The following is a 211557-nucleotide window of genomic DNA, read 5'->3' as shown; positions in this document are numbered from 1 at the left end:
AAGCTATCAATCTAAACTTGTTGTGAAAAATTTAAACTGGTTTTTTTGGTTAAGTATTAAGTAAATTTTGAATACCAAATTGACAATCTTTTAAAAAATAATATTCATCACTGAACAATTATGTTGTTAATTTGCAACAAAACAGCAAGTGGTCCAGTTCAATTGCAATTGCCATATGTCATAATATAAGCTCTCATTATACAAATTACAAATGGTAATTTAAGCAGCTAAAAAAGCCAATCGTTGACCTCCGCCAAATGTCCATTCAAAAGCCCGATCCCAAACTAACCCAGATTTCAATTTCGCACAGAGGCCACAAAGCGATATATATAGATATACCCCCGTATATATTAACAATAATCGAGGCAATTATTTAACACATTTTGTAACCAATTGTCGAGTGGAGATGACAGCCCAGACAAAGTCGTCAGATGGTGAATGAAACGACGAGCCTCGGGTTTTGGGGGAAATGATGGAGGTAGGGCAATAAGCGCGGCTAAACAACCAACAAAAACATAAAGAAAAGGTCTATGTAACTGTCATAATTAAAGTAATTTGGTAGAAAATTTTTAGCCAATTAACCAAAAAACCAAGCAGAAAATGCGACAAGAAAAAAAGCTGGGATGGCTGACAGCCAAAAGGGGCAAGAGCCAGAGGGCCAGCGATGCTGCTTAGTTTAATACTATAAAATGCCATCATATTGAGACGATGACGGGGAAAAATTCAAAAATAAACTTCCAGAAAAAAGGTACTCTTTGCAGCCAGGGAGAAAAAAGAGAGATATACGTGAAATAGGTGTTTTAAAAGCCAGCTGTGACCTAAAGTTTACTTACGCCTTTTGGGCGGCACGTTTAACTAGCGCTTATCAATGTCCTAATAAATATATTTATTTATCAAATCCTTATAAAAACTTACGATTTTCCCCATACTCTTACTCTCCATAAGATATCTGTATTGGAATGCCAGCTGTGAAATGCAAACGAGACCCGGCGGCGACAATCCCGAAAACCGCAAAAGTTTTGACGCTTAATCAAATCGGCAAAGCGTTAATAATCCGATGTGCCGAAGGTGCCAGTCAAGTGTCACCAGGAATTCTGTCAGAACCAATCGAATCATCACCGCCAGTGATCCCCGAGGTTGGGTATTCCTCGATATGAGCTTGAAACGAAAGCACGCCGCAAGACCGAAAAGAATTCGCTGGAACTTTTTGGGGCGAGTTCCATAAAAATGATATCATATCGGGGCAGAACTTTAGAAATAAAATTCAAAAACAATTCCTAATTAAAATTATAATGGGAGCCTGGGGCTCTTACTCCATAGAATGATGTTTCACATATATATTTTGAAACAACAACAGTTTCAGATTAATCCTTAGTATTTCTCTTTAGTTATACCCAAAAAAAAACTGGTCCTATTTTTCAGCCCCAACGCGTGGGATTCCCAATACAATTTGTATACGAAATATTTGTAACATTATTGCCTCACCCCCGAAAATTTCTCTTTCCAAAACCGAAGCCATTCAATTCAATTCAAATCCAATTCATTCATACTCGTTGCCCCGAATTTGCTGTCTCATTGTTGTTGTTTGACACAGCTGTGACCCTAGGCTGGAACTGGAACTGGAACCCAAAAAAAAAAGTCAAAATAACAGAAAAAAATAGAAAACTGAGGGAATAAAACTAGAAAAGGCCGAAACCACGTAGTAACAATCAGAGACAAAACTCCGATTTCGATTTCGATTCCGTTCGGTCAGCGCTAATTATGTGTGGGGAGAGCGCGAGGGAGAGAGCGCGAGGCCTTATAGAGGTGCCATAAAAATCCGTGGAAACCCACCACACCCGCTAGACGACTAACTGCGCAGTCGTGGTGAGTGCTGGCCGAGTGGTGGGCTCGCGACCTCCCCTTAAACTCCGCCTTTTATTTTCTAATTGATTTAAAGTGTGTTAACTTCCGCTGTCGATAATTTTGGTCCAGCCAGTCGGTCGGCCCTCTCTTTCGCACCCGAGCAGCCACCATGCCCATACACATATGGCCATCTCTTTCGCTTCTTTCGCACCAATAAACAGCGACATCAGAAGAGTGCCAAAAAAAAAAGGCAAGAAAAGAAGGGGAAAAAATTAAATAAATAAGAGGGGAGAGTGGGGAGTGGGGTGAAAAGAAGCACAGAGAGAACTTGGCAAATTGTTAATTAATCTTCGTGGACCGGGCCGGGACTTGCTGTCTCGCTCTCACTCCGCTGCCGACAGCGCTGCGGGCGTCGACGTCGAGCAGGATGTTAAGTAAAAAGCATTTTAAAAGTTATTTTATGGCATTTAATGCAGTTTTGGATACAGAAAAACTGTGCGTTTAGATACTTTGACTCAAAGTTTGCCACTCCAGCTATCTCCCTCTAACTCTCTTCCCTCTCTTCCTGCCTCCCTCTAGTCCTGCCTCCCTCCTGCTCTAGTCCTGCCCCGCCCCCCGCCGCCCACTGGGCGAAAATGGCGAACGTAACGGAAACGCTTTTATACAATTAGATGGCGAGTACGTGGCATGTGGCAAGTACCGAAAATGAGCAAAAAAGGACCAAAGGATACGGGATGTGGAAAGTCGAGGGTTGAGCTTGGTTGCCCACTCATGCCAAAAGCACATATGACGTCAAATCTTTGGACTGCGAATCGAGCGAAAAGTGTCAAGGTTGGCTAGAGCCCTTGATAAAAGCCTGGCTTCCCGAGGGTATAACTCACAAAGTACGCCACCTCGAGCTCTGTAACTTTACACAATACTTTAGAGAACTGTTATGTTTCAGTTTCTAACGTTTCAGATTAATCCATAGAGATTAAACGGTTTTTAGATCAAAAAAATTAAAATATCCTGAAATATCCAAGTTTAATTCTATTTTATCTGTATAACAGTTCATATATTTATTTTCCACTATAAAAGGTGATAACAAAATGTATTTATAGACCTCAACTCAAGTCGAAAGCGTTTATCTGAAAATCCTTCGAAATAACAGGGCTCTCCATTAACGAACATCGTCCGAACTGCGATTGCCATGTACCAAATACATTGTTAACTGCCAAATGTTTCATGTTAACATGGCCAGTGCAATAATAATGAAAAAATCGATAGCGGCGAATAGTTTTATATAAACACACAATGCTAACACACAACACACAAAATTGCTTACAAAATCAACAAACAAGGCGGCGATGTTGGCGATGGCCATGCAAAATGACCCATTACCATTAATTAGTTGCATTTAAACAGCGCCAGCAACAACAGCAACTAATGAAATGACCGCTGTCGATAAAAAGCGATAAACAAACACGGGACGGCAACAAAGTTGTTGCAATTGCCAGTGACAATTTAAGTGCAATTAATTTTTGCGGCCATGCAACAAGATGGGCGTCAGTGGGGGAGGGGGCGTGGTTGCCGAGGGTCTATCCTTAAATTACTTCTAAATTATTTTCGTAATACCCTTCCCAATGTAATTTCTGAAAATCCAAATGCTAAAGATTTATAAGGGATTTTAAATCTTATATATTTATATTATTTTATTGTAGAATATTTATGGCAACCATGGGTTAAGAGTATTTTGAGCTTCGTATATGCAGTTTACCATCTTGTTTGTATTCTCCTAGCCCACGGTGTTTTTTTTTTTTGTGGGGGGATCTTTGGGGGCAAATAAATATTATGACGGTATTATTAAATATGATTTGCTGTCACGCCATCTCGCACACGTAATGCTGATTATTTTTTAATTAATTTTTCTACTTTAATGCTTTAATAATTTCATTTTCGCTTTGTTTCCCGCCACTATTTTGTTTTCCAGCTTTGTTTCGCTTTGGAGATCAACACAGCTTAGAATGCCCATCGATTTGGTCGAAAGAATAGAAAGTTAAGGCGGCAATTAGATGATTTTATTGCAGAGTTTTAACAAATCCAATGGAAAAATAATTATACTCTGTATACCCATGATAACTTTTTAAAAAGACTGTGAATCAATAATAACATTTAATTTATTTATGAAATAATTGAAAGCGGCAATGTTTAACATGTTCTAAACTAACGCGACCCGCAAATGGAAAATATGTGAATTGGGGGAGGTGGAAATCTGTCCATAAGGATATGCTATCCACCTTTTTCGAAGCGCTGTTACGTGTAACTGTAATTAAACGAGTCAGCGATACATGATTTTAACGCCTGTCGCGCAGCCCCAGAAAAAAGGACACCGAAAAAGGAAAGCCAAACAAATAACACCTGAAAAAAGTGGCAAGTAAGTTGAGAGGGTGTGAGATCTGTTGGCCAGAGCCGTTCCGGATCCCCCGACCCCCTTTTGTGCGCCGCCCCTGCCGCCGAACAAGTTCACATTACCTACGTTCCAGGACCGCTGAGTGCGCTAAGCGGCTTTTAAGGACATGTCGCTGTGTTTATCTAGTCACAAGGACAATGACGCCACAGAAATACTTCGATTGCACTGCCAAAAATGCTTTCGAAATTAAATTTAATAATAATTTCATAACTGGAAATGCTTTCAAATCGATTTAAGTGCATTGTTCGAATTAAACTTCGGTATTTCACCGATGGAACCCTTAAAAAAAATTTTTATATAAAATATTTATTTTCTTTTACTTCTCAAAGTAAATTAACAAAGTAATTTAACTACAGTAATTATACGTTAGAAAAATACTGAACCATTTTTTCATGTAGTACAAATAAAAGAAAATAATGAATAAATAAAAACAGTTGTGAAGGAACCACTGAAAAACCTTCATATATTTTTCCCAGTGCCATTCGCACAACATGTGCAACCTCGTTGGTCCCTTTGTCCATGTCCTTGTGTGTGTGTCCTGCCTGTCATGTCCTGGCCAGTTTTGTTTTCATTTGCGGCCAACATAAGTGACCAATTTTATGTGTCATTAAAATTGGACGCGCTACCTTCGCCTTCGTTTGCTTCTGCTGCACTTTGTTTAATGAACACGCCAACACAACAACACGGCAACACAACACCACAAAAACAACTTTGGAAACAGGACCTGTACCGCTCCTATACCGCTCCCCCTCCCCCATCCCCTCCATGGCCACTTTCTATGCTCGCTGGCTTGCATAATTAAATTACACCTGTCCCAGTTGCCGCTTGTCCTTTGTCCTTTGTCCTGGCTCTATAAGTTATGCTCTGTTTTTGGTATATTGGGCATGCCAGAGTTCTAGGTTCGGCACTGGCAGAAAAATATGTGGAATTTATGCTATAATCTTAATAAATTATTTGTACAATGCAAAGTGCAGCTACAAACCTTTTTGAATATCTTACAACCATTACCAAAATAAATTGATGTAAGCTTATATACTTAAACTTTAGCTAAGTAGCAATTTCTTACCGTGTATAGCCCTGTTCCTTCCACCGCTTAAAAGTTCATTAACGCGCCTGCGCAGCCCCACTACCGGAAATGTCCAAAGCGAGAGCTAAAATAGTCTATTCGAATCCATTCCATTACGATCCGATCCGATCCGATCCGACTAAACTAGTCCAACTTAGGCCCACCAGAGCAGGTCGTTTTTGACGTGGTGTGTTGATAATTAGCCCGGCCAACGGGAACAACGAAGGGCATTTACAGTAGCACAGCCATATCGAGACATCGAGGCCCGAGGCGCCCCACAGTGTCCGTTTCTCGGGTATTTCATTCATGGAAACCCACGTCGCACTCCAGCCGAACTCTTTAGGGTTAGTCAGAAGTTCAAATACGCTGTCGAAAACGAATGGAACCTGGCGAAAGGTATCGGATTTCCAGCTGGCTTTGATCTTGAGAAAGTATTATATAAGAAAAGTATCTGGTTACAAAAATCGAACCCCAATTGCGGTGTCTTTGTGACGAGTTTTAATGGGTTAAATCCATAGGGTTATAATAATATGTTTAAATAAATAGTATAGTATCAAGAATATAAAGAAGAGACAATGTCATATCCACATGAAAGATAAAAACTAGTCACCTGTTCTTATGCCAGTTTTTTAAGATTCAGTTTATACCGATCTATACCAAAACTATTTCCTATTCACCTATGCCGCATCCGTTTTTGGGCCAAGGTATCACTAAATAAAAGTGTTACGCTTCGATTTGATTTCGTTTCGTATATATTACTTGGAGACCGTCTTTCAATTTAAAACCAATTTCGGAGAGAGGGAGACCGATACCTAAACGCCGATCATTAAAGGATCATTAGTGCTCATAATCTGATTATAATGCGCTCAGTTTGACTCTGTTTTAGTTGATCTTTGTTTTGTGATTTTTTTGGTTTAACATTTTATTAAGAAACTTTTACCTGGGAGATTTTTATGATCTTGGCGGGGCCGGGGCTCCAATTAATGGAGCACATCCCGTTCGCCAGTCGCCAGTCGCCAGTCGCCAGTTCCATTTCCATTCCCGTGTATCGTTTGGGATCTCATCTCATCGTATCGTATGGGATTGCGTGTCAGCGACAAATCTTGGGTCTGTCTGGGGTCATGTGAATCCGGGGAGCTAATGGTGCCGGAAATAGAATTATGAATACGTTGGCGTGCGTAATTTATGCCATTGGAAATGCTTTCGAACCTCTGCCAGGGGGCTTTTAGATTTATCTATGGCCTAGCACTAAATAAACCGCAGGATGGATCGCTCCTTATTTTTTGTTTTCCCCCACCTCACCCTTGTTTTCTTGTTTTTGCCCTTTTCTGCAGTCTCAGCGTGTGCGTATAATTTACACTTGAGCTAAAATATTGATACTTGAAAAGCAATTTAGATAAGGCCCGCAGCGAACAGACTGGAAATTCCGCTTCACACCTACCAAAAAAATAAGAGAAAAAAAAGAACGGAGAAGAAGGTGTGAAAGGTATGCAGGACGGACATTAAGTGCCGGGGCCCACAATGCACTGGCAGCTGTCACCAGGCAGGAGGGAAATACATATATGCATGGGATAGGTATGGGTATAGGTACAGCTATAGGGATATCTATAAGCAGGAAGGCTAGAGGGAGGAAAACAGGCGACGACCTTCGCTCGAGGACCTCGTTAGAAGTGCTACCAGCTGTCAGCGGACTTATAGACCAACTCACACCTCAACGCCCCAAACGCTCCGCTTAATGAGTGGCGATAACATCAAAAGGCCAGACATGATTTGTCCCAGACATCGGACATACATATATCGTACATATATAGTGTAGCCATCTTACAAGTGCCGGATGTCCAGTCGTGCAATTAACGTTCATTTATTTTCGAATTAACATTTGATCATGGTAAGTCAAGGCGTTGCCGGGATCATTAGCAGGTTGTTTTGGCCTCCTTCATCCCTATTTAACGCAATTTTTGGCCTGCCAAGCAGGATGCGATCTTATCAGTCGAGTTAAGGTGGTTTTTGGAATCTAAAAAGCGGTCAAGTCGGCTGATTAACGCTTGACTACTATGAAAACGGAATAGTTTAAAAAAGAATGAAATAGGTAAGGAACAACATACAATTATAATTTGTAAGACATAAATCAAATTAGATAAATAAAATGATATAATTTCACATTATATCAATGTGCATATAAAAAATGCGCTGTATATTCCTTCAAATTCAAGTAATTAAAACTCAAAAAAGTTACTTTTCGATGGACTTTCTCGGTGATTGCTTCGATTCCATCCTTGATTACCTTCGCAACACTTTTCGCCGGACTAATGCAAAAGTTCTTGTGTGGCACAACTGAAAAACAAACTTGACCGTGCTTAAAAACAAAGTTGTCGTGATGAAATTTCCAGCTAATTTTCCACAGCGGTCCAAAGAAACGAACTTGGGCACCGGGGGGAAAAAAAAGTAAGAAGAGGAGGCGAGAAAAAATGCAAAATGTTTTTAATGCGAACACTTTTAGCACTAATGGTGCCGGAATATTTAATTTGAGAACGCCAAAAGCGGGGCGACGGTGGAGATGAAGGGCCCGAAAAGCGGATTCGCATTAAGGACCAACCACCCGCCGCAGAGCGTGTCAAATGTGAAGCCACCCCCACGGCAGAACCACCCAAACCACCCAAACCACCCACCACCCACTCCACCTACTCCACCCATTCCAGCACCCCCTCGGCGCTTTTGAGCTGGAGATGTTGGCGTAAATTTTTTAATTTGGCACCGATGACAACCAACCCAAAACAGTCCAAAGCCAACAGCCACCACCACGTACCAGCCGAGATGGGTGGTTCAGTGGGTGGTTCAGTGGGTGGTTCAGTGGGTGGGGAGTGGGTGTAAGGTGGTGACATGGTAACAAGGCAACATGGCAACAGTTATAGCAACAGGCAACCCCCTCGCCCACTGGAACGGGTGGTGTTGAGGTCTCAAGGACCTGATCGAATCTGAGAAGGCTTGTTCCCACATCTGAAGCTTTCTATAAAGTTTACATAATATAAATAGTTATTATTACATCTTAATGATACAAATTTTAACTATTGAATTAATAAGAAAGCTAAAAAATGTTCAAATTATCACTATAAGAAATGTATTATCGTATATCGCTGAAATCACAACCTTTAACTTTTAACTTAAAATAGAGACATATGGTCTAATATTTATTAAGTGCAATATTATCAATATTTAATTAAATTATTATAGAATCGGTTAAAAAATATAAATTTTTCTTTAAAATAATAATTGTTATATCTAATTATGAACTCATCTTAATGAGTATCGACATGTCCTTACCCTTGAAGATTCCTTGTTTTTCGGCTTCTTCTTTTTTGTTCGTCTGTTGGTGTTGCGAGTTAAAATTGTTTTAATGTCGAGCGAAAGAGAGAGGCAAAAATTTATGCAAATTGCGCTCTTTTTGCATATTTAAAAAGCGAATACACGAGCACTTTGCCAAAGTAATTTGTTACATAATGGTGGCCAGAAGAGCCAGGCGCTCCGGCAGGAAACCCGGGAACCACAGAGATGCTGCAGCATCCCAACAGCCAGAGCATCATCACTTTCCACGTTGGGCGCCATTTTTGTTAAAAAGTTTAATTTGGCATAAGTGCGCGCCATTTTGCAGCATTTTCTTCAACTTTTTTTGGGTGGGATTTTTTTTCTCGAGATGGGGCCCCGGCACCTACAACCAACAAAATGGTGAAAACGGGAGGGTTCGAAAAATTATGCAAATGCCGTTTGGCTCTTAAAATATGTTAATGTTAGTCGCACTCTTTGCACTTTTTTGGGCTTTCAGCAAATGAGTGGGAGGATCGAAACAGACATGTTAAAAATCCATGACGACAGCCCGGGTATCAAGTTTAAGTGTTAAAAGCAGCGAGTTATATTTTCGGGGAGAGGGGCAGACAAATACAGCTTATATTAATAAAAGGAATACATGTCATCCAAAAGGAAAAGGTAACTCCTACACTTTAAATTTTTAACTACAGCCTTTTAGAACATGAAATTATAAGAAATACTATTACATTAGCAATTCAACTTTATAATTGTAGGTAATTTATTATAGTCCTTTCTCTGCGCTTCTCAATATGCTTACTTAACTTAAAAAAGTGATTATCGAAAAAAATTATATCTTTGAATATTTTTAGAGCTGCTAGTTTGGTTTTACTATGCAGAATTCTAACATCTAGTGTTCCTGTTTAAAGTAACTGAAATATGCCATTAAATTTGACCTCTGTCCAACCTCCAGTGTGTGTCTCATGAGCATAAATCATTTCCGTTGACTGAATGCAGATTACATAAGTCGTGTCATTGTTGGTCAACCGATTTCAATGAAACTCAAATTTTTTGTTAGCCATAAAAAGCGATTACAGCGAACTTTCGAAACGCAGCAAACACCTAAGCATATCCAGTATGTATCATATATACAGATTTGCGTTATGAAGGGGATACATGAATCTAGGGGTGGGGAAGTGCCATAAATCGCCAGACACGCCCCACACATCCCCCAGATGTCTAGAAAAGAGAAGAAGGAGGGAGACGGCGACAGCACTCAATGTCACCATTAAAAGCGGGCTAACAAAACCGGCGACAAAAAAATACTTGTCAACCTCTAACGATAATTGAGTCATAAACTTTATCTAATGACAATTTATGCCATTCAAAACAAAGCATTGGAATGGAAATAAATTTTATTCGTGCGACGTTAAATCATAATTTTTAAAAACAATGCCATAAAATGGCTCTCTCTCCACGAAAAGAGAGGCCCCGGTCTCATTAGTGCAGGTGAAAAAGTAACAGGTAACCCCTCGAGAACCGAGATCCTTCTTCAAGCGTAAAAGGCCGAGAGACTCGCACTAATTAACTTAAAAATTTCAATTAAAATGTCTTTTGTTCGTGTGATTTTCGCCGTTTGGCCATTAGTTCATAGCCGTGGCCAACCGGAAACTTTTGTCACCCGAAAAATGGAAACCGGCCAGCTAATGAATGCACACACGTCCGCCGGCTTGGACAATCCCCCCATTTTCATTCCATTTCCATTTTTCAATCCCATTTCCACGATCTATGCACACATTTCATTTTGGCTCGGTGTGTCCCCTGTTTATTTGTTCATTTTCGGTTGTTGTTTTTATGAAAATTTCTTCATTAGCACATAAATTAGGTTTAATTACATTTTAGTTGGCTTTATTAAAAAACACATGGCTGTGGAAAATGGCGTCGTATCGCCAGGAAATGCCTTATGAAGTGCCCGAAATTTCTTCAAACGCGATTACTTGTCAGTAATGTATTAAAATTGGCATAATTTTAAAGGTTATTGAAATACGTTTAGTACAGTGTCTGAATTTTTGAGTATTAATAATAAATTGTCTTTATCCCATGTAAATGCGTTGAAAAATATTATTTAATTACATATTTTGATGACCAATTAACGCATATCCATTATGCCTGATTTACCCCCTCCCCTGGATTTTCTAAGCCTTTTCCACTTACCCCGATCTTCATTAATCACATACCATTAACCATCGGGCCGGGCCAATTGATTGTCAAGTGCTCAGCGAAAATAAGAAAGAGAAAACAATTATATTTATTTACTTTTATCGTTGCGTATTTATCTTAATTACTTTTGGTCTATTGAGTGCCCCGCGTCCTGCGTGTTGTACATTTCAATTTGATTCGACGAGCAGCTGAAATAAAGACAACGACAGGGAAATAAGGGGGAAAAAGGGAAAAACACACGACAACAAACCAGAAACAAAAAGAGTCAACGACAACGACAACGGCGACAGAGACAATTCAATCAATTTTAGCCATGTTATCGCCTATCGATATCCTTTTTAATGATACGAGTGGCCGAGTGACCAAACCTTTTTCCATATATACCTTACCTTTTGCTTAGAGAGGCCAAGGTCTGGGGCATATCATCGACCTCATCTCAATTTACCTTCGCTTCGACGTTTCGGAGGGGGGGTACGAGTACGAGTATGTCATCAAATCGGGCGGGGGCTGATGGAAAATGGTGTCGTTTTGATTCACCGCAAAACAAAATAATTCATCAATCATGCACACTTGACCGAACCACCGAGCGGACAGTTCGGCGGACAGAGGAGCCGACAGGCTGCTTGGAGCTGGAACTGGAGTCCAATTTGGCCATGGCACAGTGGGTTTTCAAATCTACTTATCAAAAAATGGTACTCATAAAAAACCACAAATAAATATGGTATGCTTTGTAAAATACCAAATGAGCCTCTCTCTGCGCTTCTCATCGTCTGATATCCTTAAGCGATCCTTCCTGTGCGCTTCCTACCGCTACGACTTAGAGCTTCCTTTTCCAATTCATTCAATTTATTTAAAAATCAAAAACTTTTCAGGTGTCTTAAATTTAATGTATCTAATTATTTATTTCAGTAGACACCCTTGGCCATTGGCAATGACCATTTTGAGTATCTTACTAAACTGCACAATTTCAAGTGATAAGTAATGATTGCACATTTTTCACAACCACTATGTTTAGTTAAGTGCCGTCCCACTGTGCCATACACGCCCATGTCCGTATCCAAACCTAAGCATTCTCATACCTGGCACACTCACTCGAATAAATGTGTGACCCTGCTGTTACCCCTTCCAACTTTTCCGCCCCTACCATGGAATGGACCATGTTAGTGCCTTTTTGAACGGCATTAGATTGCCGTCGCCGCAGTTGACGGCGTCGCATCCTTTTTGACCGAAATTGATAGTCGACCGTGTGACAAATTATCATCAATCAATTTGAGCCTTGCGTTGCGTGGGCCGCCTCCGATTGCCACGCCCACGTAAAGTGACTTGAAGCGAACTATTGGATTACTTATAGTACACATATAGTTTATAGCATCAATCAGGAACCAGGAACCAAGAAGTAGCAAATTCTGTGTGATTTGTGTATACATATTTAATCAATTTGAGCCTGAACCTGAAAAACTTAAGTGGTATTTTATATTATATATTTGTCTTACCTGTATGCCTTGATTTGGCGAAACTACGATCGTAAAGCCCCCGAAAAAATGAGTATTTTTGGGTAACATCTGAGTCCTAATTTTTTGCCATAAATACTCAGTTTTTTGGCTGCCAAAATAAAAATAAAAGTCAGAATGAGGAATGCCATACCTCGTTGAGCTTGTTATTTCAATTCCAACACATTGGCATTCAAACCTGGAAATTTTTTATTTTTTCCATTTTTCGCAAAAATAGATGATGTAACCCCTTACAAAAAATGCGAAAATTTGCCAAAAAATAAATTTTCCTTAAAGTGATAGTGATCGTTAGCATATCTAGCAAGCTGCTCAAAACAGTCGGTCTTTTAGCTGTACGCCTTGATTTGGCTAAACTACGATTGAAAAACCGAGAACAAAATTTGCATTTTTGACAAAAATCTGAATCTCCATTTTTCACAAAAATTTTAACCCTATTTTTTGCCATAAAAACTCAGTTTCTTGGCTGCCATAATAAAAATATAAGTCAGAATGAGGAATGCCATACCTCGTTGAGCTTGTTATTTTAATTCCAACACATTGGCATTCAAACCTGGAAACTTTTAATTTTTGACATTTTTTTCAAAAAAAAGGGATGTAACCCCTTACAAAAAATGCGAAAATTGGTGAAAAAATTAATTTTGCGGAAAGTGATGGAAATCGTTAGCTTTCGTTGATAGCTGCTCAAGACAGTCGGTCTCTTAGCTGTATGCCTTAATTTGGCGAAACTACGATCGAAAAACCGCCGAAGAAATGAGTATTTTTGGCTAAAATCTGAGTCCGGATTTGGGGCCATAATTAGAGACAAAGTAAACATCCCTGAATTATATAGCAACCTAGGGTAACTCCGTTTTGCGACCATATAGCGGTCTCTTGAGGGAAACCCCTGTGGTGTGGCCCTTCTCAACTATTTCAGGGCGACGATGTCTTCAGGTTTATCGATCGCCGATCAACGACTTTCGCACGCTTAACGACTGAATAATTTTAAGCAATTTAGCAGGGGATAAAGTGAAGAGGAGGGTCGGTTGAGGGTGAGGTGCTCGGAGTGAATGGTAAGCAAATTGACAAACGTTCAAAATGTAATCAATGCGAGATGCGTAAACCGAAACCGACACCATACCATCATATTATCATACCATCATGCCATACTTACCATACCGAACCGAACAGAAACCTGCGACTCTGCGATCGGGTGGATATATGTATGTGCAAGTATATTGAATGAATCGAGTATGTGGAGCAGGCCACTTTTGACCAAGTTAAGTGCTCATTAATGCGTAACACGGAGATTGGCTTCAAAAGCCATGCACCGAATGCCTTTTAATTGTTATTAAATTACCTTTTGCCAGAGCCCAGAGCGAGTTCACATGCCTGGACGGGACTGGACTGGAGTGAAGTGAATGTGAGGACCACACGGGAGTCACTCAATCGAATACACCCCACTGTACGCTGAGAAAAATACATTCCAAGAAGCTTGATAAATCTTAAAAGTCAAATATGCAATCAAAAAAGTTTTTTGACTTTGTTAAACATCTAAAACAGCGATTTAAAAATCTCAAACACTTCTTGAAGAAGTAAATTGTAGTATAATGTGGTTAATATTTATAAGAACGTGTAATTCTTAACTTAATACAGTTAAAATATTTGGTCAACATACTTTACTACTAGCTAAGTTACAACTACAAATATTAAGCATTTAAGTTAAGAGCCAAATAATATATAATTTCTCCCAGTACCTCCTATCTGTGTGTGTGTGCACAAATATTATTTAGCGATCTATTGTTGCGTTGCGTTGTTGCTTTCGCCAAAGAAGACGATGATTTTGCATATTGTCGGGGGTTAGTGGCAAGTTCAATCAACTATAATGCGAAACCCAAGCCCGAGGCCCAGAAGCCAAGAAGCCCGCGGCCTTTTCGTCAGCTACTGTTGGAGTAAAAATAAACGAAACAAAAAATAATAACAAACGAATATCGAAGAGTTAGGGTTAGGTCGTCGTGTAATGGGGTAAAAATCGAAATCGAAAACCCAAATTATTGACACTTGAGGAGAGAACGTCGACGCCTGTCTTTCTCAACTCCTCAACTCTTTTTCGTGCCCAAGCTACCGAAAAGTGTTCGTTAATGAAACTTAATTGATTCCATTCATTAATCATTAACCATGGCCCCCACAGCCAGAGGATGTGCCTACCTCTACCTCTCTCTCTTTCTAACGCAGTAGCCCCTTCTCTTTCTCTGATTTCAGCCAGGGAGCAGGGGTTACTTCCGGCTGGCTTTAAGGGTTAAGCCATTTAGATGACGCAGCTTGAAACACTCTCGAGATTATCCGCACTCCTGACAGACTTTCACTAAAAGTTGGGGAAAAACGGGGGAGAATTTGGGAATATACTCGCAGACTCAAATGGAGAATCAATGAAGCGGGCTGTTGGTCTCGGGTTACTAGGTCGTAAACTAAAAACTGTTCATATATCATCTTCCCAAAAGGCCACATATTTAAGTATAAACATTTGGCTTATAGTCACTGAATCTATACACTTTAAGACTAATAATGCATTATAAATACCGTTGCAAACTAATAATAACCTGTTACTGGGTTTTCATATGTTACTTATGATCTTTTCAGTTACATTTAACTTTCCTAGGAAGGCAATCAAAATATTGGGTATAGTTCTTAAGCACAAGAGATGCAAGACCTCCTAAAAAGTTCAAGACCCCAAAACACCATAGAGTATTCGATTTCAATTATGCATTTTTGATTTAAAATGTGCGCAGGCGCAGCGCGAAGAATGAAAAAGTGACAAATTTATGGACCCCTCTAGGCTTTCCACCTCTTTTTCTTTGCTGTTGTGACAATGAAAACTCTTCTCTTCCACTTTGATGTGCCAGCGATTGGATTTCCCACTCGAAAATAGGTGTTGGTGTTAGACTGGGGGTCTTCGGCATGCATATATCGTAGCATCGGGCATTGTTTGTGGTTGTTAAATTTATGTTTGGCTCTTAGCTAAATTCAAATTCTATCGCTCAATTATGTTGAGATAAAAGGAAATTGCTGCGACATTAACACTTTCTTAATCTGATGTTCTGAATTTATGTGCGGCCATGGAATTTTGAGGCGGCGTCTGGTCTCGTACCGCTGAAAAAGGTGAAAAAGAGCCTCAAAGAGATCTCAAGACCCCGGGACTTGTTCGATGTCGCTGCATTAATGCCACGCGCACACTAAGCGGGCCAAAGTCAAAGAAAATCAGGGGGAGGGGGGAAAAGGCCGCACTCTCTGTGTGTTGTGTGTGTGCTTGGGCTGTTTATTTTAAAATTTATTACCAAAATTATCGACTAAACGATGCAAGCAAAAACAATCGATAAAAGTGAATTCTTCGCTTGGGACCCCAAAAGGCGAGGATGGGGGAAAAACCTTTTAATTTGCTTGTAACAAAAATTTGTTATCTCCTAAACTGTGCCATAAAAAACGAGAACGAAAAAAGGCCGCGGCCGCAGAGCCGAACCCAGATCCATTTTAATATATCACACACAGGGACAGGGAGGCTGAAACAAAAAAAAACTAAACCAAACCAAACTGAACTGAACTGAAACTGAACGGAAAACTGGAAGAGGCCATGGGCCACCAGACACTCAGTCTGGAATTGGGTTCGGTTTTCAGTGTTCAGTGTTCAGTGTTCAGTCCTCAGTCCTCAGTCCTCAGTTTTTTCGGTTTTCGGCCTGGTCTCTTAGGTTTTGGGCCTGGCTTTTCGTTTCAGGCTCTTAAAAGGTGTTGATGTTTAAGTTTAACATTGTTTCTCGTTATCGTTATAGTTTAGTGGCAGCGACAACAAAAGCGGTCCAAACAAAACAAAATCGAAGAAAAAAACCAAAACCAAAAACACACATCCAGCTAACTCCAAAAAGTAACCGAACTTGGCTAATTGATGCAACTTTTATGACGGCGATCGGGTCCAGGGTTTCGGATTTGGATTCGGATTCGGGTTGGTATTTTTAGCTCACACGTTTACAACCCGCCGATAAGCATCAGCAATGCTTCAGATAACAGCAACAACGACTGGGACACACTATATATACGTATGTGTATATGTCGATGCACATATAGTATCCCAGTATCCCAGTATCCCTGGTCAGTGTGTTTGTATCTGGAGCAATCGCGTACAACTTTTACATTATGCACTTTTGAATACATCTTGTGCAGATAAGGCTCGAGTTCTGGACCCGGAGCTAAAGTCTTTGGGGAGTATGTATGGGGTATGACTGGGGTATGTCGGTTGGAGGCCTAAATTTATTAAACATTTTAATATTTTAATAATCAAGTTACACTCTTAACTAGATCGGCATTAAATAATTTCGACAGAATAATAAATTTTATATTACATAGAATGACAGATTCCTGTCTTTATGTAGTTTAGGTGACTCTGTGGACTTTATCCTTAGCTTAGTAAATAGCAATATCTATATCAATATTATGATTAGTATACGATTTTGTATCCAATATTTAACAATAGAATACGTTCTACCTACCTTATAGGTTTTCCCTGGGTATCCACCTGACCATCAGGTATTGCTCATCCAGTTTCTGGGGTTCCTCGGGTTCTTGTCTCCGCTAAAATATATTCATCACCGCCGAACTGATAGGAAGGCAGAGCTTTAATGAATGGCCACATGGAGAGTCCAGTTCCGCACCGGAGTCGAGATGAGTCGAAGGTAGGTAGGTGTGCTAATTGATGTGCCATCTCCCCATCGCCATCTGCATCTGGACGGGGAAAGAGTGTTGAGGATGGAGGATGGAGGATGGCGATGGTGGATGGAGGATGGAGGATGGAGGCAGGGGAAGGAGGACAGGGGACTGAGGACGAAGGAGGACTTTGGCGCACGTCATCCTGGTGGACGCGTGGGCTTATCGCGGTCCAAAGTTTTCGGGGCGTCATAAAGTTGCACGTTGTCAAGAGCCCGAGCCCGAGCCCGAGCCCGAGAGTCCAGGGAGCGTTGCCTTTGCTTTTTGGCCCTCTTTGAGCCATGTTAATGCATCAATCTGGCCACGAAGAAAGGCAGAGAGACCAGGAACTATTTGATTTATGTAGATGCCTGTAACCGAGGCTGAATGGAATGGTTGAGGAATGCTGGATGTGTAACAAAGAGAGTGCCAGACACATAAAAGAAGTCTAGTATGGGTGGGGTTTTAGAGCCATTTTCTGGACTATCATAGGAAATGTAGTATTTCATAGGTTAAGTTATAACAAGAAGAAGTTATAGCAAAACTTTATTCATATAAATTAAATAAAACGATTTAAAACTGACAGCTTTTTAAATGTTCACAAGGAACACAAAGTTAATTCTCTTTTGTTCTTCTATGCCAAAACGAAATACTTCAAAAAACTGTCACCTGGCTTAATATAAAGTTAAATCGAACCATTCCCCGCTTTTTGTATCGCTGCGACTATAAATAAGGAACCGTTCACTTTGCTTATTATCCAACCCATAACCGAAAACCGAAGCCATTCAAAAGTCGCTCAGTAGTATACTTAGTATACATATATCGGCGTTACCATGACAAAGAAGAAATCGTAAGAAAAATTGATTCGAACAATGCGCACACGAAATCTATAACCATAACCATATAAAATAACCGACAGACATGAGCACACAAAATATTTATGCCGCCGCGGCGATCACGAATGCCGTACGAATGGCGAATGGCGAATATCGAATAATGAGATTCGAAAATAAATAATTTAGCACTTATCTTTAAGCAAAATGTTAACTTAATTAGATAATTACTTTAATGTCATTTTAAACAAAAACAAATGCGCTGTCGTCGCACTCCGTCTCGATATTCAAAAACCCGAGATTGGATCGGGGGGCATTAACGCACACTCTCAAGATTTTTACTGAATGAAGTGAAGGAGGAGGGAAGGAGATAAAACCAAAATCGAACTGAATCGAATCGAATTCGAATCGCGTTGAAAACAAAACGTGTCGCCATCATCATCGTCGTCGTCGTCGTTGTCGTCTCTCCGAAACTTAATTAATGCACAATCTTTTATATTGTTGGAAATTGACTTAAATTATTTATTAGCGAATAAAATTAAAAACTTAACGCCATAAAAGTGTTAAAACCACTTAGCAAGCCATTTGCCAAAGCCACATCACATCCCCCCGCTGGGCATCCAAGTCCCCACATCCACATCTACATCCAATTCCGAATCCACATCCAAAATGCCCCCGAGTCGAGGGCAAAATCATTTATATGCGTAAAGCCTTTGTCAGAAATCGCTTCATTTGACAAAAATAAAACCCAAATAGAATGGACAGTGCGTCTCGTTTGTATAGGGCCGGAAATGGGAACTCAAAACAATAAATTAAAAATATATGATTATTGTATTTATTGATTTTGCAAATATCACAAAAATGTCATATTCCATATTGAAAATTGAATAAGTGTAAAGGGTTTTCATATACTTTATCTATTAAATCATATCAAATTTTCATCTACTATATAAATAATACAATAAAATTAAACATCTTTATAATTAATTTGAAGTAAATCAGAAGAATATTGCTCTTTAAATGTTTTATCTTCCACACTTAGAAAGAACACATTTTTCCATCACTATAGCAAGTTTCAACCTTACAATCACGGACAGCACTGTCCCACCTATTAGTACGTGCTGCTTTGGAGAAAAGTCTTCGATTTAAAGCGCGACTTGGCTGAGTTTTAATAAATTAACCCCCGAGAGCTGTCTTGGGCTTCGGATCTTTGGATCTTTGGATCTGCGATCTTGGGCCACTTGACAAGTCAGTGCCCGATTGCTTCACCTTTAACGTTTTGCGTTTTGATTTTGTCATTTTTCTTGTTGATATAAATATGCCTGCGATTAGCATAAAAAAGCAGTTAACAATTTGTACAACATTTATCTAGTTTTTCATTTAACTCTCTCGCCCCTCGCCCAATCGCGTATGGATTTTAAGTGGTCTTTTGTATAATGTGTAGGATATGAATGGCAGACCGTATATGTCTCTGTCTCTGTGGCCTGGTCATGGCTTGGGCCAACTTGGCTTTTTGGCCCGGATTAAGCCTGGTTCATTCATGCTTTGCAGGTGGAGAGGTGGAATGTGCCGCTGGCAGCCATAAACTTTCATTATTAAGACCGTTTTTGATCGCAACCGACTACGGGAACTTGACTTTCAGCTGGGTTCCGAGCTTGAAACTTGGTATATGAATAGGGAAATACTTAATAGGGCTTAAGTGGTGCAAATTACAATTTTGGTTATGCAATAATAGATCGAGTTTTATATATTAAGTGCACTATCCATACTAAATACCTCCAAAATGAAATGCTTTCTTAACACAAATTCCGGCACAGGCCAGGCAAACGAAAAATGTTAATTTCCATTATTAATTGTTATCGGCTGCTTGTAATCAAATATATGTAGAAATTGCTCCACAAGGAGTGCTCAGCAATTCATTTGGTAATTCGAAACGCTTACAAAATTACGGGAGGCACAGTGGGAATTCCTTGCGGCAACTGAAAAGTACATCAAAATAGTAATCAAAAGTAATTTGCAACAGCAACAGCAAACAGAAATGGGCGACAGGCGGCCACTTGAGTTCTTTTGGGCAGGGGTCCTGAACATATATACCCCATATACCATGCAAACATAGCATACCGTATGCCACAGGACGACGGGGTGCTCGTCCTTCCACTTCCACTTGGTTTACCGCGCACATCAACACCCTCGGCTAATTGATGACAAATTATTATGAGCTGCCGCCTCGCACCCAGAGCCAATTTTGATGAATGGAAATGGAAATGAAAATGGATATGGAAATGGATGTGGATGTGGATGTGGCTGTGGAAATCGTCGGGCAAATGGAAATGGAAAATGAAAAGTCCGTATGCCAACTGACGCGCCTGACAACTGTCAAATTAGCAAATGAGCAAAGCAAGCTGGCTGACAACAATGGCAAATTAAGGCCAGGAATTACCATTTTGCATACAGGACATACAAGGCCAAGGACGAATGCGAACAAAGGCCTACGCGGGGGTTGATCGAGGGGTTTTCGAGTGCCACAATGGTAATTCCGGGGGACTTAGGCGCTTTGGCCCTCAACTTTTGTTCGATTTAGGCTCGAAATCTATTTAATTCAAGTTGACACCTGGTTTTTATACAATGACAAAACTGAACAGTGAAAAAACACAAATAATATTTAAAGTTGAATTATTTTTTAGGTCATCCTTTCTGTGTTAATCACTTAGAGTTAAAAATATACCACTTTTAACAGGCAAATTAAATAATCAATATAGTTAAACATTTAAGACAAAATATTTATTGAATTCCTTTTTTATTATTTGTAATTATTTAAACATCTGGATGTATATATTTTTCAAAAATATCTTTCGTATTCAATGTTCGTAATTAAATTAAAAAAAAATACTGGTCATTTGTACAGACAATATTGAAAATTAGAATTACATTAAAGGCTCTATTCCGCTTTCAGTTCTCCCCACCCCGCTGATCGACCAACCCTCGACGGTCCTTTTTGCCTTTGGCCCCTTTGCGTGCCGACTTATTGGGCCTGCTGTTGCCTTTTTTCTTGTGTTTTTGTTCCCGGGCCTTGACTTGGCACAATTGTGCCCGTAAATTGGCTCAACTCAACTAAACTCAACTCAACTCGCGTCGAAGTCGATTCCGTAATTGGATACCGATGTGGCAACTGTTTGCTTTCCGCGGCCTTTGTTTTCCGCACAGCTTGAGGTCCATTCAGGACTTTTTGACCGACTGACTGGCTGTCTGAATGAATGACAGGCGGCAGGACTTGCTTTTAGTATTTGTGCACCATTTACGATTTACATGGCCGCGGGCGCAGTTTAGTCACACTTCAGTTGGCCCCCCAAAAACACAGAGTACCTACTCGCATTTTTTTTGGCCACGTGCCGCACTCTCGACCTGGCCAAACAAAAGCTTGACTTTTGGCGCCTTTTGAGCATATACATATATGGGTTTATGGGCTCATATATCCTGGGACCACACACACGCTCGGCTAACGGCACTTGGCCCCAAAAAAAAAATGGAATACGTACAGCAAATAATATCCAAGCCCCGGGAAAGTATCGGCTTACTGCCATATCACATCGCCACGTATGGGATCGCCTTTTCAGCCATCATCATCGCATCATCATCATCATCGCCGTCGCTCGGCTGTGAGAACCTTTTGACATTGGCGTGTGCCCCACGAAGGCGAAGGAATGAAGTTTTGGATACCCTGGAGAAAGGTATACCCAACTGGGTCCAGTAGACAAGAAAATACCGTTGAAAGAGCCGAGTTCTTATAGAAAAACCAAGTAATATAATGTTGAATATTAAAGAAAGAATATTAAGTTAAGCTGACAACCAATGACAATGTAGTAAACTTTCGATCAACTTACATAATTTATAAAGATAAAGTATTGAGTAAAAATATTTTAAAAAATTAATTTTTTGTATCTCATTTTATTGGCTGAAAAGGAATACCAAATATCTCTGTTATCCAAAGTATCTTTGATTTTTCCTCATTTTTCCAGGATATCTCCCCAGTTCAGTGGATCTAGGCCCCGTAAATCCCATGCGCAGACTGATGATTGCCTTTGCAGTTTGCACAGTTAGAATTGATTGAAAAACCGAAAACCGCAAATGCAATTGCAGAGCGAATTGCAAATCGAACGCATGCAAATTGGGCCGGCGGCTTCAGTTGGCTTCGGTTTTTCAGTGGCAGGTTCAAAACCAGTAGCCGCCAGTGGGTCCATGTTCAGTTTGAGGTTGATGATGATGCCCAGATTCCAGGTTCCAGATCTGGTCCATCAAAAAGGAGCTTTGGAACTCCAGAGGGCAGTGCGGCAAATTGGCAGCGTTTAACTGGCGGCGACGACCGACAAATCGATTTTTCTGATCCCTGGCGCCACGGAGCCCATTTACAGTAATTTAAAGGCATCGGGGCAACCGCTGAAGAAGTACATATATCTCGGCATTGACACAACCTTGCAGACCATAAATCTCCATTGACTTCCTGACCTCCGGCATCTAATTCGATAAACACACGCATTTAAGCGCACAAATTTATTGATAACGGAAGCTCCAAAAATCGCACACTCTCAACCCTTGGTGATTCTCTATGGGTACAGTGAGAAAAATAAGTTATGATTAATTTTGAGCACTAAATATTCAAGACAAGAGTAATTTTTGTTTGCTTTTCAATTGAAAAATCTTAAATTTAACATTTATTGGTGATTTTTAAGTGCTAGATTTATATAGTACTAGTTATAAGTAAGTAATGAAGAAATATTTCTTCATAAGACTTTGAATTTGTTAATTATTTAAAATAATTAGTAAATATTTAAATGAAGTTGAGCTGGCTCACAAAATAAAGTTAAATTTGATTTTTTGGCTAAGTGTAGGTAGTACATACTATATTCCCATAGATTCCACGCTCGCTTTGTGCGCAACAAATCGCCTGTGTAATGAAGCAGCATCGCCTGCTCCATCCCTAATCCCAGCATCCTGGCATCCTCACATCCTCACATCCTCACATCCTAATATCCTGACATCATCCTAGCATCCTGTGACAAATTAGCCTCACAAAGAAGTCGCTGGCGGATGGGATGGCTAAAAAACCGGGCGAACTAAAGGCGCACCCTGTCCAAAAAGTTGTCAATTAACTGGGGAAAGTTGGGTGGTGGGGAGTGGGTGGTTGGGCGGTAGTGGTGGGGTGGTTCGGCGGCAAGGACGACGGCAAACGCATTGCAATTGCTTCCGGTGTGAAAGCACTTTGTCAGCTCGGATGCACAAAAGACACAAACTCGCCAAATGCGACAAATGGCGTCGCACAATGGACGCAAATCATGGAAGTGAGTGATAAAATCAAAGTGAGCTATTTAAATTCGTGATATTGTGAATTCTAACAGATCGCGTATCGGGCACATTAACCCTGAATTGAAAAAGAATTACCCAACGAGTTGCATCACCATTTAAATTGATGTTGTTGTGATTGTTGTGGGTAAATGGGGCGAAAATGTAAGCCCTCAAGGGGAAATATTATCATTTCAAGGAAGCACATAAATATTTATTTTATGCTAAACTTATTTTAGTTAGTTTGAATTTTTATTGTTCTTAGCAGCTTTCCAAAAACACTAAAAATAGTTTAAAAAGTCTCAATAACGTCATAATATAACATTATGTTTACAGGAATGCCCCACGATATTCGGCATAAACGTTCTAGAACTGTAACATCCAAGAACATCGGTTAGCTATTTAATAGCAATTTACAAATGTAAGGCTTTATCTTTTGGCTAGCAAATAGCATTTTAATTTCCTTAAACACCCCCAAATAAGAAATGGGGTTTGCATAACTAACAATGTTTTGATAGCCCCAATTTCCGCCCGAGTCAACTCCATTTTGTGGGATTAGCTTGGGGGCGCTTTGGAGCCACTTTGTTTGCCCAATGAACTGTGAGATGACAACAAAAATATGCAAATTTCCATCACCATCATATTCTAGCCTCCCACTGGCCCAAAAGTCCTGGCCGCGTTCTCAGTGAAAACTTTCGCACGGTCTGACGATTTGACGGGCCACTCATAAATTTATAAGTACTCGTCCTCGTCGCTCTCGGGCACTCATAAAATATTTCAAATCGATGCGAAAAAAACCAAATTGTATTCAAACCGCAGCAGCGAATAATCAATTTGTTACAGAGGCGTTATGCAGACGCTTCGATGGGATGGATGGCCGTCTCTACGCACAAATCCCTTCCGAAAGAAAAAAAAAGAACCCATCGACACTTGACTTGGATGACGACGCAGCCACTTCACGCAGAGTCCCAAAGTCGCAAAGTCGACATTGATGCGAGTTTCGTTGGGAATCGGGATCGGGATCAGGGTCAGGAATCAGAATCGGAATCGAAATCGGTATGGGGAAGGAGTAAGGATATTTTGTAAGGGGTTGTGTGCGCCACTCGAAGGCAGCGCAAATTGAATTCGCTTAGCCGCAACCCCATAAATTAAAACATTAACCAAGGCGGCGCTGTGCAGAAATTGAAATTGTCATAAAAGTAGCGAAAATGGCAAGCGGCATGTAAACAGGCAAAACAAACAGCGACGGGGTAGGTCCTTCCACCAGCTAGAGATGGCATTTTGGTTGTAATATTGAGGAGAGAAGAGTTTCGAAAGTTGCCAGGATATGTGTTTAATTTATTTTAAGGATTTTAGGATGGGTAGTTTTTAAATAATATGCTTAGCATATCTTAAAGCGCAATAATGGTGTTTAATACCTAACAAAGTACGTACCTGGATAGGTTATCGATGCACTGCATCCTGGAGTCGACTTTCAGCATGATGACATCCCCAACATTCTCCTGAAATCACTTCACTAGCACCAACCCATTCAACAACACTTCCGGTCTACTGATTCCTCAGCCACCGTAGCTTCATAACCTAGGTCATGAATGTTTGGCTAGAACCAATTGAGAATTATAAGATCCCACTGAGGAGATGATTTCTTCATCAACATTATCGATGACGTGGTCAGTTGTAAATTGCATTAATATTACATTTATATACGACCTAGGTCATGAATGTTTGGCCAGAACCATTTGGGAATTATAAGATCCCACTGGGGAGATGATTTTTTTATCAACATTATCGATGACGTGGTCAGTTGTAAATTGCATTAATGTTACATTTACATAAGTAAAACTTTATTTTACAATTATAAGCCATTTTTTGTTGAGTATAGTATATGTACATATTACTTACTCCTAATATTTTCTGTAAAAACAAGGAAAAACTAAAAATGTTCTACAAAATCATATTTTACCCTCACGCTGCCATCTCTAGAGTGCTGATTTCCATGCAGGGTGGATCCGTTCCCGGCAAGTCAATTAGAAACGTTTCGACACTCGAGCGGCGAGCGGCGTCTTTGCGGAATCGGAAGCGGAATTGCGATTGGCGGTGGTGTGGGGCTCACTTCTTGGCAGGAAGGACGACGACGACGACCGGGAACAGGAGCAGAACCCTTGGCAAATGTTAACAATTTCTAAGTGAGCAGTTTAGTGGCCGCTTCCCAGGCCAAAATGCAACAGTTCCTCGAGTGCCCCTATCGAGTTGCGTTCGACCCCTTGAGATTTCGACTGCGACTTTTCGGCTCGTGTGTCAGCTCGCATTAGGCTCAGGATCGCAGAAAGGTCCTTCAGCCCTCGGCGAGTCCGTCAGCTGCACAAGACAAAGGCCATTTCTGGATTGCTCTTTTTTTCATCGCTTTATTATTACTACACACAATAGACGTCTTAAGACTAGGCACAAAAAAAAAGTTGTAAAAAAAATATTGTTTGGAAAAAAAAAATCGTGTTGCTTATGTTGTTGGTCTGCTGCGTATGTACAAAAATCATTTACAAAAATTTACAAAATTTCATCTAAGCTAGGTTTAATTAAATATAGAAAAAAAAAGGTTTATGTATAGATGTACTTTATGTTTTTCTTCACAATTACTGGGGGCGATTCCAAGAGACAGATGAACATGGGGAGTGTCTAATACTGTTACTTCTTCTTTTTTGGGGGTTTCTTTATACAATTTTGAAATGTATGTTAGGATGAACTATTTTTACCACAAACTAAATACATTTTTAGTGGCAAGGTGCTCTCAAGTAACCTACGACTGCGTTTAAAATAATATAAGCAAGTAGAATTTGAATATTTTAATAAAGTATATTTTTAGAAATATTTGTGACTTTCATCATAGCAAAATAGGTTTTTTGAAAATCATGCAGATGATCATGGCATTTTTAATGCGGGGAATGTTATCTATTTAGGAAAATATCATTTGACTGCTATTATTTTGAACCCAGCTGTACGTGTCTGAAAGTCCCAAGCCCAATGTCTATGCGTTGATTTTATTTTATATTTTACTATTTATACAAAAATTGTAAACTTCATCTTTAGCCAAAAGTAGTCCACCATATTTCATAGTTCTTGAATAAACACCACCCACTAGATTATTATGTTAGACCAGCGGTTCACACCACTGTTGTATACTGTGCGTGTGGCGGCAGATATGCGGGTAGAGTCAGAAAAAATCGTATCTCTGCTGCCCACCGCTGCTTTAGATAAATTTGTGAGATCCAGCTTTTGGGGGAGGGATTTCTCTCGGGGATCCTCAGACCTCCAGGGCCAGTTCCTCGTCGTCCTCCTCGTCTCGTTCCCGCTCCCTCTCGCGCTCCTCATCCCGCTCCCCCTCCTCCTCGTTGAGCCGCTCCCGGTGCGGCGGACTGCCCGGATTCAGGGGCGGACTGGGCGTGATCAATCGCTGGCGACTGCTGCTGCTGGTCCGCTCGCAGTCCGCTTCGCTATTGGCGCTCTGGCTGGTCGCTGGCGAGCGGGACGCCACCGGAGGTTGTTGCTGCTGCTGCTGCTGCTGTTGGGCGCCAGCGGAAGCGGCTGCTGCCGCCGCAGCGGCATAGTAGCCGCTCAGCATGGGCGAGGAGCCGGGGGGCGGGGGAGCGGGCATTCCGGGCAGCGCCATGCCCGGCGGCATACTCGTTGGATACATGCGGTACGAGGCGGGCAGGGCGGGCTTCTGCAGGGCGGCGGCGGCGGCCGCCTGGCGGTAATAGATGTCGATCGCCGAGGGCGGGGCGCCGTGGGGCGATTGGGCGGCAGCGGCGGCCGCGTACGGCCAGGCGCTCAAATAGGGCGTGGCACCGCCGTACAGCCGCTGGAAGGCGGCATAGTTGCCCGCCTCGGCGAGCAATTCCAGTCCCACCGCCGTCTGACGCTTCCATTTGGTTCTGAAATTATAAAAACAGAAATAATATTAAAATTTACTGGGGAATAGATAACATTTTAGGGAATTGTGTAGCCAAAGAGTGGCTTTATAAAATAAAACTTCCCTCTAATTGTGAAGCCTTTCAAAATGTGTCGGGTATTATGAAAGGTATACATATAACTAACTCTTCAAACCTTGTAACACAACATTTAAATTTATACAAGCTTATAAAATCGTGTAGTTTATAGTTTGATTTATCTTTTTTCAAGAGAGTTTTGAGGAAGCCATGAAGTTCGAGTCCTCATCCTCGATGAGTAGTTCGTCCTCTCGATTAATCATGGCACAGTAGTGCCGAGTCACTGGAGGCCTCTCATCCCACAATATCCCGCCGTGCGGCCTCAAGGATTCCGCCCCGACTGTTTATATTTCGCACTTAATTGTTTTGTCATTAATCTTGTGCCAGCCCACCGAAAAAAACAAGAAAGAAAAAAAGAAATTGGAAATACTCTAAGCCGAAAACTGAAAACCGAAAACTCAGGCCTAATTGGCAGCGACCCGCCCTTCTTTTTTGGCAAATCCTTTATTTGTTCGAGGCGCCAGGACCTCGACCGAAACTAAAACTAGAACCAGGTCGGGGTCGTATATTTTTTACAATTTTTGCCCATTCATCGTGCGGATAGAGCAGCAGCTGTGAAGTGTTTTGGCCTAATGGGAGATATCATGAGTTGACTTTGGGCGAGGTTATGACAGCCTAAGGTTTCTGTTTGTTTTTCCAAATATTCATTGAATTTCTGCCTGCCTCTGGGAGGTGAAATTGGATTAGGAATTGAAACAAGGAACTCTTATCTGCAATATTTATCCAGGGATAAATAACAAATGGTTACCAGTCAGAGTTAAAGGATATAACAAAAGTCTTAAAAAACATGTTTCCATTTAACACAAAAATTCAATTTTCATTTAGGTACAAAAATAAAATAAAAATATATCACTAAATTTATATATATTTAAATTATGTCTACAACTTGTGCAACCTCTGACTGATACCGGATGTGCTTTAACATCGTATTTTCACCCGAAGAGATATAAGAATACATGTGTATAGACCCCTGCTACATATATTTCACGTATAAAACTACAATAAAAATGTATAAAAAAATAATTTAAGCCCGCTACCCCCTTGGAGAATTCACACAGCCATCAGTCATATCCGGTAGCGTTTTGCGCCGTCAGCTACGCAAGATGTTGGCCTGCTGCTCCTCATCTCCCAATTCACAATTCCCAATTGTTGTGGTAAGCATTCTGTGCTCGAAATTGTGACAAGTCATTGGGCAATAATTAAAAACGAAAATAAAACGCGATCGAACGTAATAAGGCGGCAATCGAAACGAAAGACTTAGGCAACAAACTTGCACTGACAAAAAAAATGGTGAAAAAGCGGACGGCTCATTTATTGAGCAGAATCTTCGTTTTAACGACTTGCAGCGCAAAATGCAGCAAATTAAGCAATCAGCATAAAAAAACACAAGCAGCGATAAGGTGATGAATGCAGGAGAAAAAGGTAAAAAAAAAAAATAAGAAGAGGAAAAGCAGCCATTAAGAGGATTTTTATTGGAAAACTGCGCGAAGAAATGGGCGCAACGCATTAAAGGCGCTGATTACCGGCCACTCAAGGCACCCCCGCCCCCGATAAATCCCCCGAAAAACCCCACCCAGCAATCCCCATTAAACCACAAAGCGAGCCGCTCACCTGCGATTCTGGTACCAGGTCTTCACCTGGCAGTCGCTCAGCTCCAGCTTGTTGGCCAGCTCCATGCGATCCTGGACACTGAGGTACTTCTGCCGCTCGAAGGACTTCTCCAGCGTCTGCAGCTGATGGTCGGTGAAGGCGGTACGCGCCTTCCGCTGCTTCTTGCTCAGGCTCAGGCTCAAATGCGACGAGGAGTCGCCGTTCGCCGAGCTGCCGTTCTTCAGGCTGTCGTCGCCGTCGTCGTCCTTGCCGCCTGGAAATAAATAGGAGAAGAAAACTATTTAAGAACCAATTTTAATAAAAAATGAATACCTATAAAAATGTATACAAGCATATATGTTGCTATGGCTTTCTCCTTGGAATAAACTCTAAATACCCCTAAAAAGGATTATCAATTTGGTATACTTGATACTCAAACATTTTTAAAAAAGTTTGTTTTGTTTAGCTGGTATACTTTTAATCATATTATACCATCATATTATATCTTTAGACTATTTCGCCCTGTGCATTTAATTTTCAGATACAAGATGTCTATTGTTCTGAGACCCCTTTTTTTGCAATATCCCCCTGACATCTCTCATATATTTGCAATTTTCTGCAACATTTACGCGCTTTTTTGTTCTTTTATGGCCGGCCAACATGCAACAAGATCAACTGCAGCAGCAGCAACTGTTGCAACTCCGCAAGAGCAGCAGCAACATGTGCATGTGGCAACATTGTTGTTGCCGCTGCTGCTGCGGCTACCTTCTGCTAATTTGCAATTAAACAGTTTATGAGCACAAATTACAACAACAACAACAAACAATTATCAGCATTACTTTGATGGATGTGCACAGTGAAGATTGCCGCTAAAGGATGGCAACCGGAATGCAACCCCGGCCAGTTCTTTGTTGGCCTATAGGCATCTGCCTAACTAAGTGTTTATTGAAATGCAATATATCATGGTAAGCCAAAATGAACTATAAAGAAATTTAAACATTTTTCAAAACCAAGCATAATAATTATTAAAGTGTGTTAAGAAAATTTAAACTGTTCTTTAAAAAATAGTATTAACATTACATTCATTACGCTTTTAGCAAGTAGAAATATTTTCTTTCATTTTTTAAGTTATACAAATGTTATACCAAAGCAAAGCGCTATTCTCCCTGTGCATTTCGAACTCACTTGAGCTTGAAAATCTTTCAGAAATCTGTTTTACTTTGTTGAATGCTCCACTAATAACTGAGGCACTTTCTGGAGCCGGCCACGCCCCCGTCTTCCGCCTTCTGGCTTCTGGCTTCCTCTTTCTCCTGGGCAACTCCCACTCCGCAGCCCCGCTTTTTTGAAATGCATTAACAACCGTTCCCCGAAGAAGTTTGGCTTTCGAGGCATTTCCGCAATTTCTGTTCCACACTTGCAGAGCTTGTAGTGCCCCTCTTTCTTCTGCCAGTCGCCCCCTCTCTCTCTGGCTGGCTGTCTTTCTTCCCCCTGGTTTTTAGATAGTATCTCACCCCCTTGGAAAACCCCTATGCAGTTTTTACATTCGCATTTGTAATTAAGTGCTTGTGGCTAAACTGTATTAAACATGCTTAAGTGTGCAGCGCCTATCTCCCCCTCTCTGTCTCTTTGTATGCTGCTGTCTCTTTCATTTTTTCAAGTTGGTATTTCTTGTGTTTGCATTTTAATTGCGCAACGGCAGTAACCATGGGAAGAAGCAGCAGCAGCAGCAGCAGCAGCAGCAACACATTTGCAATTGGCCTTTTTGCATTTTAATTAAAGAATAAAAGCAGCGTTCTTTTAGACCCCCTTTTTAAGCTCCCCCTTCACCGCCCTTCTCCCCCATTTATTCGCTAAACGTTTATCAACATTTTGATAATGTTGGCGTTTAGTGCAGTCTGGTAACAACAGCAACATCAGCAGCAAACGTTGCAAGTGCAGCAGCAACATGAGAAGCGAGTGCGCTTACATAACGGTTGTTGGCTTTTCGTGTTACCTGCATTATAATTTGTAATTATTATTGTGGCTCTTGGGTCTGCGATTTAACATTTCCTTCACGGAAAATGGGTGGAAAATTATGTTGGAAAATAAACAACGAAGCATTAAATGCTCTGCTGGTAGTTTTTGGGAATATTTTGGAACAGAATAATGTTGAAAATATTATAGAAAGACATCGAACTGATTATAGTACATAAATGGTTTGTCATAAACCAACAAGCCATTTATATTGCCTCCTCAAATGCTATAATACCCATTATATAGCACTAAAACACCTCGGCTAGGGAATTCGCCATATCAATCAAAAGTTAAATAATACAAAAATAAGAAGCGAAGCCAAAAGCAGAAGTAGACCGCAAAATAGAAACAAAAGACTTGGGCAACGAACTTGGTTCGCTTTGGCGTTTTTCGTGGCGCACGTGAATTTTTCGTGGATATCCATTAAAAATTATGTGGATTAAGTGGATGAGCTTTGTCTGCCCTGCTTTGGGCCATATAAACCAACATTAGTAGACGTATGTGATCTTGGAAGCCAAAGCAAAAGTCTGGCATTCCTCAAATACCGAAATATGTGAAAGATGATGCCCGAAAATATCAATTTCAATATTGAAACTCTTGTTTTTCGATTTTTTAGCACTCGTTGGAGGCATTGAAGCGGCAGGAGTTTCCCCCCTCTGATCCCGATCCGCTGATTATTTTTCGAACCCCCTCCTTTTTTCGATTAGTGTACGGTTCGATGGGCAGGGAACAAGCTTTTGGGTCAATTTCAAACGCGGTGCCAGCCAGGATCGCCGTTTGAGCCTCGTAAAAAGGCCAAGATGTGTAAGAAAAGGGGCAAAAGGAGTGGAAAGATAAGGAATGGGGTGAAGGAGGGGACGAGATGAAGAAAGAGAAGAAGAAAAAGCAACAACTGTCGCTCGCACGCGTCTCAAGTGACACGCGAGTGTTGAACTTATTCATATATCCTTCTCTTTCGCTGTAGATAAAGCTATTTTCATCTATTTCCCCTCTAAGTTTATATTTTGTTTATTTATTTTATAAATAAATAATTCTAAAAAAATATGTAAGCTTCTAAGTGTTTAAACAATATATCAGTACGACCAATCTATATATACTTTGCTTACATTTTATAAGGATTGTTTCCTCTCAAAGGTATAATGTTACCCTTTGAATTCATTAAAAAATAAATATAAGAAAATATATAAGCTTCTAAACTTGAAAATATATATATCATTAAGATAAATGTATTTATAGTTTTCTTTAATTTGATAAGGATCCGACTGTTTCTATAAATATAATATACACTCGATTTGAAATATGAAAATCTAATCTATACTTGGTGTTAGAAATTTCTCCTTTTTTCACACCTTAATCAGCAATTGATTAGAAATGTATGTAATTTAAAGTCCAGGGTATCAGAACCTTCGGTGTTTCAGAGTAGCCTTCCTTTTCTCGAGGTATCTCTCAGTTTTTTTGGTGTTTTTCTCAGCGTGGGCAAAGGAGAGGGACAGAGAAAGCGAGTATGTCAATGGGTGTTTTTTTTTTGTCGAGACTGTGTGTGGGTTGCTCGACTGCCCAGCCAGCAGATTAAATTTAATTTTGATTTTGATTTTGATTTCTTCAGTTTTATTTTTATTCATTTGCGTGTGTGTGGCACACAGCTTGGCTTGTGGCTCAAATCAAGGCAATTTCGTTTGGAAAAATTGACAGCGGGAAGTCAAAACAGAAGGGGGTCACTTGGAGGGAGAAATCCCCGCTTTTTGGTTATAGTTTAATTTGTTAATTGATTTTGGCACAAGTCAAAAAAACATAAATGTGAAAATTGTCCATGAAATTGGGGAAGCTTTGATTGAAAGAAAATTGGTCAGGGGCTTATAAATAATTATTTAAAAAAAAGGTTTAGTAGAGATCAAGCAATTATTAAAATAACTGAAATTAGTCAGCGTTTTTAAGGCACACTAATTTAATAAATGTAGCATTTTATATATGTAAATATGTAGCCTAGCTTTATTTGATTTTTTTGAACGTAGCCAAACAAATTATTGCTGTAAAAACCAACATTTCAACAGCCTTTTTTCCGATTTCCATGCTCTTCAAAATAAATACATATATTCTTGGCCTTTCTAAATTATATTGCAGCAAATCAATTGCAAACGCACGATTACGGCTATTTAATAGTAATTTGTCATAATTTGCATAACGTTTAAAAGCACTTAACGAGAGAAAAAAGTTAAATTAAAGCTGGCAACGAAATCAATTAAATTGTTGCATGCAAAACGAGGGAGGGACGCGGGGCGTGGCTGTCAAGGGTATTCCGTTGACAGTTTCGACTGGGAAATAAGCTGAACACTTGGCTAATCTATCTGGCCAAGAAACAGGGGGGACTGAGAAAAATAAAACCAGAGACGGAGAGAGAGAGACCCAAAGACACCTGCCTCAGAGACCCAGACTCACCTGTAGTTTTCGAGTCTTCAACCCAGCCTATCAACCCAATGCTGGCATTTTCCCCATTCGAGCCTCACAATTTATGGTGGTTGTTGCTGCGGTTGTTGTTGGCCGTTATCTATTAGCCAACAGCCACAACAAAAACACGGACAAAAACAAAAACAACCACGCTTAGCACTCAATATATGATATATCTCGGTCGCGGGGAAAAATCGTAAATTTAAAGTGGTGCGAAGTCAGGGGTCAGGTGGAAAGGTGTAAATTGGTTTTGGTATTGCCTTAAATGTATTAACACCAGTTTTCCCTCTGGCTCCCAAATTAATAGCAACCGAATCGTATTGGAAACAAAGCCATACTAGATTAAATATATGTTTAATTTTAAGGAACATAATAAATAGTAGTAACTTTAACTATGACAATAGAGCATAATAACAATACTATAATATTATATCTTCTGTACTTTACCAATCCTAACTTAAATACTTTAGAATTATATATGATTTATCAATCTATTTCCAAAGATATTGATCCCTCACTTTTTCTAATCAAGACTATTTACAACCAATAAGTTCTGTAACTGTTCTCAAGTGGTAGTACGCTAAGTATCACCCTCAATCACATATTTTTATATATCCCATATATATTTCCGACTTACCGCAATCATCGCTGTCGCTGTCGTCGATTGTGCTGGCCTGATCGCCGCTGATGCTGCTGCCGGCTCCTCCGAGCAACATGTTGCCGTTGCCACTGCCATTGTTGTTGTTGTTGCTGCTGCTGTTGCCGCTGTTGAGGTTGATATTAGCACTGCCACTGTTGTTGTTGTTGTTGTTGTTGGTAGCACTGCTACTGTTGTTATTGTTGCTGCTGGCACTGCCCAATTGCTGCAACATGAGTGGCGATCGAGACCGCTCATCGTGTATGGGATGATGCAGATGCGAATGATGCTGCTGGTGGTTCAGGTGGGTCAGGTGGCTCAAATGCTGGCCAGGATCACCGGGCAACCCGTGGCCATGTCGATGCAGTGCCTCCAATCGCTCCCTTTCCAGCTGCAAGTGATGTGGGTGGGGATGTTGCTGCTGTTGTTGCTGTTGTTGCTGCTGCTGCTGCTGCTGCAGGACAGCATAGTGGGCGGGCGGAAAGTGGGCGAGCAGGTGGGGCGGCATGGGGTGGTGGGCATAGGGATTGCCACCAGGTGGCGAGTGCCGTTCCCTATAATGTTCCCGCTCCCGCTCTCGCTCCCTTTCTCTTTCACGCTCGAAACGCAGCAATTGCTGCTGTTGCACGATGTATTGCTGCAGAGCAGCCTGCTGATGTTGCTGCTGCTGTTGGTGTTGCTGCTGCTGCTGCTGTTGCTGCTGGTGATGATGTTGCGGATGTTGCGAATGATGGTGATGCTGGGCGACCAGGTCGCGCTCCGCTTCCGACGGGCTGCCACGCCCACCAGAGGAGGCGGCCGCCAGGGCCGCTGCTGCTGCTGCCGCCGCCGATGCGGCCGCCGCTCCGGCCAAGATATCGGTGATCATGAAGCGGGATCGCGTGGCCGTCGTCGCCGTCGCCGTCGTGTTGCTGCCGACGGCCGGAGAGGCTGGACGCGGCATGCCGCCGCCGACGGCAGCGGGATGGTGAGCGGTGGCACTCGGTGCACTGCCAACGGGAGCTGCCGTTGTTGCGGACATTTCCGGTGGCATTGTGGTCATGTGTGGTCTCAGCCGACGACGCTGCTGCTGCTGCACCTGCACTTAGCACCCAAAAAAACAAACACGAGTGTAGGAATCGCGAGTTTGTAGCACTATTTTTTTTTAGTTAAAATGTTGCTGCAGTCACTGGATTGATTACTTGTTTTTCAAGCCGTTCTATCGTTTCTATTAGTTTTTGCTTTCTGTCTGACTTTTCTAAACTCAAGTTGACTTTTAACGCAAATGTTGCTGGTGTGCGCGCACTGTTTGATGTTTCAAAGCGGAGCAACAACCGCTCGCCTTTGGCTTTCGACCGAAACTGAAACTTGCTGGCAGCAACAGCAACTGCCAGCAGCAACAGCAGCAGCAACAACAGCGGCAGCAACGGCAACAGCAACAACAGACAGCAAAAACCAGTTGAGCCACTGCTTTTCATCAGCTGCCACCTGTCGTCGTCTCTTTCTCGCCCACTGACTTGGCCCAGTCAAGGTGTGGTGGGTTTCCCTCTCTTTCGCCCCGCCAACACCTCTCGCTCGCACTCACTGCTGCCCACGTTTATTGCCCGCATTTATTGGTCGTAATTGGCAGCAATTGACATTCATTAGGCTTCAATCAACGGACCTCGAGTGTGCCAGTGTGGTGACTTTCGCCCCGGCAATGGCCGCACGTCTAACGGTTATTTTTATGGCAAGTGGTGGACTTCGTTATTCAAAGTAACATCCATTTCAAAGTAATCATAGCTAACTCACCTTCTAAATTACAATTTAATTACCAAAACAAAGCGTACATTTATAAAGAAGGGCTTAGTACAAAAACTTCGACTCCAATAAAATATTTTTAAAAAACTAAAGGACCGAATATAATTTTTTGAACATTAAATTTCATAACTAAAACGTTTTCGTTATCTCTAAGGGTTAAATTTAGGTTTAGGGGTGAGTTGGTTAAGTGTCATGATTTTCAGGCATTTACAAAATTATTTCAAGTACAATTAGGGGTTAAATTGTAAATTAAGGGTGTGAGGGCTAAAAAATTTAATATTGACCTACATTTCTCTATTAGAAATATTTTAGCTATAATACTATAGAAATAGTTAGGATTATAATGTTAGTAAAACTCTAAATTTCTATTAACTTCAGTAATATTTCTTTACAATCTTAGAACTTTAAATATTATTGAAGTGTTTTTAAACGGATTACCCTAAATCCCTAACTATAATAAAGCGTTTGAGTGATTATGCCTGAGTACCAATTTTCATAGAGGTAGCCCCAGTGGAAGCCTAGTTCCTTAAGGATAGTAAGTGCTCAGCGCCAGAAATGACTTGCCATAAACTTTATAGGGTAGCTGGAAACTCAACACGATTATGGCAGCCAGGCAGCTGCTGCCTTTGCTCTTGTGTCTGATGGACAGATAGCCGGATGGCAAGATGGATGGATGGGATGCTGTCAACCCTGTTCTGTGGCCAGGCCACGCCCCCTTAAACTGGTTCCGTGAGCGAGAGGCCTGCTGCAAGGCATCTGCCTGTCTCGCTCTGGCCCAGGGCCTGGCCGTATATGGATCGCCTGAGGCCCTCTCGCTCAGCGAACTTTGTTGTTGGTGTCTTTTGTTATTTTTGCGCTTGTTAACACTTTTTGTTTGGCATTTAAACAGTAAATTGGCAGCAGTTTAATGCTGCACGCTTCCCTCTCTGTCGCACGCGGTAGTGCTTTCTCTCTCTAGCCTTTTCAGGTTTACTTCTTGGACTTGTATCGATGTCAATTTGCTGCCTAATGTGCAAGTGAATGGGTCTCAGGGGGTGATGGGTGAGGGGGTGAAAGGGGGTCGGTACAGGGGTCTCCTCCCGGTGGGCAGGAGCTTCTCGAGGAGGCCGTCTTTGGCGCCTGGAGGCGGATGCTCCGGCCACCACATGGTTATGTATGGTAGGCTTTTCAAAATGGCTTCACGGCAGCAATTGTCGGGAATTATGTGCCATCGGTATGGTATGGTCCCCAGTTCCTGTCGCCAAACGCTTCCAGGAATATGCTCACCTAATCATAGAAATATCCCAAGCATTTACGACCTGACAAACGATCGTGGTGAGGCAGGAAAATGAGGACGTGACCGGGAATGCATGCCTATGCAATTTGATTTTCCCGTCCAAGCTCTTATTCAAGTCGCTTAACCGCCAGAGCAAGAATTACCTTTAATATAAAATATTTTAGACAAAAAACACTGTTATTTTTTGCAATATTTTAAAAATGCGAAAAGATAATGTTTTTAGTCCAATATAAACTTTGTATACAAGTTATGAATTAGGATTGTAATCTTACAGTTTTGAACGTAAAAAGTAATTATTAAAGTTTAAATATTTCGTGTGATAATTAATAAAATAGGGGTATCATTTAGACCATTTTTTACATACATGCAAAAACCTATATTATTTATATACCTAAATGTGACCATTTGTGTTATTAGGACATGTCCTTGAAATTTACAAGATTTTAATATAATTAGCCATTTAATGCACGTGTACTAATTTTAATTGGAACTCCCCAAGGCCTATCCATCTCAAGTAATTTTCCCATCTGTCACAGCTCTCTTTATGTCAGAATGCCACAACCCCATTAATGAGATTCCCGTAAAAATGTGACAATAATTTATCTTTCGGCATTCCCTTTGCCTGCTAATGAGCCAACTTGACTTTCGCCACTCTCTCGCACACACAATCACCCAAAATCACACGGATATTCGACGTATTTTCATTTTCCAGCTGGGTCCGCCATTTTGTCGGGGTCTAACTAACGGCACTTGCCGCTCGTTCAGCGAGTACAAAGCGAAATATAATACATGGCAGCGAAATAAGTTAATTAAAGATGAGCTCGGTGGAAATTGTAAAACTGGAAGTACGACACATAAATACTCTAACTGACGGAGTTCCTGAAATAATGTTTATTTCTTCAAAAAATCTCAACACAGATTATTTTGATAATGAAATCTTGCAGTAATAATCCACTACTACCCACTTTCAAAACAATATCCATGGTCAACACCCAGTTCCCATAGGAAAATCAATCTTATAAGCCTTATATCTCAACAGTTCCTTCCAGAACTATAACTACACCCATCCATTAGGGGAATTAACACCGAGTACCAACCTTCAGAACGGTATCATCGCTAAAAGCCCAGTTCGGATGGGATAGTTGAAGCCCACAAGACTGCCATTAAGCCCAGTGTGGTGCAAGTGTGGTTCACCTTTCGCGTGGTTTAAAAAGACATTAAAAATGACAAATACGCAGTTGGCGGTGCGAGAAGGTCTCGTTCCCAAGCAAATGACTGGGGACGCTCATTAAGAGTGGCTGAAACTGACCAGCTGACCATTAACGTGACCCCCGACCCCGACTCGCTTGCCCAACACTCCCCCACTCCCCCACTGCCCCACTCCTGCCTCGTAAATTTCCGAGTGTCGCCCTGGAAAGTAATTTTAATTAGCCATTGCCACTCACCGCCCACAGATTGCGATGGGAAGTGGGTGGCAAGCGGGTGGAAAGCAGTGGAAAGTAGCTGAAAAGTGGGTGGACGGGCGGAACAACCCCCTGGGGATGCGCTTAAGTGCCTTGAGGATGAGTATCCTCCGTCTCTCTTTTTCGCATCCTGGGTTGTTGGCTTTTTGAAGGTGTCGTAATTGCACTCAGCTCACTTGATTCCCGATAAAAGCGGAACACAGGGAATTCGGATTTCGAATGCAAACAAATTAAAAAGCACTTAACAGGGGTCCAAAGTAAGGAGGGAGGATGAGTATGGGTCTCGAACGGGGGACTACAGAGAGGTATATACAGAGGTATAATACGCACACATGTACCGACTCCTTCTAGGCGCCATTCGTCGTCGCCTGTGTGAGATCATTTAGCAGTTCGGATTGGGACTCATATTCGGATCCGGGGATCGTAAATCCTCTGAGCTGACCCTGGCGTGTGGCGTCAGTCAAAGCGAATTCAAATTGCCCGAAAGAGTTTAACATCCTGTTGGCGGAGCCAGTCTACCTGGTTGGATTTGGTCCCCTCCAGATCCCCAGATCCCGAGATCCCCAGAACCCAAGCCCCCGCTGCCACTTAATTGAGGTTTAACACAACATTTACCGCTTTTCGCTAATCGCCTTGAAGCTGCCGACGTCGATTCAAGGGGCCTTTCAAAGATGCACAGTGGTTGGAGCCTATTTCAAGTGTATTTTTTACTATCGAAATTATCTATATAATTTAGGAAGATTTTTGAAAATAAAGCTACCATAAACTGTACGTACTCTTAATTAGGTTTTCGAAATTAAAAACCCAAATTTTTTATCTGATCAGCGTGTTTCTTACTAAAAAAGCTCATCTGTTTAATCTTTTCATCATATAGAAATTCTAACAAAAATTCCCTCCACTGAATAAACATAAAATTTAGCTTACAACATTTTATTTAAACATATATAAATGCTTTTTTTAATAGTTAAAGCAGATCATTAACATTTTTAAGAACTAATTCAAAGAGTTTACTAGTTATGTTTTTACCACTGTTCCTTGCGATCGAGGAGTGGTCTTTTGGGTCGAAAATTCCGGGATCGACTCTAGTAGGCCAGCCAGGCCAAAACCTTTGGCTCATTCATAAAAATTCAGGCTTTTGTTTTTGTTTTGATTATGCGGCTTAATAACAACACGTCATGTCATTTCATTTCGGTTTTCGGCTCTCAGCCATCCCCCTATCCCTATAAAACCATTTCGTTGATCCCATTGAGAAATGCTCGACGTTTGTTCATCACGCAATGTCGCGTCCGCATTAAAAAAATATAAATATAAGTAAAAAAAAAACAACAGCCACCGCGGCTCTTTTCATCAGTCATCATCGGGAACTGTGTTGTTATTCTCGTTGCATTTATATTTAATAATATTGACGTTTGACCATAATATCGACCCTCGTTAGTTGCCCCCGATGAAATTTATAAGCATTTTTCGAGAATTCATTCAGAAGATAAATTAGGGAAATATTTCGAGCCCCTCAATTGGGCAGATTGTGGAGTTAATATCTCGGCCAAACTAATTGGTTTAGATTGTACAGTTCTCCAAAGGAAGTTGCGGCCGAAACCTTAGAAATGTCGATTAAATCGTCACTTTCTCAATTGGCCTGAGTATTCCCTTTCTTCTTGATGGCGATATAACCATTTTTAATAATTCTTGGGCATTAAACACAAAGTCTATGATTGGGGTATTTACATAAACAAATATAATTACTTAGTTCTTAATATAAATATATAAATTTTAAAGTCTGTATAACTTAAGTTGAAATCTGATTTTACATTTTCAAATCTCAGAAAACTTCAAAAAGATCCAAGTTCTAAAGTATACAAAATGTTTAGATGGCACCTCCCAAGACTATTTGAAAATAAAAAGCCCCTCCCCAGATGAATGATATATGCTCGCATTGGGGCGATTAGGCCTTATCGGCTGTTATATATCATGATGACCGAAACAAAGGCCCACAGACAAAATCGTACAAAAAGAGCCACAAATAAAGGCGAGAAATGAGATTGGACTGAGACGAAAGAGTTTTCCTCGGGCGGGGTAATTTTAGGTTTTATGTTAATTCCCATAGACCATAGGCCATGGACCAACCGGGCAATATGCATAAAAAAACCCCAATCGAAAGGCGAGACCGGGCATCAAATTAAATCAGTTTAAATATGGCATAAAATAAAAGTACAAAATCATGTTTGTTTAAAAGGCCAACGGCCAACGGCCAAAGCAACGCCAACGGGTTAGAGTTAGTATCTGAAATCGAATTTATCGCCGCACAATTTGTGAAATTAATTTACTCGCCCCGTCGACGCTGAGTTCCTCACTTTTTATTTTTTATTTATTTTTTTCTGAGTCGGACTTTAGTGATTTGAGTGAGGTAATTATGAGTGCCCCTAATGCCGTGGCAGGCGATACGCTGTTTGATTGTCAGTTTCTGCCGATAAGTTAAAAGTCCTGGCTGGCTGCCTCGCATAAATCGGGGCCCCTATCAAAATCTTATCGACGCCACACATCAGCGGTCAGAGAGTTTTCCTTTCCACAACCCACAATCCAAAACAACGGTCGAGAATATCGCCATTTGGCGTTGACAATATTTTTCATGCTAAGAGACTTTTAAGCTGTCAACGCGCGGCGCTCATAAAAATCGACCACCAAGCGGGACAGAACGGACGGAATCGGTTCGAAACGAATCGAATCGGATCGGGCCGACTTGAATCGAATCAAAACTGGGCCTAAATCGACACAAGAAAAAATTTCGACTTGATATAGTAAGGTTTCCTATAGTATATCATATTAATTCATACAATATCATATCATAAATCGCTTTATACCATTACGTTTACATTGTAATGTTATTTTTTAGGAAACACTGTCTAGAGCTCCTTCATTTCAAACCTTATATTATAATATTGTAATGTATTATCTTGCCATTTTCATTTTAAGGACATTTATGATTCGTTTACATTTAACGTAATCCTGAGTTATATTTAAATCTTATAATATTTTACCTAACAAGATTTTTTTTGGTGCATTTCGAGGCAGTGAGCTGGGTTCGAAATTGCATTTCGAGGTTGCCCAACAGCGTCAAACTGTCTGGCAATTGTTTTATGCATTTAATGGGCTCTATTTTATAGGAGGCGGAGATTTCGGTGGGGCTCAACTCGATTGGAATGCGACCTAAGAAAATAATGCAAAGGCTTCACAAACAATATGCCACTATACCAAGGAAAATAAATAAAGAAATTAAGCAAATATCTTATTGCTTAGACTTACGTAATAATAAATGTTGTAACATTCCTAAGCTCCTATTTAGATTATCAGATATCCATTTAGTTCTTAAATGAGTTTTCCCTTATATTTTGCAGACTGCATTTTTAGTTTTGCTATTCGAAAGTGGGTATTTCTGTTTACACCCAGTTTTCTCTTATGGAAAACAGGCCCAGGACTAGTTGGCCCACTTCACCTCAAACCCCAGCGGGAAATACCGGGCTGTTTTCGTCTTTCGTCTTTATTTGCTTTTCCAATTGACACGCCCCCGGTCGCAGTTTTCCTGTGATGGAAATCCAGCGAGGGCAAAAACAAATGAAACGAAACGAAATGAACAAACAAATTGCCGGCGTTGTAACAACTTGACATCAGCACGTGCCCCTGTGTGAGTGCCCATGGGCGAGGGCAGTGGCGTAGGAGGGGGTCTTAAATACGCCGAATGGGGGTTTCACAAGATACATAATGGGTATAGTTGAAACAAGTAATGTACCATTTTATTGTCAAAATCAATCTATACTTAAAATACAACCTTAACTTCTTTTTTGAGGGGTATATTTTTGGATATAGGAACATTCAGAACTCAATATCAAATTGTAGATTATAAAAGTGTCAGAAAATTGAATGGTAATTTATTGGTTTTATAAAAATGTAGTTTTTTTAGCTATACGTCAGAATTTTCTCAATCTTGTGATTAAGGTTTGAACATTTTCAGATGACTTAGTGGTTCCTTTTTAGGCAAATTAGTAAAAGGGGTTACAAGCAAATATTTTGAACATAGTTTTGTAATGCGCAACCCCTCAACTACCATGGCCCACGCCTCTTGCTGAGTGTGTAAGAGATTGTTGACAATTGCCAATGGCTGCTTGTAATTCCCAATCTATGAATATAAAATAGGCCGGGGTCCCGCGTCCAGGACCCAAAATCCCCAACCCTTGTTTGCCAATCAAATCATAATCTGAATTTGCGAACAACAACAAGTAGATAGGGACATGAGGATGCGGCGAGTAGATAGGGACATCAGGGGGCCGAGGCCGAGGACGAGTGATGGAGCAAATGCAATTTTACAATGTTACATGAAACGAGAAAACGCGCAATTTGTGCTAGAGCGGGATGGCAAATCGAATGGTGGATGGTGGATGGGGAATGGGTCTGGGGCTGGGGGATGGAGTGAGCGAGACAGCTGCAGAGGACTTGTGCTTTGACGCCTTTTTGATTTGATTGTCCATGACATGACGGGGTCCCAATCCGCTCATCTTCCCTTTCGTACCGCTCACCCAAGGTCCCCTGCCCTGCGCTACAAATTCACATATTCCTAAATCCCCCTCCACAGCAGTTCTCGTTGCATGTGCGCCATTTGTAATTCACGTCAAAAGTCAGTCGATGTTGTTGTCGTCGTCGTCATACCCTTTGAGAGAGCGTATTCGGGGTCTTTCATCGGTTGAAATTCAATTTGACCTTAAATGTTGCAACAAAGTTACTGCTATACAATTTTAAAGATACAAAAAAACCAAAACTGGACTTCCGGTGCCTATAAATTTCGATTTCATACTGTGTTACAGTTTATTATCTTTGAATTTTTGGTGAATTTTTCATTTTATCATTTTATTTTTAAAAGTTTTATAGTGATTTGTATTCAAATCTATAATAGAATCGTTGAAAATTTTTTTACAATTGAATGCTAGACATTTTTAAAGTTTCTAATGATCTGATTTGTGGTATATAGGTCTAAGTTCGATATTATATTATCTAATTATCAGAACTAGTATGAAAAATAATCATAAAAAATACTAGAAAGCTTTTTTGTAGGGTGCTTAAAGATCCAACTCAAAGAATGGGTTCGGCCAGACGGGTCCTTGCTGTTGTTGCTGCTGTTATTCCACGACGGATTATAATTTTCTTTTCCGTTTCAATGCATTTCATTTCCGTGCCAACGCACGAACGACCCTTGATCCCATCTGTATGCCAATGTGTGTGTGTAATTGTGTACTTTGTATTTTTGCATTTTTGACTCAATTACAATTTTCATGCAAAACCAGCAGCCAGAAGGAGAAAAGTACGGACGTTGATTTAGTCACAGGCATAAGTAATATTCGTGGTAATCGGATTAGATAATGTGATCAAAATTCGAAATCAAATCAACGACAGCGAAAAGTACTTTTTATTCTTTTGAAATTTGCCAGTTTCCCATTTTATTCTAATTTGCTATATGTCTTGTTAGCAGATATCTGTAGAAATTATCCGTCTCAAGCTTGCCACTCGCATTTATCATTTCCGGTCACGAAATAATAATAAAATAAAAAATAATAATTTAAAAACTAAAAACAAAAAAAGATGTACCCCTTGTAAAGAAAGTGAAAATTTTCGAAAATTTTAAGCTATCGAAATCAGTCAGAAAATGGTTGCGATCAATTATGTAGCTTGTTAGCTGTTCAAAACAGATTTATTTTTAGATCTAGCACCATTTTTGACCAAGTTACAGCAAAAACGGTCTAAGAAAAATATCGGTTTTTCGCCAAAAAACTAAGATCCTTTTTTTCGACCCAAAAAAAATCAGTATTTTGGGCGAAACAACAAAAGTAATTGTCCAAAAATGGAATTTCATACCTTGTTGAACTCGTAATTAAATTTCCAATCGATTGGCATTCATACCTAAAAAATTTTATTTTTGACCAATTTTCGCAAAAATAGATGATACTAACCCTAGTAAAAAAAGTGAAAATTTGCGAAAATTTGAAGTTATCGATATCAGTCAGAAAATTATTGCGATCAATTATGTAGCTTGTTAGCTGTTCAAAACAGTGCGTCTTTTAGATTTCGGATCATTTTTGACCAAGTTACAGGAAAAAAGGTCTAAGAAAAATATCGGTTTTTCGCCAAAAAACTAAGATCCTTTTTTTCGACCCAAAAAAAATCAGTATTTTGGGCGAAACAACAAAAGTAATTGTCCAAAAATGGAATGTCATACCTTGTTGAACTCGTAATTAAATTTCCAATCGATTGGCATTCATACCTAAAAAATTTTATTTTTGACCAATTTTCGCAAAAATAGATGATACTAACCCTAGTAAAAAAAGTGAAAATTTGCGAAAATTTGAAGTTATCGATATCAGTCAGAAAATTATTGCGATCAATTATGTAGCTTGTTAGCTGTTCAAAACAGTGCGTCTTTTAGATTTCGGATCATTTTTGACCAAGTTACAGGAAAAAAGGTCTAAGAAAAATATCGGTTTTTCGCCAAAAAACTAAGATCCTTTTTTTCGACCCAAAAAAATCAGTATTTTGGGCGAAACAACAAAAGTAATTGTCCAAAAATGGAATGTCATACCTTGTTGAACTCGTAATTAAATTTCCAATCGATTGGCATTCATACCTAAAAAATTTTATTTTTGACCAATTTTCGCAAAAATAGATGATACTACCCGTTGTAAAAAAAGTGAAAATTTGCGAAAATTTTAAGTTATCGATATCAGTCAGAAAATTATTGCGATCAATTATGTAGCTTGTTAGCTGTTCAAAACAGTGCGTCTTTTAGATTTCGGATCATTTTTGACCAAGTTACAGCAAAAAAGGTCTAAGAAAAATATCGGGTTTTCGCCAAAAAACTAAGATCCTTTTTTTCGACCCAAAAAAATCAGTATTTTGGGCGAAACAACAAAAGTAATTGTCCAAAAATGGAATGTCATACCTTGTTGAACTCGTAATTAAATTTCCAATCGATTGGCATTCATACCTAAAAAATTTTATTTTTGACCAATTTTCGCAAAAATAGATGATACTACCCCTTTTAGATTTCGGATCATTTTTGACCAAGTTACAGCAAAAAAGGTCTAAGAAAAATATCGGGTTTTCGCCAAAAAACTAAGATCCTTTTTTTCGACCCAAAAAAATCAGTATTTTGGGCGAAACAACAAAAGTAATTGTCCAAAAATGGAATGTCATACCTTGTTGAACTCGTAATTAAATTTCCAATCGGGCAGCCGCATTTCGCATTTAATACATTAATACAATTAAATTGCTTACGAGTTACCACACCCAGTTCTTCGCAGTCCAAATCCTCCTAGTTCTGGAAGTCTTTCTGTTCCTTCTTCTTCTGCAAGAGGCGCCTATCTAATTAAACAATCTTTATTTCCAGGGGTGCTGCAAAGTAAAGGCATATGACTACAACGCACTCTTGCGCCACAACAGAGCTCAGCACAAGATTAATAAAAAATAGTATTGTATTCATTATTTTATTCATCATTTTGGTTACTACTATAAAATTTGGCTCTCTCGGTACCCCTGTTTACTGTGAATGTCAAAATAGGCGGGCGTTTTTAAAGAATCATTTTGCGAGAATGGTTAAAGGTGAGTGCTGCCAGATCGATAAAAATACGTAAAGCAGTGCTGCCAATGAAGCAACACATAAAGCGTGATTCCGTTTAAATTTAAAATTTAGTAAATATGATAAACGGAATATATTCCGTTAAAATTTTTAAAATATAAAACTTAAAAAAAAATAGATTTACATAAAATAGATTTCGTCCTCGAGTGTAAGTATAGAATTTATAGAAATTTGCAATCAAATTCATTAAACAGTTTAATATAAATTCTGCTTGGTATCAATTTAACTTTAACTTATCTGCGTAAGCTATTATATTAGTTCCCCTTGTTACTGCTGCTAAGTTTAATGCACCCTTCACCAACCGCAAATAAAACGCAACCAGCTTTCTTATTCCTTCCGCTTCTTTCTTGTTTTGCTCAATAAAACACTTAAGGCTAATTTTGTTACAAGGTTTTTCTGCTTAATCATGCTTCTCCGGTTTACTCAGAAAATAGGACTTTAAATTATAGAAAAAAATGTATAATTATGCATTAAACAATCGCACGCACACACAACTTTACCGCCTAAAAACTAACAGAAGAACATAATGTGGCCACACGATTCTGATTCTCACTTTCTCACTTTCACTTCTTTTCTCTACCGCGCGCACCCCTTCGCTCCCTTCCCAATATCTCGATATATATAAAGCTGATCCGTCTGACACCAAAATGAAGGAGGGAGGAAAAATGGAAGGAGCAACGAGGGTCTCGCAATCGAACTCAAACTCAAACTCTAGTTAAACATGGGGCTGTGTAAGTATAGTAAGGTATATATATATATCAATTATATATTGTATTGTACACGTGAATGGCGTTGGCTACTACATACTCCGGAATATGCACGGCGTCAAGTGTATAAAAATTGTTGTTGTTTATCCTGTCTGTATACAAATCCACTACTGAGAACAACTTTAAGCCTATTGAAATAAGAGGAAAGGGGGAAGAGTCTAGTCATATCGTAAATGTTACATTCGCGCAGGTTCATGAAATGCTATCGATGAGTTTTGGGACCGAAAACCCCGCTCGAAAACGGAGGAGGATGTCGAATGCTGGATGCTGGACGCCGCGTTCATTGGGTGTGCGCGGTTATCACGATGTTTATCTGCGGATAGACATCCGGTTTGGCCTCAGACGTGATCAGCTGCACCATCCGCTGCTGCAGTTCATCCTGGCTGGCCTGCGTGCCCGGCGGTATCATCCAAATTGCATCTGTTTGGATAAGAAGTGGGAATTGGGTCATTAATTATTGGTCCTTAAATTTTAAATTAATCTATATAACTAATAAATTTTATAAATGGCTCATGAAAAATATGTACAAAGGCGGATTAAAAAAATCAAATTATTTGGGGGTACTTGAAATATTGTTAAATGTAGTGTTTATCGTCCCAACAACAGTTTCCATTTTATATTTTACATATAATTTAATTTTTAAATAAACAGTTGGTTAAGTTTAACGTGTTTTTTTTTTTTCAAAAAAGAAAGTCCTAACAAAGTGACTTTTTCGAAAGTAAAAAAAACTTTTAAAATTATATCATTGATTCCTTTATATGGTCCATGCAACTTTACGTAATCGAATTCCATGTTAAATCGCTTGAACTTCTCGGAACTTAGCACTTCATTACTTTAAAAGTTTGTTTACTTTTCTATATATATCGAATTTTGAGCTCATTGGGCGAATCTAGATCTAAGATCGAGGGCTGTCTCTTGCTCACCGCCAAAGTACCAGCCATTTGGAGTGCACAACCGCCACATAATCGGCGGCTGCGTGGGCATCAGATCGGCCAGGATATCACAAGTTTCGCCAGGACGCAGAGCGGGCACATTGATGCGCTGCGTCTGGATGGGCGAGGTCAGATAGCAGTTGTTTGGCCAGCGCTCGGTGCCGTCATTCTGCAGCTGGAAAGCCTGCTGCTGGGCATTTAGGTGCTTTCCCTGGACGATCTTCATCGAGGGCAGTGACTGCAGACTGCAAAAGTCCAAGTAGCAACCCACCGCCGTCTGCAGGCTCCTGAAAGGGAAAAATTCGAGATTAAAAAGATGCAATACCTATATCGTACATCAATACTCTGGTTTTATAAATATTCGTCTTTATGGATTTCACATATTTTGAACAAAAATCTGACTATTGACTTTAAATAAATAGCTTCGATTTGTTTAATTAAGATTATACTGTTCTAGAAACGTATAGTAAAAAAAAACAAAATCACGAACATGACTAACTCGAAAACTTGAGTTTCCAATATCTACAAGTGCATTTATTAAACTGGAAGCAGTAATACTACGAAATGGAGGACATAAACAACATAGAGTTGTCCTCAGTCTCTATTTTTTGTATGGAAAAAAGTTAGACCATGAAATTCAACAAATACGAGCTTATCTTAGTGATGTTTTTACAAGTACAAGAAATATTTTAGAGGCAATATAGGTGTTAACTCAAATTTCAACAAGGAAACACCCCTTAAAATAGATTTTGGACTAACAAATCTTTTAATCCGAATGTAAGGTTTCGGAGAGGGGGTATCTACGACTTACCAGTTGCTCATCTCCAGGTAGAACCTGGCCGATTCCCGGTTCATCTGGTTGTTCATGAGGCTCTGGAACTGGCTGATGAGGTCCTCGTGATCCGTGGTGCCCATGCAGCTGAATTGTTGCAGCAGCAGGGAGTCGATATCGAAGTCATTCGTCGGCAGACCCTTGATGGCGGACGCGGATACGGATGCGTTAGCGGATGTTGCGGATGGACTGGGACTTAGGTTCGAATTCAAATTCGAGTTCGAATTCGGAGTGATGTTCGGAGTGGAATTGGGTATTCCGGGAAGCATTCCAGGGGGCGGGGGCAGGGGTATGGCCATCATGGGATTTGTGGTTGTTGTTGTATTGGTTGTGAGTCCGAATAGCGGTTCACATTGCATCTGTTGTTGTTGCTGCTGCTGCTGCTGCTGATGCTGTTGTTGCTGGCTCTCCGAATTAGGATTCGGGTTCAGACTCAAATTCATATTTATGTTCTGCATCTCGTTTTCGTAGTTCTCCTCCACATCCATGGCGCTCTGTTTCTCGTTCTGTCCGACTAGCCGTCTAACTGCCTGACTGTCCCCTTTGTTTGCCTTCCTTCCCTTTCTTTCTGTAATTAATATATCAAATCAAAATCGCAATCGAATGAAAATGCGTTTTACGCTTTTGTTGTTGTTTGAGCACTTGTACACACGCACGCACACACCCACACACTCGATTGGGAATACTCACACACAGGCGCGCACACAGATGCAGCAGCTGGTTTTTAAGGGCGACGAAAACAACAACAGCGGCGGTCACCTCGGCCAAAGGGGGCGGAGCGTTGGGCGTTCCGGCTTTCGGCGTCTACTGGCTTGACCTGTGACCTCGAATAAAGCCGGAAGGCGATCGCTGGACAGCTGAGAAATGCGGGAATAAAATAAAAAGGCTACAAATTCTTGGACCGCAAAAAAGAGTGTGGGTAAACGCGGAATGGCAGTGTTTAAAAACGACCATTTTGGTATTTATTTGGTGTGTTCGCGCGATTGCGTGAATGTGTCTACGCTATGGTGGGAAGATGCCACCGCTATGCAGAAAACGGTCTCATTAAAAGTTGAGGAGGGTGTCTCCGCTAGCTTAGCCGTGTCCCCCTCCGCACTTATTGGCGAGACCATTTGGAGATTTGTGGTATGATTTTGGTATTTACTGAATTATATCACAAACGGTTTTAACAAAATGTGCGGAGGGGGTTTAATTTAAGACATATTTAAAGCATAGGGACAGGGATTGCAAAACAACAAAAAAAGGATTATAAAACATAAATTTAAATAAGCTCCTTTCAATAAAACAAATTTTAAGAGCATACATTTTATTTTACCAGTTACTGTCTCGCTAAAGGCAGTCTACTGATCTCGGGCTTACTAAAAGCTATCAGCAGTATTGCCCCTTAAAAGGGCTTTTCTAAAACGGCAAAATATATTTTCAACCGCTTCAGGACATTCCAAAGACCTATTCCTCAATTTTAGGAAAAGCCACCAAATCGTGTTTTATTTCTTGTTGATTGCAACCTCCAAAAAGTCCAAGAAGATTGGGACACCGAACCTCAGCCGAAGAGGCCCTTTTGAGAGTCTTAGAGAATTAGAATTATTATTAGTTTTCATTCAAACTGAATTAAATTTTAACAAATTTTTGATGAAACCTTAACCAGCCAACGCTAAAACGGCAAGAAGACTGGAACACCGAGCCTCAGGCCGAGGAAGCCCTTTTGAGAGCCTTAGAGAATTAGAATTATTATTAGTTCTCATTCAAACTGAATTAAATTTTAACAAATTTTTGATGAAACCTTAACCAGCCAACGCCAAAATGGCAAAAAGACTGGAACACCGAGCCTCAGGCTGAAGCCCTTTTGAGAGCCTTAGAGAATTAGAATTATTATTAGTTTTCATTCAAACTGAATTAAATTTTAACAAATTTTTGATGAAACCTTAACCAGCCAACGCCAAAACGGCAAGAAGACTGGAACACCGAGCCTCAGGCTGAAGCCCTTTTGAGAGCCTTAGAGAATTAGAATTATTATTAGTTTTCATTCAAACTGAATTAAATTTTAACAAATTTTTGATGAAACCTTAACCAGCCAACGCCAAAATGGCAAGAAGACTGGAACACCGAGCCTCAGGCTGAAGCCCTTTTGAGAGCCTTAGAGAATTAGAATTATTATTAGTTTTCATTCAAACTGAATTAAATTTTAACAAATTTTTGATGAAACCTTAACCAGCCAACGCCAAAACGGCAAGAAGACTGGAACACCGAGCCTCAGGCCGAGGAAGCCCTTTTGAGAGCCTTAGAGAATTAGAATTATTATTAGTTTTCATTCAAACTGAATTAAATTTTAACAAATTTTTGATGAAACCTTAACCAGCCAACGCCAAAACGGCAAGAAGACTGGAACACCGAGCCTCAGGCCGAGGAAGCCCTTTTGAGAGCCTTAGAGAATTAGAATTATTATTAGTTTTAATTAAAACTGAATTAAATTTTAACAAATTTTTGATGAAACCTTAACCAGCCAACGCCAAAACGGCAAGAAGATTGGAACACCGAGCCTCAGGCCGAGGAAGCCCTTTTGAGAGCCTTAGAGAATTAGAATTATTATTAGTTTTCATTTAAACTGAATTAAATTGTAAAGAATTATTGATGAAAGCTTAACCAGCCAATGCCGAGATGGCAAGATTGGAACACCGAGCCTCAAGCCGAAGAAGCCCCTTTAAGAGCCTTAGAGAATTAGTATTATTATTAGTTTTCATTCCATCAGAATTAAATTTTAAAGAATTTTTGAACAAAGCTCAACCAGCCAACGCCAAAATTGAACCTCCGAGCCTCAACCGAATATGCCCTTCTGGGAGACGGGAGCCCTAAGAGCCTGACTGGTGAGAATCCAGAAGCAGACTGAAATGAAATTGCCGATAGCTGCAGATAGGAAACCGATATAAAGTTGATTAGAACGAACTTGAGTGAAGATATCGATAGAATTTGTGTTAAATCCGATTTATTTAGGGTGGCCGCTTGTAACATATTTAGTATACTTAAATAATTAAATATGATAGTATATTTGAAAATCGAATAAATAGAAGTTGGCCATAAATCTAGCCAACTTTTATGTCCATGTACAAACAGTCTATAAAACTCAATTTAAAATACATACGTATATAAATTAAACATACCATCATTCGCGGGCAACGAATATACATTATGTACATTTTCGAAATCACTTCAATTAACTGTTTGTATACGACATATGGACTTTCAAATAAGATAGATTAATGGCTGTGGGTTTCACAATTTTTTTTAGTATTCGATTTCCAAATATGCTAGATCTTCAATTTTACTTTTTCAAATATACCAAAAATATCGCAAACGGTCATTCTGAATAAATCGGACTTAACACAAACTTTATCGATATTTTTACTCAAGTTCGTTCTTACTGTTATCAATTGTATATCAGTTTCATTGGACTACTTCATTTCAGTCTGCTTCTGGATTCTCACCAGTCAGGCTCTTAGGGCTCCCGGCTTCCAGAACGGCCTATTCGGTTCAGGCTCGGAGGTTCAATCTTGCCATTTTGGAGTTGGCTGGTTAAGCTTTCAATAAATATTTTTTTCAATTTAATTCAGTTTGCATGAAAACTAATAATAATTCTAATTCTCTAAGACTCTCAAAAGGGCTTCTTCGGCATGAGGCTCGGTGTTCCAATCTTCTTGCCATTTTGGAGTTGGCTGGTTAAGCTTATTATTATTATTTTCGGTAAAGAGACCCTGGCGGGACTGAGTATATCCCAGCCTACGAGACTTCTTTACAACTTTCAATGTTGTTTTGCGTCTGTTGTGTTTGCTTGCTGTGGCCGCTCGCTTGTGTTTTCCGTTTGTTGCTGTTTTTTGAATATAAAATAAACGACGCGCCGAAAGTAATTGTTATTTGTTCCCCGTGCCCCGTGTTTTCTTTTCGCGTCTAGTAGTCCTTGTGCCCGTCGAACGGAAGTGTCAAACTTTTTGGACTTTTTAGAGGTTGCTGGTTAAGCTTTCATCAAAAATTCTTTACAATTTAATTCAGTTTCAATGAAAACTAATAATTATTCTAATTCTCTAAGGCTCTCAAAAGGGCTTCTTCGGCATGAGGCTCGGTGTTCCAATCTTCTTGCCATTTTGGAGTTGGCTGGTTAAGCTTATTATTATTATTTTCGGTAAAGAGACCCTGGCGGGACTGAGTATATCCCAGCCTACGAGACTTCTTTACAACTTTCAATGTTGTTTTGCGTCTGTTGTGTTTGCTTGCTGTGGCCGCTCGCTTGTGTTTTCCGTTTGTTGCTGTTTTTTGAATATAAAATAAACGACGCGCCGAAAGTAATTGTTATTTGTTCCCCGTGCCCCGTGTTTTCTTTTCGCGTCTAGTAGTCCTTGTGCCCGTCGAACGGAAGTGTCAAACTTTTTGGACTTTTTAGAGGTTGCTGGTTAAGCTTTCATCAAAAATTCTTTACAATTTAATTCAGTTTCAATGAAAACTAATAATTATTCTAATTCTCTAAGGCTCTCAAAAGGGCTTCTTCGGCATGAGGCTCGGTGTTCCAATCTTCTTGCCATTTTGGAGTTGGCTGGTTAAGCTTATTATTATTATTTTCGGTAAAGAGACCCTGGCGGGACTGAGTATATCCCAGCCTACGAGACTTCTTTACAACTTTCAATGTTGTTTTGCGTCTGTTGTGTTTGCTTGCTGTGGCCGCTCGCTTGTGTTTTCCGTTTGTTGCTGTTTTTTGAATATAAAATAAACGACGCGCCGAAAGTAATTGTTATTTGTTCCCCGTGCCCCGTGTTTTCTTTTCGCGTCTAGTAGTCCTTGTGCCCGTCGAACGGAAGTGTCAAACTTTTTGGACTTTTTAGAGGTTGCTGGTTAAGCTTTCATCAAAAATTCTTTACAATTTAATTCAGTTTCAATGAAAACTAATAATTATTCTAATTCTCTAAGGCTCTCAAAAGGGCTTCTTCGGCATGAGGCTCGGTGTTCCAATCTTCTTGCCATTTTGGAGTTGGCTGGTTAAGCTTATTATTATTATTTTCGGTAAAGAGACCCTGGCGGGACTGAGTATATCCCAGCCTACGAGACTTCTTTACAACTTTCAATGTTGTTTTGCGTCTGTTGTGTTTGCTTGCTGTGGCCGCTCGCTTGTGTTTTCCGTTTGTTGCTGTTTTTTGAATATAAAATAAACGACGCGCCGAAAGTAATTGTTATTTGTTCCCCGTGCCCCGTGTTTTCTTTTCGCGTCTAGTAGTCCTTGTGCCCGTCGAACGGAAGTGTCAAACTTTTTGGACTTTTTAGAGGTTGCTGGTTAAGCTTTCATCAAAAATTCTTTACAATTTAATTCAGTTTCAATGAAAACTAATAATTATTCTAATTCTCTAAGGCTCTCAAAAGGGCTTCTTCGGCATGAGGCTCGGTGTTCCAATCTTCTTGCCATTTTGGAGTTGGCTGGTTAAGCTTATTATTATTATTTTCGGTAAAGAGACCCTGGCGGGACTGAGTATATCCCAGCCTACGAGACTTCTTTACAACTTTCAATGTTGTTTTGCGTCTGTTGTGTTTGCTTGCTGTGGCCGCTCGCTTGTGTTTTCCGTTTGTTGCTGTTTTTTGAATATAAAATAAACGACGCGCCGAAAGTAATTGTTATTTGTTCCCCGTGCCCCGTGTTTTCTTTTCGCGTCTAGTAGTCCTTGTGCCCGTCGAACGGAAGTGTCAAACTCACCAGTGCTAGTCGCCCCAGTTGTGCAGTCAGTAGGACCACATTAACGGGACCACATTTAATTCAGTTAGACTGAAAACTAGGAATAATTCTAATTCCCTAAGGCGCTCAAAAGGGCCTCTTCGGCTTGAGGCTCGGTGTGCCAATGTTCTTGCCATTTTGAAGTTGGCTGGTTAAGCTTTGTTCGAAAATTCTTTAAAATTTAATTTAATTTGAATGAAAACTAATTATAATTCTAATTCTCTGAAGCTCTGAAAAGGGCCTGTTAACTGGCGGTTCGGAATCTCATCTTTTTCTTGGGCATTTTAGCGTTGGCTGGTTAAGCTTTGTTCGAAATTTCTTTAAAATTTAATTTAGTTTGAATAAAAACTAATTATAATTCTAATTCTCTAAGGCTCTCAGAAGGGCCTTTTTGTCTGATTGCTCAGAGTTTCGTATCTTTCTTGGCATTTTGGCGTTGGGTGGTGAAGCTTTGTTTGAAGTCTTAAAAATTTGATTTAGTGAAAACTTATAATAATTCTAATTCTCTAACTTGTCGATTTTTCTCAAATGGGAGATGGCTAGCAGGCGATCGGGAACAAACAATATCTTAGCAGCAGACGGTCAGAGCTGACGGAAAGCCATCAGAATTATAAAGCAGTTTTAACAGAAAATTTTGTCAAATTTTACATGAATTTTGTAAATTCATTACGAATTGAGATAGCAACTGTGGCCATTGCAGAGCGGACATTTTGTATGCACAAGCATTTTTTCCAAGTTATTTCTAAGCGAATGGTTTTGATGATAGCATGAAATTGCCGCGTACATCTGAAATTATCGATAGAATTATTTTTAAAACGATTTACTCAGAAATACCGCTTGGAATAATTTTGGTATATTTGAAAGAGTAAAAATGGTACACGTGGTATTTTTTAAAAATGGAATGGCGGAATTATATATACTTTTCAGTATATAAATACTGTAAATCCCAGCGAAAGTGCTGGGAAAAATTGCCTACAACCGGAGATTTTAACCAACAACAACAACAACCGCACAACAAACGACAGTCTGGAAAAAATTAAATTAATTTAAATTAAATTTTAATATTAATTTCATAAAATCGTGGCAATGTGCGTCAGGGAAACGGCAGCGATTTTCTTCGCGGAACCCGAACTGGTGGTCGGCCTTGGCCGCAGGGTGCTGTTCGTGAACCCCGACGACCTGCAGATATTCAAGGAGATCGAGCTGCCGCCCGACCTTGCTGCTACTGCCGGCAAGCAGTCGGAGGAAAAGGCTTCCGGATCTGGAGCGGGAACGGGAAACGGAAACGTTGCGGTGCAGAACGTGGCCTACTCGCCAGATGGACAGCTGCTGGCCGTGACCACCAGTGGGGGGCAGAAGGCGCTCCTGCTCTATCGCACGCGGCCAGAGAACGCCCGCCTGCTCTCCGCCCGCCCTCTCGCCCGGGCGGCCAGTGCCCTGCGCTTCTGCAGCGACAGCAGCTCCGTCCTGGTGACGGACAAGACGGGCGATTGCTACCAGTACGACTGCGTCGAAGTGGAGGCCGTTCCGCGCCTGCTGCTTGGCCACCTGAGCGTGGTGTACGACATCCTGTGGTCGGAGGACCAGCAGCACATCATAACCTGCGACCGGGATGACAAGATACGCGTGACCAACTATCCAGCCACCTTCGACATCCACAGCTATTGCTTGGGCCACCGCGAGTTCGTCTCGGGGCTTGCCCTGCTCACTGACCGGCATATCGCCTCCGCCTCGGGGGACAAGACGCTGCGCGTCTGGAACTACATCCAGGGTAAGGAGCTGCTGCAGCACGAGCTGCCCGCCCCGGCGGTTCGTCTGCTGGTGCGGCAGCTGGAGCCGGAGAAGGTATACCAGGCGGCGGTGCTTTTCTACGATCACGTGGACGCCCTGGGACTGTACCGCTTGGAGCGCAGCTCCGCCGACGACACTTGGAGCGTCACGGCCACGCAGCTGGTGCGTGCTGAGGCGGGCTCCTGGAATATTAGCAACTTTACTTTAACCGCCGACAGGATCTACGTCACCGGCGCTGAGAACGAGCGATTGAGCCTGCGGGTCTACGACATCGCCACTGGCCAGCGGACGACCAGCGGGGTGCCCGAGGGCTGGCTAAAGATGGTGCTAGACGGCCTGGGCGCCACCGAGGAGGGAGGACCTCCCTTCATTCCCGAGGACCTGTCCGTTTGGTTCAAGAAGCGCTTCGACAACGTCAGCGACTATCTGGAGCGCAAGAAGCGGCGCATCGAGGAACAGCAGCAGCAAAAGTGCGGCTAGTCCCGAAGAGGAAACTCCAAAGTAAATCACATTGAACCCTAATGTTTACATAGCATTTAATTAGCATATGGAGCAGATGCAACGGACTATGTGTGACAGGCCTGTTGTTGGCATAATAATATATATCTGTATATGTGTGTAAAAGTGGTAAATGGTTATCTCTACGGGCGGTGGGTGGTGTTCTCTCTAGACGGGCTTGTAGTCCAGCTTGCTCTCCAACTTCTTGTTGTCCGACACCTTGCGCACCGCCTTCATGAAGTCCTCCTGGATGACGTACTCCCGCTCGGCACTGGGTTAGAACAAGATTCTCGTTAGCTAATGGATTTGGGGGGCAGAGGAGAAGCTTACCGGATGGCAAAGAGACCCGCCTCCGTGCACACATTACGCAGATCCGCGCCGTTGAAATTGTCCGACAGCTTTACAATGGCCTCGTAGTCGATCTCTCCATGCTTGGCAATCTTCAGAGCGTGAATCTTGAGGATTTCCAACCTATAATAAAGGAGGTTTCATATTTATTATCAGTACTATAAATCTAATGAAGGAAACCCTCTATGTTTCACTCACCTGGCCTGCTCGTTGGGCAGTGGAATCTCGATCTTCCTGTCCAAGCGACCAGGACGCAGCAGGGCGGGATCCAGGGTGTCCGGCCGGTTGGTGGCCATGATCATCTTGACCTGGCCCAGAGAATCGAAGCCGTCCATCTGGTTGAGCAGCTCCATCAGCGTGCGCTGGATCTCGCGATCGGCGGAGGTGCCCTCGGAGAAGCGCCGACCGCCGATGGCGTCGATCTCGTCCATGAAAATGATGCAGGGCTGGTGATCGCGGGCATAGTTGAACATCTCGCGAATGAGGCGGGCGCTCTCGCCGATATACTTGTCCACAATCGCCGAGGAGACGACCTTCAGGAAGTTGGCGTCCAGCTGGGAGGCCACGGCGCGGGCTAGGAGCGTTTTGCCGGTGCCAGGCGGTCCGTACAGTAGACAGCCCTTGGGCGGCGTGATGCCGACGCGCAGGAAAAGCTCCGGATTGAGGAGGGGCAGCTCGATGACCTCGCGCAGCTCGCGGATCTGTTCGGTGAGGCCTCCGATGGCCGAGTAGGTGACATCGCCGGGGTCCTCGTGCGACATGTTGTACACCAGGGGGTCCACCTCGCGTGGCAAGTACCGCATGATGGTCAGCGTGGTCATGTCGAGGGCAACACGGGTGCCCGACTTGAGCTTTGCCTTGTCCAGCTGCCGGCGGCAACCGACCACATAGCGGGGTCCATTGGTGGCCTTCACAATGACTGTGGGGAGCGGGGACAAAGGATTAGAGTATGGGCAATCACGCGGGAATCAAAGGAGACTCACATTTATCCTCCGTCAGCTGCTTCAGCACCTCGCCCACGATCTGTCCCACGCTTTGCAGGGCCTTCAGGTCGTTCTCCGACTTGTCGTAAGCCTTGGTAAGCTCCTTGATCTCCTCGCGCTCTGAAAATAGCCATTGTTAGTCGCATTTCTCGAGTAGGATTGAATTGGCCAAAGGAGACGCACTTTCTTTGAGGCGTCCCTCGATCTCCTTGTGCTCCAGCAGCTTCTTCCTGTAGTCGGAGAAGGCTTTCACCCGCAGATTGTCGGGCAGCGGCGTGGCGGTCACGGTCATCTTTCTGGTGGATTAGATTTGTTTTTCACTCTCTTAAACTAAATTCAGTTAAACGCCGAAAAGTGAATTGCACTTTTTGTTAGAGGTGGACAAACATCGATGTTCAAAACATCGATGTTTTTCCACCTCTACTACTGAAATCGAAGAGGAAGCAAGAGAACTATCGACTGTCGTTAAGGACGCTACGGTGGAGTCTTACCATGGATTTATTTACCATAAGTATTTATACCACTCCACTTGTTCCTTTTGCTAGTTTTAAGAACATCGATTTCTCCGCCATTAATTGCAGAAATAAATACAAATTCAGGATGAAAATACCATTTACACAGTATATTTCTTACCATATTTTGGTATATACCAAAAACCGAAAAGGTTGATGTACTTGCTAACCGGCAATATTCTTGTTGGAATCCAATCACCCAAAACAGAGCACCAGGATCAGGATTATGTACAACTTACGACTGCTGCGGCGAATCGTCCCCAGCGCCGGCCACCCACACCCACGATGGATGGCCAGCCAGCACAAGCGGCGCCCCCAGCCGGGCAGCCTGCCACCGGATCGGCTGGAGCAGCTGCGCAGCGATCTCTTCGAGCATCGCCAGGAGCTGAGCGCCGCGGAGTGGATAGACGTACGCCAGTCCCTGGTGGACGGCTACAAACACATCAACGGGCATAACGTGGACGCCGTGATCCTGGGCGTGTGCAGTGGCCCACGACAACTCCCGCTGGCCAAAAACTATGTGGAGTTCCTCCGCAGTCGGGGCTCCCAGCCGAATGCAGCCACTCTGGGTCGCCTGCTGCGGGTCTACAATGCCGCCTACCACGAACGACCGCTCAGCGAGGCGGAACGGGCCGAGATCTTGCTGATCTGCAGGACCCTGCAGGCGGAGCACGAAACTCTGGACGCCAGCAGCTGTGAGCACATCATCCACGGACTGGTGGCCACAGAGGGCGACGATTGGCACGGAGCCCTACCGCTCCTCGAAATGATGAAGGTCACCACCAGTGCGCCCAGCGTGGCCGCCTACTCTGCGCTGGCGGGGAAGGCTTTTAGTGTGGAGACGGAGCAGGCGCAGGAGATGGCCTGGCGCCTTCTGGAGGAAATGGCCACGGCCCGCAAGCTACCCAAATGTGAGGTCTATCTGGCGCTGCTCAATCGCCTGGCCAACGAAACTACCCAGCTACCTGCCCAGCTTAATCGTCTCTTGGACTTCCTCGAGCGCCATGAGATTCTAGTCAGCCAGCGGGTGGCAGAGCGATTGCAGGAGCTGGCCCAGCAGGTGCCGCAACTCCTCGAGGCCAGAGCAACCAGTCTGGGACCGCTGGGCAAGTGCCAGTCCTGTCAGCAGCACCTCCAGCCGGTGGCCATCAGCGATGAGCAGTTCCGGCGGCTCAGCGAGTGTTTCCTGGAGCGCGTGCTCATACGACGCGATGTCTTCCAGCGATCCACGCCCGAAGAGGTGGCCAGGTTCAAGAAGTACGTGGCCAAGACAGCTCCCTACGACTGTGTGATTGATGGCCTTAACGTGGCCTACTCGACGGGCACCAAAAAGTCGCCCCAGCAGCTGGCCAAGCTGGTGGCCACTGTGGTGCGGCACTTTCGGGATCAGGACAAGCGTGTCCTGGTCCTGGGACGCGAGCACATGCGCAACTGGTCCAAGCAGGCCATGCACTATGTCCAGAGCAACGCCAGCCTCTTCCTCACCAGCAATCTGTAAGCATGTCCGCCACCAAAGAGAATGAGAGGCAGAATAACTGGTTTCTTACCCACACACAGGTCGCACGACGATCCCTTTCTGCTGTATGCCACGTTGCGCAGCGGCCAGGACACAGACTTCTTCTCCCGCGACCTGATGCGCAGCCACGCCTTCCACCTGGGGCCCGAGCTAAAGCCCGTCTTCCGACGCTGGCAGCAGGAGCACCAGTTCTCACTGGTCACCCAGACGCAAACGGGTCGGATTATAGTCAAGGAGCCCATTCGCCACCGACTGAATGCCCACGAAGTGTCGGGCACCTGGCATGTGCCCTACTGCGAGGCGTACACCCAGCACCCCACGGAAAGCTTCGAGGTGCCCGCCAATTGGCTGTGCCTCAAGCTAAAGGAGCCAAAGGAAACCCCCACCAAATCGACAAAGGGAAAGGCGGAAAGAAGGTGACTGTGTAAACACTTTAAGTGAGAAGCCGAAGATTAACAAATATATATACTGGATGAGCCGTCCTAGACACGAAATCCTAGTCGCAATCATAGCGGGTGCACTTCTCGAAGGCTCCAAGGCCCTGTGGCTGGGGCTTCTTGCGGCGGCGCTCGTACATCAGCTTTTTCTCGGCGGCGCACATAAGCCGCCGCTTGATGTGGTTGTCCATCTCGAAGTCCATGTCCGCAGGCTTGACCAGCTCGTTGGGATCCCGTGTGGCGGCCGAGTCCAGGGCCTTGATGATCAGACTGAGCAGCGCGTGCGCCAGGCGATGGCACACATCGTACTCAATGGCGTCCTGGCTGGTGTAGTAGATGGCCGACTGCGAGGTGGGCTGCACACCGATGGCCAGCAGGATGTTGCAGAAGATTCCGCGCTGCATGCGCGCATATGGATCGACCAGCTGCGGCGGAATCCGCATCGTGGTGGCCAGATGGGCGATGAACTTGGCGAACTTCTTGATGAGCACGTTCAGGTACTGGGTGCGGCACTGGCGCTCCAGCTTGGTCAGCATGTTGTAGTACAGTTCCTGCTTGCGCTTCAGGAAGTCCTCCTTCTTTCGCTCCTTGGTCTTGTTGCTCTTGAGGATCTCCTCCAGCTGCCTGCAAGTTTGGGGAATTTGGAGTGACGAGCTTAGCACCTGGATTGGCTTCACTTACTCGGTGGTGATGGCATTGTATTTGCCCAGCATCCGCTTGATGCGCTTGGCCCGCAGCTTGGGATCGTAGACGTCCTTGAACTGCTCGTAGTTGTCGATGAGCGTGTGCATCTTCGGCTTGGACAGGGCCACATCGTAGGGCTTCACCTTGGGCGGCATGGCCGGCTGGTAGGCCATGCGGCGCACGTAGGACTGCAGCTTGGCCAGGTTCTCCTCCTGCCGCTTCTTCACGTTTTCCTCGGCGCACACATCCGGATCCTCCTCCTCGGGCAGCGAGTCCGTCGACGTGGGCAGTGGCTCATCCCAGTCCGAGACATTGGAGCTGGCCATGGCTGGAGATTGGTGGTGGTCAGAACGGCGCGATCAATTTGCACGTATTGAGAATTTGGCTGATGCTTGGGAGTGTGAATGCAGGAAAAATTTTCTGAATCTATTTTTCTACGAATAATTTTGGAAAACGAGAGCACTAACAATTTGATGTATTCGCGTCGGGGAAACTGAACACCTTATGAGCAGTCCCAGTTGAAATGGGTCTGAGGAAAAACCTCCGGGCTACTATGTCGGAAATTATAGGTACCCCAAGTTATGGGGCTCATTATAGGGATCTAGTTATACTTTTTCAAAAAATACACATTATATATTTAATATAATACCAAATTTTAGCAATATTAAGTTAGCAATACAGAACGGATAGTATCCGAAAGCATGGAATTACAATGGTTTAAAGGATGAAATAAAAATAGAAATTAAAAGTATCTAGGTAAATATTTAAAATAGGGAGTTCTAGAAACTTGTACAAAAATGAAGAATCGGGATCAAGTTAAGTTAAATACAAAGATACAGCATATAAAACTCCATTAATTTAGGTAAATCTCAAACTTTTTTCCTACAATAAGCCTTGAATAATTCAACAATGTATGTTTGTAAAACGGGGAATTCCCTAAACACATATTTTAACTATAGACTATTTATAGGATCTTACGATTCACATTAACATGGATGGGATAAGACATTCCAGAATGTTTACAATTAAATAAGCAACGTTTTATTACAATAACCAGTGAAATTACGGACTAATGTTAGTAGCACTCGTTCTGCACGGATCTCTCCAGGGCGAACGTGTACTCCTCGGCCAGCTCGTCGACGGACATCTGGCGTGTGAGGAGCGCCAGGATGCTGTCCACCTGCATCTGGGTGCTGGCATAGCGATCCTTGCTAGCCAGGCCGGGTGCCAGCTCGAAGGGAATGTCCTGCAAGTAGTTGACGGGTCCTTGGGCCCCAGGGAGCTTCATCGCAGCTCCAGCCCCAGCTCCCGGCCCACCGCCCCTGGCTCCTGGCATTGGTGGGTAAGGCAGATAGCCCACCGGCGGCATGGGCGGGTACATGGCGCCGGAAATGGAGGCTGCGGACGGAGGAGGAGCATCCGGTCCGGGCCTCCGCTCTATAAACACGAAGTCATCGCCACTGGTGCCTGGACGGGATCCCTCCGCCGGCCCCTGGATGGGCTGATCCTCCGTGGGTGTCTCTGCGGGCTTGCGCTTCCCGAAGATGGAGAACATTGCTCAAGTTCTGTTGTTTGGTCAATTGGCGAATTGCGTCGTCGGCCAGCTGAGATGCGTCGATTGCCAGTAGTGCTGTTAGTTTGGCGGGTTTACGGACAGATCGGTATGTCAAGTAATGACTCTTTTGCCAAATATGATAATTTGGAATTTCTAAATTTTATGCTGAGCTTTACTAATGATCTATAGAAACAAGCCTGCTTGAATGTTAACTAATACATTACTATATGTGATTTTAAGACAGTTTGGCTGTTACCATGAATTAGATTGGCTATAGCTTGAATGGGACTTGGACCATTTTCTTTGTTACTCACGAATCTAAACTTTAAACTTTAGTTTTTCTTTGACTTTTACTACTTAAAACCAATACTATATTTTAAGATTTGAATATGAATGGTGTATTAGCAAATAATATTTTGGTTTTGAAAAAACAAAAACACTTATGAGGTATATTATTCCAAAGCCGAAAGAATTGATGTACAAATTGTGTTGGGTAAAATGAGCCAGTTGAAAAGTAGCTAGATGCGGAGTGAAATGGCGTCAGCACTGGATATCCGTTAATCGCCTATCGATAGGATGCGCAGGGCTGCACAGCGAAAATACTGAATATACCGAATACCCCGCCTCCACCTCCAAGGGAAGTGAAGAGTTGCTTGCCGAGATTGATTGTGTACACCGGATAAGAGGAGCCAGCGAAAAAGATGTCTAAAGTGGACCAGGACCCAAATGCCTCGCTGAGCATCATGGAGGTGAGTGCGTCCCAGGGACGCTGACCAGCTGCCCGGCTCCCGCCGAACGCTTGGTGCTCCAATTCCGATTGGCGGGGCCGCTCAAGAGATGCCACATTAGCTTAACGCACGCATCCGCCTCCAACTCCCTTCTCCTCACGCAGCAAATCAAGCAGCTCATCCGCCCGCCGCCCAACGAGGACGAGAAGCTGGTTCAGCGGAGCACCAACACGAAGCATCCGTACTACAGGAGGCCGGGAAGGGGCCATAACCACGACTACTGCGACGCCTGCGAGGAGGGCGGCAATCTGCTGTGCTGCGACCGCTGCCCCTCCAGCTTCCACCTGCAGTGCCAGTGAGTGTTCATGTGATTTAGTGCTGTCTCCTCCAGTGTCTTATCCTCTATCCTCCTCCGTTTCATCCTAGTGATCCTCCGCTGAGCGAGGAGGACATACCCAGTGGCCAGTGGCTGTGCCACAGCTGCCGGATGGCCAAAGTATCCCAGCCGCCGGCCTCCTCCTCCAAGGCCAGCTCCGTGGAGCGCGTGCCGTCGGCGGGCAGTGGCTCCAGGGCCAACACACCCTCCTCCGGCGACCTGGAGTCCATACCACTGAAGATCCGCAATCTGCGCAAGCGCAGCAACAGCGAACGCAACAGCACCGAGAAGCTGCTGGCCAAGATGCCGCTGGCCATACAGCGCGCCCTCGATCCCAACAAGAAGCCGACGCCGCTGGACGATGTCATCAGGGCGGCCAGCATGCTGAATCCGCAGCAATTTTCACTGCCACCGGAACTGGAGCTACACACCCAGTTCCCGGGCAACGGCAAGGTGCAGCCCGTCCAGCAGCCGCATCCGCCGAGCGGGAACGGTGGGCATCGCAAGTGCGCCGGCAATCAGCGCCGCAATTCCAAGCCCTTCGAACTGGACGCCCAGGGACTGGTGCCGTTGCCCGCCAAGACCTGTTTCTACTGCACGCGCTCCTGCAAGCGGGCGCCGCTCATCTCCTGCGACTACTGTCCGCTCTACTACCACCAGGACTGCCTGGATCCTCCACTGACGGCACTGCCAGCTGGATTGTGGATGTGCCCCAACCATGTCGAGAACTTCATTGTAAGATAATCCCCTTCATAGAAGCCTTCCCTAGTTTTAATGCGGATATCTCTGTTTGTAGGATGCCAATATGACCAACAGCATCTCGGCCACGGAGCGGGTTCGCCTGTGGAATCGCTTCCACCAGCCGCTTGACCATGAAAACGTCAAGCTGGAGTTCTTCCGGCGTGTCAACACTCGCCATCCGCCCTACCGCACCAGGACGAACGTGAGTGCCCGCGCCCACATCGAGGTGCCAGCCATTGTGCGCTACCACTACGAGCATCCCCCGGCGCTGCTGCCCTCCATGCGCCAAACGCTGCGCTACGATCGGGTGAAGCGGCGCAAGAACCTGCCCACCGAAGTCGAGGAGATCTCCCGCGAGTCGGTCACCGAATCGCTGCTCAAAGATCTGGAGGCCCTGCGTTCGGCTCGCGCCAAGTTCCGTGAGATCCAGCGGGAATACGGCACCGTGGAGACGGCGGTCGAGGGGGATAGCGATAGCGATCCCAGCCCCGAGGAGCCGGAGTCTGAGACGAACTCGCCCGGCGACAAAGTTAATGGTGGAGTGGATTCGGAGATGCCCAAAACGGATACGGATGCGCTGACCAACGAACAGCCGTCGGTTATCAAGGTGGAGTCCAAGGCCAGCCTAGAGCTGGAGATCAGCTTCGAGGAAGACGAGGAGGACAGCAAGGCGGGCATCATCGACGCGGACCTCTTCCACCTGGACGTCGATATTATCAAGAAGCTAGCGCACCAGCGATTGCAGCAGCTGGTCGAGGAGCATCCGGAGATTGTGACGCAGTACAAGAATCGCACGGCCACGCGCCGGCTGCGTCAACTGGCCGCTACCGAAGGATCAGATGCGGCCGGAGGAAACACCACCGCGCTTCAGGGTCAATTGGCGCCGGAGGACATGAATCGCTTCTCGCTGCTGTTCACCAGCGAAACGTCCTCGATACTGGCGCAAAAGAACGGCAATGCCGCCGACGAGGATCCCGCCATGGCCCTGCACCCGGCTTTGGCCACGGCGGCGGCCATTGCGGCAGCGGATGCGGCTGCCGAGAGCTATGTGCCACGTGCCCGCAGCGACACGGAGAAGGCCTACGAGCTGGCCTCGCGTCTGGAGCTCAAGCTGCTGCAATGCAAGGTGCAGGCGCGGGCGGTGATCACCCCCCTGGGCGACATGCTCGAGGACAGTCGCTGGTTCAGTTCGCTCGGGCTGGACCATTCGATTTTCATGCGCTACCGCACGCTGTACATCGGCTACGGCGGCCACTACTCCCCGTCGACAACGCTGGCGCAGACGGAGACCGTGGACCTGTCGGCGATTGGCTACTGCTGCCGCATTTCGCCGCAGCACGCCATCATCTTCTACGACGAGTTCTCCAAATCGTACGAACTGATCAACTACTCGGAGTTCGGCACAGAGGTCAATGGGCAGCTGTACGCCTGCGATCTGACCGACAGGATGCCCACGCATGCCGGCAAGCGGATGCGACCGGACGATGCGGAGCTGAAGAGGCGAGTCGACGACCTGCTGGACAAGCGGCGGCACATCCATCGCCAGTTGGAGCCCAAGAAGATGGGCAACGAGCGGTAGCTAGAGAGTACTTCTATCCAGTTGAATGAAAATAACGTGTGTATTCTCCCTGTTCAGATTGGCGCCCATTGTGAAGCCCGCCTGCCGCTGCACGAACGCCGATCCGGTGCCCATGGTGGCCGGCGCCTGGGAGGGATCGGCGGTGCTGGCCCACGGCACCCTGCTGCGGTTCGGCTGCCTGTCCTTTGTATTTTCGGTGCCATCGCTGGACCTGCTGCAGGCGCAGGCGCGGAACAAGCGATCCTAGGACCAAGACATCATGCGCAGCACTTAGTTTTATGACAAACACACACAGAAACGCGATCGACCGCAGCCAACTCCAGTGGAGCAGCACCAATCTCAGTGGGGCAGCTAGCAGCCAGGCATAGGGTTAGGGTTAGCAATCAATTCAATTTCATCGCAATCAACTTGGCAATTTACAGCCTCGGCTTCACCTTTTTAAATCACCCAAAATCCACCCATCCTAGTTATAAGCTGACAATCGCGCCCTATGATTACTGCAGTAAGTATGGAGTTTGCGTTCGAAGGGAGCCCAAACTCTGTATCTACTGAACTAAGCATTGTGTCCATGGACCGGGGATCAACCTCAACGGATCCATACCCATATTAAGTGTAAATCTAATTGTATAAATTGCTAAAATGAAATAAACTTGTAAGAATTAAGGTCAAAACTTGGGACTTTTCCCTCTTATTGGCCATACAAGATGGAAGAAGGCGATTTTGTTAAAATGAATGTTTACTTTATAACCAGATGCAATCCAACTGGTCAAGGCATTATAGAGAACGAGAAGAGTATACACAATAGGTGCCCGATGTGGAGGCGCCGGGACTTTGTGGTGGAGTACACGAAACTTGGGATAAGTACAATCGGTATTCGGTATGGCTAATATGCAAAAAAATATATGTATATATATAATTGTAAAGATCTAAAACTACGCGTTCCGGACATCCTAGAGAGCAGCAGCAGCCGGTCCTGGCTGAGCCTGTGGCGGACCGGCATGCTGCCCCTGCTCCTGAGCGCCCGCCTTGGCCGCTGAGCGCGTGGCGCGCGACCGTTCCCATTCCGCTTTGTGCTTGCGCTTGGTGTGGTGGTACATATTCGACTTGGACCGGAACTCCGTGGGGCAGAAGGCGCAGGTGTGCAGCTTGACGCCCGTGTGGGTGGCAAAGTGCTCCTGGTTGGGGAAAAGTCTGGGTTAATAACGATACAGCATGGGCTCCTGCAGCATGCGCTCACCTCCAAATACCGCTTCATCTTGAAGCACTTGCCGCACACATCACAGGCATACTTGGGCTTGCTTAGGCAGCGATGATTCTGGCCAGGAAGCTCGCCACAGTTGTGACAAATGACCGACACGGGTGCGGCGGCATGGATGATGGCCTGTAGCGCAGCGGGCTTTTCCGTCTCTGCCGGTGGATTCCTGTGGAAGATTGTTCGATAAGCTAACTTTTTGCCGGGGCCAACTCCCACCTCCACTACTCACCCAAAGGGATAATTCAACGTTGCCCCTGTAGTCGTCGTCGTCGTTGTGGTGGCGGCACTACTCGTTCCCACTGCCGCCGCTGCAGCCGCTGTTGCCGACATGACAGCAAATAGTTGCTCCTGCTGCTGTTGCTGCAAGAGACTCACGCACAGGCGCTGCTGCAGGCTGTCCGTCTGTCCTGCAGGATTGCCCGTGAGCGAAGCGGCTGCCACCACAGCCGCCGCCACTGCATTGTAGTTGGCCAGCATGAGCTCGTTCTCCTTAAGCCTCTTCTGGGGCGAATCCTCGTCGCTGGCATCGCTGCCCTCCGTGTGCTGGACCTTTTTCGGCGAGTGCGTCTTGCGGCGACTGGCCCGATTGCGTGAGCCCCGGCTGGCGGATGGTGGCGTCTTGGTGATGGTCAGGTTTATGGCCTCGCTAGGCTGGCCTTTGATCACGGACAGGGGCAGCTGTTGTGGTTGGGTGGGTGGTGAGAGCAGAGGAGCTGCAGCAGCCGCAGCCGGATGGGTAGAAATGGCAGGGGGGTGAGGTGGAGCAACAACAGTAAGGGCAGGAGCAGGAGCTGGAGCCGAAGCAGAAGCTGACTCCTCCGGTGCCGCGTGATTCTGGCCCGACTTGGCCGCATCCCGCTCCTCGCGCGCCTTCAGCCACTGGGTGGTGTGCTTGCTCTTCACGTGGGTGTACATATTCGAACGGCAGCGGAAGGCCATCTCGCAGTATGGACAGGCGATGGGCCGGTCGCCGGTGTGCGTGGCTATGTGCTCCTCCAGGTAGCGGCGCATCTTGAAGGATTTCTCGCAGAACATGCAGGGGAACTTGTTGGCCGTGGTGGGCGTGACGGCCTTGGGCTCCTCCGCCGGCAGCTGGGGCTGTGCGTCTATGTCCGGCGGGTCCTGCTGCACCTCGCTGCCCTCCTCCGACCAGTTGACATCGCAATCGATGGCCAGGAACTGGCTGCACAGCGTCGTCTGCTTTAGTTCCACCAGCTTCCAGAAGTTGTGAAAGCTCTCCAGTTGCGAGCAGCACTCGGTGCAAATGCAGGTGGAGATGGCATCGTCGCGGGAGAGCTGGAGGGGATTGGCATTAGTAGAGGGGGGATTGGCAGGCGGAGGGTGGGAGGGTCGCCACTTACGCAGAGGTACAAGTGAATCGAGATCAGCTGCACCAGGTAGCTCTCCGGCATCGCCTTTCCGTCGTCCTCGTCCTCCGGGGCGGACGCACTGGCTCCGCCGGCGCTGCCGCCGAACAGCAGCACCGCGCTCTGCTCGTCCAGCGCGTTCAGACACAGGCGACAGATCATTTTGTTCCGTTCCGTAGTTTTACTTGATAAAATTCGATCTTACTCCATTTATTTTATTTTATTCCATTAGTTTGTGTTCTGCCCACGCACGGTCACACTTTCCTAGCGGTAGCACACCCACTCGGCTATCGATTTGTCGGGCGTTCCGTTACGTTAGTTTCGAGCTTACGTTACGTGACGGGCAACGTGACGAAAAAGCGTTATTTTAAACTGAATTCCATTACGAAGTTTTTAAATTCAAATAAGTAAGATGATAAAATGTAAAGAAAATAAAAATTCAATTAATGAAATGCAGAATGGATGAAAAAAAAAACATATTATTTTAAACGTCTCCTTTTCTTTTAACTATTTATTGTATCATGTATGATGATGCAGCATAAGTTTCAACCTACATGGTAAGCAAAAATGCTATTTTATTTTTTCATTTTCCGAATGACTTTCAATAAATAAAATAGACTCTTATTAGTGTATTGTTTTTCATTTAAAGTTTATTAACCTTTTAAGGTATTTATGTGATCTTAGGTCAACATTACATCGTTTTAGAAAGTATTACTTTGGAGTGAATTGGCAAAAAGAATAGAAAATACAGATTGATGTTTCAAGATGCGTGAGGAAATATTTGATTGAAGAGGTCGCACATATTGCAAAACCAAAAACCAAAACTTCAGAAACATTGCAACACTTAGGAGTTACTTTATTCCGCTAAAATTTGAGAATGTCGAAAACCCTTTCTCGACTGACCACAAGTTGCACCATGTGCAATGATAACCATTTATTTTGGTGACTGAGGGTTTTGGCAACGAGCACAGCGAATGGAGCTTTCAGAGCTTCGGTTTTTGCCTTATCTAAAAATGCATATATCATTCCTCACTTGGCCAAAAGGCGCCAATTTGCTTGGGCCGCTTGCATTGATGATGCTGCGACCGCAATTAGCAGCCAGTGCGAATATTCTGGCTAATTGATTTGCAAAATGATGCAACGAAGTTGGCACACAGCAAGTGCATTATTACAAAATGCACTTTGCCGTGATTGACACACTCGATCTCCCGATCAGAATTCAAATGTTCCACTCCCACATATATGTAGAGGTTTTCTGACATTCAAATATAAACGAGAATTTTATAGGTCGATAAGAAAATACAAATTAGTCATAGTTGAAATACTATGTTTTCTTAGAATTTTCCTTTTTCTTTTCTTGTCATTTAGTTTTCCAGTCAATTTTGTTCCAGTGCATCACCCTATAGCTAAGGTCGTTGAAAAGTGCCAAGAACGAAGGCAACCATTCACATGACCATAATTCCCAACTCAACGTATATTCCAAGTGGTACGTTGACCATTTTAATTTGGTAGTTAGCACTTTTTGCCCAAAGTCTGAGTTGGGCTTTGTTTTAAAACATTTATGGGGCGGCTAAGTTCCATTTTCAAGGCCACTCAGCTGTTTTCGAGAGACTTAAGTAAATGTGAACTTGTGCGTGTTTATGCTGCGTTTGTAGTTTACAACTGCATTAAATTGGCCACCGAATGGTACGGTCCGACTTCCGTAATGTGAACTGTTGTGAATATTTGATTTTTATTTGCAAGCAAATGGGTTTTACATTTTACGACTTAAGACTTTGTAACTTCAAAGGTTGAAGTCATTTTGAAATATTTTATATTACTTTTTACTAAGTTGAACTATAAATTTAAGACCAATGAGTTGAGTACTTTGTTACGGAAATTTATACAAAATTGAATGTCATGAAAATGAACAACATGTCGAATGAGCAATTTTTTAACATCTTGAAAATCAGTTAGAAAGTGGAAGGAATAGTATAAAAGGTCTCAAAGATTTTCTAAAATTAATGCTTATTCTTTTTGTATACTTAAAGAAACAAATAAAACAACATGTTACTTTATAATGCAAAAGTTTTGAAAAGAATTGTTTTTGAAATGGAATGCTAGAGATGTATACATCTGATTTGGGTCTTTTTTCAGAAGGTTGACTGTAAATCCAAATGGAAATACGATCGCAGGTGTGGGACAGGTAAGTTTCCAGTTGTCTGCCGTGTTCTGTGGGCCACCAACAAAAATTGTACCCAAATTCGCTTTCGCCGCTGCTGCTTCTTTTTGACAGTTTTGTTTTAATTCATGTTCATGCTTTGTTGTCGCCGTTTCACAGTGGACGGTTGTAAATAGTTTGGCTTTGGCTTGGATTGGTTTTAACTTGCGAAACACGTCCGGGCCGAGAGACCCGCCGCCAAGCCAGTTCAGTTGGCCAGCTCAGCCGGGAGCAGAGCAGCATAACAAGTGGAGCGCGACTTCGCCTTGCCGAAAATTGTTTGCCAATGTCGCGATAAAGCTAAGGAGAAAAAAACCAAGCCAACCGAACGAGTAAAATGCCGCCAAACATGGCCATGCGGCAATGGCCTAAACCTATGGTGGAAAGCCGGAAAAACCGCACAGCACCCACGCAATACGCACACGCAAAAAAAGACAAGACAAGTCAACACAGCACACACCTGGCGGTTTTTGACCTTCTGACACAGTGAGTTCCATAGTGAAAATTACCCAACAACGACTGAATATTGAGTTATTTGGAGATGACAGCTTAATAAAATACTTAAGAAACAGCCAATAACAAATGGGAAAGGTAAATGTTGCCCAGTCGAAAATTAACATAGAATATGAAATTATTAAACAGCATTGTTATACAATGTTTATAAGATGGGAGACAAGTACCAAGTACCAAGTACCAAGTGCCAGAAAAATGATCATGTTTCAAACAAAACTAATGAAAGCTAAACTAGATCATCAATTTAAGTCAGCAGTTAATAAAATACACACAGAAAATCTAAAGAAATTAAAATAATGAACTATTCCTGGCAATAATCAAATCTGCATTACTTTTTTAATATTAAGTACCATTATTTACTTTTAAGGATCTCTTGTGGATGCCTTAAAAAGCAAGATGGCAACGCCAAGAGGCACAAACGTTGCATGATCGCACAGCAGGTTGCCAGACTTTTGCCCCATATCCTCCCCCTTTTCGCCGATATTCAAGCACTTATTATTTGCGATGCCGGCGGAGGCAGCGACGTCGGCTGCGGCAGAGCTCCAGTGGCAGAGCGACTCGACGAAAAGCCAAAAAAGCCAAGTTCCAATCAGTTGCAGTCGCGAATTAGCGTCGCACAGACGCTCTGTCTCGCATAAATTTAAATCCAACCGCTCCTCTCTGCCAACTCTGTCTCGCTCTCTCCCGGAAGTCCGATAGCTACGATAGCTCCGATAATTCCGATAGTTGTGGGTGGTGAAACGTTGTAAGGTGTAAGGCTAACGCTTCAAAATGGTCCACTTGAACGAGAAGAACGAGGATCAGCTGATGGCCAAACGGATTTCGGAGCTGCAGGAGTGGCTCAAATCGCAGCCGCAATTACCGCAGAATATATGTTCGTATAGCCAAGTGGAAGTGGGTCAGATCGCAAAAAGCCACTCTTCGTCTTCTCCGTGAAGAGCACCGAAAGAAATTGCGATGGTTTCGGATATCCCCCCATTGCAATTTCTAATATGAGAATAAAGTGCTGTTTTTTTATTGTGCTATCTTTCTGAAGATCGTGTCACTAAATTATTATTATAGATGTTAGCTAGCACATCTAAAAATTATTTATTAATTATTACTATCAGTATTAATATTTTAAATGGAATATCAACTACTGTATTTAAATAATTTTAGGGGATATCCCTTTTAAACTCAACATTAAAGTGTTTTCCTTTGCATTATCTATTAGCGTAAGGATTGTTGATTACAAGATCATTTTAAAGGATCGGTTCTTCTTCAGTGATCCTAGTTAGTTCTTATACATTTTTTGCTGTGTGATTGCTGTTGGTGGCCAACTTTTATTGTGGGTCAATTGCCTGAGCGATGGGAACCACAGCCAGTTGCATAACCATCGCACCGCAGAGACTTATGAATGCACCTGTTCCCCTGCCCACCTGTACCCACCCGAACTCACCTCCATCCTCCTCCTCCTCTGCAGCCCGTCTGCTTCTGCGCCGCTTTCTGCACACGACGCGCGGGGATCCATCCGCCGCCCAGCGCCTCTTGGAACTCAATTATGGACTGCGCAACAAACATGCCCACATCTTCATCGATCGCGATCCCCTGGACGACAGCTCTCAGCAGCTTCTGCAAGTCGCGTGAGTACCAAGATATAGCGTTTCGGGAATTAGGATTCAAGGAAATTCCAAGAAACCTTGTAAGACCAATGCCAAAGATCATAAGTATTCCATGGAAAGGAATCATTTCTTAGGATTTCTCCACCTAAGTATATAAAAAAAAAAAAATCAGAAAAATGAAATCAGGAAAATCGGTATAAGACCTCCTTCCTCATTTCATTGTCCATAAAAAATATTACTATCTTCAAAATCTCAAAAAAGTAAGGTTTATATATGCATTTGTTAAAAGCTATTGTTTATATAATTAAGTTAAGTGCCAAAAAAAATAATATAAAATTCACCGCCATGGTAATAAATTTAAAACCTAAAAAATGGTTATTACCAAGTTAGACGGGTTTATAAACTTAAGAAGTTAGCCGAATTAAAAATATTACATTTTCATACAAAACCAACAAAATGGGTAAACAAAGTTCAGTTTCAGAAAATCAAATCCAAAACACGTCCGTATACATGGTCCGGCTTACAAACCAATTTTACAATCTACTAAAAATCTCCTCCAGAAAATCAATAAAAATAAGTACCGTCAAAAAAGCCATAACAGAAATTTACTGTCAGATAAACGCTTCAATACAGACATTAAACGCTGAACGAGACTTTGGTTTTAGTGGCAACAGTCCAATCAACTAGTAATTAGCTGAGATTCCTGTGAAAGTGGAAAAAAACTCTGATTTTCTGGCCATGTCATTTGCTGGGGTGATATTAGCTTAGATCTTGTGAGCCCCGCGAGTTTAGTGGCTTGCAATGTTGACACTAGGGCTTGTTTTTGCTTAGTGTACACAGAGTGCATTGGCTTGCAATATCGGGTAACCGGTTTTCGTTGGATGGACAGTATAATGGGGTGCCCGGAATTATGTTAACTTAAGTGTTTTCCTGACTTTATTCGCTTGCAGAGATCTGGTGCCGTTGCCCGGCTTGACCCCGGAGAACAACAAGCTGCTCTTCTACCGCCTGATCGACTTTGATGCGGATAAGGTAAACCATCTATAAAGAGAAATACAAAATCTTAACAGATATTGGAAAGTGACATTAAATCACTATGGATTAAAAGTCCCCTATAAAGGTGTCTAAAAGTATGCTAGAAGAACGTCCACATTCGAGTTTGGGGGACACATTGTTGCTTACTTTGGGGCGTCTTTTTAGGTGATTTTGAAACTCTAGTGATATTTGAGTAAATTTTTACATAAGATCTTATTTTCTCATGGAGGATATCTATTTTTCCGGCAGTTCAACTTTACGGCTGCCATCAAGGTCTTCTTCATGGTGGCCGACTGCCGTTTTGCGACGGAGGACGAGGAGCGATTGTCGGATGGGGAGATACCCGTTTTCGACATGGCCGGCTATACGCTGCGCCACCTGACCAAAACCGCGCTGGGCGCCCTGCGCGTCTACATGAAGTTCGTCCAGGAGGCGCATCCCGTGCGGCTCAAGGAGATCCACGTGCTCAACTGCCCCTCGTTCGTGGACAAGGTGATGGCCGTGGTCAAGCCGTTCATCAAGGGCGAGGTCTTCAAGCTGATTCACTTCCATTTGCCGGGCGCGGAGACCCCGTATCGCCACTTCCCGCGCTCCATGTTGCCGGAGGAGTACGGCGGGGAGGCAGGCAAAATGTCCGACCTGAAGCTCCAGTGGATGCAGTTGCTCAAGGAGCAGAGGCAAGTACTTCTAACTATTCTATTAAAAGAATTTTGATCTGTAATGGTTACTTCTACTACTATTCCAGGGACTACCTAATGGACTCGGAAAACTGGCAGATAAACAAGGCCAAAAAGAACGGTCAGCGAAAGTCCAGTGATGCCGGAGTTACTAAAAGTCTACGCACCCTCGAAATCGATTAGTCGTCGTGCGCACAACTGTACCTTAATCATTGGGCCTTTGCCTATTTTAGCTGTCACATTCTTCAGGATTTTGCCAACGTGAATTGAGTTTAAATTGATTTTTAGCCGTTTCCCAACTGAATATTTATTGAAAATTATTTAAACCTAAATTTTACTAACTTTGCTTTCTGATTAAGAGATTTAGAATCTAGAATCCAGTTAGAGTTTTATAATCCCAAAATGGAACAGTTATCAGGAATGACTGGCAAAATTCAATTAGACTGGAGGCACTTTCGCCGAATCCTGTTGAATGTGAAAATCGAATTAGGCCCAACCATCTATTGTACTTTTTTTGTTTTGTTCTCGTTCCATTTCCCAGCTGGGCTTGGGTCTATGTAAATATATGCTTAAAGTGAAGGTTCTCCACATTCCGCACTCCACATTCCACACTCCATATATGCATATTCAATTTCACATAATTCCCCACCAGCGACCGCATCTTGGGTAATTGAATGCTCTATTGTGGGGAACGAACGGCCGGGGAAATGGAGATGGGATGGGTGTATATGGGGTATACATATATGGCATTATGACGCGCACAGAATTTCCATATTTAATGCAACAGCATAATTCCAATCCCTGCCGCTGCATTCGATGCCTGCGACTGATGCAATTAACTCGCCACAAAAAGGGACGGAAGGCGAAGGGGTAAATCTGGATGGTGTACACTGGGAAAAAACATTGATATCTTTCTAATTCACCAATTTTTAGTAATAGATGGGCTTGTGATTTTGAATACTCTGCAATGTTATTTTTGAATTATATAATAAAGTATGGAGTACCACACTTTGATTTATAAGGATGTCAAGATCCATTTATTTTTTTTACTAGGGAACTTTGTTCTTTAAAAAGACATTTTGTTCGAATGAATACTGAGCCTTCTGGTACTAGTTGTACAGTGCATGAAACTGCCCTAAAAATCGGGCCAAATATATAGATATTATGCGAGTGTGTGGGAATGCATGCGTATCTGTGTGTGATCTGGACGAGTGGGTGAGTGTGTGTGGGTGGGTGGGTGTTCAGGAAGTGGAAGTGGCAATAGAAGTGGAGCAACAGCAAAAGCAATGCCACACCAATGTGGCACGGAAAGCGGAGGCCGAAGGACCCTTGAGGCATAATGCGCATATCGACACATCCGTTCGGTTGGCCAACCTGGCCACTGGGTCGTCCTTGTCCTCCTCGGCCACAATACTCAATCTGCAGTCTACAATCCGCAATCCGCAATTCGCAATCCGGACTCTGGACTCTGGACTCCCCCACAATCCACAATTCGCACTGTGACACTTGGAGTCGTGCGGCTGACACATTAAAGTGTGGCCTGGCAAAAAAGTGAGCTTACGTCCTATTCTCCATCATCTCTATGTGTACTATATAGCCCCGTCCATTCTCCGTTTAGCTGGCCATTGCCGTCCATCCCCATGACATATTAGTCTTAATGCCATGTTACACGTAAACAATTTAAGCAGATTCACTTTTAAAGATATCTTAGGCTTAGAGAATTTGTATTTGTTGGGATTTGAAAAGTATCTATGTTTAAAAGTTGGCAGATAAGAATAATAAAGGTTTTTTATTTTGTATGTAATATATTTTGAAAGTTTTGATGCTAGAGGTGTACGATATGGAACACATTCCTAATATCTCTACCCTAAGGATATAGAACTTAGTTTTTTAAGTTTTCGAAATATCAAAAAATATTATATGAATATGATATGACATGATTTGCTTTTCTGAGGTACACTTTTGAATAAAGTTATAAATCAAAAATTGTTTTCTTATCATAAACTAAGTGAGAATGGGGTTCTAAACAGGTCTTTCTCGCTGTGCATGGGCTTATATGTATGCGTATTTTGTTTATATGCAAACACTGTCCTCCCTGTTACGTATTCCCCGATTTAACGCCACTTAACGCTCCGACTCATCCATCAGTGTGGTGCGTGCCACTCCCATTTTGGTGGGCGGTGGGTGCTGTGTGTGTGTGTGTGTTCTGGGACTTACACTTTTATCCAAAACCAGATGTGCACTGCATGCGATTGCATGCATGTACATGTATGGTAATCGAATTATGTGGCAACTCTGCCTTTTTGGGGGTTGCCGTGGGTAGTTGGGCGGTGTTGCGGGGGAGGATGCCTGCACACATGCACACATGCACAATGGATGTGGGTCGGTTGGAGGGTGGGCTTCAGTGAATACCCTTCATTTGGTTATGTGTGGTATATGCAGCCCTCATATCCCTAAATTCAGAGAGGTTTTAGCACAAAGTGTCAAGAACTGTACCACGTTCTATATTAATATATTAATAAAATATGTAAAAATCCCCTAAATCATTTAAAAACTATATTTTTATCCAAAAATTTAATAAGAATTTGTTTAATCTGGAAATCTCTATTAAAGCATTTATAATGATTTTCTTAGAAATCACCTTCCCTTCTAAAGGCGCCAAAAAGTATGCTACGGTATATTTAAAGTCCAAAAGACCTTCAGGGAAATGCCGAAAGCAGACCGGTAGACAGCTTTTTAGGTGATCAAAAATCTCCAGAGTTTGCATAGAGATTTCATCCGGCTGGAAGGACCAAAAGCAGCATCCTTGCGATGACCAGCAGTCAATCCTTCAATTGCATTATGACTGCCAACACAATTAGGGCGTTCGGGCGATAGCCGAAACCTCGGCCCTGTCTGCTTTTTAAGTAACCGGGAAGTGGGTATAAATTATACATATTTGCACATGATGTTCAAAAAAGAAAATCAAAGTGGTGGGGGATGGTATATGGGGACGGGGACGGGGACTTTGTGGCCCATCAAAGACAGAGAGCGAGAGATCCTGCCAGACTTGACGCCCAAATTGATCAATTTTGCATTCTGCCACAACAATCGCAGCTGTAGGACGGGGGCGAATCGAGTGGGCGTGGCAGTGGTGACCCCATTAACATGCCCAAGCACAAGCCCAAACCCAAGCCCAAAAAGCTTACGCTGCACTCTATATATGGGCTGCAGTTGGCCGAGGATTGCCCCCGGTTCCTCCGTCATTTCCTTTGCTTTTCTCCGTTTCTCTGTTTTCTCTGCTTTCCCTGCATTTCCCCTGCTTTTCCGGAAGAGGAAGAGCCAGAAGCTGGTAGGGCGGTAGGCGGAAAGGGGCAAAAACAGAAGCAGAAGCAATAAGCGAAATGTGCAGTCAACAATAGTCCGCCTGTCCACCGTGTTCGGCTCTCTTCTGAATATGAGTGTGTGTGTGTGTCGAAGTACAGTGATGCCTCAAAAGAAAAAAAAATTTTTCGATAAAATCATCGACTTCTTCTGTGAATGGTAAACTATAAGGTTTTGGTGACCCCGTTTTCAAAAAATAACTTCCTTTTGGGGATAGTTAACTCAAAGGAACCATAAGCGGTCACTCGTGTATTTACTTTTTTGATGACATTATCAGTAAGCATTACGCTGATTAGGAAGGTATAAAACAGCTTAATCCAACTATTTTAAGACATGTTATGTGCTCAAGGACTTGGTGACCCCAATTTTGTTATACTAATACTTTCATCTGTGAATAGTTTGCTCCGCAGTTATTATGAACACATAGACATGAAATCCCTTTGGCCAGCGACCACTGTACTTGGCTGTGTGTGCGAGAGGTCCAACATGTTGTTGTTGCATGCTCGTTGTCGTCGCAACACCAACACACACAAGTTGGCAGACCGTGTGTATACGTATAGGGCGGTTCGCAGCTGTAGTTGTTGGCCGGGTCGCTGTTCAGTTGAGTGACTGATAAGTTCAGTCGGCGTTCGTTTGGCGCCGAGAACGGTTATCGCGTCTAATCGAATTTGGCTTAAGTTCGCAGCAAATAGTCAGGCGAGAAAAAGAGCCAGGGAAATTCGCTGGGAAACCAGAGGATGCGGAAAAGCGTCGAAATTCCACCGAAAGATGTGTGATTGCGCCATCGTTACTTTTTTTCTGTGCTCGAGTGTTAAGCCCGGCAAGTGAACCAGTTTTGCCTCTGCGGTTTTTATCACCCCGGATTCCAGACTCCGGACTTCTGGAGGTATGCAATGAATTTCGCCTGCAGTGGGTAAACCGCTTCTTAGCTGTTGCTCGTATAACTAGTCTGCCTGTGTGTCCTGCCAACTATATAGTTGGATATCCTTGTTCCGGCGAATGCTTGTTCAATTATGTAAGGTGGAATTCATGACTGCACAGCCTGTTACCAGGCGACGGCCATAAAAATCCAGGGGACCTGCTATTTACGGGGCGGGTTCTGTCCTGGCGAAAATAATAAATGGGAATGCAAGGAATGGCTAGGGTTGAAATTTAAATACACATGTTGGCTTACTCTGAACGCTGAGGTCTTGAGAGCTGCAATTAAGAATTATTTTGCTTGTTATTAATTTTTATACCACCTCTAGATTAAATTTTTTTTTTGATTAGGGGCCTTGCATTTTCAATTTCTCAAGGTGATTGTGAAAAGGTCACAAATTGTTTTGGCAGTCCTTAATATTTTATCAACTTGCGAAAACAAAGCTTTAAATATTTTAGTAACACTCAATCAATCTTTATTAGGCGATTTCTAATTTTGTTTTGTGAAATACTAATTTTCGGAAAAGGTTTTTTATAGTAAATATTTTGAATATAATTGAAGGGACCTTCTACCAATTTAGCCAGCCCTAACTACTGAAGTTACGTATAACTCATTGATTAAAACGAAACTTCTGGGTTTCGGTAATTCTAACGGAATGATTTCCAATTAGTCCTTAATTACCATTACATTTTGGGCTTATCCCATACGTGTTGTGGCAGTCCCCGATAATTGGCGACCTCAGCGAATAACCCTAATGCCACCCCCTCTTAACCCACTGTGTATGTGTGCCATTACTTAACACCTACAAGCTGCCGCCAGTCGGCACGCCATTACACTATTACAGCAAAAGCAATAGCAATGGCAACAAAACGGGGAAGTACGAATAAAGGCGCGGGGGCCGACGGCTTTGAACTACCCCCAAAAGACTTTAACCTCGGTGAAGAACGAGAGGCGAGAGACCCATATTAGTCATGCCCAGCCCGACCCCCTTTTTGAGACCCCAGTCGAATAGAGGAGAACAGACCCAAACCGAAACGAACCCACACCTACATTTCCCCCATTGTTATTGCATGCTAATTCTCTTCTCTCAGTGCCCCACTCGAATTCTCGTTTCTTTCACATTATTGCTTTTGGCTTTTGCCTTTCAAGAAGTCATTTTCCTGCGACTGCCTGAAAGTATGCAGTGGAAGCGGTTTAATCGCATTTGGCACACAGGGAACAAAAATAAATACCATCTATAGAGCCAAAAAACTGTGTTATACCAAAAGAGTATACCAGAAATGCAAGCACAGCTAGTGATCCTTTCTTTCTATCCAACATTTGACACATGTAGTTTGTTCAATTTTCATACATTGGTCCGTCGAGCCGGATTCGATTCTTACAATCCTAATATGATTCACAAAACTGTGTCATACCAAAATAGGTATACCAGAAATGCAATCACCACTAGTGATCCTTTCTTTCTATCCAAGTAATTAATTAATTAATTTTTCATACATTGGTCCTTCAAGCCGGATTCCATTCTTAACGATTCTTAACGATTCTCCACCATATATGATATGATAGAAGACGCACATATTTTTGCGCTCAGTGTACTCAATGTTCGCTGATGGGGGTGAACGGATCGGGGCTGCTTGGTCAGCATCGTCGGGGCTCCACTTTTGCGGCCAGACAAAGAAAAGTCACCTGTTCTTTGCTACCACCCGCCTGCTGGCCCCTTTTGCAGTTGGCCCAAATTCCCGGCGACAAGTTTGAATGAGTCAGCTCAACTTGGTTACAATGCACAATGTATAATGCATAATGAGAGGGAGAGTGACGAAATCTGATTCACTGCCAGCAGTGAAGGACCAACGAGGTCCTTTCCCCCGGCCCCAATCCTCCCATATCCCTAGCACTGTCTGTGTCATTGACGCTTATCAAAAGCCACCGATCAAAGGCAGCGTTTTGTTTCCATTTTGCTGTTTCTGCTTCTCGCCTCCACCTGTCTCCCTCAGCTTTCCACCGCCGATAAGCATCGGAGAATCGGAAAACTCATGGAAACCGCACAGTGGGTACCATTTATAGGGTAATGGATTTGCATTATACGTTTTATGTTGACAATGACTGCCTTCAAAACGGGTTTCTGCTGAAATCTCCAGAGCTTCGAATGCAATCAATTTAAAAGCAAAGAAGACGTTTAGATTTTTATTTGTGTGTTTGCCCGTTCTATAATAGTTACGATCCCATCCACTGTCACCTGTCTGCCCTCAGACTGTTTGCCCTTCTCTTTCCTTCAGTCTGGCCATTCTCTTGCCTCAGTGGCCACATCCTTTAAATACATACATCTATGCACGTCCATTGAACATCCTCATTGAATTTATTCTCATTGGCGTCTGGTTTTTTCTCTCCAGCTCTGTTAATCTCCACTACCCATCACCCACCAAACACCACCCACCACCCACTATTCACTATCCCCTATCCAAACCATCAACCCTCACCCCCAATGACAAACAATTTAGCTGGGAACGATGAGCAACGAGCGGGCATTAATAACTTTTTGCTGTATTTTAAGTTGGCTTTTCGTGCAGAGAAAGAAAACTTCTGCTGACTTAACGACTAGTGTTATTAATTAATCATTTTTTGAATGCAAAGCTTAAAAAGTTGGTCCTTCGAGCCGGATAATCTCTAGTGTTTTTTGTTTAGTACAAAAGTAAATAACGAAAAGTCTTAAAAGATTGTTTTCTGTGCAGCCAACACTAAACGGCCGCCGCCGTCTTTTGGATGCCACTTTTTGGGGCTTGCAGTGCCGTCAACCCCCCCCCCCCCCCATTTCCTCTGGTCCCCTTTTTTGTGCGCCTCTTCTTGGACAATTTATGAGGTCAATGAAATGCTTTTCCCGCCTGCTGAGCGCCTCCCGCCGCTCGCAGTGGGAAATTCTGCCGGCAACGACAGCGGCGACGTCTCCCATCGTCTCTAGCCGACGACCCCCCTTCACCACCAAAAGCCTCCACCCCTGGGCCACCAATGTCATTGGGGGCAATGTGTCTAAAGGCTTTTTCCCACTGCCTTTGGCCGCAGGCCATGAGCCATTTTCAGCCGAAGTTGCCAATTCACAGAGGGTGAAGAAAAATGTTTGAAGCCTAGGAACAAAAGAACAGAAAAAATGAGCATTGAAATTATTTAAAATTAAAAGAGATTAGATTGTTGAGTAATAGAGCTATATACTCGTATGTCATTTATAGGAGTAAGCAGTGGTGATTATTATAATAAATATTCTCTTTAGCAGTTCATTGATGGCCAGCTCAATAAATGCAAGGAATTCTTAAGTTTCCCCAGTAAAGACAGCAACTAAACTAAAGTTATTGAGATCTAGGTCTGGGTCCTGTATGCCGCTAAGATTTGCAAATGTTTATTTAATGTTCGGCCAGACAAAGTTTTGTTTTCTTACTCCAATTTTTCTTTTCATAGTTTGGCCAGAGCAGCAAAGTTTCACTGGAAAGGCAAGAAATTGGGGGTTAGGCTGGTGGAAAAGTGGTGGAAAAAGTGTGGGTTGCTCAGGGTCTTTTGTATATCGCCGGGAGAACGGTTCTTTAAGCTGTTTGCCAAAGTTGCGCGTTTATGCTGACATCCTTGTCGCCTTTGTGCACCCTCCTCCACTTTCTGGTGCTGATTCCATCGATTTTCGATGCTCCATCTGATCTGGGAAGGAATGACTGTGTTAAAGGCCATCGAGTAGCTTTAAGTGGTGGAAATCAGCAAAGGGGGGTTTCCCAAAAATACCCAACGTTTTGCCTTCCCTTTGGGACCAGTTGTTTTCTGTCTAAAGTCAGTTTTAATTTCACAAACAGGGGATATTTTCAGCCTACAGTTTGACCAAATTGCGATTGAAAAACCTCTAAAAAAAATAAGGTACTGAAGTCAGATTTTTTGCAATAAATAGTCAGTGTCTTCGCCAGCATAATGCAATAAAATGTCACAGTGACGAATGTCATACCTAGTTCAACTCGACTCAACTCAACTTATAAAAAATGCGAAAATTGGTCAGAAAAAGGAGTGCCATACCTCGCTGAGCTCGTAATTAAACTCCCAATCGACTGGCGTTCAAACCTGAAAACTTTAGTTTTTGACGATTTTTAGCAAAAATAAAAAAATGCGAAAATTGGTCAAAAAATAAATTTCCCAAAACGTGATGCATATCGTTAGTCTTGGTTGAGAGCTGATCAAATCAGTCGGGCTTTTAGCGGTGCGCGTTGGTTTGACCAAGTTACGACTGAAAAACCGCTAAAAATTAAGAATTTTTGTTAAAAAAAATGGAGTCCCCATTTTTCGTTAAAAAAAACTTGGTATTTTGGCGATCATTTTGCGAAATGGGGTCAGAATAAGGAGTGCCATACCTCGCTGAGCTCGTAATTAAATTCCCAATCGACTGGCGTTCAAACCTGAAAACTTTATTTTTTGACGATTTTTCGCAAAAATAGATGATGTAACCCCTTATGAAAAATGCGAAAATTGTCAAAAAAATCAATTTTCCAAAAAGTGACGGCGATAGTGAGCCTAGATTGTTAGCTGCTCAGAACAGTTGGTCTTTTTTCTGTACGCCTCTGTTTGACTAAATTATGACCAAAAAACAGCTACAAAAAACGATATTTTTGAGCAAAATCCGAATCGTCATTTTTTGCACAAAAAAGTATCAGTTTTTTGGCCACCATGAAGCGAAAAAGGGTCAAAAAAAGGAGTGCCATACCTCGTTGAGCTTAAATTCCCTATCGATTGGCGTTCAAACCTGAAAACTTTTTTTTTTGACGATTTTTCGCAAAAATAGATGATGTAACCCCTTATAAAAAATGCGAAAATTGGTCAAAAAATAAATTTCCCAAAACGTGATGCAGATCGTTAGTCTTGGTTGAGAGCTGATCAAAACAGTCAGGCTTTGAGTTGTGCGCGTTGGTTTGACCAAGTTACGGCTAAAAAACCGCTAGAAAATAAAGAATTTTTGTTAAAAAAAATTGAGTTCCCATTTTTCGCTAAAAAAAACTCGCTGAGCTTGTTATTAAATTCCCTATAGATCGACATTCAAACCCTAATATATGTTATTTTCCCATTTTTAGCAAAAAATAAATAAAATAATCAAAAATTGGTATACAACTTAAGCACTTTACAAACATATCTCAAACCAAATTTTATCAAAATCAAAAATCTGGTAATTTATTCTCCCAAATAAGAAGCAAGTATTTAAGCTTGAGTTAGAGCAATTTTAATTTAATTGTGGTCTCCATATCAATTTTTATTGAATTTTATTGAAAGCTAATTGATGAACCTTATATTTCCATTTGGGTAGTTAATGCATACATATCATACATGTCTGTATCAATTAGGAGACTTAAAGTACAAACTAAAATGAAGTATGTGTAACAAATGTTTTGTGCATGTGCAACTAATTGGAATAAATGCAGTATTGGTTGGCAGAATTATGAGAAACTTTTGCATGGTCAACAAAAAGTGAAACACAACATGTACATTGTACATAAATCGGGTTTTTTCTAATAAAGTGCTTTACAACCAAGGGAAACTTTTATAATTGCGAAGGAAAATGATTTTCAAACGCTACAAAACATGCTTTTACGGACATTTCGTATTTATTTATGAGCCTTTCGGGTGAGATTCAATGGTGTTTGGTTTAATTAAACCGCGCAGTTACTTATATTTACAACTAATTGCGTTTAATTTACCACTGTTTGTGTCAATTCTGTTAAAATTAATCAAGAGAATTTCGAACATATTTGCATTGCTTGTGGTGGGCATTATGACTAATTAATTAGTTGCATGTTTGCATTCACATTTGGAAGGCACTCAGGCCCCTGGTCTTTGCACATATTTGCGAGTATAATCCTTTGAAAATCGGGTGAATTATTCATGCCAGGTATTTGGCCTTAGGTTTTCAGCTTTTTTGAGCTTTTATTCACTTTTTTATCACAACTTGACACTGATGAGTGCACTCATTTGTATTCATTGCCCCTGAATCTATGGAAAAATTACGAAAAATTGCTGCTAAACGTTTTAAATTTAGAACCGCGCCAGCAGAAGGTCAAATGTGGGGCGGTGGGTGGGGTTCAAGGCTGTCGGGGGGTTGGTTGGATTTGTTGGATTGGTTGGGTGATTGTGGAAAAGGGCGCTGACAAGTTTATTAAAAACTACGTCAACATTGGAATGGGTATATGTGTGTTCGTGTTTGGGGCCGACGTTGAAATGGCTTTAATCGCATTGCCAAACCAATGACAAACACTAGCTAAAAATATCGATGTCCCCTGTGGATTGGTTAACTAAAATTAAATACCTACACCCAAAAAAAACAGAAATTTATGATTTAATACCAATTGCATTAAAAGTATACATCAGGCAGTATTAAAATTAAAGTAAATTTTCTAGAAAAAATATTATTATATAATATGTGATAGATAAACACATATTAAAGAGTCTAGAATTTAAATTTGTGGTATTATTTTTTAACCAATTAATTTCAATTTAGTGCTTTGGATAGTATTAATATAATACTCATCTTATCGATACTCAACAACAGTTGCTTTTCTATGACTATTTTTGTCTATGTCTAGTTAAAGCCCTTGAGTTAAATCACCGAATGAAAATTCTAGGAACCCATCAAATCACGAAGCTTTTATGGCAGCGTTTATTTAGTCAGTGAGCGAAAGTTTGAGTGAATATTTCAGGGATTTGGTTCGATTCAAGCCGTTCAAACATTTGCTTAGATGAACATCAAACAATTCCCTTTGATTCGCCATCGGACTGCCGTGAATATTGTACACTATATATCCGCATGACGATGAATAATGCACCGAATTCATTTCGACTCGCAACTCCCCAATCAATATGCATCCCCCACAGGACCACTCCCACTTTTTTTTTGCACTGCCCCAATAACCAGAACAAACTGCAGAATAAAAGTTCCCATACCCATGCAACCCCCCCCCCCCCCCCCCAAAAAAAAAAAGAAAAAAAAAGTTTATAGCAGGCAGCTGCAATAATCATGTTTGCGTCAGGATGTGTGTGTTTATATACACATACTCGTACATACATATATATATGTGGTTCAAGGATGCTCGAGTTTTATGTCCTATTTCTTTTTTTTTGGCCCCAGAAAATCGAGGGAGAAAAGGAAAGATTGTCTTTTGTGCATTAAAATGAAAGGTAGCAATTGCTTTTGTGCTTTTGTGTTTTCGGAAAATCTGAAATAACAGATTCCAAGTCCTCAGTTATTTAAAATCACAAAATATTATGCTCTTCAAGGGATATATAAGCTCTTATTGGTTTTTGGTTAAAGTTATAAAACAACTTCTACCAGGGAGACAAGAGGGATTCGATGAAGTCATAGAGCTTGGTTACAACAATGGATTTAAGATGATATTTACTTTGGTCCTGCGTCATCTGAGTGACACAATTTAGTTTAGAAAGGGAATCTTCTATGGTTTGTTGTAATAATGTTTCGGAAGAACTCACACAACTTGAGGTCATAATGAGGCTACATTTATGAGCTTGTTCAGTCTTAGATCACAGGACAACCCCATTAATTTTTATATGATTTTATTAATTTCACTTCAATGCCTTAATTGATATACATATAGGGCACAGGGCAATTCGAAATTGCCGTAGTACACAATGCCAAGCGTAAGAATATTGGCACTGAATATTTAATGGCGAATTTCCCGGAATTACATGACAACCCTGGATGGCCGTGTCTTTAAATATTCATCAATAGTTGATGTTATTATTTCACTTCCGGTTCGCTTGCGGCTGCCACGCGGTTCAATGAACTGCTGACACGGAATACAGCCCCTTTTTACCACCGACCACCCCCTCTCTGTCTCGCTCTTCCCGCGCATCTGTCTCGCTCGCTCGCACTGGCGAATAATTCGCTGGCAATGCAGACACGTATTGCCTCATATATATTTAGTTTGGCTTATTTTTTCCAAATGATTCCCCAATGATTGATGGGGCCCAACGCGAGCCACAGTAAAAGCCAAGTGATATGTGATTGCAACCGTTTTGCTGTAGTTCTTCCTGCACTGCAAGAAACTCTAATCGGTTTTTTAGGATCCCAAGAAATATAGAAATGTATAATCTACGTTTGTTGCATTCTTTAGAATAATTTATTCACCTTTGACAAACAAAAAGTTAACAATGATTTAAACATAACGCTTGCTGTAAATATTTAGAGCTGGATCAGCTTGCCGAAGCTTATCGCTCTGTTGGCGCTATAATTCCCAACCAGTTATAGCGCCCCTTTTTGTGTGTTGCCATAATGTCGAGTGTTAGACTTGTTGAACTTCAAGCCGACATGAAAGCTTTTTTTATAAGGCCAATCTTTGTAAATATTTATGAACTGTGATAATTGGCATTGGAGGTTTTTTCCAGTGCAACATTGTTGCCATAAGCAATTATGAAAAGCAACGCCGAGAAAGAAATCGTGCCAACGGCCTTCTAATGTGAGTCTCTTTTTTCTCTTGTTCTTTCTTCCTTAGCTGGTGCTCCATTTAAAGGATATTCCATGCCGATGCCGGAATAAATAGCATCGAGGAGCGACACTGGAAAACGGTTACGGAATGGATGCGCGCCGGCAGAAACGACTTGGCCCAGCGCCAATTGCATCCTTCGAAAAGTCATTCGAGGACAATGCCACGACAAATGCACCGCAGCAGAGCCAGCACCAGCAGGAGCAACAGCATCAGCATCCTGGCCATGCGGCGGTGAGTCCTTCAGCCCAGTTACCAAACACCCTACAACAGGGTACAGTGTAACCCTCCCCTTGTCAAAAATTGTATTGCATTCAATGAATATAGTCATTACAGCTTTAGATTTTAAAAATATTCAAATAGGCTGTGTTAAAATATGGATGGTAAAATTCATTAGGTCTTATGACACCTGTTTTTTTTTTATTTTATAAAAGTTTTTTTTTTATAAAGTTTTAAATTTTAGAAACATAAAAAATGGTTTCCTAAAATTATGAAAGAAACAATTCATAAGCCATAAGTTATATAAGACACCTTATCGATTTTTTTTATTTAAAAAAAGTCTATAAAACCCTGAGAAAAAAATCCGACAGCTAAACAAAATGCTATGAACATATATGAAGTCCTGTTTGGGTTTCCAAGACCTTTTAAAATAAATCCTTTCAGTAAGTCAAAAATCATGCAAGTGTCATATTGAGGGAACACCGTAGCTGTTACTAGCTCATGGCACATGCACATAATGCAGGGCTTAAATTAATTAACCAAAACATGAAATCAACTAAAGCGTTACTGGGTCCTGTAAGCTTGGCCAAAGCTTTCCGCTCTCCAAAATATGGGTGTATAAATGGGGGTGGCAGTGGGGGTGTGGGGTCATAGGGGTGCAAAGGTTTGGGGCTGTATGCCGCAATCATGCAAATGGCCACTTAAAAGGCAGGCCGTCAGGCCAAACGCTTGTGGCTAATAAACAGAACGAACCTTAAACGACAGAGAGCAGCAGAAACATCGAAACAACCAAAATTTTGAAGCTATACCCGGAGACACGCGTCGCAGATCGGCGGCTGCAGACCCGTGAATTATGGCCCGACTTTCTCAAGTGCTCCAAATAATGTTATTTGGCCAAAGGGGGGAACAGTAAGGGAAAGGGACATAGGACCAGGCATCAAGAAGATGTCCTTGATTGTCTCAGTTGGTTACCTGAATTATTTTTTAAATTTACCCATAATCTGCATTTTTTCATTTTATGCTACAGTTGTTCAGATTTTAAAATTGTGATATGTTAGTTCTATCCAAGTTTCCGATGCAATGCAACATTTTAAATAAAGTTTAAACACAGGAAAAAATTTAGAAAATATAACCTGATAAGCTAGGTTTTTTTTTTGTCAATTGAAAAATGAACTAAGCTTTTCAATAGTTTGCTTGTGCAAATTAGTTGAGCTTCTTCTCCAACCGATATGATAAGAGTTTCGCTGTCAATCCCAAGGTGTACCCATTTATTTGTTCGCCGGTGTATTCCCCGTCGCAGTCGCACCCACACACACATGCCAAGTTGACTCTTGAAGCTTCGCAGGCGCCACAGCTGAGTCCTTTGAGCTTTCCGGCCTCTCTCTGTCCATACCCCCAACCCCCTCTTTCCGCTATTTTCCTCCGGCAAAGCTTTCGAAGCGAATTGAAGCGAAAGAGAAAGAGAGGGAAAAGGGATGGGAGGGGGGAGAGGAGAGGCAAAGGAAAACGGCGAAGCTTTCGTCGCATTCCCATTCACATTTAACGCTAGCATACTTTTCGGGGCAGTTCGACGCTGGCGCTGCGTGCGTGCGGTCCAACGGTAAACGGTGCTCCTGAGAGCGAGTGAGAGCGAGAGAGAGAGCGCGTGTGTGTGTGCCAGCCAGCCAGTCAGTCAGACGGAGATAGCACTAGCCGTGAGCTGAAGTGAGCAGCCAACAGATAAATCAAATAACGAATGAATAGAAGGCAGTCGCAAAAAAGGAGCAGAAATCACACTAGCTGGCATTTAGCATTCAACTTTTTTTTCCTGTGCAAATTGATGCAAAATTAATAAGGACAAGTAATACACACGCACGCACACGTGGAGAGGACTTTTTGGGACCGCGGTGAGTGTGTGCGGGTGTGTGTGAACAACAAACAGAAAGCAAAGCACGCGGCTCTCTCTTATCCACTTTCTGAAACCTTCTCGCCCTCCCCCTCCATTTCTCGCTGGCTGGCTCTCTTTTCCTTAAGTTGCTTTTTATTTAACTTTTAATTAATTTAATCACACATTTGTGTGACAGCCTCTCTGCTGGCTCTTCTCTCCCTCTCTCTCTCTCCCTCTCTCTTTTGCCTTCTCTTTCGTCTCCTCCTGCACCTCTTTCTCCCCTCTTCCCTTTTCCCATTCGTATGCCCAGAATTATGTTACGATTTGTCCCAAAACACTTGCCCATATTTTCTGCCTTGCCTTCCAAAAAAAAAAGAAGAAATATACCGTATTTTCTCTTCTGTACACCACAAAAACAAAAGGCCAACATTTTGGGAGAGGGGTTTTTTTGGGGGTTTCGGAGTTTTGGGAAGTTTTGGTTGGTGGTTAAAGAAATCACATGTGTTTTAGGGGATATGGTGATATGGTGTTTTTAATGGGGATGACAAAAGTTAAAGTTCATGTGTTTTAAGCTTTCAAGGTACAAGAGATATTTTTTAAGATTATTGGGTTTCACGGTTCTTAAGGGTAATGGGCCATGAGGAATTCTTCTTAAAGATATTTCGGTATTGTAAAGCGGTTTTCTGATATTTGGTCATTACAAGGCTTTAACAGGCTTACAAGTTCTTAGTAGAGCTTAGAGATTAAATGATGTTGCGCTGAAGACCCTAGAGAATGGGGACCCTAGATGGTGGACCCCTATTTTGCTTGCCGCACAGCATGCTGGGGGCCTTCAATTTCGCAAATCGTTGTGTAGCTGCTAGCGCCAACTTTAAATTAATTTGTGGCCCCAAGGTCCCGCAGAGACAATAAACGATACACCCCATACCCAGCCCCCGCATTCAGGCGCCATGTGTCAATCATCCAGCCCCGAGCAACTATATATCTATATGTATGTCTCCGCTCATCCGCACCGCTCTTTATCACCATTGCCACCCAACCCGAACCCCAACCCCACTTTTTGCGTGTGAAAGGATTTCTCCTTGAGCGCTTTTAATGCGAGTGCAGCAGCATCACAGGAAAAACTGCAGCTAGCAGCTAGGGTGGTGGCATTGCGAAAAACCCCCGTCTGTTGCTCCAGTAAACTTAGGACCCCGACCCCCCACTTCCAGTCCCACAACATCCCCCCCTTCAAACAGCTTGAAAACTTAAAGCCCGCTAATGGCGTTAGCCAAAGACTTTGGGCCCCAGACAAGAAAGGCGACAAATAAAGTCACCTGGCTGCTGAAAGTTATTATCTCGTACCTCCGATTAGGAGTTATTTAAGCCAGTTTTAAGGAAGGAGGAAACTGCCAACTGAGGAAAGAAATTGACGTTCCCATGGGAACACATTTTTAAAGAAGTCCCGTTGTAGTTAAATTAATGTTATGTAAAAATCATAAAATATGAAAATCTGAAGCTTAAATCTAAGAGATATGCAAGTTCAGTTACATGGTCAAAGGACTACCGAGGTATCTCTGTAGAAAACAGAAATTATATTGAACGCAAAAGGTCATTGCTTATAAGTGGCCTGAATAATTCCTAATATAAACACCCATTTGTCATTTCATTACCGGAAAAATTGCCAAAGGGCAAGGTATCTGCTCTTTGAGTTCCTGGGATTCCGGCCAGATGGTCAAAGCACGCCCAAAAGCAATTTCGAGACCCCGTGCAGGTCATTCTTTAGTGCAATACCAAAATCAAAGCCCTTAAATTATGATCGCGGCCAATAACAAGAAAGCCTCAAGGTCATGAAAACCCAAAGGACAAGGAAAATCATCGTTTCATTTAAAATGCACATGTGGGAATAAGCAAAAATGAAAAGCGAAACGATGGAAAATCCGCAGAGAAAGCGCCGCGGGCCAGCTCCCCAATACACACAATGTATGTATATAGAGGAAACTGTGTCAAAAGCGTTTGATTTCAATTTGCGAAATGCAATCCGAGGGGAGACTTTTGTGGGTGGTGGCAAAAGTTAGCCCCCAATCGCAATGAGCCAGCGGATTTCCATTCTACTGGGTTTTCCCCCGGGTTTTCCGTAATCTAATGTAATGTAGGGTCCCCCCTTGAAATCCCAGCGGTAAACAATTAGGTTTCAAACTTGATGCATACCATGTCCCTACAATTCGTAGATATAATGCACAGATACAAATAGTATATGCACTTACTGGATACAATTTAACAGACTTATAGCCATGAGCCCGATTTCTATGCTAGCTTTTATGATAACAGCAAATAGCCGAATTCCTCTACCTACTATACGTAAGGTTCTATGCAATCTTCTTTGTATAAAGAGCTTTATGTGTCAGTTTGCATAAATTTGCAACTATGTAAATTGCGGACAACACTTTTGGGCCAACGTTTTAATCTGCAATATAGTTGCAGAAACCGAGCAAACTGGCAACCAAAGTACGAGCCCAGCTGAACAAAGTGTCAATTGTTGTTGCAACTATATGTCAAAACGCACTTTTTGACAGCTCAAGGTGACAGTTAGTACAGTTTTTGGGGACTATGTATATTTCAGGACTGCCTTTGGCAATTTGTGGTCCACTAAAATTAGTTAGAAATGTGTGAAGGTTCTTCGATTAAGATATTTATTAGATCTATAGGATTATAGTATATGGTTATCAAGTAGTAACAAAAGCAAGCCAAGAAATTATTTTGGTAGAAAGTGTCTATCAAATTTTTTATGATTATAGTTTAAGATATTTTTATATAATTCATTTTTATATTTTAACTACTGTTTATTTTAACGTTACTTCTTATTATAAATGAGATGTTTTTGTATTTCTCTTTTTAGATGATGGAGCAAAGTGTGCGAAACCAGACAACGATGTCGACGACGACGAATCGCAATAGAACCGCCGGCGGCATAGAAGCACCCAGCATAGCCGCATCCACATCCGCAAGTGCAAATGCAGCCACCTCCGCATCCGCATCCGCAGCATCTGCAGCATCCGCATCCACCTCCTCCTCCTCGTCGTCATCGGTTTCATCGGCCACTTGCTCGGCCACGATTGTCCAGGCGAAACAGCGACCTCCGCCGCTGAAAACGGCGACGACAACGGTGACCACCACTTTGGTGAGCAGCAGCGAGGGCGGTCAGCCCATCCCACCCACCGCCCATCCAGGTGGCGGTCCGGGGGGCAGTGGTGCGGGCGCGGGCGCAGGGGGTGGTACTTATCGCGGTGCCACCCTGACCACGCCCTCAACGCCCCGCATCGAGCTAAGTCGCGCCTCCAGTTCGTCGCATCACGAGGAGGACAGCCGGGAAAGCAGTCCGGAAAATGTATTCGAGCAGGTGGGTCCAAGGATAACGAACTCCCTCTTCAGGTGGGGCATAAGATATAAGCCCAAGAATACATAGACTTTGGAGGTTTGTCGACCCCCTATTTGAGCAGAGCTTAAGAATAATTTCTTTTATAGCCTGGAGGTCCTTTAACCTCAAAGAAGGATCAGCTAGTTTCAATTAAAAGAATATTCTTCCAATTCCAAGGGATAAGTCTTTTTCCAGTTTCAAGCAATTTTACTCCTTGAAACCCTATTTAGGTAAAGCATTACACTGAAATTCAACGATAACTTGTATTAAAACCCCTAGAATTCACGGGCTAATACCTTATGTCCCATATAGTCTAACAAATTGATATCTTTCCATCACTTGTGGGTGGTTAGGGCTTAAGTTCTCGGGAGGCGAGGTATCATCTGGTGCTAATTATGTTGTACTTTGCTCTTGTTTGCTTCTTTTTGGATTTGTGTACCTGTTTTTGTCGCTTTTTCCATTTAAACATCAATCAATCTATCCTAACCATTCATCGATACGTATATCATCGTATATATATATGTGAACATCTGTCTCTTTCTCTGTCTGTAACACTCTGTGATGCGCTCGCTACCCCTTGCACACACACACACCCCCTCTTCAACCCCTGACCTATAACCTAAAACACGTACCTACCTACACACCGAAAAAAAAACAAAAATCCCGACCGAACCACAAAACGAATCCTGCACACAAATTGGCTGTTGATTTGTTGATTTCGTTTCTGTTTTCTGTTTTCGACTTTTTGCTCCACTCCCTTAACCACCGTGCATGCTTCTTAACCCCCATCCTCACCTGACCTGACCTCCGTCTAATCCCCAACGAATAAACCAAATCGAAAAACAAAAAATCAAAACAAACAAACTATCGCTCTGACAAAACGAACTGCTCGACTCGATGTGTGTGTGTACTGGCTGGTTTATGTGGTTGAACTAATGCTCTGAAGGTCGGCACTGGCACCCTACAGGAAACGATTGGCCTTGGCTTTCGGGAGGACGGCGCCCTCGAGCTGCGCAGCTCCACCGAGGAGCTGTACTTCATGGATGCCGAGCAGAAGAAGGAGGAGCAGGAGCGGATCCAGCAGCAGCAGCAGCAGGTGAGAGCAGAGGATTGCAAGAAATCGATAAAATGATCGAAACTTATCGAACTGCACTCGATAAACACACAATCCATTCGATAGGAACAGCCGATTAGGTAGATAAAAGATAATTTGATCGGTATCGCTTAGGTAGATAACAAATAATTTTATAGGGATAGCAAAAAATCTAAAATTTCAGTATCGATACTTATCGAAAATCACACGATTAATACACAAAGCATTCGATAAGAAAAGCCGATTGAGAAGATAAATATATATTTCGATTTAAAAATCGATGTATGTAAAGATATGTACTTCCAGCAGCGATAACTATCTGAATTCCCACGATAAATACAAATTAAGTTGCTTTATTTAGAGACATAAGATCAATAGATGGTTAAATATTCTAAACGATTGCGGTATTTCTAACCACCAGGTATTAAACCCGTACATTAGATAGCAAAGTCATTTTGAGGTCCTTAATTATTAACCAATGACCTTTAAAGATTTAACAACGTTTGTTTACCGCCTCATTTCGTTCCTTTTAAAAAATAACGATTCTATTAAACACATTCGCGAGAAGGAAGCTCGTTATTTTTTCAAGTTGCTTCGACATTTCCTATTAAACAAGCGGATGGGCGTGACATTGACGGGGCAAAGAGGTCTGGGGGGGGGGGGTCAGAGGAAAAGGGGAGCCGGATGGGAGACAGTAACCGCATCGCAAGTTGAATTAATAATGCAAAATTGCATTCGAGTGGCTGGGAAGTGTAGCAGCAGTGGTGCCATCAACGGAAATGGGCGGGCGGATGGACGAGTAAGCACCGAGTGACAGCTGACAAGCGTAGCCACCCGACAAAAACCCAGAGACCCCATAGACCCCCAAGGACCCCACCCCCTGCACTTTCCCACTGCAGCCTCAATTTCCTCTCCCCAGTTGCGATTGTTTGGCAAAAGTTTAGTCCTCCACTCGGGCAAAAGTTTGTGGGAATTATTTACCCCCCCCCCGGACCAGTCAGTTTTCCCCGGGAGAAATGAGTAACTCTGTCAGCTGGGCGAGAGGCGTCCAACTTATCAATTGCTGGTGAAGGCTCCTGGTTAATTGCAAAAAGTTGCAATTGATTAGTCAGACGCGTGACTGCGTTAATTGGGCCCCAAGGAAAGCTGTAATTAACTGAAGGCCGTTGCTAAAGGGAGTTTCGTATAAAATATCATCGATATTAAACTAATTATCTCCAATTATTAGGAATCTGAAATCTCCTAATGGTTTTGAAACCATTTAAAAGGCGCCAGAAAGTGTGCTTCGAAAAGCATGCGGCACTTATCCAACAGATTTCGCAATAAAGAATATATTGTAGCATACTTTTGGACAGTGGTTTTAGACTTTACATATAGTTAACAACATCTCAAAAGAGTGGGATAATTAACTCTTAGATTAGCGTATCAGCATATCTGTCACGAAGGAAACAAAACCCATCAAAAACAAGAAAAGGTAAAAAGACTACAAAAACGTTTGCTAATTAATTAGTTAGCAGTAGCAGGTCGAACGAAAAATCTGAAAACCTGTCTAATACGGTCCATTCCCCAACGGCAGCCGAAATGCAATTCCATCTCCATTTCCCTGTTTTCCCCATTTTCCACTGGCGCTTCTTTTCTTTGTGCTGCCCGCTCTGTTTGCCTTGGTTGATTGGCAGCCGCGGGAAGTGAGTCCAGATTGATGTGCCGCGATTGACGTGGAGCCGAATGGAATCCCATGATTGCCAGCGGACCAGTGTCCGCTTCTATTTCCTCTTTTCAATGTGTGCATTGCGGAAAATGGGGAAATGGTTCCCCCAGTTCCAGTGCACTCTGCCTTCCTCAATTTTCGATTTTAGATCTTCATTTAATGTCCATTCTACATATGTTCACAAGCCTAAGTCTGAGATAACTATTGTATTCATAGACTTTAGATTTACTCCTAGATTTTTGAAATATTTTCAATTAACCTAAGGAAATACCACATTTAAATATCACTGATAAATCTATTGTTTATTTATTTTGAACGGAAAAATAGTTGTGTTCCCATTGTAGTGTTCTAACCTTCGTATTTTTGAATTCTATGCCAATATTGCACAATCTTCTATATTTCCGTCCTGCATTTATTGTCACTCTAACGTTTGATAGACTTCTCCTGTCTTCGCCACCATTCCTTTCCAGTCCAGAAGTCATCTTTATTAGATACTGTAATATATTTGATATACTATCTACTTTAGAAATTCTCTTCCTATTTAAAATCAACAGCCCCAGACCTCTGGGTCTTCAAGTAATATCCTTTCTCCACCGTAGTCTCACTTTTCTGGTTTATTGCTTACTGCAGCGTTTGAAATTTCACGTCAAGATTATAAATCATGGTACACAATATACGCAGGTATTTCATTAAGTTGAAGTGACATGGTCTCCCACCACCACCACTCCTTGTGCCACTGCATCCTTTGACGACTGTGTCCCCCTCTCTACACTCCCTCTATTCGCAGGCCAAGCGCTCGTCGCCGCACATCTTCAAGTTCGACGACCACCAGAGCTACCTGCAGCAGCACCAGCGCAAGGATTCGGCCAGCTCGGAGGTGGCCGCCCTGCTCTGCATCTCGGGTCGCACCAGCCGCATCTCCAGCGTGGGCAGCCAGGGATCGGCGGTGAGTCGCCTCTCGGCCATATCGGGTGTCTCGCGCTCACCCTCGCCGCATCGCATGCTGCTGGAGACCTCCTTCTGCGGCCCCAAACCCGTCGAGCTTGGAGCCGGTACTACCGGTGTTGTCAGTGGTGGCGGTGGTGGCAGTGGTGGTGCCTCCACGGCAGCCAGTTCCGCCCACAGTCAGTCGGCGGAGGGAATGCCAGGTGCCGGAACAGTGGCGGCAAATGCTGCACTGTTGGAGCAACTCCTCTTGGCCCGGAAACATGATCCCACCCAGGCGGTCCTCGCCGAGGGCATCAAGGTCCTGCCCCCCGCTCCAACGGCAGCCGCTTCAAGTCGCAGCCGGAGCAGGCAACCAGCCAGTTCGATGGCTAACGGGGAAAGGATGGCAGAGAAGGAGCCCAAGACGAAGCCCACAATTGGCGCCCAACGCAGAAGCACCAAGAGCCCGGGTCAAATGGTCGTGGGCAAGACGGCCAGCGGAACGGAGTACATAAGGATTAATCTGCGGCCGGATCACATGTACAGTGACAAGGGCATCGCCTCCAATGAACGGGTAGTGGAGGCACCCAATCAACTGGCACCGGTTTACTCCAAGCCCGCCTCGCTGAGTTTGCAGGGTGGACCCATCGAGGAGCACCGCCTGACCCCCACGGCAAGTCCCAAGCCAGGCCGACGACTGGCCAGTCGCTCACCCTCGCCCGCAACTGGCGGAGGAGCAGGAGGCGGAGGAGGAACAGTCTCCCGCAAGAGCTCCTTCAGCTCACTCTTCCGGCTGGGCAAGGACTCGCCGGATTCGCCCAGGGAAACGGCTCGTTCGCGTAGCAAAAGTAAAGAGCGACCCGCAACCGCCTCGGGTGGATTGGGCGGAGAACGTGGTGGCGGAGGAGGAGGAGGCGGTGGCTCCCAGAATGTGACTCCCAGCAAGCAAAAGTCCGTATTGGCCATCTTCAAGCCAGGAAAGAGGGGTAGCCAGAGCAGCAAGAGCTCATCGCCGATAGAGTCCAGTGTGGAGCCAGTGCCACCGCCACCACCACCCGCACCCGGATCAGGATCTGGGTCTGCCAATCGCAGTCGCACTCCCGCCGGATCTCGGCCAGGAAGTCGCCTGCGCTACTACGACGAGCCCGTGGAGGGGGTCATCCATATACCGCTGCACACGCCGCCCGAGGAGCGGGAGGCTCGGACCCTGCTGCAGGGCATCCAACAGCTGACCCATGCGGCCCAGGCCAGCATGGATCCCTCGCCGCTGCCCACCCACCGAGCTCCACCGCCCGCATCCGCCCAACCGGTGGTGGCCTCCAGTACCCAGATCACGACCACCCAGTTGGCGGCCGCAGCAGCTGCACTGCGTCCGGTGGCCCAGAGGAGGGTGGCCCAACGACCCGATCTGGATGCCATACAATCGCTGCCCAGCCAGGAGGATCCACCCGGAATGGGTGCCTCGGGGGAGGAGCAGGCGCTTCAGCCGGCGGAGCAGGCCAACTGGAGCCTGGAGGTGCAGCGGCACAGTTCGCAGGACTCGCAGGAGACGACGGCCGAGTCGGTGGGCTCGGTGGTCAGTGCTCGGGCAGCCAATCTCGCCCAGCAGCGGGAGCAGGCGGTGGCGGCGGCCATGCAGCGATTACCCTCGGTGGAGAGCACCCAGAGTGCCTGCGAGCCGAGACTGGTGCACACGGTGGCCACCGTGAATCCAGCTCCCAATCCGGATGCGGAGGCGGCGGCCAAGGAGCGAAGGCGCCTGCTGTTCGCCACTCGCCTGGGCTCCGGCAGCCAGGAGCAGCTCTTCTCCACCCAGTTCAGTATTTCAAAGACCGAGAGCCAGTCCAGCCAGCTGTCGGAGCAGGTGGAGCACTCTGGTTCCGAGACAACGACGGAGGGATTGCAGCGCCAGGGAACCGTGATCCGGAGAGTGGAGGCGACCTCCTCCTCCACCGGACCTCCGCCGCCGCCACCGCGGGGAGTCTACAGTTCAGAGGAGGAGCAGGGCGGCGGCGGCGGAGGAGGAGCCGGTGCGGTGGTGATGCGCTCCAAGCACAAATCGCGTCCCAGTTCGGAGGACGAGGCTGCTCCCGCGACGGCGGCTCCAGCGGATCTGCGCCACTCCCGCTACCTGGAGAACTTCGATGTGCGCCGCAAGCTGCACGAGAATCTCACGGAGGCGGAGTTGGGTCGGATGGCCGAGTTGCCAGGTGGTCAGGTGCCCATACCCAGGAAGCCCAAGAGACAGAGTGTTGCGGAGTCAAGACGTAAGTGATCCTGATCACCCATCTCTGATTCTGTCTATCATTTGAGACCTCCTTCTTTCAGGTGAAACCACTAGCTACAGTTCTGGAACTGCCACGCCCACCACTCCCACACCCACCGCAGTGGGTAGTGTGGCTCCAGCTAGGCAGCCACCGAGCTCTGTGACCACTCCCACAAGCTCAGGAGTTCCAGTGACCACGCCACCCTCCTCCGCCGCTGCTCAAGCTTCCACTTCCTTTGCGGCTTCTCCGGGCAGCACCTTCTATGAGCCACCCAGCACTTCCTACAGGGATCCAACCGGCACTGGCCATAAGGAACCACCAAGCACTTCCTTCAGGGATCAAGTCATCACTTGCCGTCACGATCCCCTGACCTCCAGCACTCCGGATCCCATGGCAATGACCTCCCCGCCACCGGAACGTCGTCACTCGCAGTCGACGGATGAGCATGAGCCCATTGAGTCCTCGGAGAGCGAACGGGACTCTGACATGGCCGGTAGCTCCTCGGTAACCACTGCCGTCCCGGCGGGCGCCGAGGCGGGCGGTCGCCGGCACCACAACTTTCCGCGCAATGTGTGTGTCATAGAGGAGCACGAGAGCACGGGTCTGGTGTCCCAGGAGTCGTTCGAGGACGAGCTGCCCTACATACCCACCACGCTGCCCGAGGAGCGTGCCCAGGGTGTGCCCATCATCCCCATGCGGGAGCGGGCCAACATGGAGCTCAAGACATGTCCGGTGGACAGGCCGAGATCCACCACGCCGCTGAATCCCTCACATCTCGAGGAGTACTGCACGGGGATAATGACGCCGCAGGAGGTGACACCCGGTGGTGGTCATCAGGAAATCGATGGGGGAGGCGGTGGGGGAGGAGTCACCGCGGGTGGAGGAGGAGTCACCACCGGCACTGCCGGACCAGGTGCTCCAGTGCGTGGCGAGAAGCTAAGGATCAGCTTACCTCGCAAGGAGTCCCTTGGCAAGGAGCGCATTCAGAACTCCAAGTCGCCGCGTCGCGTGTCCAACACCAGTGGCAAGACCTGGTTCGAGTTCGCCGAGGAGGGTCTGCGAGCCAACAATAACCTGGAGCGCAAGGACTCCGCCAAGCAGCTGCTCCCGGTGGTCACACCACCAGCAGCAGCAGCACCACCACCACCACTGGCTGCTCCCTCGCATCTGGAGGAGCCGAAGCCGAAGGCGTCGACCCAGCGCAAGCTCTCCGGCCACTGGATCGACTTCGAGAACATACCTGAGAAGCGGAAGCCGGCCAAGCGGATCACCACCTTGCCCAAGGAGACGCTGACGAGCAGTGTGGCCGCCACGGCCACCACCAGTTCCTCCTCCGCCTGCGGCAGTGGCCACCATCGATCCGGCACTGGAGCCGGCACTGGCCACCACCATCACCACCAGCATCATCAGCAGCAGCAGCACCAGCAGGCAGCGAAATCGCATCAGGATGGGGGCGACAAGCTGCACTACAACTATGTGAAGCCGGAGGATTGCCAGTGCGAGTGCCACGAGGCGGAGCGCGGCGAATCCTCGACAGCAACGGCCGGCGGCGGAGATACCAGCACGGAGACGGGCACTGGAACGGGCACGGGAACGGGCACGGGCAGTGAGTCGCTGGCCTCCGTGGAGCTACTGCAGCAGGGCGAGGACATGTTGCCACTGCTCGAACCCGACACCTCGGCGGAGGGCAGGTAAGTGGATCGAAGCTGATGGGAATCCTTTGGGTTACCTAACCATTGATCTCTTAATCTTTGCAGGATTTACGGGGACGATGAACAGGCGCCTCTGGTTCGTCACAGTGGCAAGGGCCTGTCCAATCCCAGGGTGGTAGGTTGACTCCTCATAGAGAAGCCCTCCCTTTTCTGATCCCGTCTCGATTGCAGACCCAACACGATGAGTTCCCACGCCGGGATGATGGTTCAAGTCCTCGTAATCGCAGGTTCCCCGACCGAAAGTAAACGTCTTCTCTTCTTTGGTTCTTTGGTTCGAACTGGAACGGTTCTTCATAGATCTTCAGGGTAGCTAAGCCGGTAATCTATCTCTATGTAAGTCGAGTCACTAAACTAAGGGCCAGCCTTTGCTCCTGGCCTATATCCTTAATGTACCTCAAGCAGAGTGGTTGTTATACGTGCAGAAGCCGAGGGACACTGATCGCTAGACAATGATGCGTATTACCTTTCGACTCGATTAGCTTAAAACCAAATAAAACTCTAAATGGAATATTATTAAAAGAAAATACAAGATAATATGCATACGATACTCGGTACTACAATACATACATACATATATAGCTCATGAATGTACATGGTTAGGGTAATTTTTTTGATAGCAACAATTACAACACTCACTCTACATACATATATAGCAATCCTGACGGACCGAAGGGTCCATTTCCCTAGAAACTTTTCGCTGGCAATTTTTACTATATGTGATCTCAGACAAAGTGTTATACATGCATACGAGGCGCGTTGGACATCCGATCGGATTCTCTAGCTGTAAGTCGGTGTATTTGTGTGTAGTTTGTTAACTAGCTCAGACAAATCCGGAATCCCGAATCCCTAGAGTCCAGAAACCAGAAACCAGAAACCAGAATCCTTAATCCCTAGGCTTAGTCACTAATCTCTTCTATATCGGTGTCTGTGTCCGTTTCTATGCGTGCGTCTGTGTGTGTGTGTTTTGGAGATCCATATCTCTCTGTAGCACCACCCTCCCGATTTCGACCCATATCCCTAGGAGTCTCACGATGAGACACATTAAACGATCTATGAACGAGTTGTAATCGTTTTCAGTTGGTCAAAATACAAAAAAAATACACAAAACGTAGCCTGATTCATATAGCCTTTAGTTGAGTTCGAAGCGTTAGTTAGTTAGTCAGCCCCGATTTTGCCGGGTGTGTTGTAAATACATAAGTCTAAAATAGATTACAGTATTCGATACAAAAGGGATTTTGACGTTGACATTTTTTTTGCGGTCCAAAGAAATTCCGCCAAAAGTTTGTGAACTTTTAAATGCTTATATTATATACGGGAATATAATTATAAAGCCAACAAACTGCCAGCACACACACACTTGCCATATGAGAAGTTCCTCCTTTGTTTTTGTTTTGGGGGTAACCGGTTTGGTGACCCCGTTCGGTTTATGCGCCCCAAACATCACGGTACGAATACGATCTATGAGCTAGCTTCAAAGGAACAGTCGAGTACCCGAAGGATATTTCCTTTTTCTCACGCTCATACGGTATCGAACGAAATACAAAAACACCCTCTAGCTAGCCTTTGAAATTCCTAAATACTTTATTGAACTTAGCGGACAACGGACATTCATTAAATTGAAGCAAAATCAAGCGAATAAAATTTAAATTAATATTAATGCATCTTAAGGAAATCTTATAGGTAAATTATACAATACATAAACAACATTGAAAATGTGCGATGCGAGGTCAGGATAAATGGGAGCTTGAATCAGAGAACTGTACGAGTTTATCGAAAGAATTTCATAGCCCCCAAATAGTCCCAATAAGGTATTACGTAACGAAAACCTTTTTTGTATTTTTTTTTTGGTAGCAGAAGTGGTGAAGCACAAAATGCACTCGAGACATATACGATATATAGGCGTAATGACGAATTCAAGCAAGATCTTAACAAATTGTACAATAATTTCCACAATACATTTATGTGAGGATAATATATATTCATATATACAAATCTATATGTATATGCATTTACACATAGGTTGCGTTCCAGTTTCCGAATCTTGTTCTCTATACTTTTTAAAATCGTTTTCGAATAAACTTTTTTTGTATAACTTAGACAAACCACGAAAAATTGTTGTTAAAAAATGCATTTACATTACGAAAAGATAAGCGAGTTGAGCGTTTTAATAAGCAAAGAAAAATGAAAAATTGTTACCACAAATTTATGCATTCATACGAAAAGGAAAAAACCAGATGGGTTAAGCAAAAGGAAATAAATTAATAAATATATATATATGTATGCACTTTCATTATTTAACGATTTCATATAGGCGAAAATGATGATTATGATGAGGAGCAGGCAGAACATTAATTGAAAACTATTCATTAAAGTGACAAAAACATATTTAAACAAACTGTGTGCCGTTTTATCTTGGGCCTTGTTTCGGATATCATCGGGGTTTATCGATTCGCGCCCGCTAGCATGCGACTTGGACATGAGAATTGGACTCTTATCGCAATCTGAGGCTTAAACGGCCCACCGTTGGCAATCGATCATGATTACGGCTATTTAACATGCATATAGGGCTCAGCCGTAAAGCGGCTTCGCGGTTTCAGATAAAGACTGCATGACCACGTCAAACGGTGACGAACTCCTTTTTAGATCAGCACCCCCAATACAACAGGTAAGCGTAAAATTTTGCATATATTTTCTCCTTTCGAAATTGAACGTTGTTCTGATTATGAAACAAAGTTTTGTTATTGTGAAATCAAAAAAAAAATATTTTTTCTTATATTTATTCGCGTTTTGTTGCAATTTTTATTACATCGCTTATCGCGTTTTGGCGCCACGTGTAAACATGTTGCACTGAGCGTCGCTCTCACTGCGCATACGCGCTCTCTTTTTATTTAAGAAGAGTGAGAGCACCATCCATGCACTTGGAGAAATTATGATGAAAAATGGTTTCCTTATTAAGGAGCTATCTTTGTAAATAATAAAAGTTAGTATAAAGCAATATTTGTTTACTCTTTTACATTATAATTGGGCTTGAGCTTGATTTTTAGGGACCTTCAAACTTAAAATGTAACATTAATATGAATTTGTATGCCAATTGTTTAATGATCCAAATGCCCAACAGTGCGTATGAGTGATTTATTTTTATGATGAACGACTTACTGGTTTTTGGACACTTTAAGCACAAACGTAAAAAGGGTTTATTTGTCTTTTATAAAAATATAAGTAAATGTAAACTGTGGTCCCTGCTTTCAAGCTATATTTCAAAACCGCGCACAGGCAACCGTGCGTATGAGTTACTTTAAAAAACACAAGAACATTTATCTTACCCCCTGCCCTTCTCTCAGTGTACTCTCCCGCCAGCCGGCCAGCGTATAAGTAGAGGCGGCCAAAGCGAGACGGCCTCAAAACGAACAGAGCCATCGAACGGCGAAGGTGCGCGCATTAAGGTTCTCCCCCGCAAACAGACCGACCAACCACAAAAAAAAAAAGTGAAGAACGAGACCAACAACAGAAAAGGAAAAGAAGAAAATCAAAACAAACGAGAACAGTCGTTTATTTCTTTTTGTTTTGTGTTTTTCTCGAGAGAGAGAGTTTCGAGATCGAAAGAGAGAGAACTGAGAAGTGATCAAGATGGCGTTCATGATGCCCGTGATGAAGAACAATTACGATATTTACAAGGACACGCGCTCACGCAAAACGTCGGAATGTTCGAATGCGAGTAGTAACGGTACCACGGCTCTGGCCACCGCTCTTGGAACGCCGGCGCAGGAGCAGAAGCAGCAGCGACGCCGCAAGGTGTCCGAATGCAAGTCGGAGAGTTTCGCCACGTCACCGTCGCACGGCCAACTGGGCGCCAGCTCCGCCGCCCACCAAAGGATGCAGATGCAGCGGTGCCACAGTTCGCGCGCTTTTCCGCGCAACGCATCGCGCAGCTCGCACGGTTCGATGCAACAAATTGTGTCGCCCACGCGCAGTAGTCCGCCCAGCCGTTCGCATACCGCCTCCGCACTGGAAAGGCAGGCGGCCGCCCAGGCAGCGGCCATAAATCAGAAACAACAACAACAACAGCCAGCTGGTGCAGTGGAATCTTCCAATGACTATACGAAGTTCCATTTGCGACTGGTCGACAAGCTGCGTAAATCCTTTCGCAAGGATAGCGGTAAACGGTCATGAGATCATCACAAACACAATCACAATCGCAGCAACAGCAACAACCACAACTACGACAACAACAATGCCAGCAGCAGCAGCATGGCGCTCCTTTCCATTACCAGCAACAACAACAACAACAATAGCGAGAGAGATGACCCCACTTCCAGTGGAAGATCACCTGGCCGCGATTTGGGAGAGAGCAGTGCAGCTAGAGCGGCCACGGATGAGGGGGAGTTGAGTGCAACAGAGAGCGGGGAAGTAGACACCACCTGGAAGAGGGGAGCACAACCACGAGCAACGACTTTCCCGAGGGAGAGCAAGGAGGAGAGAGGGAGAAGAGCAGCCCCAACTTCCAGAGAGAAAGGCATGGTCAATCGGTTGGGGCGACGCTTCAGGCGCTACTGTAAATTCCTGTCTGCCTCTCACGGGACACAGGCGTCGGCGGAGGACGAGGCAGAGGCCGAAGCAGAGGCAGAGGTCAGCTCCATGGAGCAGCTAACCGGCAGCAGGAGCAGCAGTCGCAGTCGCAGCCGGCGTCGGCGCAGCAGCAGCATTGGAAGTGCCAGTAGCCGGCTAAAGATGCGACTGCGACGCTGCACTTCGTCGCCAGGATAAGAGGGAGATGGCTAATCACCAACTAGGTCGGAGCGAGAGAGATAGGAGAGACTGGAAGTGAAGAGAAAGAGAAAGAGAAAGAGAGAGTGGGTGCAGCGGCGTAGCCAAAAAGGGGGTTACCAAAAGTCACTTAACCTAGTTATTGGCGGGCAACAGAAAAGTGAGTTGGCGTACAGAGTTGTTGGTGCAAATTTGTTTGAGCATAATCCACATAATCTACATACATACATATATAAATTTCGGTGTACATATGCAAACTATTTAAATCTATATATATATATATCAGAACCTATAAATACAAACTAAAGTCCCAAATGTATAATTACATTAATTATATGTATTTATGTATGCCAGGCTTCCAAATATAGAAAATAGAGTCCCTATCCCAAAAAACCAAAACCAAACCCTCTCCAAAAAATATTAAAACACTTATTTTTTGTAACTGCGGTTTCGCGACAAGAGGAAATCAGAAATTGCAACTGCCAATTGCATTGTATAACGAAGACCACATCAGCAACAACCCAAAAACAAGACAAACCACTTGAGAGTATAACAAACAAACTAGAAAAAGAACCACGGATTTTTACCTTCTCATTTTGTAATTGCATAATTACGAGGCGCAATTGACAATATACTTTTGAATGCATTGCGAACAAAATATAAGAGAATAAATAATAACAAGGCGAAAAAACGAAAAAACGAAGCAGCTGAAAACAGACTTAATATTATATCGCATAACATATACACACATGTACTTGTACTAAAAAATATACATATATATATATACAAAAATGTACCTAGACGCAGCTAATTTTAAGCAACAATTAATGTTATTCGTTTTTTTTCTTAGCTAGTAATTTTGTAATTACAGAAACATACACGGCAAACGAAACAAATACAAAAAAAACTCTGACAAAAAACCAAATAAATAAAAAGTAACAAAAAAGTATATGGAAAAATAAATCCAAAGACTGTGTCATTTCATTTGCACGCGAAAACATTTAAATGTCAGCAGGGGGAGTGAGTGAGAGCGAGAGAAAGTCAGAGGGAGAGAGAGAAAATTGCAGTTGCAGCCAAGTGCGCAGAAAATGCGTTTCATGGGGAGGGGAAGCCCCCAATTCGGCCGCAATTAGACCCACTCTCGCCATCCCGCTCCCGCTTCCGCCCTTTTTCATCCCCCTCGCACACACTACTCTTCATGGGAACGAGGTATGCGGAAGCAGAAGATGCGCAACGCGCGGAAAGGCAAATGAAGAAAGACATACGAGTACAGTGATCCCTCGTAGAGTAAGGTTAACAGGTTAAACTTAGGACTCTTAGGACACAAGGACTCTTTGAGCTATTCAATCAAGCCAATAAGTATACAGATATAAGTACAGTGCTAACCGAAGAAAAACTTTCACAGGTTAAGGTCTATCCCATTACTAAATTTTAGACCATACCCAAAAGATACTTGTAAAAAGTTGTAAGTAAAGTAATATAAAGATTTTTTTTTCTAACAGGCTATATATGTATCTCAAGAGGAAGATTTCTAAGCGATGTACATAAGTACAAAGGTGATCATTATCGACAGAACTTAATAAAAACTTTCACCATAACGCTCTAGTACCATTTTAAATACTTCATAAAAATAACCAAATAACCAATCATATTAAAAAATCTATGTACCTTTAAAACCACTTAACTGAACTAAGAGAAGTTCAAAAATAAAATCAAGTAGCTATTTGCCCTGTTTCGTAAGTCTTCATTTGGTTTTATAGTTATTGGCTAATAAAGCACAGAGGATGCAACAGTTAATAACTAGTTGTGTAATATGGCAAACTGAATTTAAGTTAGCCCACTTAATTCCAATAACTATGAGACATACAATGAAAGCAACATTCTTATCACTAAACCATAAAACCATTAAAAGGCAATGGTATTTTGTTATTAACCCTAAAGTTAAAGCCCCCGAAGGGATTTTATTTTTACGACTGCAGTGCGCAGTTGCATAGTATCTGGAAACACAAAGTATCTGCCATGTTTCACAGCGATTTCCGTATACCCCAATCAAGAGCGTCATGGCAGTGTCAACCTTGACCTTTGGACGCAGCAGCGACGAATTGAATTGCCTGAAACAATTTGGCGTGTGTCATATTGTTAAAATCGGTTGGCGAACAAAAGGGAGGCTTTTTCGGGGCACTTGTGGGGGGATCCACTCAGCGCGACACTGTGGCACACATTTAAAATCTAGGCGAAACCCACATATGTTGAAAAAAAATTTATAAAAATTCTACGATTCAATTTCAATTGAGGAATATGTATCTGAAAAGCGGTTCGAGCTGTGGTCCAAAATAGATGTACAAAGATATGATGTATAGAAATGTATCTGTATTTCATTGGCAATTCGTGTGTGATTTCTTTCAAATTCGATGCGTTGACGATTTTTCAATTTTGATTTGTTGTGATTCGCGCATGCAGCAAATTAGCGGAAATAAATCGAAATTTTAGCATGCAAAACTGGGCAAACATGTAATGAACAGCTGTTCCATCCAATCGTAACTAAGTATAACTATAATTGAAACAGATAAATGCAAACACAGTTGCACTTGTTTAAATATTATTTATTATCTATAAATGCTAGTTCTGGACCTCAGCACTCCAGATCTTAAAAGAAAATGTGAAAACAATCTCAGAATTGCTGTGAAATAGATTCTATAACTTGGTACTTTCAACATGTAGTTTCTTTACAATAACCATTATTATGTTTACTGTAATCCACCCTTTGATAAGGTAGCCAAAGAATCTTTGATTTGCTATGAAAGGGATTCTACTTTCAGCATATCATTTCTATCCAATAACTATTATTATTTTTTTTATAATGCAGCCCTTAAAAAGGTAACCAAAGATGATTATTTGGTAGGTCCCCAAAGATTCTCAGAATTGCTATGAAAGGGATTCTATAAGCTTACCAACTTTCAACATGTAATTTCTATCCCATAAGTATTATTATTTTTAAGGTAATCAAAGATGTCATTGCCTGATTCGGCGACTCTTTCATCTGCTTTGGAAATCCCATCAGTTCGGAATCGAGCGGGATCTATTGTTTTGTCTCCTTATCTGTGGGCATGTTTGTTTATCCCCGCATTTTGCAGAGTCAGTTGTTATCTTTCGATGATATTCTGGTGCTTTCTGAAACCGGTTCGAGTTGGCTAGCCGGCAGATTTTCAACTTCACACGGCCGTAAAAGCCGATACGCAGTTAGCCATCTAGATATCGGCGTAAATACGAGTATCGCAGATAGGCCAATGTTATGCATTCATAAATGTCAACTATAGTGATGATTTAACAGCCCTCCCTCGGTTTTCGGTTAGATGAATGATTATGTGGTATATGTGCGCCTGTCCATTTGCCTTGCATTACTCGGATGAATGTGATTTCGATGCCTTATGTGCATAAGTAGATACCTGCATATGTAACTCGAGATGAGATGCCCCCTGCATAGTCATCGGTTATATCGTAACATTGTTGTTGCACTGTGGTTGTGCAATTCCTTTCGCCAATGTCAATCGAATACTGCATCTATATATCTCTTCCTCCCCATTGCATTTCCCCTACCAGTTGTTTTCTCCATTGTCAGCATAAACAACAAACAAATCACTTGACACATCATCAAAACAACAACAACCTAATAATGGATGGATAAGAATCTAAGAATCAGAGCCAGGGGATCTGTTTTTACATGGTACTTACATAGATCTTTATCAAATATTAATATGCTATATAAAAACAGATCACTTAGATTCTTATCCCTATAATATTAACATAATAATATATATTAAAAACATTATTATTATATCATGTTCATTTGTATACTTTCCTATATTTTTGGATTGGACCTTGGGATTGACTCATTGTTTCGGTTTCCATTTGATCTTTTTTCCCCCCATACCAACACTATTATACGGTTTTCTGAGCGGGGTCCTTGCATTATTTTAGGTAGTATTCTAACGTCTTATTCGGTTCCAACATTCTTGTTATCTTTGCCCTTGCTCTTACTGTTTTTGCTTTTGTTTGGTTTTCACTGGTTCTCTTTGAAGGAATTTGTTGTTTTTTTGTTTTTTTGTTCTATTTGCTAATTTACGAGTCACTTGAAGACGAGTGACAGGCGGTGGGAAAAAAGGGGGGCCAACTATTGTGTTTTCTATGTTTATGCGAGGCAACAGGTTTTCATTGGAATTAACCCCGTGCGGCCCCCATTTCCCCCATTTCCCCCTTTTTGTTTTCTATTTTTTTATGTTTTTGCGCCTTGCGCGTGCCGCATTCAATTTGATGCTGAATCGAACATTTATTGAGCAATTTCCAGTTCGATCCTCTTCTGGTCGCGATACAATGACGCCAACAATGAAATGTATTGTTGTGCTTAACCCCTATTTGCCCCCTGGCCTCCCTTGAACAACAATAATTCGATTACGTGGGCTACATTTCTGCGGTTGGTCAGTTCGGTGATTATCTAATTGCAGAAGTGGTCACGGTTCCTCGGAATTAGGTTACATCAAGTATATCGCGTTCTTGAATTATGAAAATCTTTTAACTTATGTTTCCAATAGATTTCGTAAATTATACCCTCAAGGAAAATACTAAATTCGAGTTATTTAATCTTTAGTTCGATGATTATCTAATTACAAAAGCGTTACAACTACTCAAAATTTAGTTCTATCAAAAACATTGCGTTCTTGAATTCTTGAAATCAGTTCAGTTATGTTTCCAATATATGTATTTCCTCAAATATATCCTCAAGAAAAACGCAAATATTCGAAATACTTCGTTTGTTGTTTATTTTTTATAGTCGTTGTTTACGTTTCGTGTGCTAGTCTTTTGGCAGCCCCCAATTGTTTACCCCGATCTGTTGTTTAGTCCAAGATCAAGGTGAGGTTGTATAACTATAACCCGAATTCCATTGACGTCACCGCGAATCGAGTGGCGGGGGTGGAACTAAAAGGGGGCCAGGCTTGCGGCTTATCCTGATGCCAGGGGTCAAGGGTGAGTTGAGGTTCTTTTGGGGGTGGGCGTGCAGTGACAGCGGGAATTAGCGACCAACTGACGACAGCAAAAGTGGAAGACGAGATAAGCGCACTTATGTGTAACCAAAGAGGATAAACGCAACGCACTAATCGCGAACAAAGAGTCCTTCAGGTTGCATAGTACTATGTAATACTATTGCCATTCTATTTTAATAACAATTATTTTGGGATATATTTTAATGATCGAAAGATTATTGCAAATCTCTATGAAATTCGATTTTAGGTTTATACCTTTTTGGTCCATATATAAACATAGGTTTTTATATCCATTAAATCTTATAAGCGACAGTCACATGCCTTTTTCGTTTTCTGGTTCTTTCCATTGAAATACATAAATGTACGAGTATGTGACTCAATCAGTGATTGAATTAATGTTCCCAATTGAACAGGCCGCAGTGTCAGTGGAAAATTCCCAAAAAACTCGCTAGAAAGAGATGGCCAAAGAGAGAAAGAGACGGGGCGGTGGGTGGTAGAGGAGGGGCGTGGCAGGGTGCAAAGGGCGCAGCTTTCGCTCTCCTCATCGATTAAACAACGCGAATGGCGGAAAGGGGGGCGAAGGACGCTCAAAGGACCTGACCTAGTCAAAGTTCGCCTCTCACGCGCTCTCCCAAACGCAGTGACATTTACTCTCTGCCGCTCTCTCGCCATATGCGTAGGGGCGGTGGAAAAAAGGGGGACCACCACCCACAACCACCCTCTTTGAAAACTACTGACAAACTTCGTTACGGTTATTTAATTATTGCAAGCGTAAAGTGCATATTTTATTGGGCACAAATTCATTTAGGCCGTGCAATATATTGACAAAACTTGCTTGATAATCAAATTACCAAGCTTTGTTCTCACTTGAGTTTATGGTGTAAAATATAACAGTGTATACGCTCAAAAGGGTCAAAGTAGCACTGATTACTGATCGTGGGATGGGCAACCTGGTGTGGAATCTATTTGTGGATGCTGCAAAAGCTCTTTATGCAGCAGATAAGAAGTGTGGATTAAGCTGTTCAACGAGATTAAGTATAGCAAGAAGAACAGCTTGAAAAATATTTGATGTGTTAGGGAAAATAGGGACGGTCCCTAAGAAAGTAGAGTCTTTTTCAAAACGCTTGGAAAAATCCTGCCACTGCAGTTGCTAAAAAATTAAGTGAGTAATATTTAAATTTAAGTAGAGCTATTCAAGCCCTTTTGAATTCATAAATAGATTGATAATATATTGACCCCCTTGGTGTGTAAGGCTTTCAAACTACACCCATCTCACTTCCGTTATCCTGCTCTCTCATCTCCCCTGATTTCCTGGCCTCCCTTCCACGCTGCTCACTCTCCCGCTCTCTTCTTCCTTTTTTTTGGGAACGTGTGGAACAGCACGTAGTCAAAAATGCTGAAAATGCGGAAAACGTAAACCGGCTTTGGTCCCGTGACCCCTGCGCCTTGCCTTTTGGCCTGTGTCAAGGACATTCAACTCACGGCCTGCCTTCGATTAGCGGCATTTATTGATTTCCGTCTTGTTGTCATTTTTTGCAGTGCGACTTTCCGGCGTTTTCGATGTTCAGTTTTACTGTCAAAGTGCGGGTCTTAAGTGCAGGTATAATTGCCCAGGTGAAATTAATTTTACAAAGTCTCGGCCTTGGCTTTAAGGCGGGGTCAGTGATCCCCCTGAAAATAGTCATCAGGTGACTGGAATGTTGCCTCTCTTGCACCGTAAAAAGAGTTTGATATTATGGTGATAAATCGAAGTTATTTTTGAATGACTCTCTGAAAACAAAAGCCCACAAAATATCTTTTTTAAATTATTTACATATGTATGCAAACTATTTTTAAATTATCATCATAATATTATTCGATCTTCATATGATTTAGTTTCTGTGTATCAAAAACGTGCTGCGAATCGGAATACCAAAGCAAAGAGATAGACAAAGCGAAGCAGGAATAGGAGGAGACCGCAAAAGGCATCGAAGCGAGCGCGGCTTAAGCGAACGAGTGAGCAAAACAAACGAGCCGAGGGAAAAGAGAAAAACAACGTTTCAAGTGAAAGTCGAACACAAGCACCGAAAAGGAGAGGGAACAGCAAATTGGTAAGAAATGAAATTCAAGCCAAGCTGGTGCTGCTCTTCTTTGGTATGTTGGCCACAAAAACAACAAGCAGCGACAGCGACGCCGACCGAGAACCACTGTAACCATTTAGGGTGGACCTTCATAGGCAGATCAAGATCACAGATTCTTAGCAAAATCAACACATCCAAAGTAAAAGAAATACCACAATTCCCTTTTTAATAAAGATGGCTAAATTACGCATACGACGCATAGGCCCAAATGATATATGTACATAAATATATGTTACTTAATATGTTACTTTATATATTTATAAATATGCATAATTAACACATTAAGAACATTAAGCAGACCAGAATGTTAAAACCTATATATGTTTCCTAGTTGCAACAACTGAACATCAACACTGCGTATGAGTGATTTCCTTTATTTTTTTAAATAGATACTTAGATACCTATAGATATTACCAGGGTCCACCCTAGTGCATATGCAGCAGCAGCGGCAGAGGCAGCATGTTAATAACAGACGCCTCGGAATAATTTTTTTCAGGTTATTTCTGACGCGTTAACACGGCTCGGAACCACAACCACTGGAAGTCGAAGCCAGGCGCCGAGCAATTGGACTCCACGGCAGTCAGTCAGTCAGTTGGCCAAGATCGCGCGAGAGGCTTAGACACGCAGCCAGTAGATCAGTAGCCCAGTAACTACAGTTTCGGATCGGTCGCACTAACTGATCGAGTAAATATAGCAAACAACCCCGGGGAAATGTGCGAAACAACCACCTGACATCCCAAAAGTTTTATTCGTGTGGTAATATCGAGGTAACATCAGTTCCCAGCATTCAAACAGTCTCCGTTCATAAAGGCCACTTCAATTTGGTAAGTCTTTGGCATGCAAAAGAAAGTTGAGTAATTCCCATTAATGGAATGCCAAAATTGTCAATGAAATCCTGGGTTTTTGAGAGGTTATCACAAAATCCATCCAAAAGCCATTTAAAGATTAACTGAATAAATGTCATCCGCTTTGGGAAAGTCATGGAGCCCTTGTCACCGAAAAATCCATAATATATTAGCCTTCGTTTAAGAAAATGTTCAGGTGTTAATTCCATTACCATAGAGAAAGTTCTTATGCCCGGGCGTTGACCGACTCACAATAATTCGATTAATTGAACTATATGAAAAATTAAGATTTCTAAATTAGAATTTTAATTTCTCTTATGTTACCACCATCTTTAAGTGTCCTATAATGATTATCAAATTAATAATTGGGCCTAAAGAACATTTATTCATTGAATGGGTACTTAAAGTTAGTGAACTTCCAATACTAACCAGTGTCCAAAGTCTAATAATTATGGTTTAGATATAAAGTTCTAGGCCCGGACCTCTGGTAACAATACATTTGATTAAGCCATTTTAAAATGCTTGAATCTGGATTCTAGGCAGCATTGTAATGCCATAAAATGTAATGACTTTTAAATCTAAAATGATTTGCTAGATACAACGCGCAGCGAACAATTTAAGTGAATTACGAGAAACCAGTTGTTCAGGTGCAAAACCACTTGAGATTTCGGGGTCAGCGGGGCCTTCAACTTGGTCACTCCCCTCCTGAGATTTCCCATCTTGACTTATTTTTACCTTACCCCATTGTACCCCTTTTCGGAGTGGCCCTTTTCCCCTTTCCTTTCGGATAACCATGTACAAACATACATATATAAACTTTCTTTTCTCTCTTTTGTGTAGAATTCAAACCGAACCCGAAGAGACCGCCAGTGAAACCGGAGAATCACCGATCGATCGAATCGATCGCTTAGCCAGCTATGTCGGAGGCTGCCACGCCCCCAGGATCAGTGCCAGGATCAGGATTTCCACCTGGTTTCGATCCCGCCGCCGAATCTGCCGAAAAGACCCTGTGCTTCCGTGGCTTCTGGGCCTGGACAGTGCTGATTCTCCTGATCGCCCTCGGCATATCGCTCTTCATGTGGCTGCTGCGCAAGTGCATCCAAGGACCGGCCTACCGGAAGGCCAACCGGATCGACGGCAAGGTGGTGATCGTCACCGGCTGCAACACGGGCATTGGCAAGGAGACCGTTTTGGAGCTGGCCAAGCGGGGCGCCCGGGTCTATATGGCATGTCGGGATCCCGGGCGCTGCGAGGCCGCCCGCCTGGAGATCATGGATCGCAGTCGCAACCAGCAGCTCTTCAATCGTACTCTGGACCTGGGCTCGCTGCAGTCGGTGAGGAATTTCGTGGAGCGTTTCAAGGCCGAAGAGACCCGGTTGGATCTTCTGATCAATAATGCAGGGATAATGGCCTGTCCCCGCACCCTGACAGCCGATGGTTATGAGCAGCAGTTTGGGGTCAATCATCTGGGACACTTTCTGCTCACGAATCTGCTGTTGGATCGCCTGAAACACAGTTCGCCCAGTCGAATTGTGGTGGTCAGTTCGGCGGCTCACCTTTTTGGACGGATTAACCGGGAGGATTTGATGAGCGAGAAGAAGTACGGCAAGTTCTTTGGGGCCTATAGCCAGTCCAAGCTGGCCAATATCCTGTTCACCCGCAAGCTGAGCGCGATCCTCAAGAATTCGGCGGTCACGGTGAACTGTTGTCATCCGGGCGTTGTGCGCACGGAGCTCAATCGTCATTTTGCGGGACCCGGCTGGATGAAGAGCGTCCTCCAGACGGGATCTTTGTACTTCTTCAAAACACCGAAGGCAGGGGCCCAGACCACCCTGCGATTGGCACTCGATCCCCAGTTGGAGGGCTCGACGGGTGGCTACTATTCGGACTGCATGCGTTGGCCCCTGGTTCCCTGGGCTCGGAACATGGAGACCGCCGACTGGTTATGGCGGGAAAGTGAAAAGCTGGTGGGTCTGCCGCCCCTGGAGCCGCCGCCCAGCCAAAACCAGAACCAGAACCAGACCCAGAACCCAACCCATAATGGTAATGGTACCCAAAATGGTACTGGTAATGGTAGTAGTGCCAATCCCGGAACTCGGGAAATGCAGTCCGTCGAAACGGTCGTGGTCAGTCGTTCATAGTAGTAGTCAAAGTCCTTGAGAAAAGGGTTCACCACAGTACAGACCTTGCTCTTAATTTATTCCTTATAATATTGCGTGTTTAAGTACCCTTGGGAAGACCCCGTACAATCGACAGTCGAGTTCGGAATGAGGCCAGTTCCAATTAGCTAAAGTCTCTGATTTTTCTTGTATAGAGCATATAATATTTAAGAAACTGTATCTGCAGTTAATTTTTTTGTATCTTTAAAAATGTTTTAAAATTTGGGAACCTAATAAAATTGTTACAAGTTCCATTGTGACTTATACCCTATATACTTATATCCACATTTTCAAATGAGATTATTGAAAGATTTCAGTTCTTAAGGTGTTGGTAGTGAGTTTGTTTCTGAGAATATGACTTGTAAGATAAATAGCTTAACTTATAGTTAGCTGTCGACTGAAACTACATATTTCCCAGGGTATTTTAGTCTTCGGTCCTCGAAGTTAGCTTTTCAATACTCTTTTTTTTTAGTTTGTTCTGTACATAATTTTAAGCGAAAGAAAACCCATTAAAATAAAAGTTAAACCCGACATGCAATCCTCTTTTGGACTCCCCTTTTTAACTTCTCTTTACCTTCTCTCTCCTTTACGCCTAAAAACGGAAAAGAGAAAAAAGAAACAATAACAATCAGCATAAAGCGAACAATTTACGACAACAAAGCAAAATCAACGGTCGATGCCACTGCACTTTCGTGTGCGAGGGAGAAGGCGATATGGGGGCATGGAGGGGGAGGGGGAGAGCGTGAGTGGGTGAGTAAGGCAGGTGAGTGCGAGAGCGAGTGAGTCAGACAGTCAGACAGTCAGTCCCATTGTTGGCCCACAGTGGGCCAAACGGTGTAATAAACAACCAAAATATTGTACTCCGAAGGTAAGTAGTACACTTGCAGCTAAATTTCTTGGTTGTATAATTCTTTTTAGAAAGTAAATACATAAGGTTGTTTAAACAAATTTTGCAATTAAATCATTACAAACATTTACTTTTGTTATACTTGAGAGAGCATAGACAATTATGCATTTTCCAAGCCATAAATGTAGTTCCCCTAATTAAACCCACTGTGCACCCGTTCGCTCATCCACATGCCATTAGCATTAACAAAAATCACATAAAGCGGGAGAGAGCCAGAGGGGGCGTGCGGGCGGGCTGAAGGTGCGAGCGAGAGGCAGGGGGAAGCAATGCAATTAAACCCATGCATGCCCGCGGGGGTCGTTCTGGTTGCGCTGGCAATCGGGCTGTGCCAAAAAAGTGAAAATCACAAAACCCCAACTGATTGCGCCGCTTTTGAGTCGATCAATTAGCCTCGGAAAATCTAAATGTAACGCTGCAATTCAGATGCTTTTAATGAGCCTGCTCTAGAAAATTACTTTCCTACTATAGGAAGTACATGTTATAGCTATTTTAATACACTCACCCATCTTCTTTCCCAAGTTTTCATTCTATATTTATAATTTAGCAAGAGTGTGCCTTTCAGAACAAACATTTATCCAAATTGGGGATGTTTTAAACTTATAATACACTAGCTTCAAAGTCGGGTGCTGTTTTTAGTTCCCATCCTGAACACCATTGGAAATACCAACATAAACATAGCCTACAATTTTGACATATTTTAAAAAGTACCATTTAAATTTAGATTATTAGAGAATTCAACCACAAATTTATAGAGGTATCCCACTTCAAAATCGGTAACCAGTAGATCAAGTTATGGAATTTAGAAGTCCAGTTTTTGGTTCCCATTCTGAAATCCATTGGAAATACGAAAAAATCAAACATGAAAATGGGCTGAAATTTTGACCATTTCCTTAATAATAAATTTGAATGCAGATTATTAGAGAATTTAACCACGAATTCATAGAGGTATCCCACTTTAAGATCGGTTAGCAATAGATCAAGTTATGGAATTTAGAAGTCCAGTTTTTGGTTCCCATTCTGAAATCCATTGGAAATACTGAAAAATCGAACATGAAAATGGGCTGAAATTTTGACCCTCCCTTAAATAATTAATTTCAATGCAGATTATTAGAGAATTTAACCACGAATTCATAGAGGTATCCCACTTTAAGATCGGTTAGCAATAGATCAAGTTATGGAATTTAGAAGTCCAGTTTTTGGTTCCCATTCTGAAATCCATTGGAAATACTGAAAAATCGAACATGAAAATGGGCTGAAATTTTGACACTCTCTTAAATAATTAATTTGAATGCAGAGTATTAGAGAATTTAACCACGAATTCATAGAGGTATCCCACTTTAAGATCGGTTAGCAATAGATCAAGTTATGGAATTTAGAAGTCCAGTTTTTGGTTCCCATTCTGAAATCCATTGGAAATACTGAAAAATCGAACATGAAAATGGGCTGAAATTTTGACCCTCCCTTAAATAATTAATTTCAATGCAGATTATTAGAGAATTTAACCACGAATTCATAGAGGTATCCCACTTTAAGATCGGTTAGCAATAGATCAAGTTATGGAATTTAGAAGTCCAGTTTTTGGTTCCCATTCTGAAATCCATTGGAAATACTGAAAAATCGAACATGAAAATGGGCTGAAATTTTGACACTCTCTTAAATAATTAATTTGAATGCAGAGTATTAGAGAATTTAACCACGAATTCATAGAGGTATCCCACTTTAAGATCGGTTAGCAATAGATCAAGTTATGGAATTTAGAAGTCCAGTTTTTGGTTCCCATTCTGAAATCCATTGGAAATACTGAAAAATCGAACATGAAAATGGGCTGAAATTTTGACCCTCCCTTAAATAATTAATTTCAATGCAGATTATTAGAGAATTTAACCACGAATTCATAGAGGTATCCCACTTTAAGATCGGTTAGCAATAGATCAAGTTATGGAATTTAGAAGTCCAGTTTTTGGTTCCCATTCTGAAATCCATTGGAAATACTGAAAAATCGAACATGAAAATGGGCTGAAATTTTGACACTCTCTTAAATAATTAATTTGAATGCAGAGTATTAGAGAATTCAACCACAAATTTATAGAGGTATCCCACTTCAAAATCGGTAACCAGTAGATCAAGTTATGGAATTTAGAAGTCCAGTTTTTGGTTCCCATTCTGAAATCCATTGGAAATACGAAAAAATCAAACATGAAAATGGGCTGAAATTTTGACCATTTCCTTAATAATAAATTTGAATGCAGATTATTAGAGAATTTAACCACGAATTCATAGAGGTATCCCACTTTAAGATCGGTTAGCAATAGATCAAGTTATGGAATTTAGAAGTCCAGTTTTTGGTTCCCATTCTGAAATCCATTGGAAATACTGAAAAATCGAACATGAAAATGGGCCGAAATTTTGACCCCCTTTTAAATAATAAATTTGAATGCCGATTATTAGAGAATTTAACTACGAATTCATAGAGGTATCCCACTTTAAGATCGGTTAGCAATAGATCAAGTTATGAAATTTAGAAGTCCAGTTTTTGGTTCCCATTCTGAAATCCATTGGAAATACGGAAAAATCGAACATGAAAATGGGCTTAAATTTTGACCCCCTTTTAAATAATAAATTTGAATGCCGATTATTAGAGAATTTAACTACGAATTCATAGAGGTATCCCACTTTAAGATCGGTTAGCAATAGATCAAGTTATGAAATTTAGAAGTCCAGTTTTTGGTTCCCATTCTGAAATCCATTGGAAATACGGAAAAATCGAACATGAAAATGGGCTTAAATTTTGACCCTCTCTTAAATAATAAATTTGAATGCAGATTATTAGAGAATTGAACCACGAATTCATAGAGGTATCCCACTTTAAGATCGGTTAGCAATAAATCAAGTTATGGAATTTAGAAGTCCAGTTTTTGGTTCCCATTCTGAAATCCATTGGAAATACTGAAAAATCGAACATGAAAATGGGCTGAAATTTTGACCCTCCCTTAAATAATTAATTTCAATGCAGATTATTAGAGAATTTAACCACGAATTCATAGAGGTATCCCACTTTAAGATCGGTTAGCAATAGATCAAGTTATGGAATTTAGAAGTCCAGTTTTTGGTTCCCATTCTGAAATCCATTGGAAATACTGAAAAATCGAACATGAAAATGGGCTGAAATTTTGACACTCTCTTAAATAATTAATTTGAATGCAGAGTATTAGAGAATTTAACCACGAATTCATAGAGGTATCCCACTTTAAGATCGGTTAGCAATAGATCAAGTTATGGAATTTAGAAGTCCAGTTTTTGGTTCCCATTCTGAAATCCATTGGAAATACTGAAAAATCGAACATGAAAATGGGCTGAAATTTTGACCCTCCCTTAAATAATTAATTTCAATGCAGATTATTAGAGAATTTAACCACGAATTCATAGAGGTATCCCACTTTAAGATCGGTTAGCAATAGATCAAGTTATGGAATTTAGAAGTCCAGTTTTTGGTTCCCATTCTGAAATCCATTGGAAATACTGAAAAATCGAACATGAAAATGGGCTGAAATTTTGACACTCTCTTAAATAATTAATTTGAATGCAGAGTATTAGAGAATTCAACCACAAATTTATAGAGGTATCCCACTTCAAAATCGGTAACCAGTAGATCAAGTTATGGAATTTAGAAGTCCAGTTTTTGGTTCCCATTCTGAAATCCATTGGAAATACGAAAAAATCAAACATGAAAATGGGCTGAAATTTTGACCATTTCCTTAATAATAAATTTGAATGCAGATTATTAGAGAATTTAACCACGAATTCATAGAGGTATCCCACTTTAAGATCGGTTAGCAATAGATCAAGTTATGGAATTTAGAAGTCCAGTTTTTGGTTCCCATTCTGAAATCCATTGGAAATACTGAAAAATCGAACATGAAAATGGGCCGAAATTTTGACCCCCTTTTAAATAATAAATTTGAATGCCGATTATTAGAGAATTTAACTACGAATTCATAGAGGTATCCCACTTTAAGATCGGTTAGCAATAGATCAAGTTATGAAATTTAGAAGTCCAGTTTTTGGTTCCCATTCTGAAATCCATTGGAAATACGGAAAAATCGAACATGAAAATGGGCTTAAATTTTGACCCTCTCTTAAATAATAAATTTGAATGCAGATTATTAGAGAATTGAACCACGAATTCATAGAGGTATCCCACTTTAAGATCGGTTAGCAATAAATCAAGTTATGGAATTTAGAAGTCCAGTTTTTGGTTCCCATTCTGAAATCCATTGGAAATACGGAAAAATCGAACATGAAAATGGACTGAAATTTTGACCCTCTCTTAAATAATAAATTTAAATGCAGATTATTAGAGAATTTAACCCCGAATTCATAGAGATATCCCACTTTAAGATCGGTTAGCAATAAATCAAGTTATGGAATTTAGAAGTCCAGTTTTTGGTTCCCATTCTGAAATCCATTGGAAATACGGAAAAATCGAACATGAAAATGGACTGAAATTTTGACCCTCTCTTAAATAATAAATTTAAATGCAGATTATTAGAGAATTTAACCCCGAATTCATAGAGATATCCCACTTTAAGATCGGTTAGCAATAAATCAAGTTATGGAATTTAGAAGTCCAGTTTTTGGTTCCCATTCTGAAATCCATTGGAAATACGGAAAAATCGAACATGAAAATGGGCTGAAATTTTGACCCTCTCTTAAATAATTAATTTAAAAGCAGAGTATTAGAGAATTTAACCACGAATTCATAGAGGTATCCTACTTTAAGATCGGTTAGCAATAGATCAAGTTATGGAATTTAGAAGTCCAGTTTTTGGTTCCCATTCTGAAATCCATTGGAAATACGGAAAAATCGAACATGAAAATGGGCTTAAATTTTGACCCTCTCTTAAATAATAAATTTGAATGCAGATTATTAGAGAATTGAACCACGAATTCATAGAGGTATCCCACTTTAAGATCGGTTAGCAATAGATCAAGTTATGGAACTTAGAAGTCCAGTTTTTGGTTCCCCTTCTGAAATCCATTGGAAATACGGAAAAATCGAACATGAAAATGGGCTGAAATTTTGACCCCCTCTTAAATAATTAATTTGAATGCAGAGTATTAGAGAATTTAACCACGAATTCAGCGAGGTATCCCATAACTCAAGTTATGGAATATACAAGGGCAGTTTTCCTGCGTTCCTTTCTTGAGGTTTTTCCTTATAATATTACATATATCATAATATATATTTTAGTTTCATCCAGAAAAAGGTATATTAGTCAACTAGTAATCATTTAGATAACACCTTTTATTAAAAGGGCTTAAACCACTTTTTGGCAGCCCAGGGTTAAGGGAAGCCGCTTCAGTTACACTAAAAATTGCAATGGAAATTTCCACTCGTGAATGAGTGTCTTTTGATTGCGTGCCACCCCCTTTTCCGCCCGGTCGCACCCCCAAAACCCCCTGAAACAGCTGTTGCATTGGCTGAAACCTCGGCGCCAAGTGAATTTGATCGATAAGAGGCGGAAAATGAAAGGGGAGAAACGCGCGGTAAACCTTTGTAAAATGACAAAACTATTAGAAAATGCTCAAATCTCAAAAAAAAAAGGAAAATAGTACGTAAGTTGTGGGTAATTGGGTAGTAAAACAAAACGGTAACAGGTGTTCTCCCGGGGGAACCCCATTACTATAATGCCACCAAAATACGATGGCATTTTATTTTAGTTTGAGCATTTCGAAATACATGGAATTTTCCAGAAATTTCTGGTATCGTTTCACCATATGCATTTAAATGGGTTTCAATCAAATCGACACAATACAATTTCAGGCAATCATTAAGTTAAAGCTGCATGGGAAATCAATTTAGTGTTGTTATTCAAAACGCGAAAGAATTTAAAAATATCAAAGCAAATAATTTTATACATAGATACAATTTGATTCTTGAGTTACCTATCGATTACATTCTTTGTTTTATTTAAATTTTTATTGCAATAAACCAGTGTAAAGTTTTGCAAATTTTGATGTTTAGATGACGGGGACTTGGAAATCGGGTAGTCATGACATTGATAAACCGAAATAAGACCTTCTTTGAGGCACGTTTTCAGATTATGTGGTTATTGTATGCTGGCATTCCCATCCAAATATGAAATCGAAATCGATCCGACGATGGAAGATTCAAGAATTCTCGAGCCTCAGTGTAAACAAAAATTGCGCATAGCTATAGCCTTTCCATTCGTTCCAATCTCGAGTTGTCGATGATCGCAGAGAGTTGTAAAATTGTAGAAATGTGACTTTCAGATAATAGAGGCCCTTTTTATGGGGCGATTCGCGGGAAGTGTACGAAAATAGTAATTGGCACTCATTTCAACCTACCACAATTCCCTTATCAATTTATAAATATTTTCCCAGACCCCACTAGGTTGTTTGGTATTTTGTACAACATTTTCGAGATTTAATATGATGATATAATGAAGTTGATATAAAAAGTATTTAAGTGTTTGCTTAGGTTTATTTTTGTGAAAATATAGACTAGAATACATCTTCCAAATACTTTGTATGATTTAATATATGTAACTCTTCGTAATATCATAAGATAATATTTCAATCTACTAAAAAATGAAAATGCTTTATATACTTAAACAATTTGTAATATGTTCTGATGCAATTGGCAACTGCCATTCATTCATCTGGACGGAAAAGTGATTGCTACGCTAAGCACAAGTTGACACAGATTTATATTTACATTTACCCGTTCCCCCGATCGGATATCCATGATGGGATGGGTACGTATAGTAATACATATATTGTACTTTGGTACTTTGTACCCCCCTCTGACGCAATCGACTCGGGATATTTAGATTGCAATCTTGGGTCTCATGTGATAGTGCGTCACTAACCCTTTTCCCACTCAAGCCAACTATTTGTGCTTACGTAGACACTTTAGTATCTTAAGTTCCGGAATGCTTTAAATTAGATGATAGTTACTGCTGATTTCACAATCATGTTAAATAAAAAGTAATAACAAATAGTAAATGATTACAAATTAATAATATATTCTGTTTCTATGGATATTACAGCTGTAAGATATCTATTCAATCATTTGGCAAGCAAATATGGCTATACAAAATAGCAGTTAGAGGGTTAAGCGGGCAAAAACTTTCCATTCATGGGAATTCGCTGAATGATCTTCAATTGACGATCGGCTGAGTCAGTTACGAGCTTTTCCGACATCGCAGATCGATCGTCAATCGGCGATAATTGGTTCAAGGTCGTTTTTTCAGGGGGGTCAAGAAGTGACACGCCCGCTAATAAATATGCCGCGAAAAACGAGAAAACAATGAATAGGTGACAGCCGAATGGCCGAACTCTAAGTGCAATTTCCACATATAGCCGCTCTAATTTTAGATGCGAGGCGCTGGCGAATTTTTTAGTGACCATTGATCGCAGCCAAATGCAAAAATTGCTTGGCGACGTGACAAATGCCGTGGCGAAAATAGTATCGCCGATTTCCCTGACATCTTCCCCACGACAGGGCACGTCTTAATGTCTTTAACTAGCACTAAAAATGGGGAAAATGGGGCCAAAAGGGGGTTTACTCTTGGATCTATACAGCTTCGTAAAAACAGAAAACAGAAAAACTTCCTCATGGGGTTTAGCTAATGTACTGTGCACATTTAGATAAGGACATTTTTTAAAAGACTTATACTTTTATTTATAAGTTCTACATGCACGGATTAAACAAAAAACTTTTAAAAAAATATATAAATTTTTGATGGGTTAACTATTTTAAAAAAATAATGTAACTTATTGCTGGAAATTTGTGCAACAGAACACAAGGAGTGTTTATACATTTATTTGTGAAGAAATATTTAAAACGTTGGCTAAAAAATATATAAACTAGAGCAAATCTCACCATGCATTCCAACCACCTTTTGAAATGGGCGCCCAACTGTCGGCGCTGCCACCCCGTGCACACAATCGATTGCCTGCTCGATAACACCACCGATAAATAAGAGCCCCAAAAAAATACCAAAAACCATTGGAAAACCACGAAGGCACTAAAAAATCCGTCATCCAGCGGGCCAGACCGCATGCAGCTCTGCTTTTCCACCATCTTGCCGAAGTTGCCACAAAAATTTTATATTAAAATCGCATAGTGTTGACTATTGTGGAAAAAAACCAGAGCGAAAGGCCGCCAAAAAGAAGTTGGTGAGAAAGCAGGCGGGGATTGGATACCGATACCGATTCCTATTCCGAGAGCCGGAGCTGGCCCATAGCTTCCAGGCGGAGCGAGCGAGATAGCGTGTGGAACGAGGTGAAGGAGAGGTAAGCAGGGCAGAGAGGCGAGGTGGTAAGAGGAGCTGTCAGCCGGGAAAACTGAAAGGTGAAAAGGAAAGGAGGCTCTCCTGTCAAATTTCTTTTCGATTCGGAATATTCCCGAAGCAGGACGTACTCACTCCGGAAATCCCTTAGGAAAAAACTCAGTAGAATCCAAGCCGAGCGAAATGAATGCGAAGCGTGTCAAGTACGCCACGGTTAAGGAGGAGATCGTGCCCGTGGTCATCCAGCACGATCCCGAGGTGGAGGAGGAGGAGGAGCACGAGCACGAGGTGGGGGAGGAGGAAGAGGAGGGGCACGAGCTGCACCACGAGCACGAGGACGACGGCCAGGAGGCCCAGTACACCTATGCCTACGCCACCGCCGACGACGATGACACCGAGCATGCGGTGGTCACCCTCAGCGATCGGGAGCACGAGGCCCTGGCCAATGCCCAGGAGGTCATCATCGATGAAAACGGCCATGCCGTGACCCTGCAGCAGCTGGTCGAGAACAGCACCGTCGAGGAGGTGGAGACCATCGAGCAGGGCGACGGGACCCACACCATCCTCCACATTGTGCCCAACATGCACGACGATGACGTCGAGGATGCCGAGGAGGACGAGGAGCTGGAGGAGGGCGAGGAGCTGGACCATGACGACGAGATCGTGACCGTGGAGCACGAAGAGGGCGAGGTGGACGAGGACGATGACGAGGTCGGTTCCATCGTTTTCGAGGGCACCATCGACCAGGCCGAGCAGGATCCGCATTCCCGCAACAAGACCTTCTATTGCCCCAACTGCGGCAATTGCTACAGCGCCGCCGGCTCCCTGAAGCTCCACATGCGCGCTTGCCTGCGCCAACGCAACGAGGTCTCCGCCGAGGATCGAAAGTGCAAGGTCTGCAGCAAGGTCTTCAATTCGGTGGCCTACCTCAAGGAGCACATGATGCGCCACACGGGCGAGCAGCCGTACCGCTGCACCCGTTGCTATCGCAAGTTCGTCGACGAGGGCAAGTACACCGCCCACATGGAGTCGCACAAGCACCAGGACAAGCTGGAGGCCGAGGCGGTGGCCCTTGCCGCCCAACACGGTGGCAAAAAGGTGGTGGTGAAGGAATTCGAATGCGCCTTCTGCTCGCAGAACTTCACCGTGGTCTTCGATGTGGGCCAGGTGAAGCGGCGGTATGCCTGCGATGCTTGCCGCGAGAAGTACTCCAATGCGGAGGCACTGCGTCAGCACAAACAGCAGGTGGAGGAGAAGCGTGAATTCAGCTGCGAGCGCTGCGGCCGCAAGTTCGTCTTCGAGGGCTTCCTGCAGCGCCACTTGCCCACCTGCGATGGCAGCATCAAGCGCCGTCGGGACATGAAGTAGAGGCGGCCGCAACGTGATGGCAACTGGCGGCGACGGCAGCAGCTGGAGCCGGAGAAGAAGCAGGAGTCGCCGCCGCCAGTTCGTTACGTTGTTATCAAGCAGGAGGACGATGGGGATGAGGATGGGGAGCAATAGAATGCCCAAGAGCACGAACTAGATGATGAGATGATCGGCTAAAGGACGATCAAGATGGGCAGATGGTGCGGACCACGCCGCACATACACACCCGCTTTGTTTTTGGGGTTTCGACGACATTTCTCCAAGCAATTCCAAAGGAGAGCGTCTTTCTTTACCTAATTGTACACATACACACATATTACGATTTGATTATGTTGCCACCTTTTTGGCTTTAAAAGAAGGATGATTCGGATGAGCTGATCGGCTAACGTTGGACACACCCGAGGATGGCGATTATGGCCAATGTATAGATATATATTACTTACTTTTAATTACGACTACTTAATGATAGAGCCCCCAAATCACCCGCTATTGTGTAATAACACCCAAACCTAAATGCTGGCACACAAAACGCCCGTCATATTGATTGTGAATTAAATAAAAATACTAAATCCAGAACCTTTTTTATTGGTATTCCCTATAATCCCCAAAATTGTAATTTGCTTATGTCTATATTGTCATTTATATATATATTTTTACCTATAACCTAAGGTTCAATTTATTGTATAAAACGATTGGATTACCCGCTTATATTTTCATTAAATATTTTTTTAAACCAAACCGAATGGGATTCCCCGCAACCATTTTATTTGGCCATTTTTGAGCACTGCTCTTGGGACCATTTTGCAGCTGGACGGCAACGCCCCCGCTGGGAAAAACCTCTGGTAACCTCGGTGCTCCAAATCTGAATCCAGTACAGGACACAAAACAAATACACTCAGCATTTTCAGCCAATCTCAATCAGACATTATAATTGGATGATATTTTTAGCACTTAGGCGGATCTACAAACAAAAAAAAGAAGGAGGAGGCTTAGGCATTAACTAATCCAGTAACTTCGGCCGATTTAGGACCAGAGCTTCAGGTGGGCACGCTTGGCGTACGACTTCCAGTCGGAGTGGGCGTAGAACTCCTTGAAGATGGGCGTCACCAGGGTGTCCTCGGGCAGGGTCTTGAAGACGGGCTCGCCGTACCAGGTGCCCACCTCCCAGCCGGGCACGTTCTTCATCAGCTCGGCCTCCTCGTCCCGGTTGCGGCGCAACTGGCGCAGGAATTCCCGATCCCGCTCGGCCACCAAAATGGGGAAGATGACATTCTGGGCGGATCGCATCTCGATCTCGTCGCGCTTCACCTTCTTGGCGGTCAAGTAGTAGATGCCCAGGCCAACGGCCGTGACGGCCACATAGCTGCCGATCATGGTGAAGCCTGCCGATATCGGGGGTTAGCATATATAGCCTTAATCTTCAGATATTCCATGATATGGCTCACCTGTAAAGTAGCTCTTGGGCGGCACGCGGGCAAAGGGGATCTTCTTGTAGCCGCCCGGCGGGGGCAGATCCTGTTTCGGGGGGCAATGCGGCACGGCCGTCGCCATTGTGACTCCTCCTGCGGGCAATCGGATATGTAAGTTGGCTTTAGCCCCAGAAAAATCACCACTTACGCTCGTTTAAAGGGAAAAAACCTGTCGAAAAGTCAAAAAAATGACGTATTTTGCATAACACCTAGTGATGTAAGTATTGCCGATTTTCCGATATTCTCCTTGCTATCGATTTGTTAATATCGAGCTTTGCCCTCCGCTAGCTACGGATAGTGGCCTCGCAAACAGTGGGAAAACATCTAATATTATTGGGCATAAGCTTAGCTTTATTTTCAATTTAAAACGAATATTTTGGAATTTTGGTTTGACCCATTTTTAAATGATCACGCCCACAAACTTGGAGTCCTAACAAAAAACACTAAAAAATATGCTAATTTTTGAAAAAGTTCTTCGAAATATAAGCCAAAATATGGAATATTATACACCTCGTAAAATGAACATATTCGTAGCACAATTCATTGACATCCAAATGAAAATAATAACATTTTCTTTATTCATTTTCTGGAAAGTTTTCTCGTTGTTGATTACTTAAAGACACATTTTCAATGCCGATTTTAATCATTGCATTTTCAACGATTATTGATTATTTAATCGATGTCAGATCTTGTTTGCTTGCACTCACTTTCCTGTCAAAATATTTCCATTTCGTACATCACTAGTTTGTATTCCTTGAAAAGAGACGACAGTCGGAGTAAAACAATTTTAATTTCTTTACTTTTTATACTACCAAAAGACTAATGTTCGTCATTCGCCTTAAAAGTGCCTCTTCGGCCAATTACTTTTATTTGCAACATCGTTTTTTGGCCAAGAAGTCTATTTGGGATGCCAATCCCTTTGGTTTCCAACGATTGGGCTCCAAGCAGAAGGATGATACTACGGGCCAACTGAAGGAGCAGCAGCAGCCGGATCCTGAGGCCTTAAAGCAAGTCTCAGAAGCGCAGGTGAGTTTTTTAGCCCGAAAAACATGCTTGAAAAAATTGTGAAGTTGTATAGTAGAACACATACATATGTACATTTGTATGTACTGTATGTAAAATAGGAAATTCTTGTCCTGAAATTGCCAGAAAAACAGCACGCTGCCAAGTTAAGTGGTTCAGGTGGCTCTGAACATTTTAAAAAATTATTGGAGTTGAGGGTTTTTTGGAAAATCAGCAAAGGTCTTTGACCACTATACGTTTGGCGGGAAAATGACCAAGTTGGCAGCTCTGATTGGGGGTGGAAACTAATTTAATTCTAGAGTTTTGAAGGAAAAGGAAACACTTGTATTGACAAGAGTTAACCCTTAATCTTATTTAATCAGTTGGCCCTTAATATGCATTTCAAAACCGTGGAGTACAATTCAAAGAGTGGGTGTCTTGGGTGCCAGCCCACCTTTAGTGTGACCTTACGGCAGGCAAGCTGAAAACACCGTTGCGTGGGGTTAGCGGGTGGGTTTTTTTTCCCACAGCCCGTTGAAAATGCGCGCGGGCCTTTCAGTTGCCGCGCAGCTGCTAGCCGAGAAACCCACGAAAAGAACACTTCACTTCCAGGAAAAGGAAAGGCAATTTTTTTCTGTGTGTGTCTGTGTTTTTCTCAGTGCGAGAGGGATTTTCTAGCAAGGCGAAAGTGTTTTTCTTCTATCGCAGCCGTACGTAATCGCATTGCCATGTCGCTCTATCGCATTTCCGCACGCAAATTGACCGAGGCACAGGTGAGTTTCCACTAGTATTCTATTGTATTTTCGCTCAGTGTATTTCCAGTGACTCCTGGGATTTAGCACTTCCACCTTTCCTTCCCGTTTCGAATAACTGTAAAGTGTGTCGCTTCTGTTGTTAGCACCTTCTACCTCTTCCCCCTCTTAACCTTCTCCTACTCCGCCTCCGCCTCCTTCCCGCTCTTCTTCTTCCACGCACGTCACGCTGGTATAAAAAAAAGAAGAATTTCCAGCCATGTGCTTGCGATTAAGAAACTTTATTCGCTTCATTGTTGTTGGCAAATGATAAGTGCCCCCTTGCGGGTGTGTGGGTTCGTGTCGTCGTCTATGTGTGTTTTGTTCTAATACATTACATAATCGCCCATTGCTTTTTTGGCAACATCGAAATGTCGCTAAAAATAAAACTCTGTTTTTTCGGGTTTAACGAACTCTTCTCTTTGGCCCGCCCAATTTCTTTGGGTTCTTTCATTTTATTTGGGAAATTTCCACAAGTCCGGCTTACATTTTTTTTTGGCCTTACCTTACCTTATTCTTGTAAATTTACAACAACAAAAACAACTGCCACGGCGCAGAGCGCAATTAAGGAAAAGAGAGTAAGAGAGTGTGTCGAGAGAGGAGAGAAAAATACAGAGACTCTTTTCCCCCTCTCTTTTGTTCCGTTTTCCCATGCGTGTCACGTTATTGTTGTTGTTGCCAAAAAAGAAAGACAAAAAAATACCATCTCGTTCTTGCAAAAGAGAAGTGTCCGCCGAATGACCTTAAAGGAGAAGGAGGAGCAGCCCGCCCACTCACCAAACACCACCCACCACCCACCGCCCACCGGCAACGATGCACATTGCATGTGTGTGGATTGCATAATGTTAAACAACAAAAAAATCGAAAAGTTAGAATCTGCGATATGATAATTGAAAAATCAATATCACACGCACACAGTCGGCTGGCACACATACACACGAAAAAAGGGCTCGCAGGACGAGCCTCCTTTTGATTTTTTTCGGGGGTGTTTTTCTTTGACCTGCGTTGGGTAATATTTATACCGGAAAAAATTAAGGTCATCCTAAGACGTGTGAAAAAAAATTGAAAATACATCTATGGTATAACAAGTCTAGCATAAAAAATTCTAAGTCAGATTGGCATTAAAATAATTAGACTTTCGTAAATTAGGTTGAAAAGGATCGATTTTTTTTTATAAAAGAAAATAAAACTTATTTCTCACCGTGTAGATTGGCCAAATGTTATGCACATTCCCCGGTTCTTGTTCTTCTTGTTCTGCCGACGCTGGCAGAGTGCCAAAAAAAAACGCTTTGACGTCGGCAGAGGCGATTTATTTAACTTTTGTTTTAGCCATTTACTTGTTTTGTCTATAAATAATGGCTGTAAATGTTAAGCCACATAAGGCTTTTGACTAAAAAGCTTCATTTGTTTTCTGTCTACTTTCCATTTAATATTCAAGCAGGTTTTTTTTTATTTTAGGCAACAAATTATAAAAGTTCCCCCTTTTTTGCTCAGTGTTTTGGCCAAAAACAAAATAATAAACGGTTGTTTTATTTGCGTTTGACGTAGCTTGTCGAAATGGCAACACGCGAAATGTTTTATCGCCTCTTCGCTAATACGTCACAAATCGTGACGATTCTTACGTAACGCCCACGGCCCTTTTTCCCCAAAACAAACTAAGAGAGAGAGAGTAAAGAAAGTAGAGAGAGTGTAGAGATAGAGAGGGCAAAAAACAGAAGAAAAAGCGAAAAAGTAAACAGATGATCAGCGATTGCATAAGAGCAAATGCATAATTTATACTCTGTATATGTACACATCATTTGTATATTAAGTTTTACGGTCGCAGTGGATTTTTTTTTGATTAGGGAATCTAAATCGGGACTTTATGACCAGTGGGCAAAGCTCAAGTGGACCTTTTCCACCTGGATGGATGGATTACCAATCCAGAATTCTGGTTATGCGCGAGATAACGCCGCCCAACGGGCGTCATGGAAAGTTTGAGGTCTCGAGATATATACGAGATAAAGGGGCCCCAAATCTTTGCATCGATGGGGGCGTATTATGTGAGGTATTTCGCCAGAAGAGTTCCATATATAAATAGATAAAACTTTATAGAGAAAGTATTCAAGCTTTATCGTCGGTACAATAAATAATTAATAGAACTATCATATATTACCATTTCTTATCAATAAACCTATGCTTTTGGTTATCAGAACAGGGTTTTTCTCACCAATAAAAGCTTTATTATGCAGACGTTGATAGTATGTGAAATGTTCATACTTACTTTTTATATGCTAAGTTAAATAATCAACGGATTGCAATAAACCTATTGATTTTACAATAATATGTTTTAATCTAAGGGTTATGCAATGCAAGTGGCTCAATAACAGTGTCACCTTGGCGGGACAATGCATTGTTTAACTGCATTTAAATACATCGTAAACATATTAATCTTATATTAATATTTGCAAACAATGATGCTAAGTACTGTCCCCAATTGAGGAAATATCAGCATAACTGATAATTGTACTTTCTGGTGGGGTGGTTCCATCCGAAAAAGCCCCGCCCTGTCTCTGTAAAAGCCCCCTTTTATGACCCCCCTCCATTTCGGCCTGATAAGCGTGACAAATTTGCTGCTGGGCACATGATCGGTAGACGTAGCCATATCGCTGATAAAGCGGACACGCAAAGCCCCCCAACCAACTGGGAAAATAAGGTGTTAACTCAATCAGTTTTTTATTTTTATTTGTGTTTATATTTAGGCGATTTCGCAATGCGCAAATGAGCAGGATTCAACATGCAAATTTGTTGTCAGATAACAAATAAACAACGGTTTCAAGGCGGTTTTAAAGATACTAATGTATCTAAATGATTGATGGACTGGGCAGAAGTCGAAACAAGGCTATATGTTTGAAATAAGAACTTTTTCCTATTCCTATTTTTCGTATTTCCGATCCGTGATATTAAATGCCATAATCACCATCTATTTTCATTGTTCGTAGTCAATTTCTTTAACTATACTGAAAAAGCGAGTAGCCCATTTCGCTTATCAGTTTTTTAAGCTTTTTCCCTTTCATTTCTTGAATACACTGAGATTACAAAAAATAATGTGAAAACTTTTCAAGAACCGGAATTTAGCCAAAGCAATATGTAAATTAGTCTCTGCTTACGACGCATGCCTACTTTTCTCGCAAAAGCCCCATTATGATCTTTGCTTAGTCAGAATTTTTACAGCTTTTAAATGACTGACTTAAGGGAAAACATGCGACCCGGCAACAACAGACGTCTGAAGTTTGTTCAACTGATCCGATCCAAACCGAACCGATTTTAGTTAAGTTGAGTTGAGTTGAGTTAAGTTGAGTGGCGGGATTACGTCAGGCGGTACTTTCAATGCGATGCGATTGTGTGATGTCTGTTTACTTTCGGAGACACAATAAAAACTATAGAGAATGGCAAACGTAATTAAGACGATTAACTCGGACTGCAATTATTAGACGACTGACAAGCGGTCTCTAATAGCAGAAATCATCAAACCGAATTGAAAACGTCACGCGAGGCAAGGAGAACCCAAGGTTCTCAAATCCAAAGCCCGCAACCCCTTTGAAAAACCCCCATTACCATCCCGATCCCCAACCCATTACAGTGAGATCAAACAGTTTTCGTGATGATCATTCAAATGCAATGGAACTACAGTGATCGTTCGGAAATGGGCTTTCTAGTTGCATGGAGTTAATTGCGAATTTATATGGTTCATATGCCTTATACAATAGGAAAATTACACTAATTAACTTATTCAATTGGGTTCGGTGTCGGTAAAAAGAAACGTACTATAATACCATACCATGTAAATATTACTTTCCTTAAAATGTAACCTTACGAACTAGTATATTATCTTCTTGAGGAAGCATCACTGTAGTCTGGGTGCGAGAACACTTGATTCCAGCTCCATCGATACGGGGTCATCTGCGGCTCACCTCGATGACAACTCTGCTCTGTACTCGTGGCTCGAGGCTTTCCCGGCATTTTCAAGGTTTTCCGTTTTTGCACCTTAATGAAGTATACTAACATATATTTCTGTATATTGCATAATTACTGGATCGTTCGATCGTTTTGGGGCGGCGAAAGGAAGTCTGCTGGCGCCGTCAAAACACGCGACTCCGATTTCGAATCGCTTCCTTGATGACAACGCAACCTACGACTAAGACTAAGACTAAGACTAAAACTAAGACTGCGACTACGACTAGTTAGACATGCGATAATTGCCGGCGCGTGAGACCTTGAATTTCATTTGGATTACTTGCCGTTCGGCTTATCAGCAGATGAACGCGCGCCTCTGCGCCAGATAGTGAGCCCTCAAATTGTATACAAATGTATTCTCGACCAACTTGAGGCCCGTTTCAAGTACCCCCCTCAAAAAAAAAATAAAATAATGAAGCATTAGTGATTAGATAGCTAACGTAGTGTGGTATATGGGTGTATTGTGGTGCGTGGTAATTGGTATTCCATTTTATTAGTGTTATGCAAGCCTTTCTCCACCATTCGAGCCACAAACCGCACACCTGACCACCTGACCGCTCAATTATCATTTTCTTCGTGGGATATATGGTCGTTTTCTTTGCGGCTTGCGTAGCATCAGCTACAAAACGACGTTTTTCGCGATCTCTTGGGTTTCCGATTTCACAATGCACTGGGGAAAAATATTGAGTTAAAAAACTAATATTATAATGAATTCCGAACGAATAAAATTTATTTAATCGAAGAGATATCAGGTTTTAAATAATATCATGTAATTCTTTAAGGAATTATCTCATATGTATGAAAAATAATTAATCCAAAATAAAAGTATTTCGAACTGTTTACTTCCAAGTTACACATTTTTGATGTCTTATCTGACTGCAGAGTCTAGCAGATTAGATAAGAGATTTTATAAACATACATATACTTTTCTTCCAGTGCCTCTTTAGTGGCAACGTAAACCAACTTTTGCGGTTGGCAACCAGTGTTATTTCCCCCCTATATCATCCTGTTTTCGGTATTCTACTCGGCTATTATCGGGTAATTAATACATGCACCCCAAAAGCTGGCCTAAAATGCTCTTATCAATGAATTTGGGGGCTTTATGTTGAAGAGAATCCGGTTGCTTTGGTCCGCAAATCATGCAATTCAATTTTGCAGGCGGCGCCACAAGTTCACTTGGTTAATTGAATTTGTTGACCCACTGGCCGCGCAACAAGAAAAAATAAAACAAAAAACATGGGGGTTGTTTCTGTGGGGGAAAAAGGGGGCCACTACGGCTGTCAATCAGAAATAAAATCGCACTTTGCGCCGGCCGAGCGGAATCGGAATTGAAATTGGACTCTCGGGCTCAAAACGCGGCTCGGAATTCCATTTCCATTTCGTTTCGATTTACGAATGCCAACGCGTGGCATAAGATCACCAGGGGCGTTCTGGGAGGGGGGTTCAATATTTTAATTGCTTTCAATGTATTTTGGTAAACAAAATATTTTCCAGTTTTTAATACTAACTACAGGGGATCAAAATAATAATATAACATACATATATGGTTTATTACAACTAAAATATTTCCATATGATCTATAGAAACTTAAAGTATGATACAATTGTTAACTGAAGAGCCCCCATATCTACGCCCCAAGGCGAATATCATCTCAGATTAATTTTTTGGTTCTGCCTTTTTGATTTGGGCTTTCGACTCGTGCCGATCTCCCACTTGGTAACTTCCGAAAAAGTAAAAAAAAAATTGCGATTGACTCAGGTGTTGTGGGCGGTTCAGTGAACCGCCAATTAAGTTGAATTGAATTAAATCCCGGCCACTGTTGGTGCCCCAAAGTTCGTCAAACCACGGGGAACTAGTTCGTTGACGCACCACCCAGCTGAGTCATGGGAATAATGTTGGAGTGCTGACATAACGACCGAGTGCAGCTCTATCAGCCTTATCAGCTGAGCTCAGACTGTCACAGACGGCGGATTACGAACCCCCATACTTGGTGCACATGCATTTCGCCTTGTACTTGAAGCGCCGTTCAATGACGGCCAAAACGACCGATTGCAATCGATAACAGTGGCCGGAAGTGCTCGTAGTTCTCGGGCTTTTGCGAATTAGCGGGATTGCCTGTGCACTCTGGGGGCTAGCAACCGAGTTTCGATACAATTCCTATGATTTTGAATTATTAAAAAATATATTGAAATCCAATATGGCTATCATTTTATATACAACATGTTTATTATCACAACCCAAATACATACCTAAACTGGTTTGTTGTCAGTCCCCAGTTGTAAAGTCCCCAGAAGAAAGGGACTTCCAAGAAAGAGCCCAACTCTCCAAAATCCCCCCCTTACTGACTCACTGTCATCTCATATGAAATTCCCCCAATAAAAGCCCCGAACTCATCTTGATTTCCACATTGATCCCTTCCAGAAACTGCCAAATGTGGGTGCCTACGTTCGCATGATCTCCGCCGATGGCAAGAGCCTGCGCGACGTGCTGACCGCCAAGGTGCCGCAGGAGCAGGAGCGCGTGAAGAACTTCCGCAAGCAGCATGGCGCCACCAAGATGGGCGAGACGACCATCGACATGATGTACGGCGGCATGCGCGGCATCAGGGCCCTGGTCACCGAGACATCGGTGCTGGACGCTGACGAGGGCATCCGCTTTCGCGGGCTCTCCATTCCCGAGTGCCAAAAGGTCCTGCCGGCCGCCGATGGCGGCACCGAGCCCCTGCCCGAGGGTCTCTTCTGGCTGCTGCTCACCGGCGAGGTGCCCACCAAGGCCCAAGTCCAGCAGCTGTCCCGCGAGTGGGCCGAGCGTGCTGCTCTGCCCCAGCACGTGGTCACCATGTTGAACAACATGCCGACCACCCTGCACCCAATGTCGCAGTTCGCCGCCGCCGTCACCGCCCTGAACCACGACAGCAAGTTCGCCAAGGCCTACTCGGATGGTGTGCACAAGAGCAAGTACTGGGAGTACGTCTACGAGGACAGCATGGATCTGATTGCCAAGCTGCCCGTGGTGGCTGCCACCATCTACTGCAACACCTATCGCGGCGGCAAGGGCTCCCGCTCGATCGACTCCAGTCTGGATTGGTCGGCCAACTTTGTGAAGATGCTCGGCTACGACAATGCCCCCTTCACCGAGCTGATGCGTCTCTATCTGACCATCCACAGCGACCACGAGGGTGGCAACGTGTCCGCCCACACTGTCCACTTGGTGGGCTCGGCCCTCAGCGATCCCTACCTGTCCTTCGCCGCCGGCCTGAACGGTCTGGCTGGTCCCCTGCACGGCCTGGCCAACCAGGAGGTGCTCGTGTGGCTGCGCAAGCTGCAGAAGGAGGCCGGCAACAATCCCTCGGAGGAGCAGCTGAAGGAGTACATCTGGAAGACCCTCAAGTCCGGACAGGTGAGGGTTTCTCCCTATGCTTTAAGCCCACAAGTAGTTCGGTATACAGATGGGACGATGCCAATTTTAAATATTCTGTTCTCCACTTTATGTAATACATATATGGAATACAGAATGCTTATTATAAAAGACCAAAAAACATTCAAAACAAAAATAATGGCCGTCCAGATATATTATATTTTTTCCCCCTTAAGCATTTCTGTTGGCATGATTAATTTCTTATTTTTGGATACGCCTTAAGAAAGTTTTTTTGTTTTTGCCAAAATATAATGCCAAAGATGTTAATCAACCTATTTTGAAACGTTTTTCAGGTGGTGCCCGGCTACGGACATGCCGTGCTCCGCAAGACCGATCCCCGCTACACCTGCCAGCGCGAGTTCGCCCTGAAGCACCTGCCTGAGGACGAGACCTTCCAGCTGGTGTCCAAGATCTACAAGGTGGTGCCACCAATCCTGACCGAGACCGGCAAGGTGAAGAACCCCTGGCCCAATGTAGATGCCCATTCCGGTGTGCTGCTGCAGTACTACGGCATGAAGGAGATGAACTACTACACGGTGCTCTTCGGTGTGTCCCGCGCCCTCGGCGTGCTGGCCTCCCTCGTCTGGGACCGTGCCCTCGGCCTGCCCATCGAGCGCCCCAAGTCGTTCTCCACCGATCTGCTGGTCAAGATGGTCCAGAAGTAAGCAGCTGGAGCAGGAGGAGCGGGAGACGCGGGAGGAGCTGGAGTTGATCCTTTTATAGCCAGAGGGAGATGGACGGACGACGGATGCAGAAGCTGTAGATTGTAATTGACGAGGGACGAGGTACGAGGGAGAGATTCGATTGGATTGTACTGGATCGGATCGGGATTTGGATATCGATATGACGACGCTGATATTGAGAGAGTTGGATATGTGTAGTTGAGGAGAACAGCAACCAAATACGAACCAATAGGAAAAACCAGAAGAAAACTGCAACACACTGCAACAACCGCAAAACAATAAGTTGGAAATAAGGCAGAAACTTATTTTTAGTAGTAAAATAATTAACGAAGAGAAAACCAACAAGCAAACACTTAATTAATTGTATAAGCTATATATATACATACACGATTGACTATATATATAGGGACGGACAGGCAGAGAGAGAATGTTTGCGCTTATTGTTTATGTTCAGCATTTCCCCACCCTCGAACGCCCAAACACCCATCCTCCCAATCTTCCAATCTCCCACGGTCCCCACTCTATATTTAGTTTGTTATGTTTTCATCCCAGCCGATCGACTAACCACGACCTTACTGCTTTAACAACCCCCAAAACGCCCGACCCACCAGCACCACCCCGCCTGAAAACCTAAAAAAATTACTAACTTGATAACATTTTACTTTTAATTTAACTATAATTTATTATGCAAACAAGATACAAACGAGAGAAATACAATACAAAAACAAGTGTAAAGAAACCAACAAAAACATTTAAAAAAACTCAATAAAAAAACAGAACAATAATAATATTATGCATAGAGAGTAGTTATTGCCAACTCCACCAGTGGAATCTGCAAAAGCGTTCGTTCATTGCAGTGCAAGTGTATTCGAGAAAGCAAACCCACAATAAATCTTAGCAAACTTGAATCGAAGATCGTGTGTCCATTTTCCCCAGTCAGTCAGTTCCCAGCGCAAGTGAAAGGGTGCGGAAAGTCGACGACGAATGCCGATTCGATTCGATTGTCACTGCCAGTGTGACCAAAGTTGCAAGTACTGCATGGGCTAGTCACATGTCATTTCAGTAGGTGACAAATTTTAACATGCAAATATTTTCACTAACTGAAATATCTGAGATTATGGGGCTTAAAGATCATATGCCCCAGAAGATTTTCGACATAACTGCAAATGTGCAAATTTATTATTAAAACAAGCAAATATACTCGGAATGAAATAAATTTAAAATTTCTCCTACAAAATGTCTCGGAAAGCTTTTCATTTTCGGAGGGAAACTTGGTTGCCCTTTTTTAATTTGGTTAAACATGCACATATTGGTTAACTACATACTGAGGCAATAAAAATGGTGACTACATGGATAAACTTAACGCGACATAAAATAACAAGATATGATGATACAAATAAATAAATAAAATAGTTTGGATGGGGGATTAGCGCCTGTTCCTTGGGTCCACGAACTCCTCCTCCGGCATAAGCGGCAATCCCACCGTATATGTTTCGTTGCTGCCATTGAGAGGGTCACCGCCACTGGGATCATTTCGACACCGAACACAGGGCCCCAGGAAGCGGAGCACCCGACTGCCCAGGGTGTTCCTTTTGCTCCTGAAGTGGACATGGGATTGCGCCATCGTGTGGACCAGCAGATGTGCCTGGCTATCGTTGATGCTCTGGCTTTGACTCGTGTCCACGGTCTGATTCGGATTCTGGCTGAGATTGATGATCTCGATGACGCGGTTGTTCCGCTTGTCGAAGTAGTAGTTGCCGCCACGTTGACCCCACTGCCTGGCGGGGGGCCGCTGCTCCTCCTCGTGGCCCTCCACCTCGATGGCCGAGTCGTTGCTGCTGGGCTGACTGGTCTTCGAGTTGTTGGGCGCCGGAGCTCTTCTGACCAGGGCCCTGGACGCGGAGTTACCAGGAGCCTCGCCTTTAGTAAGGAAAAAATGGTTAAAAATAAATATAAATTCTTTTCCGCCATATTTTAATTCTGTATTGATACGGAAAATGTTCAACTGCAATATATATAAAGCTGATTCTTACCGGTTCCGCTGCCATCGGCTTCAGTGCTGACACTGCTGAAGTCCAAGGATTGCGGGCGGATGGCTTTTTTGCTCTGGTCGGGATTCTGCGGTATTCGAACCGGTGCCGCCACACTGAGCAGGGCTAGCTCGATAGATCCATCGCTGCTGTTGTAGGTGAGGTTGCCTAGCGGCAGGGGCGTTTTCAGGGCGTTGCCCGAGGAGCAGATGGTGGCCATGGCCAGCAAGGGTTCCGTCTGTGTGGCCTTGGCAACGCCCGCCGGCGGCCAGGAGTTCAGTGACCTCAGCGAGTGGCTCTGGTGGCGCCTCAGCTTTTGCTGGCAGTCGCTTAGCTCGGTGCGCATGATCTCGAAATTGCGCTTCATCTGTATGTTATCAGCCATCTTTTTGTCCAGGCTGAGCTGGATATGCTCGTTGTATGCCTGCAGGTGCTTCTTCTCGTGCTGCAGGCGCTCCCTGTCCTGCTGCAGGCTCTCGATCTCCGCCAGCAAGCGCTCGTAGCTGCAGCTTGAGTTGCAATTGGAATTGGAGTGCGAATGTGTGGGGGAGCTGTCCATCTTAAAGTGGCCATCGTGGTCTCCGTCCCGCCGCGAATTGGGCGTCAGGTATTCGGGCATGGAGCTGTGCCGCTGGAAGCCGGAACCGGACGCATTGCGTCGCTTCTGGTCCTGGGCATGGATCTCCGCTATGTACTGGCCCACCTTGCTGGTCACGTGCTTGAAGCGGCGCTTCGTGTAGGCCGAGTGGATGTCCTGGTAGGACACCGCCTTGCTGCCGCGCCCGCTGCCCAAAGGAGCCTTCTCGTCACCCAGTTGGCCTGTTGGAAAGGGGAGTACGTGGCATTATAGGTTTGATACGAGAATAATTTCGGGTCGGGGTTCAATTACTATCGCCGAAAAAAACATTACTTGGATTATTGCAATATTGACTACTTTAGTTGATTTTGAAACCCCGCCAAACAGCCGCCTATAACAAATTTCTTTAATGAACAAGTAAGCAACATTATAAGTTGAACTTATAAATTTAAAGAAAATAGAGTGGACCACTTTTGGGACACCTTACCGTCATCGACGTCGACGTCATCCTCCTGGTCACGACCCGCGGGATCGCTGACACACGTTTTGGCGCTCTTGTTGGCCACATCCGCGTCCCCATCTCCGTCCACATCCGCATCCGCGTGGCAGATCTCCAAAAATGGCGACGCATTCCGCTGAAAGGCGGCCGGCTGATGGTGCTCCGAAAAGTAGCTCCTCCTGGCGGCCTGACCACTCGGATTGTTCAGGTGGTCAAACAGCTCGTCCGCCGGAAAGCTCTCGTCCTGCAGACTCATCCTTGGACGCACGAAGCGCAAAAATAAACGGAAAAATAGGAAATACAAGAAATACAAGGGACAAAATTACAAAGCGCCAATGACAATTGGAATTCTAAATTGGAGCGGGAAAGGCACCGTTACTTTGCGGCCTATTGGAATCAGCGCTGTATTTCCACCATCTGGTATATTTTCAGTATATATCGGCGTTCGTCGCTGCCAGCCCTGGTTGGCACTATGCGATATATCGATACTATCGCGAGAGGTTACCCAGCTCTAGACGTTACATCATGTGCATTTTAGACTAAAAATTTAATAATATTAACTAAATTTTGGGAAATTGCCGCATTGCTTGGCGCCGGAAATGTACGGTTGTTGGAAGTTCGATTCACGCTATCCACGCATTTCCACGTCCATTTCCATTTGAAAACGCAGCAGCTGAGAGCGGGGCAGCACGAACAAGATTAACCGGAGTCGAGGAAAATAAATACAAATATAAAACAAATACAAATATGAGCGAGAGTAGCAACAATCAGGTTAGTTGATAGAGCGAGAGGGCAGGTGATGTTCAAGTTTATCAATTCGACTCACGCACACCAATGCAAGTTGTCAAAAAAGAAGAAAACATTAGAATTTATTACTTTTCGCCTGTATTTGTTGCAGCGCAATTGGACCACGTGTGTGTGTGTGCAATTTGCGTTGCGGTATTTTCCTTTTCGCCATACACAGTGCACACTCGATAAGGTGAACGCAAGAATAATGCAAATATTAATATGAGTGCCTTGAAATACAAGCAAATTGAGATGTTATGATTTATTTTGTAGCTTTAAAGCTCCTTGTTAAATGTGGTTTTCAGTAATATTAGCTGCCTTTTTAGTACCCACAAGTTCACTCCTTCCAGTGCGCACTGTATTTTTCCATTAGTATATTTATTTTTCCCTTCGTTTTGCCTTTGGTGTCATAATTTGTTCATTTATTTTCTTTTCAGTTTTGTGACGTTGATTTTTGAGCAAAGACCCCAAAATATATAACACACAAGAAGCAAAGATATTTGAGTTTTGAGTTTTTTGGCGGAGGAGGAGCGTGTGTCTGAAACCGAATCCCTAGGCTGCATACCTTTTGTTTTGTATCGCAATTCTCTTCTTCCCCAAAAAACCAACCAATAAACCATAAACCAACCGTAAAACCAACCGAATCTTGAACCGGATCCCGAAATGGCGGCCTACCTGAACCGCACCATCTCGCTGGTGACCGGGCAAACGGGCCCCGCCGCCGACGACGACCGCCACTCCTCGTCGACGGACACGGTGGACAAATCCTCGCCCGGATCCCCCCTGTCCCGGCTCAACTCGACGTTGCAACCGTCGGGCTCCACGACGGCCGCCAACTTGCTAACCGAATCGCGGCTCTATCAATCCAACGACAAATCGCCGCTCCAGATCTTCGTGCGTGCGAAGAAGAAGATCAACGACATCTACGGGGAGATCGAGGAGTACGTTCATGAGACGACCACGTTCATCAACGGTGAGTTGGCCGGGAATTACCCCTTCGAATACGCCCAGAAAGCGCAGTACTCTGATTCCTATGTTAGGGAACCCTTTAGAAACCCCTTGCAAATCTGCATAAGTTCCAGATATAAAGAATTTGTATAAAATATCTTTAGATAAAAAACTTCCTTAACTTCTCTTAGTTTATTTAACGTCTATTCTTCATTATTCGATTCAGTGTTCCGTTTTGTATAGAAAACCCTTCATATGAAGATAAAATCGTCCCTGATACATCAGGATTAGACTTCACTTACTTAGTGTACTTAACCTTTATAGGATAATACGAGAAATGGTGAAATAATGTTCCTTATCTGAACACATAACATACCACCTTTGGTGAAATACCTTCTAATGACCACTTTTGAACCCTTTATCCAGCCTTGCATGCGGAGGCAGAGATCGTGGACAAGGCGGAGCGGGAGCTGTTCGAGAGCTATGTGTACAAGGTGGCCGCCATTCGCGAGGTCCTGCAGCGGGATCACATGAAGGTGGCCTTTTTCGGGCGCACCTCTAACGGCAAGAGCTCGGTGATCAACGCCATGCTGCGCGAGAAGATCCTGCCCAGCGGCATTGGGCACACCACCAACTGCTTCTGCCAAGTGGAGGGCAGCAATGGCGGCGAGGCGTACCTGATGAAGGAGGGATCCGATGAGAAGCTCAATGTGGTGGTAAGTGGTGGCATCATCGCTCGAGGAAGAATGCGAATATCGTTGGCTTCATTACCCCATTCAACCTTTAACCGAACAGAACATCAAACAACTGGCGAACGCTCTGTGCCAGGAGAAGCTCTGTGAGAGCAGCCTGGTGCGCATCTTTTGGCCCAGGGAACGCTGCAGTCTGCTGCGCGACGATGTCGTGTTTGTGGACTCGCCTGGCGTGGATGTGTCTGCCAATCTGGACGACTGGATCGACAACCATTGTCTCAACGCCGACGTCTTTGTGCTGGTCCTGAATGCCGAGTCCACGATGACGCGCGCGGAGAAGCAGTTCTTTCACACCGTCTCCCAGAAGCTGAGCAAGCCGAACATCTTCATCCTCAACAATCGCTGGGATGCCTCGGCCAACGAGCCCGAGTGCCAGGAGTCGGTACGAACGTCTAGGAAGCCCCCTAGTTAGTCCATAGAGTCTCTTCCAGACCCTGCATTTCCATTAGCATGGTAAACGAATCGTTGTCATCACCAATCACCAACGATTCGTTTCCCAGCGGCTTCTCGGCCGCATCTCATTAGTCTCTCTTGGACCCTTTTTGTATGCCTGTTGTCTCTCTATGTTGATGTGTGTCTTTTGTTTTTGTTTACCACCCAACCAACCAATCAAACAACCAACCAACTATCCAATGTATTCAACGCCAGGAACTGGCCAAGGTAATGAATGAGCTAGACCCAGTAAAACAAACCGCTTGCTTGGCCCCGAAAAACCCGATCCACTCTGCTTCCGTTTCCAAACGAGCTTCGGCTATGGCCGATGAAAATCCTTGTCTACTTGTTGTCTTCCCTTTGCCGATCCTTGAAAACTCATTATCTGCACATTCTAATGGGTCTCGCCATTGACAGGTTAAGTCCCAGCACACGGAGCGCTGCATCGATTTCCTCACCAAAGAGCTGAAGGTGAGCAACGAGAAGGAGGCCGCCGAGAGGGTGTTCTTCGTTTCCGCCCGTGAAACGCTGCAGGCGCGCATCGAGGAGGCCAAGGGCAATCCACCGCATATGGGTGCCATTGCCGAGGGATTCCAGATGCGATACTTTGAGTTCCAGGACTTTGAGCGCAAGTTCGAGGAGTGCATCTCGCAGAGTGCCGTGAAAACCAAGTTCCAGCAGCACAGTTCGCGGGGAAAGAGCGTCTCGGGAGACATGAAGTCGATGCTGGACAACATCTACGAGCGGATCACCATATTCCGTAATCTGAAGCAGGACCAAAAGAACATGCTCACCGAACGCATCCAGGGCACCGAGACGCAAATGATGCAGGTCACCAGGGAAATGAAAATGAAGATCCACAACATGGTCGAGGAAGTGGAGGAGAAGGTATCGAAGGCCCTCAACGAGGAGATCTGGCGCCTGGGCGTTCTCATTGACGAGTTCAACATGCCCTTCCATCCGGAGCGTCTGGTTCTCAATATCTACAAGAAGGAGCTCAACGCGCATGTAGAGAGCGGCCTGGGCAGCAATCTGCGTGCCCGCCTCTCCATGGCGCTGGCCATGAATGTGGAGTCCGCCCAGACGGAGATGACCGACCGGATGCACGCCCTGGTGCCCAACGAACAGCTCCTGGCCACCAGCACCAAGATGGTGGTGCGCACGCAGCCCTTCGAGATGCTGTACTCGCTGAACTGCCAGAACCTCTGCGCCGACTTTCAGGAGGATCTGGAGTTCAAGTTCAGCTGGGGCATTGCGGCGATGATCCAGCGGTTCACCGGCAAGGTGCGTGAGCGCAGCAAGAAGGGTCAGCCGGCGCTGGTCAACCGACAGAGCAGTATTGGAGTGAGTGTTTTTTTGGGCCACATCCCCATGTGCTTATCTTCACTACATCCCCATATCTTTCCGTTCCACAGCACAGCGTATCGACGCCCGCCACCACGCCCGTGGAGGCCACTCCCGTGTGCCTGCTGCCCGCTCCCGTTGTGGCCGGCATTACGCCCGAACAGCTGTCGCTGATCTCCCGCTTCGCGGTGTCCTCTATCGGTTCGCAGGGCACCGTGGGCGGCCTCGTCGTCGCCGGCATCGTAAGTGTGTCCCAGCTCCTTGTAACGCCTCTTGTGCTCACAAACGCCGCAAGCAGGTGCTATTGAATAGCTATGTGCTGAACACCCATCACTTGCAGATGCTGAAAACGATCGGCTGGCGCGTCCTGGTGGGCGTGGGCGCCCTCTACGGCTGCATCTACCTGTACGAGCGCCTCTCGTGGACCAACTCGGCCAAGGAGCGCACCTTCAAGGGGCAGTATGTGCGCCATGCCACCAAGAAGCTCAAGATGATCGTCGACCTCACCTCGGCCAACTGCAGCCACCAGGTGCAGCAGTGAGTAGTAGTGATCCAATGAGTAGAGGCATCCCACTTAATATGAATCTATCATCATCCCAGGGAGCTGTCGAGCACCTTCGCCCGCTTGTGCCGCACCGTTGACACCGCCACCACGGACATGAACGACGAGCTCAAGACACTGGACTCGCAGCTCAACATCCTGGAGGCGAACCAGAAGCAACTGAAGCTGCTCCGCAACAAGGCCAACTACATACAGAACGAGCTGGACATCTTCGAGCATAACTATATATCGCCGCAGTAGGGGGAGGAGTGGAAAGGTGGAGCACACGGGGTGGCGAACACTATCAGGAGCACCAATGGAAAATCATAGGAATCGAGGAGAAGCAAAACACCCAAACAATTGACTACGTTTTTGTTGCTCAACTCTCAGTTAGTTTTTTCCCCCCACTTTTTTTTTTATGTAAATGCATGATTGGGCCAAATGTTTTGGTACAACTTTATTCGCTTTTGTTTAAACGCATTGTTGTTGTTGCTGAGCATTATTTTAATTCCTAACTTGCACTATTGCTAGTGTGATTATTTGATTTTTTTGTAATTGTTGACCCCGCCCGAAGGCATATATAGAGATGTATCTATCCAAACACACTGTGAGCATGGCCGGGTGCCATGGAAAACCAAGTTAAGATGAGTTATATAACGTCAAGCACGCCCTGTAAAGCGAATGCCCCCTATTTACCTTACCTTCTAATAGAAAGTCTTGTAATTATACGTATTGTTTTTGAATTGGATGCCAGATGCTAGATGCTAGAATAATGAAACGGCTCGTTTTGGGGCAATGCAAACACGATATAAATAGTTGTTGATGTTGCAAAACAGATAAATGATTCATGAACGAAAACGAAACGAAATAAAAGATATTTATGTAAGGAAATAGCGATTACTCTGGGCTTGGTTATTATATCCCAACAAAAGTGAAAGTACATCTTGGGTTTGGGATCTGCGTTTCAACGAACGAGAAAGAGATGGATGATAAGGATATGGATAAAAAAGGCGGGATTTCTTACCCTTACAAACCCTATCCCCATTACCCATTGATTGCAAAACGCATTTCAAATTGTCTTTTGTTTTAATCGTATCGTTTTGATCGGGATCACACATTTGGTTACTCTTAGTTCTTGTTGTGCCACTTGATTTCTTCAAAGCATTACTAATACAAAATGTATAAAATATATAGTTCGTGTGTTGTTCACAGAAATAAATAAGTTTGGAATACAAAATATGGTGAATTGCTTAAATGCGGCAGCTGCTGCGGCATCCATTACCAGTAAATACAATACTTGGATATACTTCCTAAACAAATCGAATCTATACTTTCTTTTTGGTCTTGCACTTTGACTTGCCGAAAACAAATAACAAAAGGTTCAACTTTGATCTTACTAAATAGATATGTGGTTGGCCATGCAAATGGGCCGCAAATTGCAGGTGTGTGTTCCGAGTTTTCTGGAGGTGTTCCGAGTTTCTTGAGTGTTAAGTGTGTGTGTGTGTGTAGAAGGCGTTTTGAGGGTGGACAAATGGATCAGTCAGTCGAAGTCGAAGTCGAAGGCTCACCGCTGGTCCACAAGCGTAGTTGATTGTTTGCCACGATGCCGAATCAGTGGGCGGATCGTATTGGATCGGTATATGGTGTATATGCATATATATATAGTATGGTATATCGTATCACACGCTGGCCGGGGGCACTGATCGTTTTAGAGGAAGTAGGGCGTGGTGTTCTGCTTGGGTATCACGCGCTCCGCGTCGGGCACCGCCAGGAAGATCTTCGTCTGCCTCTGCTGGGCCGTCTCGAAGCTGAGGATCGCCGCCACGTTCCCGCAGCGGTAGCAGTAGTTCGGTGCCGACCACACGGTCACCAGCTTGCCCTCGAACATGTACTTGATGCCCTCGTTGACCAGCTGGTGCGCCCGGCAGATGAGGTCCAGGTTGTTGATCGCCATGAAGTCCTTGGTCACGTTGTGCCCGAACAGCCAGCCCGCGCCACGTGGACTCTGGCCCCAGTACTCCATGTCCTCGGGGTCGGACCACACCAGGTCACAGAATGCGCCCTTGTACGGTATCTCGCCGTTCCGTTCGATCGTCCGGATCTGGTCCAGGGTGATGATCTCGGGACTTAGGCCGCCGTGCACGCACAGCACCTCCTCGTCGATGATCTGCAGGAGAGGGAATGGATTATTGAGGCCATACAGCGTGCCATAGTGGCAAAGCTAATCATACAGCGGCAATGGTGAGCAGATCGAAGACCTTGCAGCAGTACTTCCACCCATTGGCATTGCCGTACTTGCTAAAGCACTCGTCGAAGAACCCGTAGACCTTGGTGATCTGCCGCGTCTCGTGGTTGCCGCGCAGCAGGGTGATCCGACTGGGGTAGCGGGCCTTCAGGGTCAGCAGTCGTGTGAAGGTCTCCAGCGAGTAGTAGCCCCGGTCGACGAAGTCGCCCATGAATATGTAGTTGGTGTCGGGCACCTGGCCGCCCGTGCGGAACAGCTGCTCCAGGTCGTAGAACTGGTGGGATGGGATGGCATGGTTAGCACTGGACCAGGGAGCACTGATCACCCATTTACCTGGCCATGGATGTCCCCGCAGACGGTGACGGGCGTGCTCACGGGCAGGATGTTAGTCTCCTCCAGCAGGATGTCGCACACCATCTCGCAGAGCTTCTTCAGCTCGTTCTCCGGCAGGTACTTGCACTCCCTCACGTTCTCTATCCACTTGTCCAGATCCATGTTGCCTCTTTCTTGGTGTTCCTGCTTGGGGGTTGGGGATGTGAAGCATGTACCAAAATATCAAAATTAAATATTTTTTGAATACTTTTATCGCGATGTTTGTTCACCCGATATATATCGCTATCAGTAAGCGTAGTGACAGAAAACGTAAGTATCAGCAAACATAGTGTCACGTAAGAGCCACGTAAGTGTCAGTAAAATAGGGAGATACCACCAACGTAAGTGTCATTCCTTTTGTTTTTTTCCTATATAACAATATTAGCAAAAAATTAATTTAACTGAAAACCTATCAGAAATACTTGATACATATATCGAAATTTATCGGGTGAATAATATTTTAACACAGCCAACATCGATGTTTTTCCACCTCTAATCCTGAAATCGAAGAGGAAGAGAAGCGAATTATCTGTTTTAATATTAAATATTGTTAATGATCGAGATATTAATATTAATTTTATTTATATAAATTAGTATTATTAATATTAACATCGATATTTTATCTTCGGTAACATTTATATTTTAAATGTACTTTTTTATACCATAGAAATATAATAGGCTTCCAATTTTTAATGTAAAATAATGTCTTTCCAGAAGTATTGTTTTTAAAACATGGTCCCATATATGGATGGGAGGGGTATAAAAATATTGTGTCGAAGGTTATCTAAAACACAAATGCTTATATCGGAATCAGTGTGACTGCATCGCATCTAAATAATATACCAAACTATTATCGATTAATGAGTCGGGTCAATCGGTATTGTAGCCTGGCCTAGCTTGGTGTGTACACACTGAAGAACTAGTTCACATGTTATCGATAACTTATTCAAATTTAAATTTAAATTCAAATTTAAACTTTAGTACTTTGGCGGCACTCTTAAGTTTCTCTATTTCTGTTTCTCTTTTTTTTTGCATAAGCCAAGGCAAAATTAGTTGCAATTAGCTTTTAGCCGCCGCAAATCATAATTAGGCCGCGCTGAAAGCTTTTTAAATCCTCTTACTTTTTAGCCCCACCATTTGTGCATATACTTCTTTTTTCGCTTCTTGAAAATAATCACGCTTTTAAATTTTATTGCCATGGCACGCTACTTGTTAGCTGTTTATTTTGTTTTTCTCCGCTGCTGGTTTTTGTTTTTTTTTTTGTGCGGGGAAGGGGAGCGAGTGTTAAGGGTTATGAGAAGCGTGCTGGCATGCGTTTTTCGGCACGGGGTGGCGCACATGGGTTAATGGCCCTGGCGCTTGTTTAGAGTCTCATTAGCACGCTGCCATTTGATTGCGTTCCTCATTTTTTTCGGTTTCGCATCTTGAGTTGGCGAAATAAAAGGGCCATAAAAAGGTGACAATCTTTGAATCGAGGGAAATCGTTTAGATGTTTCCATTCGTTTGAGTCATTTTAATCTTAAAAATAATAAAAAGAAAAATGTAAAAAAAACTTGTATTGCTTAAAAAATCGTTGTTTGAAACCGTACAATGAAATTGCATGAAAAATTGTGTCATATTTTATTATATTGTTTTGGAAATCCCTTTTTTTTTTGTATTTCAAATATGTAGATACTAAGTTGTTTTTAATGGTACAATGAGATTGCATGAAATATTGTGCTATATTTTAGTTTTTAATGTGATAAGCTGAGTTAGGGACTTCCCCCTCTCCACTATATAGCTCTCTCTCTCTCATCTCTCTTTCCCCCTTTCTCTCTCCTTTACTCTCTTTCCCACTCCAGCGTTTGACAAGATGGCGTGCTCCATCATTAGTGCCGTTACTTTATGCCCTTCCGTTTTGGTATTCAACTTGGCTTGTTCTCTCCGCCGCTTTTTTTGCTCTCTTGGCCATCTTTGGCCATCACCCCACATCCCCTAACCCCTCACATCCTCCCATTGTCCTGGCTGTCGCTGTTTGTGTCCGCCTGGCACAATGTTGACAATTAAGTTAAACTTGTTTTCTTACTTCGTTTCGTTACGTTTCGTTTCGCCAATTCCGCTCACTCGCCCTCCCAAAGTCAAAGTCCTGTCGTCTGCGGCTGATGTGGCTGATAATTATGTGCCCCCTGCACGGACGAAGGGGGCAAAGGACAGCGGACAGCGGACAGCGGACAACGGACAGTCTCTTGGCTTTATCTTTGCAGACACACGGTGCCAAAAATTCCTGCGCTCCATACCAAATTCTAGCATATTCCATAGAACATCCTTTTAAAGCACATTCTGTGAACATCCTTTAAAAAAAAAAGATGATTTACAAAGAACAAAATTATAATTACTTTAAAATTTAATTTTGTCAGCATGAATATGAACATTTCAAATTATCTTAGTTTTATTTATTTCAACGGTTATTGCAAAATTGCTGTATACAAAAAATGTAATGAGTATAATTTACCAATACGAATAGTTACTTAACTATAAAAAAATTAATAACTATTCCAAAACATAATGTGTATTTTTTTGTTTTCTTGGAATAGTATCCAATATTAAAACTACCATAAAATAGTTAGTTGTGGTTATTTTGTTGTTGTGAGAGTAACTATTTCATTACTCCAATCGACAATTTGACGTGTTAGGACCATTTAACTATTATATTGGTCAATTTGACCCAATAGTTTTTTTGTGTGTACATGAAGAAGGCAAAAACGGTCAAAAAGAATCTTGTCTTAACTTAATTAAATTGAAGCCTGCAAGAAATGTATATTTTTACCTCTTTTCATACATTTTCATTCAATTGCTTGTGATGATTGTGTATTTTTCTGCTGTGCAGGAAATGTGTGAAACATTGAGAGCAAACGCAAAATGGTCAACAGTGGGTAGTTCCTATTTTTGGCATTGTCTCGACCGCCTTCTTTTGACCGAGCTGGTCATTTTAGCCCGGCTTTTCTCTCATTGTTGACGTTTTGTTAACTTGTTTTTTCCTGTGCCGCACTGGCCACGCCCTCCCCGCCAACCGCCCCCGTCCTCCTATCAGCTCTGCCATTTTCTTTTTTCCCCATTTCTCTGACGGCTTTTTGGCTGCCCTTGCTCTTGTCGCCTGAATTGTCGTCGAAAATTAAATAAAATTAATTACCGCGTGTGTTTGTATAAACACACAGCGAGACAAGACAGCGATGCGCGCACCACTGAACCGCCCAGCCACCCAACCACCCACCTGTGCCGTTTGATTCACGCGCGTGTGCGTATCCTGCGACCTCAAGGAGCCCACAGTCCGCCCACAGTGGCATCAACATTTAAATCAACAGCCGCACCAGCGACTCGCAGCCGCAACGGCGGGCCGAAGGATTTCCAGCTGACCAAATCGGAGGTCACTTTGTCATAACATTCGCGGGCTAATGAAGCGTTCAAGACGTGCGAAAAGCCAGCAAATGTCCTTTTAATAAGGTGCTCTGGTAAGTCATGGCATTAAATACTAACCATAAATTCGGATACTTACTACACACAAGCAAACTTGTATGTAAAAAGTACCATTATAATAGTTAAATGACCAAAGAAACAATACAACTTACCATTTTATGGTACTTTTACTATTAAATAGTGATCAAAGCAAGAATAAAATAGTTGTTAGCCTTTTATTACAGTTACGTAATCAGCCGTATTGGTCTATTTTACCCATAACAATACCCAATTTTTCAAAAACCTTTCAAATCAATATATATAGGATATATTTTGATGTAAGTAACAATTTTTTAAAGTTACTTAACTATCCGCATTGGTTAGTTTCATCCATACAATTTTGTTGTGTGTTCTGGCATTATTTTTGAACCCACTTTATAATTCTGCTACACATTTCAGGCCCAAAAATGAATGAAAAATTCGTAATCACAAATAAACTCAAAGAGTTATTAACACGCTTGCGTTAGTTGTCCACAAAAAGCTGGACTGAAAATAAACATCGAAGTGCAAAGGCAAATTCATTTCATTTCACCAATGAATTACAACCGAAATCCAATTAGGGATAAATATCAAATATCAATAAAATCCACGAAACCTTTTCGGGGAATGAAACTAAAAAGTGTTTGTATGTGCAACCGTTTTTCCACTGTTCATTTGTACAGGCCAAAAGGCCGAATTCTCGCCGGTTCGTGTTACCAGGCTTCACTGTGTCCCATGGCGAAAGCGTGTCGGCGGCGGCATCTCCATCTCTTCACCTCCATCATCATTATCAACAGTTGCCATTCGGCTCATTGGAGCACAGTGGTCCAGGATCCAGGATCCAGGGTCCAGGATGCGGAATCGGAGAGCTCTGATGGAGTCGGCAGTGCCGTGTTGCTTTAAATTATCTGTTGTTGCTGCCGGCGCCACCCGAAAACCCAAAAACCCATCCGCCCATCCGCCCATTCACCCACCATCCCAACCATCCAAGCACCCACTTTTCCCCTAAAAACCCCCAACCACTGCCACCCATCTTCTATTTAACGCTCCAGTTTTAGCATCATTCTGCACTGAGAGAATTTACGAGTCTAATTCGAAAGCAATTCGCTAATGTTTCACTGTTTCGAAAATTCCTTTCAACTAGCCTTTAGCTAAAAGAATCTCATTAATTTGTAGTAGTTTCCAAAATCACAGCAAGCTAATTCCGAAATTCTGAAAAAAATGTAAAGTTTCTAAGTCCTAAATTTAAAATACCCTCATAGATTTATTGTGAAAATATTTTAAATTATATTTTTATATACTAAACCTAAGTTTTTATATCTTTCTATTGGTTTTTACCCGTTAGAATTCAGTATATTATTTTTTTTTCCTTATAAAAGATTTCTATCTGTAGGTTGGTTTTTGAACCTTAATAATTCAGTAATTTAAAACGTTTCAATAGCTAAATAAGAAATTTTAGAAAATCTCTAGAGATTTATACCTAATGACATATATTTTAGTCAGGTATGATTTTTGAAGCCATTCAATGGGTGTTTTCTTTCTGTGTAATTTTTCGAGGGCAACATCTTGCCACGTTTGCTGTCATTTTTAGGCGGGTTCTTGTGTCATTTGGCCACGTTTTGTCGCCCAGCTGGTGGTGCTGGGTGGGTGGGTGTTTTTCGGGCGGGTTTTGGTGGCGTTACTTCACCCACCCCTTCACCCACCCCCCTACCACTACTTTCTTTGTCTCTGTTGTGTCGTTGTCTTCATGCGTTGTCTTTGTTTTATTTATTTTAACTTTTGTGCCCATCTTTTGTGCCCTCTCATTTACCCACATCTCGCCCTCTCGCTCGCCCCTGCTTGCTATCTCACTTGCTCAACCAAAAGATTGCCATTACTATTACTTGTTGTTGTCGCTGCTTCTTTGTGGCCTTTTGACTTTTTAGTGCTTTGGCATTTGACTTTTTCCTGCTTCCCTTTCTTTTCGACAAACACCCCACCTCCCCCCCCCCCCCCCCCCAAAAAAAGAAAGGGGCGTGGAAATTGTAGTACATACATAGTTCGCTTGCTGTTGCGATAAAAACGAAACGAAAATAAAAGCCAAGGCGAAGCAGATAAAATTAAATAGTGACCCAGGATGGACAGCAAAAATCAAGGAAGAGGGGGTTCAAAAAGGGGGGGTGGGTGCTATGGTTTGTGGGCGGCACCTGCTGCCGTGGGCGTGGTGCACGTACAAAAACTAATCGTTCAATTAAGTTGCCCGCGGGGCGGCGAGGGGGCGTGGCACCCGGAACATGTCCAAAACAAGCAGCGATCGCAAAAAGTTAATGAAAAAATAGAGAAGCGGCGAAAAAGAGAGTATGTGCAGATTGTATTAGGAAATACAAAATGTACTGCACTGTGAGAAATAACTGGGTCTTTAATATTGCTAAAGAAGAGACTTTAAAAATTATATGTGCAGGCATTATTGTTTTAATAAGCAATCTATATTTAAAAAACTACAAAATTGATATAAAACAAATAACTATTAAAGTAAATGGAACATTGGAGTTTTTTTTAATTTAAGAAAAATGTACCTACAATTTTAGGTACATGTTTTTGACACAGTGGAAATACAAAATTATAATAGTATTTCAGTTCTGAAATATGTCAATTTGGCTTGCAACGTTTAACTCTAGAAAAGTATAATTTTTAAAGAATGAGACTTTACTAAAACGAAATATGTAAAAAATTATAGAATAAGTTATGATAATATTTCCATATTCCATATTATGATTAGAAACCATGAAGAGAAGCCCTAAAAGAACATTTTCTCTCAAGGATCTTGTTTTCCTTTAAATATAGGTACGATATCCCGAATTTTTCTCTGTATAGGTGCTCAGTTGTCGTCTCGCATTTTATTTACTTCCGTCTGCCTCCTGTTTTCGCAATACATCTGCAGTGTAATGGGGCATAAAGAGGAGTGGCGAGCGGAGGTGGAGAAAGTGATGAAAGCGGAGAAAGCGGAGAAAGGGGTGAACGGAGAGCGGTGGAGAAATGGGAGGGCAGCTTTTGCTCTTTAATTTCTTTTGAGCGCAAAACAATTATCAATTAATGTACCGTTATGTGTGTATGTGTATGTGTATGTGTATGTGTTTGTTTGCATTCGCATTCGTGTGCGTACGTGCGCGCGGGTGTGCGTGTGTGCGTGAGTATCTGTGTGAGTATGTTTGTTTGGCAATGAAATTGTTTGAGCTTACATTGTCAAGCGGCAATGGAGAAAGGCAAGGCAAGGAAGAAAGTCGCGGAGAAAGGGGACGGAAAGCAAAGGATTGTAGTTGTTTCCTGCTACCCGAAAAATAAAGCTTGTTTGTTCGCGCTCTCGGCAGAATGTAAATATTTATTACGCCCAACATAAAGTGCTGCGATATTGAGGGAAAAACACGGGGAAAGTGAAGGGAACAATAGCTGCAAGAATTCAATAGCCTTATATATTTTATTGAGAGAAAACGCCATGAAGAAAAGAACAACAGCTCCATTTTACTTGTAATCCATCATCAAATATTAGTTCATTTCAAGTCACGATCTTTTTACTGATTTGTACAATTTTTTTGAGATACTTTGACTGCCATTTTAATAAAATTACGAAATTATCTATTTATTCTGAAATGAACAGTATATTATTTTTAATTAATTTTTATTCATGACTCTCACAATATTTTTTGTATCTTTTTATTGATTTTGTAATTTTTTTTTTAAGCTACTTTGGTTACTATTTTAATTAAATGATGAAGCCATTAATTATAAATTTATGCATTACTAGCTATTATCTATTTTTTATTTAATTTTTGTATTCCTTGATTTCGCAATGCTGTAAAATATTCCACAAGTGCCATTCGAATTGAATAATCCGCAGACAGCTGGTTTGGACTTATTTTAGCTAGCCCTTTGGCCCAGGAATTAAGTCATTAGGCCAGCTATTATGGCCAGAAAGCTGTTGGCCACCAGCGTACATACATTTGCCATTTTCATTGCGGATTCAGTGGGATATAGAAAATATACACACGTATATATAGACGATTCCTATGCCGATTTGTTGCGATTGGATGGGATTGCCAAATGCAATTCGGTTCATTTTCATTTTATATGATTTTCATTCTGGTATCATTGTGTTTTATTATCTTGCCCGCAAGTTTCTGTTACATATCGCAACATGTCAGAGCATTTTATTGCATTTGATTTCATTTTCTACATGTGCATTTGTGCATTATACTGCCCACACAACTACACATACATATATGTATATAGGTATCCATAGGATATATCCTTTGTTGTTGCCCACACGTTTCCATTTCATTTTCCAGTTGATGTTTTTTGAGCAATGCATTTTATTTATATTTGCTTAATTTTACTCTATTTGCATTGTTTTTTATGTAAATGATTGCAATTGTTGCCATTCCTTGTTGTTTTTGTCGTTCGCAATGATGCGGCCGTCGCCTTTGTTGTTATTGTTGTTATTGTTGTTGGCCGGCTCGATTTGAAATTCCTTTTGAAATTGCTATCCATGAGTCGTCCTGTCACTGCAATTGCTTTTTGGCCGGAGGAAAGGGTGCTGCAATTGCCAGGAAGTGTTGCGCGGGAAGTCATAGATATTCACCAAAATATCCGTGAGATACACAAAAACCCGTTCATAAATAGTTAAGCAAATAATCTTGTTAAATTAATAATTGAATTTGTGGTGCTATCAAAGGGCTTTGCAGAAAAACTCTATAGATTATAATATTTTTACATATTTGCAAATATGAAAATTGAAATTAAAAAGTGAATTATTAAATTTGTAGTGTTAAAATAATGTATAAGTTTTTATAGCACCTCTTTAAAAAATATTTTAAAAATATTTGAAAATGAAATAAAAATTTAATTTAGAATGTGTTTGTAAAAATATCACCATAGATATAATATTTTAAATCCTTTAAGAACTGTTTGTAAAATTTGCGACATACTGTCGTTTTTTTGCGAAACAAAGAACCATAATAATAGCTTTTAATGAGAGGATGTCCAAAAAATTTCACCTCTACGATTTTCAGCGCTGCCCATCAAATTGTTTGTTTAATTTTCGGGATTGCTTCCAATCGGGCTTCAATTAAAAACAATTTTTGTTGGCTCAGTTTTCCCGGCAGCAGGAAAACCGATTGTGTGTGTATGGGTGGTGAAATGGTGGAAAAGCGGTTGAGGATTCAGTTTGGGATAACCACATAAATAGTCGAAAATCCATTTTGTCTACACGCGCAATTATCTGCACTTTAAAATGTACATTGCTCAATGTGTGTGGGTGTGTGTGTGTGTGTGATAAAGTGCGTGTAAGTGTGTGCGTATGATCCTGTTTACGCACACAGATGCAAAGGCCCGAATGTGTAAACATAACAACTCGTAAGCTTTTGGGTCCGATTCTGCCCGCATGAAAAGCCTGTCACTGCCAGAAAGAGAGGGCAATGCCCCGGCAGAAAGAGATAGAGAGAGAGAGAGAGAGAGAGCACACACTCACACCAAGACACACACACACACAGATACGAAACAACAAACACGACACAAACACACGCAGACAGTTACTAAAAAGACTAAAAGTAAAACTTAGGAAAATGTTAATTAAATTCCAACAACGAATCAAGTAATTTACAACGACCAAGTAGAAAACCCCAAAGCACCGTTGGGCAGCCCCGCCCCCTTTTTGCAGCCACGCCTCCTTCGCCCCACGCCCCACGCCCCCTAAGGCACACACACACACACAAACAGAGGCCGTGGCACTGTGGCATGACAGTAAAATACGGGAAATGCTTAAAGCTAACTGTATTTTCGTGTGCGGCTGATGCCCCTAATGCTTTCTGCGTTTTCCCAGTTTCCCAGTTTCCCGCTTTTCCCCACCACTCCTCTTGCCCCGGATCCCTCAGTTTTCCCAGCTTTCCCAGTCGGAGCCCAGAAGGTATCTTCCCAAATAGTCAGCCGACAAAAGATGAAAGCGAACAATCCGAAGGATTGCCAGGAAGAAGACTCCAAGGACACGATAATTTCAAAATAGATGATGTAAATCAATTTCCCAGAAATTTATGAAAGAATTTTGCTAATACTAAGCAGAATTAAACAAGGGAATTTTGGAATTTACCTTTTATGATACATACTCAAAATATTTTATTAATAAACTAAGTCCATTTTGTTCTCACATTCTAAATTATATCTCACAGATAATTTGATTTTCAAATATATATAATTTGGAAAAGAGTTTCAATAAACTGTTGAAAGTTTCGATAAGTCGTAGTATCTATCGATCTGTATTTCTTATAAATAACAATTATTATAATCTAGTTATGTATTTTTAATTTGTTTTTTAATGATTCATTTAATCCACTTTAACAACAGCTTCATCATCAAAGGATTATAGTTATGGATTAAGTCAGTTTCTGAAAATTTGTCGCCTGGCTCCTAATTTCGCCACGGCGTTTAGATGCGTGCCAGAGTTGGTTCCTTTCCCAGCTACTTCCCTGTCCTTGGGCCATGTCCTGCGTCCTTCGTCCTCAGTCCGCCTGCTCTTCCTCTACCAATTACTTTTAGCCATTCCCTTGTCCTCCCCTCCCCACTTGCCCACTTCCATTGTTTGAACGTGCGAAATGAGTGCAAAAAGTCGCCCCAAGTTGTTGGCCAGGTTGGGCCGCCTTCGCTGCATCCTGGTCCAAATCCGAGTCCCCGGGAGTGCCCCACTTCCTCCAGTTCCTCCAGTTCCTCCACTTCTGGCCGCGATGCTCCAGTTGGGCAAACTTCAAAAACAAAAACGATTCCCCGCCGGCGGCTCTTTCTGCGGCCTGCCAGCTCCTCTATCTTGAAGCTACAAGATTAAGGGTACTTTCTGGTTTTCAATGAAATATACCACGCTTTCGAGATCCATAAAGAAAATTTGAAATAAAGAGAGATTTTTAAAAATTATTTAATTACCAAGAGTAAGGAAAATAGGTACAAAGTATGCTATATATACAACGATTAATGATACTTTAAGCATTCCCCCAAGTTAGAATACAAAAAAAAATATATATTTTATATATAAATACTAACATTAAGGGTACTTTCTGGCTTTACAATGAAATATACCACAACTATACCATGCCTTAGAAATCCATAAAAGATATTTGAACATTTTTAAGAATTTGATAAGCCTTAAAGTAGGTATTTTCCCTACTTTAAGAATGCAAAGTATATAAAACGCTTAAAGATACTTTAAATATTCTCCTAAGTAAGAATACAAGTTTATATATCTGTGGGATATATTTATTGAGTTCCTTTCGAATATGTGCAATTTGTAACAGCCATCTTTATACGATTATCTTTAGGAACTCCTGGTTAAAGTCTACAATATGCGTTTAGCCACCTTTTTCAAGCCCCAAAATATAACTAAATCTTTTCCCAATTCCAAGTTAATTTGCTGCCCTTAACGCAAACAACTTCACCTACAGGATATCCCAATCTTCGATCTCTGACGCAAATCTCTTCCCTTTCCTGTCCCTTTTTTTTTTGCTGTCGCTAATGACGCAACGGCAGGGGCGGCTGGGAAAGGGGGCGGGGCTGATGATGGGCGGGACATTTGTTGACTAGCCCTGCAGGGAAAATTGAAAGAAAAAATTGCCCATCCGGCTGTCGAGAGTCGCGGAGCGAGTGTTTTGTCTGAATGCTCGAGGGCGCCTCCGATTGGGTGGACGGATTGGGGGGTACTCCATGGGGTTCCATCTGGCTAGGGGCACTACGAGGGGGACGGGGGAACGGGGGAACGGGGCCTGGGACTCCGGGGAAGGATCTCCGGGGATGGCCAGTGGGCGAGGTGTAATTGCTGGTCTGCGGCTGGGCCAAAAAGTTAACAACACAATTTCGGCGGGAAATAAAAAACAAGTTAGTTAATCCCACAACGTGTTGAATTTAATCAGTGACCAATTTTTCACTTACCTCTTACCAACAGGACGAATCGAAAAGCCACAAGGCTTTTACACTAAGAGAAATGGGTATGATTTGCTGGATATTTAATCTTAGATTTTGTTAAACCTCTTTTTTGTAATCATACACACAGAAAATTCTGACGTTCTCATCTGAGTTGAAATTGTTCTTAAAAATAGAACTCGAATTAACTTAAATTGGCGGTATTTACGTACATTGTATATCTCAACAAATAAACTATTAGTTCAGTCCGCAGTGTATACTTAAAAGTTGTTAAATAAACTCAATTAAACTTTTCTCTTCTCACCATTTCGTTCTAATATTGAGAACATTGATACCAAAATGTACTTACACGGTTTTTAAGAACGAATGTTCTCAATTCAAGAACAATGTTCTTGGATATTTTTCTCTGTGTTGTTTTTTTCCAGTGGATAGATTTCCGTACAGTTAAAAGATTAATAAGTAAATTTTTTGCTAGGTTTGTATAACTAGATTTTTTTCGAGTGTAATTCCAAGTGCCTGCCAAATTTCGGTTAGATGAAATGCCTTGGGTCATCTGGTTGCTGGTGCAGCTTCGTTTTTGGCATTGTGCGGGCTTCCTGCTTTGTAGTAGTTGTCCAATTGTCCAGTTGTCCAGTTGCCACCCCCTAAAGCACACCACCCACCGCCCAGCCCAAGGACACTCCCCCTCCACCGCCCGCTGCCACGCCATGTGTCGAATGTCCATGGATGACTTGGAGTGCCCAGTTAGTCGATTGCCGCTTCTGGCTGGGATTCTGGGATTCTGGGATTTGGCACAGCGCCGAGCTTTGTTGTCAATAATTGCATTGATGATGGGCGATGATGATGGTGATGGAGGTGGTGGGTGGGTAATCAGAGCGAGGGTATTAATTGGGCTTTAAGCAAAGCTTAATTGGTAATTGGCAGACGGGAGTCGGGAGACTGGAGACTGGCCAAAAGGAAAATGCTGAACAGTGGCGAAAAAAGAACGCAAGGGTCGAGTGGCAGGCACGGGGAAAAGGGTTGGTGAAAGGTGAAAGGTGCGGCGAGTGACGAAGAAAATTGAAATGGACAAAGCTGATGGGATTAGGCGCCGATCAGGCCCCCCAACTTCTACTGCCTTGTCGGGCCATTGGAATTTTTTAATTGATAAATGCCAGTACTCTTACAAAAACACGACATATTTATACATATAGCCAGTCTTTATTTGGATATGTTTTTCTAAGCACTCTAACAAATGATTTAAGTAAATAATAATCATACCCATTAAATTTAGTAATCATTGAACATATCTTCCCCCGTAATCAGTAAGAAAGAACCGTCCATTTTGTGTGAGCCGTAATGGTAAGCCAACATTTCGGAGGGAAAATGTCTGCTGGCAGCCGCAAAATGCAGCCAGGGAATCGGGAAATGGGGGAACCCCCTTCTTTTTGGCGGACATGTGAAAGCGGAAGCCAGGTTGGGCTCCATTCCGGCCGTGTTGCTAACGCTTTTACAATTTCGCTGATTGCCCGATGGCCACAATGCGTAACGCTCCCTTTGGCGGTATAATGGATCAGGGGTTGGTTGTCAGCGTGGGGCCCAGGGGTCAGGGGTCAGGGGTCGACGAGTCGTGGGGCTCACTGACTGATGGGTGAAAAATTAGTACAGTAATCCCCGCACTAAGACTGACAATTAGATAATGCGAAACGAGCTTAAGCGGCCGTGCAGTCGCCTGTTGCTCGTCCTGATTTTCGTCCTGTTTCGCCCTGTTTTCCCGCTCTCCTCTTTTGGCTTAATGCGGTGTCGATGGCCCGCGGTGACCACCCACTCGTCCCTCCACCCACTGCGTCCTCCACTCCTGGCTTAGGTAGGTGGATCACATGGTGATGGCTGCTCTTCTCACGGCCTTTATCGCCAGCCGCCTAATGAGCCATGGAACTTAATAAGCAAACACTTGTAATTACTTCTGTCTGGCGGGCAACTGGCCAACTTGCCAACTTGCCAACTGGCCAAGCTCTGCTGCCCATAAACTGGGATTCATTCCAATGAGGTGGTTGGTATTCCGGGGGTGGCTTATAGTGGGTGTGGGTGTTGGCCTGCACCCACACAAACACACGGCTGGAATCGGCCATAAAGCGCGCATAGTAAATTGAATTTTGTTGCCTTCTGCGGCGGCCAACGTCTCTCCCTCTCTCCCTCTCTCCTTTTGGCCTTCTTCGCCTACACTTTATCATTCCTGCCCCTCACACTTGCATAAATGTATTACCCAAATGTACTCGAAGGAAAACAGGTTCCTTGGTTTGGTGGTATATATGCAGATATTATCGTTAGGAAATATAAAATATATCTGCTTATCAGAACACACAAAAAAGAATCATCAAACTGGTATATCCAAAAAAGAAGAAGAATCTACATATAAAAGGTAGATAATTTTGTTTAAAAATGGCTTTGATTTATCATCGTTAATAAGCATTCCATGTTTAAAGAGATATGTCCTTTGAACAAAACAGTTAAGAAAATATAAATACTGAAAAATACTGGAAAAACACTGTAGCTGTACCTTAGCTCGAGGCCAAACAGTAAATAAAATGGTGATTTAAGCCCCATTTTTGGGCAGTGCATGCATGTGGGTATGCAGGATGTGTGTGTGGGTGGGTGTGACAAGGACACTCCACGCACAGGAGCAACAGCTGCTTTACGACGGTCGCCGCTCCGCTCGACTTTCTGCTCGGTCCTTTTTAGGTGGCCCTCTTCTTTTCAACTTTATGTGAGGTTATGTTGGGTTTATGGCTGGTTTACCTTGAAGGGGGGTTGGGGGGTTGGGTGGATAGTAGAGGGAGTGTGGCATTCCCAGTTGATCAATTCGATTCCATTTTTAGGTACAGTCGGGCGCCATTTTTCTTAGTTGAGAGCCAGCATGTACATATGTTGAAAAGGGTTTCTTTTACATTTTTTTTTATCCGAGAGTGAACAATTGCATGGGGCGTATCGTAAAATATGTGAGATGATGATTCAACCAAGGACCTTGTGCACTTGCAGCTTTAATTTCGCCACTTTGGCTTGGCTTCAGGAGAACTCGACTGGCCATTTTCTCATTTCGAAATTCCTCGAACACCTATCGCTGCATTTCAGCTGCGGCCATTTGATTGTTGATGTCCCCGATGTTCGGGATGTCCTGCATGCAGTGGGTGTCCTGGCCAGCCTGGTTGTCCTCGCTGCAATTTGTTGCATACTTAATGGCCTCGCAGCTGCCTCGCCCCCATTTTGTTCCTCGACTTTGGCCCTGTCACCCAATCGACAGCATACGCTCGAAAAATTTCAATAACAACCGCACCGGACCGTCAATGTTCGCCATTTGGCCGGAGTCAAACGGCCGATCCTCCCGTTTCCCGTTACCCATTTCCCATTTCCCATTTTCCATTTCTCGTTGCCCATTTTCCTGCCATTTTGCGCATTTTCCTTGGAGTCTTTTGGCTGGTTGTTATGACACCGGACTCGCATCCGTCGCTTCCACCTGTTGGTCAGCCAGGAAAACTGCATCCGCAAAACACAACCGGAAACGGGATACTCTCTCTTAATCAATTTACATCAATTGGCAATAGCTGACATAAATAGAACATTTATAGCAATTGTTTTTCTTGAATGCATTGTGAAATAATCCGATCTCCAGTGTTACCAGATTATGTTTTTCCTCAAATCATAAAAGTTAACCACATTTCCTTATTTTCAAGGGTATATGTAGTCCCAAGTATCTTAAAACTAAATATTAATAATTGTATGGTATATTCGAAAAATATGTTTTTAATGGTAACTGTTAAGGAGAATCTACGTATTCACCTTTAAGTAAAAATATATCAACATAATGGTATTATTTTTATTTATTAAAAATTATATTCTTACAATACTGTAAAAATAGTAAAGTAAATAGTAGGGAGAATGTGCAAATTCTTTCATGACTAAAAACCCCTGTGAATTTTTATAATGGCATTATTACCAGATATGAAGGACATAACTTTTGTGTGGCATCGAAAGGGGATAGCCCCTTGTCGGTTAAGGGCAGTTGGGAATGGTTAAAGGGAATGCTTTCTCGCGTTTGGATGTGGATCCACCTCGCCTGTCCCAAATTATTGCCTTTTACAATTACAATTGTAATTGAGAATGAGAGTTTTACAGCAGAATTTAACAGTGGTGCGTGGGACATGGCAAACAGCGTCTTTTGTCTCCCGCCTTGCCAAGTGAATGTGGATGTGGTTCTGGGAATGGGAATGGGCATGGAGATGGAGATGGGGAGTACGGATACAGATGGGAGTCGGAATCGGAATCGGAATCGGGATGTGTCGCCAGCAGCTGCCGCCAGTCGCCTTGTTATGGGGGAATTGGGTATCCGAATCCCCCTTTTTGGCCGATGACGTCCATATGTCGCCTGCCATTCGGTTTTGTTTTTGTGTCTGTCGGCCAAGTGCGACGTGGATTGGTATTGGTATTGGGATTGGCCTGGAAATGGCAATCGGAGGATGCAGCATGCAGGATGCAGGATGCACATGGAGATGGCGATGGCGACGGCGACGAAAGTGGTTGTGCCAGATAAAGACTGAGCGGCAGATCGAGATGGGAATGCGTCGCTGTCATCGCCATCGCTGCCATCACCATCACCGCTTTTGGGCATTAACCGCGCTAACGAGCCAACTGGAGGGCTGTAATAAAGTCAGTTGACTTTATAGCCGTCTTTGATTGTCTTGGCCATTTGCAGCCAGAGATTTTGCTGAAGACAGCCAAATGGACGCGAAATGTTATATGTCATGCATATGGGAAAAGAGTTTAAGCAGTGTCCCGAATCAGCAAATGGGTTTCAGTTGTAAGTCTATATCTATGGAAGGATATATGTAAAGTTGCATAGTAACTACAAAAAAAAAAAAATAAATAATACAACCAGAAGCACTATGGTTACAGTTTCAAAGATTTTTTAGGAACAATTTTAAACAGTTCTATTATACCAGATCACTAAATACCCTCCCCCTAAGGAACACCATTAATATTGTCATGAGCAATCTATGCCAAGAGCTCATTAAGAGGAATTAGTTCTATGTTGTAATATCGTAACTCCCCTCTCATTAATTACGAGTGCATTAACTTGAGAGGAATCGCCGAGTCACTTAATCAACGGATGTCACTCAATAATAGATTTCGGCCAAATGACACATTTTGAGATGGGCCTATGTATAGCACATATACCATATATTATACATGGCACTTTTGGGTGGCGAAACACATAAAGTCTCTTTCTGGGCGAAGCGTAGCGGGCTAGTCCAATTCACAAGTTTCGCTCAAGTCGTAAACCGAGGCGACGAGACGATGGAAAAAGCTTAAATAAAAATCCAAGTGGAATGCAAAACACAGGCAGCAGCAGAGTCACAAGGACAACGCACCCACACACTCGCTCGCACAACAGGACAATAATCAGGATGCCGTGTGTCCGTGTGCCTTTGGCTCTGATTGTGGCTCCATCTCGGAGGCCTCGCCTGCCATACACCATATACCATTTGCCATTTGCCATTTGCCATCTTCATTTCCATCATCATCTGCGCATCTCTCGCATCATAATCAACATGAAAATCAAATTTGAATTTATGAAGCACCCGGGGAGAGGCGTCGAGCGGTATGGCAGTATACTCGTACCAGAGTGGTAGTACGGCGTAGTATAGCGTCGGGATCAGGCGGATATATACGGAACACGGTGTGGGGAATGAAAGTGGGAACGGGAACGGAAATCGGAGGGAGCGGGGATTAGGGTGGGGAGGGGCAGACACTGTGTGCTTACATTTGCTCATTTTCATTTTTATACCCGGTGCACGTGGAGTTCGAGGGTGTATCCTACTCTTCGGGGTGTTTGCAACATTATTCAGGCAGGTCTTTTTGAAAATTTATAAAGGTCAAAAATAAAGGTAAGAATGAGGAATGTCATACCTCGTTGAGCTCGTTGTTTAATTTCCAATCGATTGGCATTCAAAGCTGAAAATGTTTAATTTTTGCCAATTTTCGCAAAAAAAAAGCTATGTAACCCCTTACAAAAAATCCGAAAATTGGTCAAAAAATAAATTTTCCTTAAAGTGATAGGGATCGTTAGCATATTTAGCAAGCTGTTCAAAACAGTCGGTCTTTTAGCTGTACGCCTTGATTTGGCTAAGCTACGATTGAAAAACTGGAAGGAAAAGTCGTATTTTTGACTAAAATCTGAATATCGTATTTTTGAGAGAATTCTGGTTTTTTTTTCGCAAAAAAATTGAGTTTTTTGGCTACAAAAAGAAAAATAAAGGTCAGAATGAGGAATGTCATACCTCGTTGAGCTCGTTGTTTAATTTCCAATCGATTGGCATTCAAAGCTGAAAATGTTTAAGTTTTGCCAATTTTCGCAAAAAAACAAAAAATCCGAAAATTGGTCAAAAAATAAATTTTCCTTAAAGTGATAGGGATCGTTAGCATATTTAGCAAGCTGTTCAAAACAGTCGGTCTTTTAGCTGTACGCCTTGATTTGGCTAAGCTACGATTGAAAAACTGGAAGGAAAAGTCGTATTTTTGACTAAAATCTGAATATCGTATTTTTGAGAGAATTCTGGATTTTTTTTCGCAAAAAAATTGAGTTTTTTGGCTACAAAAACAAAAATAAAGGTCAGAATGAGGAATGTCATACCTCGTTGAGCTCGTTGTTTAATTTCCAATCGATTGGCATTCAAAGCTGAAAATGTTTAAGTTTTGCCAATTTTCGCAAAAAAAAGCGATGTAACCCCTTACAAAAAATCCGAAAATTGGTCAAAAAATAAATTTTCCTTAAAGTGATAGGGATCGTTAGCATATTTAGCAAGCTGTTCAAAACAGTCGGTCTTTTAGCTGTACGCCTTGATTTGGCTAAGCTACGATTGAAAAACTGGAAGGAAAAGTCGTATTTTTGACTAAAATCTGAATATCGTATTTTTGAGAGAATTCTGGATTTTTTTTCGCAAAAAAATTGAGTTTTTTGGCTACAAAAACAAAAATAAAGGTCAGAATGAGGAATGTCATACCTCGTTGAGCTCGTTGTTTAATTTCCAATCGATTGGCATTCAAAGCTGAAAATGTTTAAGTTTTGCCAATTTTCGCAAAAAAAAGCGATGTAACCCCTTACAAAAAATCCGAAAATTGGTCAAAAAATAAATTTTCCTTAAAGTGATAGGGATCGTTAGCATATTTAGCAAGCTGTTCAAAACAGTCGGTCTTTTAGCTGTACGCCTTGATTTGGCTAAGCTACGATTGAAAAACTGGAAGGAAAAGTCGTATTTTTGACTAAAATCTGAATATCGTATTTTTGAGAGAATTCTGGATTTTTTTTCGCAAAAAAATTGAGTTTTTTGGCTACAAAAACAAAAATAAAGGTCAGAATGAGGAATGTCATACCTCGTTGAGCTCGTTGTTTAATTTACAATCGATTGGCATTCAAAGCTGAAAACGTTTAATTTTTGCCAATTTTCGCAAAAAAAAGCGATGTAACCCCTTACAAAAAATCCGAAAATTGGTCAAAAAAAGATAAAATTTTTAATTCTTGACAAATTACAAATTTTTTAATTTCATTAAGAGGTATCACCTAGCTGGTAGCTTTTTACCGTCGCCTTTTTTCCATAATTTTCCTTCATTTTGTTCTTGTTTCTCTCGTTGTCTGCCCTTATGTTGTTGTTGTTGTTGCTGGGGCAATAAGCGGCAAAACATGCGTTGCATTCGAGCATCACACACCCATACATCCATAGCCAGATGGCGGAAAATGAGGAGGGTTTTTCAGGGGGGGGGGGGGGGGGGTTCGCAGGATGGGGGTCCTTCGAAGGAAGAGCGGTGGCTTTCGTCTGCCTCGCCTCATTTATTCATTTGCTGCAATTACATTCGTTTTCGCCGCCGTTCTGCGTACTTCACATCTGCTGCCCTAGTTGTTGTTGTTGTTGTACTTTTCCGCGTGTTGGTGTGTTGGTGCACTGGTGTCGGTGTCATTTGCTGGTTAAATGAAATCATTTAGCATACTTTTCGGCACCCCTTAAAAAGGATACGGACTGGGGGTCACTCGAATGGCAGCCAGCGGTAGCGGAAGCATAAAAAGGAATCGGAAAAGATACGCACTGATCGAATGAAATAGCCGGGGAGGTATAAAAGTAAATTAAAAATGTATTTAATCACTGGGGCAACAAAGTAGGACAAGCTGAAAAATGAGCGAAATGCAGTAAAAAATTGAAAGAGCAAGCGACTAAGAAAATCAAATTAAGAAACGTAAGATGAACACCAACAAATGGATGAATTAAAATATCAATAGCTTTTAATTAGAAAAAGCAGGGCAGAAAAAGCTGCACAAAAGTATGCAACAAAAATAGATTATCTTATGTTTTAAAGAGCTTATAACTGTTGCATACTCTCAGGTGCGTTTTAAAGTGATTTCAAAACCTAATTTAGTTCCAAACAAATTTTCCATATCCTTTTCGAGCGTAAATACCTTTGGCTTGGGAACTCAATGATTTTGGTGCTGTTTTCTCCACAAATCAGAACAAGTAAAAACGAAAAAGCCCGGCAGCTTAGTTGATCCACACAAAACGATCGATTGAAAGTAATCAAAGAATGGCTGGGAAACCAATTTAAATCAATTAGAGCGGTCGGAGCCAAACCAGAACAAGACATTTCCCTCAACTTCAGTGCAACCAGATTAGTTTTCCCTCCAGCGAGTTGGTAAGTGGCGAATTTAATTCCATTTGTTGGCCAAGTGCACTCCTTCATTCTCCTCTGCTTTATCATACCCCCCTTTTTTGGTGGATGGTATTTTTTTCGCCCTTCTTTTCGCTGACAAAAGCTTAAATTGAAGTCGGATTTGGCTGGCTGTGCTTTGTGAGATTTCTAATCTCTTTGTCGCCGTGCGCTCGCGTTAAGCAAACATTACGTATACGTATTACGTATACGTAATATACCTTAACGTTTGATTGTTTGTGTGGGGATCGGTGTGTATCTGTGAGTATCTGTGAGTATCTGTGTGTGTGCTCGCCAGGATAAGTATCCACTAAGCAGTTGGAATCTGTTGTTATGACCCAACTGCTCCTGCTCCTTATTTTCTCCTTTTTTTCCCTTACTTACTTTACTGCTGGTCCTGTGCTCTCATGTGCTAAACATTGTCAATGCCATTGTTCTTGCTCTTCCTCTTCCTCTTTGGGGTTAGACCCCCACCTCCGCCCCTGAAAGGACCTCCAAGGACCTCCGTGGACCCCGCACCCAACTGCCTGTCTGGTTGCTGTTGACTTCGTTTGTTAAGTTTATCTCGCACTGCACTTGTCTTGTCCTTATCTCGGTTTTGGCTCCCTCCCTCGCTGCCCCCGCTGCCCCCATCCCTTTGTCCTTTGCCAGGACCTCCCTGCCACACATCCCCATCGCTGAGGACTTGAAGTTGCTGCTCCTTTCCCGTCAGCCAGTTGTTGGCTTGGCCCTTTGTTATTATTTATTTGTGTGGTGGGCCGACCCGAATCTCAAGGCCAAACTCCCCCTGTCTTATTGGCTCGTAAATTTCCTTCTTTTATTATCAGTTTAAATTTAATTTATCATCGGTGGGAGTGAGGACAAGTGCAAATGAACACATCAAAATCAAAATGCCAAGATTCCCCTCTCAACAAAAAAAGGGGAGCAAATGGGTATCGCTGTGTGTGCATGTGAGTACACTTAATGAAAATTTGCTTAAACTTATTTCGATGATTCAAATTGTTATTATATAGGTACATCAAAAATGTATTAGGGTTTTGTATTTTACAGAATCATTAATAGATTTATCTGTAACTACTTTAAGACGAATTATGCCTAACTTTTTGAAATTATGGATGTATTTCTTAATATATGCATACCTTAATATATATGTATATCTAAAGTCTTTTTTCCCAGTGCATCTGTTCGATTTGGCATTTGTTTGGTTGCTGTTGCTGCCTTTTTTCTAGATGCGTAACTTTTGAACTCATTTTATTGTTAAGATTTCGTTTTGTGGCCTTCAATTTGTATTCCCTTTTGGGAGTCGCCATCCCAGCTCCTGGAGTCTGCTCTCTTTTTCGCCCTTTTATGACCGCAGTGCGGGCAGTGTGTGTGTGTGTGTGTGACCCTTTGGAGACCTATTAACAAAGGACCCTCGGTCACGCCCCACGCATACTTATTAGACTGTAATCAGTTGCTGGCCACCAAATGGGCAACTGGTGGTCAGCGAGTCGTCCCTTTGCTTCCCTTTGCTTCGATTCCTATTCCGATTTCGATTCCGCTTCGGATTCCGATTCCGATTCCGAATCCGATTCCCATTCCCGGCTGCCCTGATTACGTGGGTGTTGGCAAATCGATTTCTTTATCTGCCCCCCGGCTGCAAAGTGTTAATCAGATTGGGGAGAGATTGGCGGCAGGGTGCCCCCGGCCATTTCAACTATAATTTTCATCTAATTTGAATTGATTTCCTTTTGGGGTCCGAACCTGATCGGGTTCGGGAATGAGCTGTGGGCTAAGAAATGGCTCAGTCTTAGAGCCTTCGAATCATTTTTGGACTCATCCCGATTGGGAAAGTACGAATTTATTCCGCTGCTTTCATTTCATATCTGCCATTTGTATTTCACTTTGCTTTATTTATTATAGAACGATATCTTATTACGAATATTTCGAATATTTGCTTTTGATCGTGCTAAAAGTTTCACAGCTTAAATAAATAAAAAAATAAAATTTCTTTTTTGTTCATATGCAATGATTGATCTTCAAAGGGGATCCTTAGTCTTTTGTCACTTCGCAATCTGCTTTCAATCTAAATTCAAATTTCAGCCACTAAAGTTGATTTCATGTTGTGCGGTGGCAGCCTTCTCTGTCACGCGTTCTCTTCTCTCCCTTTCTCTCCCTTAACGCATGTGCATCCTTTTTGCATCCTTTTTTGACTCCACCAATTCATTTATATCGATGCATAATCTGCAGAGCCTGCTGAGCAACAACAAAAACCACAACACTAAAAACAATGGGAATCCTATCCGGGAATGACTACAGATCACTGAAAAAAAAGTGCTTAGTGTCTGTTTAAAAAAAATAAACTTAAAAACAATTCTTAAAAACCATTTAAAATAGAGCACTGTAGAAAATGTCACCACTTTTTTTGGACAAAATTAAAAGCTTACTCAATTAAAATGATTTTAAAGTAAAACTTTACCAATCATTGTTTTTTACCCTAACGCATATGATGTATAACAATCTTAAGGATCAAAATGACTATTTCATACAGCTTATTTCTTTCTTGACTTAAATAAATACTTAAAGCTGGTATTTAATCTACAAGGTTTTTGTATACTTTGAATTATGTTTGGCTTGATATCATTGAAGGTTTCACAGAGCCATAGGAGATTATATTTTATAGGGTTAGAACCAATCGTAAACTAAACAGAAATTTGATTGAAAACTGGTTCATGAAAATTTATACATATAACGAAGTTCGATCTTGAACATTAACATTTAAATTTCTAAAAAATATACCAAGAAATACTTATTTTCAGCAAAATCGAATGTAAAATTAAATTATTTTGCAGAGGGATACTAAAGATGTTGTATTTAATGTATTTATTATTTAAGTAGATTTTTAAAATTTAACCTCATCTTTTTTTTGCAGTGCTCTTTCTGTTTGGCAGTGAGGTCTCTCCGTTTCCACTGCCACTTTTGCAGGCTCTGTGTGTCCAGGCCGTTCAACTGAACAACTGCAGCAGTTTCCGTACTCGAATTGATTTTGATGCCCCCCTCCCCCTTATAACCACCCCTCCCACAACCCCCCTTGGCAGGACCCCCACCCACTGAGCCTTTTATTGTTGTCGGCGATGCTGTGTTGTTTGTTGATTGCCGCTGGTTGCTGGCTGTTCGTCCTGCCGCTCCTGTTGTCCTTGTGCAATTGAAAGTCAAGCCATCATTTTTTGTTTCTGCATTTCTGTACGATGGTGTTTTTCCTCTTTTTCAGCTTTTTTTTGCCTTTTTTGCTTTTTCTGTTAGCCCTTTTGTTGGTGTTTTTGGTAGTATTTGGCGTCGCCAGTCAAAGGCCACCGTCAACTGTTTAACAAGCAGAATAATGCAGAAAGTGGAATGTGGGCTAGCTGGATCCTGGGATCCCGGATCGCCCCAGTATTGGCATCAACACGATGCCACCGACACTTGCCTGTTCATTGTTGTTTATAAAATTGGCAAGGAATTTCAGCGATTTCATTGTGCGAGAGTGCAAAGAAAGGGACCAAAAATAAGCAATGCCCCCCAGCACCCCTCCCCCCGGCAGTTCAAAGACTGCAGAAGGATGTCCTCAGGAAGGACATGACCACAAAGGCATTCGACTGAGATTATTAGTTTATGACCAGAGTTCACGGCAGGTGGTGGCTTTATTATTATACTTTGACAAATCGCCAAAGCTTTTGTTCAATTAATGTTCTTTAGAAATTATTCCAATTCCAAGGCAAACACATATAAGTAAGGCTTAAACCATCTGTATCTGTGATACCGAAAAGTTAACGAAACTCCTATTAAAAATCAATTCGCACTCAAAATATTAGTTCTGGCTTTGGCCAACCAAGCAGTTATATTTAATGAGTGCCAAAAAGTTGCGTGGACTGCAATTACAGCCCTTAATTGGGGATTTTAGTGGGGCCCAGTGATTTGGCCATTAGCATATTCGATGAATAATCGATTCACTTGCACAAACACAGGGGCGCAGGCAAACAGAAAGGAGGGGGGTTGTCATGGGGGATACTTGAACTGAACTCCTTCCACAGGAGCGGAGATGGTAATAGCAATAACAACAACAGTTTCAGCCAAGTGGGCTTAATTAACGCTTTGGCCATGTAAAATGACCATAAACAGGACGATAAATTGATGGTTGATGGCAGGATGAGGGGACAGGTTGGCAGCGGTGCGTATGCGTAACGCGATAAATCCGATTGCGACATGCGGAGCGGGAAATGCCTTTCTTCAAATGTCCTTTGTCCCGAGAGGCAGCAAAAATGTAATCCTTTGCTGCGTCGAAGGACGGAATCGGTAACGGGGGTAACCGGAAACCCAGGGTAGTGGCAGGGGGCAGGGGGCAGGGGTCAGAGTCAACAGCAAAAGGTCAGCCGCATCGATGGTAAAGAAAAATAAATAAAAAACTTGAGTTGTGCCGAGCTGAGCGTTGAAAAAACAACGACACGTGCGTCCATCCGCAACTTTATAAACTTATAAGCTTACCCCGTTTCACGTGTGACCCCAGGCCAGGTCACACACTCCCTACAATACGTATCTACGTACATGTGTGTATTGTCCCAACTACCCCCTACCCACTACCCCCTCTGTAGCCGCAGCCCCTGGCCACCGGATCGGCACAAACAAAAGTTATACACGAAAATATTTGAGGCGATTACTCTACCGGGGGCAACAGGTTCAGGTTCACTCAATCATAAGCGAAAAACTCACAGCAAATACATATCTTCCGTGGAAAGCGAAAAGATTTATATGCATCAAATTGGAAATGTATCAAGATCGGGGTTTCCCATTCACCATTTCTCGGAACACTGCATATAATATTTCATATGATATGGTGTATAAATATTTTATTTAATGCCCAATAAGTAATTGTAAGCTGTAAATCTATCTGATATTATTTAAACAACGCTGAAATAAGATTTTTAAGAGGTACAAAAATAGTTTAATCTTCAAAGCTTTGTTGTTATATCACCATGTCATGATATCATTATCATTAATAATATCATATTATATCATATCATATTATATATCCTATCATATTATGTATTATATATATCCTATCATATAACATGATATCATATTATATCATAGTTATATGATGTTATATCATATAACATGATATCGTACCATTTAATATCACATCATATCATAGTATATCACATTATATGGCTAAATAAATGGGAAAGTCCAGAGCTGCCCCAAAATACTAGAAGGCACCATGGGTGGCCAAAGGGTATGCCTGCTTCGGCTTTATCCCCACCCAGGATGTGCGACAGGAACCCGTTCCAGCCGCAGCGCCGAGGGCAATGTCTGGGGTCTAGACCAAAGTGACATTCATTGTTCCACGGGCAAGTCAAAGCGAGCGTGTAAATAAAATACGAGAGCGGCTAAGGAATGGACTGAACCGAACCGAAGTGGCGGCCCGGGCGAAATACAAAATATAATCTGCAAATAGAAAGCCGGGGCTGGAACAACAAGCAATGCGAAATGTGAAAGGCAAGTGGCTAGAAAAAATATAAATCCATAAACATGAAAAACAAGAAACGAGAAAAAGTTGCTCAACTTTCGCTCAACTTGGGCGCAAAATTTCCGTTCAATTTCAATGAGTTCGCCTGGCTGCTCTAACATCCCATTTCCCCCACCCCTTGTAGCCAACCATCCTTACCAAACTTAGCTTTAATATGCAAATCGTATTTTGCAAAACTTGCTTGGATACTTGAAGGCGCCGGCTGTCAAGAGTTCTCAGGCCCCGTAAACAAGCACTAATTAGAGAGCACTCGGCGAGGACAAAAAGTGTTGCCTACTTTTGAGGGGGCCGCCCACAATTCGCATTTGGCATTTGGCATTCCGCATACCCGATTCCCCATTTCGCCACACTGCGCAGCACAAAGCCAAAAAACCATTAATAAAGCTTAAACAAATGACAATGTCACACGCGACACATCGATGAACAGACTGCTCCTCCTTTTTCTCCTCCTGCTCCATTTACCACCCACAATTGTAATTTAAATCACTGAATGGGGGCGGGAGAAATGGGCATGGGCTTACGGCAATGGCATTGGGAATCTGAATGCGAATGTGAATGGCATTGCCAAAGAACCGAAACCAACAAACGAACATCTAGCAAACAGGCAAACATTCCTCTGCCAAAGGTAACGCAAAAAACAGGCAACAAAAACAGGAAAAAAAATGCAACCAGAGCAATTACTACAACAGCGGAGGTCCAAATGGGACGGGACAAAGGAGTTACGCAATGGCCCAGGGACTCGAACCTTGGATGCCCTGGAAGAAGGAATCTGGGCTCCCTAGATAAGTGAGATTTGAAGAGAGAGGAAGTCATCACATAAGGTTAAACTGTAGGAGCTAGCAAGTTGGGATTAAGCATGCAGATTCTAGAGATTCATGCGCAGCGCAAGCTATCCGCCCACAAGGAATATTAATTTTGAAGTTTGTTACTTGATTAACGGGTGTTTGATAGTCGACTGAAGCGTTCTCTCATGTTTTTAGATAAGGTAATTTTATACAAATATATAAGGAGAGCTAGTTGGTAACATTTTATGTAAACAGATGAGGTAATTTCTTTACTTCAAAGCTCTTTTCGGGTAGCTTTATTTTATTTATTTATGAATAACATTGAACAAATTTCAAGTTCAAGAACCTATACAATCATATGAAAATAAACTTTTCCTTATCTACACAGTTTTCTACACTGAAAAACATGAATCGTGTGGACATTTTCTTGTTTTCTCCCATACTAACATAGCTTCCTTTACAAAAAAACAACATAACAATGAGGAAAAAAAGGTACAATTATTCCCTCATACCAAAACTTGTTCCATATACAAAATTTCCCATATAAAAATACCATTTAGAGTTAGAATAAAGTATATCAGTTAGTGCGGAATCGATCGAATATACCCTGCATCGATGGCCATAAAAGCGAGCGCCAGAAAAATCAGTGAAAAAACAATGGCAAGGGGAGTGGCGTGCGGGGGATTTGCATTCTCGAAAGAGTTGTTCTGGCCGGGGATTTGTTTGCAATGCAGCGTAGTGGCAAACAAATTCTAAAAATGACTGAGCAAACGCTTTGATTTATGAAGTTATTGGGGGCTGTGGGCCACACACACATGCCCCTTAATATGGGAGTGGAAAAGGACCAAAGGACCAAAGGACCTGGAGCTTCTGCATCCATATCGGAGCTGTGGCCCCAGGCGTCGCATTTGTTGTGGCGCCCCCCTATAGGTACCCCCCCCCCTTCCTGAAATTCCCAACCCCAAGCCGATCCGATCCCAGCCGATCCGATCCGCCCCTCGAACAGCATACTGCAGTCTGTGCTCCGTGCTCTGTGCTCCGCCCTAATTCAATAAAATACAGCTGACTGAGTGCTTGAATCATGACCCGGCGATTTGAAATGTTTGCCGGGTGTTTGGATGTGTGTTTTAGATGTGGAAGTGGATGATGTGGATGTGGATGTGGATGTGGATGTGGGCAACGATGGAGCTGAAAGGCTTAGCAGTTTGCTGAGCACACGCTCCGTGGGGAAATCTCTTTTGTTTTTTCCACTTCGCGCAAACATTTTCCCTGCACATGGAAAAATCGCATGTATAATAGGCATTCATTATTTTTAATAATTTATATGAAATCGCAGCGACGAACAATTTTATTACCCTGATGAGCAACATGAGATTCTAAAGTCTTATCTCCGGCATTTATAGATTTTCTATGAATTTTGTCCGCGCTTTTAATAAGATTAATGAATTATTTGGAAGCCTAGCTATGAGACACACTGTCAACATAGGTCAGCTGATAATTATGAGCTTATAATCTAAGTAGGTCATATTTCGGGAATTCTTATGTTAACCGTATTGTTATCTTAAATAAGTTTTAATAAAACTGGCGAATTATGTGGCGTCTATATAAACTGTGCCAATGCTCTTCGTATCATTCAGTTTAATACTGATTTTCCAGTGGTCAGCATAATGAAGTCGATCTTCTTGGTGATTTCCCTGTCGTCTTTGCTCCTAATCGAGCTGACTTTCAGCAGTGAAGAAATCGTTATGGAGGCTGGAAGTATTAAAGAGAAAAGCACTGAAGACATTGTATCGAGGGTCGGTTCCTTTGTCTCTTTACTTCACGCAAGAAATGATCAAATTAAGGACTGTTTCGAGAACATTAAGGGAAAAGATATAATTATAAGTGATAGAGATGAGGAGCTCGAGAAGAAGGATCAAGTAATCAAAGGCTTGGAAGATCATATCAGATCGGTTTCCGAAGAGCTATATGAGATTACCGATCAACCTCTGACCGCCAATGGTACCGACCGATGCCCCATTGGCAGTGAAAGTGGCATTTACAGAGTGAAAATTCCCGGACTAAGGAACTTCGAGGCTGCCTGCAATGAGGAAGGCTGGATGACGATCCAAAGGCGTATCGATGGATCTGAGAACTTCACACGCGACTGGGAGAGCTATAAGAATGGATTCGGAGATGTACGCAAAGAGTTCTTCATCGGCCTGGAAAAACTATACCTGATGACAGATCAACGACCTTGTGAGCTCGTAATTAAACTTGGCGACGCTAATGGAACCACCAAATATGCCTATTACGATGATTTTAAAATCGGCAATGAGGAGGCATTGTACAAGATAATTAATTTGGCCTTCCGTTCTGGTACAGCCGGGGACTCTATGTTCTGGAACAAGAACAAGAAGTTCTCCACTTTCGACCGGGATAATGACCTTATTCCTAGGGATTGCGCCAAAACGCACAGTGGTGGCTGGTGGTTCGCTGAATGTGGATATAGGTAACCTAACTAAACGTAATCTCATATGGAATGTATTTAAACAGACTCCTTGAATTGCAGTTCGCTCAATGGGAAGTACCATGCGGATGGCTTTGCTCCTCACCGAAACGGAATTCATTGGGGTACCGCTAATGGCTACAATTACACGGTTTCGCTGCTCTCCACTGAAATGATGATAAGGCCAAAGATTTGTAACCATTAAGGAATGAATTAAAAAATGTAACGATGCACAGAAATTTCTCGCAGTGTTCCCCCTTTTTTCACGGCGCCGCAACAAAGCACCAAGTTGAAGCGGAAAATCCCACCGAACTGAACTAAAAGCAAAGCAGCGGCGGCGGTGAATCGAACGTTTTTGATTCAATAAACGTCAATAGGTGAGTCGAACCACCCAGACCCATCCAGTACCACCACCCACTGGAAAAGCGGGCTGGGATCTGGGGACCTGAAAAATCGACGAACGATGAAAGTTGAACTAATAAAGCGACGTGATTTGAAGTTGGAAGTTCCTCGAGGCCTCAAGTGGCCAACGTGGCCAAAGGAGAGCAATAAAGTTGGCTCAGTCTGCCAGCAAATAGCCGGCAACTTTATTTATATTCATATTTGCCAGCTTCTCGGGGATGCCTTAAATCCAACACCACATGTGGTAATTGGTTTAATTTCTTTGGTCGCCGTCGTCGTCTGCAAAACTATCCAGGATATCTATACATGCAATTACCCGATTGATTGCCCCTTTTGCGGCTCATAAATACTGCAGATTGATTGCCTTATTAAACTTGCAACAGTTTCGCCTCGCAATCAATTCATATTAATAGCCGAAACTATTTTATTGAAACTCGGGCACAATGAAGTGCTGCATTTTTAATGGGAAGCTATTAGGAAGGGGTTCTTGAGTGCTTATGAAGGCCTTCCCAGAGTGGGAATAATTTGTATTGTGGTTTAGTTTGCGGATTATTATTTTTTTAATTATGCAAAAATGTTTAATTTAGTCAGGTAATATTACGTGCATTATTTTTAAAATCATATATATTTCAAAACAAATTTCATTGATTTCCTGTAAAACGATTCAATAGAAACGAAATCATTTGTCGATTGATCTTTTCCGTTTTTAAACATTCTCTGCCGGCCATTCATTAGCATCGATTGTAACTATTATGCTGTGGCATCCAACGAGTTTATCAGCCATCCATTTCGCAATTAAGAACAATCAATGTTTTTGTGAACAAATGCGATGTTACCGCACTGCCTCCCCCCTTGAAAATTTCCCTTTCCTGCAATTGGCGAATGCATGTAGTTTAATTACCGAAATTTGTTCACCCCGAGTTGGTCCATGGAAGTTGAACGAGTCGCAGGGAATTGTTTATGCAGCTGCCACTGCTTCAAACTAGTTAGCATAAATATATAACTATATAGCTGCGCTCTTTCTCCATAGTTTTTCGCCGACAGAATTTGTGAATATTTCTGGTTTGTCTTTTTCTGGTTGAGTTAAAAACATACATTGCATTGCAGTACATGTTGAATTTTTGTGCAATTTTTGCGGTGGTTTTGTTTTTGCCAATTGGCCGCAATTAGCTAGCTAAAAGCCCTCACTCACACACAGATACACACACGCATACACGCACACACGTATCGTGTTAATGGGCGTCCCGAAAAGTATGCAATCAAATTATGAAACTGCAAGCATAAAAGGAAAACATCAACGCACACAAACTAAGTTAGAAGCCTTCACTGCAGTGGTCACGCCCCCAGGACCTCCGCCCACCGCCCCTTTTTATTTTCCGCAGGACTCCTTCTCACAGACATTTTATCAAGTTGCATGCGGCGGACTTAAGTTGAAGTTAAAGTTAATGCCATGAATTTCAAATTGAATTGAATGCGTATGGTGTCTCCGGTACAGTGACCACTGGCCCAGTGACCGCGTAACCGCCAGCAGGCCAGGAGCCCATGTTCAAGTTGTCCAACTCTGGTGGCCACTGCCTGCGAGTGTGTGCGTGTGTGCACTGGCAAAAATATGCAGTGACTTAATCAATTTTACATAGCATTTTAATATTATCTCAAGGTTATCAGAAATTTGGGAAAATTCTTTATTAACAGACAGACCTGCTATGAAATTGAAAATTTAAAAATGCACTGGAAAAGATGGCTTTGCTAAGAATTTTACATTTGCTTACCTAGAAATATTAGTGATATTTTATAACATATTTATTTGTGTATTTTGTATATTTTGAAAAATAATTTATGTGAATTGTAATGATATCTACTTTTTCTCTGAGTGTATATATGTGTGTGACAGCAAGCAATTGTATGTAATGGCAGCAGCAAAGGGAAAGGGAGGGCGGGGTCAGGGGGCAAAAAGGAAACGAAGTTAGCCATGATGAACGCTGAATTTACGCAGAAAGTTTAACGGCGCACAAAAGTATGCTACGCTTTTGGCCACTTATTTATTATTGGCCTGGCCGCAAACACACACACACATACGTGCGTGTCCTTAAGCTCCTGCAGGCCCCATAACTTCCCTCCCAAAGGCAACCTCCCTTGACCAACGGACTTACCGCACAGGACAACTTGGACTAATAGCAACTGCCCTGCCCCATCCCCCTGATTTAGACCCGGCTTTTCCTCCTGGTTTTCCTCATGGTTCTCCTCCTGGTTCTCCTCCAGCTTTTCTCCCCTTCGACTGAACTGGGCCGTTGTCGCTGCTTAAATAATTTAGCAATTTGTATGCATGGAAAGCGCTGCGTGGCTTCGCCAGGATAATGCCGTAGTCGAATAAGCGCATCATGGAAATACATAAAATCGCATCAACAGCAACAGAAAAATCTCTCGCCCTCTCTTTCGCTGGCTTCGATGTGTGTGTGTGTGAGTGTGTGAGTGTGTGGTGTGTGTGGCGGTGTGGGTGCGGCAGTAAAAGCGCAGTGAGAGCGGGGTAAATGAGCATTCAAGGAATGCAATCCGACACACGCACCGGCACCAAAACACCGAGCAGTTGGCCAAATTTGCCCAAGGAGCTAAAAGGCTCAGTGCAGAGAGCAAAAAAACGGGTCTAAATTAAGTAAATGCTATAAAATTGTGGGATTTTATAATTCCCAATAAATTTGAACAGTCTTAGGGACCTTAACAAAGAAATATATGTATTTTGCCTTTTTTTTGTGTGCGTATTTTGCACAGGACAGCTTATCTATGTGTGTGTGACGACTGCCGTTGTGCGCTGTACGTGTGCCGGCAGAGTTATTTCCTAAGCCCGGGTAACGGGTTAAAGTGCTTTATACTTTGTTCCTAATATTAGTACGATTCTCTGCTCATAATATATTTCCCCGTTAACCCTTCATGGTTTTCTTAATACTCCAAATTTCAAGACATTTTCCATCACATCTCCTAGTTATACTAGACGTTTTCTCTTAGTGCCTGCACATATGTATTAGCACGAGGATGCAGATTCGACTTCGGCGGCTAGTTTGGTCCATGGGATACGTGGACTGGGGGCGGGGTGACCCAAAAATGTTATCATTTGGCACATTTGTACTTTACGTCTGCACTGGTGTCTATGTCCGAGTTTGTGTGTTGGTGTGGCTGCCAAATTTTGGAAAACCCTGGCCTCGAAAGGATGGGCAATGGGATGGGCATCCATTTCCTTACCCGGTCAGTTTCTCAGTTCTGGGCGCTGCATTCCGGCTTAAAGATACAATTCCATTTCACCCCCTGCCATTGTTAAGGATTTAAGAGTGTAAGTCCTTGTAGGACTTGTTGTTTCTGGCCCACTTGAAAAGGCCACAAAGATGGAGGTTCTGATGGCACTATAATCGGTATCTTTAGTGCTGGAAATTCGCCCAAAAATAAATCCCTAAATTGTATACTCTTAAATTCTATAAAATTAGATAAAAATATAATAAATGAAACGCTCAAATGTTCCGTGTTTTATTTTTAGGTAGCTTAGTTTTTGGGCTTCCGCTCTGAATGGTGTCATTCATAAATCCAGCCGATCTCTGCCATTCGATTGAGCCTTGCATTCAATTAGGCTATGGCCTAAAAAAAGGCTATATCCCTGTTTTTCACCCATTCCCCGCCGGCAAAGTGGCGGAGGAAAAGAGTCACGTACTCATATTAAAAATAACCGAAAAGCGTTCCTAAGTGGCAGGAGAACGTGCAGTGAAATATATTTGAAAGACCCGTCATGGGGTTAGGTGGTCTGTAGCTAAAAAAAAAAAGAAGGAAGGACCTGTTTTGGGTACGGGGGCTTCAATGTATTCCAAGGGGGTGTGCAACCGAGTTATGGGGAAATCGGGGAAAGCGGTAAAACGAGGAAAAGCAGACGTCGTCATGGCGAACAGTCCCTGGCGACCATTGACGATGACGGCGACGACGACAAGTACGATGATGGCTGACAAAGTGGAAATGTCCCATTGAAGATGACGTTCCATTTCCCCTGCCCAAAAAAAGAAAAGGAAAACTCCGTAACCCCCAAAAACCTTCGTCTAGTGACGAAAGCGGCGAATCGACGCGCATATTTCTTGTTTGATTTCTGCGTCTACCTCTGCCGCTGTCACTGCCGCTGCCACAGCTGTCAAAGCGTCAAACATCTTTTGCCGTTTGCCTGACAAATGCGTGCCGCTCCCCCAAACCCCCTTTTCGGCACCCATGTACCAGCCCCTCCCCTAGTGGCCTTCGCCCTTCATCCGCAGTCAGTGACGTGCGCCTCGTTTCGTTACCCGGTCCCTGTCAACTTTCTGACTTTTGCATTTACTTATTTATGGCAAGAGTGCACTGAGCGAAAAGTACCTAAGAAGTAAGGGCAAAAATAAGAACTTCATGAGAATTTTTTAAGGAATTTTGTAGTATTTTTTAGGGTAAAAATGGGGGTATATTCCTTATACAAGGGGATCTTAAAGTTTCTTTGTTATATAGTTACATTTCTTAATCCTTTGAAGACATTCACTGAGCGAAAAGTACCTAGACAAGCAAGGGAGAATTTAGTAAGAAATATTAGAAGATTTTCTTGTGATTTATTGTAGGTTAAAAGATGGGAGTGTATGCTTGATAAAAAGGATAGGATTTATATACTACTGGAAAAGATATATTTTGGGTGCTATACAAATGCAATTTTATTTTAAGTACTAACTATTTGATGTCTAAGGACATTCAAAATCCCTGAATACTATAGGATTTATTATCAATCAATTTTTAATACCTTTACCCCCATTTTTCTCAGTGCATGCGTGTGTGCGTTAGTGAGTGTTCTAGCCTCGTGCCATTCAATCAGCAACTTTAATCAGTTGCCTTTTTGTCATTGCACACTTCCAGAGAGCGCCCGAATTTGGCCCACTTCCTGAGCCCCCCGCCCTTTGACCTTCTGGGTTCCAGCCACCCCCTTTCCAGACCCTCTTTCTGACACATTTCCTTGTCATTTGTCTTGGTTAAGCTGTGCGTGTTTTTTTTATGACCAGCTGACCAGCAGTCGAGTCGTAAAAACTGTGATGCCAAAACGCATGTCATTCAATGCAGTTTCTGGATGTCCTTGGTGGGTGGTGGGGAGGTAGGGACTCTAGCCCCTGTATGCCCCCCTAAATTATGCAGCCAACTTCTCTTCATATTCATTAGGGGTCACAAAATGGCGTCGGACAGAGAAACAACTAAAACGGCAAATGGCAGAATGGCAAAATGGCAAAACGGCAATGGCAGACGGTCATCAGCGTCAGCCATGTTGGTTCATTTGGTCGCTAACTGGGCTTCCGGAAGTGGGTCAGGAATGGAGGGGAATATGAAAAGAATCCGATGAATATGAATGCATAATTGAAGGACTGCAGCGGAGAAAGGAGAAACCCGGGGCCACTGAACCGAGTCCCATGCAAACTTCACGCTCGTCCATCTAAAGCGCTAAAACATTTAAATGCTACCAAAGTATATAGAACGCCATCGGACGAATAGAAAGTCAAGGAATTTAGAAACTAATTGAAAATAAAAAGTGGTGGATAACTTAATTTGGTGTAAACTAATCTAAATACTTTCTTAATTTATATATGATATGATACGATATGATATGACATGATATGATATGATATGATATGATATGATATTATATGAATAAACATGATATTTGATATCAATGATCAAGGCAAGCTTTTTCTGAATTAGTTAACTATTTATTTTTTGATAGATTGATAGTGGGAAATGCAATAATGCTTACAAGTTAAAGGGCACTAACACAATACTGGAAAGTGATACCCAAAACTTTTAAGGTTAAACCCACTCCATTTGTCAACTTGAAGTTTAATTGGTGCCCTTTGACACTACTTCTGCAATTTAATGGTCACCTCTGTACTTTGCGCTCTTCAACCCCATCCCCGTTAACCCCCCTTAACCCCCCTAGGAAGTCCCTTGGAATCCTGTCACGTGCTCAGCGTGCCGAAAAAGTGCGTCAACAGTGGCTTAATTATTTTTTATTCAGTTTATGTTGCCACTCGGACTCCTTCAGCATCCTGCGAGGCATTCTTTGGCTCGTTTGTTGGCTTTTCCCGTTGTGCCTTCCTGTTTATTGTTGCCTGTATCTCCCAGGATCTCCGTATCCGTGCGCACTTCTAAGTATATGTTTTGGGATTACGAGGGGGGGGGGGGGGGCTCTCATCTCCCCTCCTTTTATGAGTGGACGGACGAGTGCAGTGCATACCAATGTCCTGGTACTCGTCCTGGTCTTCGTCCTGGCTGGACATGTCACTCATTCGGACAAGGACTGAAGTTGCAACTGCCACACTCTGCTGCTGAATTGCTCAGGGAGCCCGAGATGAAGTCGGATTCGGAATAGGAATCGGAATAGGAATAGGAATCGGAGTTGTATTTGTCGTTGTCGTTGTCGTTGTCCTTGTTTGTTGCCTGTGCATACCGTATAAATCTGTCATTTAAAGCGAGGCAGTCGACAATGAAATGAGCAGCCGAGCAGCCAGGACTTGAATTGTCCTTGGGGCCTCGGCCTGCGGCCTCCCAATGGAATTGAAATCGGTTTTGTGCCCGGCCATCGATATCGTTGGCAGGTGCTGATGTGGACTCCAATTTGCCCGGTCCGGTTCAATAAAGTCCTGTCCGGTGTCCTTGCGATTAGTTGCCAGAGCCATGGATTTGTTTAGGATATATTGCATGCATTTCCAACGGGTAAATCTTTGCTGGCGAGCTTTTAGTGCACATTTGTCACAACTTCCCTACTTTTTAGGCCCTAGTATGCTTTAAGGCCCTAAGGCCTTATGACACTTGCTTGACTTTTGGCTAACTGACTGGATTTAAAGTCACTTAAAGGCATGGCAACTTAAATATGGTTCATAAAATAAAGTCAGCAAATGTTTTAAGCCTTAGATCTTCTTTTTTGCTAGGTGGCCAGGCTTAAAAAAAATAAATAAATGTGAACAAGCCAGAGTCTTAGGGCCTTAATCGATAAAAAGTTATAGTCCACACTTTTCTTGGCTTTTTCGTAGAGTTTAAAATGCCTGAAAAATAAAAACATATATTGCGAATCTTTTTCTCAGTTTTGCAGAAACTGCTCCGTGAAAATGAAGTCCTAAGAGCCGGACTTAGCTCACTCGCAATGAAGAAGGCTCTCGAAAAAAATCGGCAGCCAAATGAAAGGGGGGTTTTTCCTAGGGGGTCAAGGGGTTTTTTTCTGCAAAAACTCTAGGGCTTGGTTGGGTTTACGATGGCAAAGTGAGGAATTTCTCTTCTAAGCTGGGCAACAACAACAACAACAACAACAACAACAACGACAATAGGGGCGTGGAAATATGAAATGTAATAGTGACAGAAACAAGCTGAAAAAATGCTGCTAACGTTTGACAAGCAACCAGATGCAGTTTGCCGCGAGTACAGTGGAGCCACGTGGAGTGCGACCGAGCTTAGCTAAAAGCGTGACGAAAAACCGAGAGAAAAGCGAGGGCGGGCAGCAGCTGAAAGTCGCTTGCGTTGATTGTTTGCACTTTACACACTAAAAACTGTGTGACACATTCGCTCAGCGAAATAAAACACGCGAAAAAAGTCGCGGGAAAACAAGAAACGTTGGGGGAAAACCCGTGATGCCAGCTGACATATGTGGGGGTGGTTGTGTGGGTGGTGTGGGTTGATGGGTGGGTGGATCACTGGGTGGTGGTGGGTTAAGGGGGTGGCAGATAGTGAGTGGCTGGCGGGATAAGTTGCCTTGCGAGTCGAGCAAGGAGTGAAAAACCCAAATCAAAAACGGCAGCGACAACAGCAGCGTAAAATGTATAAAAATTGTGCAAATAAAACAGCCGCAGTTAGGGATGGCAAAGCTCAGGTCCTGGAGCTCACTGAACTCATTCCTGGTCACAGGATAATCCAAGGAAAATAGAAATTTTATGTGTGTGTGTTTCCAGAGCCATTCTGCAATGATTCCTTTGTAGAGCCAATTGTGGAACCTCTTAAGTAGGATGATAATATTTTTTTCTATTTTAAAAAGTTCCATTTTTCAGAAATATCTTGTAACTTATATTTAAATTTAAATTTTGTAAATTGATTTTTTGATATTCTTTAAACACAGCATATATCTATTTTGATAACTACTTTGTGCCTGCGAGAACACTCATATATATTTTTAAGCAGCTTCTGTTCTTGAATTTCCCGAATTTCTTTTCATTTCGAATGGCAAATCGTTAAGACCTTTGTTATTTTTTAAAGACAGCATAAAAGGTAAGTTTTTTGTGCAACACACTTATTTTATTAACAGCTTTTGTGCCTGCGAGAATGGCAATATATATTTTCAAGTAGATTTTGTTCTTGAATTTTTTGAATTTCGAATGGAAATTGTTATGATTTTTATTATTCTGTAAAGACAGCATAAATGGTTAGTTTTTTTTGTGCATTTTAATAACAGCTTTGTGCCTGCGCGAGTGCTCCCACATTTTTAAGCAGCTTCTGTTCTTGAATTTCCTGAATTTTTGAATGGGAAATCGTTATAACCTGTGGCAGGGTATCGTCGGGCAATGCTCCTGGGGCGGAAGGAAGGAAGTAAGATCCGAAGACGAAGTGGTGGTGCTGCACATATAGCACATACGCACTGTGGCAGCTTCGTATGTTTTACGACAATAACTGGGATACAATTTGGCAGAGCGAGAAATAATAAAAAGTCCCTGATGCTGGCAGCCATGACGACAACGACGACGACGACTGCGAAGTCGCACCCTGAATAGTGCAAATTAAGTTGTACTGGCTGGGGGTTCCTTTTTGGTATGGGCTTGGGTGGTAGGGGGTAGGGTGGTTTTCCGGGGGGTTGGCCGTGGGTAGTTGGGAAATTCGGAGTGGAATGACGACTTGTCAACGCTGCATTCTGCAGCTGTACACTGTGGGGACCGGAACGGAACGGTAGCAGGACCAGAAACGGAATGGAATTGCCTCCCATGGCGACTACTTGATGAGGACCCCCCAAAAAAGTGGCAGGAAAACGGAGGAGGAGGAGGAGGAGACGCCCGAGTAATAAGATAAGTAGTTGGTGCAGGGGGCATAACCCCCAAAGGCGTTGTCTGCAGATTGGCAAATGTTTACGACCTGCACTCCGCACAGATGAGTGATCCTTGCGACAACTCCTCCAGCGGGGAGTTCTGATTGAAGTCGCTGATTCACCAGTGCCCCCCCCCCCCCCCACACTCTGTGCCACGCCCACTCGACCCCAGCTTCCATCACTTTATCGCATAGTTTTCCACCGAAAACGAGCTAAACTTTTGGCCCAGACAATTTGGCTCGTTAAAAGCAAAATGTGCGACAAATGCGTTAGATATGAATGGGGCGAAATGTGATGGGATCTAAACCGAATCCGAAAAACACGTGCCTAATGCGAAATCTTGACTTTGCTGGCACTGCGGGAAATATTGGCTATCCCTTGAAAACTCTGCGAAAGAATGGGATTTTTGCTGAGGAGATTCGGTAAGTTGATTTGAGAGAGATTTATTTGCTGTTCTTTGTTTTTTTAATCATAAGATTTGTTTTTTTAACATATATTTATATCTATGATTTATTTATTAAAAATGCTAGGAATATTATATTTATTAGCAGGGTATCTTATTTTAAATATGCATTTTTAGGTACTAGATTACATTCAATAAGGTTATCATAGTAATATATATGATTGAATTTCTATGGCTCGTTTTTTTTATGTTTATGATTCCATTGCATAAGTTGGCTATTCTTGAAATTGTATTATAGTAATATGTATGATTCATTTTCTATAATTATTAATGTTTTATGCTGATTTTTGAATATTTTTGTTTTATTTTTTCAAAACTTGGTTATGAGTGCTTGCTATTTTTTCCGAGTGCCTTGTATTTTTCGCTCTGCCTCTTTTTGGCCTGTCAAAAAAGTTGATAAACTAGTTTTAAAGCAGGGGCTGAGGAGAGGGGGCAAGAAGGAGGCGAGGTGTCAGAACTGAATCCGAGTGCGAGTCCTTGCCGTGAGCTGCGCTCCTTGTTGCCTACTTCTGTGCGCTGGCACATAAAACTTAATAAATTCCCCATGTATATTTATGCGCACACATTATCATCCCGGCGGAGGCGTTCTCACACAGATACACACACACACACACACACGCACACGAATAGAGAGTGCAGCACGCACACCGAGGGGCATAAATAACATGGCCAGGACTGCAGAAGGGACAGAAAAGAATGAAAAGGACAGTACAGGACAGGACAGGACAGGACGGGACAGGACAGGACAGGACAGGACACACAATCTGAAAAGTGCAAGTGACAGGAGCAGACCAAGTGGCAAAACTCGCGACTGCGGATGCGAATGGGAAAGCCAATCCGGAAAATTGCGAGCCGCAAAATGCAGCGCCTTTAGCAGCTGACCACATCGCAGAAGGAGGCCGACACATTTGTACCTGCAAACCACAAAATCAAATTACAATGTCAAATGCAGAGGGGTAGGCGGTCTCGACTGGGGGGCACTTGGCTCCGCCGTCATCTGGTTTTCCGTCTCCTGTTCCTGCGGCCAAGTCGGTGGTAATTTCATAGCCGTGAAAAGCATTTGCACTTGCACAATCTTTCAGTCGGCGGAATCCGGCCTCAGTAGCGGTATCCATCAGCTGCACAACAATGTCTCATCCTCTCGGGATGCGTGGTAAGAGGCGCCACGGGATGGGGCAAGATGGAGCTGCCTGGATACCTGGATACCTGGATACCCCTCGAACAGTGGGACAGTGGATCGGATTTAATTTGCCCCGCTGACAAAGTGCCTTTCCCGATGGGATGGCATCCTTTCCATCGAGCCTGGCCAAAAGAAAAGCCGGTAAAAAAGCAGCCAGATAGTGCAAGGCAAAATGTGGTTAAGAGTCCAAAGACAAGGAGGCAAAGAAGTGCTTTAAGTACGTGCACAAGATGCAGCAAAAGTATCCATAGGTGTACGAACTAAAAGGCAAGAATTCGGGGAAATGTTCGGGGGGAAGATTGAATTATCCAGGCACTTGGCTAGATTGATTGGTGAAAAAATTCCACACTGGGTAAGTGGCTTAATAAAAGCATCTGGTATCTGGAAACCAGTTTTGTATCGCAAAAAAATCTATATATGAGAGTTAAGAGCTGAGGGATTCTTTTCACAGTATATGCTTAGGCATTACAGATCATATATGTTATTTTGTATCTTTTAACGAAATTGGTAACTAAAGGATTAAGTTGATATTATAAGGAAATGATATAAATAAATCTATACTTCTTTTAGTTAAGGAACAAGATGGAAAACATTTAGATACAAATGCATAGGCCATAATTCAGTCAGTTCAGCCAAGAAGGGAAGAAGTAAGGATAGTACAGGATTATAAAATATATTTGAGGATAAGGAGGGGAATGATTGTTGGATGGGCAGGTGAAGTTCAACTCCACTGTGCATCTCACCTGGCTTAGAGCCTCCTTCGGCAAGGCGAGCAGCGCCATCAGGACGGCAGGACGAACAGGACGAGGGATCCTGTGAGGCGCCATAAACACTCGCGGGCTGGCAGCAATTTTGACGCGCTGTAACTGAAGATGGGGAACTGAGTTAGGGGAATGGGGCGAATACGGCAGGCAGCGGGGCAACCAGGACGACAAGGACAACAAGGACAACAATGGCGGCGAGATGAACTAGAAGGGTGGCAGCAACAACAATTACATTTGAGTGCGCCCTAAAGGACATTTTACTGATTTAATATTTGTTGCAAGTTGTAACTTGATATGCGTCGAGTTGCACGTAGCAAGGAGCCGTAGTAGCAGTCGGGCAGGATGAGCCCAAGGAGCAAGGATCCTTGTGCGATTTTTTTCCACTTTTTTGTCACTTAACTGGAAGCGCGCTCAAAGGATGCTAAATATTGCATTACGTATCCTTGCACTTTATGGCTGCTCCTTGGGCTCCAGTTCCTGGAATTCCTCGAAGGTGTCCTGTCCTGTCCTCCGCCGTGCCCTAACTTGGCTGGAATGCGAGTGCTGCCATTGCCATGGCAATGATGATGATGATCTATCTTACCAAAAATCCACTCTGTTTCCCCTTTTTTTTCCCCTTTTCCCCGCCCATTTTCGCGGAGCAGGCCTTGCTGCATTACTCATACGCCGTGTGTGCCAGCGAAGGAATTTGATTCGTTTATTCGCCGGAGAAAGCCACATAAACTGTAAGTGCCAGAGACGCTAGAAAGTGGAAGAAGAGTCGTGTCGAGTCGTAAAAACATTTTTATTAGTAAGCGTCATAAACATATGCCCCCGTTGGACATTAAAATTTGCACAGAACAGAAAACAGAAAAAAAAAATGGAAAATGCGTTTCGAGGCCATGGAAACATCTGCCAAAAACAGCAGATTGGACACACCTTATAGCTCCGGATTGCGGACTTTAGACTCCCCCATTTTGGGGAAACTAAAATCCCATACCCCCAAGCTAAGTCAAATCCCCCATGGACTTACCGCCCGCAGCTGTTGCTCGTAGTTTGCATTTGTAATTGCTTTCTCCTGGCGTCGCTTTTTTTATATAGTTTACCTTGTTTTATGGTCCACCAAGTTGTTGTTTTCCCCCGGTGCTCTACTTGTTGTTGTTCTTGTCGTGTTGCCAAAAAGTGAAAGAAGTGAAATGCGATGAAAGCGGTGGACGGGGTGGACGGGGAGGTGGGTGGCTTCCCCTGCGGACTGCCCCAAGTCGAAACAATCAGGCAAAAGTTGGCAGAGAAAGCGGAGAAAGGGACGAAAGCGAAGAAAGGGGCGAAGAGATGAAAACAAAACGAGACCCTCGCAAATAAAAAATATTATTTTCTTGTTTGTCAATAATACGAGTATTTCACACAATAAAACATTTGCAAACTCAAGAAAGAGAATAATGGAGGAAAGCAAAAGTTTTCCAAGCACTAAAACACTTAAAAACAAATGAAATTTTATTATAATGAAAAATATAGCAATAAGTTAAAGACAAGATTACGTGTGGAAGAACTCAAACCCAACGTTTTTCCTAATTACATTATTTCGACGTGCCAATTTGCAGAATCTTAAATTTAAATTAGCCTTTTGTGGGCATTTAATCGACTTCAAACACTTCTGCTTTATGCTGCTTATTCAAACGTGATTAGTAATCTGCGTCCATTGTCTATTCGCATAACTCAAAGGAAACAATGCCGCGCCTGTTAACTATAATTTCGGAGGATTGGGCCTAATAAACCGCTCAGCAGCTGGCCACCATCAAAGTTCGAATCTCGGGCATAGGTGTTTCGTCCAACAAAGGGCATACAATCCAGCTTCAAAGAGATTATGGCCGTGGCCACCTCTGACCAGCGGTGATGTTCCCTGGTTAGCCCGGCCATTCACAGCGCCAGCTTCTTGGAAATAGCCAACCTGAGTAGTCCATCACTTACACTTGGCCAAAAATACCTTTTAGTTTGATTTTAAAACTAATGTTTAATATTGTGGATAATGTTTCTAACTCACAAAAGATATCATATGATTTGAAACCACTTTAAAGTGTCGAAAAGTATGCAATGATAAAAAGAAGAAGTCCTTCTCCTTAAAATTTATTGTTGCATACTTTTAGGCATATACAAATAACATTTCGAAGTGATTGCGAAACCCTAGTGATTTGTGTTTTTGATGGTTATTCAGTGTAGTTGGAACTAGAATTAGGCGCAATTATGGCCTAAACCACATCAGCTTATTGGCAAGGCAGCAAATCCTTTTGCCAAGCAATTAAAGCTCTACCAAACAAAAGCATTATCCAAAGGCAAGTCATTTGGAATGTATTGACTGTTAGTTCAAGATAAGAAATTAAACTAGAACTATTGAATGCAGGTATACTGCTGGAGAGGGAATCAGATTATTTGGCACTTAAAGTCAAAATATTAGCACCAGAATAATAGTTTGTGAGGAGGAGAAGTCTAATTAGTTAAGGCAAAAAAATAAATATATCGCTGAAATCAAATGCTTCCCATATGAGTTAAGGCATCAAGTAGTCCCAGGACTCCAATTAAATGATCCTGTGGCTGAGGTGTGTTATTTAAGGATCGCTTTCGTAGCATCCCTCCCTCCTTCCTCTCATTAAGACGAACCCGGGGCAAAGTTTTGCCAGCTCTAACAAAGAGCATTACAATAAAGCCCAGAGAGCCGAAAGCAAAAGGCACAAAGCACTTTTGGCACTTGACAGACGACAACGAGGATGAGAACGGGGATTGGGATTGGGGATGGGGATGGGTATGTTGATGATGAGCTCGGGGAGGGCAGGTCTCCAGACCACAGTCCTGAGTCCTGAATCCGGGCTCCGAATACGATTCAAGCCGACTCCAACTGTGAATGCGTCTGCGTCTGTCAGTGGGACTGCGAAAAGACATTCGAGTGTCACTTGTGCAGCAGTTTTGAATATTTTGTGAATAGTAAATTACGATCATGAGACCACAGACTGCGGCAATCATGAATGATGGAGAGCAGGGAGTTTTGGTTTTGGGGAATCGCAGTAAGTATGGGGATGAGGATGAGGATGGGGATGAGTCCCCAGCAGCTCGTTGAGTCGAGGAGCTGTCCTGTTTTCGGCTCTGCACGCATATTCATTTGGAGCGACTTCATCGGGCGGTGCATCATCATCGTGGCAACTTTTTGCCTGCCAGCTCTTCATTTGTATGCCTGCTTCGTCGTGGATGCAAAAAATCCAAGGATTCCAGGATGCCAGCAGTCCAGGATGTGTGTGCCCAGTCAGTTGCAAAAGTGTGAATATTGCGGCTTCTGTATTGTTGGGCGGAAGCAAACATTTTTATGTTTTGCAGTTTTTACAAGGCTTTACCTCTTTCTCCCCCTAAAAAGGGGCATTTGATTAAGCCGGGCTCCCAACTCCCATCTCCCATCTCCCAGCTAATTGCACTGAAACTGAGATTCTCGGCATTGCTGGAATGCAAAGTCCCCAGCTTCCTGTTCCTGCTCGTCCTTTTTTGGTCCTGCCAGGACGTTGCCTGCTGTCGATGATGTCCGATTGGCAGTTGTCCAATTCCGAATTGGAATTCCAATTGGCACGGAAGCTATAATGATGGCTCAGCTGGAGATGCCTAAGAGGACTTCCGCTTTAATTAGGCTTACCCCTGATTTTATCCTTTCATTTCGCTTCATGATTTCACTTTCGCGTGCCTTAACCACCTTCCCAGCTTGCTTTTAATCGCAAAGGCTTAATAAACTAGCATTAAAAAGGATTATGAACAATAATGGCTGATGGGAAAGCTTACGCTTAAAATGTTTCCTAATGGCTTATGAAATGTTTTGTATATACATTAAAAAAAAATACAGTTTTCCGATGGGAATTAAACACTTATAATAATATATTTACACATTTAAGAGCAGCTTTCTCTACACAAAGTGCAACCAAAGATTATCCTCCTACTTTCATATGCCGCCTCCATCTAGGACTCGTCTGTTCGGGGCTCTGGCTTCTTTATTTTGCGTTCTTTATTAATTCGTTTGCCCTTGCTGTTCTTTTTGCCGAGTATTTATCATGTTTATTACCCTCCGCGTGTTTTCTTTGACCTGATTCAGTTAGCACATAGCCCGTTGAATGCACATACATAAGCAAATACATATACATATACACTTTGCATATATATTTATGGCTAACCTCTGACCCCGCCGCCTGCCGTTGATAAAGTTTTGCCAACGCTTGCAGTTCGCCTATGTACGTAAGTCAGTTGTTTGTTTACGCACACACACACCCACACACATAGTAAATCTGTTAACAAAAATATTATATAAATTCTATATGCAGGACAACACACAGAGACATTTATCGACATGCATATGCGTGTCATATGAATTAAATTCCCAGTTAAATCAGTTTTTCACCCACGCAGAAGGAGAGGAAAAACAAAAAGATGTGCTTAAAGTGCAGATTGTGTTTGTGCCTGTATGCCTGTGCTGAACTCCTTGATTTATTTTGCGTTTTTCGGTTCGCCTTCTCCGCAAGATGCATTCAAAATAGTGAGCTAAAGGGCCGAGTCCTTTCATACAGTAGTTCCTCCTTGAAATACTGCAAGCACGAAATAGGCTCAATCCATTGGCATTAAAACATGGAAATTCTAAATTTTTACCAATTTTCGCAGACAAAGATGATGTAACCCCTGATGAAAAATGCGAAAATTTGTCAAAAAATAAATTTTCCTTAAAGTGATACGGATCGTTAGCATATTTAGCAAGCTGCTCAAAACAGTCGGTCTTTTGGCTCTACGCCTTGATTTGGCTAAACCCAGATCAAAAAACCGGAAGAAAATGCCGCATTTTTGACTAAAATCTGAATATCGTATTTTTAAGGAAATTCTGGTTTTTTTCCCAAAAAAAATTGAGTTTTTAGGCTACAAAAATAAAAATAAAAGTCAGAATGAGGAATGTCATACCTCGTTGAGCTCGTTGTTTAATTTCCAATCGACTGGCATTCAAACTTGAACATTTTTAATTTTTGCCAATTTTCGCAAAAAAAGCGATGTAACTCCTTACAAAAAATGCGAAAATTGGTCAAAAAATAAGTTTTCCTTAAAGTGATAGGGATCGTTAGCATATTTAGCAAGCTGCTCAAAACTGTCGGTCTTTTAGCTCTACGCCTTGTTTTGGCTGAGCTACGATTGAAAAACTGGAAGGAAAAGTCGTGTTTTTGACTAAAATCTGAATATCGTATTGTTGAGGAAATTCTGTTTTTTTTCCCAAAAAAAATTGAGTTTTTAGGCTACAAAAATAAAAATAAAAGTCAGAATGAGGAATGTCATACCTCGTTGAGCTCGTTGTTTAATTTCCAATCGATTGGCATTCAAACCTGAAAATGTTTAATTTTTGCCAATTTTCGCAAAAAAGCGATGTAACCCCTTACAAAAAATGCGAAAATTGGTCAAAAAATAAATGTTCCTTAAAGTGATAGGGATCGTTAGCATATTTACCAAGCTGCTTAAAACAGTCGGTCTTTTAGCTCTACGCCTTGATTTGGCTAAACTACGATCAAAAAACCGGAAGAAAAAGTCGCATTTTTGACTAAAATCTGAATATCGTATTTTTGAGGAAATTCTGGTTTTTTTTCCCAAAAAAATTGAGTTTTTAGGCTACAAAAAAAAAAATAAAAGTCGGAATGAGGAATGTCATACCTCGTTGATTTCGTTGTTTAATTTCCAATCGACTGGCATTCAAACTTGAAAATGTTTAATTTTTGCCAATTTTCGCAAAAAAAACGATGTAACCCCTTACAAAAAATGCGAAAATTGGTCAAAAAATAAATTTTCCTTAAAGTGATAGGGATCGTTAGCATATTTAGCAAGCTGCTCCAAACTGTCGGTCTTTTAGCTGTACGCCTTGATTTGGCTAAACTACAAATAAAAAACCGAAAAAAAGACTATTTTTTTGACAAAAATATGAATTAAGATTTTTTGCCACAAAAAGCAAGTGATCGGCATATTGCAGCTGAAAATTGATAGTTAGCCTAGGTTGCTAGCAGTTCATTGTTCGTCGTATTATGACTAGGTTATAATGAGAAAAATAAGCTGTTTTGTTCCTGAGTTTCAAAAAAAAAGGTGCTTTATTTTTCTTGTTTAAAAATAATACCTAAATGCTATGTGCCTGACATTACAAAGAGACATTTATTGACAGGCGTATGAGTGTTATGTGAATTAAATTCAGAGCTTAATCAGTTTTGCACCCACACAGAAGGAGACGAAAAACAACATACAGGGCAGATGACCTTTGTGCATGCCTCTGCTGGATTTCTTGATTTATTTTACTTTGTTCTGTTCACTTTCCCTGCAAAATGCATTCAAAATACTAAGCCAGAATTTCGGACCTTCTTTCGGACTTTGCTTCCCTCAATTTTTGCCCTTTAATTTAATGACATTTTTGCACTACAAAGGCGAAAAATGAAATGCAAATTACAACAAGCACTGGCAGCCCAGCAACACTGACATGTCAGAGGGAATGGCCTCGACTTTTGGATGAGGCCATGTGCCAGGGATGAGGATGAGGATGTGGATGTGGATGTGGATGTGGGTCTAGGTTCTCCACTCTCCATTCTCGTTTCTCCTTTCTGCTGATGGTGGGCTCTTCATTAAACGCCAGCAGAAACAACAACTGCAAAGGGTCACAGAGATCGACTGGCAGGCGTTGTTGTCGCTTCCGCTCATGCTGCTTCCACTGTTGCTGTTGCTGCATAAATAACGCCAGTGTTGAGCGATGCAACACGCACTTCAAACAGCAGCAACAACACTGGCAACACATCTACAACAACAAAACTTTGCACGTTTTGCATACAAAGCAGAATATTCCAGCATAAAATATCTGGTGGGCGAAACAAAGCGACAGCAACTGCAAGAGAAACAACAAGAAATATTGCTGAAAAAAAAAGAGTAGAAAAAAATAAACAATTAAGGACTTAGTCATACCCAGTACAAAAGAAAAAAAGTTGTGGCAGAAACATGGCCAATTCAGCTGTCCATAAATATTAAAAATGCATTTGTATGCACCAGTATATGTGGCGTACTCAAATTAGTTTTCCACTTTTCACATGTCCTAGAGTTTATGTTCTCTTGAGATTTTTTAATTCGACCAACCAATTAATAAGGATAAGTGCGCCATAAATTTATAGAGCATTTCCCTGTGCTGTTAATAAAAGAGAGTTAAATAAGAAGTGACTATTCATTAATTCGACAACACATGAAATATGAATTCAAGCCGGATCGATAGAAATACATAAATGGCAATGGAAATTAGTTTTCCTGTTCTATTTTGACGATAGAAAGCTGTCAATTTAATTAAATGTTAATGGAAGAAAGCACTGACTTTTTAGAAACGGTCACACTATTTTAACTGGTCTGGCATCTCTGTCAGCTGAGTTTGAATAAATGCATGAATTCAGATGTCTCGCATAAATTGGTGCAACTTTGATTTCTCGCTTTCAAGAAATAATGAAACTTATAGCGTAAACATATTATATTAAATGTCTGTAGCTTAGGTTACAAACCATTTCATTTAATTTTATTAACGAGAATTTATTCCACGTATTAAGTAGGTATTCTCAAGTAAGAGTCAGTAATTCAGGGGCCATATTCCCTTCGTCTTGGCCAACTAATGGGTGCCATTGTGCAAACACATCACCTTTCGCCATTTGGCAAAGCCACTATTGCCATCTCGCCTCCGCAATCGCAATGGCACGCACAAGCAATTGAAATTGTATTAAATTGAATTTTAATATATTGCTAGAGCAACAATAACAAGACTAAACGAAAGGAAAACAAGTGCAAGAAATGGGTGAAAGTTGGGTGAAAGTTGGGTGGCAGAAGTTACCCACGTATTCTCTAGTATTTCTTTCTTTTACTCCTTCTCTTTCGCTCTGCTGGCTGTCATGCCTTGAATTTAAATTTCACGCTGAAATATTAATAATTAAAGCCATTAGTGTTAGTGTCGGTGTCTGCGTGTGTGTGTGCGAGCTTAAAAGTTTATGCATTTTTAACCTTCAAATAAACACTCGACACGTATGCAGACCAACAATAACAACACAAACCGACTGCGCAGTACAGTGAGCGACAAGGGCATATGTTTGCCACGGAGAAACTTTGCATTTAATAAAATCATCCAGCACAATTTCATTTTCAATTTCAATTTTTATTATTTTTTGTTTAATTAATTAAAAGTTATTACCTTTCCTAAGACATTTAAAAAATGTATAAGTCATTAAAATATAAAAATATTACGTATACGACATGCTATACAAGTGCACCAAAGAAATAACGCATACGCAGTGTTAGCCCAATATTTGTAGCTAAATATCTTTGCATAATAATAACTTCTTGTGCCTGTAAGGGAAAATGATTTTCCAGGACCTCAAGAGTGTCCCTTTAAATGCATATTTATGTTTGCTTAAATCTGAATTTTCAAATCATTAATAAATTGAGAGGGTTCGCTTTTCGGGCTCTGGGCCAAATCGACTTATGTCGCGCACTGTCTGCAACTAGCGTTTGGCATTTACATGCGGCTGCTTCTCTGCTCTTCAGCTATTTTTTTTTGGTTTTTCATTTTCATTTTTTTGTAACTTTTTGCCATTGCTCTTCCTCTTCCTCATCATGTGCGGTTTTTGTTGCTGTTGTTGTTTCCATTTTGTTGTTTTTGTAGCTGGCAATGTATTTTGACATCGCGTCGCACACAAATTGCAAAAACGGCGCCTTGACTCGCATTTTCGACACTTTTCCACACTTTTCCACACCCGCTCTCTGCTTTCCCCGAGCTGTTGTTTCCGTGCTTCTTTTCGCATCCTTTTTGGCATCCACGTGTGTGTGTGTGTGTGTGTGTTTGAGTGTATCTGTGTGTGTGTTCAAAGTTGTGTCACTTTGGCAAGCTCGAATTGATTTGCCTGAAAGTTGCCGCAACTTCCCCCTTTCTCCTTTCTCCCACCGACCTTCCTTTCCTATCCCAAATCATTTGCATAAAATCAAATCGCACCGCAAAATAAACTCCCTGTGTGTCGCTTTTTCGCTAAGAAGTCTTAAAGTGAGCTACCACGCCCACAACTCACCGCCCGCCCCCTTCGTTTCTCATTTCTCAGCCTTTTTTCTTTTTGTGTAATCGTAAGTTTTATGTGAAATAGGCGTAAAGTGAAGCGAAGTTATGCCTTCTACGTGGCCGCTGGCAACATGGTTGCCATTTTTTTCTCCACTCTCCTTTTTTTTGGTTTCTTGTAGGGCTGGAAACTTCCCCATTGGGAACCGGTTGAAAAGCCATATTTCAACGAAACCATCCGAAACATACGGCACGAACGAAGTTCATTTTTCAATTAACCCAGCTAACAGTTTATATTTAAGTACGGGGTTTTAAATAGTTCAAAATGGTAAAATTCCCTCGGGGCTTAGAGATTTTTGAATTTAAAATTGGCCATTTTTAATGCCACATTTTAACCATCCATACGCAAACATTTCGAAAGGCTTTTACCTATCCTATTTCATACGTACGCGAAAGCCACTAAAATTATATTTAATGGAATAGAATTTGGAGTTACAATTTGTATATGTTCAGAAGATTATACCAGCTCTTAGAAAAATACCACTTTTGTTTTTCAATCCTGCTACTGTTTCTAGTTTTCCAAATCCGACGTGTAAAATACCTCTCTTCGCTCTAAATTTTCTTTTGGTTGTAATTTCAGAAACCAGGCGAACATAAACGTTTAGCAGGTGAAAAATGAACAGCTGATTAGTTTAATATGAGCTTATTTAGAGATGCCCTCGTGATTGCTTCCTTTTGGCACGGCCTAAGCAAGTACATAGGATTATATTTGTATTTCGTGCATATCGTGACAAACTCGTGAAAAATTCGTGACACCGCCATGGTTGCTCATCTCTAGCCTGCGCTTGGCACTCAACTAACGGATCTTTCCCATGGTGATCAATTCCTATTGGTCAGTGGAGGGAGGGGAAATATGAAAAGGTCCGCCATTTTGAAAATGGTTTTATGAGTTAGCTCATAGTTACCAGCTGTCACTTGCTAAGATTTCTGTTTGCCTGGTGTCTGAAACCCATAAATCGAGCACTTTGACGAGCTCTCTTTGTTCTAAATTGACTTCTGGCAGATCAAATTTGGTAGATTTCTTAATTTCAAACACCAGGCGAACATAAACGTTTAGCAGGTGAAAATCGAACAGCTGATTAGTTTAATATGAGCTTATTTAGAGATGCTCTCGTGATTTCTTCCTCTTGGCACCCCCTAAGCAAATACATAGGACTTAACTGTGATTTCAGGCATATCGTGACAAGTTCGTGACAAGCACGTGATAAGTTCGTGACATGCTTATGACACGGCCATGGTTGCTCATCTCTGGTCTGCGCTTGGCTCTTAACTAACGGATCTTTCCAATGGTGATCAATTCCTATTGGTCAGTGGGGGGAGGGGAAATATGCAAAGCTACGCCATTTTGAAACATAACGGTTCTATAACTAAAATCATAGTTACCAGCTGTCACCTGCTAACTTTTCTGTTTGCCTGGTGTCTCAGACCAATAAATTCAGTTCTTTGGCAGAAAATATGTTTCGAATCCTTTCAATTTGTTGAAGTAAATGAGTGATTTTTCAATTTGAAGCACCAGGTGAACAGGAAAATTCGTAGGTGGCCAACATTCAGTTTTTAAGGTTTTACTAGAGGTGTGCCGCCTCAAAACATGTATGGCCTTTGTTGCCGGATCAAGCGATTGGCCTTCTCTAGTCTGCTATACTAAACTAACGGCTTACTTCCAGTAAGAAAATGTTAACGCCCAGCAGCCGCCTGCTACGGATTATGTTGGCCTGGTGTCAAAGATCAAGAAATTTCATTTCAGACTTTATTGAAATGTCATTTCATAGAAATCATACAACCAAAATACCTTATTTGCTCGTCGAGAAAATGGTGAAATTGCTTGATTTCTTAATTTCAGACACCAGGCGAACATAAACGTTTAGTAGGTGTAAAACGATCAGCTGATTAGCTTATTCCAAGCTTACTTAGAGATGCCCTCGTGATTTCTTCCTTTTGCCACGGCCTAAGCAAATACATAGGACTTAACTGTTACTTCAAGCATATCGTGACAAGCTCGTGACAAGATCGCGACAAGCTCGTGACTAACTGGTGCCACGGCCATGGTTGCTCATCTCTGGTCTGCGTTTGGCTCGCAATTAACTGTTCTTTCCAATGGTGATCAATTCCAATTGGTCAGTAGGGGGAGGGGAAATATGCAAAGGGCCGCCATCTTGAAAATTGACAGTTATTTAATTTCACTTTTGGCTACCAGCTGTCACTTGCTAAGATTTCTGTTTGCCTGGTGTGTGAGATTAATAAATTCAGCACTTTGGCTGAGAATATGTTACGAATTCTTTCAATTTGTTGAAGTAAATGAGTGATTTGTTGAACAAATTACTTATTTTGTGTTGAGCTTATGCAATAGGTAAGTAAAGTGTTTCAAGTGTTTTAACTCTACTCTAAAATGAAACAGGAAACTTTGTAATTGAATCGGCGCCGCGTTGTTTGCCAACCCTGGCCATTTCCGGCCACTCTTGCCACTTGGCCACCTTGCCACCGGATCGAAAGACACACGTTGCGGCAACAAGACAGGACATGCCGCCATTTTTCGTGTAGCCGACACCATTTCGGGATCCTGAAATCAACCACCCCCGCCTCACCTTAGGAGTAAGCCCCAAAAAACCCCAGAAACACCCATCGCCTCCCCCCCCCCCCCAACAAGGTGGCAAGTAGTTTATCGCATATTTGCAGGGGGGACTTATAACAAACATATGCAACCGTGTGTATGCGTGGGCGTACGTGTTGGCTTAGATTATACATATGTGTGGGTGGGTTAGGGGCTGGCGGAGGTGGAGGTATGCGAGTGTGTGGATTCGGATACACATGTACCGCAGCCATTTGACCGTGTCCGCCGCTCCACAAGCCGCATGGCCGTGTCCATGCCAATTGCCTGCCGATTTTCGAGAAGTCCTGCGTCCTTCGTCCTTCGCCTCCTGGCTCCTTGCAGCCACCACCTCCATTACCGCCTACCACTACCAGCACATCTTCGTCTGGGAGCAGAAAAGCAGACCATTCCGAATGTTAATCGCACGCATTAGTATTGGTGTCAGGCCTCGGGAGTTGGCCAGGATGCGCCAAGGGATGGCCAAGTGGGACAGGGGCTTCCGCTTGTTCTCGCTTGTTTGGTCTATGTGTGTGGCTACACTGAGGATAATTCCTGCAGGGATTTAAATAATATTTACTTTTATTTATTAATTATTAACTTATAAATATTACACACAGAGAAATAAAGAAAGATATGATGTGTTGATCATTTTGATGATTTCAACAATTGCTTTTTAATACGATTGAGAATAAATTCATTAACATTTTCGTTGCTTGACTAAATACATTTTTCAAATCTGACTATTTTTATTATTTCCCTGAGCCTTCGCGCAGTGTAGAAGACTCTGGCCAGCCAGAAAATTGTGCGACAACATTTTTGTGAGCCTGGAGAGACGAGAAAGCCGGCAGCCCTCGCCGGCGGAGTCCCTGACATGGTGTTTATGGGTTTGTCGGGTCCGCTGCGTAGGTGACGTTGTCTCCTCCGTCGGCCTGGCTGTCAAGTGGCCTCGTTTTTGGGCCCAAAACCCATAAGGTGGGCGTTGGCCCACCGGCTCCTTCGAATTTGATGTGAATGTGGGTGGGCAAGCCACGCCCCTGCGGCCGTTTTGCGGTGTGCGGCTAAGAAAACTTGAGGTGCTTAACAATAATTGAATGAAACTTGAGTAAAGTGTGCGCCGTTGGTAACCAGCCAGCCCACCGACCAACCGAAGGACCTTCTGCCCCCCAGGAGTCCGCTTCATCCCGATCCCGAGGAATGTGTGATTGGGTCTATTAAACAAAAGTTCTGCGGTCGGCTGCTGCAATTATGATGGGGATGCGAATGAGGCAAAGGACTCGATTGTTCTCAAAACTCCAACTTAAGCAGCAGCCCTGACTTCACAAGGAAAATCCTAGGGCTAACTTCCATTTAATTGGAATAAAAAGCAAACAATCACCAAAAATCCACAAACTTAGTTACAACTAACTTTGGTTTTTTGAAAAAGTTTGATGCTAGCAACCTGATAATACAAATTTAAGGGCAAATGTTTTAAAGATATTAACTGGGAATTCAAGTGTTATCGCATTTGTGCTCAGGGAGTTGTGTTTCAGGGCAATATTAATACTTAAACATGTTGAAATGCATTTATTTATCATTATAAACCTTCACCACAGTTGAAATTCCATTGAAATGTTAAGCCCCACAACCTATTGTCTATTACAATGCAAAATATTCGTATGAATGAGTTCAAACAATTCCTGAAATTTCTGATTGAGTTCTGAGTTGGCAAGAACACTTAAAGCCAACTGGCAAACTGGTTATTTCCAGGGAATCAATAAAGCAAAAAAGAGAGCAACTTTGAGGAAAAAAAAGCGAATATTGTTCGTAGGAAATGATCCTTTGACAAAGCACACGGTTTCGTGGAACGAATAAGAACCCATGGTGGACGAGTAATCTAGGAATGGCGCATGCAACAGCCTTTTAATGCCTCGAAATCGGCCGCAAATGTATGAACATTCTGTGATTGCTCGCTGGAGAAGCGGATTCGAAAGCCGATTTCGAGATTTCCCCACCGCCGACGCCGTCGCCGCAATTCCCCGACTACATTTATTGACGGATTGATTGCGCCGGCACGCTGAATAAGTTAATAAGAGGAATGCAGCGTTTGCGGCTACATAATAACTTTGCCATTCATTCGCGGCCCGGCCCGGCCCGGAAAATAGTCCCAAAGTCCCGCCCTTCCAGGAAAATCCACTGCGTCGCTGGGCCGCTCATAAATGCGGAAAATTCGATGACATGGCAACTCGGGCTTTCTGTTTGCTGTTTTCTGTTTTCCGTTCTTGTTCCCGTTCCGTGTTCCATGTTTCATGTTCCTCTTCCGGTTCCCCGTTCCCCGTTCTGTTTTGTTCCCCCTGCCAAACCAAACACCTAATGACACTGAGCCGCTTTTCGCATAACCATGGTATTCCCACACACATACCTGCCCGCACACCTGTGCACTGGGAAAAAATTCGCTTACTTCACTAAAAAAATACTAGAAGTTATAAAGTGCAAAAAAAATATATGTGCATTCTAAACTTAAAAAATGTTGCCTCCAAAAAAATATTGGTCTTCTTTTTAAACAATCTTAAAAACAATTTTCGCAGAAATAAAAGTTTATTTTTTTGTATTCTTGAAATCTGTCATATTTTTAGTGAGTACTATTTATTTTCCGTTGTCTTTAAAGTTTAAAAATCTTTCTTACTAACTTTTTTAACAAAGGAAGCTACGTTTTGGAATTATTCTTATCTTGCTGCAATATATTTCTTTTTTCTTTGTAGGCAGTAATATAACTTATACTTACCTTCGTTTCTCTCAGTGCTCACATACATACAGTTGCAGTTGGTTGTTATTGAATGGAGCCTGCAATGTAAATACATTTCGTATTTGTGCTCCGTGGATTTCGAGGGGTTGGGTGTTAGGTGGGGGGTTCTTCCCTAAGCCTGCGGTTTCGCATCGTTAGGCGGCGTGATTTTCACCGTCCGTGGGTGGCAAATCGGGGGTGGTTCTCGTGGAATGCTCTCAATGATGTTGAGGTTTCCACTTTTCGGATATGAAGGGGGCGGCGAAAGAAATGGGAGGAATCGCCAATAAACTAATATATTTGCCGACTGACGGATGGGTAATGGGTGGTAACGCTCCCCCTGGAAAGACAGGACAATGGGCCAATGGGGCAACAGGGCAGCAAGGACGACCGCAGCCGGAAAAACCAGAAACAAAACCGCAGCATAATTATTGAACACTCCATTATGGAGTGGCACCTGCAGGACGGGGATCGGGATCGGAATCCTTGGCGCGGCGGTTTTCGGTGGCCGGGCAAATTGAATGACTGGCGAAATATTTTGCATACGACGACGATGGGCCTTTGGACTTTTGCACAACGGCCAACATCATGCTCGGCTCATTACAGGCCAGGTAATAATTCAAATTGATGACCGACATTCGATCGGATCCGGCATTTGGAGGCCTGGCACCTGTATCTGTGGGGCACAATCAGGCTCACTTGTTCGCTGGAACTGGCATGGCCAGTGTTTTCTGGCCCGTTTTCATCCACTGGCGGGATTTTATAGTTAATCTTAATGACGGGCGACTAACCTCGCTTTAGTTACTCAATTTGAGTTCCTCATTTGAGACCACATAATCTCTGTTGGCATTACAGGGCAGCTTTGGGGTGTTTCTACATTTTGGGGATTTAATATTCAGACTATTCTATTTTTATTTAAAGAATTATAATAGAAAACATTTAAAACGCCAGAAGTACTTTACCTTTCAGCCATTTTAACTATGTTTTGATGCCGGATGTTGCCGATTTAAGCCCTTTTATTAAACTTTTCCAAAGGCCCAACCTCAATTAGTCACTGTGGTAGCAACATTTGATTGGTCCAACCGTGCAAAACCCCCACACGCATAGTCGTCCAGGAAATACAACAAGGGCAGGGCAGGAAGACAAAAGTTTATTTTCATTTTCCGCGAACCAACAAACAATTTAATTTCACACGCGAGCGCCAGTGTTGTCGTGCGGCATGTGAAGCCATCCAGCCGGGGCACGCACACATGCACACGTACGCATACATGCTGAAAAAAAGAAGGGAAAAACGCAAAAAGTAACCGAAAAATAAATAAGATAAAATAAAATAAAATAGTAGTAATGATGCCCAAGATTCCCTCAGGTGAGTCGCATAACTTGGACGACCCTCGACGGTTCCGGAATACCCGGAATACCTGGCAAGCCTCAAAAAACCCCGGACCCCGGCTGTTAAGTCAATGACTTTTATGTACATTCTGATGGACTTTTAATCCATTCACTCAACCAACCGAGCCCAGAGCTTCCCGCTCGACCGCAAGTGCTGCTCCAGCTCCATCGCCATTTCCATCTCCAGTCGGTGGTGGGTCCTGTATCCTGCGGCTCCCGATTCAGGACCCTTCTGCCCCTTCAGCCCCCTCTGCGGGACCTGCACATCTCTTAATGTGCTTAAGATGAGTTACATTATGTGTGCCAGTGTGAGTGTGCGTATGCCGGCGGTGCACTGTAAAAAAAATGGGAAATTACATTATGCTAAGTAGTTGGGATTAATAAAAGTTCCTAGAACTTTTAATTGTTTTTCAAGTAAAAGATTTTTAAACCCTACCACAACTATTTTCAGAATGTAAAATATAATCAAGCTAAGAGGCCTAACTGAACTTACAACATTAAAAAACTTTATTTTATTTAAGAAACACCCTATTTTTTCTGTTTCATTTAACAATTGCATTTCACTGAGTTATAATAATTATCACATCCAATCCTTTTTACTCTTTACTATGCTATGATAAGGTCTATAACATTTTTTAAAGACTTTCCTTCATATATAGCGAAAATTTATTTATTTAAATTTTAGGATTAAAGCTTAAATCATATTTAGCTATCGTATTATATGTATGAATATTTGTTTTTTAAGAGATTTAACTTCAGTGTGGAGGAAATTCCATTTTGTAATGTGGCAAAAGTATAAAGTGTAATATTGTACCCTCTTCCCAGCTTCCTTTGGTCTCTCCTTTCTCTTCCTTTTTTATTCCCTCCTGTTTTTCTGAATTCGTTTTTCATTTGGTTCGTTGTCGTTGTCGGTTTCTCGTTGGCTTCCTTTTTGACCATTAATAGGTGTACTTATATGCTTAATGGAGTGCCACTCCGCATTGTCTGTGCCCAGAGTGTGTGTGTGTGTGTGTGCGTGTGTGTATCTGTGTGTGTGTGACATAGTTAAAATTGCATTCACTGCGGGTCCTGATGATGATGGTATTGGTGAGGGGCTGGTTTAGTGGGTGGAAAGGGGGCGGGTGCCAACCTTGGGACCTCAAAACGAAAAGGAGACTTGAACCGTTATGCAACTGTTGTTCAATGTGTGGTAAATAGTTTGCATTTGACTATTTGCCACAGTCACACACACACACCTCCCACCTCACACACACACACACACACACACACCCACCCAGGTAAACTAGAGTGGCCCTTGGCCATTGGCATTGTTCACATAGCTGGCCGAAAAGGGTTTTTAAGCTTTAAATTAGCTGAGTAAATGCCACACACATGCATACAAAATCACATAGAAACGCAGCTGGATAGAACGGTACCCATTTCGAATATGCATTTTGGCCAAATGTGACAGTCTACAGAATTACAGCTCAAATCCATACCTACAGAGGGTAATTCCCAAATGTTAAGTACCCAGAGTGTTCGCATCGCATTAGATATACAATATGCAATCGTCTGTTTGTCGGTATCTAATAACCCCCTTCTAATACAACCAATTGGTTGCCAATGATACCAACTCGTCTTCCATTTTCAGGGCAAACAGTAAATTTAGTAATTGAAATTGCAGCCAGCTTGTCTTACATTTTATAAACACAACGTCCAACTGATTGTTCACAGATGAAACAGATGCAAATAATTGATTTCTACTGATTGAAGCATATATTACACTTAATTGCTACACACAATTTTAAAACTTGATTTTAAAATAAAGTTGGGATCGCTCTATCAATTGATTCCAACAAATACGTGTCCCCTTTAATTTGCATCAGAGAATGGTTCGGTATAACAGATGCTGATGCGATTGCCAAGTATTCATACCACCCACATATTGATATTTAATAAATTCCTCAAGAGTAATAAAGCCGAATTTATGTACTCATTTAAGCATATCATTCGTCTGTGAATAAATAAATACAAAATGATGCCGGGCCGGAGATAAATAAATTAATCAAAGAAAAATACATTGCAGGACAATCGAGTTGCGAGAATCCTGGAACTTGGCCGGGTAAGTGGAGTAATTGAATGGCACTCGACTGTTCCAATCTGTCTCCAAGTATGCAACAGTAGTTGCTTATTGCCACAATTAGGCCCCGCCCCAAATCACCCTGTAACCCATCCCTCAATTGGCCCGCCCACAAAATATTATTAATTCAATTTGCTAAACTATTTGACTGCTTAAGTTGCTCCACTCGAACATGACACACAATCTGGAGGAGCAGCACACACTCGTAGTTGTGTGGCAGTGTTGTATGGGGACACTGTAAGAAACAGGATCGCTTTTGGATTTTAATGAATTTTCAACAAGAAAAGGTATAAATTATAGTGTTTTATGACATTTTTGGAACCCTAAAAAAACCGTTTAATTTAAATAAGGTCTTGAAATCCCTTTTAATTGTAAGAACGGGTGTTTAAAAGTATGCAGTAAATGTGGTTTAGTCATATGTGCACTTTTAAGCTTAAAATTTTTGTTGCATATTTTTAGGCACCTTAAAATAACATTTAAAGGTGATTAGTAAATCGTATGTAGTGTATAGATTAATTTTTATTTTTTCTGTGCATTCGGCGTCTGTTGTCTATGTTTATCAATCCATTCCTTTGTTGTTGATGATGATGTTGTTGATGTCCGACCACGGGCAATTGTTTTTGCATTGCACTGCATGACAATTTGTTGCCCCCTCTTTCTCTATCTCTGTGTGTGTGTGTGTGTGTGTGTTTGTGGGTGCTCCATCTTGAAGATATATTGCTGAGATATGGAATAAATTCCACCCACCTCCATTCGGTTCGCCTCTTCGATTTGCCTCTTAGCCGGGCACAAAGTTTTGTGGACAGAACACTTTGACTTTGGCTTGCACAACCCTGGCACACTTTATATGTATGCTACTGAGTTAGTGTGTGTGCTCCACATACACACACACACACACACGCACACCCTCGTAGCTGCTGCATATGCCACAGATTGTAGATAGGAGATAGATGGCCCGGTCGAAAGTGGGAGGACCTCCTCCTGGCCAGCAAGTTGGCCAAGTCGGCGCGCACTGTACCTATACATATTTGAAGAACAATACTTCTTCAACGAGCTAATTTATCCAGGAATATTTGAAATGCCTTGGATTGCATTAGTTTATTCCATTCTCTGCCATCCGTTAACATACTTGAATACTAAATACTAAAGGCAGCCCGATAATAATTCAGTTTTAATCATTTAAAATCCTAAAGAGGTAAGAGCTTGTATTACAAAAAAATATGCTATACAAATACTAATAATCTAAAACTACCATTCTGTTTCTTAAAGCATTTACTGGAAAAGCACCCCAGAGTTATAAAAACAGTCTCCTACATTATGGCTTTATCTTATGGCTGTGAGCTTTACAGTGCTGAAATCCACAGTCTGAAAATCTAAGTATATCTAAGCCCGAAAAGCGAAGAACTTCTGAAAGTTGAACATTTTGGTAGGTCTGTCCGAACTTATCGGTTAACTGCGGAGTTATGTGGTCTATGCACTTAATCCCCAAGAAAGTTGGGTGGCTATGGAGCCTACTTGAAGGGCAATCCAACAGATTTTTCTCAGCCTTTGCCGCGTTGCCATTGTTGGTGTCAACAGAACAGGAAGGATGCCTCTCAGGTTTTTTTCATTTTATATGTGTATGTACAATACAATCAAATCGCAGTTCTCAATATTCATGTGGGTCCTTCCATCTTTCGTCCTTTTTATCCAACATTTTTGTTGGATTTTTTGAGTGGGGTGTGTGGGAGGCGGGGCATGGGGTATCTGGTTGTAAGCATGTCTAGTATGCTATATGTTTGCATATTGTCTACGAAATGCCATTTGAATCCCAGTCACTCTGTCTGTTCCACTCCTGTCCCCATTCGCCACCCCTCCCTCAGCGTCCTTCGTCCTTGGTCCTTGGTCCTTGGTCCTTGCCGCTGCTGCCTTGTCGTATCCTTGTTCCTGTTCGTTTGGCTGTGTGGCAGGGTGTGTTTTCTCCTTGCTGCGCTTTGAATACTCATATGACTACACCCATACACGGGTTTATAAATATTCCCGGCTAAGGGACTCCCTGGGCGAGAGAGGGGATCCACTCCGACTGCATTGGCAGTGAGTTTGATTTATAGAAATATAATATATTGTTTATCCGATGCTTCAGAATCCATTTGCCGCAAACCCTTCGCACACACAAATTACTCTGCCCCAAAGGACGACTCGCTGGGGAAATGGCTTTGGCTTTGGGTTTCCAGTTCGGGTTCGGGTTCGGGGACTGTGTTTGCACCGAATTGACATTGCTGGCTAATCAATTACAATGATAATTTAATTAATTTAAACAAACAATGGCCGTTGCAGTAACAGCCATCACAGCCGCTAATTTATTTGCCCAGTTCTCTCTCTTTTTTAGTTTTAGACTGACAACAGCATTAAAGCGATCCGATGGCCTTAAAAAATGCATTGTTTTATTTATGACCCGGGTTTGCTGAGCATTGCAGGTCAGTTGGGGTCACGCCCACAGGTGGGCTGATTAAATCCAGGTGTATGTGCCATAAATATGTATTTTAAAAGGATATAAAATATGGACGAAACAATAAAAGTAATGGTCCAAAAATGGAATGTCATACCTTGTTGAGCTCGTAACAAAATTTTCAATAAATTTGCATTCACAGCTAAAAAATTTTATTTTTGACCCATTTTCACAAAAATAGATGATACTACCCCTTGTAAAAAAAGTGAAAATTTGAAAATTTTTTTAGTTTATAGAATCAGCCGGGAAATATCTGAAATTAATTATCGAGCTTGTTAGCTGTCCAAAACAGTGCGCCTTTTAGATTTTGGACCATTTTTGAACAAGTTACAGCAAAAATGGTCAAAGAAAAAAATCGGTTTTTCGCAAAAAAACGAAGATCCTTTTTTTCCACCCAAAAAAAATCAGTATTTTGGCCGAAACAAGAAAAGTAATGGTCCAAAAATGGAATGTCAACCTTGTTGAACTCGTAACAAAATTTCCAATAAATTTGCATTCACAGCTAAAAAATTTTATTTTTTACCCATTTTCACAAAAATAGATGATACTACCCCTTGTAAAAAAAGTGAAAATTTGAAAATTTTTTTAGTTTATAGAATCAGCCGGGAAATATCTGAAATTAATTATCGAGCTTGTTAGCTGTCCAAAACAGTGCGCCTTTTAGATTTTGGACCATTTTTGAACAAGTTACAGCAAAAATGGTCAAAGAAAAAAATCGGTTTTTCGCAAAAAAACGAAGATCCTTTTTTTCCACCCAAAAAAAATCAGTATTTTGGCCGAAACAAGAAAAGTAATGGTCCAAAAATGGAATGTCAACCTTGTTGAACTCGTAACAAAATTTCCAATAAATTTGCATTCACAGCTAAAAAATTTTATTTTTTACCCATTTTCACAAAAATAGATGATACTACCCCTTGTAAAAAAAGTGAAAATTTGAAAATTTTTTTAGTTTATAGAATCAGCCGGGAAATATCTGAAATTAATTACCGAGCTTGTTAGCTGTCCAAAACAGTGCGCCTTTTAGATTTTGGACCATTTTTGAACAAGTTACAGCAAAAATGGTCAAAGAAAAAAATCGGTTTTTCGCAAAAAAACGAAGATCCTTTTTTCCACCCAAAAAAAATCAGTATTTTGGCCGAAACAAGAAAAGTAATGGTCCAAAAATGGAATGTCATACCTTGTTGAACTCGTAACAAAATTTCCAATAAATTTGCATTCACAGCTAAAAAATTTTATTTTTTACCCATTTTCACAAAAATAGATGATACTACCCCTTGTAAAAAAAGTGAAAATTTGAAAATTTTTTTAGTTTATAGAATCAGCCGGGAAATATCTGAAATTAATTACCGAGCTTGTTAGCTGTCCAAAACAGTGCGCCTTTTAGATTTTGGACCATTTTTGAACAAGTTACAGCAAAAATGGTCAAAGAAAAAAATCGGTTTTTCGCAAAAAAACGAAGATCCTTTTTTTCCACCCAAAAAAAATCAGTATTTTGGCCGAAACAAGAAAAGTAATGGTCCAAAAATGGAATGTCATACCTTGTTGAACTCGTAACAAAATTTCCAATAAATTTGCATTCACAGCTAAAAAATTTTATTTTTTACCCATTTTCACAAAAATAGATGATACTGCCCCTTGTAAAAAAAGTGAAAATTTGAAAATTTTTTTAGTTTATAGAATCAGCCGGGAAATATCTGAAATTAATTACCGAGCTTGTTAGCTGTCCAAAACAGTGCGCCTTTTAGATTTTGGACCATTTTTGAACAAGTTACAGCAAAAATGGTCAAAGAAAAAAATCGGTTTTTCGCAAAAAAACGAAGATCCTTTTTTCCACCCAAAAAAAATCAGTATTTTGGCCGAAACAAGAAAAGTAATGGTCCAAAAATGGAATGTCATACCTTGTTGAACTCGTAACAAAATTTCCAATAAATTTGCATTCACAGCTAAAAAATTTTATTTTTTACCCATTTTCACAAAAATAGATGATACTGCCCCT

The 211557-nt window shown here is 42.6% G+C and overlaps 20 protein-coding genes and 2 long non-coding RNA genes across 29 annotated transcripts; 12 read left to right on the top strand and 10 right to left on the bottom strand.

Moving 5' to 3' along the window:
- Positions 1-21872: 21872 nt before the first annotated feature.
- On the bottom strand, positions 21873-24990 carry LOC139353376 (uncharacterized). The gene is made up of 3 exons (XR_011604618.1): positions 24703-24990; positions 22829-23055; positions 21873-22532 (listed from the first exon to the last, which is right to left on the bottom strand). It is a non-coding gene; the product is annotated as an uncharacterized lncRNA (long non-coding RNA).
- A 1292-nt stretch (positions 24991-26282) lies between these two features.
- B-H2 (homeobox protein BarH2) lies at positions 26283-35358 on the bottom strand. The gene is made up of 3 exons (XM_036820698.3): positions 33997-35358; positions 28923-29175; positions 26283-27197 (listed from the first exon to the last, which is right to left on the bottom strand). The coding sequence occupies exons 1-3, from the start codon at positions 35036-35038 to the stop codon at positions 26567-26569; spliced, it is 1926 nt and encodes a 641-aa protein (XP_036676593.2). The 5' UTR covers positions 35039-35358; the 3' UTR covers positions 26283-26566.
- An 11154-nt stretch (positions 35359-46512) lies between these two features.
- LOC108015001 (uncharacterized) lies at positions 46513-49644 on the bottom strand. The gene is made up of 4 exons (XM_017081227.4): positions 49411-49644; positions 48700-49288; positions 47880-48175; positions 46513-47376 (listed from the first exon to the last, which is right to left on the bottom strand). The coding sequence occupies exons 2-4, from the start codon at positions 49206-49208 to the stop codon at positions 47237-47239; spliced, it is 945 nt and encodes a 314-aa protein (XP_016936716.2). The 5' UTR covers positions 49209-49288; positions 49411-49644; the 3' UTR covers positions 46513-47236.
- Positions 49645-55399: 5755 nt separating this feature from the next.
- wuho (tRNA (guanine-N(7)-)-methyltransferase non-catalytic subunit wuho) lies at positions 55400-56878 on the top strand. The gene has a single exon (XM_017081794.4). The coding sequence runs from the start codon at positions 55550-55552 to the stop codon at positions 56732-56734; it is 1185 nt and encodes a 394-aa protein (XP_016937283.2). The 5' UTR covers positions 55400-55549; the 3' UTR covers positions 56735-56878.
- Rpt4 (Regulatory particle triple-A ATPase 4) lies at positions 56774-58479 on the bottom strand. Its single transcript, XM_017081793.4, has 5 exons — positions 58267-58479; positions 58084-58203; positions 57299-58019; positions 57083-57223; positions 56774-57023 (listed from the first exon to the last, which is right to left on the bottom strand). The coding sequence occupies exons 1-5, from the start codon at positions 58373-58375 to the stop codon at positions 56921-56923; spliced, it is 1194 nt and encodes a 397-aa protein (XP_016937282.1). The 5' UTR covers positions 58376-58479; the 3' UTR covers positions 56774-56920.
- Positions 58480-58672: 193 nt separating this feature from the next.
- mldr (mitochondrial ribonuclease P catalytic subunit) lies at positions 58673-60605 on the top strand. Its single transcript, XM_070997712.1, has 2 exons — positions 58673-60089; positions 60153-60605. Exons 1-2 carry the CDS (start codon positions 58822-58824, stop codon positions 60529-60531), a joined length of 1647 nt encoding a protein of 548 aa, XP_070853813.1. The 5' UTR covers positions 58673-58821; the 3' UTR covers positions 60532-60605.
- On the bottom strand, positions 60529-62003 carry LOC108015236 (uncharacterized). The gene is made up of 2 exons (XM_017081582.4): positions 61230-62003; positions 60529-61172 (listed from the first exon to the last, which is right to left on the bottom strand). The coding sequence occupies exons 1-2, from the start codon at positions 61556-61558 to the stop codon at positions 60608-60610; spliced, it is 894 nt and encodes a 297-aa protein (XP_016937071.1). The 5' UTR covers positions 61559-62003; the 3' UTR covers positions 60529-60607.
- Positions 62004-62250: 247 nt separating this feature from the next.
- Positions 62251-62872, bottom strand: LOC108015237 (translation initiation factor IF-2). Its single transcript, XM_017081583.4, has one exon. The coding sequence runs from the start codon at positions 62785-62787 to the stop codon at positions 62308-62310; it is 480 nt and encodes a 159-aa protein (XP_016937072.1). The 5' UTR covers positions 62788-62872; the 3' UTR covers positions 62251-62307.
- Positions 62873-63376: 504 nt separating this feature from the next.
- LOC108015234 (PHD finger protein 12) lies at positions 63377-66882 on the top strand. Its single transcript, XM_017081580.4, has 5 exons — positions 63377-63536; positions 63680-63870; positions 63942-64626; positions 64688-66207; positions 66269-66882. The coding sequence occupies exons 1-5, from the start codon at positions 63489-63491 to the stop codon at positions 66456-66458; spliced, it is 2634 nt and encodes an 877-aa protein (XP_016937069.1). The 5' UTR covers positions 63377-63488; the 3' UTR covers positions 66459-66882.
- A 191-nt stretch (positions 66883-67073) lies between these two features.
- LOC108015235 (zinc finger protein 865) lies at positions 67074-69103 on the bottom strand. The gene is made up of 4 exons (XM_017081581.4): positions 68828-69103; positions 67696-68762; positions 67449-67632; positions 67074-67386 (listed from the first exon to the last, which is right to left on the bottom strand). Exons 1-4 carry the CDS (start codon positions 68993-68995, stop codon positions 67162-67164), a joined length of 1644 nt encoding a protein of 547 aa, XP_016937070.2. The 5' UTR covers positions 68996-69103; the 3' UTR covers positions 67074-67161.
- A 3028-nt stretch (positions 69104-72131) lies between these two features.
- Positions 72132-75438, top strand: LOC108015000 (alpha-tocopherol transfer protein). The gene is made up of 5 exons (XM_017081226.4): positions 72132-72420; positions 73009-73168; positions 74098-74179; positions 74432-74859; positions 74928-75438. Exons 1-5 carry the CDS (start codon positions 72318-72320, stop codon positions 75040-75042), a joined length of 888 nt encoding a protein of 295 aa, XP_016936715.1. The 5' UTR covers positions 72132-72317; the 3' UTR covers positions 75043-75438.
- A 333-nt stretch (positions 75439-75771) lies between these two features.
- LOC139353372 (uncharacterized) lies at positions 75772-76845 on the top strand. Its single transcript, XR_011604608.1, has 2 exons — positions 75772-76410; positions 76478-76845. It is a non-coding gene; the product is annotated as an uncharacterized lncRNA (long non-coding RNA).
- A 2014-nt stretch (positions 76846-78859) lies between these two features.
- LOC108014982 (pneumococcal serine-rich repeat protein) lies at positions 78860-103220 on the top strand. Of its 4 annotated transcripts, none has more exons than XM_036820490.3 (8): positions 78860-79108; positions 87655-87879; positions 92610-93110; positions 94096-94224; positions 96717-99123; positions 99185-100814; positions 100881-100950; positions 101007-103220. In XM_036820490.3, the coding sequence occupies exons 2-8, from the start codon at positions 87736-87738 to the stop codon at positions 101079-101081; spliced, it is 4956 nt and encodes a 1651-aa protein (XP_036676385.2). In that variant the 5' UTR covers positions 78860-79108; positions 87655-87735; the 3' UTR covers positions 101082-103220. The 4 variants fall into 4 exon arrangements, with proteins under 4 accessions (XP_036676385.2, XP_036676384.2, XP_036676387.2 ...); XM_036820489.3 differs by having other exon boundaries at positions 94075-94224; XM_036820492.3 differs by lacking the exon at positions 94096-94224.
- Positions 103221-104224: 1004 nt separating this feature from the next.
- Positions 104225-106562, top strand: LOC108014996 (poly(A) RNA polymerase gld-2 homolog B). Its single transcript, XM_017081220.4, is given in 1 exon segment — positions 104225-106562. A coding segment is annotated over 1 exon segment (1137 nt). The 5' UTR covers positions 104225-104462; the 3' UTR covers positions 105600-106562.
- Positions 106563-111727: 5165 nt separating this feature from the next.
- On the top strand, positions 111728-116293 carry LOC108015421 (retinol dehydrogenase 12). The gene is made up of 5 exons (XM_070997274.1): positions 111728-111800; positions 112178-112455; positions 112514-112728; positions 113255-113582; positions 114444-116293. Exon 5 carries the CDS (start codon positions 114521-114523, stop codon positions 115742-115744), a length of 1224 nt encoding a protein of 407 aa, XP_070853375.1. The 5' UTR covers positions 111728-111800; positions 112178-112455; positions 112514-112728; positions 113255-113582; positions 114444-114520; the 3' UTR covers positions 115745-116293.
- An 8442-nt stretch (positions 116294-124735) lies between these two features.
- On the top strand, positions 124736-127093 carry LOC108014988 (zinc finger protein 771). Its single transcript, XM_017081210.4, has one exon. It carries the CDS (start codon positions 125171-125173, stop codon positions 126353-126355), a length of 1185 nt encoding a protein of 394 aa, XP_016936699.1. The 5' UTR covers positions 124736-125170; the 3' UTR covers positions 126356-127093.
- Positions 127094-127256: 163 nt separating this feature from the next.
- ND-B16.6 (NADH dehydrogenase (ubiquinone) B16.6 subunit) lies at positions 127257-128119 on the bottom strand. The gene is made up of 3 exons (XM_017081296.4): positions 127973-128119; positions 127801-127917; positions 127257-127737 (listed from the first exon to the last, which is right to left on the bottom strand). Exons 2-3 carry the CDS (start codon positions 127904-127906, stop codon positions 127379-127381), a joined length of 465 nt encoding a protein of 154 aa, XP_016936785.1. The 5' UTR covers positions 127907-127917; positions 127973-128119; the 3' UTR covers positions 127257-127378.
- A 512-nt stretch (positions 128120-128631) lies between these two features.
- On the top strand, positions 128632-138506 carry kdn (citrate synthase). 2 transcript variants are annotated; one of them, XM_065868004.2, is made up of 3 exons: positions 128632-128850; positions 136035-137012; positions 137324-138506. In XM_065868004.2, the coding sequence occupies exons 1-3, from the start codon at positions 128647-128649 to the stop codon at positions 137693-137695; spliced, it is 1554 nt and encodes a 517-aa protein (XP_065724076.1). In that variant the 5' UTR covers positions 128632-128646; the 3' UTR covers positions 137696-138506. The 2 variants fall into 2 exon arrangements, with proteins under 2 accessions (XP_065724076.1, XP_016936917.1); XM_017081428.4 differs by lacking the exon at positions 128632-128850 and adding an exon at positions 129367-129599.
- Positions 138507-138963: 457 nt separating this feature from the next.
- swa (swallow) lies at positions 138964-141188 on the bottom strand. Its single transcript, XM_017081427.4, has 3 exons — positions 140808-141188; positions 139747-140562; positions 138964-139633 (listed from the first exon to the last, which is right to left on the bottom strand). The coding sequence occupies exons 1-3, from the start codon at positions 141073-141075 to the stop codon at positions 139140-139142; spliced, it is 1578 nt and encodes a 525-aa protein (XP_016936916.2). The 5' UTR covers positions 141076-141188; the 3' UTR covers positions 138964-139139.
- A 132-nt stretch (positions 141189-141320) lies between these two features.
- On the top strand, positions 141321-146513 carry Marf (Mitochondrial assembly regulatory factor). Of its 4 annotated transcripts, none has more exons than XM_065868002.2 (9): positions 141321-141590; positions 142043-142578; positions 142980-143269; positions 143349-143687; positions 143954-143965; positions 144155-145081; positions 145153-145323; positions 145380-145618; positions 145682-146513. In XM_065868002.2, the coding sequence occupies exons 2-9, from the start codon at positions 142269-142271 to the stop codon at positions 145881-145883; spliced, it is 2490 nt and encodes an 829-aa protein (XP_065724074.1). In that variant the 5' UTR covers positions 141321-141590; positions 142043-142268; the 3' UTR covers positions 145884-146513. The 4 variants fall into 4 exon arrangements, with proteins under 4 accessions (XP_065724074.1, XP_016936914.1, XP_065724075.1 ...); XM_017081425.4 differs by having other exon boundaries at positions 141322-141590; positions 145422-145618; XM_065868003.2 differs by lacking the exon at positions 143954-143965 and having other exon boundaries at positions 141322-141590.
- A 176-nt stretch (positions 146514-146689) lies between these two features.
- Positions 146690-148425, bottom strand: PpV (Protein phosphatase V). Its single transcript, XM_036820612.2, has 3 exons — positions 148201-148425; positions 147854-148141; positions 146690-147789 (listed from the first exon to the last, which is right to left on the bottom strand). Exons 1-3 carry the CDS (start codon positions 148360-148362, stop codon positions 147331-147333), a joined length of 909 nt encoding a protein of 302 aa, XP_036676507.1. The 5' UTR covers positions 148363-148425; the 3' UTR covers positions 146690-147330.
- A 27900-nt stretch (positions 148426-176325) lies between these two features.
- LOC108014980 (fibroleukin-like) lies at positions 176326-177389 on the top strand. The gene is made up of 2 exons (XM_017081201.3): positions 176326-177187; positions 177248-177389. Exons 1-2 carry the CDS (start codon positions 176364-176366, stop codon positions 177387-177389), a joined length of 966 nt encoding a protein of 321 aa, XP_016936690.3. The 5' UTR covers positions 176326-176363.
- Positions 177390-211557: the final 34168 nt, after the last annotated feature.

Source organism: Drosophila suzukii, chromosome X (assembly GCF_043229965.1).
Source record: "Drosophila suzukii chromosome X, CBGP_Dsuzu_IsoJpt1.0, whole genome shotgun sequence".
NCBI classification, from domain to species: Eukaryota; Metazoa; Arthropoda; class Insecta; order Diptera; family Drosophilidae; genus Drosophila; species Drosophila suzukii.
This window is presented reverse-complemented; position numbering and strand designations above follow the sequence as displayed.

Coding starts and splice junctions, on each gene's coding strand:
- B-H2 (XM_036820698.3), bottom strand. CDS start 35,038: ATGACCACAATGCCACCGGAAATGTCCGCAACAACGGCAGCTCCCGTT. Junction 29,176..33,996: donor CAGCGACAGCGATGATTGCG/GTAAGTCGGAAA, acceptor ATTTATTTCCAG/GCGGCAAGGACGACGACGGC. Junction 27,198..28,922: donor ACCTGGTACCAGAATCGCAG/GTGAGCGGCTCG, acceptor TTATAATTTCAG/AACCAAATGGAAGCGTCAGA.
- LOC108015001 (XM_017081227.4), bottom strand. CDS start 49,208: ATGGATGTGGAGGAGAACTACGAAAACGAGATGCAGAACATAAATATG. Junction 48,176..48,699: donor TACCTGGAGATGAGCAACTG/GTAAGTCGTAGA, acceptor TTTCCCTTTCAG/GAGCCTGCAGACGGCGGTGG. Junction 47,377..47,879: donor AAATGGCTGGTACTTTGGCG/GTGAGCAAGAGA, acceptor TTATCCAAACAG/ATGCAATTTGGATGATACCG.
- wuho (XM_017081794.4), top strand. CDS start 55,550: ATGTGCGTCAGGGAAACGGCAGCGATTTTCTTCGCGGAACCCGAACTG.
- Rpt4 (XM_017081793.4), bottom strand. CDS start 58,375: ATGACCGTGACCGCCACGCCGCTGCCCGACAATCTGCGGGTGAAAGCC. Junction 58,020..58,083: donor GCAGCTGACGGAGGATAAAT/GTGAGTCTCCTT, acceptor CGCTCCCCACAG/TCATTGTGAAGGCCACCAAT. Junction 57,024..57,082: donor GCGGGTCTCTTTGCCATCCG/GTAAGCTTCTCC, acceptor GTTCTAACCCAG/TGCCGAGCGGGAGTACGTCA.
- mldr (XM_070997712.1), top strand. CDS start 58,822: ATGTACAACTTACGACTGCTGCGGCGAATCGTCCCCAGCGCCGGCCAC. Junction 60,090..60,152: donor CTCTTCCTCACCAGCAATCT/GTAAGCATGTCC, acceptor ACCCACACACAG/GTCGCACGACGATCCCTTTC.
- LOC108015236 (XM_017081582.4), bottom strand. CDS start 61,558: ATGGCCAGCTCCAATGTCTCGGACTGGGATGAGCCACTGCCCACGTCG. Junction 61,173..61,229: donor TACAATGCCATCACCACCGA/GTAAGTGAAGCC, acceptor CCAAACTTGCAG/GCAGCTGGAGGAGATCCTCA.
- LOC108015237 (XM_017081583.4), bottom strand. CDS start 62,787: ATGTTCTCCATCTTCGGGAAGCGCAAGCCCGCAGAGACACCCACGGAG.
- LOC108015234 (XM_017081580.4), top strand. CDS start 63,489: ATGTCTAAAGTGGACCAGGACCCAAATGCCTCGCTGAGCATCATGGAG. Junction 63,537..63,679: donor CCTCGCTGAGCATCATGGAG/GTGAGTGCGTCC, acceptor CTCCTCACGCAG/CAAATCAAGCAGCTCATCCG. Junction 66,208..66,268: donor AAGAAGATGGGCAACGAGCG/GTAGCTAGAGAG, acceptor CTCCCTGTTCAG/ATTGGCGCCCATTGTGAAGC.
- LOC108015235 (XM_017081581.4), bottom strand. CDS start 68,995: ATGATCTGTCGCCTGTGTCTGAACGCGCTGGACGAGCAGAGCGCGGTG. Junction 68,763..68,827: donor CGATTCACTTGTACCTCTGC/GTAAGTGGCGAC, acceptor AATCCCCTCCAG/CTCTCCCGCGACGATGCCAT. Junction 67,387..67,448: donor AGATGAAGCGGTATTTGGAG/GTGAGCGCATGC, acceptor TTCCCCAACCAG/GAGCACTTTGCCACCCACAC.
- LOC108015000 (XM_017081226.4), top strand. CDS start 72,318: ATGGTCCACTTGAACGAGAAGAACGAGGATCAGCTGATGGCCAAACGG. Junction 74,180..74,431: donor TCGACTTTGATGCGGATAAG/GTAAACCATCTA, acceptor TTTTTCCGGCAG/TTCAACTTTACGGCTGCCAT. Junction 74,860..74,927: donor CAGTTGCTCAAGGAGCAGAG/GCAAGTACTTCT, acceptor CTACTATTCCAG/GGACTACCTAATGGACTCGG.
- LOC108014982 (XM_036820489.3), top strand. CDS start 87,736: ATGGATGCGCGCCGGCAGAAACGACTTGGCCCAGCGCCAATTGCATCC. Junction 87,880..92,609: donor AGCATCCTGGCCATGCGGCG/GTGAGTCCTTCA, acceptor TTCTCTTTTTAG/ATGATGGAGCAAAGTGTGCG. Junction 93,111..94,074: donor CGGAAAATGTATTCGAGCAG/GTGGGTCCAAGG, acceptor AATGCTCTGAAG/GTCGGCACTGGCACCCTACA.
- LOC108015421 (XM_070997274.1), top strand. CDS start 114,521: ATGTCGGAGGCTGCCACGCCCCCAGGATCAGTGCCAGGATCAGGATTT.
- LOC108014988 (XM_017081210.4), top strand. CDS start 125,171: ATGAATGCGAAGCGTGTCAAGTACGCCACGGTTAAGGAGGAGATCGTG.
- ND-B16.6 (XM_017081296.4), bottom strand. CDS start 127,906: ATGGCGACGGCCGTGCCGCATTGCCCCCCGAAACAGGATCTGCCCCCG. Junction 127,738..127,800: donor GCCCAAGAGCTACTTTACAG/GTGAGCCATATC, acceptor CGATATCGGCAG/GCTTCACCATGATCGGCAGC.
- kdn (XM_065868004.2), top strand. CDS start 128,647: ATGTTCGTCATTCGCCTTAAAAGTGCCTCTTCGGCCAATTACTTTTAT. Junction 128,851..136,034: donor AGCAAGTCTCAGAAGCGCAG/GTGAGTTTTTTA, acceptor GATCCCTTCCAG/AAACTGCCAAATGTGGGTGC. Junction 137,013..137,323: donor AGACCCTCAAGTCCGGACAG/GTGAGGGTTTCT, acceptor AACGTTTTTCAG/GTGGTGCCCGGCTACGGACA.
- swa (XM_017081427.4), bottom strand. CDS start 141,075: ATGAGTCTGCAGGACGAGAGCTTTCCGGCGGACGAGCTGTTTGACCAC. Junction 140,563..140,807: donor TGACGTCGACGTCGATGACG/GTAAGGTGTCCC, acceptor CCTTTCCAACAG/GCCAACTGGGTGACGAGAAG. Junction 139,634..139,746: donor AGCCGATGGCAGCGGAACCG/GTAAGAATCAGC, acceptor TCCTTACTAAAG/GCGAGGCTCCTGGTAACTCC.
- Marf (XM_065868002.2), top strand. CDS start 142,269: ATGGCGGCCTACCTGAACCGCACCATCTCGCTGGTGACCGGGCAAACG. Junction 143,270..143,348: donor ATGAGAAGCTCAATGTGGTG/GTAAGTGGTGGC, acceptor TTAACCGAACAG/AACATCAAACAACTGGCGAA. Junction 145,324..145,379: donor GCCTCGTCGTCGCCGGCATC/GTAAGTGTGTCC, acceptor CGCCGCAAGCAG/GTGCTATTGAATAGCTATGT.
- PpV (XM_036820612.2), bottom strand. CDS start 148,362: ATGGATCTGGACAAGTGGATAGAGAACGTGAGGGAGTGCAAGTACCTG. Junction 148,142..148,200: donor GCGGGGACATCCATGGCCAG/GTAAATGGGTGA, acceptor CCATCCCACCAG/TTCTACGACCTGGAGCAGCT. Junction 147,790..147,853: donor ATCTGCTCACCATTGCCGCT/GTATGATTAGCT, acceptor CCTCTCCTGCAG/ATCATCGACGAGGAGGTGCT.
- LOC108014980 (XM_017081201.3), top strand. CDS start 176,364: ATGAAGTCGATCTTCTTGGTGATTTCCCTGTCGTCTTTGCTCCTAATC. Junction 177,188..177,247: donor TTCGCTGAATGTGGATATAG/GTAACCTAACTA, acceptor CTTGAATTGCAG/TTCGCTCAATGGGAAGTACC.